This window comes from Mustela erminea, chromosome 3, assembly GCF_009829155.1.
Source record: "Mustela erminea isolate mMusErm1 chromosome 3, mMusErm1.Pri, whole genome shotgun sequence".
Taxonomy (NCBI): domain Eukaryota; kingdom Metazoa; phylum Chordata; class Mammalia; order Carnivora; family Mustelidae; genus Mustela; species Mustela erminea.
Window position 1 is genome coordinate 99,736,261 of NC_045616.1, and position 287,167 is coordinate 100,023,427.

Below are 287,167 nucleotides of genomic sequence, written 5' to 3' on the forward strand. Positions count from 1 at the left end.
TACAGGAAATGCTAAGAATAATGTAACTAGTGCTTGCTTCTGCAGCACATGGAATAATGTAACTAGTTCCACCACTCAGTTGTTAACATTTTGTTATGTTTATATTTCGGTTTCTTCTTTTGTATTTTATTTTTTATTATTTTTTAAAAGATTTTTATTTCCTTGAGAGAGAGTGCAAGTGAGAGAGAACAAATGGAGGAGAGGGGCAGAGGGAGAAGCAGACTCTGTGCTGAGCAGGGAGCCAGATGTGGGGATCAATTCCAGGACCCCAGGTCTATTACCTGAGCAGAAGGCAGACACTTAACCCACTAAACCACCCAGGAGCCCCAGGTTTCTTCTTTGTTAAGAAAAGAAATCATGACAGGGTGCCTGGGTGGCTCAGTGGATTAAGCCTTGACCTCCAGCTCAGGTCATGATCCTAGGATCCTGGGATCAAGTCCCCCAACAGGCTCTCTGCTCAGCAGGGAACCTGCTTCCCCCTGCCTCTCTGCCTACTTGTGATCTCTCTCTGTCAAATAAATAAAATCTAAAAAAAAAAAAAAAAAATATCATGGCAGATGTATGTGAAGTCCTACAGATGTATCTGAAGTCCAGTTTATCCCCCCTCCCAATCCATCCTGACTTTTACACCCCCACCCCAATACTATCATGATGCATATCCGTATATCCATGCAGTTCATTTTCTATACTTAATACATATATTTTTTTCCATTATCAGTATATACTGTGATTCTGTTAAATTTACATAAGCCATTTCACAGTGCATATAATTGGCATGTTACTATTTATAACTTTTTTTTTTTAAAGATTTTATTTATTTATTTGACAGAGACACAGCGAAAGGGGGAACACAAGCAGGGGGAGTGGGAGATGGAGAAGCAGGCTTCCCGCGGAGCAGGGAGCGCCACGCTCCACTCGATCCCAGCATACGGGGATCCTGTCCCCAGCTGAAGGCAGACGCCCAACGACAGAGCCACACAGGCGCCCGCTACTTAACAACTCTTAAGAGCTATCAAATGTTGATACGTATAGGACTCAGTTTTATTTGTCGTAACATTTTATCATAGGAACATAACACGTTTTATTCATGTATGTTTTATTGCACATTTTCACAAGGAAGCAGGCTTGAACATGAATTTGTATTCTTGTGCGCACCTGTAAGAGTTTCTTTATTCTTTTACACATGAAGTTGCCGGATATAAAATGCACATTTAGAATCTCAACCAAAGTGGCTGTTCTAATTTTACACTCCCAAACGACATCTTTAATAGTTTACGTTTCTCAGACTCCTTTTCCTGGAAATTGTCAGATTGTAACATTTACCACAGTTTTCAAGTAGTGGTATGAACAGGTAATTTCAGTGCAACAGTGCATGCAAACAAAGGGCGGGAGGAGGCATGATGTAGCGGAGGAGACTTTGAAGGGGTTCACTGTACTGTTTTGAGCGCCCTATTTTTACTCTTTGGATTCCCTCAAAGTGCTAACTAATAATAATAGAGCGAACGAGCACACTGCGAGCGCACATGGAGGATCCCACACCACGCTGGAAGATGAAATCCGACTTCCCGCGACGGAACACTCCACCCCAGCGCAGTGGTACGACCCGACAGCGGCTTCCCCCCGCGGTGCGGGTTGGTTGCGTCCCCGGACGCCGGCGCAAGCGCCCACACCCGCTCAGAGAGCGCGACTCCTCCCCGCGGTGCCTCAGCTTCGCGCGCGTGCCCGACCGCCGCCCCCGCCCCGCCGCTCCTGACGTGCAGCGGACGCTCGCGACCCGCAGCGCCCCGGCGGAGGGGCTCGGCAGAGGGGCGCCGGCCGGTCGGTGAGTACCTGTCGTCTCCGCTCACCTCCAGCCCGCCCTCTTCCCGCCTCTTTTTTTCTCTCCCGGCGGTCACGGCCTGCTCCTCACCTGGAGAGGCGCCTCTAACGCGGGATAGAGCCCTCTCGGTTCGGAGGCGGACCTCTCCGGACACAGGGGTGGGCTCTTCGGGCCGTCGGATGGCCCCAAGGATGTTGGGTCGGCGTCTCCGGACGCCCGGGTGGGCCCTTCGGGACGCCTCAGGAAGCTGGCGAGTGCCTCCGGACGCGGGAGTGGGGCCCTTTGGGACACCGGGGTAGCCCTTGGGGACTTCTCTGGGCGACTCCTGACACCGTGGTGGGCTTCCGCCCCCCAGTTCCAGGCCTGCCCACTTCGCACCGGAGGTGCGGCCTTTATCCTCCCGGACCGGGCGCTCCTTCGTTATTTCTTGTCAGCCGATGGGCTCTGGTCCCCTCCGGTCTCTCGAAAGCGTCTTCCTCACGCTGAGCACCCCGGGAGGAGGCTCCGTTCTCGCCGTGCCCCCCGCGGGGCCCCATACCGGAGGACAGGCCTCGGGGCCCCTCCGCCTCCTTCGCCTCTCTCCCCCTCCCCCCTCCAGGCTACTGTTTTATTGCGGAGTGATCCTTCTGTTATTTGCCCAGAAAAATATACTTTGTTTGGAAATCCTTACTATTTGCCACTTTCCACTCCCAACAGAACTGCTGTTTCCTTCTGTACGGTGACCGTGTTTCAAGCCTATTACTCGTACGCATTTATTTAATCTTGACACTTTTTTTTGAGATAGGTACTATTATCCTCAGTTTATAGATGAGGTAACTGATGATGGAAGACCGATCTCGTAAGCGGTAAAGCTGCCTTGAATCCAGGCAGCTTGACTCTAATGTTCTTGTATGTAGTCACTATGGCATACTAAGATATAAGCATTGTCCAGGAAAAAGCGAAAGTTTTATGCTTCTTTATTTTTTTTCCTGTTGGGAGGCAGTGAGTGCCGTGTAGATGAGTCAAAGTATGTATTTTTGGAGTCAGGCATATCGAGCTGCAATTCCGTCAACATAGCCATTTACCAACCTAGTAAGAACTTAGTAATTATTTGATTTTGAATAAGTTTACAAACTTGTAAAATAGTGATAACAATCGTTAAAATAACAATTAGTGATAAAAATAGTGTAAAGTAGTGATACCTACCACAATAGAGTTATTGGGAGGGTAACCTTTATAATGCGTGTGAGATACCTAGAATAGTGTCCCAGGACTCAATAAATGACTATGATTGAATTATTACTCAAAATATGTTTGGATTTTGATACACAGTTGTCCTGAGGTTGAGTATAAAGTGGGAAGTAAAGAATTGTGCGTGTGCTTGTCTGTACGTGTAAAGGCATTTACCTTTTTAAATTTTATGTACTTATGTATGTATTTATATATTATCGGCACAAAAAGGTGGTTTTTTAAAGATTTTATTTATTTATTTGACAGAGACCACAAGTAGACAGAGAGGCAGGCAGAGAGAGAGGAAGGGAAGGCTCCCGGTGGAGCAGAGAGCCCTATCCCAGGACCGTGGGATCATGACCTGAGCTGAAGGCAGAGGGTTTAACCCACTGAGCCACCCAGGCGCCCCCAAAAAGGTGGTTTTATTAAAGCATAGGACAGGATCTTTGGTTAAAAGAGCTGCCACATTTACCTTTTTTTAAATTCAGGAAACAACAGGGCACCTGGTTGGCTCAGTTGGTTAAATGTCTCCCTTGGGCTCAGGTCATGATCTCAGGGTCCTGGGATAGAGCCCCGCATCAGATTATGTTTTGGGAGGGAGGGAGTCTGCTTCTCCCTCTCCCTCTGACCCTCTTGCATGCTTGTGCTCTCTCTGTCTCTCAAATAAATAAATAAAATGTTTTAAAAAATAAACCAAGGAAACAAGCTCTTGAAATCAGATGGTAATGTTTGGTACCAAATTTCTTGAGTAGTGACTTATTGAGTAGCATATCGTCAATCATTCATGAAGACTTGTTAAGGTCCCTATATCCCCAAGCTTTTGAAGTGATTTTGACATGTTTGGTAGGTAGAATGTCAAAATTTTAAGTTATTTTTTTGAGTGATTGTTCTTCAGATAGATCAAGATGATAGATACACTGAAGGAAAATGACAAATAACCCAAGTTCGGGTTACTAAAAATGCTACCTGTGAGATAAATAACAAGTCTCATTAGTGTGTCACTTTTCCTGTTTGTTCATTCTTTTATTATTTTTTTTAAGATTTTATTTATTTATTTGACAGAGAGAGATCACAAGTAGGCAGAGAGACAGGCAGAGAGAGAGAGGAGGAAGCAGGCTCCCTGCTGAGCAGAGAGCCTGATGCGGGACTCGATCCCAGGACCTTGAGATCATGACCTGAGCCGAAGGCAGCGGCTTAACCCACTGAGCCACCCAGGCGCCCCTGTTCATTCTTTTGGAGACATTTTGTTCCTGTCATGATTAAAGATGAGGCTGTTGGCCTTTAAACTCTGTTCTTTCTTCAGAGTTAGTGGTAATTCATTCTTTAGCCTCAGTTCAAGTACTTGAAGATAAGCCATTATTTTAGTGAGTTCTTCATTTTTAAGGGTAGCAACGTAAATAAATAGTAGCTGCACTATATGCTGGTCAGCTTGTTTAAATTGGTCAAGCAGTGCCTTGTTTTTACTCTTAGAATTATTGTGTGGTTAAATCTCATGAAGCACTGAGTTTTGGAGTCTGTAATCTGTGGGGGGGCTCTGCTTAATGCTTCTTATCCATCGCTTATCTGCTTAATTCTTTGAAAGCCCACTTTGAGATTGCAGGTGGTTCTGTGCTATAGAGAAGGGTAGAGTTTTTATTTATGTGTCTTAAAGAAATTACATATATTTGGTGGTATAGCTACTCTTGATATCAGATTTGAGCATTTTGGTTTAAATAGCTGTAGGGTACAGAAGACATTTAATAAGATGAAAACTGTTCCGTGGAAGATGTTTTCTTGGGGCACTATGATTCCTTTAGAATTCCCCCAAACTAACTCCGACTTCCAAGTCTTACCTATGCTATTCAACCTATAATAATTTTATCCTTTTGTGTCTTTATGTTGTATTAAAAATTTTAAATGTAAGCATTATACTGTTCATTCAGCATGCATTTTTTTAAAGATGTTATTTATTAATTTGAAAACATAAGCTTGTAGTGGAAGGGGAGAGAAGCAGTCTCCCCACTGAGCAAGGAGCCCAACCCCGGGACTGGATCCAAGGACCCTGAGATCATGACATGAGCGGAAGGCAGCTGCTTAACCAACTGAGCCACCCAGGTGTCCCCATTCAGCACATATTTATGTGTGCATACCATACATTAGGCAGCAGTTTTAGTTAGAAGAGGTGTAAAGATTGAAGTACTGGAGTCAGGAGACAGAATTCAGGTGCCTCCTTTGTGACTTCTGACAAGTTACTATTCTGAACTTACGCTTCCTGGTAATTAAAAATATTTGGGACCCTTTGAATTGCCATGTGAATTTTAGGATCAGTTTGTTAATTTACACACATGCACCCAACTAGGATTTTATTAGCTATTGCATTGAATCCGTATATCAGTTTTAGGAGCAGTAGTACTGTCTTAAGTCTTGATCCTTGAACATGGATTTTTTCATTTATTTAGATTTTCTCTTTCTTTAAAAAATGTTTTAGGGGTACCTGGGTGGCTCAGTGGTTAAAGCCTCTGCCTTTGGCTCAGGTCATGATCTCAGGGTCCTGGGATCGAGCCCCGCATCGGGCTCTCTGCTCAGCAGTGAGCCCATTTCCCCCTCTCTCTCTCTGCCTGCCTCTCTGCCTGCTTATGATCTTTGTCTGTCAAATAAATAAATAAAATCTTTAAAAAAATGTTTTATAGTTTTCAGGGTATAAGTCTTGTATGTCTTCTGTTAAAGCTATGACTAAGTATTTTAGTCCTTAGGATGCTGTTATAAATGGACTTGTTTTCTTAATTTCATTTTCAGATTGCTTAATGCAAATGTATAGAAATACAGTTAGTTTTGTTTTGATTTTGTATCCTGCAGCCTTGCTGACTTGGGTATTCTGATAGTTTTTTTTAGTGTATTTCTTAGAATTTTTTCTTTCTTTCTTTCTTTTTTTTTTTTAAGATTTTATTTATTTATTTGACATACAGAGATCACAAGTAGGCAGAGAGAGGCAGGCAGAGAGGGGGAAGCAGGCTCCCTGCTGAGCAGAGAGCCCGATGTGGGACTCAATCTCAGGACCCTGAGATCATGACCTGAGCAGAGGCTTAACCCACTGAGCCACCCAGGCACCCCTTAAGAATTTTCTATATACAAGATCATTGCATCTAAATGATGATGAAACTAAATACAGTTTTACTTCTTCCTTTCCAATCTAGATGGTTTTTATTTATTTTTTAAAAGATTTTATTTCTTTATTTGACAGACAGAGATCATGAGTAGGCAGAGAGGCAGGCAGAGAGAGAGGGGGAAGCAGGCTCCCTGCTGAGCAGAGAGCCCAATGGCAGGGCTCCATCCCAGGACTCTGGGATCATGACCTGAGCTGAAGGCAGAGGCTTTACCCCACTGAGCCACCCAGGCACCCCTTTATTTCTTTTTGTCTTGCTCTTTTTGCCCAATTGCTCTGGCTAGAACCTCCACTATAATGTTGAATGGAAGTGCCGAGGGTGGGCACGCTTGTTTTGGACCTGATCTAAGGGAAAGCTTTCAGTCTTTCACCATTAAGTGTAATGTTAACCATGAGTTTTTGATAGATACTTTTTATCAGGTTGAGGAAGTTTTCTTCTATTCCTAGTTTGTTTAGTGTTTTTATCATGAAGGGGTGTTGAGTTTTGTTAAATGCTCTTTTTGTGTATATTAAGATAATCATGTGGTTTTTGTCCTTTATTCTATTGATACGGTGTAATACATTGAGTTTCAGATCGTAAACCTTGCCTTCTCTTGATACATCTTCGTCATGGTATATAGTTCTTTTTATATAATATTGGATTAGGTTTGTTAGTATTTTGTTGATGATTTTTGCATTTATATTTATAGCATATTGGGTTTCTTGTTTTATTTTTCTTTTGTCTTAAAGATTTTATTTTTAAATATTCTCTATACACAACATGGGGCTCAGACTTAGAACTGTGAGACCAAGGGTAACATGTTCCAGTGACTGAGCCAGCCAGGCCCTCTTGGTTTCTTGTTTTACTGTTTTTTTTTTTTTTTTTTAAAGATTTTATTTATTTATTTGACAGAGAAAGATCACAAGTAGGCAGAGAGAGAGAGAGAGGGAAGCAGGCTCCCCGCTGAGCGGAGAGCCGGATGCGGGACTCGATCCCAGGACCCTGAGATCATGACCTGAGCCGAAGGCAGCGGCTTAACCCACTGAGCCACCCAGGCGCCCCCCCCCTTTTTTTTTTTTAATCTGGTTTTGGTATCAACTGGTGAGGTAGAATGAGCTGAGGAGTGTTTCCCCACTTTTTTTTTTTTTTTAAGTTGTGAAAGATTGTTATTTTTTAAATGTTCAGTAGAATTCCACAGCAAATCAGAAATGGTAGGACTAGAGTTCAACTGAAAGGCCTAGGTGCATTTGTATACCATGCAGGCCTTTGAATTGAGTTTGTAATTGAAAGCCCAAGAGTGAATGCCACTGGGAATAAGTTTCAGAGTAGGGAGAGGAGGAGATTGCGAATAGCATGGCTGTAAATGCTTTTATTTAGTGAGAGGAACAGAAGGAAGAGGAAGGAAAAGGAGAGGTCAGTTAAGCAGTTAAACTCAGTTAAGCAGTGTCAGAGACACTAACTTAGACTGTCATAAAGAAAGGATTTGTCAAGATGGCTAGTGGAATGAAAGCTGAAGAGAGGTATATGGATTTGGTGTCAAGGAGATCTTTGATGATCCTAAAAGGAGAGCAGATTCAGATTATATAACATTAGAAGAGAAGAGGGTGATAAATGGACACAGTGGATATGGAATGTGCTCTTTAAAATTGATGTCAAAACTTCAAATTCTAGAAGAATAAATGAAACAAGATGGGATTGGGAGGGAGACAAACCATAAGTGACTCTTAATCTCACAAAACAAACTGAGGGTTGCTGGGGGGAGGGGGTTTGGGAGAAGGGGGTGGGATTATGGACATTGGGGAGGGTATGTGCTTTGGTAAGTGCTGTGAAGTGTGTAAACCTGGTGATTCACAGACCTGTACCCCTGGGGATAAAAATATATGTTTATAAAAAATAAAAAATTAATTTAAAACAAAAAAACAAAAAAACTTCAAATTCTCTCCAGAGTTTAAAAGTTTAAAGAAAAATAAAAGTAATATGTGCACATGGTTCAAAATTCAAATAGTAGGAATATGTCTGTCTTCCTCTCTCAAATTCTTTCTCACGCTTTTGGCAATTTCTTTTGTGTCCTTCCAGATGGATTTTAAAACAAAGGACTGTGTGTGTGTTTTAATTTACACAAGTAAAATAATACTAAGCACGCTCTTCTGCCTTTTGTTTTTTAAATTGGAAATTTATAGTGTGTGTCAATGTATAGCTTCTGAGTAAAACATTTGATGATAAAGCAAAGGAGAGAAATTTTTATTGGTGATAGGGTTGAGGGAACTTATTTTTAGGCTCAGGAAGTCTTGATAATGTTTATAGCAAGGGAATAGAGTGGATCTAGAAGGCACTTACATATACAAAGGGTTGGGAGGAACTTAATGGGAAAGACTTGAAGACAGAAGTCCCTTTAGTGATCAGTGAAAAATCAGAAGTCCCTTAGTGATCAGTGAAAAGCAGTTGGCTTGGTTTTTCTCTCCAGGAATCTTGATTCCTGGGGCAAGAAGTACACAACAAGTAGTATTTTCCCAAGGTTAGGGGCTTTAGAGATCCCTTTGAAATGGCTGACGATGAGACCCAGAGTAGGTAGTAAGTTATGAGAGGCAAAATTGTGATTTTTTTTTCTAGTGTTGAGTACAATTCTGACTGATAATTGGTTTCCTTATTTTAAACCCTACTTTTCTACATTTTAAAGTAGGTGATACTTAGAAAAATTATTTAAGTTATTTGAATGAACAACCTACAAAAGACTTTTAAGTGTTTTTTAGTTAACAAAAAGTTTTTCCTAAAAATCATTTTTGAATTAGAGATGAGAACTGAAGGTTGTAATTTTTTTTTTTTTAAGATTTTATTTACTTATTTGACAGATCACAAGTAGGCAGAGAGGCAGGTGGAGATCACAAGTAGGCAGAGAAGCAGGCAGAGTGAGAGGGGGAAGCAGGGTCCCTGCTGAGCAGAGAGCCCGATGCGGGGCTCGATCCCAGGACCCTGGGATCATTATGAGCCGAAGGCAGAGGCTTAACCCACTGAGCCACCCAGGCGCCCCTGAAGGTTGTAAATTGATTAATTTCTGGTTTTGTTAGCCTGAGAAAAATTTATCGATGGTGATTTTTTTAAATCTTCTGCACAAAAGGTGTCATGCTATTATTTACTATTTTTTCCTTTATTTTTCACTTATTGGTGCACATCTTGGAAATTTTCCCATGAGATTATGTACAGTTAACCCTTGAACAATACAGAAGTTAAGCATGTGACACCCCATGCAGTTGAAAATCTGTGTACAACTCTTGACTCCTCAAAAACTTAACTACTAACAGCCTGCTGTTGACTGGAAGACTTACTGATAACATAAACAGCCAATTAAAACATATTTTGTATGTTATATGTATTATATACTATATTCCCACAATAAGATAAGTTGGCAATAAGAAAATGCATTAAGATGGGACGCCTGGGTGGCTCAGTTGGTTAAGCAGCTGCCTTTGGCTCAGGTCATGATCCCAGCGTCTTGGGATCGAGTCCCATATCGGGCTCCTTGCTCGGCAGGGAGCCTGCTTCTCCCTCTGCCTCTGCCTGCCTCTCTGTCTGCCTGTGCTCACTCTCTCTCTCTCCCTCTATCTCTGACAAATAAATAAAATCTTAAAAAAAAATGCATTAAGAAAATAACATAAAATATGTTTATTGGATGCCTGGATGGCTCAGTCAGTTAAGCATCCTACTCTTGATTTTGGCTCAGGTTATGATCTTGGGGTCCTGGGTTTGAGCTTAGTAGGGAGTCTGCTTGTCTCCCCCTCCCCACTTGTGCACACACGCTCTCTCAAATCTTAAAAAAATACATTTATGGTACTGTACTGTAAGAAAACCCACATATGAGTGGACCTGCACAGTTCAAACCCATGTCGTTCAAAGTTCAACTGCATATGCCTTTGCTGTTTTCTTTTTTTGAATTGTAGCAAAATATACATAATTTACCAAATACATAAAATTTTACCAAATATACTCAAAACTTACCATTTTAAGTGTACAGTTTGTTGATATTAAGTACATTCACATTGTCATTCAGCCATCAGCACTATCCTTTTCCAGAACTTTTTTCATCTTCCTAAACTGAAACTCTACCCATTAAACAGTAACTACACATCCTTCCTTTCTCCCAACCTATGGCAACCACCATTCGGCTTTCTGTTCTGTGAATCTGACTACTTTAGGTATCTCATGTAAGTGGAATTGTACAGTATTTGTCCATTTGTTTCTGACTTAACTTAATGTCTTCAAAGCTTACCCATTTTCTAAAAAGATTTTATTATTTGACAGAGTGTGTCTGCACAAGCAGGGGGAGTGGCAGGCAGAGGGAGAGTGGGGCTTGATCCCAGGACCCTGGGATCATGATCTGAACTGTAGACAGATGCTTAACCTACTGAGCCACCCAGGTGCCCCTAAGTTTGTTCATGTTGAAGCATATGTCAGAGTTGCCTTCTTTTTTTGAGGCTGAATAGTATCTGCTGTATGTATATATCATATTTTGTGTCTGTCAGTGGACATTGAGTTGTTTCTATTCCTTGCTATTGTGAATAATGCTGCTGTGAATGTGGGTGTACGGGTATGTTTGAATCACTGCTTTCACTTCTTTTGTGTATATAATTGGAAGGGAAATTTCTGGATCTATGAAAATTCTATTTTTAATATTTTGAGGAATTGCCATACTGATTCCCATTAACAGCTGCACTATTTCCTATTCCTCCTAGCAGTGTTCAAGGGTTCTAGTTTCTCTGCATCCTCTCCAACACTTGCTATTTTCTGTTTTCTGGACAGTAGCCATCTGAAGGAGTGAGAGGTGGTATTTTGTGTTTTTGATTTGCAGTTCCCTAGTGAGTAATGATATAAGCATCTTTTCATGTGCTTATTGATCATTTGAATACATTCTTTGGCGAAATGTCTATTCAAATCCTTTGCCCATTTTTAAATTGGGTTGTTTTTTGTTATTGAGTTGCAGGAGTTCTTTATAGTCTTGATATTAACCCTTTACCAGATAAACAGTTTGCAATTTTTTTCCCAATTTTGTGGGTTGCTTTTTCACTTTATTGTTAGTGTCCTTTCATGCATAAGATTTAAAAATTTTGTCATAGTCAGTTATTTATTTTTGTTGTTGCCTGTTGTTTTAGTGTCATACCCAAGAAATCATTGCAAAATCCAATGCCAGTTTGTTTCCTTTGGAAATTTAATCACCTTGGATTCATGAGATTAAGTCATTCTCAACTATATATACTGCTAATGCTGGAGAATCAGTAACTCCTCACATGTAGTAAAGAAGAATTGGAAATGAGAAAGATGGGTACATGGTAAGAGCAGCAGAAGGAGCAAATGTGTTTGAAATAGGATTAAAAGGGATAGACTTAGAATTTTAGAGTTATGCAGTTATAGTAGATTTTTCTTGATTAGAGCTATAGAGCTCTGGTATTATCAAGCATTTATTATCACAGATGACAATAAAAATGGTTTGTATTTATAATTTTAATCTTGAAAATGATGAATTCAGCTTTCATTTTGTTGCTTTTTTTTAAATTTTAGATATTATTTATTTGAGAGCGAGAGAGAGAGAGAGAGAAAGAGAATACAAGCTGGGGTGGGGAGGGGCAAAGGGAAAGGGACAAGCAGACTCCTGGGTGAGCAGGGAGCCCTGTGTTGGACTGATCCCTCTGGGATCATGACCAGAGCCAAAGGCAGATGCTTAACTGACTGAGCCACCCAGGTGTCCCTCACTTTGTTATTTTTTTATTGGGTTCAGAAAATATTTTGACACCTCGATTAAAAAAAGCTTCTTCAGTAATTTATATTAGAAATCTTTTCCAAATGAAAAATACAGAATCCTTTGAGATGAGAAATTTAAGAGACTCTGAGAGGTTAATTATAACCTTACCACTCCACTAGAGTTGCACCTAAGCCTCTTTGTGTCTCTACTTCTTTTTAATTTTGACAGGGACATTTAACTTCTATCTGAATATATTTCAGATTCCTGAATAACAGGCACACTGTATTTGTCTTTTTCCCATCTTCTGTGCCTTTCCAGATCCAGTTTGTTTATTCATATACTCATTTGGTTATTAAAGTATTATATCATTTATTCAGTAACATTTATTAAAAGCTAAGCTCCGAGCTAAATACTGGGATTCAGGTATGAATAAGAAACAGTTTCTGTCTCTGTAACTTTACACTTTCCTAAGGAAATAAGATTGTAACCATCATAAAAACCCAGTACAGTTCTTCAGCGTCCTGCTCAAAGTCTACCTCCAGCAAGGCCTTTCCCAACTTACCCAACCTAGCTGAGCCAGGCCCCTTCTTTTTGTGGACTACTATGGCATATATTGTTTGTGTTACATAATTACAGGTATCTTCTTCACAGCAATGGAATTGGATAAACTATCATGAAAATAGTCTTAACATCTTTTTGCCTTCCATTCTTTCTTAGCTGTTTAATGTGTTATTTTATTTAAATAGCCAATTAATTTAGGCAGCCAAAAATCAGTCTTTTTATTAGATTTCATTTGTATTGCCTTTGTACAACACAATGTCATGTAAAGTTATAAGGGGTGCCTGGGTGGTTTAGTTGGTTAAGTGACCGACTCTTGATTTCAGCTCAGGTCATAATTTCGGGCATGTGGGATTAGACCGCAAGTCAGGCTCTGTGCTTAATCGGGAGTCTGCTTGAGATTCTCTTTCCCTCTGTCTCTCTCCTTGCTTGCACAAGCACAAGGCTTGTGTGCTCTCTCTCTCTTTCTCAAATAAATCAGTTTTTTTAAAAGATTTTATTTATTTAAAACAAACAAACAAACCAACCTATATAGAAATGGAGGAATAAGACCTTCCTAAGGTCTTTTTAAAACCACAAAAAATGTGTATGAATGCCATAAAAATATACATAGTGTGAATAAATATGCACCATAAACTTAAAAAAAAAAGATTTTATGTATTTATTTGACAGAGAAAGAGAGAGCACAAGTAGGGGGAGAGGCAGAGGGAGAAGTAGACTCCTCGTTGAGCAGAGTGCCAGATGTGGGGTTGATCCTAGGATCCTGGGTTCATGACCTAAGGTAAAGGCAGACGCTTAACTAACTGAGCCACCCAGGTGCCCCTCAAGTAAATAAATCTTTAAGAAAAAATAAAGTTGCAGTCTTTGTAAATGATCCTAATTTTCATTTAGGAGGAGAGAAGAAATAAATGGGTAAGTGAAGAACAATAACAATTTTGAAATAGAAAAATAAGTATCTACTTCTGTGTTAGATGATATTATATACAATGGAGATATAACCATAAAAATAGGCTTTATATGTTTGTAATGAATTGACTTCACATTTTTCTTTTTCTAGAATATTGTAATTTCAGTCAGAAATTTAGGCCTTAATTTTATTAGATTTACTGTGTAAAGCAGGTAAGGACAGCTGGAGAGTGTTAGGTTTAAGATGTTTGATGTGTTTTTATGTTTTTTAATGCATTCAGCCACTCTTGAATCTTTTAATTAGAGAATTTAGCCTGTTTACATTTAAAGTATTTATTGGTAGCTGTGTACTTACTGCCTTTTGTATGTGTGTGGCTTTGTGTTAGTTGTTTTCTGGCTGCTTTGTAATTCCTCTGTTCCTTCTTTTCTTACTCTCTTTCTTTGTGATTTGATGATTTTTTCTTGTGGTATATTTAGATTCCTTTATCTTTTATGTATCTACTACAGGTTTTTGTTTTGTGATTGTCCTGAGGCTGACCTAAAAAAACGTACAGCAGTCTATTTTAAGTTGCTAGAGAACTTAAGTTTGAACTTATTCTAAAGCTCTACATTTTTATTCTCCCTACATCATTAAAAAAAAAGATTATTTATTTTAACAGGGGAGGGGCAGAGGCAGAGGGAGAGATACACTCTCAAACAGACTCTCTGCTGAGCATGGAGCTAGATGCAGGGCTTGTTCCCATTGCCCCAAGATCATGAGCTGAGTTGAACCAAGAGTTGGATGCTCAATTGACTGAGCCACCCAGGTGCCCCCAACATCTTGTGTGTCCCTTAACAAATTATTGTAGTCACAGGAACATGTTCATTTTCTTTCCTACTTTTAAGATTTTTTCCTTGTGTCTTTGACACCTTAATTATAATGTGTCTTGGTGTGGATTCCTTTGGGTTTATCTTTTTTAGAACTCTCTGGACTTCCAGGTTAGGGAAGTTTTTATTCATTATTTCTTCAAATAATTTTCTTGTCCCTTTTGTTCCCTCTTTTGGGACCTCTATAATATGAATGTTCGTCTGCTTGATGTCCTATAAGTTCTTTAATGTAGCCACTCATTTTTAATCTTTTTTCTTTTGCTGCTCTAATTGAGTTCCACTGATCTGTCTTCAAGTGCAGTGATCCTTTCAAATTCATCTAATCTAATGTTGAAGCTCTCTCCTGTATTTTTTGGTTCAGTTATTGTATTCTTCAGTTCAGTTATCGTATTCTTTAGTAATGTGACTTCTGTTTGACACTTTTATATTTTTTATTTTTTAATTAAAATTCTTACTTTGTTTATCCTTTCTTCTGAACACAGGAAGATATTTTATGACCATTCTTTATTTTATTTTTTTTAGGAGTAAATACCAAATATTTATTTCTTTTCTTTTTTCTTTCTTTTTTTTTTTTTTTTTAAAGATTTTATTTATTTATTTGACAGACACAAGCAGATGGAGAGGCAGGCAGAGAGAGAGAGAGAGGGAAGCAGGCTCCCTGCTGAGCAGAGAGCCCGATGCGGGACTCGATCCCAGGACTCTGAGATCATGACCCGAGCTGAAGGCAACGGCTTAACCCACTGAGCCACCCAGGCGCCCCAAATATTTATTTCTTTTGTGTGTTTTGTTTAGAGGGTTTTTAAAAAAAGTTAACATATAATGTATTATTTGTTTCGGAGTACAGGTCTGTGATTCATCAGTCTTACACAATACACAGTTCTCACCATAGCACATACCCTCCCAAATGTCCATCACCCAGCTCTCTGGTTCCCTCATCCCCCTTCCCCTGATCCTCTACTTTGTTTCTCAAATTCCACGTATAAGTGAGATCATATGATATTTGTCTTTCTCTGATTGTCTTATTTCACTTAGTATAATACTCTTTAATTCCATCCATGTTGTTGCAAATAGCAAAATTTCTTTTTATTTCAATGGCTGTGTAATATCCCATATACCACTTCTTCTTTATCCATTCATCTATCGATGGATATCTGGGCTCTTTCCATAGTTTGGCTATTGTGGACAGTGCTGATATAAACATTGGCATGCAGGTGCCCTTTCAGATCACTACATTTGTATTTTCGGGGTAAATACCCAGTAGTGCAATTGCTGGGTCATAGTATAGCTCTGTTTTCAGCTTTTTTGAGGAACCTTCGTACTGTTTTCCAGAGTGGCCATACCAGCTTGTATTCCAACCAGCAGGGTAGGAGGGTTCCCCTTTCTCTGCATCCTCACCAACATCTGTCGTTTCCTGACTTGTTAGTTTTAGCCATTCTGACTGGTGTGAGGTGGTATCTCATTGTGGTTTTGATTTGTATTTCTCTGGTGCCGAGTGATGTTGAGCACTTTTTCATGTGTCTGTTGGCCATTTGGATGTATGACCATTATTTTGAACTCCTTTGTTAGGTAAATCACGTATCTCTCTTTTGTTAAGGTGTTTTTCTGAACTTTTATCCAGTTCTTTTTATTTGGAACTTTTTTTTCATTTTCTTTACTCTCCATATTGGTTCTGCGCATTAGATAAGACAGCAACTCTTAGAGCCATAAAAAAAAAAAAGCAATCTTGGGATTTGCAGTGGTGTGAATGGAACAAGGAGGTATTATGCTAAATGAAATAGGTCAGTCAGAGAAAGAATTATCTTATGATCTCACTATATGTAGAATTTAAGAAACAAGGCAGAGGATCATAGGGAATGAGAGGGAAAAATGAAATAAGATGAAACCAGAGAGGGACACAAACCGTAAGAGACTCTTTTTTTTTTTTTTTTTTAAAAGGTTTATTTATTTATTTATTTGACTTTGAGAGAGGGAACACAAGCAGGGGGAGCGGGAGAGGGAGAAGCAGTCTTCCCACAGAGCAGGGAGCCTGCTATATGGGGCTCGATCCCAGGACCCTGGGATCATGACCTGAGCCAAAGACAGACGCTCAATGACTGAGCCACCCAGGCGCCCCACCATAAGAGACTCTTAATCTTGGGAAACAAACTGAGGATTGCTGGAGGGGAGGGGGGTTGAAGGCTGGGGGCTTGGGGGATAGACCTTGGGGAGGGTATGTGTTATAATGAGCACTGGGTATTATATAAGACTAATGAATCGGGGCACCTGGGTGGCTCAGTGGGTTAAAGCCTCTGCCTTCGGCTCAGGTTATGATCCCAGGGTCCTGGGATGGAGCCCCGCATCGGGCTCTGCTCCGCAGGGAGCCTGCTTCCTCCCCTCTCTCTCTCTGCCTGCCTCTGCCTACTTGTGATTTTTCTCTCTCTCTCTCAAATAAATAAAATCTTAAAAAAAAAAAAAAGACTGGTGAATCACAAATCTATACCCTTGAAACAAATAATAAATTGTATAAATAATAAATTATATGTTAATTAATTGAATTTAAATTAAAATAATTGAGGAAAAAAAACAAACCAGCAACTCTCTGAGTTTTGAAAGAGTGGTCTTATGTGGGAGATGAACCTTATCTTTTAACCTTGCCTTGGCATTTAGCTGTCTCTCAAACCTTTGTGGTTATCCAAGCAGCCTACTATATTTTTAGTGGCTCCCAGCACTTGAAGGTATGCCGAGAACTGTCAGTGTCCCAAATGGAAGGAACTTTGTTACCACCTAGATTAAGGCTGATTGGAAGCTAGACTCTTAGGCTGTAGCTTTTGAAGTAAACAAAAACACAAAGTCCTGTAGGACTGTCAGCATAAGCCCTGGTGGCCACCAGAAGCAGGTGATCTGGGAGTACGACCTGGGAAGCCATCACACAAGGGTATAAACTCCTTACTGGTGAGCTTGAGTGAGGCAGAGGAAGGTGCAAAGATGGTTCCTGCTGGCCTCTGTCTTTGAAATACTTAAGTAGGCACCTATGTATGTTGAATTAGATGCCTGCCTCTCAGGCTGATGCTTTAAGATAAGCAAAGAAGCCTTTTTCACAGAGAGTCTGGGTGCTTTTCACTTGGCTGCCTTTGTGCTGAGCTCTGGGGTGCATGAATTTGCATGTCAGCTTTTTTGAGAATTGCTTTTCAATCCTTTTATTTTTTATTTATTTATTTATTTTTTAAAAAGATTTTATTTATTTATTAGATAGAGATCACAAGTAGGCAGAGAGGTAGGCAGAGAGAGAGGAAGATAGAGGAAGCAGGCTCCCTGCTGAGCAGAAAGCCCGATGCGGGGCTCGATCCCAGGACCCTGGGATCATGACCTGAGCCGAAGGCAGAGGCTTTAACCCACTGAGCCACCCAGGCGCCCCTCAATCCTTTTAGTTTTGGGAGTGTTGTGGATGCAAGCTCTGTTGGCTTTCAAAGCTAGAAGTTTGGGGGGCTTATTTCTCAGGTAAGTCTTAAAAGTTGTGGTGCCGGATATGGGGTTCAAATCTGTCTCTCCTCAGGGATAAGCTCCTGTGTTGAGTTACCTCCCCATTGTAGGTTGTGGTGCCTGGGATGGGTTTTATGGTAGTCTCTTAACCTTACCTACTTTCTTTAAAGTAGTGGTTTCCCTCTCATTTGTGAATGGGTTGCTCTGCCAGGTTTTAGGTTTATTTTAGAGTTGTTGCTTGTATATTTGTAGATGTGGTGTGTCCATAGGAGGAGGTTAACTCAGAATCTTCCAGTGTCACCTTGAACTGGACTCTTCCTCCAATATTTATGTTTTCATTTGCAAGTCTTGCACTTACTTGGTTAAATATATTCCTAAGAACTTTATTATTTTTGATGCTATTAGCAAGTGAATTTTATTTTTTCTTATTTTTTTAAAGATTTTATTTTATTTTTTGAGAGGGAGAGAGTGTGTGCATGAGTCAGCAGGATGGCGGGCAGAGAGAGAGGGAGAGAATCTTTATCAGGTTTCACACTCTGCGCGGAGCCTGACATGGGGCTTCATATCATGACCCTGAGATCGTGACCTAAGCCAAAATCAAGTGTCAGATGGTTAACTGACTGAGCCACCCAGGTGCCCTTAAAGAAAGAGCACCAGCAGGGGGAGGAGGAGGGGCAGAAGGAGAGAGAGAGAGAATCCCTAAGCTAACTCCCTGCTGAGTGTGGTGACCAGTGCAGGGCTTGATTCCAGGACCCTGAGATGATGACCCCAGCTGAAATGAAGCTGAAATCAATAGTTGGACGCTTAACCGATTGAGCCACTGAGACTCCCATTTTTAGTGTTACTTATTTATTATTTTATTATTTATTTATTTATTTATTAAAAGATTTTATTTATTTATTTGACAGAGAGAGACATCAAGAGAGGAAACACAAGCATGGGGAGTGGGAGAGGGAGAAGCAGGCACGGAACCTGATGTGGGGCTCGATCCCAGGACCCTGGGATCATGAACTGAGCCGAAGGCAGAGGCCTTAACTCACTGAGCCACCCAGGTGCCCCCATTTTTAGTGTTTTTTAAACCCAAGATCATGTCATCTGCAAATGATGATAGTTTACTTCTTCCTTCCCAATTTGGATGTCTTTTCTTTTTACATGATTGACCTGCCTAGAACCTCCAAGATAATGTTCATCCTGTCTTGTTCCTGTCTTAAGGAGAAACCATTCAGTCTTTTAACTTTAAGTATGATATTAGCTATGTTTTATTTTTATTTTTAGATGTTCTTTATCAAGTTGAGTCATTGTTGTTGAAAAAATTCTTTTTTATGTAAATTATAATATGTAATCAAGAGAGCCCGTTATCTGGGGCTCCTGGGTCCATCAGTTGAGTGTCTGGCTCTTGGTTTCAGCTCAGGTTATGCTCTGATGAGATGGAGCCACTCTGGGCTCTGTGCTCAGTGGGGAGTCTACTTGAAGATTCTCTCCACTTGCTCCTTCCCCCACTTGCATGTACAATTGCATGTGTATGCTTTCTGTCTCAAATAAATAATCTTTAAAAAGACAACCAGTTATCTAAGTTAATGTTTAAGGAACTAGGATAAATTGTTTTATTATTTCTATTGAAACGTCCCTACAGAGATGACATATTTCCAGATATAGTTTCTTAAATAGAAAAATTGTGATTTTAATGAGTAGTGGAAATGTTCAGAAGTCATTTTACTTCTTTTAGATGGAAACCTTTTCCTGTTAAATGACTAAGTTATAGATAGCATCTGGAAAACTTAGACTCTGAGTAAATGACTTACCCTGTGTTTTCAGACAAAAGAATGCCACGGAGAAAGAAAAAAGTTAAAGAAGCCTCTGAAGCACAGAACCTGGAGAAGAAAGATGCAGAAACTGCCAGTTCTGTCAGTCTGAAGAGGAAACGGAGACTTGAAGATGCATTCATTGTGATATCTGATAGTGATGGAGAGGTCAGTATTCTGAAGAGTCGAGCTCTAGGTCTCAAACTATGCCTTCTCCATGACTGGTTTGTTTTGGAGCTATACCTTAATGCCAGCTTGCCAGAGCATGCAGTTGTTTGTTTGTTTGTTTTAAATATTTATTTACTTGTTTGTTTGAGAGACAGAGAGTGAGAGAGAACATGAACAGGGTGAGAGGCAGAGGGAGAGGCAGACTCCCCGCTGAGCAGGGAGCCTGGTGTGGGGCTCAGTCCCGGGACTCTGGGATCACAACCTGAGCTGAAGGCAGATGCTTAATTGATTGAGCTTCCTAGGTGCCCCAGAGCATGCAGTTTTTTTTTTTTTTTTATTTTTTAATTTTTAAATTAAAAAAAAAATTTTTTTTTTTTAAGATTTTATTTATTCATTTGACAGACAGAGATCACAAGTAGGCAGAGAGGCAGGCAGAGAGAGAGGGGGAAGCAGGCTCCCCGCCGAGCAGAGAGCCCGATGCAGGGCTCGATCCCAGGACCCTGGGATCATGACCTGAGCTGAAGGCAAAGGCTTTAACCCACTGAGCCACCCAGGTGCCCCGAGCATGCAGTTTTTTACTCAGCTTCATTTTGATTTGTAAATGGAATTAAGAATTACTTAAAGTAATACTGTTTGTCTGAGGGTGGATCATAGTTCCTCAGTTTTGTATTATTTTAACCCAAGGTGGTATTTTTAAACTATGAGAGTAATGTAAGTTAAATGTAAATGTTAATTTTTATGTGTCTAGAAAGTGAAAGAAAGCGAATGTAAAGTTATTAAGTGTCTAGATATACTCTGTTTGGTAGCAGTGAACCACCTGTAGCTATTTAAATTTGAATTAAAATTAAATAAATCTGTTCCGTTGTTGGACTGTCACATTTCAGGTGATCAAAGCCATGTGAGTCTGGTGCTTGTTGTATTAGCACAGCAATAGAACATTTCCCTCATTATGGAAAGCTTTATTGGACAGTGCTGCTTTAACTCTTAATATCTGTCCTTTATTCCCTTTTTCTATTTCTTTATTAGAGATTTCCCCTTGCCTGTAGGTCACATTCAGGAAAGCAGTGAACTAAGTCATTGTTTTTTCTTCCAAGTTCACTTATTTTTTTACTTCATCTTATAATGCATTTGATGGTAAAACTACTCATTGTCTTGTTTTATTTATTTATTTATTTATTTAAAGATTTTATTTATTTATTTCACAGAGAGAGATCACAAGTAGACAGAGAGGCAGAGAGGCAGGCAGAGAGAGAGAGAGAGAGGGAAGCAGGCTCCCCGCCGAGCAGAGAACCCGATGCGGGACTCGATCCCAGGACCCTGAGATCATGACCCGAGCCGAAGGCAGCGGCTTAACCCACTGAGCCACCCAGGCATCCCCATTGTCTTGTTTTAAAGCTCAGAATTATCTTTAATTCATTCGTCTTTCTTTTTTTTTCTTAAGATTTTTTTATTTATTAGAGAGAAAGATTGTGTGAATATGTGGGGGTCGGGGTGCAGATTGAGAGGGGGAAGCAGACTCCCTGCTGAGCAGGAGGTGAGTGCAATGTGGTGCTTGATCCCTGGACTCCGAGATTATGACCTGAGCTGAAGGCAGACACTTAACTGACTGAGCCACTCAGGTGCCACACTTTTTGTTTAAGTCCCCATCATTGATTTCACCCAAATCCATGCTCCCTCCACAGCCTTCCCTCTGGTAAACATCAGGTTGTTCTCTATAGTTGAGAGTCTGTTTCTTGGTTTCTCTCTCTCTCTCTCTCTCTCTTTTTTTCTCCTTTGCTCATTTGTTTTATTTGTTAAATTCCACATATGAGTGAAATCATATGGTATTTGTCTTTTTGTGTGACTGACCAATTTCACTTAGCATTATACTCTTTAGCTCTATGTGATTGGAAATGGCAAGATTTTGTTCTTTTCTATGGCTGAATAATATTCCATTGTGTGTATATGTATGTGTATGTATCACACGTTCTTTATTTATCTGTTGATGGACACGAGCTGCTTCCATCATTTGGCTCTTGTTAATAGTGCTGCTGTGAACACGGGGGTGCATATATCCCTTTGAATTAGTGTTTTTGTATTTTTTGGATAAATACCCAGTAGCATATGTTTACTGGATTGAAGGGTAGTTCTATTTTTAACTTCTTGAGGAACCTGCATACTGTTTTCCATAGCATTTGCACCAGTTTGTATTCCTACAAACAATACAAGAGGGTTGCTTTCTTTTCACATCCTTGCCAGCACTTGTTTCTTGTGCTTTGGATTTTAGCCATTTTGACAGGTGTGAAGTGATATATATCATTATAGTTTCTGTTTTGTATTTCCCTGATAATAAGTGATGTTGAGCATCTTGTCATTTGTTTGTTGGCCCTGTGGATGTCTTCTTGGAGAAATGTCTGTTCATGTCATCTGCACATTTTTTAATTGGATGATTTGGTGTTTGGGTATTGAGCTGTATCAGCTTTATATATTTTTGGATACCTAACCCTTTATCAGATACATCATTTGCAAATATCTTCTCCCATTCAGTAGGTTGCCTTTTAGTTTAATTGATTTTTTTCCCTTGCTGTGCAGAAACTTTTTTTTTTTTTTTTAAAGATTTATTGATCTATTGAGAGAGAGAGAGTGAGCTTATGAATGGGAGAAGGGACAGAGGGAGAGAATATCCAAATAGACTCCCGCTGAGTGTGGGGTCTATCCTGGGGCTTGATCCCATGAGCCATGAGATGAGGACCTGACCTGAAACCAAGAGTTAGATGCCTAACTGAGCCATCCAGGCACTTCTGTGCAGAAGCTTTTTATTTTGAGTACTCCCTATAGTTTATTTTTCTTGCCTCGGGAGACATATCTAGAAAACTTTCGCTATAGTCTAGATAGATAATGTTAGAGAATTAGTGCCTGTGCTCTGTGCTAGGATTTTTATGGTTTCAGGTCTCGTAGTTTAAGTCTTTAATCTGTTTTAAGTTTATTTTTGTCTGTGGTGTAAGAATATGGTCCAGTTTCATTCTTTTGCATGTAGCTGACCAGTTTTTCACAGTACCATTTGTTGAAGAGACTTTTTCCCACGGTGTAGTCTTCCCTTTTTTGTTGAAGATTGATTAATCATGTATTTGTGGGTTTGTTTCTGGGTTTTCTGTTTTGTTCCATTGATCTATATGTCTGTTTTTATGCTAGGGGCCTACTGTTTTGATCACTACAGCTATGTAGTATAACTTGAAGTCTGTAATTGTGATACCTCCAGTGTTGTTTCTCTTTTTCGATATTGCTTTGGCTATTCATATACAAATTTTAGGATTGTTTGTTTTAGTTCTGTGAAAAACGCTGTTGGTATTTTGATGGGGATTGCATTAAATGTGTAGGTTGCTTTGGGCAGTATAGACATTTTAACAATGTTTATTTTTCCAACCTATGAGATAGAATGTCTTCCATTTCTTTGTGTCCTAGTTAATTTCTTTCATCAGTGTTTTATAGTTTTCAGAGTACAGGTTTTTCACTCTGTGGCTAAGTTTATTCCTACATATTTTATTGTTTTTGGTGCAATTGTGAATGGGACCGTTTTCTTAATTTCATTTTCTGCTGCTTTGTTTTAGTATATTTATTAGCATATAGTATATATTAGTGTATAAAGGTAACTAGTATATAGTAATGCAACAGATTTCTGTACATTAGTTTTATATCCTGTGATTTTACTGGATTCATTTATCAGTCCTAGTAGTTTTTTGGTGGAGTCTTTAGGGTTTTCTATATATAGTATAATGTCATCTGTAAATAGTGAACATTTTACTTCTTCCTTACTGATTTGGATGCCTTTTATTTCTTGATGTCTGATTGCTGTGGCTAGGACTTTCAGTACTGTGTTGAATAAAAGTGGTAAGAGTGGACATCCTTGTTTTGTTTCTGACCTTAGGGGAAGCTCTCAGTATTTCCCCATTGAGTATGATGTTAGCTCTGGGTTTTTCATATAAGGCCTTTATTATGTTGAGATATGTTCCCTCTAGACTTACTTTTTTGAGGGCTTTTATCATGAATGGATGTTGTACTTTGTGAAATGCTTTTTTTTACATATTGAAATAATCATACGGTTTTTACATTTACATAAAATGTAAATCATAGTTTTAAAAATTAAATTAAATTTTAAAGATTTTACATTTATTTGACAGAGAGCGATAGCAAGAGAGGGAACACATGCAGGGCGAGTGGAAGAGGGAAAAGCAGGCTTCCTGCCTAGCAGGAAGCCTGATGCAGGGCCCAATCCCAGGATTCTGGGATCATGACCTGAGCTGAAGGTAGACGCTTAAGGTCTGACCCACCCAAGAACCTGGTAAATCATAGTTTTAAAAAAATAATCTGAACACATGTATTTACTGTCTTATTAGTCCTCTTTTTTTTTTTTTTTTTAAAGGATTTTATTCATTTACCTAACAGAGATCACAGGTAGGCAGAGAGGCAGGCAGAGAGAGAGGAGGAAGCAGGCTCCCTGCTGAGCAGAGAGCCCGATATGGGGCTCGATCCCAGGACCCTGAGACCATGACCCGAGTCAAAGGTAGAGGCCCAATCCACTGAGCCATCCAGGCGCCCACTTAGTATGAGGGGTCATACTAAGTCCTCTTGACTTAGTATGACCCCTCACCTGTTGCATCCCTTTCCACCCATCTAGAGGTAACCACTGTATTTGTTTTAATTTTCCATGCTTTTCTTTTTTTTTTTTTTTTTTTTGGTAAGATTTATTTATTTGACAGACAGAGATCACAAGTAGGCAGAGAGGCAGGCAGAGAGTGAGGAGGAAGCGGGCTCCCCGCTGAGCAGAGAGCCCGATGTGGGGCTTGATCCCAGGACCCTGAGATCATGACCTGAGCTGAAGGCAGAGGCTTTAACCCACTGAGCCACCCAGGCGCCCCTTCCGTGCTTTTCTTATGGTTTTACTACACTTATGTGTACACTTACGGGCATCTGCTTGGCTTAATCTGTTAACCGTTTGCCTTTGGCTCAGGTCATGATCTCGGGGTCCTGGGATCGAGCCCTGTGTGGGGCTTCTGGCTTATCAGGGAGTCTGCTTTTCCTTCTCCCTCTGCCCCTCCCCACCACTCGTGCATTCTTTTACTCTCTCTCTCTCAAATAAATAAAATCTTTAAAAAACCCCACGGTACATTTATATTAAAAAACAGCCTCAGTGGTTATATGCTTTCACCAATATTTTTCAATAATCATTTCTCTAAAGTCTTGAAGTTTTATCTTTATTGTAAACTAAAATCTTTTCTATAAATGGGTTTGTTTTTGGATTTTTTGTTTGTTCCATTGATCCATTAAAGATTTTTAAAATAGTAGTTCTGTTGATTATCTTGAGTTTTTTAGGTAGGCACTTATACCTGCTAATAATGATTATTTTCTCCTTTCTTTTCTAATATTTATACCTTGTTTTTGTTTCATTACATTGACTGTAGCTTCCAGAATAATGTTGATTGATTTCAGTGATTGAATACCTCTTTCTTTTGACTTGAAATTAATTGTAAACTATTCAGATATTTTGCTCTTTGTTTCATATTTCTATTCTTTATTATGTTTCAGAAATATTCTTTAATTACTTATATAATATTAGTACTTTTAAGAATGGATATTTAATCAGATGCCTTTTCGTGATCTAACAAGATGATGTTATATTTTTCTCCTTTAACCAGTTAATATGTGTTAAATTAATATATTTTCTAATTTTGGCACATCTTTGCAATCTGGAGTACATCTTACTTGGTCATGATGTATTATGTTAACATAATATTACATTTGCTTTCTCAATATATTGTTGAGGAATTTTGTATCTGTATTCCTAGTGACATTGGTTTTGTATAATTTTTTGTACTGTCTTCATTAGATTTTAGTATCAGGTTTAAGCTGTCAAATAGGAAATTTATTCACCTTTCATTGTCCTACCATAGTCCATATATTAAAGGAATTGTCTTTAAGATTTCTTTAAGGTTACTAGAACTTGCTCATAAAACTGGGCTACAAATTAGTTTTTAATAAATGCTTTACGTTCAGTGTGTTGGTATTTTTTAGAATACATGCTAAAACAAAAAGTCTTTTAAAAATGCACAAAAATACAGAGTTGGAGGTTTTAAACTATTAATTCAATTTCTTTATTGGATATAGGGACAATTCAGGTCATCTGTTTTTTCTTGAATAAACTTTGGTAGTTTGTCTTTTAAGATTTTATCTGTTACTCAGTTGTTGAATTTATGTGCATGGAGTTTTTGTAATATTCCTGTATTTTTTTTTTAAGATTTTATTTATTTATTTGACAGATAGAGATCACAAGTAGACAGAGAGGCAGTCAGAGAGAGAGGAGGAAGCAGGCTCCCGCCTAGCAGAGAGCCTGACATGGGGCTCGATCCCAGGGCCCTGGGATCATGACCTGAGCCGAAGGCAGAGGCTTTAACCCACTGAGCCACCCAGGTGCCCCTGTAATATTCCTGTATTAGTCTTTTCATGTTTTAGTGTCTGAAATGGTTACCCTCCTTCATTTCAGTATTTTTCTTTTTCTCTGTCAGTTTGGTTAGAAGTTTATTTTCTTTATTGATCTTAAAAAGAACCATGAAGAACTTCCTTTAGCATTTCTTTTAGAGCAAGTCTGTTGATGACAAATTGTTATAGCTTCCTATAGCTGAGAATGTCTTTATTTTTTAATTTTGATTTTTAAAAATATTTTATTTATTTGACAGAGACTGCAGGAGAGGGAACACAAGCAGGGGGAGTGGGAGAGGGAGAAGCAGGCTTCCTGCTGAACAGGGAGCCAAATGTGGGGCTCAATCCCAGGATCCTGGGATCATGACCTGAGCTGAAGGCAGATGCTTAACAACTGAGCCACCCAGGTGCCCTGAGAATGTCTTTATTTCACCATTATTTTTGAGGGATGTTTTTGTTGGAAATAGAATTCTCAGTTGACAGTTCTTTTCATTTTTCACTTTTAAGAATGTTGTTCTACTACTTTCTGGCATCCATAGTTTCTGATAAGAAATTCTAAGTCCCTTGATCATTCTTCTTTATGTAGTATGCTGTTTTACTCTCATTGCTTTTAAGACTTTTTTCATCACCTTTGATTTTCAGAACTTTGATTATGGTTTGTCTGGATGTGAATTTCTTTAAATTTATTTCTTTTTTGCTAGATTTAGCCATTATTTCTTCAAGTATGTTTTCTACTCCATATCCTTTCTCTTTTTATTTAGGGGCTCAGATGACACAAATTTATAGTTTCTGATATTGTCCCATGGGTTTCTGAGACTCTTTATTATTATTATTACTTTTTAAAAAAAGATATTTTAAAAAAGAGAGGGGGCACACAAGCTGGGGAAGGGGTAGAGGGAGAAGCACAGTCCCCGCTGAGCAAGGAGCTTGATGTGGGGCTCCATCCCAGAACCTTGGGATCATGACCTGAGCCAAAGGCAGACACTTAACCGACAGAGGCACCCAGGCATTGCTCTGTTTATTATTTTGTAGTCCTTTATTTTTCTCTCTATTGTTTAGATTGCATGATTTGTAGCTTCAGGTTCTAGGATTCTTTGGTCTGTCATCTCCATTTCTCTCTCTCTCTCTCTCTCTCTCTTTTTTTTTTTTTTTAAAGATTTTATTTTTAAGTAATCTCTACCACTAACATGGGGCTTGAACTCAACAACCTTGAGATCAGGAGTTTCATACTCCTCTGACTGAGCCAGCCAGGCACCCCTCCATTCAGCTCTCAAGCCCATTCAGTGAATGTTTATTTTGCTTATTGTATTATAACATTTCCATTTATAGCTTTCTTTTTTATAGCTTCTTTTTATCTGTTGAGACTTCTAGTCTTTCCATTTGTTTCAAGAGTGTTTGCACTAACACAGGCAAACATTTTTGTTTGCACATCGTTTCATGTGCTTATTTGCCATGAATTTTTGTGAAGTATTCAGATCTTTTATGTTTTTGAATGGGGTTGGTTTTCTTATTGTTGAATTTTGAGATTTCTTTATATATTCTAGCTGCAAGTCCTTTATTAGATAAATGCTTTTCAAATATTTTCTCCAAGTTCATGGCTTGTCTTCTCGTTCTCTTAATATTTTGAATACAGATGTTCTTAATTAAAATGATGTCTATCAATTTGTTCTTGTAGGATTATGTTTTTGGTGGTATATGTTAGGAACTGCTTAACTCAAGTTCACAAAGATTGTCTCTTATGATTTATTTTAGAAACTTGATCATGTTAGGTGTTACATTTCGATCTATGATCTATTTTGAGTAAATTTTTATATATGATGTAGTATAAATCCGTGTTCATTTTGTTCCACATCATTTTCAATTTTTTGAGCCCCGTAGATGGGAAAGGCTATTCTTTCTTCACTTTACCATCATACCTGTGTTAAAAATCAGTCATGTTTGTATATGTGAATTTACTTCTAGACTTTATTCCATTGATCTTTTAAGTCAGTCTATCATGCTGCTTTACTTACTTCAACTTTTTGAAATCAAGTAGTGTCAGTCCTCTTTGATCTTTGTTAGAATTTTTTGGCTCTTCTAGTTACTTTGCATTTCTTTTCTGTTTTTTAAAAATATTTATTTATTTATTTATTTGATATAAATAAATGCCAAATTATTTTGAAAGAGAAAGAACACAAACAGAAGGAGAGGGAGGGAGCCCAACACAGGGCTCAATCCCAGGACCCCTGGATCATGACCTGAGCTGATGGTGGATGCTTAACCAATTGAGCCACCCAGGCGCCCCACCCCAGTTCCTTTGCATTTCTGTATGAATTTTGAAACCAGTTTGGCAGTTCTACCAAAATTTTGTTAGGAATTTGATTGGAATTGTGTTGAATTTATAGATCAATTTGAGGGAGAATTGATATCTTAATATGGAGACTTCTGGCCAGTGAATAAGGTATATGTTTCCATTTCTTTAGTGTTCTCTCTAATTTCTCTTAGTAATATTTTGTAGTTCTCAGTGTACAGATCTTTCATATCTTCTGTCAGATTTAATCCTACATATTTGATGGTTTTTGATGTTTTGTGTATAGAATTCTTTCAAAATTTTAGGGGTTTTTGTGCTAGGATATATGCATAGAATTTTTTTTTTTTTTTTTTTTTAATTTATTTGAGAGAGAGCATGAGTACAAGTAGGGGCTAGGGCAGGGATAGGCAGAGGGAAATGGAGAAACAGACTTCCCACTGAGCAAGGAGCCTGATGTGGGGGCTTGATTGCAGGACTCTGATATCATGACCTGAGCTGGAGGCAGATGCTTAACTGACTGAGCCACCCACGTTGCCCCTGCATACAATTGATTTTTGGTGGGGTTTTTTTGTATTCTGCAACCTTGATAAACTTACTCTTTTTTTTTTTTTTTTTAAGATTCCATCAAATTTTGTACACAGATGGTCATGTTGTTTATTAATAGAAACTTGTTTTGCTTTTTCCTTTACAATCTGGGTTCCTTATATTTCTTTTTCTTGTTGAATTTCCCTGACTGGAACCTCCAGTATAAAGTTGAATAGAAATGGCAAGAATAGACATTTCTGTCTTGTTCTTGATCTTAGGAGGAAAGCATGTAGTCTTTCTTTATTATGATGTTAATTGTAATTTTTCCATAGATGCCTTTTATCAGGTTGAAGAAGTTCTCTTTTTAGAATTTATTTATTATTTTATTTTATTTTAGTACTCTCTACACCATCCAGTGTGGGGCTCAGACTCACAACAACCCTGAGATCCAGAGTCAGATGCTCTTCCGGCTGACAGCCAGGTGCCCTAAAGAAGTTCTTTGATTCTAGTTTGTTGAGAGGTTTTTTCCCCCCAAATTTTTATTTAAATTCTAGTTAGTTAGCATATGGTGTAATATTGTTTTTAAGAGTAGAATTTAGTGATTCATCACTTACATATAACACCCAGTGCTCATTATAACACCCAGTGCTCATTTTAACAAGTACTTTCCTTAATACCAATCCCCTGTTATCCCATCCCTTATACACCTCTCTCCATCAACCCTTAATTTGTTCTTTATCGTTAAGTCTCTTATGGTTTGCCTCCCTTTCTCTCTCTTTTTTTTTTTTTAGCTCTTTACATATGTCCATTTGTTTTGTTTTCTTAATTCCACGTATGAGTGAAATCGTATGGTATTTATCTTTGTGTGACTGCTTATTTTGCTTAGCATAATACACCCTAGTTCCATCCACACCATTGCACATGGCAAGATTTTATTCTTTCTGATGGCAGTAATATCCCATTATATATATACATATACCACATCTTCTTTATCTATTTATTAGTTGATGCACACTTGGGTGGCTTCCATAATTTGGCTATTGTTGATAATGCTGCTATGAAAGTTGGGGTGCATGGACCCCTTGGAGTCTTTGTTTTTGTTTCCTTTGAATAAATACCTAGTAGTGCAATTGCTGGGTTGTGGGGTAGTTCTGTTTTTAACATTTTGAGGAACTGTTTTCCGGAGTGGCTGTACCTGTTTGCATTCCGACCAACAGCATAGAAAGATACCTCTTTCTGAGAGTTTTGATCAGGAATGAATATTGAATTTTGTCAAATGCATTTTTGTGTTGAGTTGAACTTATAATTTTCCTTTTTCAATTCTTAATATTGTCAATTACATTAATCGTTGAATGTTAAAGTAGTTAAGCATTCTTGGGACAAACTCCACTTGCTCAAGATGTATTATCCTTTCATAATGTTATTGTATTTGATTTGGTAAAATTTTACTTAGGATTTCTGCACCTAGTTTATGAGAGTTAATGGTTTGTAGTTTTCTCATAATATTTTGGTTTTGATATGAGGTTGATTTTGGCTTTACAGAATGAGTTGAGATATAGATCATATTCAGTTTTTTGGAAGTTTCAATAGAATTAGTATTATTTCTAACTTAAATGTTCAATAGAATTTACCAGTAGAGACCTCTGGGCTTGATGTTTTGTTTGTGGGAAGGATTTTAACTACAGTTTCAATTTTATTATTGCATACAAGGCTATTCAAGTTAACTCTTTCTTGAGTGAGCTTTGATTGTGTCTTTCAGGGAATTTGTCCATTTCAACTACGTTGCTAATATATTAAGTGTTTCTTTTTTTAATTGTTTCTAATATTAGTGTTACCATTTTAAAAATCTGTAGAATGTATAGTGATAATACCTCTCTCATTTCTGATGTAATTCTTTATTTTATTTCATCCTCATCAGTCTGGTTTTATTGCTTTTCCTGTCACTTTGATTTTCTGTGTTGTTTTTCTGTTTTCTTCTTTATTGATTTCTATTTTGGTCTTATTATTTCCTTTATTCTGCTTATTTTAATTTCTTCTGATTTCCTTTTTTTAAAGACTTTTATTAATTTGAGAGAGAGGGAGAGAGACAGAGATAGCAACAAAAGAACACAGGTGGGCAGGAGAAGGAGAGAAGCAGGCTCCCCACTGAGCAGGGACCCAATGCAGGACTCAGGTTGCATGACCTGAGTTGAAAGCAGATGCTTAACTTACTGGGCCATGCAAGTGCCCCCCGATTTTATTTTATTTTTTAAAAATTTTATTTATTTATTTGACAGAGATCACAAGTAGGCAGAGAGGCAGGCAGAGAGAGGAGAAAGCAGGCTCCCCAAGAAGCGGAGAGCCCGATGTGGGGCTCCATCCCAGGACTCTGGGATCATGACGTGAGCCACAGGCAGAGGCTTTAACCCACTGAGCCACCCAGGCATCCTGATTTTATTTTTTTAATGTGGAAGCTAACTGAGGTCATTGATTAGAGACATTATTCTTTTTTAATATAGGTGTTTAATGCTATAATTTCCCATTAAGAACTAAAGCATACTACAAATTCTTAACATGCTGTGTTTTCATTTTCATTCAATTCAGAATACTTTCTAATTTCCCTTTTTTTTTTTTTTTTTGATCTGTGGGTTATTTAAAAGTGTGTTATTTAGTTCCCAGATACTTGGTACTCTTTCTAGAGATTTTTTTGTTACTGATTTCTAATTTGATCATTTGGGGATGTATACTTTGTATGATTTGATTTTTTTAAAAAATTGATTGAAATTTGTTTTGTGTCCTGGAATATCATTTATCTTGGTAAAATATTCCATGTGAACTTGAGAAGAATGCGTATTTTGGGTGGTTTCTTTCTATAAATGTCAGTCTAATCAAGTTGGTTGATAGTGTTGTCAAATCTACTAAATCCTTATTGATTTTCTGCAAATATTACAACTATTTTGACAGAGATACTAAATAAAGGCTTTGCCTATAATTGTGGATTTGTCTTTCTCAGTACTGTCAGTTTTTGTTTTGTGTTTTTTGAGTTTTTTTTTAATTAGGTGGGTGCACATTTAAGAATTTAATCTTTTCTTGATAATTGATCCCTTTATCATTATGAAATATTTTTTTAATCATTGTAATAATCTTTGCTCTGATACGCACTTATTAGGACATTTATATAGGTATTCCAGTTTTCTTCTCTTTTTTTACTCATATGAAAATTCTTTAATCAAAACAAGCTTATATGTTAATACTTATGGCTTAACTAGAATAACTCTGTCCAGATTAAAATTTTATTAAGGACCAAATATAGAATGACTGGTTTGTATAATGAAATAGAATTCTTTCAAAATAATGGGTTCTAGTTCCATTTTAAGACCTGTGAAAAGCAAAATGTCTAAATATTAAGATAATTCAAAATTTCATCTACAGATGAAGATGGTTAACCAAGGGGTTAAAACATAATACATGTCACATGCAAGTACTTTTTTATGGAACTTACAAATCACAGGCCTAAAATTTTAACTCTCTTGTATTATAATAGCCATCCTTCCCTCACCCCCCAACTTATTTAGTTTCAAAACATGAGAAGTAGGGGCGCCTGGGTGGCTCAATGGGTTAAGCCTCTGCCTTCGGCTCAGGTCATGGTCCCAGGGTCCTGGAATTGAGCCCTGCATCAGGCTCTCTTGCTCAGCGGGGAGCCTGCTTCTTCCTCTCTCTCTGCCTGCCTCTCTGCCTACTTGTGATCTCTCTCTCTGTCACATAAATAAATAAAAATCTTAAAAAAAAAGAATATTAAAAAAAAACAACAGGGACGCCTGGGTGGCTCAGCTGGTTAAGCGGCTGTCTTCGGCTCAGGTCATGATCCTAGCGTCCTGGGATCGAGTCCCGCATCGGGCTCCTTGGTCAGCCGGGAGCCTGCTTCTCCCTCTACCTCTGCCTGCCACTCTGCTTGTGCTCACTCTCGCTCCTCTCTCTGACAAATAAATGAATAAAATCTTTGAAAAAAAAAAAACCAAAACCATAAGAAGTATCTTTTAGCTAGTGAAAATTACCAAGTGAGGGATGCCTGGATGGCTCAGTTGGATCCGCATCTGCCTTTGGCTCAGGTCCTTATCCCAGGGTCCTTGGATCAAGTTACACAGCAGGCTTCTTGCTCAGCAGGGAGCCTGTTTCTCCCTCTGCTGGCTGTTTCCCCTGCTTGTGTGCTTGCCCTCTCTTCTCTCTCTCATTCTTTCCGATAAAGTCTTAAAAGAAAAGAAAATTACCAAGTGAAATCACTGAATTCTACTCCTGAAAGCAATATTGCACTATATATTAACTAAAATTAAAAAGCTCAGAAAAAAAGAAAATTACCAAATGAACTGATACTTGAAATAATATATATATTTTTAAAGATTTTATTTATTTATTTGACAGAGAGAAATCACAAGTAGTCGGAGAGGCAGGCAGAGAGAGAGAGAGGGAAGCAGGCTCCCTGCCGAGCAGAGAGCCCGATGCGGGACTCGATCCCAGGACCCTGAGATCATGACCTGAGCCGAAGGCAGCGCTTAACCCACTGAACCACCCAGGTGCCCCATGAAATAATATTTTTAAAATGCTGTCCTTTATTCCCATAAATGTTAACATTGGTTCATCCTGATTATTTCATGTTTGTTAATATACATAACATCAGAGTGCTAGCACTTACTTTTTCTGCTGCCTTGAAGAAATGAATGTGTACTTTCTTATTCTCTTTTGCCACTCATTTGACTATTTTTATTATCATTTTAATTATTTATTTATTTATATTATTTTTTTTTTAAAGATTTTATTTATTTATTTGACAGACAGAGATCACAAGTAGGCAGAGAGGCAGGCAGAGAGAGAGAGAGAGAGAGAGGAGGAAGCAGGCTCCCTGCAGAGCAGAGAGCCCAATGTGGGGCTCGATCCCAGGACCCTGGGATCATGACCTGAGCTGAAAGCAGAGGCTTTAACCCACTGAGCCACCCAGGCGCCCCTTTATTATCATTTCTTAAAAAGATTTTATTTATTTATTTGACAGACAGAGACCATAAGTAGGCAGAGAGGCAGAGCGAGAGAGGGGAAGCAGGTTCTCCGCTGAGCAGAGAGCCTGATGCGGGGCTCGATCCCAGGACCCTGAGATCATGACCCGAGCCGAAGGCAGAGGCTTAACCCACTGAGCCACCCAGGCGCCCCTTATTATCATTTTTAAAATTAATATATAATGTATTTCTTTCAGGGGCACAGTTCTGTGATTCATCAGTCTTACACAAATGTGTACATTCTTTGAAGTCCTGTTACATATGTGATCTAGATAAGAGAATAAATTTTCCTTTTAATATAGCCATGTTTACAAATAGGTCACTTTTTAAAGGTGGTATTTACTTAGATTTACTACGTAAGCAACCCAGATTGATTTTTTTCCCCCAGTTAAGAAAATACTACTTCCAGGACTTTCTTAATGAATTTGACTTAAGAAAAAGAAAATTTAGAAAGTTGAAACATTTCTCAGGGTGCCTAGGTGGTGCAGTTGGTTTTGTGCTCAACTCATGGTTTAGACTCAGGTCGCGATCTCAGGGTTGTGAGATGAAGCATGTATTGGACTCTCTGCTCAGTGCGGAGTTGGCTTACGGTTCTCTCTCCCTCTCTGCCTCTCTCTCCTGCACTCTCACTTGTGTGCTCTCCCTCTCTCTTGAATAAATAAATCTTTAAAAAGTTGAGACATTTCTCAAAAACAAACTTTTTGTTTTTTTTTAAATTTTATCTACTATACTTACAGGGATCTTAGATGATTCATTTCGAGAGGATTTAAACCGTAAACCAGACTAATTCCTATGTATAGCCATTCTGCTCTCTTAGAAAGGAAAGTCTTGTGATTTTACTGAATTTCCAATTACAAAACTAAATTATCTTCAGGTTTTGTACTTTGTACAGTTGTTACTTCAACTTTAGTTGAGTATCTGGTTGTGTTACAGAAAGGCATAAAAACTCTACATTGTTACAGAGAAGCAAGATAATATAACACAATGTAGAGTGGGAGAGTAAAATGAACTTTTGATAAAAGGAGTTTATCAGTACTTATGTAAATATAACATTTTATAATAAAATCCTTTTTTTAAAGCTGAATGCAGGACAGGTTAAGCCTTGAATTAGGCCTGTCACTGCTATTCTATTTTTTTTTTTTTTTTAAGATTTTCTTTATTTATTTGACAGAGAGAGATCGCAGGTAGGCAGAGAGAGAGAGGAGGAAGCAGGCTCCCCGAGGAGCACAGAGCCGGGTGCGGGGCTCGATCCCAGGACCCTGAGATCATGACCTGAGCTGAAGGCAGAGGTTTAACCCACTGAGCCACCCAGGCGCCCCTAAAATCCTTTCTTTAAAGAAGATTTTATTTTAGAGAGAGAGCACAGGAAGAACAGAGGGAGAGGGACAGATAGACTGTGTGCTGAACGTGGAGCTCGACATGGGGCTGATGATCCTGAGATGATGACTGGAGCTGGACCCAAGAGTCGGTTGCTTAACCTACTGAGCCACCCAGGCGTCTCTGTAAAATTCTTTACCTTCTACAAAACTTCATAATGAGTGAAAGGACAGTCTGTAAATCCAAGATTTAAAAAATTGCACAGAACCCATAATATTTGGGAAAAAGGTTTATACAGATAGTTTTTAAAATGAAAGTTTTTTTGGTCAGTTACACATTAGCATATGGAAACTCATTGAAAATGTATCACAACTATAATTCTGGAAAAACAGTTTATCTTTTCTAGATGGAATTTCCCCATATTTACTATATGATACACCTTTTAATATTACACAAGTACAATTAGCAATAATGTTTAATTACTTTAAAGCAAGTAAAGCAGTTTTCTTCCTCAAAATGGGATTTTTCTTTAAAGATTTATTTATTTGAGAGAGCACAGTGGGGAAGGACAAAGGGAGAGGGATAGAAATAATCTCAAGGAGACTCCTTTTTAAGCAGGGAACCTGTCTGGGGGGCACTGTTCCACTACCCGGAGATCACAACCTGATCTGAAACCAAGGGTTCAATGCTTAACCGACTGCACCACCCTTGTGTCCCTCAGAATGAGTTTTATTTTTTTTAAGTATTTTTAAAAGATTTTATTTATTTGACAGAGAGAGAGAGAAATCACAAATAGGCGGAGAGGGGAACCAGGCTCCTGCCGAGCAGAGAGCCAAATGTGGGGCTTGATCCCAGGACCCTGAGATTAAGACCTGAGCCAAAGGCAAACGCTTAGCCCACTGAGCCACCCAGGCACCCCTCAGAATGAGTTTTAAACATCAAAACCTAGGCCTATAAAATTTTAAAACTTTTCTGTAGTCTCAGTATTTCAAATGGAAACCATTACAAACTTCTCAAGTGATCGTTCTGTTATAGGTGTGCCAGTCTAGTTACTTAGTGTAGAATTCTTCAGAGATTTTTTTTGTCCCTTTGCTGGATGGCTTTTTGTTAGTGCTGGCCTCGTGCTTGTATTTGCTTTCTTTGTTGTTATATTCATTATGTTGTGACCATTAAGCTTGCTTTTGATTTGTCTTTCATGCTGTTTTTTCCTCCCATCCTTTTATTTTAAATTTATTTGATTCTTTACATTTAAAGTGAATTTCTTATAGTTAGCATATGTAGTGGAATCTTGCTTTATTATCCAATCTGACCATCACTGCCTTTAATTTTGTCATATAGAACATTCACATTTTAAGGATTATTGATATGGTTAGATTTGAGTCTGTCATCTCGCTGTTTGTATTCAGTTTGTTCCATTTGTTCTTTGTGTCCTTTTTTGACTCTTCTTGGGACTTCGGGACTCCCTTTTTGACTTGCCAGTTACAACTCTTTGTTATTTCATGGTTTCTTTAGAGATTTTAGTATGCATATTTTTCTATCATAGTCTAATTTCATGATGTTATACCAGTTCCTGTATAACGTAAGCATCTTGTGTAGTTTACATATTTTACTCATCCCTGAATTTTATGTTACCGTTGTCATGTGTTTTATTTGTACATGTATTGTAAACTCCACAATACATTGTTATTATTTTGCTTAAACAGTCAGTTTTTTGAAGATTAAGAGAAACAATCATATGTTTATTAGTGTATTTTCCATTTTTGAAGTTCTTCATTCTTTTGTGTAACTTTATATTTGGTATCCTTGTATTGTGTTTCTCAGTGTGATTGGGCTGTCATAGCCCAGTCACACTGAGAATATGATAAACTAAGTAGCTTAAACAACATAAATTTATTTCCTTATAGTTTTGGAGATTGGAAGTCCAAGATCAAGGTGCTAGCAGGGTCACTGTCTAGTCAGGACCCTCTCTTGGGTTTTAGATGGCTTCCTTCTTACTATTTACTTATATGGCTTGTTGTCCCTGCATACACTGGTTGAAAGTAAGTTCTTTGGTGTCTCTTCTTATAAGGGCACTAATCCTCTTAACTTCACATAACCATAATTACCTCCCAAAGGAGGCAACTCTATATACCAGTACATTGGGGATTAAGACTTCAGTGTATGAATTTTAATGGGGGTAGGGGAAGACATGTAGCTATTTAAATTTAAATCTTAATTAGAATTAAATTTAAAATTCAGTTCCTCAGTCCCATGAGGCGTGATGACACAGTCCAGCCCATTGGAGTGTTCCTGTTGCCTCAAGGACTTTTAACCTTTTTGTGACTAGGTGTCTGGTGATGAATTCTTTCAGAATTAGTATACCTGAAGAGTCTATTTCATCTTTTAACTTTTTAATAACATTTTTAGTTTGGAATAGTTTAGATTTGTAAAAGTATTGAAAGATAGTATAGAGAGATAACATTCACTCACTTTCTCCTAATGTTAACATCTCATGTAACCACAATACATTTGTCGGAACTGAAACATTAACATCGGTACATGACTTTTTTTGTTTTTTTTTAGATTTTATTTATTTATTTGACAGAGAGAGCACAAGTAGGCAGAGTGGCAGGCAGAGAGAGGGGGAGAAGCAGGCTCTCCACTGAGCAGAGAGCCCAACATGGGGCTCGATCCCAGGACCCTGGGATCATGACCAGGGCTGAAGACATGCCCAACTGACTGAGCCACTCGGGTGCCCCATGACAACTACTACTTCTTCTTTTTTTTTTTTTTTTAAATGTCATCATTTTTTTTTTCAAGATTTTATTTATTTCTTTGACAGAGGTCACAAGTAGGCAGAGAGCCAGGCAGGGGGGGTGAGGAAGCAGGTTCCCCTCTGAGCAGAGAGCCTGATGCAGGCCTCAATCCCAAGACCCTGGGATCATAATCGGAGCCGAAGGCAGAGGCTTTAACCCACTGAGCCACTTCCTTTTTATTTACGTAGGCTCCACACCCATTGTGGAGCCCAACCCGGGCTCGCATGACCCTGAAATCAAGACCTGAGCTGAGACCAAGAGTTGTCTCCCAATTGACTCAGTCACGCAGGCACCTCTTTGGTACACAGCTATCAACTAAACTCTGTACTTCATTCAAATTTCACCAGTTTTTCTACTACTACCCCCCCTAAATATTCTTGGATCTAATCTGAGATACTTTATTACATTTAGTAGCCCTCATTTTTTAAAGATTTTTTGCTGGGTATAGAAATTTAGGTTGGTAACCTTTTTCTTTCAGAATTTTATAAGATTTTGCCTGTCTTCTTGCCACCCCACCAACTACCCCACTTCCTTTCACATACCACTTACGATCTTATCTCTTCACCACTCCTGCCATCATTCTTGTTGACTTTAATATCTGCTTATTAGACAGAACCATATGGAGTTGCAGTGCGTTGTTCCTAACAAGAAATCTGACTAATTCTTGTTTTTCCCATCTGCACGTAACATGTCCTTTTTTCTCTGAATGATATTCAGGGTTTTTTTCCCTCTATCTCTCGTTTGAAACAACTTGATTATGATGTGCTTTTAAAATTTATGATGCTGTTTTTTTTTTTTCCTTAAGATTTTATTTGACAGAGAGATCACAAGTGGGCAGAGAGACAGGCAGAGAGAGAGGGGGGAAGCAGGCTCCCCACCGAGCAGAGAGCCTGATGCGGGGCTCGATCCCAGGATCCTGAGATCCTGACCTGAGCCAAAGGCAGAGGCTTAACCCACTGAGCCACCCAGGCGCCCCCTACGATGATGTTTCTTATGCCCGTGCTTCCTAGACTATCTTGGATCAACAGATTTATAGTTTTTTATCAAGTTTGGAATTTTCTGAGTCATTAATTCCTCAAAAATTTTTTTCTGTCCCTTGCCCCCCTGTAGGGACCGTGGTTACCTGTGTATTAGGCCACATAGAAATGGTCTCATAGTTCACTGATATTTTTTTCATTTTTGTGTGTGTTACATTTCCAGTGCTCAGTCGCCACATGTGACTACTGGCTATCATATATGACCCCACAGATGGAGAACATTTTTGTCATGTGGACACCTCATTTGGCTAGCACTGCTCCTTTAAGAGAGAACCGCGACTAATCCTGTCCTTAAGTGTTTACTTTGGACATCACAGGAAATCCAAATGTCCCGTGGCAGCTCTCATCACCTAGATTCTCAACCCCACCTGACTGTTATCTGGAGGGACTTTTTTTTTTTTTTTTTAAGATTTTTAAATTTTATTAATTTGACAGAGAGAGATCACAAGCAGGCAGAGAGGCAGGCAGAGAGAGAGGAGGAAGCAGGCTCCTTGCTGAGCAGAGAGCCCGATGCAGGGCTCGATCCCAGCACCCTGAGATCATGACCTGAGCTGAAGGCAGCGGCCCAACCCACTGAGCCACCCGGGCGCCCCTGGAGGGACTTTTGTAAGCTAACTTGATCTTCCTATTCTCAAAATGACTTTCTCCCTTGGAACCTGTGTCCGTGATCAATAAAACCCCCGATGTTTTCAGCTGCTTGTGTTAAAGTTTCCTTCATTCGCTTGGTCTCACTGAAAGATGGCTGTCCTCCGAAGACACTGTTTCTCTTTGCACTTCTCAAGTACTGGCTATTTCTTCTTCTTTACACCACAGTACTGCTGACCTGGAGGTGGGGTAAGCAGCCTCTCATTTGTTTCCAGACTACTAGAAAAACCTAGTTTGAAACACAAACCACTGTGCTAGCCCTGCTACCCGCCCACTGAAATCATCTACTATCCTCCTGGTCACGTGCCCCTTACCAGCCACACCACTTCCTGGCCATTCATTGAAAACTTTAACATAGCGCTTACTATCTTATCTCTTCACCACTCCTGCCATTATTCTTGGTGACTTTAATATCTACATATTAGTCTGAAGCCTATGAAGTTGGAGTTTTCGTAGGTTCAACCTGGGGTATGGCCTGTCCAATACGCTGGCCTCTCAGTTCCTTGACCTTTTGGTTATCAGCTCCCGTGGATCCTACCATCTCAGCCTTTCTCAAGTGGGGTTCTGAGAGAAAAGTAGGCCTAATGCCCAAGACATCCATTGTATGTAATGAATTAGCCTCTGTCCTTTGCATCTCGAATGGTGCCAGTTATGTGTGATCCTTGGGAGAAGTAAGAAAGAGCCGATTCATTTTCTGTGTTCTCCGGTTCCAATTCAAGAACCCTGATTCCTCAACCCTGGTTCTGGTTGAGCCTGCCAATAATAACGGTGCCACTTCAAAGATCTCATTTTCAGATGTCCCGTTCTCTGATCTCTGATCACCACCACCCATCTCCTCCAAGTCACTCCCTCTAATATCCTGACTCCAATAATCCTTCAGCCCCACTGGGATGTTTCAGTTCTAGACTATCACCTTTTCATTGTCCATTACCCTGTCATGGCCTCACTTTTTACCTAACTTAGATTTCACGATTATCATATTAACCATTCCCTTGAATATTCTCTCAACTCGTTTCTAATTTCTGTTGTACTCCCTGGTAAAACTATTTTGGCTAAATCCAACCTTCTACCTACGCATTACGTGTCCTTACAAGCAGCACAACAGTGCTGACAGGCTCACAGTATATTTAAGACCACACCGCTCGAGTGGCCCCTCAGTACTGCTCAGCAATCATCATGTTTCCGTAGTCAGTTTATTCTTCTACTCTCCCAGAGACTATTTAATTTCTCCTCTGCTATCCTCAAACCTCTAGTATCCATCCTGACTCTGGAGTCACCGTTTTTTGTTTTGATACAACAACTTTATTGAGATATGGTTCACATATTACATAGTTCACTCACCTAAAGTGTAATAATTCAGTGGTTTTTAGTGTATTCATAGTTGTACAACTATCACCACTATCAATTTTATAGTATTTTCCAATAACTGAAAAAGAAACCTGTTCCCGTTAGCAGTCACTCTCCATTCCCCTGCTAACCTCCAGCCCTAGACAAACCACTAATCTACTTCTGTCTCTATGGGTTTGCCCATTCTGGGCATGTCATATAAATGGAATCATACTATGTTTGGTCTTTTGTGACTGACTTTTTTCACTTAACGTATGTTTCCAAGGTTCATCTAGACTGCTGTGTATATCAGTAATTCATTCCCCCTCCCTTTTTTTTTTTAAAACAGCTGCTATACCATTTTACACTTCCATCACGATATACTAGGATTCCAGTTTCTCCACATTCTTGGCAACAGTTGTTATTTTCTGTGGGTTTGGTTTTTTTTTTTTTTTTTTTAAAGATTTTATGTATTTATTTGACAGAGAGAGTGAGCGCACACACAAGCAGGGGGAGTGGCAGGTAGAGGGAGAGGGAGAATTAGCCTTCCTGCTGAGCAGAGAGCCCATACGTGGGGTTTGATCCCAGGGCCCTGGGGTCATGACCGAGCTTAAGACAGATTCCTCACCCAGGTGCCCCATGTTTTTTTAAAATTTTCTTCTAAATATCTTTGTCTTTTTCTCACCATACAGGACGTCTTTAGTTTAGTTTTTTTTTTTTAAATGATTTTATTTATTTGAGAGAGAGCGAGAGTGAGCATGAAAGGGGTGAGGGGCAGAGGGAGAAGCCGGCTTCCTAATGAGCAGAGGGCCCCATGTGGGACTTGATCCTGGGACTCCAGTATCATGACCTGAGCTGAAGGCAGTTGCTTAACCAACTGAGCCACCCAGGTGCCCACGTCATTAGTTTTTGATGTGGTGTTCCCAGATTTATTGTTTACTTATAACACCCATTATTTACCTATAACATGCCCTCCTTAAGACCCATCACCAGGTTGTCTGGCTGTCTCATTTGGTGCAGCATGCAACTCTTGATCTTGGGGTTGTGAGTTTGAGCCCCAAGTTGGGTACAGAGATTACTCAAAATCTTTAAAAAAAAGTTATTATAGCCACCCTATTGAATGTATAGTGGTATTTCATCATGGTTTTGATTTGCATTTTCCCAATGTCCAATGATCTGAATCTTGTTTTTATATTTGTGTTCAACATTTATATATCACCTTTGGAGAAGTGTTGTAAGTTCTTTGCCCATTTATTAATTGCAGGTCTCTTTGTTGTTGTATGTTAAGTGTTCTTTTTCTTTCTTTTTTTTTTTTTTAAAGATTTTATTTATTTATTTGACAGAGAGAGAAATCACAAGTAGGCAGAGAGTCAGGCAGACAGAGAGAGAGAAGCAGGCTCCTGCTGAGCAAAGAGCCCGATGCGGGGCTCGATCCCAGGACACTGAGATCATGACCTGAGCCGAAGGCAGCGGCTTAATCCACTGAGCCACCCAGGCGCCCCAAGTGTTCTTTTTCTGTTGTGTTTATTATATCCTTATCATATATATGATTTGCAAGTATTTTCTTCCATTCTTTGTTGTCTTTTTCATTCTGTCTTTTTCATTCTGGATGAAGTCCAGGTTATTTCTTTTGCTTTTTTTTTTGGTACTTGATGTCATACCAAAGACTCTCTTGTCAAATGCAAATCATGATGATTGATCTTTAAGTGTTTTGTAGTTTTTGCTCTTTACATTAGGCCTTTGATCCATTTTGAGCTAATATTTATATGTGGTATGGAGATAGTCATATGTGTATATGTGCATGCATGTTGTATGGTGTTATGTCCATAATATAAAACTCACCATTTTAACAATTTCTAGGTGCATAGTGGCATTAGATACATTCACATTGTTGGTTAGTTGTAGGCTTTCTTTCATTTTTATTTTTTAAGATTTTATTTATTTATTTGAGAGAGAATGCACACACGCATAAATGTGAATAGGGGGAGGGAATAGAAGGGGGTAGAGGCAGAGGGACAAGCAGACTCTGTGCTGAGCAGGGAGCCTGACACTGGCCTTGATCCCAAGACTTGAGCCAAAGGCAGATGCTTAACCAACTGAGTCACCCAGGCACCTAGTTGTAGGATTTTTTAATATATTTTGGATGTTAACGCCTTATCAGATAGATGATTTGCACATATTTTCTCGCATTCTGCAGTTTGTTTTTTTTACTACTAATAGTGTCCTTGATGCACAGTAGTTTTGAATTTTGTAATTGTCCAGTTTTTTTTTTTTTCTTTCGTTGCTTGTGCTTTTGGTGTCATATCCAAAAAATCATTTCCAAATCCAGTGTCATAAGGCTTTCCCCCCTACGTTTTCTTCTGGGTGTTTTAAAATTGTAGCTTTTATGTTTGGGTCTTCTATCCACTTTTTGTTAGCTTTTGTATATCATGTAAGATGGGTCCAGCTTTCTTCATTTGCATGTGGATATCCAGTTTTCCTAGCATCATATGTTGATGTTTTAATATATGTCTTTATATTTTGGTTGGGTTTCATGTACAGCATACTTGGTCTTTCTATTTTTATACAAGCTTGCATCTTTTTTCCCCTTAAACCAGTGTGGTGGTAGAACCATTAATATTTAACATGGTTATTGAAGTACTTTAATATTTACTATCTTTCAAAAAAATTTACTGTCTCAGATTTTTTTTTGCATTGGTTTTTAGTTTTCTCCCCACCCTTGATTTAATTTTTGCATATGTAGGATGTTTGATCTATTGAAAAAGTCAAAAAAGTCAAATCTGTCGAGAAAGGTATCCTTAAATTATATTGCTTCTCTATCCTATACTGCCTGTTCCACATCCCTCATTCCTGTTGGTAATTAGTTTTATTTCTTGTTTATTCTTGTTGATGTTGCTTTAAAGGAAAATTAAGCCAGCACATGTTTTCTCAATTCTGCTTCTTTGTATGTGAAATGTAGTATGCCTATTTGCATTTTGTTCTTTTCTCTGTACAAAATATCCTATAAATTTTTTTTTCATTTACTATCTTATATTTCTACAATGACCATCATTAAATTATTACTTGAATTTCTTTTCCTTTGGAGACATAGTAATTCATTTTCCTTTTTTGAGATGGTTTTGTCTGCAGTTTCTTTCGTGAGTTTTATGAACTTTGATTTCACTTTTTCTTTTTTTTTGGTCTGTTTATGGCTTAAGTTTTTAGTTTCTGATTCTGAGTTTTTCTTAATCTCAACTATTGGAATGTTACACAGATTTTCTTTTCTATGGTGGTTTTGGGGGCTGGGATAGTGTTCATAAGCTGAAATGTTTTTATTTGCCTTTTTGTTTGTAGTTGCTTAGTATGGAATTTCTTTTTTTATTTCTATCATTTACTGGGTATATGTCCTAGTTTAAAAGTTCTCCTTTTGTCTCTTCAGTGAAGTATAATTTGCTTTATGGATGATACTGTTTATGTTAGTGGGGTGTTAGGGTGGGTAGGATAGATTGACAGGTCTGGTTTTGTTTTGTTTTGTTTTTTCCTGTAGGAGCCTTCATTTTTGTTTCTTTGTTCCTTCCTTTCCTTCTAGGAACCTGAAGGGCACCACTTCTTTTGTTTCTCTCCCTCTGTTCTAATAACACTGCATCTCTGTGGTTGTCACTTTTGGCTGCTCTCACTTTTAAGTACTTTATTGTAGCTGATTATGTGAAGTACCACATCTTGGACCTGTGCTTTGTGTTTAGCCTTAGTGTTGGACTTTCTAATCATTGGGGTGATTTTGTCTGTGCTTTAACTTTTTTAATATCTTTTTCATGGAGTCTCCATTATTTTTCATGGAGGCTTTTAAGTGTCTCCTTACTCTGTTCTGTGTACCCAAAGACTTACAGCAGCAGTGGGAATTCTTTGGGAATTTGTTGTTTATTGCTTGCTGGTTATATGAAGTTTATGGTTTACCTTTTCTCATGCTGAAGACATTGGTCAAAAATGGTGGTTTTTTCTCACCTTTTAGTCTGGTGGTTTTTCCTGGAGGATTTGTGGAGAGATTCAGATTTAAGCAATTACCATTATCTTTTAGATCTTTCATTTTCAGCCATTCTGGATCACTATTATAGTTGAGTCTTTTATATAATAACCTTGTTAGATGATCTTATATTCACTGTATATTTTTATATTTTTCACTTTTTTGGCTCTTTGTTTTGGCATATCTTTTGGTGCTTAGAAAGTATTTTTTGTTGTTCTAGACATTGACTTTATATTAGTGCCTTTTATAATTTCTTCCTCTTTTTCTTACAGCATTTCATAATCTGTTTTGTCACTTGTAAATGGTGCTCTATGACTTTCATTTATAGCCCATGCAGTATTTAGTGAACTTACTCTACTTTCCAGTTTTATCTCTTCTCATTTATTAGTTGGATAATTTTTACATTATTAAAATACATAATTATGTTTTTCTTATATTGTCATCTCTACTTTTGTTTTAATCTTATGTCTAAAATTAGAAATACTAAATATTCACTCTCAGTTCTTTGCCAAATTTTCTCTAATAATAATTTCTCTAATTTTTAGTTTAATGGTGCTTATTATGTATTAGAATCATCAGGAAGACCTTGTAAGCAGTATTTCCTGAATTCTGTTTTTCTGTTCTATTTCTATTGTTTTGATACCTGAAAGACTCCTTATGGGATCCAAAATTCTTGCTTACAATTCTCCCCCACTCGAGTTTCTTTAAAAATGCTGCTTTTGTGGTTTTTGTTTCTTTGTTTTTGCTTTAGTATGTTGCATTTGAAAAGTCCAACTTTCCTTTTTCTGTGATTAGGCCTTTTAGTTAGCCTGAATGCTTTAAGAATTTCTTTATCTTTACGGTACAATAGGTTTAATAGTATAGGTCTGAAAAATAGTTGTTCAGGGTCCATTTTCCCAGATAAATGGTGGGTACTTTCAGTAAATAAATTCAGGGTTGTTTTGGGTAAATTTTTCTTTGATTATAGTTTTTTTTAAATTAAAGATTTTATTTACTTATTTATTTTAGAGAGAGTGTGGGAGTGTGAGCCTGTGCAAGGGGAGGGGCAGAAAGGGAGAGAGTGGGACAAGCATATACTACATGCTGAGTCTAGAACCCCATATAAAGCGGGGCTTTATATTCATGGTCTTGAGATCATGTCCTGAGCCAAAATCAAGAGTTGAATGCTTAAGTTTAACTGACTGAGCCACCTAGGTGCCCCTTTGATTATAGTTTTAATGTTAGTTTATTTCATTGTTCTGTTTTTTTCATTGGAGTTCCCAGTTATACATGTATTAAATGATCTTTTCCTGTATTCTGTTACAGCTACTTTCTCTCAGATCATTTTTATTCCTTTTCATGTTTCATTTTTTGTTTTGTTGATTTTTTTTTTTAAATCTTCTTCAGTACCTTTATTGAATTTTGAGGCAAGGTATGGTTGGTATTTTTGATTCTCTTTATTATATAGAACTGTTAATTTACCCAGTTTTTCTTTTCCTTTATCACCCCGTGGCCATAGGGTGTCTCTTTTCTGTTTGCCTACTTCTGTTCTCCTCTATGAGTAATGTTTCCTTGGGATTGATATAAGTTTAGTGGATATACCTTATTCATATTAGGGTCAGACTTTCTCTTTCTTGTTGTGATTTTACCTATTCAAAATTGATGTTTATTTCTTGCTTGCAAGTAATTTGAAATTTGGAGTTATGCAGAAAATGCAGGTTGCATGCAATTTTGTTTTATTTATCTGATTTTTTGGGGGGATTGTATAGAAAATATGGAAATGTCTTAGCCTTACTATTTTGCATCTTATTTTAATCACTTATCTTGGAAGTATTTTTATATGAGTATTTATAAATGAAAGTAGTTTTTAAAATTTTTTTATTTATTTGACAGACAGAGATCACAAGGAGGCAGAGGGGCAGGCAGGGAGAGAGGAAGGGAAGCAGGTGATGTGGGGCTCGATTCCAGGACCCTGGGATCATGACCTGAGCCGAAGGCAGAGGCTTTAATCCATGAGCCACCCAGGTGCCCCCCCTCCTTTTTTTGAGAGCAAGAATGCATGTGAGGGCGGGGAGGGGCAGAGGGGGAGAGAGAGAGAGTCTTAAGCAGACTCCATGATCAGCATGGAACCTTTTGCTGGGCTTGATCTCATGACCTGAGCTGATGTCAAGAGTCAGCCTTTGCTTCTCTCTCTACCTCTGCTGTTCCTTCTCCTTCTCCTGTCTTGCTCATGCTCTGTCTCTCAAATAAAATAAAATAAAATCTTAAGAAAAAAAAAAGGAGTCAGCCGCTTAATTAACTAGGCCACCCAGGTGCCCCAAAAGTCATTCTTTTAGATGAAAACATGGTATTCTGAATGTACCATAATATATTTTACTGTGTTATTATTCATGATCATAAGTCCATGCACTTAACACAATCTGTGATGTAATACTAGCTGCTTCTTAAAATTTCCAGTCTGTTTGGAGTGCCTGGGTGGCTCAGTTGGTTGGGTGTCCAATTCTTGGTTTCAGCTAAGGTCGGGATCTCAGGGTGGTGAGATTGAGCCCCGTGTTACACTCTGCACTCAGTGGGGAGTCTGCTTGAGATTCTCTGTCTTCCTTTCCCTCTCCTACTCACTTGCTCTCTCTTTCTCTCTCTCAGTAAATAAATGAAATCTTTAAAAAAATATCCAGTCTGTCACAGACTATTTTAAAATACAGTAAAAAAGGATTACTAGAAAATGAAATTTAAAAAGATAAAATATGAGCCTGTATCTTTTATTATTATATACAACAAACATAAGGTTTCATTTCAATAAATATAATCAGAACAAATACAACATAGGAAAACAGGAAAAAAATGATACATGTTCCTTGAAATTGTGTTTATAAGCAATTTGATATAGAGAATGTCTTTTTACTGATAAATTTTTCTTTCCATAATTGTAACTAAACAAAGTTATGTGTGAAATAGTGAACTGTGTATTAAGCATCCATACATATCCTTTCAATGAACACTGTGTATATCAATATTTAAAGTTCTTATTTTGACAAATGAGCTTTCTTCTTGCTTAAAAACTTGCTTAACATCTTGGGTTGATGACGATGCCAGTGTCACAGGGGATATTGTTTACCTAAAGCCTATATTTTTAAAAAGGTAAAATTCAGTTTGAAGAAATCAGTTTTACATTAAGGAATAGGAAGAAGAATTTTATTTTATTTTATTTTTTAATTTAAAGATTTAATTAATTTATTTGACAGAGATCACAAGTAGGCAGAGAGGCAGGCAGAGAGAGAGGAGAAAGCAGGCTCCCCACTAAGCAGAGAGCCCGATGTGGGGCTCCATCCCAGGACCCTGGGATCAAGACCTGAGCCAAAGGCAGAGACTTTAACCCACTGAGCCACCCAGGCGCCCTGAAAGAAGAATTTTAAAGCAGTTTCAGTAAGATCATAGTATTTTTATTCAAAACTAGCTTGAAAATGCTATACTTCAAAAATCATCTTTGGTCTCTGTTCCAGCAATTTTTTTCTGAGAAGTTAGTTAAATTTCAGTTACCTTATTATTATTATTTTTAAATTCAGTATAGTGAACATATAGTATTACAATGATTCAGCAATTTGATATGTTACTCAGTGCTCATCATGATAGTGTACTTTCAGTTTCCTTTACCTTTCACCCATCCCTTCATCCACCCCCTCTGGTAACCATTAGTTTGCTTTCTGTAGTTAAGAGTGTTTTGATTTGTCTCTTTTTTCTTTGTTTTGTTTCTTAAATTCCGTGTATCAGTGAAACTGAATGGTATTTGTCTTCTTCCAACTGACTTCACTTACCGTTTTACTTTCTAGATCTGTGTTGTTGCAAATGGCAAGATTTCATTCTTTTTTTATGGCTGAGTGATATTCCATTGTTTATATATACCATATGTTTTTATTTTATTTTATTTATAAAGATTTTATTTATTTATGTGACAGAAAGAGACACAGCAAGAGAGGAAACAGAAGCAGGGGGAGTGGGACAGGGAGAAGCAGGCTTCCTGCCAAGCAGGGAGTCCAGTGTGGGGCTTGATCCCAGAACCCTGGGATCATGACCTGAGCTGAAGGTAGACACTTAATGACTGAGCCACCCAGGTGCCCCATACCATATCGTTTTATCCATTCATCTATTAATGGCCACTTGGGTTGCTTCCATAATTACATTTTAATTATCCTTTGAGGAAAGAAATGGAATTTGGATCCATGAAGTTAGATTTTTTTTTTTTTAAAGACTTTATTTATTTATTTGCCAGAGACAGAGGGAGAGAGAGCGAGCACAGGCAGACAAAGAGGCAGGCAGAGGCAGAGGGAGAAGCAGGCTCCCTGCCGAGCAAGGAGCCCGATGTGGGACTCGATCCCAGGACCCTGGGATCATGACCTGAGCCGAAGGCAGCTGCTTAACCAACTGAGCCACCCAGGTGCCCCATACCATATCTTTTTATCCATTCATCTATTAATGGCCACTTGGGTTGCTTCCATAATTACATTTTAATTATCCTTTGAGGAAAGAAATGGAATTTGGATCCATGAATTTAGATTTTTTTGTGTAATATGAAATTTGGAAAGTTCTATTAAATTTATAAAGTTTTGGATGATAATGTTTTGCAGATGTAAGTTTACCACCCATTTCACTGATGTTTATTTTAAAATTGTAGAACATCACAATCTGTAGACTCTCTGTCCTTCTAATAATCTAACTTTAATTTCTGTCCTTTGATCTTACTTGCCATAAACATTCTTTCCTTGCATGGAAGTATTAAGTTCACTGAAAATACTGAACATATCAGAAAAATCAGTCTTGCTTTCTACTTTATTACCTTGTCCTAAAAAGTTCTAGAAACACTTAGCATTCATTTTATAATTTGGAATTCTCCACAGACCTTTCCCCTTTAATAAATCCTGTTATGGCAAGTAATAACAGTTATTTATGATACATTTATATATCACATAATAAAGTGATTATGTATCAAAAAATATTCTTGAATTGAATGCATTTGCCTTAGCCTTATGTAACTTAAAATTTCTACTACGCACAGTATTTAGTTTGGCTGACATTATTTTCAGTAATAGAAACTGTGTACTGAATAACTGTGGCACAAGCTTCTTAAATCTAGGATGTTTTCCCCATAGTTACTTCTGGCTATGTGATAGTTAAAAGTTTAATCCTTTATGTTTTTGTACAATTAAAAATTTAGTTAACATTTGTTGACAGTGAAAAATTTTTTGTATCATCCTGTTAATAACGCATTTCTTAAAATAATTGCTGTGTTGCCAATATCTGTGCATTTATGAAGCTACAGTGAAAAGAATATTGTTGGCTTTGTTTTACTGATTGTTCTTCCATATCATGGTGTGTTTCCTGAATGTGTCAGGCTATGTTGTTATTGAAATATGGTACTTGACTTACCTTCTTTGCCTCATATTCACCCAGCATTTCCAAGCTTTGCAATCTTCTGCTGATTTCCTGATAGTTTTATATACAGAAAATCCCTGAGTTTTGATTGCTTGACTATGGGTTTTTGAGTTTATGATGGTGTGAAGTGATACACATTCAGTAGAAACTGAACTTCGAATTTTGAATTTTGATCTTTTTCTGGGATAGCAGTACATGTGTTAGGGTCTGTGATCAAAGGAACGAGACTGATACAAAGCGAAAGTCAAGCAAAACTTTATTTCGCGCCAAGCATCAAGAATCAAACTGACCGGTCAGGGCTATCTCTTACGAAAAGGCGATGACGATGATTCCGACAAGGTCACTCCCAAGAAGGCCGCTCCGGACGAGGCTGCTCTAGATGAGGCTGCTCCGCAGATGAGGCCGCTCCATGATCGGAGCTGCTCCCAAGAAGAGGCCACTCCCAAGATGAGGCCGCTGCTCCATGAGGTTGCTCCCCAGACAAGGCCGCTCTCAAGAAGAGGCCATTCTGGACAAGACCGCTTCCTGGACGAGGCTGCTCCCAACGATGAAGAGGCAACGATGACAGCGACGATGACAAGGAGGATAACCGGGATGACACAGACTCTGCTCCCCACAATGCCATTCTGACAAGGGTTAGGGGTGGCCACCGCTGTGGACAAGGCCGCTCGTGGCGGCGAGGCTGCTGGCGGCTAGGGGCCGTTGGCATCTCAGGGCCGCTGGCGTCTTGGGACTGCTGGCATCCAGGGGCTGCAGGTGCCAGGACTGCTGACCGCTGGACCGCTGGACCACTGGTGTCTCGGGACCGCTGGCGTCTAGGGGCTGCAGGTGTCAGGACTGCTGACCACTGGACCGCTGGTGTCTCAGGACCACTGGCGTCTAGGGGCTGCAGGCGTCGGGACTGCTGACCACTGGACTGCTGGCGTCTGGGGACCGCCATCAGCGCAACTGCCGGAGGCTGCAGCTCCGGGCTGCTGAAGGCGGGGCCGCTGGAAGCTGCAGGCGGCTGGAGGCTGCAGGTGTCGGCTCCAGGCCAACGGAGGCGGGGCTGCAGGCGGCTGGAGGCTGGAGGCTGCAGGCGGCTGGAGGCTGCAGGCGGCTGGAGGCTGCAGGAGGTGGCTCTGGGCTGCCGGAGGCAGGACCGCCAGAGGCTGGAGACTGAAGGCAGTGGCTGGCGGCCGGAGGCCGCTGGAGGCGAGACCGCCAGAGGCGGGGCTGTAGGCTGCTGGAGGCTGCAGGCGGCGGCTCTGGGCTGGCCGCCGCAGGCGGGACCGCCAGAGGCTGGAGACTGCCCGTGCAGGGACCCCCGGTGGTGGGACCACTGGAGGCGGTTATAGCTCTTACAAGAGCTGTTACAGCTCCTCCACTCCGCTGCGGACTCTTCCGCTCCCACCCACTCTTCCATCTCCAGTCACAGTTCTCCTCTACCCCTGCTAGCCTCGCACAGCAACCTTTATGTGGTTGGTTGAGCCCTACCCCTATACAGGTGGCCTATCGGATCTCAATTCACCCTAGTGGATATACACATGCCACACCAATTGGACATCTCCACCTGGCCTGCCCCACCCCTACATCCGGGGTCCACAAGCAAGTTCCTCTGGGAGGGGCAGGCCCTTACACATGATATGATATTCTTTTGTGATACTGTGCAGTGGCAGTGAGCCACAGCTTTCAGTCAGCCACACAAGCATGAGGGTAAACAGCTGGTCCATTTACAACCATTCTTTACCCGTAAATGCATTCTGTTTTTCACTTTCAGTACAGTATTCAGTAAATTATATGGGATGGTCAACACTTTATTATTAAAAAAAAGGGCTTGTGTTAGATGATTTTGCCCAACTGTAGACCATTGTAAGTGTTCTGAGCTTATTTAAGGTAGGTTAGGCTAAACTGTGATGTTTGGTACATTAGGAGTATTCAGTACATCTTCAGTTTATAATATTTTCAACTTGTAATGGCTGATCCTTCTGCAAGTGACTAGTCTGCAGTTTTCATCATGGAAGTCTACTTACCGTGTGCTTGGATATTGTGGCAATGTCAGTTGCTGTATAAGTTTCTAAATGCTTATTCTCAGTTTCTTTGTTTATTTTATTTTATTTTTTTAAAAGATTTTATTTATATGAGAGAGAAAAAGAGTACAAGCAGGGGGAATGGCAAAGGGAGAAAAAGAAGCAGTCTCCCCACAGAGCAGGGAGCTTGATGCAGGGCTGGATCCCAGGACTCTGGGATCATGACCTGTGCCGAAGGCACTTAACTGACCGAGCCACCAGGCACCCCTCTATCTTTATTTTGTTAGAGTAGTAACAGGCAGTGTGCTAATTTCCACTTATCTATAGATCGTATTTTCTGTAGCATTGATTCAGGTTTTACAACAACAAAATATTCTACTTTGAGTATTATTGTTCACACATCTTTGTGCATGTGAGTGTATCTGTAGATTTAACTCCTAGAAGTGTGTTGCTGGGCAAAGATTATGTGCATTAATGATTGCAGAGGTTATTGCCGATTTGCCCTCTAAACATATTGGATCCATTTTATCCTGTCAGTGGTATAAGAGTATTTGTTTCCCCACATAAAGTGTTTTATAAAACATTTTATTTTTGCTATTAGTACAGGTTTTAAAAGTATATAACTGTTTTGATTTATGTCAAGCGTCTTTACATATACTTATTTGGCCTTTGCTTGTAGGAGGAGGTTAAATACTGGTCTTTTTACTGATTTGTAAGAGCTCTTTATAGATAAAGAAAATTAGCACATTCTCTGTTTTCCCTAGTTCTGTTGCTTTTTAAGTACTGATTTAAAAATAGATGAATACAGGGGCACCTGGGTGGCTCAGTGGGATAAAGCCTCTGCCTTTGGCACAGGTCATGATCCCAGGGTCCTGGGATGGAGCCATGCATCAGGCTCTCTGCTCAGTGGGGAGCCTGCTTCCTCCTCTCTCTCTCTGTCTCTCTGACTCTCTGCCTAGTTGTAGATCTCTGACTGTCAAATAAATAAATAAAATCTTAAAAAAAATAGATGAATACACACTGACTTTAAACATAGTTACTCATTTTTTAAAAAGATTTATTTATTTATTTGAGAAAGAGAGAAAGAGTGGTGGGGGGCAGGGACAGAGAGAGAGGGAGAGACCATCTTAAGCAGACTCTGTGCTTAGTGCAGAGCCTGACACGGGGTCGATCTCACCATCCTGAGATCACAACCTGAGCTGAAACCAAGAGTCAGATGCTTAACTGACTGAGACATCCAGGCGCCCCCATAGTTACTCATTTTTTAAGTCCTGAATCAAGCTTTTTCTGAACTTGAGTCCATGCTTACTGGCATTATGCAAATGGCCAATTTTTACATGAGTGTCCATGTGACAAATAATAATGTCAATATATTATACATTTTAATTTTTATGATTTTTAGTTGTTCCAGATCTACATTTTTTTATTGTACTATAAAGGATCTTTTCAGCTGTTTTCTGTGAACATTTACAATAGCCACTGATTCTGCAAGAGGCTCAGTGATCTCTTAGTTATAGAAGAGGTAGAAAGAGTACTAATTTTAATAGTAGCCACCCTGATGGTATTTCTTATTTTGCAACAGGAACCAAAGGAGGAGAATGGATTGCAGAAAATGAAGACAAAACAGTCGAATAGAACAAAGTGTTTGGCTAAAAGAAAAATTGCACGTATGTTTTTATTTTTGTGTTGAGAATGCTTTGAAAAGTGCAGCATAGAATTGACAGTGATTTCTTCATTAAGAAGAGAGATTTCTTCATTAAGAAGATATCTGAGTAAGGATGTATGTGCTTCCTATTTATTTTGGATTCCATTAATCTTAGGATTCACCATTACCTACAACTTATACAGTTAACTTATTATTGGCAGAGGTTTGAAATTAGAATGTGAACTTCAGAGTTAGGCACACTTGGATTTTAATCCTTCCTTTAGCCCTTACTATGTAGACTTAAGGCAAGTTAATGCTTTCAGCCTACCTCTGTTTTCTTATTTAATAAAATACAGATATAATACTTAGTGGCTCAAATAATAGTACCAACTATAATGGTATTAGTTTTGTCATAGAAAAACAACATTCAGCTGAGTAAATTTGAAGATTTAATTGGCTTTTATTAAATGATTCATGAATTGGGCAACATTTCATGTAGTAAATAGAAAGGCTCTCCTGCGGAATTGTCCAAAATGAAAGGTTTTTATAGAAAGGAGGGTGGGGTGAGAAAATTATTAACAAAAAGAAAAAAAGAGAAAGAATTATTTTAGGCAAGACCATCTTTCTTTGCTGGGAAGCATAGGGGTCTTATTAGGTGGATTACCTTTTCTTCCTTTGGGATGGAGAGTTTATGTGATTTTCTCATTGGTGCTTAATCAGAAAATTCCTGGTTGACAGGTTAAGACTTAAATTTCTGGGGAAATTTGAAACTGTAGCTAAGTTAGGTATTGAGCCCCGGTTTGGTGACTTGGCCTGGTCCAAGTGACGCTGTGTGGACCTGTGGTTTTCCTTTTAACGTCTGTTAAATTGTAAGGGGAAAAGTCTCTACTCTTAACACTTCAGCCTGGTCATCACATGTTTTGGGAGTTATTTCCCCACACCAAGCAGTTCTCCAGTTTTTAGTCAGACACTGTTGAGTATCTCAGTTTAACCGATTCTGACATTGTCTGCCCAGAGATAGTATCAGATCCCATAGGATTCACTTTTTTTTTTTTTAAGATTTTATTTATTTGTCAGAGAGAGAGAGAGAGAGAGAGAGCACGAGCACAGGCAGAGACAGAGAGAGAAGCAGGCTCCCCACCGAGCAAGGAGCCCGATGCGGGATTTGATCCCAGGATGCTGGGTTCATGACCCAAGCCGAAGGCAGCCGCTCAACCAACTGAGCCACCCAGGCATCCCAGGATTCACTTTTTTACAGCAACTGCAAGTCCAGGTCATTACCTGTGCATCTGACTGACTGGCTATTCAGAGGTTTACATTACCCTCTCTTTGGGTTTGATTAATTGGTTAGAATGGCTCATAAAACTCAGGGAAATCATTTAATTACTAGATAACTGGTTTATTATGAAGGATATAACTCAGGAACAAGCAGATGGAAGAGATGTATAGGGCAAGATATGGCGGAAGGGCTGCAGAGCTTGCATCCCCTCTCCAAATGTGGGAGGAGTATCCCAGTATCTCTGCCAGCCTTTCTAGTATCTCCACCAAACTAGAAGCTCTCCAAACCCTGTAGTTTACAGATTTTTATGGAAGCTTTGTTATATAGACACGAGTAATTAAATCATTGGCCATTGGTGATTGATTCAAAGTCCAGCCAGCCCCTCTGTCTGTTCCCTCCAGGTTGGGGGACAGGGATGGATGTTCTTACCCTCTAAACCCACAGTTGGTTTCTTCATATTTAGGGTCTTTCCAAAAGTAAGTGCATTAACATAACTTTCAGGTATGGTTGAAAGGGTTTGTTACAAAAAGAAAAGATACCTTTATTGTTCTTTTCACTTAGGAAATTCTGAGGGATTTAGGAGCTCTGTGCCAGGAAACAAAGATCAGATATATATTTATTAGTTTAAGTTAGAAGAGCACAAAACTTTTTTGTTGTAGGCTTTGCTTTCTTTTTTTTACAAAAGTTTATTGCTTTCTTTTTTTGTTTTATTTGCTATATTTACTTTCTTTTTTACAGAAGTTTATTGAAGATAAGCAAGGTTTTATTTCACTATTAGTTTGAATTTCAGTGATGTAAGGTAGATTAACCACAGACAGTTCTTTGTTGTGAAATCATTGCTTTATGTCTAGAGGTAGCTGTCACTAGGTTAGATCTGTTGAATGTACTCAAGTTATTTTCAGTATTGAAAATTGTTGATAATAGTTATTTTTTGAGATGCAATTATCTTTATCAATTGGTAAATTTATGTCATCATAGGTGGACTATTGATAGTTGGTTATTCTGAATCTTTACAATCAAATTGGGTTTTACTTTTTTATTTAGTGGTGTCATGCTTTTTTTCTGGTCTGACGACCCTTTTTATCTTTTTTATATATTTTGACAACTTTTGTCTTTTGTCTTGTACAATGACATTTAATGTAATTATTGGTGTTATTGAATTAAAATGTACAGTTTTGAATGCTGTTCATTTGTTCCAGCTGTTTTGTCTTTTTTATTCTTTTTCTGTCCTCTTTTGTATTTGTTGAATATTATTTTGATTTCATTTTATTTCTATCATATCTTTTAAAATGTGTTTAGTGTTTGCCCTAGAGTCTCTAGTACACACATTTAATTAATCACAGTCACTTCAAATAATATTCTTTTGTTTCATGTGTAGTATAGATGGTGTAACGGTATACTCCCCAATTTTTGTCTACTCTGCTTTGTGTTATATTTACCATACATTTTAATTTTGCACTTGTTATAGTACACAATACATTAATACTATTTTGGTTTAGATAGTTATCTTTTAGAACAATGGAAATAAAAACTGAAGAATTCAGGGAGTTCCTGGGTGGCTCAGTGGGTTAGGCCTCTGCCTTCAGCTCAGGTCATGATCTCAGGGTCTTGGGATTGAGCCCCGCGTTGGGCTCTTTGCTCAGCAGGGCGGCCTGCTTCCCCTGCCCCCCCCGCCCCCTTTCTGCCTACTTGTGATCTTTGTCTATCAAACAAATAAATAAAATCTTTTAAAAAAAACAAACTAAAGAATTCAGTACTTCATTTTTCCCATCTCAAGGGCTGTTTATTTCTTTGTGTAGATCCCAGTTTCTTTTGGAAAGCTTCCTTTATCACTTTTATAATGTAGATCAGTTGCCAATTAATTCTGTTTTTATTTGAAAAAGTCTTTATTTTTCCCATTTTTATGGTAACTATTGAGATATAACTCAGTTACCATACAATTCTTTCATCATACAATACCTTCATTATTTAAAGTATACAGTGGTTTTTTAGTATATTAAGTGTTGTGCAGCTGTTGCCACAGTTTAATTCTAGAACATTTTCATCACCCTCAAAAGAAACCCTGTATGTCTACCAGTCACCTAAAGCCTTCATCCCACTCAGCCCTCAGCAACTCTGTATTAATTTTCTGTCTCTGTAGATTTGCCTATTCTAGACATTCCATGTAAATGAAATCATAGAACATGTTTCTTTTATGACTGGCTTCTGCTTAGTGTTTTCACATTGGCATCATCAGTACTTCATTCCTTTATTGCTAAGTAATATTGCATTATACTGCTGTGCTGCGTTTTGTTTATTCATCATTTGATGGACATTTAGATTGTTTCTACTCTGGCTATTACACCTAAAGTTGCTGTGAACATTTATGTGCAAGTTTTTGTGTGGACATGTTTTCATTTCTCTTGAGTGTATACCTAGCAGTAGAATTCCTGGGCCATATGGCAACTCAGTATTTAATTATTTGAGAAACTTCCAGACTGTTTTCTAAAGTAGCTACCTGTTTTACATTTCTACCACCATTGTATGAGGGTTCCAGTTCCTTCTAATCCTTGCTGTACTTATTTTACTTTTTTTTTTTTAATTATAGGCATTCTGTTGGGTATGAAATGGTACCTCATTGTGGTTTTGATTTACATTTCTCTAATGACTAATGGTGTTGATCATCTTTTTGTGTGCTTCTTTGCCATTTGTATATTTTCTTTGGGGAAAAGTTGATTCATATCTTTTGCTCATTAAAATTTTTTAAATTATAAAACTCTCATAAAACATACTGAACAGAGAGCCCGATAGGGGCTCGATCCCAGAATCCTGGGATCATGACCTCAGCTGAAGGCAGAGGCTTTAACCCACTGAGCCACCCAGGCGCCCCTCTCATAATATATTCTTATAACTGTCTGTATTTCTTTGGTGTTAGCTGTGATGTCTCCTCTTTCACTGGTGATTTTATTTATTTGGGTCCTTTCTCTTTTTTTTTTGATAAGTCTGGCCAGGGGTTTATCAGTCTTACTGAATAAGTCTTTCAAAGAACCAGCTCTTGGTTTTGTTGATCTCTTTTGCTGTTCTTTTGGTTTATGTTTCATTGATATCTGCTCTGATCTTTATTATTTTTCTTCTCCTTCTGTGTTGAAGCTTTATTTGCTCTTCTTTCATCAGCTTCTTTAGGTGTAGGGTTAGGTTGTGTATTTGAAATCTTTCTTGTTTCTTGAGAAAGGCTTGTATTGCTCTCTACTTTCCTCTTAGGACAACCTTGGCTGCATCCCAAAGATTTTGGAACAGTTGTGTTTTCTCTTTCTTTCTTTCTTTAAAGATTTTACTTACTTGATAGAAACACAGCAAGAGAAGGAACACAAGCAGGGGGAATGGGAGATGGAGTAGCAGGCTTCCCACTGAGCGGGGAGCCCAGTGCGGGGCCCAATCCAAGGACCCTGGGATTATGACCTGAGCTGAAGGCAGACGCTTAATGACTGAGCCACCCAGGTGCCCAGAACAGTTGTGTTTTCATTTTCATTTGTTTCCATGAATTTTAAAAATTCTTCTTTAATTTCCTGGTTGACCCATTAATTCTTTTTTTTTTTTTTAATTTTATTTATTTATTTGACAGAGATCACAAGTAGGCAGAGAGGCAGGCAGAGAGAGAGGAGGAAGCAGGCTCCCTGCTGAGCAGAGAGCCCGATGTGGGGCTCGATCCCAGGACCCTGGGATCATGACCTGAGCCGAAGGCAGAGGCTTTAACCCACTGAGCCACCCAGGTGCCCCGACCCATTAATTCTTTAGTAGGATGCTCTTTAGCTTCCATGTATATGAGTTCTTTCCAACTTTCCTTTTGTGACTGAGTTTGAGTTTCAAAGTATTCTGGTCTGAAAATATGCAGGGAATGATCCCAATCTTTTGGTGTCAGTTGAGACTTGATTTGGTATCAGTTGAGACTTGATTTGTGAACCAGGATGTGATCTGTTCTGGAGAATGTTCCATGTGCACTAGAGAGGAATGGGTATTCTGTTGTTTTCGAGTATGTTCCAAATATATCTGTGAAGTCCATCTGGTCCAGTGTGTAATTTGAAGCTCTTATTTCCTTATTGATCTTTTGCTTAGATGATCTGTCCATTTCAGTGAGGGGGGTGTTAAAGGCCCCTACTATTATTGTATTATTGTCATTGTGTTCTTTTGATTTTTGTTATTAATTGGCTGCTCCCATGTTAGGAGCATAAATATTTACAATTGTTAGATCTTGTTGGATAGACCTTTTAAGTATGATATAGTATCCTTCCTCATCTCTAATAGTCTTTCGCTTAAAATCTAATTTGTCTGATATAAGGATTGCCACTCCTGCTTTCTTTTGATGACCACTAGCATGGTAAATGGTTTTCTTTTTTTTTTTTTAATATTTTATTTATTTATTTGACAGAGAGCTAGAGAGAGAGCACAAGTAAGCAGAGTGGCAGGAAGAGAGGGAGAGAGAGAAGCAGGCTCTCTGCTGAGCAGGGAGCCCAATGCGGGGCTCGATCCCAGGACCCTGGAATCATGACCCGAGCTGAAGGCAGCCGCTTAACCAGCTGAGCCACCTGGGCGCCCTGGTAAATGGTTTTCTATCCCTTACTTTAAATCTGGAGGTGTCTTTGGGTCTAAAATGAATCTCTTGGAGACAGCATATCAATTGGTCTTGTTTTTTTATCCAGTATGATACCCTGTGTCTTTTGATTGGGGCATTTAGCCCATTTACATTTAGGGTAGCTATTGAAAGATATGAATTGTATTCCTGTGCCATTTGGTACATGTGCCAAAGGATGTGCCATTATATTGTCTGTAAGGTGACTATTACTGTATATTGTCTCTATTACTTTGTGGTCTATGTTACTTTCAGGCTTTCTCTTTGCTTAGAGGACCCCTAACAATATTTCTTGTAGGGCTGGTTTAGTGATTGCAAATTCTTTTAGTTTTTGTCCTGGAAGCTTTTTATCTTTCCTATTTTCAGTGATAGCCTAGCTGGATATAGTATTCTTTGCTGAATGTTTTTCTCATTTAGCCCTGAGTATATTATGCCAGTTCTTTCTGGGCTGCCAGGTTTCTGTGGCAAGGTCTGCTGCCAATCTAATCTTTCTACCATTGTAGGTTACAGATCTTTTGTTCCAAGCTGTTTTCAGGATTTTCCGTTTTTCTCTGAGATTTGTACGTTTTACTATTAGATGTGAGGGTGTTGACCTATTTTTATTGATTTTGAGGGGGGTTCTTTGTTCCTCCTGGATTTTGATGCCTATTTCCTTTCCCAGATTAGGGAAGTTCTCTGCTATAGTTTGCTCCAATATACCTTCTGCCCCCTCTCTCTTCTGGGATCCCAATTATTCTAATGTTTCTCCTAATGATATCACTTAATCTCTTGAATTCTCCCCTCGTAATCCAGTAGCTGTTTATCTCTTTTTTTCCTCAGCTACTTTATTCTCCATCATTTGGTCTTTTATATCACTAATTCTCTCTTCTGCCTCATTTATCTTAAAAGTCGGAGCCTTCATTTTTCATTGCACCTCATTAATAGCCTTTTTAATTTCAACTTGATTAGCTTTGTTTCTCCAGAAAGGGATTCTCTAGTATCTTCTATGTTTTTTCCAAACCCAGCTAGTGTCTTTATAATCGTCATTTTGAACTCTAGGTCTGACATCTTACTAATGTCCATGTTGATTAGGTTCCTGGCAGTCAGTACTGCCTCTTATTCTTTTTTGTTTTTTTTTTTTTTTGAGGTGAGTTTTTCCATTTTGTTATTTTGTCCAGAGAGGAATAGATGAATGAGAGAATAAAATGCTAAAAAGGTATCAAAAATGTACACTAAACAAATCAGAAGAGACCTGAAACCAGGGGGGTGGAAAGAAAGACCGAAAGAAAGAAAAAAAGAATATGATCATGCTGGTGAATAGAACAGAAGCACAGACTAGACTTTGGGTGTATTTTGGTCTGTTAGAAGAAACTGCCTCCCAAAATTTTAAAGAAAGAAAAACATATATAAGGGTAATTACAACAAAGGGATGGTATAGGACTGCAAAGATGAAATTAAAAAAGATTTTAAAAAAGGAATTGACAAAAAGAAAAAGGGAAAAAAAAGAGAATGTGATCAGGTGGATGAATAGAACAAAGCCATACACTAGATTTAGGGTATATTTTGGTCTGTTAGAAGAAACTGCATCCCAAAATTTTAAAGGAAGAAAAATTTATGTGTATACAAAAAATAAGGTTATATACAATGAAGGGGTAAAATATCACTGTAAAAATGAAAATTAAAAAAATTTTTAAAAAGGGTTGATTAGATAAGAAGTTGGTTAAAAAAGGAAAGAAGAGGGGTGCCTGGGTGTCTGCCTTCAGCTCAGGTTATGATCCCAGGGTCCTGGGATCAAGCCCTGTATCGGGCTCCCTGCTTAGTGGGAAGCCTGCTTCTCCCTCTCCCACTCCTCCTGCTTGTGTTCCCTCTCTCGTTGTCTTTCTCTCTGTCAAATAAATAAATAAATAAAATCTTAAAAAAAAAAGAAGAAAAATTCTTAAAAAAAACCCAAATAGAAAAAAACTTTTTTAAAAATTTACTTTGAAAGACTAAAGAATCATGGGAAAAAACCATGAATTCTATATGCTGTATCCCCTAGCACTGGAGTTTTGCCCTTCTTATTGATCAGTAAAGTTGGTCTTGGCCTTATGTCCTTGCTGATCTTCTGGGGGAGGGGCCTGTTGGAGTGATTCTCAAATGTCTTTGCCCCAGGCGGAATTGCACCACCCTTGCCAGGGGCCACACTTAGACTGCTTGTGATCTCTGTCTGTCAAATAAATAAATAAAATATTTTAAAAAATATGCGTATGAGGTTCTTCTGGGTCTTTTTATGTTTTGGTAGATCATTTCTTTTTATAGGTGAATAATTTCATTTTCTGAATAACATTGTTTATTCACTCACCTACTGAAGGTCATTTTGACTGCTTCTAAGTTTTAGAAATTAAGACTAAAGCTTCTGTGAACATCTGTGTGCATTTGTGTGCATCTTTTTTGGGTAGCTAACCAAAGAGTATGATTGCTGGATTGTATGGTAAGAGTATGTTTGGTTTTGTAAATCGCCAAACTGTTTTCCAAAGTGTCTTGTCATTTTGCATTCCCAGCAGCAATGAATGAGAGTTCCTGTTGCTCCACATCCTCACCAGCATTTGGTATTTTCAATGTTCCAGTATTTGGTCATTCTAATAGGTGTATAGTTAATATCTCATTATTGTTTTAATTTGCATTTCCCTGATGACATGTATGGAATATCTTTTCATATGCTTATTTGCTATCTATATCTTAGTGAAGTATCTGGTACGGTCTTTGGCTCAGTTTTTGTTTGGTTTGTTTTCTTGTTGAGTTTTAAAAGTTTTTTGTAACATTTCTTTATCAGATGTGTCTTTTATAAATACTTTCTCCCAGTCTGTGTCTTGTCTTCTCATTCTCTTGATATTATCCTTTGCAGAGCCGGAATTTTTATTTATAATGAAGTCTAGTTTATCAATTACTACTTTCATGGATTATGCCTTTGATGTGTCTGAAAAGTCATTGCCATACTGAAGTTCATCTAGATTTTCTCTTATGTTATCTTCTAGGATTTTTATAGATTTGTCTATAATATTTTGGTCTATGCACTATTTTGAGTTAATTTGGGTAAGGTGTTAGGTCATTGTCTAGATTCGTTTTATGGATATTCAGTTTTTCCAGCAACATTTGCTGAACATACTCTGTTTGCTTCATTGTATTGCCTTTACTCTTTTGTCACAGATCAGGTGACTATATGGGTGTATTTCTCCAGTCTCTATTCTGTTTCATTGAACTATTTGGGTTTTTGCTACTACCAAATTGTTTTTGATTACTGTAGCTTTATATAGTAAGTTTTGAAGTTGGGTAGCATCAGTCCTCCAACTTTTTCTCCCTAAATGTTATGGTGAGTCTTCTGCATCTTCCACCTTCTTCATATAAACTTTAGAATAAATTTGTTGATATCTGTAATATAACTTGCTGGGATTTTGATTGGGATTGCATTGAATCTGCAGAGCAAATTGGGAATAACTGACATCCTGACAGTGTAGAGTTTTTCTGTCTGTGAACATGGACCATCTCTTTATTTATTTCTTCTTTGATTTTATTCATCAGAGACTTGTAGTTTTTCTCATGTAGATTTTATACATTATTTTGTTTGATGTATACCTAAATTATGAGTATTTCATTTGGCGGATGCTAATAAATTGTATTCTGTTGTAAATTTTAAATTACACTGTTCGTTGTTGGTATATGGGAATGTGGTTAATAAATTGTATTTTATTGTAAATTTTAAATTACACTTGCTCATTGTCAGTTTATGGGAATGTGGTTAACTTTTGTATGTTAACCTTATATCCTGTAACCTTCCTGTAATTGTTTTACTAGTTCCAGGAGTTTTTTTGTCAGTTCCTTTTGATACTCTACATAGATGATCATGTTATCTGTGTACAAAGACAGTTTTCTTTCTTCCCTTCCGTATGTATTTCCTTTTCTTGTTATTGTATTGGTTAGTATGTCCACTATGATGTAGAAAGGGAATGGTGAGAGTTTGACATCCTTGCCTTTTTCTTGTCCTTAGTGGAAAAGCTTTGAGTTCTTCCATTAAGCCTGATTTTAGCTGTATGTTTTTTGTAGACTTTTTTTTTAAATGAGGTTGAGGAAGTTCCCCTCTATTCCTAATTTGTTGAGAGTTTTTATCATGAAAGGTGTTTGATTTTGCCCAGTGCTTTTTCTGCACCTATTGTTATAATCATGTGATTTTCCTTTTTTATCCTGTTGATGTGTTGGTAACATTCACTTTTGAGTGTTACACCAGCAATGCATATCAGGGATAAATTTGACTTGGTCGTGGTGTATAATTCTTCTTATGCGTTGTTGGATTTGATTTGCCAATGTTTTGTGAAGAATTTTTGCATCTGACATGCCTGGGTGGCTCAGTCAGTTAAGTGTCTGCCTTCAGCTCAGGTGATGATCCTGGGGTCCTGGGATCGAGTCCCACATCAGGCTCCTTGCTCGGCAGGGAGTCTGCTTCTCCCTCTGCCTGCCACTTGCCCTGCTTGTACTCTCTGTCTCTGTGTCAAATAAATAAAATGATGTAAAAGAATTTTGCATCTGTGTTCATGAGAGATATTCATCTGTAGTTTTCTTGTAATATTTTAGTATTAGGGTTAATGATGGTCTTATAGATTGAATTAGAAAGTGTGACCTCTTTTTCTATCCTCTGAAACAGATTATAGAGAATTTGTATTATTTCTTACTTAAAGGTTTAGTAGAATTCACCAGTGAACCCATCTGGGCCTGATGCTTTTTGTTTTTGGAAGGTTATTAATTATGGGTTCTGTTTTTATGTAGATATAAACCTATTCAGATAGTCTATTTCTTATGTCAATTTGGACATATTTTGTCTTTCAAGGAATTGGTCCGTTTCATCTAGGTTACCAGATTTGTGAGTATGGAGTTGTTTGTAGTATTCCTTACCTGTTTTTTAAATGTCCACAAGATGTGTGGTACTGTCCCCTTTGATTTCTCATAGTAGTAATTTATGTCCTCTCTCTTAGCCTGACTAGAATCTTATCAATTTTATTGATCTTCTTAAAGAACCAGCTTTTGGTTTGTCTCACCTTGTCTGTTGATTTCTTTCTTTTTTTTTTTAAGAAAGTGTGAGAGAGAGTGAGAATGAGCTGGGGGAGTGGGTGCAGGGGAAGAGGGAGAAGCAGACACCCCTCTGAGCCGAGAGCCTGTTACAGGGGCTCAATCCCAGATCATGACCTGAGCTGAAATCAGGAGTTGGATGCTTAACTGTCTGAGTCACCCAGGTGCCCTTAAGTTGAGGTATTTTTCCTTTAAACCCACTTTATTGTGAGTTTTTATCATGAATGGATGTTGAATTTTGTCAAGTGCTTTTTCTGAATCTTTTGAGATGGTCATATGATTTTTATCCTTCATTTTGTTATTTGTTTTGTTTATTGAAATATAATTAATATACAGTGTTCATTTTAGGTGTACAGCATACTGATTCAATAATTCTTTTGATTCAACAGTTCTTTACATTACTAAGTTCTTATAGCCTAATAAGTGTGGTCACCATCTGTTACTATACAACATTATTACAATATTATTGACTTTATTCCCTATGCTATACCACCTATTTACTTTAAATCTGTAGTTGTCTATTTATTTATTTATTTATTTATTTGAGAGAGAGTGAGCGAGCATGAGCGGGGTAGGGGTCAGAGGGAAAAGAAGAAGCCGACTCTCCCCACTGAGCAGGGAGCTCAATATCGGCTTGATCCCAGGACCAGGAGATCATGACCTGAGCTAAAGGCAGGCACTTAACTGACGGGGCTACCAAGGCACACCTATAGTTGTCTTTATATTTAAAGTGGGTTTCTGGGGTGCCTGGCTGGCCCAGTCAGTGGAACTTGTGACTCTTGATCTCAGGGTTGTGAGTTTGAGCCCCACATTGGGTGTGGAGATTACTAAAAAAAAAATCTTTTTTAAAAAAAGCATAGTGGGTTTCTTGTAGAGTTTGATGTTATATTTTGATCCACTCTGAAAGTCTCTGCCTTATAATTTGTGCATTTAGTCTGTGGCGGCATTAAAGGTGATTATTAATATAGTTGGATTAATATCTACCTTATTTGTTACTGTTATCTGTTTTTGCCCCTCTTTTTCATTCCCATTTTTGTCTTCTACTCTTTCTCTGCATTTTGTGGTTTTAATTGAGCATCTTACATGTTTCTCTTCTTTCTTTTTTAAACATTTCAGTTGGAATTCTTTCTTTACAATTTTTAGTGGTTGCCCTAGAGTTTGCAGTATACCTTTACAACTAATCCAAGTCCATTTTCAAATAACACTACAATGTGTACTTTATAATGTTATGTTATATATAATGTTGTATATAAATAATATATATAATGTTATAATGTACTTTATAATATTATGTGTACTTTATAATAACAAAATTATGCTAATTCCTCTCATTCCTTGTATCATTGTTATTTACTTCACAAATGCAGACACATATATGAAAATAGGATTTATAAACATACACAAATACTTTAATAGTATTAGCTTTTTGAGCAAACTGTTTTGTTAGATTAAGAATAAGAAAAATAAGTTTTTATTTTACCGTCATTTATTTCTTCTTTGATACTCTTCCTTTGTTTATGTATATCTGAGTGGTTGTTTTTTTTTTTTTAAGATTTTATTTATTTGCCAGAAAGAGAGACAGCGAGAGAGGGAATACAAGCAGAGGGAGTGGAGGAAGGAGAGGCAGGCTTCCTGCTGAGCAGGCAGCCAGATGCAGAGCTCTATCCCAGGACCCTGGGATCATGACTTGAGCTGAATGCAGATGCTTAACAACTGAGCCACTCAGGAGCCCTTGTATCTGAGTTTTTGACCTCTGACTAAGGAACTTCTTCCAACACGTCTTGCCAGGCAGGTCTCCTGGCAACAGATTCGCTCCGTTTTTGTCTGAGGAAGTCTGTATTTCTTCTTCACTTTTGAAGAATAATTTGCAGGGTATTGGAATTCTGTGTTGGTGGGATTTTTTCTTTCAACAGTAAACATTTCACTCCACTCTCTTTTTGCTTGTGTGGTTTCTGAGAAGTCAGATGTAATTCTTATATTTTTAAAAAATTTCATTTTTTTAATTAAATTTAATTTTAAAAAATTTAAATTCAGTAATTCACATATAATGTATTACTGGTTTCAGAGGTAGAGGTCAGTGATTCATCGTCTTAGAGAACACCTAGTGTTCATTACATCACGTCCCTTCCTTAATGTCAAGCACCCAGTTACACCATCCCCCTCACCATCTTCCCCTAATTCTTATTATTTCTGTATAGGTAAGGTGTTTTTTTCCTATGGCTCTTTTAGGATTTTTTCTTTATCTTAGATTATTTTGTAGTTTGAAAATATTATGTCTTAAGTGTAGTGTGGGTTTTGGGTGTGTTTTGTTTTGTTTTTTTAGCTTCCTGGATCTATGTTTTGGTATCTGACATTAATTTGGGGGAAATTCTGAATCATTACTGTTTCACATGGGTTTTTTTTTTTTTTTCCTCCTTCCTCTCTTTTCCTTATGGTAATTCCATTCTGTGTGTGTCACTCCTTTTGTAATTGTCGTATAGTCCTTGGATATTGTTTTATTCCTTTTCAGTCTTTGTTCTCTTTACTTTTTAGTTTTGGAGATTTCTTTGATATATACTCAGTTGTGTCTAATCTAATAAGCTCATCAAAGGCATTCTTCATTTCTGTTGTAGTGTTTTTGATCTCTAGCATTTCTTTTTGGTTCTTTCTTAGGATTCCCATCTCCTTATTTATATTGTCCATCTGTCCTTGCGTGTTCTCTACTTTATCCATGAGAGCCCTTAGCATATTAATCATAGTTGTTTTATTTATTTATTTATTTAGAAACATTTTTCTTGGAGGGTAGAGGGAAAGGGAGAGAGAGAATCCCAAGTAGACCATGCCCAGTGCAGAACCTTGATGCAGGGCTTAGTCTCACAACCCTGAGACCACGATCCTAGGCAAGATCAGGAGTTGGATGCTTAACAATCTGAGCCATCCAGGTGCCCCTAATATAATATTTTATTTTATTTTTTTAAAGATTTTATTTATTTATTTGACAAACAGAGATCACAAGTAGACAGAGAGTCAGGCAGAGAGAGAGAGGAGGAAGCAGGCTCCCTGCTGCGCAGAGAGCCCCATGCGGGCCTCGATCCCAGGATCCTGAGATCATGACCTGAGCTGAAGGCAGAGGCTTTAACCCCCTGAGCCACCCAGGTGCCCCTAATCATAGTTTTTTAAAACTCTAGTCTGATAACTCCCATATCTCTGCCATGTCTGGTTCTGATGCTTACTCTGTCTTTTCAGTTTGTGTTTTTGTTTTTTTGTATGCCTTGTAATTTTTTCTTGATAGCTGGACATATAATGTACCAGGTAGAAAGAAACTATTATAAATGAGTCTTTGGTGATATGCTGGTAAAGTATGAGGGTAGGGAAAGTATTCTGCAGGTCTGTGGTTAGGTGTCATTCTTTCAGTGTCTGTGCCTCTGGACTGTGAACCTCACATGTGTTTCTCAGTTTTTTCATCCCCTCTTCCTTTATGTGGAACAGGATGCTTAGAATTCACTATTTCCCTTTTTTTTTTTTTTTTTTTTTTTTGCGTCAGCTTGATACAGATCATACCCCATAAGTGTAGGCTCTGATTAACTAGTTTGACCTAGAACACACCCTCTTAAAAAGAACAGAGTATTCTGACATAATTCAAAATAGTTCCTTTTCCTCTCCCTCTGTGGGATGCTCAAGAGAAAATTTTTGCTATATTTATTGTGAGAACACTAGTTGCACTCTTGTTATATACCCAACAAAAGTGTGGGGGTTTGCTATGACTGAGTTCCTGTGGAGTTTTTAATGCTCAGACTTGTAATGCACTGAGCCTCCAGTAATATGTCAATTATAGTTTATGCTTTTCTACCCTGGCGGTGGTTTCTATAGAGCTTTCCACTATTGAATCTCTGCTCTGATAAACCCTGACTCCCTGTGTTCCCCTGTTGATCTCTTTGTTTGGGGGCAGTAGTTTGCCCTGTGTCCTCCCCTTTCATGGATTCAAGAAGAGTTGTTGATTTTTTAGTCTTTTCAGCTTTTTACTTCTTGTTAGGACAGAATGGCGACTTTTAAGTTCTTACATGTGGAACCAGAAACTGGTTGGGTCGTCCCCATTATCTTTTCTTCTGGCCTTCATACAGTTTATCATTTTTATATGTTTTTGTAATTAGCATTTTGATGATAACAACTCAGTCTCTTGAGTTAGCATACTATAATTTACTTAACCATTGCCTTTTTTTAAGGCATTTAAGTCCGTACTCTTAGGGTTGATAGTATAGTGGACATCTTTTTGTGTATAGCACTTCTTTTCAGTGACTGCCTAGGGTCAGTTCTCAAAAATGGTATCAATTCATTTGAGAATGCACATCTATAAAGGTTATGACATGGTGCCTTTCAAATGTGTTTTACAGATTTACATTTTAACTGCCTGTATATAGGTATATCAGCTTTACCACAGTTGTTTTGGAAAAGAAAGTTTTTAGGAAAAGATTTCAGCAGGAAAATAATTTATCTTGTTCATTTTTTTGTTATATGAAATGTTCCCTTTCAGCCATTTCAAATACCCCCAAATTATACAGGTTCTCTTGATAGGTACTGTCTAATTTTGTGATTTGGTTTGTTAACAGCCTGTTTGCACATCTCAGTGGGAGGCTAACCTGGATGTTGGGAGATGTTAATCATCATAAATTATGATCAGCATAATCAGCCTCACGCAAATTGTGTACTACTGTGTGTTTAGCTCAGCAGAATCATTTGATAAGCTGAGTGAGTCAGTTTATTTAGAGATGCTAAGGTTGACACTTGCTCATATTTTCCTTATAGGTGCACGATCCGGGGAAAAACTGTTTTTCCTTTTCTACTAATCATTAGGTATTTATATAGTAGAGAAGTTAAGTAAAATGAATCCTAGTCAACAGTGATTTTTATTGGACTTTAGTCTCAGTTTATGGTTGATATGTGAAAATAAGAGACGGTTATAGTGAGTAACTAATTCTGATTGTGGTTAAAATTAAATACGTAACAGTAGCTTTGTCAAGTTATGTGGTTATAGGCTGTTAATAAAATATACATAAAATGACTGTTAGAAAGATAATCTGAATTGAGGTTTTGGATTTCTTTAATTAATACATAATGACAATACATAATTTAATTATTAATTAATAGTAGTGAACAATTATTGGATCGTTGTTATGTGCCAATCACTTTCTAAGCATTTTACATGTATTAGATTAATCCTCATAACAGCCTTAAATATTATTACCTCAAGTTTATATATGTTTGACCTAAAATAAGTATTACAGAGTCATGGCATTTACATGAGAATCCCTAAAGTCAAGAGTATAATTACTCCTCATGCATGTCCACAATAGACTAAATGAAACAAAAAGGGAGAGGGAGATTATTAAAGACCAGCGCCAGTACCCAGGTATACAGGATAAGTAACCTGCTGAAGACTAGACACCTAAAGAAGCAAAAATCAAGTTTTAAACCCAAGACTGCTTCTGGAGCTTCCTTCCTGTGTACTAGAAAACAGAAACACACTGTGTTACTAAATTAAAGTTTTTGTTCTAATGATGGAGCAAGAGGGAAGAATCTGGAGAATACATCAGCTAATGTAGAAAAGTGTAATCTCTCCAGAACTTTTAGGGAAATAAGGTGTTTTGAAAAGGAGAGTATTACAAAGAACTCAAAATTATCTCTTTTGCATTATATGGTTCTTGGTTCTCTTAAATTGAACTTAAAGATGTAATCAAATTTTTTTTTTTTGATTTAGTGACTCAATAGGAATGTCAGTGTTTCTCACTTCAGCTATTTTAGTGGCATTAGTACCATCTGAAATTTTTTTTCTTTTTTTTAAGATTTTTTTATTTATTTGACAGACAGAGGTCACAAATAGGCAAGAGAGGCAGGCAGGGAGAGAGAGGAGGAAGCAGGATCTCCGCTGAGCAGAGAGCACAGTGTGGGGCTCCATCCCAGGACCCTGGGGTCATGACCTGAGCTGAAAGCAGAGGCTTTAACCCACTGAGCCACCCAGGCGCCCCCATCTCAAATTTTTAAAAAAAATACTTATTTGAGAGAGAGGGTGAGAGGACATGAGCGTGGGGGAGGGGCAGAGAGAGGGGTAGAAGCAGACTCCCCACTGAATACATAGTACATTCTAGGGCTCAATCCCAGGACCCTTGAGATCATGGTCTGAGCTGAAGTCAGATGCAACCCAGGCACCCCTACTGTCTCATTTTAATTTGCATTTTCCTGATGACTAATGATCTATTCATGTGCTTATTAGTCATTCTGGTATTTTCTTTTGTGAAGTATCTGTTTAGATCCCCTTCTCATTATTTTAAAATTTAGATTACTTGTTTTCTTATTAAATTGAAGGAATTCTTTATTTTGGATATAAGTCCTTTGTCAGATTACATATCTAATGTATGAATATATGTTGCAAATGTGTGCTCCCATTTTGTGTCTTACCTTTTTATTTTCTTAAGAAGATTTAAATTTTGATGAAGTCCACTTTTTTCTTTTATGCTTTTTTCTGAGTCTTGTCTAAGCAATCTTTGAGTACCCCAAGATTACAAGGGTTTTCACTTACGTTTTCTTCTAGAATTTTTATAGTTTAGCTTTTGTATTTAGATGTGTGATCCATTTTGAGTTAATTTTTATATATAGTGTGAGATAAGGGTTGGGGATAATTTTTCTCATGGATATCCAGTTGTTGTAGCAGTGTGTGTTGAAAAGCCTGTCCTTGTTGTTGAAAATCAATGTGTGGGTCTATTCCTGAATTTTTTGTTCCATTAAACAAGCTTGTTGGGATTTTGATTGGGATTGTGTTGATTCTATAAATCAATTTGGGTAGATGGTTGCCTTATTTTCTGAATTAGTTTGACATTAATTTTTCCTTCATTCTTTGATAGAATTCACTAGTGATGAATGTCACATAGTTTTGGGATTTTCTTTAAGGAAAAGTTTTTTTTTTTTTTTTTAAGATTTTATTTATTTGACAGAGAGATAGCACGTGTAAGAAGAGTGGCAGGCAGAGGGAGAGAGAGAAGCAGCCTCTCTCTGTTGAGCAGGGAGCCCAATGCGGGCTCATTCACAGGACCCTGGAATCATGATCTGAGCCAAAGGCAGACACTTAACCAACTGAGCCACCCAGGTGCCCCAACAAAAAGTTTTTTTAATCATAAATTTAATTTCTTATTAGATATAAAACTATTCAGTTTTTCTGTTTCTTGTGTCATTTTTCATAATTTGGGTTTTCAGTAATTTTGTTTTGTTTCAACATAATCAGTGTTTCAGTCCTCTTTTCCTTGTTGTTCCCTAAAGGTTCCTTTTTAGATATTTTTCCCTAACCACCTGTCCCCATGAAATTTTAATACCACAGATAGTGCTATAGATCCCATTTATATATTGATTTGTATATCTGTGTGTGTTTTGTTTTGTTTTGTTTCATTTTAAAGTAGGCTCCCTGCCTAGTGTGGAGCCCAGTGTAGGTCTTGAATTCAAGACCCTGAGATTGAGACCCGAGCTAAAACCAAGAATCAGACTCTTAACCAACTGAGCCACCCAGGTGCCCCTGTATATCTGTGTTTTATAAATAAGAGAGTAAGATTTTTTTGATCTCCTAGAACCAGTTTTTGTCCATTTGGAGATAATGTCACCCCTTTTAAGAATGCATGATCCAAGTTGTCAGATTTTTTTATTTATAATTGTCCACAGTACAGCTGGGTGGCTCAGTCATTAAGTGTCTGCCTTCCGCTCAGGTCATGATTCCAGGGTTCTTAGAACAAGCCCCGCATCCGGCTCCCTGCTCTGCAAGAAGTCTGCTCCTCTCTCTCTCCCAGTCCCCTGGTTGTGTTCCCTTTCTCACTGTGTCTCTGTCTATCAAATAAATAAATAAAATCTTCAAAAAAAATTACCCACAGTATTCCTTTATTATTTTTTTCATGACTGTAGAATCTGTAGTATCTATCCCTTGTGTTATTCATGATATTATTAATTTGTGTTTTCTCTTCTTTTTTTCCTTGATCTAGTTACATTTTTGTAAATTTTGATTTTTTCATAGAACCAGTTTTTGCTGCTTTAATTTTTTTCCCTTTTGTATGGCACCCTCTATTTTGTTTATTTCTATTCTTTATATTTCTCTTTACTTTGGGTTAATTTCACTCTTCATTTTCTAGTTTCTTAAAGTGTGAAGCTTACATAATTGATTTTAAACTTTTTTCTTTTTAGGTTTATTTATTTTAAAGAGAGAGAGCAGAGGGTGGGGCAGAGGAAGAGGGAGAGAATTTCAAGCGAACTGCATGCTGAGCGCAGGCCCTATGTGGGGCTCGATCTGAGGCCCCAAGATCATGACCTGAGCTGAAATTAAGAGTCAGCTGCTCAACTGACTGAGCCACCGTGGTGCCCCTAAACTTTTTTCTTTTGTAATATGATCATGAGGGGTTCCTGGGTGGCTCAGTCATAAAGCATCTGCCTTTGGCTCAGGTCATGGTCCTGGGGTCCTGGGATCGAGCCCTGTGATGGGCTCTTAGTGAGGAGCCTGCTTCTCCCTCTTCCCTTGCTTGTGTTCTCTCTCTGTCAAATAAATAAAGTATTAAAAAAAATCATAAACACCTATACATGTTTCTGTAAATATTGTGTTAGGTCATCCCACAAATTTTGATATGTTTTCATTCTATTTAAAGTCATTTTGTATTCGGTAGGGTGCATTTTTTATGTCTGGATTCAGTTTTAAGGATCCCTAATTCTTTTTTTAAAATTTTATTTATTCATTTGACAGAACTAGAAAGAGAACAGCAGGAGGAGCATTAGGCGGAGGAGAGGGTGAAGCAGGCTCACTGAGCCAAGAGCCAGAAACAGCGCTTGATCCCAGGACCCTGGGATCATGACCTGAGCCGAAGGCAGACGCTTAACCAACTGAGCTACCCAGGCACCCCAGAATAATTCTTTAAAGAGAAACTTCTCTTCATCTATTTGGTTATCCTGTAATGTTGCTTGTTTTGAAAGAATAGGGCACAGGCTTGATTCTTTTTTATTTATCAGTTGATCCACCATATACCATATGATCTCACAAAGAATTTAAGAAAGAAAACAGATGAACATATGGAAAGGGGGAAGAGAAAAAAAGGAGAGAGGGAAACAAGCCATAAGAGACTCTTAACGATAGAGAACAAACTGAGGGTTGATGGAGGAAAGTGGTTAGGGGATGGGCTGAATGGGTGGTGGTTATTAAGCAGGGCACTTGTTATGATGAACACTGAATAATGTTTGTAAGTGATAAATTGCTGACTTCTACTCCAGAAACCAATATGTACTGTATGATAAATACCTAAATTTTAAATTTAAGAAAAACATTTGAAAAAACAAAATAGTTGATCCACTAACATTCTTCAATGGTGACCACTTAGTTGTGTGTTTTTGTTTTTGTTTTGAAGATTTTATTTTTAAGTAATCTCTACATGAAGTATGGGCTTTGAACTCAAGCCCAGTGATGTAAGACAGGAATTGCATGCTCCACTGACTGAGCCAGCCAGGCGCCCCAGTTGTGTGGCATTTTTTAAAAAAGATTTTATTTATTTATTTGACAGAGAGATTACAAGTAGAGAGGGGAAGCAGGCTCCCTGCTGAACAGAGAGCCTGATGCGGGGCTCGATCCCAGGACCCTGAGATCATGACCTTAGCCAAAGGCAGAAGCTTAACCCACTGAGCCACCCAGGCGCCCCAGGTTTTTTTTTTTTTTTTTTTTTAAGTGTCCTTAAAACTCATAAATGTAAACATATTTGATGTCTTAGTTCATTGCAGTGATTATTCTTATTGATATTCCAGTTCAAGTTTTGGCCAGTGAGAACCCTTTAAAATTGGTTACTAAGTTAACCCTAGTAGTGTCTGATAGATAATTCATTCACAACAGATATTCTAGATATCTAGATCTAACAGATCTTCTGTATTTCATGCTCCAGACTTGGAATCGCCACTATACCTTTGTATGCCCTGGTACCTTTCTCCAAGGTACCCCAGTTGTCTTTAATGGAAATAGTGTTTGGAAATCACATTTTGGTCATTAGGGATGTTCTTTTCTGCTGGGTAAATAAGAGGATTCTGAAGCGTAAAATTCTTCTGGTTAAGTATTGAGCACAAAGCAATGTGATATGTAGCAAAAAACCCTGGAATGGGAGCCAGTTCCTCTATTCATTTGTCAAGTATTTATTGAGTATCAGGTGCCAGACATTCTTTTATACATAGGAGATCAAAGAGTGACCAAAATTGGCAAAAACTCTGCCTTTATGAGAGTTTACAGTCTAGTTAACCCAAGATACTTATTGAAACAACTGTTATTTATCTTGGCCAACACCTTACCTTTTGGGTCTTTCCTCATAAGAGTATAAAATTGTACTAAATGGTCTGTAGTGTTTTCGTTTGAAAAGTTTAATAATTTCTGTTTCTTGTTTCTGTGCTTATTCAGTAATATTTGCAGTGTTCTCTCCTCTCTTTTTCTTATCCTCTTACAGAAATGACAGAAGAGGAACAGTTTGCTCTGGCTCTCAAAATGAGTGAGCAGGAAGCTAGGGAGATGAACAGCCAGGAGGAGGAAGAAGAGGAACTCTTGAGGAAAGCCATTGCAGAAAGCCTGAATGTAAATATGCTACGTTGAAAAAGTTTGTGAAGCTTGATCAGCAGTATATATATTTTTATTACTTCTGCAGTGCTACAGTTGCATTAGGAACTAGGTGTAGTAGTTCATAGGGTTTTTAACTAACAGATATTTCCCATAATAATTTTTAAAGTGCTTGTCAAATTGTTGGTGAACCCAATTTGAAGTGTTCTATTAATTTTATATGAAAGAGTTTTCTTCCATCCCACAGATTTTCAATACATGGTTAAGAGAGCTTAGTAGTTGGCAGCTTTTGAAAAGAGTTACCAAGTCCCAAGAAACTAAAAGGGAGCAAGATAAGGTGCTTACCTCTCCTGTTTTGGGGGAGATCAAAGGCAATGAGAAACTAGAGGTGGGTTTTGGGGGAAAAAATGAGCAGTTGAACATTTTTCAGATAATGTTAAATTGTGGTTTGAAAATGCATATTTGAAATTATTTTAAATGTGAAGGATATTTGCCAGTGGCAGGTCCTAAGCCATCCTTTATGTCATTCATGTTTCTATATTAGAAAAGGACTTAGTATAGTGATCTACTATAGCATTTTGCACATAGTAGGCTTTTGGTACACATTGTGGAAATCATTTGAATTGAGCATCTACATTTTGGACAGGAGAATCTCTTAGGGGACAGTGGCTTCCCTGTTTTGTCCTTCCTGTGACCCTTCATGTATAGCTATTTTAATAATAAACCTGGTCTGGTGTGGGATCACTTGTTTCAGAGTTGCCGGCCTTCTGATGTTTCTGCTACCAGATCTCGACCTCTGGCCACTGGACCATCTTCACAGTCCCACCAAGAGAAAACCACAGACTCTGGGACCACTGAAGGCATGTCTCCCTGTTCTGACTCCTTCCACTCATCAAGTATAACTATATCACAGGGATCTCGTGCTGAGAGTAGATATACAGAAATGCCCCAAATCCCTTTGGTGGTATTAAAGAGGTTAAATCTGAAAATAGTTGAAATCTCACTAATACCCAGCATACTTTTATCTCCAAGGAAAAGTCAACATTTGGTTAAGCACAAAGAAGAGCCTTTTACCCACATTATGTAATTCTTGGTAAGTGATTACTTACCAAGCCCTCTTAATAAAGAACAGTTTGTCCTTAGCCCTACTTTTTCTCAAATACCTACAGGCATATGGCAGCTGGTACCTCCATCACTGTTTAAAGGCTCACATATCAGTCAGGGAAACGAGGCTGAGGAAAGAGAGGAGCCTTGGGACCACACTGAAAAAACTGAAGAGGAGCCGGTCTTTGGCAGCTCAGGAAGCTGGGATCAGTCAAGCCAGCCAGTGTTTGAGAATGAGAACATTAAATGTTTTGACAGATGTACTGGCCACTTGGCTGAGCACACACAGTGTGGGAAGCCACAGGAAAGTACTGGGAGGGGTTGTGTTTTTCACAAAGCTGCCCAGGGTAGGGGGGACACATCTAGGCACTGTCTGCCTATCCCAGCAGATGCCAAAGGTCCCCAGGATGTTGGGGGCACTGTGCACTACTTCTGGGGTATTCCATTCTGCCCTGCTGGAGTAGATCCTAACCAATATACCAAGGTCATTCTCTGCCAGTTGGAGGTTTATCAAAAGAGCCTAAAAATGGCTCAGAGGCAGCTCTTTAAAAAAAAAGGGTTTGGGGAACCAGTGTTACCTAGACCTCCTTCTCTGATCCAGAATGAATGTGGCCAAGGAGATCAGGCTAGTGAAAAAAATGAAGGCATCTCAGAAGATATGGGAGATGAAGACAAAGAGGAGAGGCAGGAGTCTAGGGCATCTGTCTGGCACTCAAAAACCAAGGATTTCCAAGAAAGCCCAATTAAAAGCTTGAAAGAGAAACTTTTGTTGGAGGAAGAACCAACAACCAGTCATGGTCAGGTAAGGGTCAGCGATGCTGTGATTAAGGATGATTTATTCACAGTTTAAACAAGGATTATTATAGCTATTTGTTCTTTTTGTGGTCTTTTTTCCTGATTTTTAAAGTAACACGTGCTCCCTATGGAAAATTAGGAAAGTACAGAAGAGTGTAAAGAAGAAAAAATTACCCATAATCTCAGACCAAGAGGCAATCATTATTTCTATGCATTTAAAAATATTTTTTCTCTTAAAATTTTCAACAAAATGAAGACTCTAATGTATAAGCTGTTTCTTTTTCCCACTTCGTAGTTTATGTTAGATCTTTTCCTATTAAGTATACTTGAAAACATTATTCTATATATGGATGTATCATAATTTAATTTTTATGTTTAAAATTTTTATTCTAAAAAGATAAGTTTTTGAATAGGTAATAATACTCATATGGCCCATGGATCGGAAAGATGTCAATGCAGTCTGTCTCCTGTCCCCTTCTCAAGCCAACCAGTCCCTTCCCTGAAGTCAACCTGTAATATTCTAGTGTATCCTTCTAAGATATTATATGTGGTACAAACAGATTTGTATACATACTCTTTTTCTCACCTATTATTACACAAATGACCCCATAATCTACACATTATTCTGCACCTTGCTTTTCTTCATTGAAATATTTCTGAGATCATTCCATAACACACATATATAAAGAATTTCTTCCCTTTTTGGGTGTGTAATATATGGTGTTCAGATGAGTTTATTTTATCCAGTACCCCTTTGGTGGACTTTTAGGTTGTTTCTAATATTTTACTGTTACAAACACTACTGCACTGATTACTCTTATATGAAGATGTTTCATCCATATGGGAAATATTTGCATAATTTCTTGTAGATGTAATTGGTGGATCAAAGGACATATGCATTTACAGTTTTGTTACTCTTGCCAAATTTTCTTCCATAGAGATTGTGTCAGTTTACATTCACAACAGTGTATTAGTACCAGCTTCCCACTACCAATTCCAAATCAATACTATCAGGACTTTCTGACCTTTGCCAATTTGAGGAATGAAAAATACTATCTCAATACAGTCTTAATTTGCATTTCTGTTATTGGCTTACAGTTGAAATCCATTTATAGTTCCTTTTCTGTCTGGTTAGATCTTATGGGCATTTTTCTTTTTCAACTGTCTTATTTGTTTGTAGGTACCCTTTATTAGGGAAAGTGGTCCTTTTTGATATGAAGAGTAGATAATCTTCCAGTGTATTTTTTTATTTTTTACTTTTTTATTTTATATTTTATATAATAAATTTATTTTTATATAATAAGATATATAATAAATTTATATAAAATAAAATATTTTATATTTACCAAAAACAGTCCCCTGTTTGGGAACATTTAGGTTGTCTTTTCAGTTTTTTTCTGACATATCTAGATTGTATTATATATCAAAGCTTATGTTCTATTTTTTTTCCCTCTGGATATTATAAAAGCAATCATATAGTTAAAAACTGTGTAAACTATACGTTTAAAGAGTATTCTGTTTTATGATTGTACTGTTCTTTGTTGCTATTTCTGTTTTTGGGCTCTGAGTTTTTGGTTTTGTTTTGCTGTTATTTATTTCTCTTATAATAAGGGTTTAGGAAATGGAAGCTATAAGAAACATCATAGTATAGTGTAGAGAGCATGGATTTGGAGTTTGAATTTTGACTTTTATGTATGTCCTTGAGCAAGCCATTTAACCTCTCTGAATCTTAGTTTTTACATCTGTAAATTGGGAATAGCAGTTCATGAACAATAGTTTTAATGATTAAAGTGAATTATGTAAAATGTCTACTATGATGTTTAGGAGATTATAGGCACTCATTAAATGGTAGTTCTCTCTAAGGGATCAGAAGACCATTCATTGAGGGTACCTGTGGGAATCATTCTTTCTCAGCAGCCTTGAAGATCCACATTCTGGAAAGGTTGCTATATAGAAAGAAAAAGCATTTTTCTTAACAGTTCTTCTAGTGACTTGGGTCTTTTCCAAAGGAAGGTTAGTTTGTGCTTATAACATGTTTTGTTTGTTAGTTCTTTGCAACTAAGAGAGACTTCCACTTTAGAGAATAAATAAATTCTAAAGAATGAACATTTATTTATTATATTTGTTGACTGATTTATTGTAATTCATTTTGTTAGCTTGAAAATCCCAGGGGCCAGAGTTGTAGAACATAGACTTCTGTCAAGTTCTGACATTTGAAAGCAGTGCATTTGAGATGGCTTGGAAGTGTTCAGAACCTAATGGCGGCCATTGGTTGAAGTTCTCTAACTTCCCTGAACTGGCCACCAACTACTACTGATAGTATTATTGTTTGGTACTATTTGGCCACAACCAATCAAATCAAGCTAGTTTAATTAAAAAGAGTACTTAATCATAAGGAAATCGGGTGCCTCATAAATTCTAAAACAGGATGGTAACCAAGCATGGACAAGGTATATGGTTTAGAATAATTTTTCTGTATCTCATTGCTATATTGTATCTTCTTCATTTTTCTCACCTGTGTATTGGCTTCATTTGCTTCTCTTTCACAGTGGTTGGTGGAAGACACTGATCCTACAACTCCTAAACTTTAATACAGGTTAAAGGAGATATTTTTCTTTGTCAATACCAATTTCAAATTTCTAGGAAAGGACTTAACTGCCCCGTTGCGGTTATAGTCTTCACCAGCCCAGTTGACTGTGGCCTAAAGTGAGGTCTGTGTCAAATTGTACAAATGGCTGAGTCCACTGCTATAATACAGTAGGAGGGGTGACGTACTGGCCTCAGTAAAAGGAGACCAGGCATACAACCTAGTAAGTATCCAATGTAGTCATTGTCATTAACATTAATTTTAGAAATCAGAACTGTTGAAAAATGCTGAAAAGTTTAAAGAATAAAGTTGAAAGCATTCACAATCCTGTTATCTAGTGATATATTCCTTCATTTTATCTTCTATACTTATTTTTATATGGTTTCCATCATATCATATTTTTGTATTTTTTTAATATTTTTGTATTTAAGTTACATTATATAAACATTTTCTTATGATGTTAAAATTATTTATAGATTTCACTTTTAATGACTATGTAATATTCTGGTTTATGAATTTATCATAATATTTTAACCCTTTTCCTATTGTTGGATATTTTGCTATGATAAACATTTTTTTTTTTAAAGATTTTTGATTTATTTATTTGACAGAGAGAGACTACAAAGTAGGCAGAGAGGCAGGCAGAGAGAGAGAGGAGGAAGCAGGCTCCCTGCTGAGCAGAGAGCCCGATGCGGGACTCGATCCCAGGACCCTGAGATCACGACCCGAGCTGAAGGCAGCGGCTTAACCCACTGAGCCACCCAGGCGCCCCAATGATAAACATTTTTTTAAAATAAAATACTGTCTTTAAAAAATTTATTTATTTGGCAGAGAGAGATCACAAGTAGGCAGAGAGGGAGGCAGAGAGCCCGATGCAGGGCTTGATCCCAGGACCCTGAGATCATGACCCAAGCCGAAGGCAGAGGCTTAACCCACTGAGCCACCCAGGCGCCCCAATAAAATACTATTTTATTTACAATTAGTATCCTTTGGGGAGCCTGGCTGGCTTAGTTGGTGGAATGTGCAACTCTTGATCTTGGGGTTGTGAGTTCAAGCCCCATGTTGGGTGTGGAGATTACTTTTAAACATAAAATCTTAAAAAGATAAATAAATAAAATAATTATTCTTAGAGATAGGGAGCAAGGAAGATTCTGGATTAAAGAGCTATGAACATAAAAATAGGACTTGCTGTTTATTGCCAAATTGCATTTCAGAAAGGTTGCTCATATGTGTACTCCTTCCTTTCAGCAATGCATGAGAATGCCTAGTTCACTGCAGTCTTGCCAACACAGAATAGTATCTTTAAAAAACAAAACAAAATAAACTAACTTACTAATTTTATAGTCAAATAATGAAAGTCTACAGTTGTAATTTCACCACTTATATTGGTGTTTTGCTTTCAGGAACTGTGGGTATAAAGAATTTATGTGCTTATTAAACATTTTCTATTGTTATGACTTTGCTGGAGCTGCCCAGTTATGAGACTCCTTGGTTGACAGAGATAGCAAAAGGTTCCCAGAACTAGGGACTTAGAAAAACATTCACCTTCGGGCAAATCACTTTAAGTATATATGAAGGTTATAAAAGCTTTTGAATCATATAACTAACTTCTGGCATCACAGAAACAATAGAGGGGTTGATGAAGATGGAGAGATCATCTTGATGGCCATACAGCAGGAAAGTGGGAGTAGTAGCATATTGATGTGGTCACTACGTTTCTGGGTCTGATCTTTAATTTTTCAGTCCAGATACTGGAATTTGTATTTCAGAAATGGCTGGATTGTGTGTGGGGGGGTGTGAAAACTGACTTTGACTTGTCAAACTTCGAGCTGATATGTACACCAAATGACAGTTTGTTAATTTATTATGCAAGATAGACATTTTTAGTGACCACAGTATTCAGGTCCACCATCTACTACTGTACCTCCTAGGATGAAGGTACCTAGAGGGCTGAAAATAGTAATTAGGAAATGGTAATAGTTAAGGGATGATTCAGCTAGTCTATGGAAAGACTGATAAGCTACTAGTACATGATAATAGAGGACATTTCTCTGGTGACCAGATGATGTGTCTGTTTATTTTTACTTATCAAGCTATGATGTTGAAGACACTGCTTGATTCTGAATCTTTGGATTTTTATTTTTTAGATTCATTGCAGACTATCATCCCTTTTTCAGTAACATTTTATTTCTTTAGGCAAATTCAACGTCTTGATTGGGCCACAGCTTCCTTAGGTTAAGTTATATTCATATCATGCATCCCTGTTCAAATTGATTATATGGATATTCTAATAAAATTTTGTTTGCTTGTTTTGCTATGTTATTTTCATATTCTGGAAGAACCTCACTTTACCTTTATGTTCAGATTGCGGTCATTGAGGTATAAGTTTAGAAATTAAAAATGATTTATTGAAATGAAGACATTCTTGGAATTACTGTGTCGAAATGATTGTAAGATTATTTGAGTAAACATAACAATAATGGTTAGAACATGTATTTTGGAGTCTGATCCCAGCTCCACTTTTGACCAACTCTGTAATTTTGGGCAACCCATCAAAGTTTCACTTTCCTCATTTCCAAAAAAAACTTTTTACAGTTTCTGCCTCAAAAAATTCTTGTGAGGATTAAAGGAGATAATGAAAAGTGATTTTCATAAGGGCTTGGCACTTAATGGGTATACAGTAATTAAAGAAAAACAAAACAAAACAAAAAACAGAACGGTATGCTTTAGCCGAAGGTAGAGATGGAGGTATCTTATAACTCACCATTGCCTTGATGGCTTCTGAAGCCCAAGTTTAGTCAACTATAGTTATTCTAAGATGGTAAAATCTATTAAATGGACACTAGGTGTCAGTATCTACTTTTTTTTTTTTTTATTTCAGTAATGAAACTTACACTACTGAATTCAAACAAATAGGTGATGTATTTATTGCTGTTGTATTTTAGTCCTTTTGACAGTTTGTTCAACCCTCATTTTTCATAATGACTGTATTCCTGATCATTGCACAGCTTTATCTTTCCTTTGAAGGAAGGCTCATCAGCTATTTCTGTTTTTTAGTGTATTTTATTTGCCTGAGTGGTACAGAGATGCCTAACTTGTTTAGGTTATTTATATCCCGTTAGGAGACCCTGAAAACTTCACCTAGTAGCTTTATATCTATTGGAAGAAGCCTCTCAGCTCAGGTACTTCTGCGAAGTCTCCCTATGGCAGCAGTAGCTGCTTTTTCTGTACACCTACATTTAATGATTAGACCTTTGCACCAACTTTACTATTAATCATAGAAAATAAACTTTTTTAAAAATCCAGTCCCTATTTGTTACATTTTAAAAAAGATATCCCTGTAGCCAGATAATAAAATCATAGTAGCAGATTTGTAGCAAAAGAAATCTTTATAACCTTCCCTTTGGGATGTTCTGTGTTATGGCTTGGTTGTGTTCAGAGAGACTTCTTCACAGATTGCAGTGTTTTCCCCAGTTAAATATTTCCATTGAAAACTGGGCTTTTCTCTATGTTTCCTCCTTCTGCAACAGAACTTTATAGTAGCTTTTTCGAAATCATGATTCATTTGACTCATCAATTAATATTCATGTGTCTTGCATTTTACAAAGGCCATCACCTATGTTATCTTTTTAAATTCTCATAATAAGTCTGTGAGGCAGTCTAATAACCATTTTAAGATGATTGAGATGTGACACCCTAGATTACAGAGTTAAGGAGTAATCCACCTGTGATATAAATCCCACTCTTCTGACTCCATAGGATATGCTTTTTTTCTACTGAAACTTACTGACTTAAATAAAATGTTTTATTCTTACTGCTAATTGCGGAGTAATAACGCTGAGCAATTAAAAGGTTTTTTTAAAGAGGAGAAACCAGTTCATCTGTGCCTGTATATTTAGGATGTTATATTTCTTTGCAGTCTTCCCAAGGGCTATTTGTTGAAGAAACTTCTGAAGAAGGAAACTCTGTACCTGCCTCACAAAGGTAAGATTATAAGTTGTTTTGGGTCTGAATTCCCTGATGGTGCCAGAGTAAGAGAGATGAAGCACATGAGTGATACTGTATCGGGACAGCTTGCCAGGGATCTTTTAGCTCCTTTATATGTACAGACTGAGAAAAATCATTATCTTCCAGTTCTCAAATATGTATCTCATAGAAGCCTGATATATTAGAATGGAAGAGATCTTAGAAGGTGGTGTTGTTTTGGTATAGTCCAGCCATTTTGGCACGTATCCCATTTTTACCATTCCTAAAAGTGTTTACATTCTGCTGCTCTCTTAACTTAGCTTCCTTTGCCAAACTGAAGGCTCTAGACTAGTTTCTTTACAGTCCTTCTAGTCCTCCTGTCCCCTTTGATTTCCTCTGCTTATGCTTATTTTATCTGCATGTCCAAATTGCATACATCTTTTAAGTGTACTCTTAAGACTTATTTTTTTATTATTCATATTATTCAGGTCACAGAGAACATGGCTCACCCTCACTCCCTGTACTGTGCCACTTTTAATCTGGTTGTATCTTATTTTTCCCTTAAATTGTTGTATTTGCATTACCTCCTCAGTTATTCTTGCCGATTGATTGATGGGATTACCTTCTTAGGTCTTCTCACTTAATAATATATAGTGGTTGATTGATTACGAACTGTGCTTATCGACTGGATCAGGTTTTTAATTTTCCATTTTATATGGTAGATGACCTTTGGGGATTACTCAAGAGCTAATTTTATGTTGAGTGACCTCCGCTTCTCATATGAAAGCTGAGGCCCTATTACCATTTGCTGTAGTTTGGTTGTGCTTCTTAGGGTTTTGGTTAAATTGATAGTACTAGGTATTTCCTTCTGAGTTGAAGAATATGGTTTTGGTTTGATTCTCCCGCTGTTAAGATGGTTTTGGAAGTGGTTTTAACTGGAATAGGCCTTTTGCTTCTTCCAGGTCCCTCTGCTTTGTTGTGGTGAGCCTGTGCAGAGCAGATGTAAGTTTTAATAAATGATTATATGCTTTGTCACCAGGAGAGAGTTGGAATTGCAGGCAGTGTGGTTTGACTTCAAGTTGATTAGCCCATTTTATAAATGTCAGCAAATTGTTTTGTGATGGACCCTTTGAATAGAGCCGTAATGTTAGATGCAGAGTAAACTGTGTCTGGCTTGGGTTTACAATAAATGTTACAAGATGTTTTATTTAGAAAGAGAAATCACTTGTGGTTTCCTATCAGGATTGATTTATTTATTATGAATCAGTGATGGTTAGTCTCTCTTCTCTGTGGTTCTTAGTTGATACGAGGTTTTATTTTTTAAGTATCCTCTTGCATACTTGATCAAACTAGTCATAAAGTTCTGTGAGGCATGGAGGGGGGTAGCTCAGATGCTCAGATCTCTCAGCCATGTGTTCCTGTGTCAGGAAGAGATTGCACTCCATGAACAGGCAGGGTAAACTAAAAGGTTGGATGATGGGAGCAGTACATAATTATGTTACTCTCAGAAGAGATATTTAACTTGTATGGGCAGGTTTTGCTGTAGGGCAATTTGGAATTGTATCTTTTTGTTGCTTGGAAAGCCACATCTTGAGATAAAGAGAAAATTGAACTGTAAGGTGAGGGAAAGCGAGTGTGTTGTCAAGAGAATCTCCATATTTTCTCTTAGGAGTTTATAAATCTCTAACCTTCAGAAGGCTGAGATGGAGGCTATAAAACACAATGGACATTCTTTTTTTTCTCTCTCTCTAAAGATGTATTTATTTATTTGAGAGAGAGAGAAAGAGCACACTTGAGTGTGTGTACAGGGCAAGGGGCAGAGGGAGAGAATCCTTAAGCACAGACACCCCACTGAGCAGGGAGCCCAATGCAGGGTTCAGTCCCACAACCCGTGTGAGATCATGACCTGAGTTGAAACCAAGAGTCAGATGTCTAACCTACTTAGCCACGTAGGTGCCCCCTGTTGACATTCTTTCTTTTTTTTTTTTTTTAAAGATTTTATTTATTTATTTGACAGAGAGAGATCACAGTAGACAGAGAGGCAGGCAGAGAGAGAGGGAAGCAGGCTCCCTGCTGAGCAGAGAGCCCGATGTGGGACTCGATCCCAGGACCCTGAGATCATGACCTGAGCCAAAGGCAGTGGCTTAACCCACTGAGCCACCCATCACCCCCCCATTGACATTCTTATATGGGAGTGGAATTTTTGTCTTCTAGGGTGTTCACAGATAGTCCTTACCCTTCAACTTTCCTTTGTAAAGACTCAAAAAGGGGATTCTTTGGATTCAGTGATTTCGCTGGAACCAGAGTTGTAAGCATGTTTATTTTCTCCATTTCTGGCCTGGAGTATTCACTACCAATTCCTTGCTTCCCTGTTGTGATTTTGTGGTATTGGACAGCAGGTATCAGATTACCTGTGGCTTTGTAAATGACTCACCATTGCTTTTGGCTCTGTGTTCTGATTTATTATACTGGGATTCACTTGGGGTTTGGTTCTTTTTCAGCATTGCTGCTTTGACCAGTAAGAGGAGCTTAGTCCTTATGCCAGAGAGTTCTGCAGAGGAAATCACTGTGTGTCCTGGTAAGCAACTCACTGATTTTAACTGAATTTCTGATCCCTAGCTATCTACCTTTTGTGCCTATTAATTTTTCTGGCTTTTCCAACCCACTTTCCGGAGGTTTATTGTGATTGATGTGTGTGTATCTCCTCCACATATATTCATGTACACATATATATACATAAACACACACACACTTTTTAAATGGACATTAGCTCTGATTCTTAGTCTTTTCTCGGATGTTTTAGTTTTGAGATTAATATGTTCTTTGTTTCCTCATTTGCTTACCAGCCTCCTCAGAGATGGCAGCAAAGCATCAGGAGTAGCACTTAACTGTACATTCAGAGGCAAGAGGACTCTATATTTTGGTTGATGGGTTCTCCAGATTGGACTGTCTTCAAATATGCCTGTCATTAAGCAGATTTTTCTAGTTTTACATTGCCATTCACTCCTTATAGCAGAGGGAGTCTAGAAATTGAATTTTGTGCACAGTTCTGTCATTGATTTATTCTTAATCTCAGATAAGGCATTTAACCTGATTAAGTACCACACTTTGCCTTTTGTTTTTATTTATTTATTTTTTTAAACTTTTTTTTTTTTTTAAGATTTTATTTATTTATTTGACAGAGAGAGATCACAAGTAAGCAGAGAGGCAGGCAGAGAGAGATAGAGGGAAGCAGGCTCCCCGCTGAGCAGAGAGCCCGATGCGGGACTCGATCCCAGGACCCCGAGATCATGACCTGAGCCGAAGGCAGCGGCTTAACCCACTGAGCCACCCAGGCGCCCCGAGCCTTTTGTTAATTGTAGAGATGAAAAGACTTGTGTTCCATACTTTAGGTATAAGAGACGTTCATTCCATGTTGCACATGAATAGATTTTGACATAAAAAAATATTTTTTGTTTTAATTACAACAAGCTTTTATTTATTAAAATTAAAAAAATTTTTGCTAATGGGATTTTATTTATTCTAAGATTTATTTATTTGAGGGTCACTTGGGTGGCTCAGTTATTAAGCATCTGCCTTCAGCTCAGGTCTTCTGGGATCGAGCCCCACATCAGGCTCCCTGCTTAGCAGGAAGCCTGCTTCTCCTTCTGCCACTCCCCCTGCTTGTGTTCCTGCTCTCGCTGTCTCTCTCTATGTCAAATAAATAAATAAATTTTTAAAAAAAGATTTATTTATTTGAGAGGGAGAAGGGCAAGGGAAAGAATTTCAGCAGACTCTTTGGAGTGTGGAACCCAGTGAGGGGCTTGATGTGGGGCTTGACTCTTCGGGGCTCAGTCCCACAACCCAGAGATCATGACTTGAGCCAAAATCAGACACTTAACTGAGCCACGTAGATGCCCTCACAAAATAATTTTTAAAAAAAGATTTTATTTATTTATTTGAGAGAGAGAGTGAAAGAGTACATGAGCAGGGGTGGGGGGTAGGGCAGAGAGTGGGAGAAGTGGACTCCTGGTTGGGCAACCTGATGCAGGGCTGGATCCCAGGACCTTGAGATCATGACCTGAGCCAGAGGGAGACACTTAACTGACAAAGCCATACCCAGGCACCACCACACAAAATAATTTTAAATAAACTAAGATACCCATTATCTAAGGGAACTCTGGAGCTGAATCATTGTATAATATGAAGAATTATGTTGTGATATGAACCATTACTTTTTAAGGATTTTGTTTTAGCTTATATTTCCTTTTTTTGCTCTTCTTAAAAGTGAGGCCAATTGAATCAGTAACCTCATTCGTATGAGATTAAGGGACTTCCTATCAATATTTGAACTCTTTGGGCAGTACATATTGTACACATGTTACTATAAGTCATACCTAGTTTCTCTTGGGTCTCATATAACCTACCTGTCAGTGTCAGAGAGACTCATAGTTTTCTTATTTTGGTTTCTTTCAGTTTTTTTTTTTTTCCTATGGAGACTTAAACTTAGTTTACACATTATTTTAGGAAAGACCTATGAACATTTATAAACATTTGGCAGCATATCATAAAAGGCCTTTCTTTACTTATTTTTAAGTTTAATTATGTTGCTTTCTATTGAAAGTGGGTTTCTTTATTCATATAAAATATATTTGAATTAACTGCTTGATGATATCTATTAAGAGACCTCACTACCAGGTGCTTTGATTTTGGCAGGAGCACTCAAGAATGCTGTGCTATCTTTTACAACTCTCACAGCTGACCGTCCCCTACTTCTGACCACCTGCCCATCTTGGATTGCTGACTTATGCCATCCTGTTAGGAAGTCACTCATTTTGTTTAAGATGATGGCATGTGACGTTGCCCAGGGATTTTGCAGGAGGAACCTGTGAATACAATAATTTTGAAAGCCCTAGTTGGTGAGAGGGGGAAAAGCAGGCCCTTCAGGACTGAGGTTAGATATCTTTTATGATCATGAATTGCTGTCATTAGCTTGCGAATTAAATTAGTCCAACTGTTTGCTGACAAAAACCACTCCTAAATGAGATTGCAAAAGGTTTCCATAACATTACTGTTCCTTTTGCTGAGAAAGTGTAACTACTTCTCCATGAAGCCAGACTCCTGAATCTCTTTGTAAATATAAAATTTAGAAGCTATGCCATCTAAATTTTCCAGAAAACTTGAGTTTTCAGTGTGTTCTAAATAGATGAATTGCAGATTGAGTATAGTAGTCCATTTTCTCTATTTTGTTTTGTCTTAGGTTTCTGAAAGTTCCAGGGATCTGATACTCAAAATTATAACATCTTTTTTTACTCACTTTGTTGAAGAAACAGAATTACAGCCTTATGCCCACCTTGTGTATGCTCTTAGTATTATTTATTTCTAAGGAGCTAATGTTCTCTTTTCTTTATAGTTGACTATTTCAGCTATTCACAGAAAGTTTAATTAAAGACTTTTTATTATTACAGTAGTACAGACAATGAGTAGCTCTTATTTTCTAAGAGACTAAATGTCTTTTTTGGTAATATCTCAGGGAAACTTGACAAAAAAGTTTTTTTTTTTAAAATTAGTTTTATTAAATGATTCTTGAATTAGACAGCATCTCCTGTAGCAAGTAGAGGTGTTCCTGACAAAGACAACTTTGAAGTTTACGTACTGTAAGCCTTTTTCTGCCAAGGCTGAGATAACTTTCTTTTCCAAAGAAGTTGTCCTTCTTTGACATAGAATTACTGTTCTTTTTTTTTTTTTTTTTTAAGATTTATTTTATTTATTTTAGAGAGTGAGCATGAGTGGAACACTGGAGCAGAGGGAGAGGGAGGGAAAATGCTAAGCAGACTCCGCATGTGAGACTTGATCCCATGACTCTGAGATCACAACCTGAGCTGAAACCAGGAGTTGGTGTCTTAACCGACTGTGCCACCAAGGTGCCCTTGTTCTTTTGTTATATTACATGATGGGTGGCTAGACCAGAAGTTGACAGACTTTTTCTGTAAAAGACTAGATAGATATATTAGGTTTTGTGGGCTAAATGACCCAGCTGTGCCACTGAAACTACTCAGCTGCCATTTTAGCACAAAAGCAGCCATAGAATACAGGGGAAAATGGGTGTGGCTGTGTTCCAATAATACTTTTATTTACCAAAACAGGAAGGTGGCTGGCTTTGGGTCATGAGCTGTATAATTTGCTGACTCCTGAACTAGACTATGAAGGACACCATCTTACATCTCCTTATTACTTGCAGTCTATATAGTGCCTGGAATTTGTTCATAAATATTTGTTGAGTTAATGTTGAATGAATAGATGCCGCCTAAAGAATGTATTAAAGAAAGGCATATCTTTGTTTAGGTTGTATTTTCTATTTCTTCTCCCAATTTTCTGTCTTCTCTAATCATCCCTTTAACTTTAGAACTAACATTGGCATGTTTTTGTTTTCTGTCAAAATAAGTATGCTTTAAAACCCGAATTATGCTGAAAAGAAGTCAGATGGATTAACTAGTGAATGGACAAATTGTGATACTTGCATACAGTGGAATACTACTACTCAGCATTAAAAAAGAGTGAACTATTGATATGTTAACAGCATGGTTGCTTTTCAAACACATTATACTAAAGGAAAGAAGTCAGACACAAAAGATGGCACACTGTATGATTTCATTTATGTAATGTTGTAGAAAAGGGAAAACTATAGGAATGTAAAGTAGATTGGTCATTGCAAGGAGCCAAGCAGTGGGGAGTTCACTACAAAGGGATACATAAGAATTTGGGGAGGGTGCTTAGAAATGTTTTATGTATTTTTTAAGTGGGGGGGTTGGAGGGATTGAGAGGAGGGACAGAGGGAGATGGAGAGAATCTTATGCAGATTCCACACCCAGAACCCAGCTTGACGCAGGGCTCCATCTCAGGACTCCGAGATTATGACCTCAGTTGAAATCAAGAGTCAGATATCTAACTGAGCCACCCAGACACCCCAGAAATATTTTATATCTTGATTGCGATTATTATGTGGTATGATACTGTACATGGGTATCGCTAAAAAAAAAAAAGTTACCATGTATAGATTATATACATTTGCCCATACTGAAAATTGATGAATTGTTCTATATATACATTATGCCTTAGTAAAGCTTTAAGAAGAATCAGACTGATCTGTATTACCACTGCAGTCAGTATTAATCACTATAAACTTAGGGGGAACAGGTATTTGTTTTTTTAACTATGAAAATACAAAATGAAAATGACTTTTTAATTTTATAAATTACAGAGACACAGCTAAGTTCTCCTGAAACGTTTGACTTGGAAAAAGAAGTCTCTCCAGGTAGCAGAGAGATCCTGGATGAAGTAAGAATAATAATGGCAGATAAGGAGGTGAATATTCTGCACAATTTTTCTTAGTATTTTCTTTCTACTGATACTCCTCTCTCTGATACAACACTGACCTCGGCTGAAAAGATTTAGGTGACAAAAGATTGTAGTTTTGGAGGTGATTATGTCAGAGATTATTACAGTTAAGTTCAGCTCAGCACTACAGTTAAGTTCGGTTGAGCAACTGTTTCTAAAAATAGGAGTAGTTATCATTTCTTGATTTCTTAATGTGCTTTATTATTTCTGTTACACATGGGGGAAACAGAGGCTTAGAATGTTTGTCATTCATTCATACTCAAAATGCTAATAATTTGAACCTGGATCTATCTCCAGAGTCTGGGATATTTTCTTTTACATTACTGATAAGTAACAGAAATGAACAATCTTGGAAAAAGTCACTATATTTATATTATACATAACTTTCAGCTCTAATTTCTGCATGGTATCAGAAATGCAATCAGGATAGCAGCAGGAAAAAATAAGTGGATTTTTATTGGCTTTTTTACCTTTCCAGTTTCACATATCTGCCATCATCCATAAAGGTGGTTGTTAAAGTTCATACCTCTGATTGAGATTCTCAGTATATATTTATCATGTTGAGACTTACACAATAGTTTACCAAGAATTTTAAAAAAGAATTCAGAATTTTTCAAATTTCTTGTTCTGAAAAGCAGCCTGAGAATTAAATTTTTCTGTGGAAATAAATATTTTGGTTACATTTGTGTATGTTATCTTACCCTGAGCATTTAAAAATAGAGGTTTCATTCTCTTTTTTTTTTAAGATTTTATTTATTTATCAGAGAGAGAGAGGGGGAGAGAGCAAGCACAGGCAGACAGAATGGCAGGCAGAGGCAGAGGGAGAAGCAGGCTCCCCGCTGAGCAAGGAGCCTGATGTGGGACTCGATCCCAGGACACTGGGATCATGACCTGAGCCGAAGGCAGCTGCTTAACCAACTGAGCCACCCAGGCGTCCCGAGGTTTCATTCTCTTATTCCTTTTTATACTCTAGGTTTTTTGAAAACAGTTTTACAATAGAAGGTAGATCCCTTGCCTAGTCTCTGCATTGCAGGTAACTGGGTAGAAATTCTGCTTTCATGAATCATGCACACTGCTTGGTTCCTTGGAACTTGATCTGACACAACTGATAGACCAAGATTCTCTGATGCCAATGGTGGTAGGGAGGATGGTGACACTTCCTGCAACAGAGTGACTGAGGACATATCCTGCTGGATAATGTTAAAATGGCTTCCAGGGAGGGAGCAGAAACTTCTAAATGGTGATAGGGAACAGAACTAACTACAGAAGAACCCTACAATCCTTTTGTTAATGAAGGCTGATTTCTTATCCATCCATGACTGCAAAGGAGACTGTTCTTTGTTTGGGACAAAGAGCATGAACCCTATTTAGAATTTATAGTGTATATGTCTACACCACTACACATCAAAGGGATGGAATTATATGACCTTTCTCACATTGAATGTCCTCCTTTCATTGTTGCTGTTTGCTGGTATCTGTGGATGTCTGTAAATAGTCTTAGAATTCTGTATCCATTAAAAGATGTTAGAGATACTGTAGTTTTTAAGTCATTGAGTAATCACCACTTAGTTACACGTCACTTATTAGAAAGGTAGAATCTGAATATTTTATGAGCACAAAGATAGTATAGTGGGTGTGGACTCTTGCTCTTGGAGTCTGTATATAGGGTCATTTGTCCTAAAATTTCTTGTTCATCGGAAGGTGGTTTGGTGTAGTACAAGGAGCTTGAGCATTGGAATTAGAAGAATCCCAACCCTATCACTTAATTTTGTGACCTTGGGCAAATAAATTAATTGTTTTATTCATTTCATATATTTGAAAGATATATAGTTTATGTACTGTATGCCGGTTGTTCATTTTAGACTCTTGAGGTATAAAGTTCAACAACAGCAAAACAGTGCCTGCCCTCAGAGGGTCCTGGTAAAGGAGGAGACAGACACATAGATAATTACAATGTTTCTGACAAATATAATGACAGAGGGCATTAGGGAAGCATAGAAGAGGAATGCTTTTCTGAATTTCAGTTCTTCATATGTAAAGTGGAGACAAAAAGTAATCTATTTTACTGGGTTGCTTTAAAGATTAGAGAATATGAAATGCATAGCAAAGATTTGGCACAAGAAGTAGTATGCATGTGGAACCAGTTATTATTTTACTGCTTTGTAATATATTGTGGCTATTCAGTGATATTAGCTTACTAATGACAGAGAATTGCTCAACAGTATTTGAGTTATTTGGAATAGCATGGCAGAACTGTAATCCTTCTTGATTTGATTTCCTGCAGTGGTCAGGTTCTTTTTGAAAATAATATTTTCTGAATATCTTGCCTGAGATAATCCCTTGGTTGGAGATATTCTTTTTTTTAGAGAAGTTGATAGAAGTTATTCAGAATCAAACAGTTGGTTTAGCCAGTGGTTTTTAAGTAAACTGTGTTGAGTCTTATGGAAAGAGGGGAAAGATCTAAAGAGCTTTCTAAGCTGCACATAAACTGGGTGGGGAAGGGTCAGGACTGGTGATTTGTAGGATATAACTTTTATTTTCACCCAGTTCATTTATTGAGGTGAGGTTTCTTTTGAGGCCAGAAGGTAAGGACCAACCTCTAAGAGATAAGATTCTGTGTCCAATTATCTCTTTTGAGAAATGGCTGTATAATATTTTAAAAGAAGTAGAAGCAGTTCTTCAGAGACGGAATCCCTGACTGCACAGTCCTAATAAAAGCTGCTTCGCTTATATTTTTTCCTCTTGAAGTCCATTGTAGTTAATATTTAAATAGAACTTTTAAATGATGCTGAAAAAAATCTTACTTTATGTAAAAATGTTGAGAACCTCTCAGTTGTCTATGAATGTGATTGGAACTGGTCTTGTATTCACACTAAGACAATAATAGACTACTCCCTCTTGAATACATTAATAGTTGAAGGTACATTCCATGCATTTTTTAGAGCTGGTAATGAATACAAAGGAGTAGAGTGTTAGGTGTGAGCACCAGTGACATTCATGTCATACAACATTTCTGTGCTTAGCGAACTTTAGAATGCCAAGTAACTGCTCAGTTGCCATTAACTTTCAGTAACTCAAGACTACTTGCAAATTTTAGGGTATATTGATTTTTCTCCCCTCTGTTCAAATGGCTTTGCATGCCCAAGACAGCTTTGCCTTGTAAGATTTATGAACAGAAGAAGCGGGGTTTGTGAGAAGCTGAGTGACTAAGCTTGGAATAAATAACACCTAGAACTTCCAGACACACTTGGCTCTCTCCACCTTCTAGAGAAGGATAATAGAATCAGATAGTCTCCCAATATCCGGCAGGGTCAGCAACAAAGTAGAGAGGATGCTTTTTTTGCTTTTGCCACAATTTGCTAAAATAGAAGTAGTGAAGTTTTGATACTGCAGAATCTTGGGTTCAAGTCTAGATTGTATATTTACTAACTTTGTGATCAGCAGGTTACTTTACCTTTTATATAAACATCAATTTCCTCTTCTGTAATACTAGATCTAGTGATCCCTCTGCCAGTTGGATTGTTGTGAGTGTTGGGTATGGAAAATGCCTAGCCAATCCTGGTATGGATAACGAACTCAAGCACTATTAGTTCTTATTTCATCTTTCTTCTTTTCCCCTTTCAGAATATGTTTTTTTAAGTAAAAGGAAGGTGGGTTGAAAAACGACATTTTCTGGTAGTTGTAGAAACTGTTTGACTTGGTATTTAGATGGTCTGTTTCCCTCTGTTGGATTACATTCACAAGCAGTAGATTTTAGGGATGGCCTAAACAACAACAAAAACAAAAAACAAAAACAAAGCCCTCCTGTTGCCTCAGAGTTCAAATTATCTACCCATTGCAGTTTTGGTCTTGTTTTGATCTTGTACCAGAAGAGGGTTTATTTTTTTCCCCGTAGTAAGGCATAATAATAGTCCAGGTGTTCTTTGCTCTTAAATGGAAGCAGTGGCTGTGTGGGACAGTTTCACATTGATTGGTTAGGACATGCTGTCCTTTGAAGCAAGTGTTAGGCAGTAGTGCTGCAGTGCTCACACATACTGTTGAATTAATCACTGCAGAGTTCTTGGCTCTGACCTGTAAAGGTAAAATAAAACTGCCTCTCAGACACTGGGAACTGTAGGAAAAATGGTGATTATAAAACACTGAGAGGAATAAGAGAGAGAAGGTGTAAGAATGGCTTCTGCAGAATTGTCTTAAGGACTTTTGAGTCTGCTTAAATAGTTGGGTCTTAGTTCTGTTCTGTTTCCTCTTTTAATCTAAAAGTCACAGATAAAACAGAAGAGGTGGTATGTCTTATTGGTCTAAGCTGAGGTCTAGGTCTTAAATTTTAGTTGTGCTACTTTTGCTTAGAACTCTTTTGTTTCCTAGATGGGATTGGGAGGGAGACAAACCATAAGTGACTCTTAATCTCACAAAACAATCTGAGGGTTGCTGGGGGGAGGGGGGTCGGGAGAGGGGGGTGAGGTTATGGACATTGGGGAGGGTATGTGCTATGGTGAGTGCTGTGAAGTGGGTAAACCTGGCAGTTCACAGACCTGTACCCCCTGGGGATAAAAATACATTATATGTTTATTAAAAATTTAAAAAAATGTTAATATAAAAAAAAAGAATGAGCAGAAAAAAAAAAAAGAACTCTTTTGTTTCCTAATTCCTTATGTCTGAAGTCACTTGGAATGCTCACAGTTCTTTTATGAGATTGAAAAAGTTTCTTTGAGATGCTATTGATACATAGATTGTTTGGAACACAGCAGACACAACATACTGATCTTTTTTTTTTTTTTAAGATTTTATTTATTTATTTGATAGAGAGAGAGATCACAAGTAGGCAGAGAGGTGGGCAGAGAGAGAGGGGGGAAAGAGAGCTCCCTGCTGAGCAGAGCGCCTGATGAGGGTCTTGATCCCAGGACCCTGAGATCATGACCTGAGCTGAGGGCAGAGGCCTAACCCATTGAGCCACCCAGGCGCCCTGCTGATAAAGATCTTGATAAAGAGGAATGCCTTCAGGTTTTGGAGCTAAATAGTCCTTGATTTGAATTTCAGCTCTGCTTCCTATTTGTTATGTAACTTTGGGCAAGTTGCTTTACTGTTTTGGGCAATACTTTCTTCATGTGTAGGAAAGGTTATGTTAATAGTTTGTAAGATTACTATGAGGATTAAATGAGTATTACATGCAGAATGTTTAGCATATAGTATACAGGTTCTTAATAACTATTAAGTATATTAGTGTATCTCCTAATCTTCAGATCTGAATTTGGCAAACTGATATATTTTTTTTTTTTCAAGAGCGGGAGAGAGAGAGAGAGAGAGAGCATGCAGTGGGGGTGGATCAGGCTGGGCAGAGCAGGGCAGAGAGAGAGAGGATCTTCTCTGTGCCCAGCATGGAGCCTGATGTGGGGCTCAGTGTCACCACCCTGAGATCAGGACCTGAGGCAAAATCAAGAGTCGGAGGCTTAATCTACTGAGCCACCCAGGTGCCTCAGTATTGTCTCTTTGAAAGTAAATGAAATATGGGATGGAATCTCTTGCAGTTCTTTGAGGGAAAAGGTATTTTATAAAGTAAAGTTGTTACAGTTGCCATTTATTATTTTCTTCAGGTTGGTAACAGGGGAAATGCTGAGAAGGAAATACCTATTTCTACAGTCTCATCCAGTACCCAGGTCTCCTGCCCGCTATGTGACCAAGGCTTCCCACCCACAAAGATTGAACGACATGCCATGTACTGCAATGGGCTGATAGGGCAAGACACAGGTAAAACTTATCAGGATTTATCAAACTCTTTTCTTTGCATGGTAGTTTTGTAATCCTGTACAGTACAGTACAGGAAAAACGGATCACTCTTCCTCAAAGTTAAAGTTGTTGGGTTCGTTTTTCTTTCTCTTATCTACTTAATTCTCTATGCTTTTCATGTTCTTTATTACTTTGGCAGGTATGCTGTTTTGTTACACATACTCAGGAGAAAGGGAAGGGGAAAATCTTTCATTTTTTAATGTTTCAACTTATTCTTTGGTATATGTAGTCCAAAAATCAGTGCAATGCTATGGACCTTGTGTTTCATCTTACATATTCAGATATTGAGACTCCTTATGGAACTTGAGGAAATAAGTTCTAGAGTTGCCCATTTTTTTCAAAATTGAAGTATAGTTGACATATAGGGTTAGAAGAATTAACCATTTTTTATTCAAGATAAGTCCCTTATGGGGTTTTTTATGTGAAAGTTCTGTGTTAAAACTGTAGTTAAGAAATATCCCTAATTTCAGTTCATGTCTTGTATTCTCTGCTGCGTCACCCTGGACTATTGGTTACTTTTTGAAGAGAACGTGAAAAATATTGATTTGGGTGCAGTGTGAGTTACGAACCAAGAGAATCTGCTTGTTCATCACATCCTGTGAATTACCACCCCTAATCTTGCCTTTCTGTGTATTTCTAAATATAATAGTATCAGCTCAGCTCTCTGTGGTCCAGCGTGTTGAATATAACCATACCTTAGATGATTGCAAGTGTTGCATGTCTCAGTCCTATTTGATTCCCATAACTTAGAAGTATTTAATCTGAAATTGTATAATTGTGAGGTATTTTATAGGTTAAGATTTCTGGGAAAAGGTGCGCCTGGATGGCTCATTTAAGATGTCTTAAGAGGTTAAAGCCTCTGCCTTCGGCTCAGGTCATGATCTCAGGGTTCTGGGATCAAGACTCGTGTTGGGCTCTGCTCAGCAGGGAGCCTGCTTCCCCCCTTCTCTCTGCCTACCTCTCTGCCTACTTGTGATCTCTGTCAGATAAATAAATAAAATCTTTAAAAAAAAAAAAAAAAGATTTCCAGGAAAAAAGTCACATGGTATTTAATTTTTCTGAAGTAATATTATTTTTATTTATTATGTAAGGTAGTACCTAAGCTTATAATTTAAATAAATTTGTTGATTTTTTTTATTATAAAGTAATCATGTTCATTGTAATAATTGCTTTTATTTATTGAACACTTAAAGTGAGTCAGATACTACTTACATAAATGGGACCATATTCAGTATACACACACACACACTCAGTATATATATTATTCTACAACTTGCTTTTTTTTAAATTTAGCAGTAAATTTAGATCTTTCCATGGACAGATATATTTTTTACATAATTGAGATCTTACTATCTATAAAATTTTGTATTTTGTTTTTTCTACTAATAGCATAACATTTCTCCCATGTCACTAAAGTTATGTGTAAAATTATTTTTAATGCTTACATAATATTCTTTAATCTGAATTGCCTCCACTTACTTAGCTGTTGTGTATTTAGCATGTTTCAGCCACATTATACTTATATGTCACTGAGCCTTTTGTGCCTAAAGTTGTTATATTTTGTGGTTATTTCCCAAGGATATAATGTTATACTAGTTTAGGTGATAGTAAAAAAGATGGGCTTTGGAATCTAGTCAGTTTGAGGTTAAATCTCATCTTTGTCACTTACCAGTGTGTGATTTTGTGCTAGTTTCCTAGCTTCCCTTTATGCAGCTAGCCAGTTAATAGTAAGGACTTTATTTGATTTTTGTGAGGTTAAATGAGATATTTTAAGGAAAGTGCATAGCATTGTGCCTAGCACAGAGTAAATACTTAAGGCCTTTTAGCTGCTGTTACTGTTCCCTGTAGTAGAATTACTGGGTCAGAGATTTTGTCATCATTTTAAGTGTCATTTTAATAGCATGGTTATCTTTTAAATATAGTGAAAGTTGAAGACCTAAATCTGGACATTATCTCTTTTGAGTAGAAGAACACTGAAGGACTAGGGTTCTAGATGTAATTTTAATTTGACATAGCTCTTCAGGTCTGATTTTTTTTTTTTTAGCAGAGAGTTCCAGTGACTGAAAGAATTCTGGGGATGGACATTTGGTGACCAGAGAAGGAAGATACTATCTTGCCTATCTCACCATGCTTACTCAACTGGTATTAGTTATGAGTCAACAACTTACTCAGCATTGAGATCCAAAAATAAATGAATTTGAGAAGCTGAATGTACCTTGAGCGCTAGGAAAGATAACCTTCTTCTGGTCAGAGTTATTAGGTAAAGGGTAGTATAAAATGGTTCCTACTGACACCTCTGAGACTGAACTCTCATTGTTTGTGGTTAAATAGCAGGTTTTGGTATTGATTACTGTCCAAAGACATATTTCAGCTATGTAATACTTGTCTTTTAGCCTGTTTTTCCTTACTACAATGTGATGGGGCAACTCACAGCCCCACATACTTGCTGTTGAAATTGATTCAGACTTGTTTCTGAGTATTCTGAAACCAAATGCAGACTTATATCACCAGAGCCAGGATTTCTCATTGAACTTATTGAGACGCTGAGACCATCAGGTGGGCAAAGGAGACTGTCATTCATTAAAAAGCCTTTCAGATTCTCTTTATTCCCCTGGAACAAGGACCAGTGACCCTGTATAATGCTGCTCAATGGGATTTACAATCTGGTTGTTAGGACTCTTTCAGATATAGATATATGTATGTATGTTTTCTGATAGACTTGGAAACCTGTATATTCTCAGCACTGTATGTCTTATAGCTCTGATCCAGATGTCTCAGACCTCCATGCAAAGATGTCTACTGTGTCCTGAATGACAGTAACACTTTATAAATTATTTATTTATTTTAATAAATATTTTTAGAAATATTTCATAAATATTTTTAGAAACATTTATTTATTTTTTTTATTTGAATAAAATAAAATTTTTATTTTATTTTTTTTATTCTTAAATTTATTTGAGAGAGCAGGTGCTCACCTGAGGTTGGTGGGAGGGCCGGAGGGAGAGCATACTATGCAATGAGTTCTGAGCCCAATTCGGGGCTTGATCCCATGACTCATGAGATCATGACCTGAGCTGAAATCAAGAATTGGACACCCAACTGACTAATCTCCCAGGTGCCCCAAAACTTTCTTTTTCATAGGGAGGAGATATGTTTTAAAAATTCGTTCAGGAGTGTAACTAGAATACTATAAATTTCAACAACAACTTGTCTACCTAGAATGAGAAATTTGATCCCTTTCTATCACCTATTGCCTTCCTCCTCAATGTTAGTTCATCCAGATACTTACAGAACATTTTTCTTTTCTTAATGGTGATAGAACTTATGTGGATTACTAAAGAAGTTTAAGACAGAATTTCTGCCATTAAGGAGCTTGCAGTCTCACTGGGGAGATAAGCATTAACCTAAGAAATTAATTAACAAGATGACACAAAGTCAATGATAATGTACTCAAATGAATGATTCTGACAGTAAGTTCAATAGGAAAAAGGAGAGCTGCAGTGAATAAGGGTGATGTCTCGGAGAGGATGAGTTTAGCCTGGGCTGGGAAGGCTGGACAGGTTTGGATAAATACGGCAAAGTAGGGGGCCCTTTCTCCTCCTATAGGTTAGATAAGATAGGAAGCAAGGGAAACAGCCACTAAACAACAGCTTCCACTTAATCTTCCTAGTAGTGTTAACTTGCTAACCTAAAATAACTCTCTATGACCCTATAAGAGAATTTGGAACAGGGAGTTCCCACTGGAACTGTCCCACTCTTTGCTTATTCCTGTGTCCTAGGAACAGAGTTTGGGGCTATAGGTGGGGTGGGGAAGTAGAGTAATTATGTAAAGCACCTCCTAGTGTGCCATGTGCCTGCCATATTGTAGGTCCTCAATAAGTTTGCTGTGTTTGTTTTTTTTCCCACCGGCTTTCCTCCCTGTCTTCCTTGCCAGAGATAGTAGTGATTGTTCTGATTCCTCTCACATATTATGACTGGAATCAGAGACCAAGCCCTCAACTTAGTTTTTGGTAAAAGGGAGTCTCTCCTGCCATGGAAAGGAAAGAGTTATTCTTGAAAACATGTAAACCAGACTGAGAGACTGTTAGCCCAAATGCCTAAGGGGGTGGAATAAGAGAGAGGACTTACCTCCCAGAGTTAGGTGTCCAACTCTCCCTTCCTTCCTGTTTTCACCTAAATCTGATCCTAGACATGCTTGATTTGGCTGTAAAAGAAATAGTAATTAGAGTCATTTACATGAAGTGTCTACCATTTATGCCTAGTTACCATGCAGCACAATAACAATTATGCATATCATTAAATATGTGTCTGATTAACTTAGCTGTAAGTTTTATTTGATTATTATACTACACTCTGGGTAAGTTGGCTCAGTCTGCTCAGTTTGTTGCTCAATGACATGGCTATCCACAAGGATGGAAAATTAGAGGGAGTGAGTGTTCTTTAAATGCATTGTTTGAGGGGAGAAGATTTGCTAAATTAATCTAGACTAGGACAAAGGCAGGTTGCCTTTGTATTTGCTTTCTGAAAAATGTGTTTGAGACCATTTTTATTTAAATATTTAGGAAGACTGAAGCTCTCCATTTACTCATTCAGTAATTAATAAATAATTGCTCTATACCAGGTACTATGAAAAGACTATACAAAGCTCCTGCCCTCATGGAGTTTATATTCTAGCAGTGGGGTATTGACAATAAATAAATAAATATAGCATATGGTATGTATGTTATATTAATAATATTAATATAAATAAACATACAGTATACTAAGTGGTGATAAGTATTTTGGAGAAGAAAAGAAAGCAGAGGATGAGGAGGTTAGGGAGTACTGAGGTCAGGAGGTAGCAATTTAGAATAGGTGGTCAGGGAAGGTCCCATTGAGAAAGTGACATCTGAGCAGAGACCTAAAGTAAGTGAGGAGTTTCAAGGCGGAGAGGAGAGTGGTTACAGGTAGGGGGAACAGTAAGTGCAAAAACCTTTGGTTGTGAACAGCCTTGGTGTGTATGAGGAATGACAAGCCTGTGTGGCTGGAGTGAAGTAAGTGAGGGAAAGATAAACAGTGAGATTAGAGAGGTGATTGGGGAGGGGATGCGTGGACAGATTGGATAGGGTTCTTAGGCCATAGTAAGAATTTTAGCTTTTACTCTGAGCAAAGGGCAGGGTGTCGGGGAGAGCCATTGGAGGGATTTGAGCAAAGAATGAATTAGTATTGGAGCAAAGGATCACTCTGCTGTATGTATAGATTGTGGGGGTGGGGGATAAGAGTGGTGGCTGGGAGAACATCCAACATTTTATTTTTGGCAGTATGATAGAATGGGAGAAACATGGGCTTTGGAACTAGACAGATCTGAATTTAAATTTCAGCTGTAATACTTGTCATCTGGATAATATTTGACAAATGACCTTACCTTTTTGAGGATCAGATGCCTTGTTTGTAAAATTAGTTTGACATCATTAGGATTATCATAAGAATCAGAGACATTTTAGGGGCACGTGGGTGGCTTAGTCAGTTAAGTGTCTGCCTTCAGCTTAGGTCATGATCCGGGAGTCCCAGGATTGAGCCCTATACTGCGCTTCTTGCTCAGAGAGAAGTCTGTTTCTCACACTCTCTCTGCTCCCCCCAACCCCATGCTCTCTCTCTCTCTCTTGCTCTCTCTCTCTCTCCCTCTCAAATAAATAAATAAAATACTTTAAAAAAATCAGAGACACTTTATAAAGTACCTAGCCCTATGCCTAGCATGCAGTAAATGTTCAATAAATGGTAGCTGCTGTTATTAACTGAATATTATTCCTGCCTGTGTAGTCTTTCTGAAGTCTCTGTCTGTGTGCCAATATGTAAAGGATAAGCCATCAGCCAGGTAGAGCTAAGGGCAAGATGAAAGGCAAGGATGTGGTAAGTTGGTAAGAATAATAAGCTAGTGAGAAATAGATTGTAGAAGAGTTAGGGGAGCTGAAGGCATTAGCTGTGTACACGTTGAGCCTAGATACAGGGGTGTGGCTTAGAGTCAGGATACTGTTAAGAGTAGATATTCTCTTCATGGATATCTCCCAGAAAAGTAATAATGGGTAAGTGGGTGGATGGAGGTCAGAGTCCTTGCTGTAGACAGACTTGCCTAACAGCTAATAGAGGACTGAGGCCTAGAATAGGCTTGACTTGGGTGATTCAGCAAAAATCATAAAACCTGAACTAATGAAAAAAATTTTTTAATTAGACAAAGTTTGACTATTTTTGTTTTATATACCTGAATTTATCTACCTGATTCTAGTTTGTGCCCCTACTTAGTCTTCTCACTTGTGTTAATATGGCTTTTGTTGTACCTAGGAGGTTAGATTAACTATATTCCTATTGACCCCTAACTATTGAGGTGTTAACAATTGGGAAATAGCATAGGTTTAGTAAAAATAACATGGATTTTGGAGACAGAGGCCTGTGGAGAGATACACAAATCCAAGCATATTGAGATTATAGTGCAGTTGGGCAGGAAAAGGCTTGCACATGAATAACTGTAACACAGGTTAGAATTACTAATGGAATACAGTCTCTGAGGAAATGTGATTAGAGACTAAGATAGAAGGGCGTTAATGTAAAAGGCAAAATCACATAAAAAATATGAGTAGTATACAGGAAAGAACAAGTGATTCAGTGAGGTTGTAGTGTGGGCAGTATGAAAGAAAATAGTAGGCAATTGCAGAATGACAAATTAACTTGAAATATGTTGGTTAATATAGGGTAGAGTTTTTTTCAACTGTAAAAGAATTTTTTGTGTTTACTTCACTATAGTATATAGGACTCTCTGGGATGTAAGTGTTAAAAATATTATTCAAGTAACCTTTGAGCAAAAAACAAGTTAGTTTGCATGATAATTGGGAAGTCTGGTGTAGGTTTCAGACAGAGCTCGATTTAGGGTCTCAGATGATGTCTCTCCTCCATCTCTTGACTCTGCTTGTCTGTATTCAATAGATAGGTCTTTTCAAGGATGAACAAGATGTCTGCCTGCAGCTGTAGACTTAGCCTTTAATGGAAAGAAGGAGTGCTTTCTCCTGAAACTATAAGTCATTCTAGATAAAGACTTTTTTTTTAAATTTTTTATTTTTTATAAACATATATTTTTATCCCCATGGGTACAGGTCTGTGAATCACCAGGTTTACACACTTCACAGCACTCACCAAAGCACATACCCTCCCCAATGTCCATAATCCCACCCCCTTCTCCCAAACCCCTCCCCCCAGCAACCCTCAGTTTGTTTTGTAAGATTAAGAGTCACTTATGGTTTGTCTCCCTAAAGACTTTTGATTAGGCTTTATTTGATTTAAGTGTCCATCCATGGTCTAGTCACTGTAACCAGGTAGATGGGTACGCATTGTTTATAAGTCAGAACGAGTAACAGAAAACCCTATTGATATCTGTGACAAAATTCTTTAAGTCACAGTAACGCAAAACACCATTAACAATGGGTTTAATATATAGGGTTTCTTTTTCTCACATAACAAGGTATCTAAAATGAGGCAGTAGCTCAGCAATGTTAATGAGAATTTAGGCTTTTCTCTTTTGGCTCTACAACCCTTGACTTGTAGTTTCTTGAGTCATGGTTTCAAGGTGGCTTTTATTTCTATTTTATTTTTTAAATATAATTTGTTGAATTGCAGGTATGTAGAGCTTATTTTTTTTTTAGGTTTTATTTATTTATTTGTCAGAGAGAGTACACACAAGCAGGCAAAGTGGCAGGCAGAGGCAGCGAGAGGAGCAGGCTCCCTGCCAAGCAAGGAACCCGATGCGGAACTCGATCCCAGGACCCTGGGATCATGACCTGAGCCGAAGGCAGCGGCTTAACCAACTGAGCCACCCAGGTGGCTTTTTTTTTTTTTTTTCCCCAAATCTTTAGACCTCAAGTCTGTGTTCCAGGCAGGAAGGAGGGGTCAAAGGGACAAGGCTGTAGATTTTGACTATTGCGGTCTAATACTTCTGTATTTAGGAATCTAATATTCTTATAATCTTGTGGAATTAGGTCAGTTTTAAATTTAGTATTTGTTTATGTCTTTTGTTGTTTGTATGTCTTTATGTGTATAAAATTGTACTGTCTTCGAAGTCATTGATTAATTTGCTTTGTATAGTGATTCAACTTAACAGAAATTTTTGTGTTCTGCTAAATTATTTAGTGAAATGTTGTGCTGGGGGTTCTCAGGAGGTGGTAAAGGGATATGAGAGAGCCAACTGGGACCTCAGATTTATATTCAGGGAATTTACAGTCCAGTGTAGCAAATAGACTTGGGCATAGCTAAGTATGATAACAAATCAGCTGAAGTACTAAAATAGAGGCACTAACCACTTAAAAAGGTGGAAGGGATTACTTTTGGTTGGCAAGAAAAAGAACAGATTCTTATTTAAGTGTTCCCCTAATATCAAGCATGGGTTTTTTACCTTTTTTTTTTTTTTTTTCTGTTAAAGATAAACATCTAAGATAGCATGAGCCTTGGGGTGCCTGGTTGGGTCAGTCAGTGGAGCATGTGACTCTTGATCTTGGGGTTATGAGTTGAAGCCCCACATTGGGTGTAGAGATTACTTAAAAAATAAAATGTTTTAATAAAGAAAATTGAGCATGCTGGTGGCGTAAGCACTGTCTGAATTTCTGTTTAGCATTACTTCTTTAAACTAGGATTACTAAAAGTGGAATTACTGGATTATATCTATAAAGTTTTAAGATTGCTTTCTAGAAAGATTTCAGTCATTTCAATTCTCACCACTAGCATAGGAGACTGTTCTCGTCACAACACCATTCCAAATGCTGAGGAATATTTTTTTTTCTTTTTTACAGATCTTGGCCTATTTGATAGGTAAATAATGTCATTTTACTATACTTTGTATTTCTTTGATTAGTAGTAATTTGAGTTTTTTTCTTTTTTAAAAAAGCCAATTTGTCTTTCTTCTTTGAAGAATTGTTCTCTCAACTTTGCCCAAGTATCTTTTGGGTTCTTAGTCATTTATATAAGTTCTTTATAAATGATTTGCTTTTTGCTTCCAGGGTGCTTTCCAGGTTTTTTCTATCCATCCATCCATCAGTTTTCACCAAATTCCCAGATTTTTGCAGCCTGAGACAGTAACCTCCTTGTGTGAATACTGTCGAAGCTTTTATTTCTTAAACAGGAGTGCTGATTCTGTAGAAAGATCTAATTGGTGTGAATAGAGGTGGCACTGATATGGGAAAAGAGTATTGGAATCCAAGCAGAATTAAGGGACGGGGTGGGCATCAAGGAGAAAGGATAAAGAATTTATTGCTATTGATGAGGTAGGAGAAGGTTGTGGCCTGGTACGAGTCAGCAGGAGGAATCGGCAGGAGCCAGATGCCCAAACTGGTATGCTATTTAGTAGATTCCTCTTTGATGACTTGACTCCAGAACTGTTTGGCATTTTCTGGAATGGCCACCATCTTATTTGAATGCTTATTGACATAGCTACTGGATGAACGCTTAGACCAGTACTTTCATCCCAGACTTGTTAAGTTGCACTGCATGTAACCCTTCTTCTCTTGTATTAATAATGTAGCAGCAGTGTTCTTCTTCCCTCCCTTCCCCTTGCATCTTGGTTGTCTTCTGCCAACTTCTGTTCAACCTTTCTGTGGAACATTTCCTCATATCTGCTCCATTGTGATACAGTAATAAAATTGTGTGATTTGGCATATGAAATCGCAGTCTGACTGTAGTCTGGGTCTGCTTGAGTCCTAGGTGCCTTTACTCTTCTCATCGTATTCCTCTTAACATTGACTTTGTCTTTCTTCAGTTACCCCTGCTCGTTGTGCCTTGCTGCTAAAGAGCCAGACCTCAGGATTTCTTTTAACAGTTTTCTTCTGCCAGATGTGCTTATTCTTTCCTTGAAAAATAAAATAGCTCTTATTAACACCTGAGTTAATACCCAAAGCATTATGTGTTGAAGGAGTATTATCAGCTAAAAACCACTTTAGATAAGTTCTCATCTCAGACTTCATGATCTAGTCACACCTTTTAATTCAGCATCTAGAGCATTTTGAGAAAGAAGAAAGTTCAAGGAATTAATATTAGATAAGTCATTTCCATTAGAACTACCTTAGGGCCATAAACAGTACTTTAGTTACCTTAGAAGATAAGTATTAGTGTTATCTTCACTTTATTCACAAGGAAACTGTCATCAGAGAGTTTTAGTACTTGTCCAGCATCAGATAGTTAATAAGCAAGTAGAACCAGGGCCAAAGCTCAAGTTGGCTTGATTCCAGGGCTAGCATTCTTCATTGCTACAGGTTCTGTCTGCCTTCTCATGTCTGGAGATGGGAATATACATAGTCAGGAAAGTTTGAGGAGACCAGCCAGTTTAGGAAGCCAGAGTACTAGAATCCTTCATCCCTGAATGCAAACATGAAATCTGATCTCATCAGAATTGACCTTGTCAGCTTTTCAGTTACCTGGAAAAAACTATTTGGTGGATTCAGACTACTTCCTAGTGAACAGAGTTGATATGACGTAAGTTACCTCTGAAAAGCATGTGTGCAAAGTGAAAGGATCAGATGCTATCAGAATTACTTCTGGTGGTGGCTGTGGAAATTGTCCATTCACAGGCTGACTTGTGTCTAAGTGCATAGTGTGACTTGAGTCTAAGTGCATAGTGTGACTTGAGTCTAAGTGCATAATATAAAGGAAACACTTGATAGCAAGGTACTATTTTTCCATTAAGTAAAAGGATTTAATTTGCTGAGTCTTTACAAATCATACCTAGTATCAACCAGTAAGAGCTACCATTTATGAGTACCTGCTATATACCAGGAACTGTGCTTTTTATATATTTTGCATTAATTCTCATAACAACCTTTGAAGCAGATATTATTCCACTTTTATAAAAGAGGAAACTGATGAAAATAATTTGAGGAAAAATTATTTCCCCAATATCACATACCTAGAAAGTGGCAGAACTGGGCTATACAATCAGCTTTATCATTATTATTATTATTATTATTATTTATTTTTTACACAACAGCCTTAATTAAAAAGCTTGTACTGCAAAGACTTATCCAGGAATGTTCAGGTTAAAAAAAAACAAAAACAAAAACAAGATTCAGAACACTAAATTTAATATAATAGTCAATATATCATTTTAAGAATTTACATTAAAACTGTATATTTCTATAAGAACAAACATAATATAATTTTGAGAATAAGGGTTCTTCTTGGTGGAGGTAGGTGGAGGCAGAGGTTGGGATCAGAAGTACACAGTTAAATAATCAGTTTTGAGAATAGTGTAGTTTTTAAGTTGGGTGATTGGTTTGGATATATTTTCTTTTGTATGTATTATTAGCATTTTAAAGAGCTTATATGTTTCTATTACACTTTTCACCTTTCATTTCACTTCTATAGGAGCCTTGATGAAGCAGCCACTAGTAAAATTCAGAAAAGTTCAGAGGTTTTTTTTTCCTCCATACAAAACACATTTAGTATTACCTTAATTTAGGCTCTGATGACAGTATGTGACCACTGATATAATTGCCATTAATGATATTTTTTTTAAAGATATTATTTATCTGACAGAGAGAGACACAGCGAGAGAGGGAGCAGAAGCAGAGGAAGTTGAGGAGGGAGAAGCAGGCTTCCTGCCAAGCAGGGAGCCTGATGCGGGGCTTGATGTGGGGCCTGATGTGGGGCTCGATGTGGGCCTCAATGTGGGGCTTGATTCCAGGATCCTGGAATCCATGACCTGAGCCGAAGGTAGATGCCTAACGACTGAGCCACCTAGCCTCCCCTACCATATTGATTTTTAAGAGAGAAGCCTCTTGGGGCTTTTTTTGGGTTCTTTATATCTGTGCTACCCAGTTTCTTAAAAAGAAAACAGCCAGCTTAATTTTTATTATTGTCTTGTAGAAGGACCATGGGTTGTGTTTGTTTTAAATACAAACATAAAATTTGACATAAAAATTGAGAAATAGTAGTACTTTGAACCCCAGCATCCACCCATTCATCAACTCATGGTCACTGCTGTATTACCTATATTCCATCCGTAACCTCCTCTCCACAGATTAAGTCAGATCCCACATATCCTTTCATTATATTATTACTGAGTATCCTTGGAAGATAAGATCTGTTTATTTTTTAATTTTATTTTTTAATAGATTTTATTTGAGAGACAGAGCACTAGAAGGGTAGAGGGAGAGAATCTTCAAGCAGACTTTCTCCTGAGCACGGAGCCCAACGCAGGGCTGGATCTCATGACCCATGAAGTTATTACTTGAGCTAAAACTGAGAGAATTGGATGCTAAGCCAACTGAGCCACCCAGGCATCCCAAGATCTCTTTAAAAGAAAAGCCAATCTAACCATTATACTGTTATACCTAAAAATTATTATCATCAAATATTTGGTGAGTTCACATCTCCTTGAGTCTCCTGATTTTTTGAAATCAGGATCCAGTGAGGTTTATACAATGTAGAGAGTTTTTGATACTGATCTCTTAGGCACTTTTAATTTACAGGAGTCACACCTGCAAAGTGTTCCTTTTTAAGACTTAAAACATTCATGATTTCTACAGATAAGTTTAGGATTGTTATTAACAGTAACTGTGTCATAGCCATTTTTATTCCCTCCATAGAATCTTAGCAGTGCTATACAGGTAGGCCCTCTGAAAATGTACTCTTTTAAAGACAGAGTTGACAAACTTTTCTTATGGGGACAGATAGTAAATATTTTAGGCTTCGCAGGCCTTATGGTCTCTGTCACAGCTATACAACTCATAGCAATCTCATAGCACAAAAGCAGCTGGAGATAATAAGTAAATGAATTAGGTGGCCATGTTCTAGTAAAGGTTTATTTCTAAAAACAGGTAGTCAGCCCAGCATTGGTTTTTCAGAATGTGTTCTACAGATCATGAGAGTTCTGTGAAGGTGTAGAAAGGGTATGGTAACCAGTACTAGTATTGTTATAAGACTCTACCTTTACCACCTACCTCATTCATAACTCTGCTTTTGAGTTTTTATATATTGTGTGTCAAATGAGATTTTATTTGAAAACAGAATTCTTTCATTTAGGAAGAAAGAGTTTTAGAATACAGGTCTTTAGCATATTCCTAGTCTTTATAACAGTGACTCCTGTTACTATTGCTTTGTGTTAAGCACTGTGCACTTATTTGTACTTACCGTTATCTCATCTGATCTTTGTAGCAACCTTAAAATTAAATCCTGTCATTCCCAAGGAGTAGTAGGGAACTTTGTCAAAATCACCAAGCTAGTAAATTGGATTGTTTGACCTTTTTTTTTCTTTTTTTTTAGAAGATTTACTTACTTGAGTTAGAGAGGGGCAGAGGGAGAGAGAATCTTAAGCAGACTCCCCACTGAGCAATAGAGCCTAATGCAGGGCTCCATCTCATGACCCTGAGATTATGACCTAAGCCAGTATTAAGAGTTGGAGGCTTAACCAGCTGAGCTACCCAGGTGCCCCTGGTTTGTTTGGCTTTTTATTACTAAGACAGGAATTCTCTGTATGTCCTGAATACTAGTGATTTGTCACACATGTTCTTAAGACAATTTTTTTAGTCTGTGACTTGCCTATTTTCTTAATGGTGTCTTGAGCAGAAGTTTTAAGATGAAATTTAATTTGTCAGTTCTTTTCTTTTATGCTTACTGTTTACTGAATTAATTTTTGTGGAAGGTGTGAAGTAAGGGTTGTGGTTTATTTCTCCTGTATGATCATCAGTAGTTCCAGCACCATTTGTGGAAAAAACTTCTTTTTCTTAATATAATACTTTGTTGCCTTTTTAAAAAATTTTTTAATTTTTTATCAACATATAATGTTATTATTAGCCCCAGGGGTACAGGTCTGTGAATCACCAGGTTTACACTTCACAGCACTCACCATAGCACATACCTTCCCCATTGTCCATAACCCAGCCACCCTCTCCCTACCCCCTGGCAACCCTCAGTTTGTTTTGTGAGATTAAGAGTCTCTTAAGGTTTGTCTCCCTCCTGATCACTTTGTTGCCTTTTTAGAAAAATTAAATGACCATGTAAGTGAGGTCTTGGTTCTCTATTATAGTTCACTGATGTTTATTTATCTTTATGCCAACGATGCAAATATCTTGATTATAGTAGCTTCATAGTAAGTCTTGAAGTCAGGTAGCAAATTTCCCCTTGTTCTTTTTTTAAGATTGCTGGATATTACAGTCTTTTGCATTTCTATATAAATTTTACAGTCAACTTGTAAGTATATTCCTTAGTTTCCAACTTTATCTCTGTTAATATTTTTCTTGAAGTATATTTTATCTGATAGAACAACTTAACAGTGTTAGCTATTTCAGTCCTTTTATGTCTACTGTTTGCCTAGTATGCCTTTTTTTTTTTTAACATATTTTTATTATTTTTTTAAGATTTTATTTGACAGAGACATCACAAGTAGGCAGGGTGGAGGGGGAAGCAGGCTCCCCGCTGAGTAGAGAGCCTGATGCGGGGCTCGATCCCAGGACCCTGGGATCATGATCTGAGCTGAAGGCAGAGGCTTTAGCCCACTGAGCCCTAGGCACCTCTTTCTCTCTCTCTCTTTTTTTTTTTTCTAAGATTTTATTTGTTTGAGAGTAAGAGAGCACAAGCAGGGGAAGTGGCAGAGGGAGATGTAGAAGCAGGCTCACCACTGAGCAGGGAGCCTGATGTGGGTCTCGATCCCAGGATCCTGGGTTCATGACCTGAAACAAAGGCAGATGGTTAACTGACTGAGCAGCCCATGTACCCTGTATTTTTTTTTTTTAAGATTTTATTTATTTATTTGACAGAGAGAAATCACAAGTAGATGGAGAGGCAGGCAGAGAGAGAGAGAGAGAGAGAGAGAGGGAAGCAGGCTCCCTGCCGAGCAGAGAGCCCGACGCGGGACTCGATCCCAGGACCCTGAGATCATGACCTGAGCTGAAGGCAGCAGCTTAACCCACTGAGCCACCCAGGCACCCCCTGTATTTTTTTTTTTTTAAGGATTTATTTATTCATTTGAGAGAGACAGACAGCACATGCTCAAGGGGCAGAGGGGCAGAGGGAAAGAGAAACTTAAGTAGATTCCATGCTGAGTGAGGATCTCATCACCCTAAGATCATGACCTGAGTCAAAAACAAGTTGGTTGCTTAACTGACTACACCACCCAGGTGCCCCAGTATTTTCATTTTTATTTTTAAAGTGAGTCTCTTCTAGACAGCCAACCATTGAGTCATGCTTTTTATCCATTCTGTAATCTCTAATTTTTAATTGGAAAATTTAGTCAGTTGACATTTAAAATATAATTATTGATAAGGTTGGATTTAGATCTATCGTTTTATTGTTTGTCTCTTTTGTTTTTTTCCCTGTTTTTTTTTTTTTTTCTTTCTTTGATTATTTGAATATGTTAATAGAATTTTTTAAAGCTATACCTCTTTGTATCTTCAGTGGCTGCTCTGGGGATAGTAGGCTTTTCATAGTCTACTTATACCACTTTTTTAAAAAGTACAGAAAATCTCTTAACTGTATAAGTCCATTTACTGTATTACTTTTGTTTTATGCTGTAGTTGTCAAATGTCACATGTATATCTCTATATATTTTAAACCCCACAAAACAGTGCTAAAGATTTCTGTGTTTTTATCAGATAGTAATCATTTATAATACTCTGAAGTTCTTCCTAATGATCTGAGTCCATATTGTATCATTCCCTTCAGCTAGAAGAATTGCCTTTAGCATTTCTTACAGTGTAGGTCTACTGGCCACAAACTTAGCTTATTATTATCTGAAAAGGTCTTGGTTTCACCATCATTCTTGAAGGATATTTTTACTGAATATAGAATTTAGTTGATATGTATTATTTCCCCCTTAGCACTTTAAAGACTTTATTTCACTTTCTTCTGGCCTCCATACTTTCTGATAAGAAATCTGTGATCATTCATATTGTTGTACCCCTGTAAGTTGAAAATGTCTCATTTGCCTCATTCTTTTTGTATGTTAAGTAATCTTGAATTTTATATTGGACACTATGAATGTTATTTTGTGGATATTCTAGAGTCTGCCTTCTCAAAGTATTGTTTGTTTTATTAGTTAACTGGGTTAGAATCAAACTGCTCATTCTTGGTTGGGGAGGCAGTTCAAATCTTAATTTGGTTCTTTTATCCTCAACTGGATTCTCTCTTGTACATGAGTGATTCTGGAGTCAGTTGGATACTTGGGTAGTTTATTTATAGAAAGTGGGTCTTCCCTTTCAAGTTTTTCCTCTCACCATATTCGTCAGTTTGGATTTGTCTGATGTTTTTATATGACTAGATTCAGGTTAAACATTTTTGGCAAGAATATAACAAAGAGAATGTTGTAGTCTTCTAAATGCATCATGTCTTAGTTATTTGGGGCTGCTGTAACAAAGTACCACAGACTGGGTGGCCTATAAACAACAGAACTTATTTCTCACAGTTCTGGAGGCTGGAAGTCTGAGATCAGGGGCCAGCATTGTTGAGTTCTAGAGAGAGCCTTCTTCTGGGTTATAGATCACTGACTTTTTGCTATGTCTCATGTGATAAAAGGAGAGCGCTCTGGTTTCTTCAGCCCCTTATGATGGCACTAATCCCATTCATGAAGGCTCCACTCTCTCATGAGCTAATCACTATGCAAGGGCCTCACCTTCTAATACTATCACATTGGGAGTTAGAATTTCCACGTATGAATTATGGGGGGACACAAACAGTCAATCCATAACATCACATCAAGGGCAAATCATCATCAGTTTGTACTAGTGGCATTGTTAAATTTGATCTCTCTTTAAGCTGGTGTCTACCAGATTTTTTTCTATGAAGTTACCCTTTCCCCTTTTTGTGATCATTATGTCATCTATGGCATATTGCTTTGATGCTATATGAATATTCTAGTCCCAAGCAGACTTTCACCCATGGTGTTAGCATCAATTGGTGATTCTTGCTTAAATTAATTATTACTATAACAGTAAATGATTATTATTTTTTTAAATTTCTGCCGTTGTTCTACATTGATTAGCTGACATTCTTTTGTGAAGAGGAACTTTCTTCCTTATCCCTTGTTAGTATTTTTTAATGTGGAATGAACTCATGGATTCATTTTTTTCTTGAGATTTTTTTAAATTTTGAAGTCATCTCTGTGTTCAGTGTGGGGCTCAGAATCACAACTTCAAGATCAAGATTTGCATTTTCCTCCAGCTGAGCCAGACAGGTGCCCTGGATTCATTTTTCAAATTCAGTGTGTTGTAATTCATTCTTTCCAGTAGTCATTTTGGTGTTCCAGTTGTTCCACATTTGATCAGTGGAAGTCCCTTGAGGTTGTCTTCTGTAAATTTTGGGTATATGCCCATCAATTATTCTGAGCACTTCCTTTTTACTACAAGAGGTTATGGGTTACCATGACTTATTTTGTTTAGATCTGGAATTTGCCATTTCCCAACGGCTCTACTCCTAATCATTAGGCTGTTTTGCCTTCTAACAGTTTTTTTGAGCATCATGTCTTTATTGTAGAAGATTTTAGGGAAATTTTATTCAGAAAAAATTTATCCATGGCCCTGTCCAATCCAAAACACTGCTATAATTTGATATGTATCCTTTCTTTTCCTTTTTTATTGAGCCTAGTTTTTATTTTCATTGTTTAACAGTATAATGAATCCTTATAAACTTATTTTCCAGCTTCAGCAGTATCAACATATGACTAATCTTTTTTCACTTATAACATGCCTCCCACCCACTCCCAGATTTTGGGGAAGCAATTTTTAAGCATATATCATCTATAAATACTTTAATATATATCTCTAAAAGGTAAGGACTATTTTTTTTAAAAAATACAGCCACAGTACCACTATTACACAAGTCAGCATCTCTTTTCCCTAATTATCTCATAAGTTTTTAAAAATGGTTTGTTCAAATTAGGGTCCAAACAAGTTTTACACATTGCATTTTGTTGATGTCACTCAAGTCTGTTTTAATCTCTGTTATCCTCCTTTCTCTCTCTTTTTTTCTTTACAGTTTATTTGTTAAAGAGACTAGCTTTTTGTCTTTCAGAATTCCCTTTCTGGATTTTGCTGATTGTATCCCTGTTCTATCTTTAGTGTTATTCTGTTCTAGACAGTGATTTCTGAAAACTTCTAGTTAGATTTGAGGTTTGATCAGATTCAAGGTTTGATCAGATTCAGTTTGGATTTTTTTTTTTTTTTGAGAAGAGTATGTTATAGATGATATTGTATGTTCCATATTGCATCAGTTTGTGAAGCAATCTTTATGATGTTATCTTTTATGATGTTACGATTGATCAGTAGGGTCAACCTAATTCATTCATTAGAAAGCCAGTGCTTTCAACTAATGATCATTGGTGATCATTGCCTAGATCTGTTATTTCATGAAGGATGTCTCCTAATATATTTTTTTAAGATTTATTTATTTATTTATTTGAGAAAGAGACAGAGAGAGACCTTCTGAGTAGGGGGAGGGCTGAGGGAGAGAATCTCAAGCAACTGCCTGCTGAGCAAAGAGCCTGCTGTGGGGCTTGATCCCAGCACCCTGAAATTACTACCCGAGCTGACTGAGCCACTCAGGCAGCCTGTCTCCTAATATTTAAACAGTTATAGAGTGGTATATATATGGGGGGAGAAAAAAAAAGGCAACATAGAAAAATCATTACCCCCTCCGCCATTATTGTTAATATTTTGGTGTATTTTCCGTTTTTATTTTGAATCCCTGTGTAGTATTTCATCTTGTGTTTGAACATTAGGTTGTTTAAATATTTCATTGTTAAAAAATGCTTTGGTAAATATCTTTGTCTTATGAATCTCATTTAAATTCAGATGATTTCCTCAGTATCGATTCCAAAAATGTAATTCATGGGTCAGTAGATATGAATTATTTTAAAATTCTAGATAAATATTGTCAAATTGCTTAAATTCCAGCTGTTAAAAAAATTCTGCTATAAATATTATGCACAAGTACTAGTAAGAACTAGACAAGTGACTGTTTTTCTAAGACCTCTAAATTATTCAATACCTCATAGATTGAGGAATTTTGTTCATAAAAATATAATGGTGGTAGGCCCTTTATTTCTGTATCTTAAGTAGGGATTATGTGACTTTAAGATTTTTCTCAGTATTTACTCTTGCCTTTAACCTCAGGTTGGGGGGCACTGCTAAGAATATTTTTATATTATTACTTTTGTCTTTGTATGAACAGGTATTGAGCAAGCCGTGCTGACACTTTAGATGCAATGGCTAGCTATAGCAGCACTGAAGGTTAGAGTCAGGAGCTCAACATTCAAGTGCACCTCTTGAGAAAGCAAGCTTATCTCTAAACTTGAGAGGAAATTACTACAACTTGAATAGGACAGGGGACCTTTATGGCTTCTCTGAAACAAAGAAGACAGTTTGGTATTGTGGTACTGACTTTGGAGTCTAACAGACTTGGAATTGTATCTAAGACCAGGTATTTACAGAATTGAGGCCTCTGAATCTTTTTTATTTTGCTTGTCTGTAAATTGGACCCAGTGATGCCTGCCTGTTTTAGGGTTGTTTATACTTAGAAAGTGTCAACATAATCATTAGAGTATTTGAATTAGAAGTTATCTTTAGTAGAATAAGATTATCAAGTCTAGTACCTGAGAGAGCAAAAGGAATATATTTATTGAATGGAATGAGGTAGATATGGCTTTTCTGTTTCAAAAGTTATTTTAGATCAGACTCAAGAGACAATTTCATCTAAGTTATAATAATATTCTGTTGTTCTTTTTTTAAAGCATTTTATTTATTTTGAGAGAGAGAGAGTGTGTGCACAAGTATGGGGGAGGGGCAGAGAAAGAGAGGGAGAAGCAGACTTCCCACTAACAGGGAGCCAGAAGTGCGGCTCAATCCCAGGACCTCAGGGTCATGACATGAGCTGAAGGTAGGCATTCAACCGACTGAACCACCTAGGCACCCCCAAAATATTCTCTTGTTCTTAAAGCCAAGAAAATACTCTGGAAAACTTCTGAATAAGAAACGACCTTGCAAATTGATGAATTATATATATGTTTATATTGAGTGTCAATTTTATGCCAGGAATGTAGAATACTGAAGTGGTTAAGAGACAGTCTGCTGGGGGAGATAAGTAGGTAACACAGTAAATAGAGTGTTGTGTGAAAAGTGCTGTGATGCACAGAGAGCCCTGTTTAAGTATAAAGTTTGGGACCTTCTTGGGTCAGGGAAGACTTCCTGGGTACTGCCACTGTTAATGCTGGGACTGAGTTATTCTGAGAGTAGTATGGAAGATTGGAAGGGTTGAGGCTAGAAACAGGGAGAGAAGTAACAAAGGAGTGTCAGTGGAAGAGGAGAGATAGGAGAATCTTTCAGTGAGAGAATCAATCACACTTTGTGACTGGGGATCAGGTTGAAAGAAGGGAGCTTTGATTTAGGTTTCTGCCTAAGCCCATGTAGGGTGCTCAACTTAAGAGTCCCCCTGAGTAAAATTTAGAAGATGACTATATTAATTATACTGTATTATTTATGTTCCTTTATATATAGCACCTACTATAACCCAGGTACTCTTATATAAGCTGAGAATACAATTCTGAACAAAAGAGAAATCTGTGCTCTCGTGAAACTTACATTCTCATGGAAAAAACAAATGATGAATAAAACTTAAGAAAAATAAGGCAAGAATCAGAGGATAGAGAGGAAAGGGCAGGGAAGGCAGTGGGCGGCGGGTGGAGGGGAGCTCTTAACTTATTAGATCAAGGAAGACTTCTTAAGGTGACATTTGAATCGAGTCATTCCAGGTAAAGGGAATAGCTATAAAGCTCCTAAAGCAAGAGTGTGTTTGACATGTGTCTTATAGCAGCAGGGAAGCCATAATGAGACAGTGGGATGAGCAACAGGGGAAAAGAGAGGAGAGATCAGATCAGTGATCAGATTATCTGGGTTTTTGCACTTTATTCTAAATATGATGAAATGGCATAGAACGGTTGAGAGCAAGGAAGTGATGTAATCCAGATCTGGCTACTGTGTGAAATGTAGAAGGCCAGGAGCAAAAGTAGAAGTGAACAGGAGGCACGTGGAATATTCCAGGCAGGGTCTAATGTTTCTTTGGATCATAGTGATAGCCGTGAGGTAAAGAATTGCCAAATTTGGGATGTATGTTGAGGATTGAACTTACAGGATTTTCTGGAGTAAGACAGAAAACTCGGGTAACACCATAGTTTTGCCCTAAGCAACTGTTTTAGTTATGACTCCATTTTTTGAGATTAGGAAATTCAGGGGATCCAAAATAGCCAAAACAGTCCTGAAACAGACCAAAGTTGAGGGTTCACATTTCCTAATTATATAACTTACCAATCAAGACAGGATGCTGCTGGCATAAGGAAATAGATGGATGGATGGATGGATCATGGATGGATGGAATAGAATTGAGAGCTCAGAATTAAAACCATACATTTATAGCTAACCAGGTTTCGACAAGGCTATCAAGATAATTCAGTAGGGGGAAATAGTCTGTTCAACAAATGGTGCTAAGACGACTGAATATCCACATGCAAAAGAAAAAGTTGACTCCCTTCACAAAAAATAGATCAAAGACCTAAATGTAAATACTAAAAACTCTGTAGCTCTCTTAGGGGTAAATCTTCAGGATCTTAGATTCTTAGTGGATTCTTAGATATGACACCAAAAGTTTAAGCAATATAAGACAAAAATAGATAAAATAGATAAATTAGACACCATCAAAATTTAAAACTGCTGTGCATCAAAGGATGCTATCAAAAAAGTAAAAAGAAAAATATACAGAATGGGAGAAAATATCTGTAGAATTTATGTCTTTTAAGGGTCTGGATTCCAGAATATATAAAGAACTTTTAGCATTCAACAACAAAAAGACAACCCAATTAAAACAAAGGACTTGGGCGCCTGGGTGGCTCAGTGGGTTAAGCCATTGCCTTCGGCTCAGGTCATGATCTCAGGGTCCTGGAATTGAGTCCCTCATGGTGCTCTCTGCTCGGCGGGGAGCCTGCTTCCCTCTCTCTCTGTCTGCCTGCCTCTCTGCCTACTTGTGATCTCTCTCTGTCAAATAAATAAGTAAAATCTTTTAAAAAAAAAAAAAAAAAGGCAAAAAAAAAAAAAAACCCAAAGGACTTGACCACAATAGCCAAACTATGGAAAGAACCTAGATGTCCAACAGATGAATGGGTAAAGATGTGGTGTGTGCACACACACACACACACACACACACACACACACACACAATGGAATACTATGCAGCCATCAAAAAACTAAAATCTTGCCATTTGCAATGATGTGGATGAGCTAGAGGCTATTATGCTAAGCAAAATAAGTCAGTTGGAGAAAGACTAATATCATATGATCTCACTGTTAAGAGGAGTTTTAGAAACAAGACAGAGGATCATAGAGGAAGGGAGGGAAAAAATGAAACAGGATGAAACCAGAGAGGGAGAGAAACCATGAGACTCTTAAATCTCAGGAAAAAACCTGAGGGTTGCTGGAGGGGAGGAGTGAGGAGAGATGCAGTTGTTGGGTGATGGACGTTGGAGAGGGTATGTGCTATGGGGAATCCTGTGCATTGTGTAAGACTGATGAATCATATACCTGTACCCCTGAAACAAATAATACATTTTATGTTAATTTAAAAAAATTTTAAAAAACCCAAAGCACTCAAGTAGTTATTTCTCCAGAGATGTACAAATGGCCAGCAAGCACATGAAAAAATGATCACTATCAATCGTCAAGAGAGAAATTCAAGTCAAAACCACAAGATACTTCACACCCTAGGATCGCTATTTAAAAAAAAATAAAAGTAACAAATGTTGGCAAGAATTTGGAGAAATTGGAACCCCCCCCCCAAGTACATTTTCTGTGGGAATATAAAACGGTGCAGTGGTCCCGAAAAAAAATTCCTTGGTATGCTTTACTGATATATGCGACAGCTTGGATGAACCTTGGAAACATATGTTAAGTGAAGAAAGCCAGACACAAAAGACCAAACATAGTATGATTCCATTTATATGACGTGCCCAGAATGGGCAAACCTATAGAGACAGAAGTAGATCAGTGGTTTGTCTAGGGCTGGAGGTTAGCAGGGGAATGGAGAGTGACTGCTAATGGGAACAGGTTTCTTTTTCAGTTATTGGAAAATACTATAAAATTGATAGTGGTGAGGGGCACCTGGGTGGCTCAGTGGGTTAAAGCCTCTGCCTTCTGCTCAGGTCATGATCTCAGGGTCCTGGGATCGAGCCCCGCGTTGGACTCTCTGCTCAGCAGGGAGCCTGCTTCCCCCACCCCTCTCTGCCTGCCTCTCTACCTATTTGTGGTATCTGTCTCTCTCTCTCTCTGTCAAATAAGTAAAATCTTTTTTAAAAAAATTAAAAAAAAATTGATAGTGGTGATAGTTGTACAACTATGAATATACTAAAAAACCACTGAATTACACTTTAAGTTAGTGAACTATGTAATATGTGAACCATATCTCAATAAAGTTGTTGTATCAAAACAAAAAACGGTGACTCCAGAGTCAGGATGGATACTAGAGGTTTGAGGATAGCAGAGGAGAAATTAAATAGTCTCTGGGAGAGTAGAAGAATAAACTGACTACGGAAACATGATGATTGCTTAGCAGTACTGAGGGGCCACTCGAGCGGTGTGGTCTTAAATATACTGTGAGCCTGTCAGCACTGTTGTGCTGCTTGTAAGGACACGTAATGCGTAGGTAGAAGGTTGGATTTAGCCAAAATAGTTTTACCAGGGAGTACAACAGAAATTAGAAACGAGTTGAGAGAATATTCAAGGGAATGGTTAATATGATAATCGTGAAATCTAAGTTAGGTAAAAAGTGAGGCCATGACAGGGTAATGGACAATGAAAAGGTGATAGTCTAGAATTGAAACATCCCAGTGGGGCTGAAGGATTATTGGAGTCAGGATATTAGAGGGAGTGACTTGGAGGAGATGGGTGGTGGTGATCAGAGATCAGAGAACGGGACATCTGAAAATGAGATCTTGGAAGTGGCACCGTTATTATTGGCAGGCTCAACCAGAACCAGGGTTGAGGAATCAGGGTTCTTGAATTGGAACCGGAGAACACAGAAAATGAATCGGCTCTTTCTTACTTCTCCCAAGGATCACACATAACTGGCACCATTCGAGATACAAAGGACAGAGGCTAATTCATTACATACAATGGATGTCTTGGGCATTAGGCCTACTTTTCTCTCAGAACCCCACTTGAGAAAGGCTGAGATGGTAGGATCCATGGGAGCTGATAGCCAAAAGGTCAAGGAACTGAGAGGCCAGCGTATTGGACAGGCCATACCCCAGGTTGAACCTACGAAAACTCCAACTTCATAGGCTTCAGACTAATATGTAGATATTAAAGTCACCAAGAATGATGGCAGGAGTGGTGAAGAGATAAGATAGTAAGCGCTATGTTAAAGTTTTCAATGAATGGCCAGGAAGTGGTGTGGCTGGTAAGGGGCACGTGACCAGGAGGATAGTAGATGATTTCAGTGGGCGGGTAGCAGGGCTAGCACAGTGGTTTGTGTTTCAAACTAGGTTTTTCTAGTAGTCTGGAAACAAATGAGAGGCTGCTTACCCCACCTCCAGGTCAGCAGTACTGTGGTGTAAAGAAGAAGAAATAGCCAGTACTTGAGAAGTGCAAAGAGAAACAGTGTCTTCGGAGGACAGCCATCTTTCAGTGAGACCAAGCGAATGAAGGAAACTTTAACACAAGCAGCTGAAAACATCGGGGGTTTTATTGATCACGGACACAGGTTCCAAGGGAGAAAGTCATTTTGAGAATAGGAAGATCAAGTTAGCTTACAAAAGTCCCTCCAGGGGCGCCCGGGTGGCTCAGTGGGTTGGGCCGCTGCCTTCAGCTCAGGTCATGATCTCAGGGTGCTGGGATCGAGCCCCGCATCGGGCTCTCTGCTCAGCAAGGAGCATGCTTCCTCCTCTCTCTCTGCCTGCTTGTGATCTCTCTCTGTCAAATTAATAAAATTTAAAAATCTTAAAAAAAAAAAAAAAAGTCCCTCCAGGTAACAGTCAGGTGGGGTTGAGAATCTAGGTGATGAGAGCTGCCACGGGACATTTGGATTTCCCGTGATGTCCAAAGTAAACACTTAAGGACAGGATTAGTCGCGGTTCTCTCTTAAAGGAGCAGTGCTAGCCAAATGAGGTGTCCACATGACAAAAATGTTCTCCATCTGTGGGGTCATATATGATAGCCAGTAGTCACATGTGGCGACTGAGCACTGGAAATGTAACACACACAAAAATGAAAAAAATATCAGTGAACTATGAGACCATTTCTACGTGGCCTAATACACAGGTAACCACAGTCCCTACAGGGGGGCAAGGGACAGAAAAAAATTTTTGAGGAATTAATGACTCAGAAAATTCCAAACTTGATAAAAAACTATAAATCTGTTGATCCAAGATGGTCTAGGAAGCACGGGCATAAGAAACAGCATCGTAGGGGGCGCCTGGGTGGCTCAGTGGGTTAAGCCTCTGCCTTTGGCTCAGGTCAGGATCTCAGGATCCTGGGATCGAGCCCCGCATCAGGCTCTCTGCTCGGTGGGGAGCCTGCTTCCCCCCTCTCTCTCTGCCTGTCTCTCTGCCCACTTGTGATCTCTCTGTCAAATAAAATCTTAAGGAAAAAAAAAAACAGCATCATAAATTTTAAAAGCACATCATAATCAAGTTGTTTCAAACGAGAGATAGAGGGAAAAAAACCCTGAATATCATTCAGAGAAAAAAGGACATGTTACGTGCAGATGGGAAAAACAAGAATTAGTCAGATTTCTTGTTAGGAACAACGCACTGCAACTCCATATGGTTCTGTCTAATAAGCAGATATTAAAGTCAACAAGAATGATGGCAGGAGTGGTGAAGAGATAAGATCGTAAGTGGTATGTGAAAGGAAGTGGGGTAGTTGGTGGGGTGGCAAGAAGACAGGCAAAATCTTATAAAATTCTGAAAGAAAAAGGTTACCAACCTAAATTTCTATACCCAGCAAAAAATCTTTAAAAAATGAGGGCTACTAAATGTAATAAAGTATCTCAGATTAGATCCAAGAATATTTAGTGGGGGATAGTAGTAGGAAAACTGGTGAAATTTGAATAAAGTATGGAGTTTAGTTGATAGCTGTGTACCAAAGAGGTGCCTGGGTGACTGAGTCAGTTGGGAGACAACTCTTGGTCTCAGCTCAGGTCTTGATCTCAGGGTCGTGGGTCCGAGCCCAGGTTGGGCTCCGCGATGGGTGTGGAGCCTGCTTTGATAAAAAAAAAAAATTATGTACCATTGTTAATGTTTTAGTTCTGACAAAGGTACTGAGATTTTAACATTAGAAGAAAGTGAGCATTATAAAGAACATTATAAAGAAATTTCTACATTGTCTTTTCAGTACTTTTTTGCAATTCTAAACTATTCCGAACTAAAAATGTTATTAAAAATTTAAAAGATGAAATAGAGACTTTTCAGATATACTAACACTGAAACAATTCATCACCAGAGACTTAATTCATAAGAAATATTTCAAGTCCTTGAGGTAGGGGCGCCTGGTGGCTCAGTGGGTTAAAGCCTCTGCTTTCAGCTCAGGTCATGATCCCAGGGTCCTGGGATCGAGTCCCGCATCGGGCTCTTTGCTGGGCAGGGAGCCTGCTTCCCCCTCTCTCTCTGCCTGCCTCTCTGCCTACTTGTGATCTCTGTCTGTTAAATAAATAAATAAAATCTTTAAAAGATTTTTTAGGTGGCCTAATACACAGGTAACCACGGTCCCTACAGGGGGGCAAGGGACAGAAAAAAAAATTTTTTTTTTTAATAAATATTTTATTTATTTATTTGATAGATCACAAGTAGGCAGAGAGGCAGGCAGAGAGAGAGGAGGAAGCAGGCTCCCCACTGAGCAGAGAGCCTGACGCGGGGCTCGATCCCAGGACCCTGAGATCATGACCTGAGCCGAAGGCAGAGGCTTTAACCCACTGAGCCACCCAGGCGCCCCCAGAAAAAAATTTTTGAGGAATTAATGACTCTGTCATTAATGTGATCTCTGTCTGTTAAATAAATAAATAAAATCTTAAAAAGAAAAATAATAAAGTCCTTGAGGCAACAGGAACACTACAGTGGACTGGATTGTGTCATCATGCCTCATGTAACTGAGGAGCTCAATTTTAAATTTTATTCTAATTAAGATTTCAGTTTAAACAGCCACACATCTCAGAAAATGGTAGATAATTCTAATGACAGCCTTTTTGCTGGGTCTTTAAGGAGAGTACTTATAATACTGGGTCTTTAAGGAGAGTACTGGTAATACTGAGATAGGCATCATGTGGATGGAACAAGCCTCCCCTTCTTCCTCTTACTTCCCACTGAGGAAATGCTAGGTTGGAGGATGGTCAGTCATAGCAGGACCATATATAAAATTCTGTGGCCTCCCTTTTTTATTTTTTTACAATTTTAAAATTTATTCATTAGAAGGCTTGCGAAAGCATGAGCATGGGGGGGTGGGTTAGAGGGAGAGGGAAAAGCAGGCTCCCTGCTGAGCAGGGAGGTGGACATGGGGCTGATCCCAGAACCCCAGGATCATGACCTGAGCAGAAGGCAGATGCTTAACTGACTGAGCCACCCAGACTCCACTCTGGCCTCCCATTTTTTTCTACTGAGATAGTTTTGAGTTTAAGGGAGATAGACTGAGTAGAATTTCTCTTGTTTGTATATATAATTTCCACTCTCCTCAAGGAGTCTTCATCTTCAATGTTTACAGTTACAGGCCACATGTTTTTACTTTTTAGAGGGGTTTTATTAGAGAGAGAGAGAGGGAGAGAGACAGAGAACAAGCACATGAGCGAGGGGGAAGGGCAGAGGGAGAGGGACAATCTCTGTTGAGCAGGGATCCAGACTTGGGGCTCCATCCCATGTCAATCCCACACACCCACATGTCTTTATTTTTGATTGCTTGTCTTCTTTAGATTTTGGAAACAGTGTAGAAACAAATGTTTACACAGTATTGATAATTGTTCTGTAAGGTTTTGGTTACTTACTTGACCAGGTTACTTACTTGACCATTCTTTTTGTACAAATTAGTATGAGAACTAAAGATTAAGCCCTAATCTAAATTATAGATAAGCTGGGCACTAGTTCTAAGGGTAGTCTTTTTTAAAAATTTATTTTTATTTTTTTATTAACATTCTAAGGGTAGTCTTAAATCTTTAGATAAAGCTAAGAAGTAATAAGCTGGAAAGATAACGGGAATTATATAATAACAACAAAGGTTTGTTGAAGACTTTCTGTGGGCTGGACACTATTACAACTTATTTGGATTATCTGATAGGATCTTTACCAAAACCTGTGAGGGTATGCTGTTACCTCATTTTGTAGGTAAGTCAACTGATACTAAGGTTAAGTTACTTGCCCAAGTTACTCTACCCAACACAGCTAGTAGAATCCTAACTTGGACAACTCTGAAGTCAATGCACTTTATTCTGCTAGGTGTTGCTGCTTTTTAATGTATTAACAGTGCCAAGCCAAGTCCCAAGCACAGCTCCTGAGGATGTTTTCCATCCAGTGTTACACAAAGGCCTGTGTTAATGGTTGTAGGTTATAGGCGGCTCTCTCAGCTCTCAGTGTTATCCCTCCTTTCTGTTTTATCCCTCCGACCTGGTAATTGCTTTTTGGGTAGTTGTCCCCAGATTCCATTGCTTCCTTTTGAAATCTTTGGCTGTTGTCACCAGTAGTTAGGTTTTTGGACTTAAATTTCTTCCTGCAGCTATTTGAAATGGCTGTGTCAACCCTCAGAAACTAAAGCTGTAGGCTCCTTTAGAACAACATATACCTTCGTGCTCCTTCATAGGGTAATATATTTCAAAGGGAAAATGTAGCTGTAGGGTCCAGTCCAGTTCACTCTGCTCATAACATTTAATAATAGAATTAGCATATAGTTTTCAGTCATGAGCCAAATCTCTCCCCTCGTATTCTTTTCCACTTGCCCACATATTTACCACTTATAACTTTTTCTTTTCCCATCCTTTACCCTCTTATTTCCCAGGAAAGGCAGCCTACTCCTATAAAATAACATACGCTTCTTTGTTTTAATTTTTTATTTTAAGATTTATTTATTTCACAGAAACAGCTAGAGAGGGATCACAAGCAGGGAGAGTGGGAGAGGGAGAAGCATGTTTCCCACTGATCAGGGAGCCTGATGCGGGTCTTGATCCCAGGACCCCAGGCTTAATGACTGAACCACCCAGGCAGCCTATTAAGATTTTATTTTTTTAACTCTACACCCAACGTGGGGCTTGAACCCACAAGTGTGAGATTAAGATTTGTACACTCCCACCAATTAAGCTAGCCAGGTGCCCCAACATATGCTTCTGTGAAGTTAGACTCTTACTGTGTTCCTGGTGCCATGTTTCTTTGTTGTTGTTTTAGCTTTGTGATCTGGATCAGGTTATTTAATATTCATCATCTAAAAAGTACAGATAATCATATATGCCTTGCAGAATAATTGTAATAGAAATTATGTTTATAAAGTCCCTGGCACAGAGAATGTCCTCATAAAACAAGAGCTTTTTTGAGTACATTTCTGTGATTTAATTTGGCAAATGTTTATTAGCATCTAATCAATGCTATACTCTGCTGAGGATGCTGAAGAAACAAAACCCAGAATCTCTGAATTCAGAAAGTTGCTTAGTGTAGAAGGGGGACTGACATATAAACAACAACAGAAATGTGCTAAGTGCAATAGGGGTATATATAAAGTGCTAGAAGCAATTCTTTTCTCAGCCTTGCCTGTGTAGTGCTTTCCAAGTATTTCTTTTGGAAAAATACTTGGTATTCAAGATGGAGGACAAATAGAGAGAGGGGGAAAAAAAACAACCCTTAAAGGTTTCTGTAATCTGTGAGGTGCCAATGTTTTGAGAATTGATTTCAGCAAGACACTTGATAAAATCTCTCATGAAGTCCTTATACATAAGATGGAGAAATGGCTGATAGAATAGGAGGTGGATTTGAAGGTGGTTATATGACTATGTCCAGGATGGTTTTCTCCTACAGTACTTTATTTTTACTTATAAAATCTGTAGGTTGGAAGGAACCTTAGAAATAGATAGTGTACTTTAACTTGTATCTAAGACCTCTCTATAATCTGGTCTATTTTTCCTTCCCTTTTAATTTTTAATTCAACAGTACAGAAAAGTACATAGTGCAAAAATATGCCACCCTCCTATTGCATTCCCCAAGTGTCCCTGTCATCCTCCCCAGAGACAAACACTATTAATAGTTGCTTGTGAGGGGAAGGAGGGAGGGAAGGAAAGAGTGAGGGAGGAGGAAAAAAAGTTGCTTGTGTATATGTGATCTTGTTTTATTATGCTATCTTTTTACACCTTGTGTTATAGTTATTAAGTGTATGTGCTGTCTCCCTTAGTAAACTGTAAGCTTTCAAGAACAAGGACCCTGGGGCACCTGGGTGGCTCAGTCAGTTAAGTGCCTGCCTTCAGCTTAATTCATGATCCCGGGGTCCTGGTATGGATTCCCCACATGGGGCTCCCTGCTCAGTGGAGAGCCTGTTTCTCCCCCTCCCTCTTTAGCTCCCCCTGCTTGTTCTCCCCTCCCCCTGTCAAATAAATGGATAAAATCTTAAAAAAACAAAACAAAACAAGGACCCTACTACATAATTTCTTATATATCCCCCAAATTACTTGCACATTGAAGATTAAGATTCTCAATTAATACTTGCTTGATTAAATATTTAAAGGAACTTTGGACCAGGAAGAAGACAGGCTTATCTAGTAAAATGCCATAGGTTTCTTTCCTTGGCCATGTCATTTATTATAACCATTTTCCTGAGTGACTTGGATGAAGATGTAGAAAGCATGCTTGTCATATATGCAGATGACACAAAGCTGGAAAAGAGAGTTGATAGCATCAGATGACAGAATCAAGACTGGAGATGATCTTAACAAACTATAATGTTCAGCTGAAAAGAACAGGGATAAATATAAAGTCCTGTGTTTAAGGGGGGGGGAAATAACCAACAACTTAGTTATCTAAGTATAGAATTAGGAGACTTGTCTTGATAATATTTTATTTGAAGATAATTTGGAAGGGTAAGGGGCATGAATCTTAATTACCTTTAAGCTCAATTTAAGATTTTCAACAAAGCAAATACAGTCTTGGCTGGATTAGTAGAATATGAGTCTCTGTGGGCTAGTTTGTAGTTCTTGTGTTCTCTCTACTGGTCAGACTGCTTGTGGAGTATTTGGTCCGTATAAAGAGAGAGACTGACAAATGGGGATGTATGTAAAGGTCAACTAGGATCATAAAACTTGGGTATAGGAAATCAGACCGATCTGGATCTATCTTGAGTTCTACCACTTACCATTTGTGATAGTTTGGCAAAGCTAATTCCTCTGAGTTTGTTTCCATACCTTTAGAGTAAGGCAGAATAGTAATACCAATCTAGAAGATTGTTTTAAAGATTAGAATTAACCTAGGCAATCAAAAGTTTCTGCACTCATTAGAGATTGGATTAATGACTAGATATAGTCCCTGCTTTGAAGAAGGTTACATTTCAGTGGGGCAGACAACTGAGTAAATCCAAGATTGTAATGTAGTTTGTTAAGTGTTCAGAGAGCTGACTTATGGAAAAGGGGGTAAACTTACTCATACAGTCCCCAGTAAATACAGAATGAACTGGATTGTTGTGTGGCAATAGAATGAGTTTCCCTAGGAGGAAGTGAATTCCCCTCAGTGAATGTATATAATCAAGTTGAGACTGTATGATAACTTGTTGGGGATGCTTATGGAAGGAATTTTTTTTTTTTTTAAATGAGTAGAGGGTTGGACTAGAAGGAAAGGTGAACTATGAACAGCGGGGGGCCAAATCCAGCCAGACATCTGTTTTTGTGAAGTTTTATTGGAACATGCCACACCCCTTATTTATGTGTTGTCTATGGTTGCCTTCTACTACAGTGTAGAGTTGGGTAGTGTGACAGAGACCATATGGCCTGCCAAATCTGAAGTATTTACTGTGGCCCTTTAGAAAAAGTTTCCTGACTGCTGACTAGATCAATGCTTTACAAACTAATTATTTTGTGAACTGATAACCTTCCTAAATTCTATGGCATGGGGATTTCAAGTCAAGAGGGAAGAAGACAAGATTGGAAGTGAGATGGTTATAGTTTTTCTTTTTACTTCAAGGATTGAAGAGTAGAAACCAGTTGATTAACCTCCAAGATCTTTTAAGACACTGTTATTTTATAAATAGATGCCTTTTGTTGTGAGACAAAGTATTGGTATGCCGCCTAGGCTAAAGCTGTTTATACCCACTAGCACTGGAAGGTGGTCCTAGTGTGATGGGAAAAACTGGTTGTGTTAACCATTGTGAACTTTTTTTTCCTCTTATAATTGGAGCACTTCCTAGAGTAAAGATTAGAGCTAATATGGGTACTCATATACATGTAGCTATCATTACTGTATGTCATAGAATACATCATTGGAGTGTGTGTCACACCAGACAGAATTTTGGTTGGAAAAGTATAAAGGGATTCAGTGTTGCTAGTTGGGGTGCTACACAAAACCTTTCCTTATGTGGACTAGATCTTTCTTTTATTAATTAAAAAAAAATTTTTTTTTAAAGATTTTATGTATTTATTTGACAGAGAGAAATCACAAGTAGATGGAGAGGCAGGCAGAGAGAGAGGGAAGCAGGCTCCCTGCTGAGCAGAGAGCCCCATGCGGGACTCGATCCCAGGACCCTGAGATCACGACCTGAGCCGAAGGCAGCGGCTTAACCCACTGAGCCACCCAGGCGCCCCAAATTAAAAAATATTTTTAAAAGATTTTATTTGTTTTACAGAGAGAGAGAGAGTACATGCCTGAGCATGAGCAGGGGGAGGGACAAGTGGACTCTGCACTGAGCATAGAGCCCTTGGGGCTCCATCTCACAACCCTGAGATCATGACCCGAGCTGAAACCAAGAGTGGGATAGTTAACTGACTGTGCCACCTGGGTGCCCCTTGACTAGATCGTTAGATCTCATGGCAGTAGGGGATAAAAAGATCTCTCATTAGCAGGAATATCTTGTGGCTGGCAATTTCAGTTCATACATTACAGGTGTTATTCTCTGCTAGAAAAGCAGAGGTTTCCCACACAGTGCACTTTTTCCAGAGGAATAGGATTTTAAACTTTGCTTCTTCACATACATTTTGTCTTTTATATTTGGAGTCTACTGCCAACTAACAGTTTTTTTCTTTCTCTTTCTTTGTCCTTCCCTCCCTTCTGCCCTCCCTCTCCCCCACCCTCCCTCTTCCTTGCTTCCTCTCCCTCCCTCCTTCCCTTCCTACTCTTTCCCTCCCTCCCCTCCCTTCCTTCTTTTTTTGTTGAAAGTATTGACTCGGAGACAAAAAGAAGCCAAGAGCAAGAGTGACAGTGGGACAGTTGCCCAGACATCCCTAGACATTGACAAGTAAGTAGGTATGCTGTGTTCTCGGAGCTCTTTTGACATGTTATGGCTTATACTGAATAAAGAGATCCATTCCTCTTCTACCGTGGCTTTCCTTGGCCTTCCAATCACTTCATTGCTTTGATGTCTGAATTTATTCTTTTATTCCCAATTTCTGTTAGTGTAGATGGCCTCTGTATCTTTTTATTCCTAATTTATGTCAGTGTAGATGGCCTCTGTATGTTTAATAACCCTAAAAAAGTCCTGCCACCCATTCCATTTGTACATTGCTCTTAGATTTCTGTTTTCTTTGAATTTGTGTATTGGTGTTTGGTACTTTTGGGAAGCAGTGAGCTATTTTGCGATATAATGGTATAGAAGTTGAGTTGCAAAATGTTGAGCAATATAGGTGACTTCCTTGGGTTGTGGGTTGCAGCTTGACTAAGAAACAAAGTACATTCTATGGGATGATTGGGTATAAGTGACACCTCCTGAAAGTAAAGACACTACCAATAATACATTGTAGTAGTAGTCATTAGGCAGAAATGTTTATCTTTGAAATATAGATTTTAGATCTGAAATTTCAGGGCTGCTTTCTCTAATTCAGTTGAGCAGAGCTGATCACTTTTTCCTTTTGGAATCCTGTCATGTGGACATTCCTTTAGGACTATATTCATCCTACCATATTGCAGTAATTTTTTTTTTCATTTTTGATATTTCAGTCTTCCTGGATAGGCTGTGAATTATTTGAAGGCACATACTTGCCTTCATTCATGTTTATATCCTCAGCATCTAATAAAATGCATCTGAGACAGCAGTTAACAGTAATAGCTGTTTGTCTAACACCTAATATTATGTACCAGTCACTGTGCTAAGTGTATGATTTACTTCGTAGCTCTCACAATAGCTGATAAGATAGTTTTTCTTTCTTTCTTTCTTTCTTTCTTTTTTTTAAGTAGATAAAGAAATTGAAGGGAAATTATAAGTAACTGGTTAAGATCATGCTACCAGAACTGGCAAAGCCCACGTGACTCAAAAGCTTAAGCTCCTTGCACAGTGCTGCTGTCTCTCATATAGTAAGGGGTTAATATATGATTTTTGCATTAATTCATAAGTTTTTAAAGGTACACTGGTCTAGCTTTTCTCATAAGGCAATTTTTTGCTCCTATTTTTAAAGACCTCCAGAGTAAGTTTCCGTAGAGCTAATTCAGATCACTCTTGCTGTATAGTAACTGACTAGTAAAGGCCAGAAAGAGTCTAAAATAGCAAGCTTTGGAAAGTTGTCTTTAGCTTCTTAAAACTAAGATGATCTTAAGAATCAAGCAGACCTGGCTTCTGGTATTTATTAACTAATAAGACATTGGGGAGAAAAGTACCTTCTTAATAGGGCAAAAGAATTAATTGAGAAATTGTGTTCAAAGGGCGTTATACCAGTTCTTTGCTACAGAAAAAATAGTTAATGATTGTTCATTTCCTTCCTTTGTCCCCAGTGATTCTGTTTTCACTGATGCCCAATAAACCTTACTTCAAGGACACAGTTTCCTTTCTTTCTACAATTATACTGTTATAAAAAGATAAAAATAGCTGTGTATATGAAATTACACAAAAGACTCTAGCAGAACTACATGGTTTTGGTAACTTCCTAGTTGATGTTGCAGATTGTAGAATTAGGGAAGTCAGCATACAGACTTGATTTACTAATCAGACAAGTTCATCCACCCTGCTAAAAATGTCATCTTGATTTAATGCACTTGGTGTTCCTTTTTCTGTCTAAATCTTAACTTCCCTTTGAAAAAAACTATTACACTTAATTTCAGAAGAGTTTGACAGAATATTTTATGTCTGAAGAGCAGTCAGCATTGTTTGAGATAGTTAGAAGAACTGATTTCATTACCATCCCACTGCTGCAACAGCAGGGTACAGAGAAACAGCCAGGGAAAACCGCTAATCACTCAGTCCTTTTGATTGGCGTCGGGTTAGTTTTATTGGCGATCCTGCTGAGCGAATCTGCATTGGTTGACATGTCTCCTCCACAGAATAACGTAAAAACACAATTGAGACAGAATAACATAAAAACACAATTTAAGACTTATCCAGGAGCCCAGAGGCAAAAACAAATCTTAAAACTGCTTTTTCCCCCTTTCTTCTGATTGGCTAGGAATGAGAAGTGTTATCTCTGTAAATCCCTGGTCCCATTCAGAGAGTACCAGAGTCATGTGGACACCTGTCTCCAGCTTGCAAGGGGTGACCAAGGAGGTGAACCTGAAGAGAGTGGGAAGGTATGCTCAGTTATGGAGGAGAAGCAGCAGCAGCGGCTGAGGAATCCAAAGGTGTGTATGGAATGCTTTAGGAAATTCTCCAAAGTTCTGTTCCTATGCTTTTTTCCCTTCCTCCTTACTTTTCTGTGTATCTAGAAATAATATCTTGTTTTAAAATTATATTTTCTTTTAATTAAAAAGTAATATATGCTCACTGTAGGAAATATAGGAAATTTTTAAAAAAGCAAAGAATCAGGGAAAATTATCACCCACAATTGAGCTACTTAGAGATAACTGTTAGTATTTTGGCCTATTTTCTTTTTTTTTCTATGCATTTTTAATATAGTTGAGACCATATGTGTGTGTATACGTGTGTGTGTGTGTGTAAACTTTATAGCATAAATACATTCCTGAGTGTCTTTTTTTTTTTTTTTTTTTTTTTAGATTTTATTTATTTGACAGAGAGCACAAGTAGGCAGAGTGGCAGGCGAAGGGAGATTCAGAAGCAGGCTCTCTGCCAAGCAGGGAGCCTGATGTGGGGCTCGATCCCAGGACCCTGGGATCATGACCTGAGCCAAAGGCAGCCGCTTAACCTACTGATCCACCCAAGTGCCCCACTGGGTTTATTTTCAAACTGTTTTTAAAAATTACTCTTAATGTTTATATTGCTTAACCACTCATATTATTGGACATTCAGGTTGTTCTAATTCTTTGTATTATAAGATTGTATTTGAACCATTAATCTGTGTACCACTGACTATTTCTTAGATTTCCTAAAGTGGAACTCATGTAAACATTTTAAAATCTGTTGAAATGTACCACCAAATTCCTTTCCAGAAAGGATATCCAGTCATACCCCCACTGCCAGGAACATATTTGAGATCAACTCTATTTAGCACCTTGTCTGCCTGGTCTTAGGAAGCTGTGAGGTCTGGCCCCTGGTATGGGGAAGATGAATGTGCTTTCTGGGCTTTGCAATTAGAGATCAGGAAGATCAAGTCTTGGCTTAGAGATCAGAGATGAAGCAGCAGCTCCATATGCTAGGCTTACTCACTTAGCAATCACTGCACACTAAGATGGATAAGCCATTATCTGTCATGACAAAAGAAAGGGACCCTGGTATGAATGGGGTGATGTGATTGGGAGTTGTGGCTTATAGGTAAGTGCCTGTATCATAGAGCCAGTTGGCTCTTCTGGCATCACTACTTCAAGAAGCTATTCTGAAACTGTTATTTTCTATTTTAAAATCTCTCCAAATCTATCATAGGTCAATGGTTACTGTTCTTTAATATCTTTGTGGAATAATTTGCCTTGACTCTGGTTATCCATTCTTGGATAATATTCTTGGCATAAAGATATATTCTGTTCATCATGACAGTTTGTGTTTTTACTTATATACCCTCATTTATTAGAAAGCAAAAGACTTTCCTAGAGCTATGTCCTACATTCCTTCTCTCCTGGAGATAGGTGTGATCTGGGCTAAGGAAGGTTGTATTTTAGATTCTCTGCCATGAGATAATCCTTTGATCTGTTTTTTTTCTCTATCATAGGAAAAAAATCGCAGTGAAGGCCGGCTCCTCAGTCTCTTGGAACAGTCTGAGCACAGGACTGCAGGTGAAGACCCCACAACCAGTTTTCTGGGCTTATGTCATAGGCCTTCCAGTAAAAATGGCTGCTGCCAACTCACTGTTTGTTGGAGTTATGTGGATTTACATTTGGCCCATTAGCCAGACTTTGAGACTCATTTTAGTTTCCCTTAACTAAGGAACAGGACTTCCTGTTAAGGGAAAAAAAATTCCAAATCAACAGGGGAATGACACAGCCCCAGATACCTTCCAAAGGAACAGACTTGGGAAACTAGACATGCAGATATTTCTGCCTTCTCCTAATGTTTTGTGCATCATTTGTTACTTGCCCCAACCTGCATTCCACAGGGATTGTAGGTAGTAACTTTGTCTCTTTGTGCCTAGTATTTATGGAGCAGTAGAGTGGATTGGTTATGAGCATTGCATAAAGTTAGCAATACCAACTTCATAGATTTTAAGGATTATATCTAGTAAAGTTCCAAACATACTCCCTGGCATAAGTAGGCTCTTGATAAATGTTAGCTGCTATTATTATTGTTATTAGTTGCTGTTGTTAAATTTCACTAGATGCAAATGCAAGAGGAGCTTTTGCTTAAGCCTGGTGAGATTGCTTACCTTCTCATTCTAACAGTTCATTCCCACTAAGCAAATCTGTTTTGCCTTCTGATGACTATAAAAAGGCAGCCTCTCCAAGCCCTATAGCCTGCTGCTTCTAGATCAGCATGTTGTGAATCTCTGCAGGTGGCAGATTTCTCTTGGCAACTCCTTGTTCCTCAAGTCCAGATTTGAAGTAGATTATTCAGAGGTTGTTCATTCAAAAGTGTTCACCTTGATACTTTTGCAGCTGAGCCTGTTGGATGCTAATACTCATATTTTATGGGTTTGGGGATGGGGATCTGAGCTACTTGTTTAAGACTGATGAAAAACAGTGCCCAGAACACAGAAAGCACATGAGCAGTGAGAAGTGGTATGATTACAACACTATTAACATTATTACTTTTTCTCTCTTATAGATGCAGAAATAAAGACCAAGTCTTCAGAGACAGCAGGCTTCAGGTGAATTGGGGTATACACTGAAGTATGGCTGTCAGTCGTTCTAGAAAAGTACAGGCCTTGTCCTGGGTCCTGTGTATAGTGTGATATTCAAACTATTGAAGGTAGAAATCACCATGGAACTGTGTGACCTCTGTGTGTGCTACCCTCCCCCCATATCTAGGCTAAGAATTGGATGGCTAGTTCAGTTTCATGGCGTTAAAACAGGCAGAACAAAAGCTGTGATTTATTCTTTTCTCCTAACCCTGGTCTTCTGACCTAGATTTCAAGATGTTTGGGAATTTGGTAAAAAAATAATTAAAAAAAAAAAAGTTTGGGAATTTAGGTCTGACTTCTCATTCTCTCAGTATCTCACTGTGTGACTTTGGGTAATATGATTTACCCAATGTCCTTATCTGTGAAAGGGGAATGATAATACCTACCTGGTTGGATTATTACAAAGATTATATGAACTAATAATGTATGTAGAAGCCTCTGGTATAATGCATGACACATACTTAGTGCTTATTAGTAGGTGTATATTGAATTCTGAATTTTTCCCCCTTCTCTTTAGGGTGCCCTCACCAAGAATGGAAGAGGCAGGCTGCAGCAAAGAGATGCAGAGTTCCCTTGCACATCTCGACTTAAATGAGTCTCCCATCAAGTCTTTTGTTTCCATTTCAGAAGCCACAGATTGCTTAGTGGACTTTAAAAAGCAACTTACCGTCCGGCCAGGTAGCCGGACACGGACCAAAGCAGGCAGAGGAAGAAGGAGAAAACCCTGAATTTCTAGGGTCCAGACATTGACAAAACCATTAGCAGTAGGGGTGGGCCATGGTCATTAAGTTTTAGTGGCCCCTGTTTCATTGTTGAGCAAGTTTTGGCCCTGCAGTTTTCATCACCAGCATCCACTCAGCATTCTTGTTTTGATGTTTTCTATAAGCTATACAGACGATTGTGTATAGTATTCTGTTTTATAACAGTCTGGATTCACTTATAGTTAAAAGAAAATTTAAATATATTTATGTTTGTATGAAATCTTATTTCAATAAGATGGAGATCTTCCATTTTTCCCCTCTGTGTTGCAGGTTTTGGGGTGGGAATATTTAAATTGTGGAGCTAAATTACATGTTTCCAAATTAATGCCATTACTGGTCTTTGACATACTGCCTAAATTCACTGAATGTGTAGTGCATATTTCTGAGCACGGTTACTCCCTTGACCTTTTCTGACTTTGACATACTGCCTAAATTCACTGAATGTATAGTGCACATTTCTGAGCATGGTTACTCCCTTGACCTTTTCTGACATCACTGTGGAAAGTGCCAAGGCATCAAATCCTACTTCTTATTTTGCTATCCCTATCATTCAGCAACCTGTTACTTCATCTTGCTGCTTCACCTAGTTAACAATTCTCAGCCAGAGCATAGGACCTTTGAGGGGTATCTCCTGCCATTCTTACCAGGAATTTGTAAGTGAATGCTCTGTTACTAATTCCTGTGCAAATATTTTTCTTCCTAGATTAACCAGTGGGGATACCAGGCATATTCATCTATTAAAGCCAAGATTAGTTCTCTTGCTGTCAAAGGTCATAGCAGTACCAGGAAATAACATCTCTATTTCAGTATGTTACTGGTAGAGGAGTGCACGTACTTGACCACATTGCCCAGGAGCTTTCAGTGCATAACAAGATGTGGTCTATCTGCAGTGTACTTGCAGACTTCAAAGATGAGAGGATGTCGAACAGCAGAAGCAACTACCTGAAGGAGATACCCAAACAAGGATGTTAAGAAAGCTAGCTTTGGCCCAAGCTGATTTGAAGATGTAATAAAAGTCTGTGGGAGGTGGCTGCTGACCAGGAAAGGATCCTGGGACAGGATAAATAGGGATATCACTCAGACTCTACTAACTTCTGATTCATCAAATTCAAAGTTACCTTTTTCTTGATTTTAAGGTGAAAATGAGATAGGTATTAGACTGGGGAGAGGGGTTCAGAGAGATAGCTAAGATGGAAAGCACCAAATGGTCCTTTAAGATACTTTTTTAAAAAATATTTTATTTATTTATTTGAGAGAGAGACAGAGATAGAGCATGAGCAGGGAGGGGAGGGAGAAGCATGCTCTATGCTGAGCAGGGAGCCCGATGCCCCAGGATCATGACCCAAGCTGAAGGCAGACGCTTAACCAACTGAGCCACCCAGATGCCCCTAAGATACTTTTCTTGCCTATGCCATTGCACACAAGCTTTTTGAGTTAAAAGAAGGCCAGATGGCAGGCTCCTGATTTTTTCCATGTTCCGGTGTTGCATGACACTGACATTGTGGCCAGCATCACATAAAGAACAGGTGTTATTTTTTTTGAGGAACTACTATGGTTTGGGTAATGTATGTACTTACATTTAATCCTCACAGCAACCCTGTGAGGTAGGTAGTATCCTCTCTAATTTTCAGATGAGGAAACAAAGGCTCAGGGGAATAAATGAAGCCACTTTTTGGTCCATGGCAATGAGATCACAGTGCCCCTCATATTCAGTCCTAAAGAAAATGCTTTACTTTGGCTCTAGTATTGATTATTTTCCTGTCTTCCTTCTAACCAAAAAGTAATTAGTTCTGTCCCATCAACTTAATTCTCACTAGTCTCTCTCATTACATGGCAGTTTGTTGGAGGGTAGAACATTATAAATGGGATGGTATGTTTATCTCTTTGCCTGAAGAGAAGAAAAGGAAAAGGCTGATTCTAGAAAGTGCATTTTTTAGCTTATAATTGGGCAGTCTCTCTAGAACATGGCTTCGATAAAGGCTGTTTGTTTTATTCTCCGTGTGCCTGTGGTCCTGTGGGAGGGGCATTAGTGAGAATGAAGAGACAAAAAGTCAGCGGAAAGAGTATCATGTCAGCCTGAGACTGAAATCCTGCTTCTGACATGGGTTAATCCCTCTGAGACTTAGTTTCCTTGTCCATAAAATGGGGAAATCATACTTAACGGGGTTCTAAGGATTAAGCTAATGGGTATAAAGGCACAGTATCTGTCACATGAAGAAGATGAGTAAGTGGCAGCAGTTATGAATATGGTGCTAGTTTTGTATGTCATAAGTAGTGTTTGGGTGAGGGATAAAAAAGAAAGAGATGGGGAGCAGATGGAAGAGGAAACCATTCTTAGAGGAGTGAGCCTTTGACTACATTAGCTTCATCGACTACCAGCCTTCCACAACAATTTTGGGTCCTGGGCATTTAGAGCTCACCTAGGACCTTAGATTTGGGGTTTTGTTGTGTTTTGGTTTTGCGTCTTCTGAAAGATGGGAAGCAGTTCTGCTGGTGTTGCCAACTCTTGAAGAGCTGGAAATCTCCATGAACTTCATAAGCTATTACCATAAATTGGGAAAGAGAAGAAGAGTTCTCTGTGTTAGGCATTGTGGTTGTGTAATTTCCTTTCATCCTTACAACAGCCTTTCAGCAGAGGCTGTGGCTTGTGCATTTCCCCTGGGTATTCACCATTCTATTACATACCCACAATGTCCTATTGCAAGAACTTGCAGCTCTCTGCCTTAGGACATCTCTAGACTTGTGTGTGGTCAGGCAGGGAGTGCCAGGACTGAGGCCCCTGAGGCAGTCTTCAGCCAGTGAAAAATGGAAGTTGGGTAAATATTTGAGGCTCCTTACCTCTTAGGTGGGTGCATTCTCCACCAGAATTCTAAGAGTTCCTCTGTGGGATTGAACCTCAAATAGCTGCCAGCAGCAACTTAATTATATATGCACTATTGGTTTTTTTTCCCTTCCTACCTCACTTCCAACTACCCTGTCAGTACTTTCTAGATCAGGGTTGGGACTAGGATGAGGGGCCTTCAGTCTAGGGTACTTAAGGGCAGAGTGGGTACTTAACGTGAAGGTAAGAAGGCCTCTATATTTTATAGCTAGGCACTTAACATGCATCACCCTAATCCTAGCCCTGGCCTGATTGCTTCCCAGTTAAGGTATTTGCATGCACATTAGGTCTGCCTCCAGGGAAACCCAAACTAAGACAAATCCTATGGAGAAATTAGTCTCTATGTTTTATGCTTGGAAAACTCTTGAGACCCAGAGATGTGAATAGATTTGCCTAAAGTCATACAGCTGGTAAATGGGATGGTATTTGAACCTAGGTGTGCTTGACACTAGAACTGATGCTCTGTGCACCTCACTACTCACTACCTCTTACCTCCCACTTGAGTCCCAAAACTCAGTGGAAACTCTAAGTTTGGATGGGCTCATTCTCTCTACTCAAAGCACAGCAGTTTTGACCCCAAGCTGATTTAATAGAAATTGGGCTGAAGGGAAGGCAGGTAGTGGATGGTAGTACCAGTGGGAAGATAGAAGAATGTACAAACTGTACAAACTCAGAGTGGAAAGGTTGCTGAAGCCATATGCACCAGGAAGGCAGGAAGAGTTTACGTATTTCTTCTCAGTTACAAAAGCCCTGGACTATTGAAGTTGTGATTCTTCAATTTAACAAAAATTAAACCGATACCTGTTTAATGTCAGGTCTGGATCGTGGGCCCTGGAACTCCAAAGATGAGCAAGAAACATTCTCTGGGAGCCCACCATATAATGGGGGAAGACAAACACATAAACAGATGTTTGTTTGTTTGTTTGTTTGTTTGTTTTTCTAAGTAAACTTTACACCCAGCACAGAGCCCAGTGCAAGGCTTGAACTCACAACCCTGAGATAAGACCTGAACTGAGATCAAGAGTCAGATGCTCAACTGAGCCACCCAGGTGCCCCTAAACAGATATTTTTAATAGACTGTTGTCAATGCAATGATGTAAGCTAATCCAAGACACTGGGATCAATAGACCACACTCAGCCAGGGTCAGAGCCAAGAGGAACTCATCAGGGAAGGCTCCACAGCATTGACAGTGACTGAAGTCTACTTTAAAGGGTAAGGAAAAACTAGGTGAAAAGGTTGGAGAGAACAAAGGGGGGGGTGGCTATTCCAGATAAATAAGCATGAACAAAGACTTACAGTAAGCAGCAGCTTGATGGGTGTAAAAGATCTGCAAGGCATACCTGGGGTAAAAGGGTGTACAAGGAATGGTGGGGAACTTACTGAGGGCTTGTGTCAGCTGTGAGAAGCAAGCCTGTGAATAGCTCAGAGGAGGGAGAGCCTGGCTTCTAGCCCAACCCTGGCTGCAACCCACCTTTCACTGACCACCAGTTCCCATTCCTTAGTTCCTTCTGGACAGCTGGAGATTGGTACTAAGGGGCTATGAAGGAGGCTTGTCAGGGTTTGTCCTTCTCCTTGTTGGTCAGTGCCATCTGGCATCTGAAGTGAACTTTGGCCACTACTACACCTCTGCTACATCCAGGGTGGTCTTAGCTGCTCATAGAATTTAAGCCCAAGGCATTTCTACCCTCCATAGGCGCTGACACAGACCTTCCCTGACACTCTACCTAGGGACCCCTCTCCTGGGGAAATAGATACAGGACTTCCAGAAACATGGTTTAAAAAACCCTGGCATTACTTGTCAGGAACATATCCTTACTCTGGCCCAGAAGACTGTGGACTCTTGACTGTCAGCATGAATCACATTCAGTTCCATATTCTTTGCCAACTAGACAAAGCTGAGAGAGACTAGAGCCCCAGGCTAGGCAGGATATTATGTTATGGGTGTCCTCCCTATCCCCACCACCAATTTCCTGTCTTTCAGAGCCTGTATGTCTGATTGATACCCAGTGAAATGTGCAGCAGGTTTGATAATCTGGCATGTTTCTAGGCCAGTCGTGCCAAAAATAATACAAGAGCCACTGTCCCTGGTCTCCATCCTGGTGTCATATGGAGGCCATGTTCTGTCTGTAGACAATGGTAGGGTTAACTGCTAATGGGGTATCCCAAACTTTAAAATACCTGCTCACCAATTTCCCAGAAATGAAAATTAATACAGTATGTCGTCTCCTATCATGGTGGGTATCTTAGTCTTTACAGACTTCTATAACAAAATACCACAGATTGAATAGTTTATAAACAACGAAAATTTCTCACAGTCTGGATGCTGGAAGACTCAAATCAAGGTGCCAGCATGGTTGGGTGAGGGCCCTTTTCCAATCCAGGTTGCAGACTGCCAACTTCTTGTATCCTCTCATGCTGCAGAAGGGGCAAAGATGCTCTCTGGGGCCTCTTTTATGAGGACGCTGACCCCATTTGTTAAGGCTCTGCCCTTATGACCTAATCACTTTTCAAAGGCCCAATCTACTAAAGTCTTCACTTTGGGCATTAGATTTCAACAAAATTTGTTTTGGTGTTGGGGAGGGGGATATAAATATTCAGACCATAGCAGTGGTCATAGTGATGCCACAAGGTTCTATGCATTCAAGAAGACTGGGGGAAAATCAGCTTTGTGGGGGCAAACAACTCTACTGTAGCCTGAGATTACCCTTCCCCTTCTGGTAGAGAAGACCCAGGGTATGAACCTACACCCCCTCTACCCCTCCCTGGCCTACCATCTGAGGGCTAGACTCCACAGTCTGGCTGCTACCTCTCCCATCATATATCCTCACCTACATGTATCTTTATTTAGGTCTTTGGAGCTGAACCGCATACCATGAAGGTGCCTTGTGCTCCAAGATTTTGCACAGGCGCTTCTCTCTCTGAAGGATTACCTCTGCCAGCATACTCCTAGTCTTTCTTCATGGCTCAGCTTCCTTAACTTGCCCTGCCCACTCTAGGGCAGAGTTAGTCTCTTCCTCTTATGTTCCACATTGCCTCTTGCTCGTTAGTACTGGAACATTTTGGAAGATTGTCTGTTGTACTATATATTTCTCATGCTAGCCTCTTCCATCTTTCCAGGTGAGCCATCACCTCCAAACTCAGACTCTTGAGTTTACTGTTTGTAAAGTGGGTGGGGCTCCCAGTATTAGAGAGGGGATGTCCCAGGGTCCTTGACCTAGTTCAGGGTTCCAGCTTCGTACAGTTATCTTGCTTAAGTTTGCACCATAGCCCTGCCTGCCCTGGACTTCTCTTAGGGCAGACTCAGAAGGAAGTGCATCTTCCTGAATTAACTGATGTCTAGATAGTGGTGGCCAAGAAAGAGCATGGGACATTATAACTCAGGTGACCTGTGAGTTTCATTTTTGGGTGCAAACCAGGTCAGTGGGATGCCTAACATTGCGAGAGAAGAGCTCAAGCCTGAAGAAAGTGAACAACTGCTGCTTCTCCCGGGTAAGACCCTCTTCTACTTACTTCAGGTCCATCCCCTCACCATCTCTCCAGCTTGGCCCATGCTAGCAGAGTAGAGCCTGGAACGACTAAGCCAGCTGTTCCTCAGTGATAGCTCTCATCCTTGGCAGGAGTCCCTGGGATCCTTCTCAGAAGGAAGACTCACCTCATGTATCTGATTCAGCTGAGTTAAGCTAAGAGGCCAACTTAAACATGTGCAGACCCCAGCTGAGTTCTGAGAATCTAGTGATGTGGGAGACATGTCCCTCCCCACTGGGCTCAGCTGGAAGAGGCAGATATGAGTACATTTACTGGGAGTGTAAATACTGAGGTTTCTTGGAGGAAGCTTCACAGTCTCTGGCATGTAGAAATACCAGATAAATGTCCAATAGAAGAGTGAATGAATAAGAGTAAATGAATGAAAGAATGATTGAGTGAGCTGGGCCTCAAAAGGAGAGTGAAAGCGTACTCTGTGTGTAGTGGCTAGCCCTTTCCTAAGATTATAATTGTTTCGGTTACCCTGTTTTATCCTTGAAACAAACCTGTAACATTCAGGAAGTTAACATTCCTATTTGACAGATTTGGAAATTAGATATATAGGATTTTGAAGACATTTGCTGGAAACTGATTTCTTAGTTCTCTGAATAAGAGCCCCACTCCCACACCCCCCACCCCCAAATTTTTCAAAGCTGTATTAGTACACTATGTCAAACCCTGTGCTGGGATGAAGATGCAGATGACTCAGACCAGTGGTTCCAGACTCGAGGAAAACTGTGAATGAAGGCTGGATAGCAAGAGACAGGGCGAACTTGTAGTCAGTGTGGCTGGAGTGTGAGGGAGAATAGCAAGAGAGGAAACTTGGGGCCGGCAAAGCTATGCTAAAGAGTTTCAGACTTTTTTTTTCCCCCCGCTGCAGAGGGAAATACCACAATGTGAAGGTTTACCTCCTATCTTAGGGGAGATAGAGCTGGGGAAAATAGAAATATCTATTTTTGTGCAGTTATTCTGGTGATGTGTTGGGAGTTGGTGGGGCAGGGAGATGGACAGTATCAGTTAGGAGGTTGTTGGAATAATCAGATGGGAAGAAGGTCTAGGGCGGTGGCAGTGGGAAGAGGGGATATGTGGGAGAGCACTTTCTGTTCTTAGCTCTTTCAGCCTCAGACCTGATTGCATAGAGGAGAGGTGAGAGTCAGGGTTGTAGACAGGCACCCGAATAGCTGTGTGAGTGAGCAACCTTGATGCCTCCAGCTAAGATGGAGGACAGGAAGAGTATCATGGGGAAAAAGTGAAGGAGAAAATGAATGTGTCTTTGACTATGGAGTTTGAGAAGCTTCTCCAGCATCTGGAGAGGGATGTCTAACAGACCATCAGAATTTGGGATTTGGCTCAGGACAGGGATTTGGGAGACCTGAAACAGAGGTTTTAATCAAAACCTGAAGGTGATACAAAGGGCTGTGGAGAAGAGGGCTATGACCAGAAACAGGGGTGGGGTGGGGCATTGCTAAGGGGGAGTGGAGAGAAAAAGTAATGAAGATTATGAGGGAAGGAGGCTCAGGAAAGACTAGTTGTTGAAAGCCAAGAGACAAGAATTTTGCAGTGAAGAGATTGCTCATGGCTTTGCATGCCTGACAGAGGACAGTAGGGGATGGGGACTGAGGAAAAGACTGGGATGGGACAATCAGCAGCTCAATTTGACCATGAGGAGGGCAAATTCATGGGCATGTTGGGAATGGAGGATGGGCAAGGGTTGCAGGGATGGGAAGGTATTCTTCCCTGGAGTCTTGTGCTACAGGAAGAGAGGTAGATTGATTCACTGGACAAATCCCTTCTCCCCATCTTGGGGCCTTCACTGCATTTCCCTTTTCCTTTACTCCTGAAAGACACCTAAACCACTGAAGGCTCCCTTGGGAATTTCTTGGAATAGCAGTACCACCTCTAGCTTGAATTAGCAAAATAACGACATTTCTACAGTTCTTTATAGTATGCAAACCATTAACTCCTTTAATCCTCACAAGAACTGAATTTTTGTTCTGTTATAGAGGAGGAAATTGAGGCTCAATTCAGATTCAAGTAAATAAATCTGAAGGTACATTCTGCACAAGGTCCTTTTGCGTTCATTATTTCATTTGCCCCACAAAGCTCTTTGACATATATTGATCCCCATTTGGCAGATTAAGAAAATTGGGCCTCCCATTTGGAGACCTGGTACTAGGTCTTCTGTGGAGAGTTGGGTCCTTAACTCTGAGCATATGGCTCTTTCCATTCTGCATCACTGTACCTTCCAAAACCCACCCATGAGCTGATGCTTGTGTTGCACATTAAATTTCCCAAAGCATTTTTCAAGTCTTATTTAATTATTATAACAACCTTGTAAAAGCAGTTATTTCCTCCCAGATGAAAAAACTAAAATTCAAAGAAGTCATAAAAGTTATGCCACTAGTGGAACCCCTTTCTGAAGTACAGATCCATCCCTGTCCACTTCTCCCTTCAGAATGAAATTTGTACAACATAGCTTGGCATAAAGGCCATCCATAGTCCAGCCTACCTGCTTCTCCAGCAAGTCTTTGGCTCCTTGTTACCTCACACTCTTTGTTCCAAACCTCTAGAACATCCTGAACTCCCAAGCACGGTAGCAGGTCCATCTGTTACTGACTATGTCAAGGGTTCTGTGATTGTTGGTAAGGCTGTAAGAGTCCTCAGGACCAGCCTACATCTGCTTTATACTCCAGCATCTGGGACAGTAGTCATCAGGAACTGGTAAATGTAAATGAATGACAGAATGAATAAATGGCATTGGGATTAGGAACCAGCCTTCCCAGTGCTCTGTTAATAAATGTGCTTCTGGAAAATGGGGGCCTTCTGGTTGATTACTAAAGGATCATTGATGGTCAGAGGTTCCGAGCTCTGCCTACAGCTTTCTTCCTCGTCCTCTTCTCAAGGACAAAAGTTAAGGGCCACAGCCTCTGAGGGCCTGTAGACTATGTGGTTCACCTGGGCTGTCCCTTTCCTCCTATAGGTGGCCACCCTCCATTGTGGAACCACATGGACTCCATTGGGCCAGTAGGGTTGCGGCAAAGGGAAGGAGCTCCTGGCTGCTCCCAGGAGGGCTTGCCCTGCTCCTCAGACAGCTCTGAGCTGGTAAGTTCAGCACTGGGGTTCTGATTCATGCCTATTTAAAGCTATCAAAGAGCAGGATCAGCCCATGGGGCCCTGAGTTCACAGCCATGCAGCCCCTTTTAGTTTATCAAACCTTTCAGATCTGATCTAGTAACTGTTTCCTTTGTGACTTCACACAACAAACAGCAAGGTGGGGATTATCTTCTCATTTTACAGCTGAGAAAGAGGGGGCTTAGAGAGGTGAACTGATGAGTTTTAACTCATGACAGGAGCTTGAGCTGAGGTATTTCAGTTGCAAAGGTATTTTGCCACTTTGTTGCACGGATGCTGCCCCTACCCTGAATGGGTTCACATAGTCTAGCAAGGACCCTTTTGGGGTTTTCTGGTAGAAGACTATATTCTTAAGACACTTCCTTCCCCTGTTTCTCTAGTCTCCTGCATATCTCCCTCCCTTCAACATAGCCACTGCAATCAGGCACACAGATGATTTCAGAGCTGAACTCAACTTGGAGGTTATTCTTCAGCATAGTCCCTGTGCCTTCGGTTAGTTCAGATTGAGTTTCTCTTTTCTGTCATCTTGACCAAGATTTAGAAACCCTTGTATGTCACACCATCAAACAGGAAACACTTGTGTAAGTCATTTCATATCTCCTAGTCTGTTTCCTCATCAGTAAAATGGAAGAAAATAAAGTCTAATCCTTCCACCCCCTGGAGGATTAAGTGAACTAATGGAGATAAAGGACCTGTATAGAGGAGGCAGCCATGAAAGGATTCTTGAATTATTCCCTGCAGTTTCTTTAGTTTTCCGGCTTGTTCTGACATCTGCTGGACTTGGCTTATTGCCCAAACTGGAGGGCATCACCCCTCACTGCATTTCATGCTCCCACTTCACCTTTGTCCGGTCTCTGCCCCAGACCCTGCTGTAAACATTTCCTTTGTATTCAACTCATGGCTGGGCCACAGAAGTGAGAAATGACATGGTCCCTGGCATTGGGAACACAGGGGCCTTCTGAGTATTATTATTTTCTCAGCCTTATTCCAGGGCCACACAGCCAGGAAAGTGGCAGGGTGAAGACTCAGATGTAATTTTCTCATTCCATGGGGTTTCTTCGCTGCAACCTTCATCAGCTTTGGGTTCTTTTCAGGTGAAATTGCTAGTTTTGTTTTTTTTTTTAATTTAAAGATTGTATGTATGTATTTATTTATTTGAGAGAGAAAGCGAGCACACAAGCTGGGGGAACAGCAGGCAGAGGGGGAAGCAGGCTCCTTGCTGAGTAAGGAGCCCAACACAGGACTTGATCCCAGGAGCCTGGGATCATGACCTGAGCTGAAGGCAGATGCTTAACCGACTGAGCCATCCAGGCATCCCTGAAATTGCTAGTTTTTATAAGGCTTCACATTTGTGTGGAAACACTTCAGTCAGATCTGGGTTCAAATCTCACTCTGTCCCTTAATAGCTGCTTGGATTATACAGATGACTGTTCCTCTCTAAGCCTCAGTTTTCTCATTTGTAACATAACATAGGAATAACCCTTCCTAGTGTGCATGGCTGCTAGAAGCATCTCCTATAATGTAAACATCGAACTGAACATCTGGCACTCCAGTTAGGAACATTTGCCTCCTTAGGAATCTGTTTTCCATTCTCTTTCTAAAGCAGAGGTGGAACTGAGTCACCCCCATCTCCCTCACTGAACAGCCTCTCCTCCCTGGCTCCTCTGCCTCCTTATTCAGATGCCTGTGTGGTTACTTTACAGACAGGTCCAGTGTGGGACAGTGAGTCATAGGAATGGAATTTCTGTGGGACAGGGAGTGAGGACCTGGGAAAAACTAAGCCCAGGAAATAGAGCTTCAGTTCGGGACTCCAGGGAACCCAGGGAAGCTGCTAGCATCTCTTTGAAGGACTGGCCAGAAGGTCATCTAGGGGAGCTTTCACATAGAGGTAGAGTACTGAGGCTCCTCTTAGCTCCCCCACAGTAAGTTACTGGTGGAGAGGACCCTTGGGTATCCCATCTTCTGCTTTCTGCCTATCTACCCCCTCCCATCACTCAGATTCACCCCTGGCCCAACCTTCCCCCAAATCCATCCCCTCACTCCGAAGAAAATCCCTTTATCCTCCACCCCAGATCTTCAAATGGCTTGTCCCCTTCCTTCGTTTAGTTCACTTCCTCAGAGAGAACTTATTATCAAATATCCAAAAACACCTTTTTCTCCCCTGGTCACTCTCAAACTTCTGTTCCTGCCTTTAAAAAAAAAAAAAAAGCGACTGTTATTACCAGAATCATATTTCATGTTTATTTCCTTATTTTCTGCCTCTATGCTGGAATCTGGGCTTGATAAGAACAGAACTCACCGGGTTATGCAACTTGTAGTGCTTAGAATAGTGTTGGGCCCCTAATAGGTACTCAATCAATGCCTGTGGGAAGGATGGGTGACGGATAGGAGGACTGTCTTCCACAGTGTGGCCTCCAGGTTCTCCCAAGCTGAGCTTACTTAGGCTCCAGATTCAAGTGGATTGGGAGAGCGAAGCACATGTACTTGAAATTCATACCACATTTGTTCGTTTCTTTGCTCATTTGGTGAACGACAACTCACTCAGCAGCTTAACTCTGGGTACTGGGGAGCCAGAGTGAATTAATGGTATGACAGGAATGGCCTCACTAAACCCTGAATTCTAAGAAATGGGAGGACTAGGGAACATCCCTATGTTGAGAAGGAATCACCAGAGAATGAAGGAAAAGGTAGGTGGGTCTCCCCTCCAGGAAGGAGCCTTCTGAGAATGCAGGAACTGAGTATGAGGTGTAGGCAGCAAAAGAACCTAGGTGCATGAAGAGGTGAGAAGTGGTGTTGGGCACGTGTTGGGGAGACCAGCAAGGCTCAGGGCTTAGGCAGGGCTCAAGTCAGCTCCTGGGAAAGCTAAGGGAGGTGCTGGTCTGGACTGGTAAAGGGAGGAGCAAGCTTGGTGGGGCAGTCCTGGTTGAAGTCAGAGAACTTGGCTAGGCAGTGGGGCTCCTGACCAGATATTAGCCTGTTTCTCCCCAGGTGCTGGCGTGTCTACAGCAATTCAAGGTGACGGAGACACAGCTACGGCAGATCCAAGCCAGCCTCCTGTGCTCTATGGAGCGCTCACTGGGGGGGCAGGCCAGCCCTGCCTCTTCTGTCCGGATGCTGCCCACATACGTGGGGTCCACCCCACATGGCACTGGTGGGTGGCATAGACCAAAATTGGTGGCCAGGCCTAGGGAGAGAATTCTGATCTGGGGGATGGAGTTCCTTATCCCTTTCCCCCATTAAGAATCCCAACTCTAAGCTCCCTTAATGAGACTTTGCAGTCCTTGGGGATGTTTCTGGGAGGCTTGCCAGCTGCATGCCTTTCTGTGTCCTGTTTGCCCCAGAACAAGGAGATTTTGTGGTGCTGGAGCTGGGGGCCACAGGGGCCTCACTGCGTGTTCTGTGGGTGACCCTGGTGGGCAATGAGGGGCATAGGATGGAGCCCTGGAGTCAGGAGTTTGTGATCCCTCCAGAGGTGATGCTGGGTCCTGGTCAGCAGGTAAGAGCCCACTGCCTAGGCTCTGGGAACTGGCTGGGTGGCTGGGGCTCTGGTGGGCAGAGCTGAGACCTTAATTTGTCCCATAGCTCTTTGACTTTGCTGCCCGCTGTCTGTCTGAGTTCCTGGATGCAATCCCCATGGACAAAAAGGATCTGCAGCTTGGGTTCAGCTTCTCCTTCCCTTGTCACCAGACTGGCCTGGACAGGGTGAGGCAGAGTGGGCATGGGGACAGTGGGTGGAAGGTTTGCAGCCCCATGAAAGCTATTGGAGGAGTGATCCAGGTTTTCTGCCCCCAGAGCACCCTTATTTCCTGGACCAAAGGTTTTAGGTGCAGCGGTGTGGAAGGTCATGATGTGGTCCAGTTGCTGCGAGATGCCATCAAGAGGCAGGGGGTGAGTGGGGCAGGGGCAATGGGAAGGCAGCACACAGAGACTGTGCCTGTGCTTCTGGGAGGGCCTGCTTTCCTTTTCTATTTATATCCTTTATCCAGTCTAACCTAGGGTAGTTTTTGCTACCATTCCCACTTCATACATGAAGAGACTAAAGGCTAAGAAAGGACAAATTTTCAGGACCATGGGGCAAAACAAAGATGAAATGACTTGATCCTGTATTCAACGACCTCACAGGCTAGAGGGAAAGCATTCCAAAAAAGGATTGTCTCTGTCAAGGAGGTAGTTCAGTGACTCTGGTAGCATGGGAAGGGCACACTAGGACTCGGGCAGGGGCTTTAAGGAGTTTGCCAGATGCATAAGCTGGGGTTGGGGTGGAAGATCTGTTTTTCAGAGAAAGGTGCAAACATTTGGATACCAAAGAAAGGTGGATCTGGATCCATCTGGACTAACTGTGATGCTAGTGGATGGAATTCAGGGCTAGGAGGGGCTTAGAGAGTCAGGTACCTACAGTGCAGTCTTCAAGGTGCCGCGCTTGCTCACAATCATCTTGGTCCTGTGGGGAGCACTGGTATTCTGGAGATGATGACTGAGGTCGGGAGCCTTTGAGAGCCCCAGGGCCTGAGTAGAGGGTGGAAGAGACAAGGGGGAGTGTGGGATGGGAGGAAAATTCTCTGTAGGGTGGGAGGACCAAGAGTATATGTGTGGGCATGAACACACATTGAGTTTCATGGACTCTGAGCACCTCTATCAAGGCCAGGGCCCCTCCATCAAAGCCAAGGCCCTAGCCTTGCCCATCCCCCAGGTTCCCTGCATTACCCACTTAAGTCAGCCATGACCTCTGCCCTCTCCATTGTCTAGGCCTACAGCATCGACGTGGTTGCCGTGGTGAATGACACAGTGGGCACCATGATGGGCTGCGAGCCAGGGTTTGGGCCCTGTGAGGTCGGGCTTGTTGTAGGTGAGCCATGGGCCATTTGTGATGATGGGTGCGGGGGTACCGCTACCTGATGGGCAGGTCCTGATGGATTCATCCCTGCCAGACACTGGCACCAATGCATGTTACATGGAGGAGGCAAGGCATGTGGCAGTGCTGGATGAGGACCGGGGCCGCGTCTGCGTCAGCGTTGAGTGGGGCTCCTTCAGTGATGATGGGGTCCTGGGACCAGTGCTGACCACCTTTGACCATGCCTTGGACCAAGAGTCCCTGAATCCTGGTGCCCAGAGGTGGCCTGACCTTCTGCTCTAGGGCCTATCACTCTTCTGCTCCCTTCTTCGCTGCTGTCCCTGAACTCAGGCCCTTGGGCCCCTCCCTATTGCTTGCTCATAGGGTTTCCAGGTTGCATCTTAGGGGGCCCTGGCTATGCTCAAAGAAGGAAGGGCTCAAGATTCTAGAACCCAGAATTTTCAACCCATAGCCCTCCCTTATTCCTGACCAGTGTTGGGGATGGGGGTAGCAAAGTGTTCCCTGTCCTCCAGAAGCCCCTCTGAACCTAATCTAAGCCTGAGAGGGCAGCGGGGTCTGGATAAACACCCACCTATCTCCTGGGAAACCATTGCTTCTGGAACCTCCAGTCTGGGGGACCCCAAAGAAAATGATCCTTCTTTTGGGACCCTTGGAGGTGGGACCAAGTGGGCTAAGGGCTTAAGGAAAGCTCTGTCCAGCCACCCTTCCTACCTGTAGGTTTGAGAAGATGATTGGGGGCTTGTACCTGGGTGAGCTGGTGAGGCTTGTATTGGCTCACTTGGCCCAACAAGGGGTCCTCTTTGATGGCTGCACCTCCTCCGCCCTGCTGACCCAAGGCAGCATCCTCCTGGAGCATGTGGCTGAGATGGAGGAGTAAGTAAGAAAAGCCAGTAGGCTTAAACAAAGGGCTTCTTGGCTTGGGAGAGGGGAGGATGCTCTGTCCCCCAGGTAGCCATGGGGCTGAGGGAGGGCAGGGAGCTTTGGGGCTACTTGAGTCCCAAAGCAGTACCCTGTGTCCCTCCAGCCCCTTGGCTGGGGCAGCCCGTGTGCATGCCATCCTGCAGGACTTGGGCCTGAGTGTGGGGGCCTCGGACGCCAAGCTTGTGCAGTACGTGTGTGCAGCCGTGTTGACTCGGGCTGCCCGGCTCTGTGCTGCCGCCCTGGCTGCTGTTCTCTCCCGCCTCCGGCACATCCGGGAGCTGCAGATGCTTCAGATTGCTGTGGCCACCGGAGGCCGAGTGTTTGAGCGACACCCCAGGTACTGGAAATACACACTTCCTGTGTGAGCAGGTAGCAAGAATGTGTTTTCCATAAAGACCCAGAGGGCACTCTAGTTCCATGTGTGCAAGGCAGTGGGTATGAGTGGCAGGGTAAGGTCAGATGGGGACTAAGGGACGCCAGAAGAAGTCAGAAGAGAGGAAAGATGCAAGGGAGGGGGACTCTGAGGACACTGGGAGCACTGGAGATACTGGGCATAAGGTTGGTGTACAGTTGGACTTAGAACTGAAGGGATTTGAAGTGATGGGGCCCAGGGCTTCAGCAAGCCCTGGAGTTCAGGGTCAGGTGTCAAGCCAGGTATGCCTGCTTTGTGTCTGTGTAGTTTCCTCAGCATCCTGCAGGAGACTGTGATGCTCCTGGCCCCGGAATGTGATGTCTCCTTCATTCCCTCTGTGGATGGGGGTGGCCGGGGTGTGGCAATGGTGACTGCTGTGGCTGCCCGCCTCGCTGCTCACCGGCACCTGCTGGAAGAGACCCTGGCACCTTTCCGGTTGAACCATGAGCAGCTGGCAGTGGTGCAGGCACAGATGCGGGAGGCCATGGTCAAGGGACTCCGAGGGGAGGCCTCATCCCTCCGCATGCTGCCCACTTATGTCCGGGCCACACCTGATGGCACTGGTGAGGATCTGGCATGAGTGTGGGGCTGGGATATGGGTTCATGGAGGTCACAGAACGTGCTTTGTCCTGACTCTGGGGATCTCTGTTCCACAGAACGTGGGGACTTCCTGGCCCTGGACCTGGGGGGCACCAACTTTCGGGTCCTCTTGGTGCGTGTGACAGAAGGAGGTGTGAAGATCACCAGCCAGGTCTACTCCATCCCGGAGTATGTGGCCCAGGGCTCTGGACAGCAGGTACCCAGAGCTTGGACCTAATGTCAGGGGCGGGGAAGGACCCAGGCTGGGCCACACCCTGACTTGCCTTGCACCTCAGCTCTTCGACCACATCGTGGACTGCATTGTGGACTTCCAGCAGAAGCAGGGCCTGAGTGGGCAGAGCCTCCCTCTGGGTTTCACCTTCTCCTTCCCATGCAGGCAGCTTGGCCTCGACCAGGTGAGGGACGGAGGGCCAGGAGAAACTATCCCCAAGGGCTTTACACACTCATACCCTTCATGGAATGGGCAGGAGGCTGGGGAGAGGGCTTCAAGTATCCTGGGCTGGGGGTGGGGGTGGGCAGAAGCACTGCTGGGCTGACCCAGCCCCTAGCCTCGGTTTCACTGGACATGGTGTGTGCAGGTGAAGGGGGTGTGGTAAATTCACCTGGAATCCAGGACTGTAATGAGGCCCAGGATGGAAAAGATTATGGATATGCCTGGGGGCTGCCAATGGGCAGGAAAATGGAGCCAGGTTAGGTCTGGGCACTTGGGAGCAGTGTAGGCCTGGATCAGGGCTGATGAAGGAACACATTGACTGTCTACTCCACAGGCCGGGTGTACCAATCTAGGAGACCTGCAGGAAACAGTATTAGTTCCTGTTTAGTGAAAGGGCTTATGGTTGCTTGGTTTCTTTGCCCTATCTCCCCTTCCTGAACTTACTGTGTACCTCTCATGCCTGGCTTGGTATTGGGTGCCTGACTGGAATGGTAGAGCAGCACACACAGATCTAGACACAGCACCAACTGAGCATACACCTCTACATGTCCTTCAAGAAGAATGCTGGACTTCTCAGTGCACACACCAGAGGGCTGTCATGAAGACAGCTCCTCCCGTACTTTGGTCCAAGCTCCCAAGAGTCTCCTCCTCAACACCCCTAACTTCTGCCAAAAAGCTGCCTTCAGTGAGGAGGAGCTTGCTGCCCCTAATATCACCCACTATGTTCTTCCTGAAAAGCTCTGCCTTCTTTACACCACCCAGACTTTATGCAGTTTTAGGCTCTGCTCCAGGTGTGACCTCTCTCAGACACAGCTTCTGCACTTGGCTTTCTTTTACACAGTGGCCCTTTGGAATCAAGCATTCAGCAGTGTCTCTCTGCTGGTCTGCCCCACTCTAGACTAAGCATGCTGGCACCATTTGATTATTCCTTGTAAGATGTGAGAAGCAGGTGGGACTCAGTATGCAAAATCATGTGCGCAAGAAGAAAACAGGGTCCTATTCATTATCTAGAACTGAACTTAATTTCTGTGTTGAGCCCACATTCTTTTGGGGGGGATGGCTTAATAATAATCAATCTGGAGGCCTCTTTCCCCAGGTAAGGGCCCCTTTCAGCTGCACAGTACCCTTTGCTGTGTATGCGCAGACACTCAGGGAAGTCGGGAAATGCCTAGGCCCCAGCTGTGAGGACTCTGACACTTCCTCTCTTGATTCTTAACACCTCCCTTTACAACTCACCTTTCCCTCCATGGGGAAGGAGGACAGAGACCTCCTCTGCTGTCAGATCACTCAGATCTCTTCTGTCTCCTTCCTACCCATAGGGGTATGGTCAGGTAGAGGTATAGAATGCTTGTCTCAGGAAACTCCAAAACCTGGCTCTGAGGTTGCCTCAGCTCCCCTTCCCCAGACTGGGGTCTGTCATCTGAGAGCAGGAAAGTATTGGCGCTACTTACGATCTGGGTTCCCCCACAGTAGCCCTCCTTTTTAATTGCTGTCTCACTCTCTGGCTTCTAGTTACTGTGTTTCACACGAGCATTCAGCACTCTGGCTGTGGTTGCATAGGGCAGGGGATAAAAGGAAATGTTGTTGGAGGAGGAAGAGTCAGTTCGTATCTCTAAAATCTTCTGCCCCAAAGATTTTCCTTTTTTTTTTTTTTTTTTTTAAAGATTTATTTTAGAGAGAGTGCAGGGCAGAGGGCCAGAGGGCCAGGGAGAGAAAGAATCTCAAGCAGACGGTGTGCTGAGCATGGAGCCCAGATGCAAGGCTCTATCCCAGGACCCTGAGATCATGACCTGAGCCAAAATCAAGAGTTGGACACTCGACTGACTGAGCCATCAAGGTGCCCCCCAAAGATTTTCATATCTGCTTTGCATGCTCTTACTTTGGGCAGAGCTGTCATTTTTTAACAGCAGGAGAATAACTCCCCCTGCCTGCTCTCTCAGAGAAAGCACACTTAGAAAAGGATAGTCCTAGATTGTCAAGCCCATCAATAAGTTCATAATTTAAGGCAAGTTTCTCACAATAAAGGCTTATCTGTCTTCTCTCCTCCCATCCTGCCTAGGTGTTCTAGGTTCTAGCTTTTCCTTTTGTCCTTCACTCATATCTGGAATACACAAGTGAATTTCTTTTTGACATGGCTCTGTCCCTAATTCCTCAGTTTCCTTCCTCTCAAATGACTCTTGCTAGTTCTTTCTAAAAGAGCAGAATAGTCTGTCATTTGGACCTCTGAGCCTTCTCTGTCCTCCCCCTTCCCGGACATAGCACTCATTTTATCAGCTCTGTTCATTCCTAACCCAATTATGAAGGGCCATTCCTTCTGGGCAGCCGTCTTAAAACGTCCAGACTCTCAGACCATCTGAGCATTCTGGCACTAATAATAGAAGACACAGGTCGGATGGTTATTAATAGGTTTCTTTACACTGGAAGGCTCCTGGGGAGTTAGGAGGGGGCAGAGGGTAAGGCCCTCAGCCATGTGGCAGAGTGGGCATGGAATCCTGCTTGGTGAGAGGGGATAGCATATGCTTTTGATGAGGTACAGGCTTTGGGGAGGGAGAGTGAGATTCCAAGGGGCCTTCACCTTCTGACCCCACCTTTGTCCCACCCCAGGGCATCCTCCTAAACTGGACAAAGGGTTTCAATGCATCCGACTGTGAGGGCCAAGACGTTGTGTGTCTGCTGCGGGAAGCCATCGGGAGAAGACAGGTGAGGAGTCTGCCTCCAGGGGTGCTTTGGGGCTGTGGCAGGACTTGAAGGGAGCAGAGGGTCTCCTGCTTCCTGACCTGGGGGGGTGGAGTGGGTGGCTCTCTGTAGTAGAGACCTCTGGGTCCAGCGCTGGTTGCCATGACAACCACGTTGCCCAGCAACTAGCAGCATCCTTTTGTGTGCAGGCAGTGGAGCTGAATGTGGTTGCCATTGTCAATGACACGGTGGGGACCATGATGTCCTGTGGCTATGAGGACTCCCGTTGTGAGGTCGGCCTCATCGTTGGTGAGGAGGGCCCTGTTCTTTTGTGCTCCTACTGCCTGATGTTAATTCATTGCCTTCTGTTGATTCCTCAGGTTGGATGTTCCTCTGGCCTTGGGGATGTGGCGTGATTTCCACCTGACTCAGCTAGGCCCGGCAACACTCATATGGGCTGTGTCTGAACTTTGCTTAGCTTAGCTATACTATTCATAGTCATTTAAGCTTTCTGAGCCTCAGTTTGCCTTTCTGTTAAATGAATATGAGCTTTGGAGTCATACAGATTTGGGTGGAAATACTAGCTCTGCCACTTCTGTGTGACCTTGGGCAAATCACCAAAGCCTCCATTTCCTTCTAAGACAGAGATAATAGCAATGGCTATCTCAAGAATCATGAGAGTGAGAGGAGAGGGAACAAAGTGTGGCACAGCTCCTGGCCCGTGGTACACGCTCAGTGCTTGGAACTGGGTAGAGGCTGGGGTGGAGGACAGAGAGTGAGCTGTGAGGCTGTCCTTCTGGTAGTCCAAGATCCTAAGTCTTTATTAAACATTCCTCCTCTGGCCAGATAGAGGCTGGATGAAGGGACAGGAAGACTACACATAAAGATGGGGGTAATACCTATCTTCTCAAAACCCACCATTTAGTGGGGATCAAGCCCAGGACAGCATGTGGCAGTCAGAGCTGAATCTGACTCTGCACAATGGGATGACAAGGTTAAGATCAGAAAGGAAGTGGTCCTAACATGAGTGGGACTTAAAGAATGTCTATCTAGATGCAGGAGGATGGCTCTCATAGCTCTTTAGGCATCAGAATCCTAGGTCAGGAGGTTTACGGCAGACTCCTTTTGAAACTGGGAGCTTCTTGAACATAGAGCCGAGTGGGGAGATGCTCAGGAGAGGTATGCCTAGATTGCTTTATGAATAAACTAGTCAGAGGAAATCCAGGTGGGGCTGATAAGGAGACCACTTGCATAGAGCTAACTATGTGTTGGGGAGAGAAAGGGTGTATCTTAATCCAGAATGTGCCTTCTACCTAGAATTCCTTTCCTTTCTGTGTTCCTGGCTTCACAGTCAAATCCAAACATCATTTCCTGTCTGTAGCTTTCTCTGACCCTCTAGGCAGGAAGACTCAGCTATGCTCAAGGCTCCCATCATGCTCTTCTTTGCACTTCTATTTGGGTACATACAGGCAATATCATGTTAGCTGCTTATTGCCCATGCCCTGTCCACCATGGGGCTCTTCATATCTGATTCCTGTCTATGTCCCCAGAACCTGCTAGTTTGACTAAAGATCTGGAAAGCTAGTCCAGGGAGCTTGGGCCTCTCAACTGCTGATAGTGGAGGAGCTCTCACACATCTCCCAGGGGTGCTCTGGCATAGCACGGAAGATACACTGATGGTGATGCTGGTAGGGGAAGCAGAGGAGGTCCACAGGGGTTGATGCTGCCAGGGTCTGCAGAAGGAATGTCAGGAAAGAAGGCAGACCAGGACATTAAGACAAGTTGTTGGTGTGAGGAAATGGAGAGGTCAGAAATGAGCCTAAATTTTGCCATCTCAGTTTGGGAAGGGCACAGAGGGAGGGGTCTTATCTGTCAGTAAATGACTTCCACCCTGTCTGGCCTTTCTGCAGGAACTGGCACCAATGCCTGCTACATGGAGGAGCTTCGGAATGTGGCAGCTGTGGCTGGGGACTCAGGCCATATGTGCATCAATATGGAGTGGGGTGCCTTTGGGGATGATGGCTCTCTGGACTTGCTTAGAACCTGCTTTGATGCACATGTGGACCAGGCATCCATCAACCCTGGCAAGCAGAGGTATGGGTGGGGCTGGGCAGGGGCAGCTGGTGGTGGCTGGCACTGGTTATGGAAGCAGGTAGGGTCTCCTGACCTTTGTGCTTTCATGCAGCTTTGAGAAGATGATCAGTGGCATGTACCTGGGGGAGATCGTCCGCCACATTCTCTTGCATTTGACCAGCCTTGGAGTTCTCTTCCGGGGCCAGCAGACCCAGCGCCTTCAGACCAGGGACATCTTCAAGACCAAGTTTCTCTCTGAGATTGAAAGGTGCCTAAGGCCTGTATTGCCTCCTTCCACCTCCCAAGAGAATCTATCTACCCACTTTGGGTAAAATGCTGGTTAGTGGGAGGTCCATTCCGGAGAACTCATGAGGTGGGAAAGCTAATGTAGGACCCTGGCTCTCTGTGTTCTATTCCTTCCTGTCCTCCAGTGACAGCCTGGCTCTAAGGCAGGTCCGAGCCATCCTGGAGGATCTGGGGCTGCCCTTGACCTCAGATGATGCCCTGATGGTCCTGGAGGTGTGCCAGGCTGTGTCCCAGCGGGCTGCTCAGCTCTGTGGGGCGGGTGTGGCTGCTGTAGTGGAGAAGATCCGTGAGAACCGGGGCCTAGAAGAGCTGACTGTGACCGTAGGGGTGGATGGGACCCTCTACAAGCTGCATCCCCAGTGAGTCTGGGTGCTGGGATGGGCAGGGAGGAATGGCCTGGGGGGAATCTGGCTGGCCAGGGCTCACCTCAGTCCCCCTCCCCACAGCTTTTCCAGCCTGGTGGCAGCCACAGTGAGAAAGCTGGCCCCTCGCTGTGTGGTCACCTTCCTGCAGTCGGAAGATGGGTCCGGCAAAGGTGCAGCCCTGGTCACTGCAGTTGCCTGCCGCCTTGCCCAGACGGCCTGTGTTTGAAGAAGTATCTGGGAACTACCCTCGCTGGACCAGGGCCCAGGTCCCACATGTCTCCAGTCATGCAGGACTCCCAAAGAGCCCAAGTGTGGCCCTTCTGTGTCCACTAGCCTTGACCTCTGGCATTCCCAGAGAGAAGTAGCACTCGGGTTAGCAATATATATATATAATTTATTTACATTCACGTCCGCTAAAATCCCTACGCGCCCCGGCGGCCGGGCAAGGCTGTGTACATAAGGCCAAGTGTAAGTGCACGAAAGCACTTAAGACAGAGTCAGGGCACGAGCTTCACACAACAGGCCCCACATGGGGGAACCGGCCAGCCCCAGGAACGGGCACACCACGGCACGCACACTTGCCATTGTCCAGCCCGGGACTCCCATTGCATATTCACATGCCCTGTTGGGCAGGGCTCCTCCAGGCTGGGGGCGGGGGAGGATCAGGGAGGAGCCATTGGGTGTCCCTGGGTGGGTGGGAGAAGGGCAGCATGTGAGAGGCAGATGTGGACTGACACTGGGTGTGAGAGACGTGAGTGGCCTCTGGGTGTACAGCATGAGATGTGTGTGTGTGTGGTGGGTTGGCAGGGAGTCTGTGAGATGAGCACACGAGACATGCATGGGCACATGCCCGCGTGGTGGTCGTACGCCTGAATCCAGGGGCCGCCCCTTGTCCAGCTGTGGCCCTCAGTCTCATAGGCTTGGAGCCAGGCCCCTCAGATGTGCCCCTACCTGGCAGGCACAGAAATGTTTGCATAAGGTCCAGCTCAGGCAGGAGCTCTGGGGGCCATGTCCCGAGCCCAGCGTGTGCGTGTATGCCCGTGTGTATGCGGCCTCCTGGCCAGGGGCTAGGAGGAGAGGTAGCATCACACGCACATACACACACACAGATGGGCTGGGCCTGGCTTGGGCTCTAGTCACTGTCCACCCGGAGCCCCAGAGGCTGGGGCAGGGTCAGAGCAGGTGGCAGTACCAGTCTGGCCAGGCAGGCCTTGGAGGGGTGGAAGTGTGGGCAGGGTCTGAAGGGCCAGTGTTAAGGGACAGTGTCTGCCAGGAGGGGGCCTGTCCACACAGCTCCCCCTGAGGAGGGGAAAGGGCCCCATCTGGCTTCTGCCCGTCCCTGGCGGGTGCCAAAGCTGGTGAGAGTATAGGCGTTGTAGGCCTGGCTGGCCTCAGCACTCCGCCTCTGACACCGTGAAGAGGCCAGCGTCTGGCTGGCCCAGTCCGGCTACTGCTGCAGCCAGCTGGCTGAGGTTGCCATTGGGGAAGTGCCGCGCCTCCCACAGGTTGAGGATCATGGCTGTGGGGCTGGGCTTGGAGGCAAAGAAGCTGAGATGGCTGTGGAAGGGAGGGGACAGGAGCCAGTCAGCAGCCCTGCTTCACCCCAGGCTGTACCCTTCTGCCTCTCAGCCCACCCAAGGGCAGGACCTCCCCTTGGCCAAGTTGCACTGGATACCCTGGCTGCTGGTGGTCGGGGTGCAAGCCCGCCCCACTGAGCTTCTTACCCACCCCACCCATCCTCTCCCACCAGGAAGGACAGCAGGGGGCCTTTGCAGCCCCTCCCTGCCCATCTCCCACCCACCTGTCCAGGTGGAGTTTCTGGGCCAGAGTCCGCCAGTCAGCACCCCGGCTACAGGGCGGGTCGAGGCTGGTAATGATCTTCTGCCGAATGAGGAAGGGGATCTTGAAGGCACTGGGGCCCACTAGGGCTGGGACCCCCCCTTCACTCTCCAGAGCCAGCAGCTCAGCAAATCTTGTGTCCTGGAGGTGGGGGAGGGGTGGAGGTGCCTGTTAGAACTTTCATGGCCCAGGCCCACTGCCACCACCTGCTGGGGGAGCACCCAAACCACCACAGCATGGGGGTAGCATGGGTACTATTTCTTGGGCACCCCTGGTATGCCAGAGCTCTGCTCACTAGGGTTTAGAAGGTCTCAAGGCTCAGAGCTATGGTGACCTACCCAAAGTCTCACAGCCAGTGCAGAGGAGCTATCAAGCCTCATTCCCCTCCTCTCTCCCCATCACCCCTCCCCAAGTCACCGCTACTGATTACTCAGAACTCACTGTGCTCATCTCACTATCTTTGTCCTCCCCACTCAGTTCCCACAGCCAGAAGCCCCCTTTCCCTCACTCTCTGTCTCTTACTCATCCTTCAAGGCATGGTACAAAGTTCCTCCTCCTGGAAACCCCAAGGCCCCCAGGCTCTGTGTCTCCCTCCTGCGGCTCCCACATCCTCTTCAATTTCCACCCCCAAGTCAGATAGCAATCGCATCTGTCGGCATCTGTCTGTTTGCATCTGCACCTCTCTCCCTGGAGACTTGGGGGAAGCTGCTAAACAGTTTCTAGGAGGAGGTGGGCTTGGTGGCAGGACAGGCCGTGCGCGCGCGCGCGCGCGCGTGTGTGTTGGCGGGGGGAGGCACATTTCTGCAGTGCTGATGCCCCCTTCTGCCCACCTTGGTGATGTTGAAGTTGATATTGAAGCTCTGCCCATCGCCTTCCACCTGCCACACCCACACCTTGCAGGCCAGGTCACTGGTGCTGGGGCTGACGCGCTCCAAGGTGAAGGTGCAGTGCAGGTACTGCTGGGTGCCGTTCCAGATATGATAAAAGGGGATCTCCTGAGGGGGCGGGGGGAGAGGCTGAGTCAGGTGTGCCCAGCCTTGGTTGTGCCCACTCTAGGCACCCTGAGCGGCCTCACCTGGTAGCTGACGAGGAGCTTGCTCTTCCACAGGGAGCTGGGCACATCGTGGATGGACAAACGTAGGTTGTGGTAACTGTCCTTGAAGTGCAGGACTCGGGGCTCCTGGATCAGCTGTCCCCCCAGCTGCTTCTCCAGCTGTACCACCTCCTGTAGCACACCCCAGGTGGTCAGCTGAGTCTGGGGCCCGGAGCACCTTCCCCACTGCTGCCCCTCCCAAGAGGAGAGGCCCTCAGTGCCAGTGGTGGTGTGGCCTCCCTGTGACAGGGTGGGGGCGGAGGGGTACCTTGAGTGCGTCGTGGGTGTCATGTAGGCAGTAGACTCGGATGTTGTACTCGAGGGAGGTGCAGGCCACGGGGGCAAACAGAAGCAGCTTGAGGCGCTTGGTCGCAGCCACACTGAGGGCCTCTCCCACCAGGGCAAAGCGGCCCAGTTGCTCAGTGAAGACATAGCAGGCGCCGGCCTCCAGCTGGCAGTAGTAGAGGTGGGAGGGTGCCTCCTCTCCCAGATGCAGCACATCCTGCAGGCAAGGGCCCGATGGGTCAGCTCATGGCCAACTCCAATGGTGAGGAGTGGCCAGACTGGGGAGAGGGTGGCTCAAGGGCCAGGTGGGAAGCCCAGGCTCCACTCTGAACTCCTCAGTGCCCAGGTGGGTGGGCTCAGGGCTGTTTCTGCTCACCTCCCAGCTGCCCTCACAGGACTGCTTTTTGAGGCGCAGGCTCCAGCTCTCTGGGCAGGGCTCCCCACAGTGGTCCATGGCGAGGATGACCGGCCGGGTGAGCAGGACTCCAGGGGGCCCACAGCTAACGATGGGACTCAGCAGGGTCTGACAGCCAGCTAGGGGCAACCTCAAGTGGGAAAATATGGGTGGAGAGGGAAAGGTGTCAGTGGGCTGTCCTGGGAGTTGGCTGGGGCAGAGCAATTGGCACCCCAGGGTTGAGGCCCCAGGGCTGGGTGGAGCTTATGGGCAGTTCTTCCCTGCCCTCCCCAGGGCTAGGCTAGACCAAATCTGACAGTGGATGGCTAGGGGATATCATGGTGACTGAAGGCAGAGGGCAGGACCCACCCAGCCCTAGCAACAGGGCCCGTGCCCACACCTCACATCCTCTGGCTTGTGCAGTGTGAGGTAGATCTCGTAGATCTTTCCCCGGGGTATGGCATCTGGAGGAATGAGGAGGCTGATCCCTGTGACAAAGTAGGAGGAGGCCTGGGGTTTACCAGGGCTGCAAAGACATCAAACACCCCTCTCTCCCAGCCCCGACAGGCACCTCCCTTTAAGGACTGACCACTGCCAGCCTGGACTAGGGGACAGAGGTGCCAAAGGGACTGCCAGGGGACAGAGGTGCCAAAGAGACTGCCAGGCTGTCCATCTACCCACACAGGCATGAAACGGAGTTCTAGTGACCCCAAGAGAGGCTAAGGGAACTTGGGTGGAAAAAGCATGCCTAGTTAGCCTGAGCACAGAAAGCTCTGGAACAAAAGGTGCTAGGTGTTCTGTACCTACCTGACCTATCACCCAAAAGACACTGGGTGGGACCAGGGCACTCCTGCTTAAAACCTTCCCTGCCTCCAGCATAAGGTCCAGCTCCCTGGCCTAGCCCTTCACCTCTGGCCCCGGCAGCCTTTCCAGCAGCTTCCTTAGCCCAGCCTGTACTGTATTCTTGGCTATCCTGAAGCCCCCCTCTCTTGAGCACACCCCTACCTGGGGGTCCTCCTGTTCTCCTGTTCTGCTCAAGCTTTCCTCCTCCTATCGGCCCTGGCCATCTTTGGGGATGGCCATTCTCAGCCACCATGACTTTGCTCCTCATTGGCTAGCAGCGCCTGTAGGTAGGGCAGGCCTTTAACAGCCTTGCTGGCTTTGGTAGCCCTCCCGGGTTTGGGAGACACTGCACTCATGTCCTCTTGTCTGGTGGATTCAGCTCTGTGCAGTGTCCTGCTCGGCAGCACCAGAAGGGACTACTCAGTGAGGAGTGGTTGCGGGGGGCAGCCAGTGGGGCAGGGGCTGCAGAGTTCCTCTGAGGATGGCAAGGAGTTGTCCTGCTCTACCTTCCTGCTCTTTTGGGATGGGGGCGCCTACATCAGGGGGGACCTTGGAGGCACGTGACTGGGGAGAGGAAGGAATTCTATGACTTTATCCCACCAAGTCCAAAGCTTGCATTTATGCTCCAGAGTGAAGTCTGAGGTGGGCTGGCTGGAGTATCACCACTTCCCAGAAACTGAAGCGCAGGAGAGGGAAGGCACTGATGCCCTATTTACAGCTACTGCTCCCTTCACCAACTCTGTGCTGCCTCCTGGTACTGGCTGCCAGTGCTGGTGACAGTCGCAGAGATCCATGTGACTGCTCTCTGAGGCGGACGTATACATTCAGTAGATGTTCACGTCCAGTACTCAGGGCAGTGAGGAAAAACCAGGGGCCCTGCTCTCCTGAGGCACTCAGCCGGGGGGGGGGGGGCAGAAGGACAAGTGGAGCAAAGGGTGCTGGGGGAGGGGGGGCCAGCCCCCCGCCCCAGGGGCAAGAAAGGCTGAGTGTCACTGTGTGCCTGTCCCTTTCTAAGAGCTTGACATGACCATCTCACCTCATCATCCTAGCAGCCCTGTGAGGAGGACATGAGGCACAGAGAGGGAGAGCTGCCAGGCCAACACCTGAATGAGAGCTAGCAGATGAGTTAGTGGATGGGGGCAGAGGAACCGTGTGTGCAAAGGGCAGCAATGGTGTGCTTGGAGTGCGGAGAGCCCACTGTGACTGCCATGTGCACGAAAAAGTGCATAGGAGGGTAGAGGCCACTGCATCTGGCCGGCAGGGGACAGAGAGGTCACTGTGTCCTTGTTATGTGGGCTTTGTGTTGTGTGGGGCATTGGGGAGCCCCAAAAATGGCTCAAGAAGGGGAGGGACATGATTAAGTCTGGCTTCATTGGTGAGTGCTTGTTGTCTTGAACTAGATAAGAGGTAGATATGGTGGCCTGAGCCAGAAAAGGCAGTGGGGAAGAGGCAAACCAGGAGCATTTGAGGAGGAAGAATGATGGGACTGGTGTGTGACTGACTAAAGCTGTTGTGGAGATGAGGGGGGCAAGTGAAAAAGAGTAGAAGGTCAAGGTGACCTCCAGTTTCTGGCTAGAGCAACTTGACTCTGTTGTCCCTGAGGTGGGGAAAGCCAGAAAGCAGGAGGTTCTGGGGGAGGGTGGGAGACAGTGCTGTTTTAGGCACCAGGAATCTGAGGTACTGTGAGACATCCAGATGGAGCTGCCCAGGAGGCAGCTGGGTGTATGATTCTGTCGCCCAGGAGAAATGTGGCTGGGGATGGAGGAGTGGGAGTGATCTGCACAGACATGGCGATTAAAGCCACGGAGTAGGCGAGATTGCTCTGCGACAGGGTGCCAGGAGGGAGCTCTGAGGAACACCTACATTTAGGGCACAGGCACCAGGAGCAGCTGGAGAGGGGTAAGAAAATCAGGGGCAAGTGGGGTCATCTGAGCTGAGGGAGAAGAGACTTTTAGGGTGGGAACACCAGAGGCTGCTGTGCTTCCTCAAAAGAGGACTATGGAAAGGGTCTGTGGAGTCCCTATCGTGGACCCTGTCAGAAGGGTTTCTGTGAGGTGGTGGACGGAGCAGGCCCCTGTCCCGGCATTTGTCCTCTGCCATCTCTCCATTACTTCCACAGTTCCTTGGGGCCGGCACCTGTCCTACCTCTGGGCCCAGGGGCCAATGCAGAGTCTGGCACATGGGCTGGCTGACTGTGCAAATGAATGGCTAGTAGTCCTGTGCCCTGAAGTAACAGAAGGGCGACACTCTGGCCATGGCCTCGGTGCCGGCCCTACGGCCAGCCATGACTGGATTCCCTCCAAAACTCTCTCCCCACTCCTTGGTGCCTGGCTTAGCACTTGGGGTGAGGGTGAGCAGCCCAGGAAAAACATCAAGAGCTGTCCCGTCCTCCTCTAGGAGGGACACAAGACTAGTTTTGCCTCTTAGAGCTCCCTGGGGCACCCTGGAGTCCTTCTCACCTGTATTAGGGATCATCAGCCGGCCCCCGAGGAAGTTGAAGGTCCCATAAGTCATGTTGCTGGTGCCACGGGGCAAGGAGCGGAAGTAGTTCTGGGTAGAGAGGCGGGAGACGAAGTCCTCGGCCTCAGAGGTGGGCGAGCTGTGGTGCAGTGTGTGGCGCCCACCACCCAGCGGGCTGAGCAGGTGCCCATTGGCGAGCTGGAACTTGGGGCTTGGCCCGTCCTGCCGGGGACACAGACTTCCCTGGCAGGTGGTGGTGGTGGTGCTGAGGTCTGGCTGGATGGTGAGAAGATGGGGATTGTCTGCAAGGGTAAAGACAGACTCAGGGGGTGGCACTGAGGTGACCTGTTGGGCAGTTCTTGGTGTGGGGGCCTGGCAGGAATGCTGGGAGTGAGGGGGCACCCCACCTGCTTTGCTGGGCTTGATGCTGACGGGCTGGAAGCCTGAGGTGAGGATGGATGAGTCAGCCACGTCTGAGTCCAGCCCTTCCTTCTTGCGGCAATAAACAAGGATGAGGACGAGCAGCAGCAGGAGGAGGCATACAGCCACAGCAATGAGGCCCACGTAGAGGGCCACGTCCTCGGGCCCGGAAGCAGCTGCGGGAAAGAGCGCGGCCTTGGGAGGGGCAGGGTGCAGGAGGCCGGGAAGGAGAGGTCAGCGGTCTACGCCCCAGGAGGATGAGGTGCTCACTCCTTGGGCATCAGCACTAGCGGGGCTGCAAATGTGGTGGCAGGGAGCATGGAGTCAGCATGTGTGCATCTCAGCCCTGCATCTGCCACCACCTTGCTGTGTCACTCTGGGCAAATCACATCTCTCACTGCTCGCTCATTCAGTCTGAGGCTGCTGCTACTGAAGGATGGAGGAGGGGAGGAGACGCTTTCCCAGGCAGCCCTAGTGGGCTGCCAGGTTGAACCTACTCTTCTGGGGCCCAGGGCAGCTGGGGCTGGCGGAAGCTCCTGGGATCCCCAAAGTAGGGGCTCTACTTCCTGGAGGAGAGGGTCTGCTAATCTAATTCCTAGCCATGTCCCTGGGCCAGAAGCTGGGGTGCCAGGGCTTTTCTCCTGGTCTGCCTCCCCAGGCTTGAGGCAGGGTTGGAGTGGGGGTGATTGACTGCCTGGAGGAAGCTATATTGATTTTAGAAGGGCTTTGCATAATGGAAGAAATGTCCATCAGAAAGGAATTGACACAGATAATTAGGTTTTTAATTGAAAGAATGGGGAGGGTGTGTTCTAGAGAAAAAAAAAATCCAACAGAGATCTTTAATTGTTAGTTATGGCCTTGTAATTAACAGGCCTCACAAGCCCAGTGTCCCCACAGGACTTGTGTGTGCACTTGGGGGACCGTGTGGAGGTGAAATTGTAGGAGAGGAGGGGGATCCAGAAGCCTGGGGGACAGGGGAAAGGTTCCCATGTATGCATGTTTCAGGAGAGGTGGGGGAGGTACTGGGGTATACACGGGCACATGTGTGTATGTTAGGGATGGGGAGTTCCCAAGGGTCCTGAACTTTGGAGAGGGCGCACACCTTGTGTAAGGGGGGCTGATTCCCTTAGCTGTCACCTCCCTGGGGCTGGTCAGGGCCAATCCTGGCAACAAGAGGACTCCTGGGGCAGAGTGGACTCACTGTGCACACAGAGGTCGCTGGTACAATTTCGGGTATCCAGATCAGCACCCCGGCACTCCTCACCTCCATTGCGGGGTGCTGGGTCAGAACACTCACGACTTCGCCAGTGGGTGCAGTCGAGCCCACAGGCTGACCACTTGCTCCATGGGCTCCAGCTGCCATCCACTAGAGGAGAGACAGACAGGGACAGAGAGGAGATGGTGTGGTCAGCCTGGGCAGCAGCACAGGCAGTTTGCCAGTGCGGCCCTGCTGGGCATCCAGACCTAGGTGCAATGCTGTGGTAAGGAGCACACCCTCTGGTGTCCGGCTGGCCTGAATGACGCATGCTAATGACGGGAGGCACGATGATGCCGGGCCTGCTTTACTCTATCCACACTATGGGGCCGTCCTGGCCCTGGGGCAGCAAGGGCACTTGGTCCCACGATGACCCTGTGATTCCAGGCATAGGTGGTTCTGTAGACTCAGGCGGTGCCCTGCGCCTGCCCCACACTGACTGTACCTGTCCTGACTGTACTGCAGAGTCTGTGACTCAGCCCCTCTGCTAAGGCCTAGCCTGGACACAGACCAAGCCCTGCTTCCAACCACACTAAACCCCATCCCAGCCTTGGACTGAGCCTGGCCCTGCGTGTGCGTGGGTGGGATGGAGCCATGGGGGGCAGGCTGGTGGGCACAATGGAGCCAGGGCACGGAGATGGCGTGGTGAGGAGCGATGTGGGAGGCAGCGGCCGCTGGTACCTGGGCACAGGGTGGCGCAGGCTGTTTTCTGGACATTCTGCCCCTCACAGAAGGCACCCCCGTTGAGAGGCGCCGGGTTGGTGCAGCTCCGGCTCCGTTTCTGCCAGCCGCGCCCACAGCTGGCGCTGCAGACGGACCACTCGGTCCACGTCGACCACCCACCGTTCACTGGCCGGACAGAGAAGGACTGGGGTCAGGGAGCGGGGGCTTCCTCAGACACGCTGGCCCAGGGGCCAGGGCAGGAGGGCTGAGGGGCTGTGAGCTGGAAAGAGGCGGGCTGTGGCTGTGCTGGTAGAGATGCCTTGGAGGGGAGCCCGTGCTGGTGCTCGCTAACCCCCAGGGCCTGGCAGTACCGGCTCCACAGCCCCTTCTCCCAACAGGCTCTGCAAGCGCCCAGGGCAGCCAGGCCTAGCTGCAGCTCCCATGCTCCTCCGGCCCAGACCCCAGTCTTTCACGAGGGCAACTCCGGCACCCGCCCCCCTGCCTGCTCTTGGGGTGCCTGGAACACTCAACTTCCCATACCTGGGACACAGGAGCATGGGCTGTGGTCTGTTACTTTTCCTAGACTCCCATCCTGTGCCCTCATCTCCACTTGCACAATGTCCCTGGCCCATAGGTAACCCAAGGGATGGTCTCATCACAGAGGACCACCAACCTGTCCCACACCTCAGCCCAGTTACGCCCCTTGGCTCCCAGATAGCCACAGCAAGCCCTCTCCCTGTCCTTCCCAGGGAGGCCACAGCCTGGTCCACTGGGCCCTGGCTCCATAGGGAGCCACTGACACATCGTTGCCCATCTCCCTATGCCTGGGAGCCCCTCTGCCCCACCAGCACTGGGGCCCACCGTAGACGATGACAGCAGCTGAGGCGCTGCGGCGACGCGCTACGATGTTCTTGGCCACGCAGGTGTAGTTGGCCGTGTCGGCCAGGCGGGCCTGTCGCACCACCAGGCTGTGCTCCCTTGTGATGTACACATTGGGGTCCAGGGACGGGTCCACCAGGTCCTCGTTCCGGAGCCACTCCACCTGGGGGAGGGAGCCATGCCACTGCACTGCCCGCTCATGCTGGCCCTACCTGGAGCGAGAGTAGCCCCTGGGGGTGTCAGGGCAGGCAGGACCCAAGACCCGGGAGCCCTACCCACCTGTGGAGCGGGCACCAGAGCCCCTCTCACCTCAGCCGGGGGGATGCCCTCGGGTGGGCGGCAGGGCAGCACGATGCCCTGCTCCAGGGATACCTCCTTGGCCAGCGGCTCCTGCTCGAAGTTCTTGCGCAAATCTGGGAGAAGAGCAAGAGTGTCCTCCAGCCTGAGTGTCTCAGGCTGGTTCAGCCTTGCTGGCCCTGTCCCCTGGCCCCGCAGCGGCCGTGGCGCATGGCTAGAGAAAGTGCCAAGTGACTAGGGTGATATGGGAGTGGCTGGGGAGTGGACAGAGGCACTTTCTCCGCCATCTAGGCAGGACCTGAGGTTTTCTGAACAGACCCTTACCCTTGTTGATACCCTCCATCCACCCCTGACCAAGGGCCAGGCCCTGGACTCACAGGCAATGCGGATGTAGGCCTTCTGACTCTTGGTGGTGCCTGAGGAGCTCCATGCCACACACTGGCACCAGTACTCCTCCAGCCCAAACACCTTCTCCACCTGCTGCCTCGAGACGTTGATGCGGACCTCCATGGCGGGCAGCCCTGGGGGGCAGGAGGGGTGGGTAGCCAGTGTTCTGGTTGTGCCAAGCCTTACACAGTTCTTGCCGCCCAGATGTCTGGGGGTCTTTGGCTCAGAAGGAGAGTGGACCCTGAAGGCAACCCTTAGCCTGGAAGGAACTCTGCGGGAGCCCCAGGGGATGCTCCATTTATATCTCCCGAAGGCCAGGAGCCAGTCCTTAGCTCTTCCATTCACTATACTTTGTTACCCAAGGCCTGTCTCCCTGCAGCCGCAGAAATGTCTCTAAAGGGGCTTGCTGTTGTTTCAGAGACGACAGTACAGAGGAGTTTTGGGGCTACAGAGACTGGCCTTCAACGACCCAAGGCAGAAGGAGTGGGGCAGATAGGATAGCTCTGGGGCCTTTGTGGTTAAAAAAGGTGAGGAAGGATCTGGTTCCTCTCCCTGGGGTTTAGCAGGTAGATTATGACATGTGATAATATAATAACAGCTATTAACAGTATAATTACAGCGATTATGTAGTATGATAATAGACCCCTGGGGCTTAGCCAGGGTTTCCCACATGCTGGCTTATTTTCAATCTACTCCCTTGAAGGTATTGCTCCCACTCTACGGATAAGGAAACAGAGGCTTAGAGAGACGGTGATTTGCTGTAGCTGCTCAGGGCTGTCTGAATCCACAGTGCATTCAGGGATCCCCCCTGCCCATTTCACGGAGAAGCAGTGGAAGGTGGGTGAGGGGGCAGTTGCAGAGGAGAAGCTGGCCAGTGATGGGAATCTGGGACCCTCTCTGCCCTGACTCAGCTGGGCTGAAGGGACTCTGCTCAAGGACAGACTGAGCTTCTGCCATACCTGGACCCCGAAAATGGGACACCAAGGAGGCCGAATCCTCTGAGGAACCTGGACAGGAGATCCTAGCCCTCTTCTAGTCCCCTGGCCCTTGGCCAAAACCAGTGTCCCCAGGAGTGAGACAAGACTGTTTCCAATTTCTCCTTCTCCTGACCCCAATTTCCCTCGGGTCATTGGCTTATCAGAAAAAGGGAGAGAGGCCGGGCAACCAATGTGTTTCCATTGTTAACAGAGAAATTCAATTAGGGCTGCATTGCAGGAGGGGCAGCAGCCCAGCTGAGCAGGCAGTCCGGGAGGCTGTTTTCCCTCTTCACTTCTTTAACATGTCTTTCCCTGACCTTTGCCCAGACCCCTCCTCATGAGTCTCTTCAGCTCCCACACCGGGTCCCCAGAATTTTCCCCCTTGCCCTTGCCCCCAACAAGCTCTCACAGGAGACGAGGAGGTGGAGGGGGGCGGTGTCCACCTCTGGCTGAGGTCATCATGGCTAAGCTCCCTCTGTTCTGGCCACTGCCTGCAACCCCTTTTCTCGAAGGTGAAAAATATGTGTATTCTCTGGCAGTAGGGTGAGGGCTGAGAACAGAGGGTCCCTCACAGGGTCTGTATACAGGAGAAGGGCCCTGGGCTCTAGCTACCTGACAAGCACAAGGAGCCGTGTATACACTTGGGGGTGGTGACAGGGCCCTCCAGCTCTAAGCCTCTAGGGTTAGTGGTGAGAGACTTTTAGAACATTCTGAACCTGGTAGCCTTCCTGAGTGGACAGGTCTGTGGATGGATGGACTACTGCATCCCCCATGGTGGTGGTGGGAGCTCAGGCAACTCAGTTTGGGGAGAACAGCACTAAATTTAAGCACTCCTATTTCTTTATCCCCATCTCCTCCCCTCTCTGTCCTGCCACTGCCACCCCCTCATCTCCTTCCTGCTGCCATGAATGAGGGCCAAGTTTGTCCATGATGTCCCAGATCCGGCAGCACCCTTGAGGCCCACAAGCTCCAGGAGGGTGGTGGATCCAGGAGGAGACCCAGACACTGCCCTGCTGGTCCTTGATGCGAAGACGGTGCCTCCTTCCTGCAGGTCACTGGGTAGATGCTGGGGAGGAAGGATGCAGTGTCCCTGCTGGCCCCGGAGCGTGTGGGGTGTGAGTGGGTGTGTAAATGCTGTGGGCACATGGGGAGGCCCCAGTGTGGGTGTATTGAGTATTTTTGGGAGATGGAGGGTTAGGGGGGTGGAGGTTGGGCTCTGAGGCCAAGTTGGGGTTTAGATTCTCACTTTTTCATCAATCTGCTTCTAATAACCAGTTTGTTTGACACACAATAAATTACCTTCCCAGGTGGGACTCCAAGGCTTGGTCTCTCTGATTTTGGGCTTTTATAGCATCAGCAGGTTTGGGTTTGAGGGTTTTCAGGCTTTGGTCCCTCCTCCTGGCCTTCTGGATGGGGAATGGGGACAAGTGAGGGGAAGAGAGGAAGGCTGTCTCTTGGGGTGTCCACCCAGCTACCCACACAGGAATGGGTGGGGCTGCAGATCTGCGCTGACCTAGGACTCCTCCATACCCGCTTGACAACAGAATGTTGCTGGGTCAGGGTCTTCGGTCTGAGTCCCTGCACAGCACCACTCCCCACTGTAGTGCCATCTGTTCCTGAGCAAGGGAAGCCTATCTCTTCTCAAAGCACTGAATGGTTTTGGGTTGAGAAATCAAGATTAATACAAAGTCAGATGTGCTGGCCATGGGACGCTTGAGTTTGTATGCTCAGGGCAGGAAAGGGCCACAGTGGTTATGGGAGGGATATGTCCCCACATGCTCTGCTCTCCACCTGGTTTGAAGGGAGCAAGGCCAGAAGAGTCTGTTGGGGAGTGTGGGATGGTGGGTCTTGGCATATATGGCCCAGCCTGTGACTGCTATGCAGGCCCTGACCTGGGTCTCAGCCAAGCCTTGGATTCCAGACCTCCTGATGGCAGGAGACAAGGAGGGGTCTGTGGGGAATCCTGGAAGGGAAACCTGGGAGCAGCTGGAGACTGGCCTAGAGCCTTCAAACTTCTAAGAAGTTCCAGACAGGCCCTTAATGATGCAGGAAGGCAGTCTCTGACTATAGCTTCCTTCTCCTCATCTGTCCTCTTCCTGGGGGCTCTGTCAGTGGGAGGCCTCATCATGCCCCAAAGTGGTGCTGGGCCCTGGCTGTGGGGTGGGAAGAGAAGAAAGGCCTGGAGCTGGGTTCACACAGGGTCCATGAGTTCTCATGGCTTTTCCCACCAACCTGCAAGGGGACCCTCCTCACTCCCATTTTGCAGATGAGAAAACTGAGGCCCAGGGCAGGGAGGGCAGACACCCCACCAGTCCCTAAAGGTATAGGGGCAGGGAGGCTTCTGGTACCTGCTGGGGTCTGAAGGTGGGGTCCGAAGGTGGCCAATCATCTTGGGCGCTAACCTAGGCCTGGCATAGGGTTAACCTTTGAGGACTGCAAGAAAGAAGCCGCAAGTAGCAGCTGTGTCTAGGCCCAGCCAGCGCAGGACTCGGGCCGGGGCAGGAACCACTAACTCAGGAGCCAACACCTGGCAGCAAGGAGGCCTACCCCTGCTAACTCGAAAAGGGGAGAGTCAGGTGTGACTTTTAGGGACCAGAATGTTTGGTTGGAACCCTTTTGGGGCCCTGATGAGTCACAGCCATCTGTAACATGACAGGCTGGCTCTGAGGACCAAGTCACCCGCTGCCTAAACTCAAGGCTACTCACATCACGGTTACTGGGACAGCTTCCAAGTTCTCCCAGGCAAGGACCCGTCCTGCAGTCTCCTTCTGCCCAGCACCAACTTTCCAAGGTTCTGGTGTGGTCGCAACCCCATGTCCAGCTGTGTGCCCCCCAGGGCCCCTTCTGTCCATACCTGGGTCTCTGCGTTTGGGTCTTGTGGCCCTTCCGCCTGGGAAATGCTCATTCCAGGAGGTTTTAAGATTCATACTTAGAAATTATTCCTCATCTGGAATTTTTCCTGGGCGACCCAGACCCTCCTGCCTGGCAGCTTAGGCTACCCTTCTGGGCCTGAGGTTTCTTGCTTGCCTTGACATCAGCATGAATTGTCCTGGGCACGGCCAGCCTATGCTCGTCTCACACTAGAGGCCGCAGCCCTACAAGTGTGTGCTGTGTGTTTCGGGACTCAACCTGAGGGCTCCTCATACATGGGGGCCTCACAGAGTGCCAGAGCGAAGGGAGAAGAAGTAAACCGAACTGGGGTCCAGCTAGTGAGGAGGAAGGGAGGGTCGTCAGCTCCACCAGGCCTGTTCTTGGGGAGTGCTGGGACCCAGACAAGCGCTCTCACTCACATCCCAAAGCCCACACGCTGCCTGAGGCCAGGGTAGGGGCACAGAATAGGGTATCCCATGGAAAGGGTACTTCCTGAGTCTGCCTGCGGTTCCTGGAACCCCTCCCTCCACATCTTCGCTCAGTCTCACTGGTTCCCTCTCTTCTGGGTCTCTGGGTCTGCCCCTTCCATCAGTCCCCTCACCCATATGGGCCCCAAGTGTCACCCAGAGCTCTGACCATGCCATCTGGCAGTCTGAAATCCCATGGGATTGTGACCCCACTCCAGAGCCTGATGGGTGAGTCCTCCAGATGGCACCACTATTCCCTGTGCACACACCTGACCCTCCCTGCTGACCTTGAGCAGCACCCAGCCTCTCTGACTCCAAGGCTTTGCTCATGCTGAGCCCCTTTCCTGGAATGCCATTCCCCTCTCCTCTTTTGGACTAGCTCTCAGAACCCCTTCATTTCCATGTCACCTCCTCTGAGGAGCCTCAGTCTGCTTTCCTCTTGCCGCCATAGCCCTCAGGGCTCACTGAGAGCTCCCCGTGCCAACCACCTCTCTGCAGGAGCTGGGGCTCTCTGAGGGTGGTGGCTTGTCACTGGCACAAAAGCGGGTGCTCAGGGAATTTGCAAGTGAGTGAACACGCAGATCAAACACTCATGGAGTATGAGGCCTGTGAGCTCTTCTGTCCTCTGGGAGCTACTCCTTCCCAACTCCCTCTCTTTGCTGGCACCTCTCACCAGGCTGCCCCTGGCCTAGCCCAGCCCTATGTCCCTCCAACCACAGCATCCGGGGGCCTTTGTAGGGGGTTCCCTTTTACTCATGCCCTCCCAAGTGGTCAGGCCTGGTGAGGGTGTGGCCTCCTAGGGAAGGCCCCGGTGTACATACAGGGAGACCTAGGTGTGGGAGTCCTGCCTCTTCTGGGGAGCTGGGGTGGTGGGCACGGGGCTGGTGACATCCTGGCCTCCTCACAGGCGTGTAGCCAGAGGCGATTGCAAACCCCCCTCTGGGCCTCTGTTTTCCCTGAGGTGGAAACTGACTTCCCCTGCCCTGGGCCCTGCCTGGCTGCGCAGCCAAGACTCACCGCTTCCATCATCCGTGCTGCGCTCTATCACGTGGTCCACCTGGCGGACCCACTCCCCGTTGCACTTGAAGAAGATCTGCGTGGCAGGCATGGCCTTGCACACCAGCAGCACCGGCTTGTTCTTGACGATGTACACATCCTCAGGCTCCACCAGGAAGTGGGGAAGCAGGTCTGGGTTGGCACCGGGGACCGGGTTGGCCACCGTAGCACTCTGCTGGGCACCTGCAGTGGGGGCAGAGCGGGAAGGTGAGCCGGGGCCACTGGCAGGCTTTTGGGGCCCGTGGGGACTGCGTGCCCGGCATTCAGGGGCTGGGGCTGGGCTCTGGAAAGGCAGCTGATGCGGCCAGGTTCCCACCTCCAGCCCAGTGATCCAGGCTACTGAATGCTCCCCTGAGCCTCAGTGTCCCCTCTGCCAAATGGGGAAAGCCCACCCACTCTGGAAGACTATGGAGAGCAGAAATGAGATGGGGGTGGGAGTCCCAGCACTTAGGGGGCCCTCCACAGACAAAAGAAGTTAGGGCCTCCTGTTACTCAGGAAGGAGTTCAGGGACCTGGGGAGGTAGCCCACCACCCTCAGAGGTCCAGAGAGTGCTGGAGGGAGGGAGAAGACCCCAGCAGGACAGGTGGACAGGGTCCCTTCCTCCCATGTCTGGCATCTCTGAGGCCACTTCTGGGTTCTTTTCCATTCTCGGCCCCTGGAAGCAGGGGGTGCTCAGAAAATAGCATATGAAAGAAGGAGGCGAAGAGGCAGCTGTGAGGGAGAATATGGGGGTTGCTATAGGAGAGGTCCAGGGGAGGGGTGGGGGGGGAGCCGGTGCTGCTGGGCAGGGTGGGAGCTAGAAGTGTGTGTCTGGGAGCCTGAGGGACCAGGCTAGGTCCCGCCCCTTCAAGGAGACCCGAATGCATGCTTCCTTCTAATTTTAACTGAAAACCACAAGCATCCACAACTCATTTGTTGCTAATGACACAGGTAATTGGCTCTGAGGCTTTGGCGGAGGTCATCCCCCCTCCCCCACAGCAATCTGACAGTCTGTTGGACCAGCAGGACCCCTGGGAGGGTGGAGAAGGGTGAGTTGGGAGGGAGTGGGAGGATGGAGATGGGGTGACCTCAGCCTCCAGCCAGTCGCCCAACAAACAGGCCCCTTACAGCCTGGCTTTTCCCTCAGGGCCACTGTGATTTCTCACAACCCACTCTCACAATCAACAGTGGCCTCTGGGCATAAAGAGGGAAGAACTTGGGCTTCAGAGACCAATGCAGCTCCTTGCTAGTGGTGACCTTGGGTGAATTAGCCATTCACCCATTAGTTATCTGTGACACCGAGGTCCTGTCTGTCCCTAGGGAGACTCTGGAGGTCCCTCACGTGGTGGGCCTCTTGGGTTATCTACCATCTACCCTTTTGGGGGCAGTCTGAAACCCACAGTGGGCTTCTAACCCAAGAAGGCCTGGTTCCCTCTCTGTGCGGAGAGCAGCCACACGGCCCTTTCCCTCCTGTTTGCAAGGTGGGAGTCTGTCCTCTCCACCCCCAGACTGTGATTTTGGGAAGGGGATCTGTGCCTGGTCCTGTGGGTGTCCTGGGCCAGCTCAGGTGAGCTGGGAATGCCAGCCAAAGAGAGGCTGAAACCTGGTGTGACTTCAGGCACACTCACCCCCACCGCAAGCCTGTCTCCTCGCCTGCCAGAGGGAGCACCCCACTCTTTGGGCGCTGTGAGGAGGAGATGAGAAAAAACACTGTGCCCAGCTCACACCAGGGCCTAGCAGTTTTGCATTTCTGAGGGCAAAGGAATGCCTCTCCCCTAACTCAGCAGCCATACAGCAATGTCTTTGAGGAAACTGAGGCACAGAGCCAGATGCCTTGCCCTCAGGTTGGGGTGGGGAGTCATGCCCTTGGGTGGGAGGGATGGGGGGGTGTGGAAGGTGTATCTGACTCAGCCAGATGGCATCTGCAGCACAGCCATCCACCCCCTCCCCCCGGCCTCTCCCCAGCCTGTCTTTTCCTCTTTGAGCTCTCTTTGGCATGGCCTGTGCACTTTGCTTCAGCTCCAAGACCAAGGCCAACCTACCCAGAAAAAGCACACTTGCCGTTGGGGAAACAAAGCTTCCCTTTCTCCATCCTGCCTGCTCCAGGGCTCTGCTAGTGCCCCCTGGGGTCTGGTGGAGGCTGAGGAATGTGGGGGTGCAGGCAGAGGGGAGGAAGGTCTAGACATCTTACAGATGGAAACTGAGCTCCGAGGGTGAATTCACGGCCCTCGCACCCCCTGACTTGGACCCTGGACTCAGAAAGTGTCGTGACCTTTGTTATTACACTTCCTCTTCGCTGTCACTGGGCGGCCATTCACCACTCCGCTAGGGAGGGCTGGGGCAGGCGTAGGCCTAAGGTGTGCACACGAACAGAAGCGTGGGCTCCTGCGTGCAGGCCTGGAGCAGGGAGCCAGCAGGCCTGGGGCCCCTCTAGACATGGTGTCTCCGCAGACCCCACGGCTGCCCAGAGAAGGGCCAAGCCTGACCACTGAGTGGGGCCTGGAGGGGTGGGGGGGCAGGGGTCAGCAGCTCCAGCGGGGGATGGGACCCCCTCAGTGGCAGGTTCCAGGCTTCCCTGCACCTCACTTCATGGAGGCTGGAAACAATGGCCGGTGCCTGCCCACTAGCTCAGGGCTGGAAGGGCAGGGGTCCCGGCCGGGAATACGGGCAGCAAGTGGCCCTCTAGCCACCCTATTGCTTGCGGCACCAAGCACTGCTCACGTCAGCTGCCTGCTGAACCCAGCACAATCCCTCATGTCTGCATTTAACTGCTAATGAAAAATAAATGTACTGTGACCAATAAGGGACATAGCTCACTTCTCCAGGGCCTCCGTCACGCCACGCTGGTGCGGCCTTACCCTCCTCACCCTGAGGGGAGGCATTTACGGGGTGGACCCGGGGGCACCCTCCAGGCTGCAGCTATCCCCTCTACCAAGGACACTCTGAGGCTACGGGTAGGGGTAAATTCAGGCCCCACTGGATGTCCTCTTGGAGCTACTAGAAGCTTCAGACTGGGCTTCACCTCCTCTGGCCCTGAAGCCTGCGACACCGTGGTCAGCACATGATTGGCCTGACCCTTCACTGTCCCCCTCGGGCTTCTTGCCTGAACTAAGGCAGAGCATGAGCCGCGGGTCCCTCCCCCTCCATACCGCAAGCCACTACTAGAGTGAGCATCTCTGTCTTTGATTGAATCCTATACTTGTCTAAAAAAAAAGACAACACCAAACAGTCCATGCTCCAGGCCCAGTGACAGGTGATCCTTCCCACAGGGCCCAAGCTCTCTAGTTTGCCACAGTCCCCACCACTCCCTATTGTCCTACCCCTGGCCTGCCTCTTCTGCTTTCTACTGTGTGCCTGGATCCCATGGATGCTTCAGGATGGAGCCAATTGCTTTTGGCTGGCATCCCTGAGTTTCCCGTTCCAGCACAGACAGTTCTCTCGCCTTCCTGTGCAGAAACACTTACTGATCCCTTCGAGGCACCACCCCTACCACCTCTAGGTCTCTGTCCATGGTCTTCTCTGTCTCAAACCCCCTTCCTCCCTCCTCTGCCAGCACTTCCCTACCTTCTCCTCAGGGCCCAGCTCAACTGTCACTTCCTCTGGAAAGAGGGGTCCCCCACCTCACTCCCCCAGGCAACCACACATATCGCCTTGCCCTCTGCACCCAGGGCCTGGCTTCACTGGTGCTATAACTCTTACACAGGAGAAACAGGTGGGCAGCTAAGCTCAAGGCTGCCTAATGCTGGCATTCACAGCTGGGGACTTGGAGTGGGTTGCCTGCTGCTGCTGCCCTTGGGGCCACTGAGACAATGAACATGGGTGGATTGCTCTGCTGGGTTGGACACCAGGGGCTGCAGGAAGGCTGGCAGGTGCAGGGTTCAAACAGCCCCGGCAGGTCCCAAATCCCAGCCTTCACTTCCCCAAGAGGCTCTGGTTCACCAGGCCCCAGCCAAGGCTCTCCTACCTGCTAAGGCCATGGCCTAGCTGCCTTATCAGAAATCAGTTGGAAAACCACTTTCACTTACTGGCAGATCCCCAATAGGCTCTTGGTCACCTACATACAGATCAGACCCCAAAGCATGACCCAACTTCTAGTGAGCCCTAGGGCTGGCCAGCTGGCCCCCACCCGTCTCGGGAGGGCACTGGCTGCCCAAGTCAGCCCAAGCCAACACCCCTGCTCTGGATGCCCCATGAAGAGTGGAAGCAACATTCCAAGTAGTCCCCACCCCCAGCATCGCTCATAATGAACAACAAGGGAGAAGGGCTTGAAAGACCACGTAGGTTCATCTGTGTATATGTGGAGGCAGGTGGGGGCTTGGCCAGAGCTGAGCCTGGGACTGACTCCCTCCCCTCACATAGGGCTTCCATGACCTGAAATGTATTCATTTGTTCATTCATTCAAACAAACACTTCTGGAGTGCCAGACCTGTTCAGGGATAGAGTGAGCAAGACAAACACAGCCCCTGCTCTCCAAGTTGGAGAAATAAAACAAAATAAAGGATTCCAGGTGTTGCTGAGGGTTACACCGCAGGTAAAAGGGGTGCTATTTCAGAAAGGGTGTGGGCTCAAGGGCTCTGGAGGGGAGGAGGACTCGGGGCAGATCTCTCTGCAGAGGTGATATCCGAGCAGAGCCCTGAATGCCAAAGCCAGATGGAAAAGGGTTTAAGGAACAGGCTGCAGCAGAGGCTATCAGGCAGAGAACAGACAGGCTTGTGTGAGGTCCGTGAGGAGGTCAGCATGGCCAGAGTGGAGGGAGGGCAGGGAAGACTCATGAGAGACAGGGAGCAGGGGCGTGACCTGCGGTCTTTAGGTCCAGTAGGGAGCTGGGATTCTACTGCAATGGCAATGGGAGCCTCTGGAGAGCTGTGTGCAAGGAAATGATGAGATCTTCCCACATGAACAAGTGGAGGGAGGCAGGAGAGGCAGCGGACAGGTGGATGAGGGAGCATCTAATGGAGGGGACCCCGTGGCAGACCTGCCCCATGCGGTCCATCTGGGGGCTCTCACCCAGCCTTCAAGTTATAGCAAATGTGCCACTTCCTCTGGGATGCCTTCCTGGAACCACACTATCTGTCACTTGTCCCAGTGCCCACGCTGTCCCCTGAGCCTCTCTCCACAGTGCCTTCAGAACTGGTACTTTCAGAATAGCTTGCACACTGTTGTACTTGCTTGGGGCGGAAGTCCAGGATGCTGATGGAGTGTTTGTTGAGTGACTGAATGACTACCCCTTCTTCTCCCTTGAATTTCAACCGCTCTGCCAAGGATGGCCACCTCACTCTTGCCCTGCAGGGAGAGCCCGAGGCTGTGCAGAGAGGCCTGCAGGTGGAGTTGTAGGCAGGGAGAGGGCTCCTGCATGGGCACGCGTGGTCCCTGCCCTGCTGCTCCTCAGAGCGCTCCCTTTCTCACTTGCAGCGGGATGATAAGACCCACCGTGCAACTCTGAGGCAGGGTGGGTGTGAAAGTGCTTTCAAATGTCTTATTTTTAAAAGCACCATGAAAATATGAGGTGTGATTAATCAAGCTATTAATGAACTTGTATTATCTGAGCAAAGACTGAGTCCTGGGAGTGGGGGGGGGTGCAGGGGCAGGGTATCATCCAGCCTCATTCAGCCAGGAGATGTGCGCGCTGCTCCCCTGGGCCCACCTAGCCCCTGCCGCCTACCTGCTCCTTTCAACCTCCCAACAGTCCTGGCAGTCAGAGTCACCAGTCCCTGCGTTGGCTATGCATGAGACATATTTGGGATTGGAAATGTGGTGGAGGAGGGAGCCGGGGCCTGGTGTCTTTCTCTTTCTCTACCTGAACTTTTCCTGCCCATTCACCCAGCTTGGAGCCCCCTGATCCCTGGGCACTAAAGTTCCTAGACTGCCTTGCCTGGAGATTTGCATTTGGTAGGTCTCCATGGGGCCTGGGTGTCCAGGCTTCATAGGCCCCGGGGCAGGGGGAGAGGAGAGAGTGCTGCAGGCTAATGATCCATGCCCTTCACCTGGCACTGGAGGCCTTGTTGGTGCAGGGCCTGAGCTGCCACTTGGCCTTGCCTCTAGAGCCTCCCTCCAACTGTGCCCGGTGGGATGGCACCTTGACTCTGCAGTTCCTCAAGGGCGTGTGCACACTGTGTGCCAGGCTCTGCCTCCCTCGCCTTCTGGCTAAGGGTACCTGCTTTTCTGCAGAGGACGCTCTCCCCCAACCCCCTTTAGCCCACATGCTCATTCAGTCCAGGTGGGCTGAGCCCATAAATTGCCCAAGCAGTGGGCATCTGACACTGACTGGTTCCCAGACGAGAGCTGATGGGACTCTGGGATTTGGGTGGGGCTGCTGGGAAGGAAACCTCTCTTTCTTCTGGGCCAATACCAAAGGCCTGGTAATTCCATCTGCCCGGGTGACTTCTACTTGCCCTTCGAGGCCTGCTCAAATACGTCCTCCCTTGGGAAGTTTCCTGGACCCTCAGCCAGAGCCTGCTACACCTCCTCTGATCTGCCACAGCTCAGCTGAACTGACCTAGTGCCTCCAACCTCATATCGTCCCCATCCACAAGTCTGTCTCCCCACAGTCAGTACCGTGAAGGCAGAGACCGAATGGTGACATCCCTTTGCACGTCCCCGGAGCCTGGCCGCGTGTGACGCACAGCGGGTGCCCAGTAGGTGTTTGTTGAATGCATGGTGAACATCACCCCCTTAAATGAGCCCAAGACCCAGAGAGGAAGGCTGGAAGTGGAAGACACACACCCAAATCCAACGGGAAGCTGGCTCTGCTTGCCCTCCAATCAATCAAGCCAGCGATCAAGGAAATCAATGGGAGGGGAACCTGATTTCTGAAGCACCTGTGTTGGACCCCAGGGAGGTAGAGTGTGCCCAAGAGGTCTGGGGAGGGGCTGGGGCAGGAAGCCAGGGCCACAGTGGCAGGTGGGGAGCTAGGGGGTGGCGGAGACATGCAGGGGACCAGCGAGTTCTGCTCTCCTGCCAACTTGCACCTCCACAGCCCAAGATTGCTTCCTGAATTACTAGGTTTTAAATGTGGGCAATTGCACGATGATGGAGCTCCCCTGAGAGACTTTGAGAAGCAGGGATGAAGCTGCACTTGCTGTCAGAGACGCACAGACAGCTGCGGGCCGGGGTGGCCATGGAGGAATGGTGGGCTGGAGGCCCTGGGACCACAGACCTGGGAGCTGCACCAAGAACCCTGAGGCTCCAGGCTGCAGCTCGGACACAAAGACCTCCCTGGAGGTGACAATGGAGTGCCACAGGGTCAGGCCAAGCTGGGGTAGGTGCCTCAGAATTCCTCCAAATCCAACATGTAAGGAATCTCTGCGCAGCCTGTCTGCTGCTTCTGGGGCTCCTTCGGCTGTTGCAGGACCCCCTCACCCCAGCTGCTCCTGTTTCTTAAGCCTCGGTTTTCCCATCCAGGGCACACATGCTGACCCCCTGCCTGGGGGCTGGAGGTGCGCACCAAAGCCTCTCTTCTTTCCCTGCTCTGCCCCTGGGCCCATCCCTCAGTCACTCGTCTCGTGGGCCGCTGCTTATCGCTCCCAGTAGTGAGGACTTCCCTGGGCAGGGGCACAGGTCTGAGGCCAGGCTCTTTCGCCCCAGTGGGTACATGGTCAGTGAGTGAGGAAAGAACGCAGCTGCAGCCTCTCCCTTCTAGGAGTGTGCATGAGGTGGCAGTAACAGGGTGGGGGGCTGCTACCCTGGCCCACACTCACATACACACATGCATGGCACTCCTGTTTCCATGACGATGCCTGCGTGGAAGTGCCACAGCAGCAGCAGCCACCCCCCAAGATTGGAGGAAAGTCACCCCCTTCCCCAGTGGGCTCCAGGGGCCTGGTTACAAGAACAGACACAGGTGCCATGAGGGGGACACGCAGACAGTCCTAACTGCAAAGGACAAAGCAGGTAGGAGTGGAGGATGGTGCCACTTTGTCTGCTTGAGGGACACTCACACCTGGTGTGGCCAGGCCATACGGTCTGCGGCTGCCACACACCAGGCGTGTCACCTGGGAGCTGTGCTCAGGGGCACTCTGCTGGCCCCTCACTCTACAGGCAGGGAATGCAAGCTCAGGACTTACTAAGGTCATCACGCTCCAAAAGGCTGAGTGGGTTCTTGACACCTCTCAGTCAGGGCCAGGCACAGGGCACAGGTTCTGGGCATTGACTGGACCAGTGTCTGGCCCTGTCCACCTTGCTGTCCTCTGCTAACTCTGTGTCCATGCCAATGCTCTCTCTTTCTCAAGGCTTCCAAGCTTATCTCACCCCTGGGCCTTTGCACTTGCTTCTTCTGCCTCTAACACGCTGCCCCTTGCTCTTCCACGGCTGCTCCCTTGAATCTCTCAGGTCTCCACTGCACTGTTACCTCCTCCAAGCTACCGTGTCTGAAGGTGCCCCTTCTAGCCTCGCTTCTCCTTCCCAGGCTATTTTCCTCACAGTACTCACCACTACCAGAAGTCATCTTGTTTGGGAACTTGTTTGCTTGTTACTCTCCATGTCCCCTTCCCTGAAATGTTCATGACAGTGGGGACCACGCTTGTTAGGGTCACTGCTGTAAACCCAGAACCCAGCCCTGGGCCTGGCATATAGCAGGTGCTTGATAAACACATGTGAAGCTCAGGAACCCACAAACTCGGGTCTTCCGACCTGCCCTGACCCAGTGCCCACACTCTGTCACACTGCTACCATCACTAAGGTCCCCAAACCCACCAGGGAAGGAGACTTAGAAACTAGCGGGGTGCCAAGGGAGGGAGTGCTGTGATGGGGGGACAGGTCCCAGGGGCCTCCTCCCATTGCCCCTTCCTACCGCAGGGCCTTGCTATGGGCCAGAGAAATAGTTAATAAAGCTGAGGCCTAAATAAGCATTTGATTAACAAACGATAAAATAGCTATTGTGTCCCTGAATTAAGCTGTAATTGTGGCTGATAATTGGCTGGTTAGAATTTAATAAGCTGCAATTAAATAGAATGGAATCCAGGGTAATTATGTGGTCGCACAGCCCAGAGAGAACTAGGGAAGGAAGGCTTTCTCCTACTATGGAATCTTCAGCTGGTGCAGTGTGAGCTGCTGTGGGCGTTCCTGGTTAGGGTGGTAGTGGTGGTGTGTGTGCGTGCGTGCGTGTGTGCATGTGTGTGTGGCAAGCTTCCTCCACCTTTCACCTGGCAGAGGTGGGCGGTGGGCGCCGGCCCAGCCTCCTCCCCAGTGCTCAGTGGGAGGTCAGCATGCAAGCTCTGGGCCCTGCCAGCACCGATGGCAGCCAGGGCTGAAAGGACTTAACAGGATCTCTGGCACCGCTCCCTGCAGGGCAGGAGGCTGTGGGAGGGAGGCCAGGAGGGTTCTGGGCAGGCAGGTGGGGTGGGGGTCTACCTGTCTTCCTAATGAGGAAGCTGGGGCTCAGAGGGGATAGGGACTTGCTCAAGGTCACTCAGCGATCAGTGGCCAGGCTGGGTCTGATTCTCACACTCCCCGTGGATCAAGGGTACCTCCGACCTGCGAGCAGGCTGAAGGATGCTGCCTGCCCTTCCTCTCCCCGGTGCCCCAGCCAGTTCCAGAGCTGCTCCTCGCCAGGTAACCATCTGGGCTGGGCTGCAAGTGATACAATTGTTGCACACATGCATCCTTAAAACAAGGTGCCCCCACTCCCCTCTCCCTTGGTCTGCCTGCCAGAGGCCCTGGTGGCTGTAGAGCTCCCTGGGGTTCTCAGCCCTGCCAGGCCAGGTGAGGCCCCAGCGAGTCCGGAGGGATGATGAACGGCATTGCCGATGCGCCATTTATGACCCCATCAGCATTTTTACAATGTTGCTGGCAATTAATTTAATTAAAGACCCTGTCTCGGATAGGGTGGCATTTCATATCTCAACAGTTTAATGCCAGCCTGGCCAGAGTGGAGGCCAGGGGTGGAAGCAGGAGCCGTGGCTTCGCTCCCTCACTTGGGTTGGTTCAGCGTGCGCTGCATGGGGCTGGACAGTTTCAGCCCCGGGACAGAGCCCAGCAACAGGAGGGAGGCGCAATATGATGTGCCCTTGGCCAGTGGAAGCCGCTGCCCACAACCACAGCCAGCAAATGCCCACCCACATACACATGCACACACGCGCGCGTGCACACACACACACACACACACACACACAGTCTTAGCAGAACATGGATTTTCTTATTTAACCCTCAGCATAATTCTAGAAGGTGAAGAGCTACTTTAAATCCCAACTTTAAGGCAATAAACCCAAGGAACAGGGAGGTAGAGTAAGTAGTGAGTGATGGATTCCTACCCAGGCCTGATGGCTATAGTGCTCTAAGCCATTCACCAGGACACACACGTTCACCAAGTCTGTGATGGATGCAATGTGCCAGCTACTGTGCTAGGCACGGACCACACAGCAGTGCCCAAGAGAGACTCGAGTCCTTGCCCCACGCACTGTCCAGTGGTCACAGTCCCACCGAGGAAGTCCTGGGCACACAGCATTCCAGAATCATACTCACTGTGCCCAGTGTTCTGGCATCCATGGGCACACACACACCACGGCTTGTACCTACACACACACACACACACACACACACACACACACAGCAACACTGCCTACTGTCCTTTGGGCTAAATCTTGCTGGGGTGGTCAATGCCCTCACTATGATGGTATAGGATGGGTACAGGATCCTGTACCCATCCTGTAACCCCCTTCTTGGCAGCTGAGCCCACCTGGACCTCTCTGCATATGAGGACCCATAGGAAAATGCAGTGTAGATCCAGCTCCTACCACAGCAGCCTACCTGAGCCTTCACCCCAGCGCCCCCTCCGTCCCCCACTATGTGGCTTGCCTCGCTGCTCTCCTCTTTCCTGAGGCTTCTGCTCCCATGGTCCCCCAGCAAGGGTCCCCAGTGCCCCTCACTGCTGAGCTCTACTGTTCCTGCCTCTGGACGCCTCCCGGAACCTCTTACCAGGCACATCCCAAGTTGGGCTCAGTGGCTCCCCCAAACCTCCTGCTCCCAGGGATTGCTCTCAGTCAGAGGGCTATACCCCTAAGGAGCTTCATGGGGAATCCCAGAGCCACCAGGCCCTCTTATTCCCTGACCACTATTCTGAGCCCCTGAGTGCCCCCCGCCTCTTACCTACTACTTCCTCTCTCCTCTCGCTGTATGGCTCCCCAACTCCTCAGCCCCCACCCCACACTGCCCCAAATGTGCCTTCCCATGATCACCTCCTGGCTTTTGTGCCATCCTCAACTGTACCACCACAGTGCTATTTCTAGAAAGAAAATCTCAACCCACACTTCAAACCCCTGAAATGGCTCCCACTGACCGACCACAGGTAAAGGGTCAGCTCCTCATAACACTCCCCACCCAATGCAGCAGCTTCATCCCAGCCATCAGCCCATGCCCTGCAGCCAGTCAGTGCCCCAATGACCCCTCTCACCGCATGCCTGTACCCTTCCCCTCACTCTAACTTCCCCTGCACCTGCACGGCACCCCTCTAACTCCTAATGCCCACCAGTCCTGTAGACACCTAATTCAAGGTGTCACCTTCTTGCGATGCCTCCCTAGGTCCTCTGTACTGGAGACGCCGGGCTTGCTCCTCCGGCTCCTTGGCTGAGAGAGCTTTACTGAAGGATGGGCTTGGGGGGCAGTGGCCGCTTCTTCCATCAGAGGGCGTGTCATCAAGTGCGTGAAGCAGGTGTGGGCCACCACCTTGCAGTGTCCCCCTCAGGGACCAGCAAGCTGGGGGCGGGGGGCAGTAACTGTGGCTTACTTCTGGCAAGCTCTGGGCTGGGTGCTGTGTTGTTTCTATTCTTATCAGTGACTGGCCAAAAGGCACCGGGGTTTTGTCTTTTTGCGGGGTAGGGGGGGCGGCGTTGTCTTTGAAGAGAAGCTGGAAATCCATTTTTATGCGGAACTTCCTGTTTTAAAATGTTGACGACTAATTTAAACATTTAAATACCTTGTGGGCCAAGCTAGTTGGCCGGCCAGAGCTAGACTAGACAATGTCCAAGGTCTCCTCCCGCTTTACAGACCTAAGAAACCGGGGTCTGAGCTGGGCAAGGGGCCCCCAGTCACTGCTCTGCCCTCCTGGTCTCCTCCTCCTCCCTGACTCTTCGCACCATTGCCAGCACCCCACCATCCTGTCTTCTCCCCCTGACCCCTCCTCATCATAGCCTCAGGAAGGAAGTCCCTTGGGGTCTGGACCTCTGAAGAGTCCCCTGGGGTCTGGGCAGAGGTGGGAGGAGTCTGGGGATTTAATGTCAGAACAGTCCTCCACCCTCAGCTGAGGCCTGCAGGCACTGCCCCTCCCCTAGAGGCTGAGGGCTGGAGAAAGGGGAGAGAAGCTTCCTGCTGTTAGGGGTGGACAGTGGGGTCAGGAGAAGGGGCAGACGGCGGGTTAGGGGCTGCCCTGCCTTGCTTGCCTTGGGTCTAGTCCTCAGATCCTGACCCACGGAGAGCCAGAGAAGGCTGCTGAAGGCAGAGACACAGGTAGGATGGGGCTGGACATCCACAGAGGAAACACCGTGCGACAAACCTCCCACCTCCGCCCTCCCCACCCCTTGCAATTCTGGGTGGGTGGGGAGCCCAGGCCTGGCTGTGAACTTCCAGCAGGGAAGAGGGTGTATGGCTGCGCCCATCATACCCCTGACGAGACAGTAATGAGCCCTCACCCCATTTTAATTACCCGCTGTCCAAATAATTACCAGCTTGTTTATTTTACTTAATGGCAGCCGTACTTTTTTCTCCTAATATTGATTTCATGTTTTCCTGGTTTGTTCATTATCTTTCCTGCCCCTTTAATGGGCTCGGAGGTCTTGGGAGGGGGCTGCTGCGGGGACTGGAGGAAAGTAGGTGAGAGGGTGTGAGGGAACATGGAGGAGGGAGAGACTGGTGGCCTCGGCCTTGCTGTGTAGCCTGAGGCAAGCCACTGCCCTCTCTGGGCCTTGAGTCCCAGAACCCCAGATCCCTGCATATTCTCTCATCCTTGATGTAATGGGGGTGGAGCACTTAAAAATAAGACAGGATGGGAGGGCAGCAGGGGAGAGAGAAGCTGGCAGACACAGACAAACAGACAAACGTGAAGGAAGGAGGGATCTGAGGGAGGGCTGGGGTTGGGTGGAACTATGCTAATGGCAGAATGAGATGGCGGGGGGGGGGGGGGGGGGGGGGGGGGGGGATGGTACTCCTGGAAACCAGCCTGGAGGAGGCTGCCATGCAGATGCTGCCGGTCAGCAGTGGTGTGGCCAGGCTGGTGGGCAGCCTCCTCACCCTTGAGTCTTCCAGGTCTGCTTGGGAAGTGAGCAAGAGCCTCCAGTCTCATGAAGCCCAGCCTCTCCCTGGGCCTGACCTTGGTCCTTGGCCTCCACCTCACCTGTCTGCCGTAGCCATGGAAACACGGGTGATGCTATGATGTCATCTGGGCCGTGGAAGAACAGTTTATTTCTCTGATTTAGGGGGAGGGGGCAATAAGGAGAGATGGGGCAAAGGGGGAGGGGAGGGCCAGGGCCTCTGTGGGTGAAGATTTAGAGCCTCTTGAAGGGGTCATTAGCTCTTAATAAATCACTAATAATTACATGAATATTTAAATCTTAATAAAAAAAAAATACAGCGGGCCCAGTGAGTCTCCCTGTGTGGGTATTTATGGCTCTCGGGCTGGAATATATAAAAGTTGGTATCGGTCTGATTGAACTGCTGTTATCACCACAGCTAAATGGGTAATTGGGAGTGAGAGACGCTATCTGCGGATATAAATTACATACAGTAAACCGAGGGCATTAACTGAGGGTTTATTATCAATTATCTCTGCACTTGTTCCCCTTAAAACGAACTTTAAGTATATTAATGAGAAATTTACAGGTCTTAATGAATTGAGGGAAGCTCAGGGTTGCTGGGGGTCTCCCAACTTGGCTCCTGTTCCCTGGTGGGGGTCCCCACTCAAGAGAGGCCCTGAAGACGACTCACAGGTCAGCATGCCAGGCCACACAGCCCAGCTCTCTTGCTTGGACCAGCTGGGACGGCAGGTCAGTCCCTGGGGTATGTGGAGCCCCTCTGCCAAACCCTATCCCAGAGAAAGGGGCTAGGTGGGAATGGGGAGGGTCATCTAAGCATCCTTCTGTTCAACAAGGACCCAGCCAGGGCCTGGTCCTGCTGTTGGGTGCATACAGCTGGCTAGAGCCCAAAAGCAGACGGACAAGAACAAGGCAGACCTTGGTCTGCCCCGAAACAGAACGTGGGGCTGCTGTCGTTGCGCTGTGCAGAGCGTGATGGGGTGGGGGGGTGCTGGGAGAGGCTGGGGTGCTCCTGTGGAAGCTCCAGGCCAAAGAGCACTTTTGTCATGTCTGGAGCCCCCCTGCTTCCTGGCACATCTGCCCCCTGCTGGGATGTGCTTCCCAGCCCACAGGCCTGCTGGCTTGAAGGTCAGCATGACCTCCTTCTGGGCCAATTCACCAACCCAGCAGCCTTGGCTCCCTCTGGGGCCTCCACACCAGAACCGTGCCTACTCTCCCTGTCATCCTCAGCCTCTCTCACCAGGCCTTGGGTGACAGCCCAAATTTTATACAGAAGGCAAAACCCAGGCCCCTCTCTCAGAAGTTCACCCACTTATGGAAGACAGACACTGGCTAGTTGTCAGAGCAGAAGTCCAGGATTATAACCCAGAGTTCTGGCAGAGAAGCACTGGTGGCATGAGAACACATAACTAGGGGGCTTGATCTGAAGCATCTAGAGGGCTTCCTGGAGGCAGCATCACCGAGCTGTGTAAAATGTCACAAAGGCCCACAGGTCTCCAATGATGCTCAACTCTCCTCCATCACGGACAAGAAAAGTACTTGTTCATCTCTTTTGCCCCTCTCCAGCCTGGGTCCCTTCTCTCTCTTGCCCTCAGCCTGCTTCAGTCCTCCCCCTGTTCCTGGCTCAGCTGTGACTGTCTGGCTTTTACCTCTACTTCTCCACTGAAACCCTTTCTCTCACTTGCCACTGCCTCCTCTGTCTGACTCAGGAGCTCCTCCTGGGCCCCACAGTCGGGGCCCTGCTGAGGCTCTTCCCTTCGTCCTGGCCCTGTGATCTGCTATCTCCTTACTCCGGAGGATGGCGGGCTTCAATGAACACCTTGGGGCAGAAAACTCCAAAATCCCCATGGCAGGATCTTTGGGCCTGTAGCTGCAGAACGTGTCCTCTCAGCCACCCTGCATGGCCACGTCAAATGGTCAGTTCCCCACGCAAACAGCACCATCACTATGCCAGCTGGAAAGCTGCTGGCTCTGCCTCTCCCGTCGTCTTTTCTCCTCTCCTTCAGATGTCATAGGCCATTACCCTCTCCCGCCCCCAATGCCACCTAACCCTCAGCCTCTCACCTGTTCTCTACCACTCTAAGGTCATTCCTGCCTTGGAGCCATCGTACCTGCTGTTCCCTCTGCCCAGGATGCTGTTCCTACTGATGCTGTAGCTCACCCTCATCGCCAAGATCTAGGTGCAGGGTACATCTGCAGAGAGGCCTTCCTTGAGTGCCCCATCACAGACGGTACCCATGGCACTCTCTGACAGCTTCCCTATTTGACCTGTTTGCTGTCCATCTGCCTGGAAAGCAGCAGGGCAGCTCAAGGAGTAGACGCTTGTCTCATTCCCCTGGAACAAGGCCTTGAATCCGGGAGGCCCTCACTACATACTTCTGAAGGAAGGGATAAGTAAGTTTGTGCAGGACCTGCTGGGTGCCAGGCCCCGAGCCCCGCACTGTGGGGTGGTTCTGGGGTGCTCATCACCCAGCGTGGGTGGTTGGGGAGTACATACAGTGAGTAGCGTGTGTGCCCCCCCGCCCAGAGGGATGAGGGCAGGAGGTGCACTTGCACTGCAAGGCAGGGGCCTGGAGGGGGCAGTGGGGAAGGGCATTCCAGGCTGGAGCAAGGGCGGAAGTAAAGAATTTGAGGCAGGACATATCCAGTGGCAGCAGAGGTTTGATTAGAAAAGGTCTGTGCCTGTGCCAAGACAGGGCCGATGGGATCACAAGGCAGTAGGGATGGCTCTGCTGTGAGAGTAGGAGAGTGGAGGCTGTGCCACTCCACAGGGGGAGCAGCATGACCTGGAACAGGCCCCAGGTGGACTGTCTGGTGGGGGGCGGGGTAAGGAGATGCCCCTGGGGCCCGGAGGGAGGGTGGGGGGAGGAGGGAGCCAAAGATGATGCTGTCATTTCCTGCCTGGTTGAGCGGCTAGATGGCCATGCAGCCAGGCATAAATAACTGGAAAAGCCCACTGCTCCCACTCAGGGGAGGGCAAGAACGGTGCCCTCTGGCAAGCACAGAGAGCCATCGACCCACGGTGTGGCATCCCCGGCGACCGCTGCCCCCCAGCCTCAGGCAGGAGTCCATGGCTGGACTGTGCTCTGTGGGCTGCTGAGGACAGTAGGTCAGAGAGTCCCTGAACCTCAGCCCTGCCTGGGCCTCAATCTTCTGAATGGACCAACAAGACACCAGGCTGGGTTTCAGAAGCTGCAAATTGTGGGTCCACAGGCCTCCAGATGTGTCTTGTAAGTTTCAACCAGCATTTAAAGAGTGGGAAGTTTCACACAAACATTGGTTTCTATCTCCTGTGAAGAGGGAAGCTGGGGCCATACCAGGCCCCAAACACCCTGAGCCATGATGGGCTACACTCTCTAGGGGTTACACAGTTCCCCCAACTCCCCTCTAGTTTCTTCTCTCACTGGTCTGCTCCAGCCAGCAGGTGCCTACATTTGGCTCAGTCTGGCCTCCACTCCCACCTTTGTGAGTGGAAATAACCCTTCGTCAACAGGAACAAGAAAAGCCCAGGAGAAGAGAGCGGGGCTGGGCAATGGGGTGGACGCTGGTCCACAACTCCCTGGGATTCCATGTTTGCCCCATACCCCACCCAGAGAACCCCACAGATGGGGGGGATGCATCCCAATCCATCTCAAGGACATGACAAAGCCTGGGGCCTCAGATATGTGTACTGAGATACTTTCATCAGCGGGGACCTGAGTTTAGTTATAGCTTTTATTTAAAACGTGACTTTACTCCCCCAAACACAGCCCCATTTGCTCAACTCTCCAGCCCTCTGCTGTGTTTCTACGCCTCGCCTCTGAGCCCCTCTCCCTCCCTGCTGCCTCCTGCTTCTGTAAATAATCCTCTGTGCCTATAATTAGCCTCAAGAAGAATAATTCATAACAAACTTTATTTCTCATGGCATCTTTCTCACTAACGTGTCACTGAGTGCCTCACAGGATCAGCAGGAGGGAAACTAGACACAGGAAACAGCCAAGCGCCCTCCCCAGGCGCTGCCCTCCCCTTCTACCCACAAGCACAGAGTGGGTGGGGTGGGCCAAGACTCCCCACGGTGTCCTCCCCTGACAGCCCGAACAGGAGGGTGGGTGCTGACGCTTGGCCAGGGTGGGTCTGGGACGTGAACCCTCAATCCAGAGACTTCCCTGGGTAACCGCCATCCTAAGAGGAATAATAATGATAATCACGGCGGCAGCTAACACTTTCATCGTGTTTACTATGCCCTAGGCTCTGCTTTTTAAAAAATCAGGGTTGTCTCGGGCGCCTAGGGGACTCAGTGGGTTAAGCCTCCAACTGCTGGTTTTGGTTCAGTTCAAGACCTCAGGATCGTGAGATCGCACCCCGCCCCCCGCCCTTCAGTACTGAGTCTGCTTGAGATTCTCTGACTCTCCCTCTGCCCCTCCTTCTGCTCTCTTTCTCTCAAATAAATAAGTATATAAATACTCTTTGAAAAATCAGGCTTTATTCTTTTAATGTAGAAAATAAAACTCGCCCCCTTTGAATCGACAGTCTGATTTGGCTTGACAAGTGTATCCACAACCATGATCAAGATAGAGAACAGTTTTGTTCCCCCTTAAAAAGTTCCCTATAGCCCCTTTACTATCAATCCCTTTTCCCAACCCCAGCAACCACCGGTCTGCTTTCTGTCACTATAGTTTCCCCTTTTCTAGAACATCATGGAAATGGAATTATACAGTCTGCAGCCTTTTGGGCCTGGCTTCTTCCACTCAGCCCCATGCTTCTGAGGTTCATTGGTGTTGTTGCCTTAATCGGTAGTTGGTTCTTTTTTATTGCTGAGCAGTATTCCATTATATAAAAGTACTGCAGCTTGTTTACTCATTCACCAGTGCTATTTCTAGATTTTGGTGATTATACAGCTGCTGTGAACATTCACATGTAGGCTCTGGTAGATAGGTCTTCATTTCTCGTGGGAGTGGGACTGCAAGGACATATGGTAAGCTCGGGCTTAACTCGATTAGGAGTTCTTTACGTACCACATATATTCATGTAGAACATGTCACTTAATTCTCTCAATAACTTCATGAGTTAGGTACTATCATTACTCCCATTTTATAGAAGACAAACTGAGGCTCAGAGAGGGGAAGTAACTTGCCCAAGTTCACACTGCCAGGAGCAGAAAAGCCAGCAGTCTGGCCCCAGGATGCACATCCTGAGGCTTGGGGAAGGCTGCCTTTCATAGCATTCCTGGGTTGAGCCCTGAGTGAGGCTTGGGATGGGGGACAGAACTCCGACCTGAGTGCTGAAGTCCTGGGTCTCAATCCCAGCTTCACCCCTGGCTCACGGTGTGCCCCGTACCAGTCCCTTAGCCTCTGGCACATCCCTATTCACCAAGAGCACCCACAACTATATCCCTGAGCAGCTCAGGGGCTTGAAGAAAATAAATTGGAGCAGACATCTGGCACCTCCTACAACTTGAGCTTTATCCTCATTACCACACTGTCGGACCTCAGGACTTACAAGTTCAGTGGAAGAGGAAAGAATACTCCCGTTGCCTGCTGTGGCTTTCGATGCACAACAAGTCACATGGCCTGCATTCCATGCCTAGCCATCCACCTGCCTCTGCTATGGACTGAATGCTTGTGGGGTCCCCTCCATTCCTAAGTTGAAATCCCCAGTGGTATTAGGAGGCAGGCCTTTGGAAGGTTACAAGATCATTAGTGTGGAGCCCTCATGGATTAGTATCCTCATAAAAGGGACTGTAGAGAGCTTGCCACCCGTTCTGCCATGTGAGGACACACAGGAAAGGTGGCCGTCCGTGAACCAGGAAGCAGGCCCTCGCCAAACACCGAATCTGCCAGCGCCTTCATCTAGGACTTCTCAGCCTCCAGAACGGAGATAGATTTCTGTCTATAAGCACCATAGTCTGTGGTAATTTTTGTTATAGCAGCCCAAATGGACTGAGACACCTTCTTGTGGATGGAGGTTTCCAGTGAGGAAATCCATGCCCAAATATCCAGAAGGAGGGGATCAGAGGGCAGCAGCCTTCCCCACCTCAGCCACTTAAGGACTGGGGACATTGACAAGGAGGGCGAGACTGGGGGAAGCAGGAAGCTCTCACCAACCCTGCTACCACCTGCCTTTTTGCAAGGTTGTCAATGTGGGGTCACCTGGGCAGGTCTTCCTGTTGTTGGGTCCCATTTGCTCCACTGCAGAATGAGATTTGTCTGAAGTTGTCCTGGACGTAATATAGCCCCTTGTTTAGTGATTCAGAAGACGGTCATCAGCAAGGTCCGGGGCCAGGTTGGGGAGAAGCCTCCCTCTTGTCCTGTCCACCAGCTCCTTCACAGGGAATCCCTACTCATCCCCTCACACTTGAGCCCTTGGCCACCCTGGGGTGTGCTCCCAATCAGTTGGCTCCTGCACAGGGTGAGGGTCCCTATCAAACAGAAAAAAATGAAGAGATGTGGTCAGCCCCTGGCTGGGCCCAACCAGCTCTTAAAGCAAGAGCTTGAAAGTGTGAGTGTGACCTCATTGAGGGAAGCTGGAAGACTTGGTGGTGGGAATGAATAATGGCTCTGGTCCCTCCCCAGACTCATAACCCAATTCCTGTCATGGCACCTCATGTCTGCCTCCCCCTCCGCGTGGCTGTGCTCCTTCACCCTTCTCTCCGACACTCCACTCCAGTGCCCCACCTCTCTTAGGCCAGCAGGTTCCTTACAAGTCCTCCCTCTCCCCGCCAGTGCCAGAGCAAGAACCTGAAGGTTAACACTGAAGGAGAAAGAGGAGGCAGTGAAGCCACAGGAAGAAAAAGAGCCCAGGATGCTGCCTGGATCCTATCATCGGAGCCTCCCCCAAGCGCCTCCACTTTCAGGCTAGGCCACCATGCACGTGGGCCTTCCTGTCACTTCCAGACTGGCACTGCCAGGACAGCCTCAGAGGCAAAGACTCTACCCACTGACTGGGCAAGTATAAATCTTCATGGGTGGTGATGGTAAGGGACAGCCCAAGCCCTGTGGACATGGCCATGAGGGACGGGCCCCGGCCTGCCCAGCCAGTGGATCCTCCTGGCCTGTCTGTGGATCAGCAATGCTGTTATCCCACCCCACTGAGCCGATGTGACAGTGGCCATCCATCACTCCATTCCACCCAGCACACGTGCCCTGGGATGCGTGTCCACTCCGCTCGCTGCTTATGGATCAGGTAATGGGGAGAAGACAGAAGGGAGAAGTGAGCTAAGTGCAGTGAGGGATCAGAAGAGGTAGACAGGACTTCCCGATGGGAGTCAGCAACTGCAGTGGTGTGAGGAAGGCAGTAGCATTTGAGAAAGGTCACGAAGGTGGCACAGGGTATCAGCAGGTGAGACAACAGGGGAGCAGCTGGTACAAAATCAGGGGAGCAAAAAAGAAAATAATGGGCTCAATGATTGGCCACCTGCTGACCCCTCCCCAGCTTCAGTCTCTCTCATTGCCCCAATCCACTTCTCTGGGGCGCCCCTGCTGTTCTACATCCAGCTGTGTGTGTTGGGTGGAAATGACACTCCCACCAGCTCTAGGAGTGGATCCTGTTTGGCTTAAACCAATTGCATTTCCTGTCCTGGATTTGGTGATTGGTTTGGGAGAGGCACTGGAGCAAGTCAATGAATGATGTGGGGGCCAGGATGTGAGGGTTGGGCTGCTGCAGTCATTTTATTACCAAGACAAGGAGAGTACAGAGTTGTTGGGGGGGTGCCCTGAGGATGGCAAGGATGTAGCCAATGGCACAGAAACCAGAGCAGAGAAATGGTGAGAGTAGTTGTGGAGTGAGATTGTTTGAGCCAGTGAATCAAGCCTTGCCCAAGGTCAGCCATACCTTTGGGCTTTTCAGTTACAAGAGTCAATAACATCCATTTACTGTTTAAGTCTGTTTGAGTTGAGCTTTCTGTCATACTGCAACCATAAGATGCTTAACTGAGAATCCAGTTTGGCTGGAATGTAGGAAACATGAGAAGAGAGGCACGAAAACAGGACCGGCAAGATGGGGCAGCAACATTTTACCAGGGGCTTGAATGACAGGTTGGGGAAGTGCTATTCATTTGCAGAGGCACTGGGGAACCACGGAAGGTTTTTTAGCAGAGGCATGACTAGATGCGCTGGCTTCCTAGAATCCTAAAATACCATCTGAATTGGACCTCACCAATGCCTACTCTCTATCTCTCCAGCTCCCTCCCACAAGCTAAGCACTGTAATCAGGTTTGTAAGAAGGCATCATCTATCTGTTCCCCTTCTGTGGGCATGCAGGGCCACCTTGCCTGGAGCAAGCTCTGGGAACATCAGTGGAAGCCTATTGGGCAGGAGTCCACACCTGGAGGAATGGAGGCTCCGAGGGCAAGGATTTGTTTTCTTCAGTGACGTGCTCTCAGCATCTAAAATAGAGGCCGGCACATAGTAGACAGGTGCTCAGTAAATCCTGGTGAATGGATAAATGAATTCTCTGGAGGTGGTGGTGGCCCTCCCCACGGGAGCTAGCAGAGGTAGGCAGTGGGGCAGCCCAGAGAGTGAACAGAGAGAGTGCAGCAGCAGCAGCAGCACCACCACCACCACGTGAAACTGTCCATGGTGCTGAAAGCATAGCCCCGCCCCTCGGGACCGCTGTCCGTGGTGCTAAAAACAGAGCCCATGGCCCATGGCCCATGCGTGGTGACTTGGAAAGGGTTCAGAGGACCTAAGAACCACTGTGGGGAAGCAGACTCTACAACCTTGCCTCCCCTTGCTAATCCAAGTCCCCCAAGACCTTCTGCATTAGACAGATAACCTGGCTCAGACCCAAGCAGACCTGCTTCCTGATGGTAACCTTGTCCCCAGCATAGGTATTAGTCCCTCCTCAGGTGTCCAAGCTCCCCAGGGTTATAGGTTCCTGAAGGGCTTGAACGTCAGTCTTCATTCAGTCAGCCTCTTCTGGGGACCCTGGGAGAGACAGCCAGGCAGAGATGGGCCCTGGGCAAGCAGCCGGAGAGAGAGGCTGCCTGCCAACAGCATTAAGTGGAGGGCCTGGCAGGAGCATCTAGTCCTCCCTGGCTCACCGGTGCTGCCAAGCAAGGTGCCTATGCTAGAAGACAGTATACAGAGGGGGGGCATGTGGCTGCACTATGATGGCAGGTGAGATGGAAGGGGCAAGAAGGAGCACAGGTCAACACTGTGAAGGTGGAAACTGGAGAGCAGAAATAGGGAACAGCAATGGGGGTAAAGAAATGGGGAGGACATAAAGCTTCAGAACAGCAGTGGACTGATGAATGAGGAGCCATTTTCATCAGATAGGGACAAGGTAGCCCCAAATACAGGCTCACACAAACATATACAAAGACAGGGTGACCGGTGGTTAGGTGTGGCCCAGGCATTTGGCTCTGACAAGACTTCCCCTCTGACATCATCCTCATGGGGTGGAGGACTCCCAACATTCTAATTTTGCCTAAGAACCACTCTGACTCTGCCATCCATGAACTTATCTAAACCTTTCTGGAAGCAATTTATATTACCAGCTTATATCACCTCTAGGGGAAATGATTTTCAAAGTTTATTCCCTGCTGAGTGCAGCAAGATTTCCTGTTATTGGTTTTAAGCTTACTTCTCTTGAGCTTTGGTGAGGTCTAAGAATGGGGAGGGGTTCATTCTGTCAGGCAGGGATTTAGTGAAGGAGCCCCTATTCCTTCTCTACACCCTTTCTAATGCTATAGATTTCTACCATATTCCTGCTTAGCTTCTCTCTGTACCCAGAAGTTGTCCCAGGTGGGCTAGTCTAATTTTATATGACAGTTCCCCTCTCATCACAACCCTCTTGATAACAACCACACGTGGTTGTGCTGAACTTTATAACGACCCATACATTGTCATCGGTGCAAGATCTCAGTCTGTCTCATGCTCCTGTGAAGCAGGTCCCAGGGATCATGACTTCCATTTCACAGATACACAAACTGAGGGCAACGGAAGGGAAATGAATTACTCAGATTATGTAAGCCTAGAATAAAACCCAGGTTTCCCCTGTCTCGGGTGGGTGGCTCTCCTAAGGAGGCATGACCACAAGTACATCAGAATGCAGGTGCCCCTTCCTCATGTGACAGGAGAAGGGAACATTTATAGCTTGTTTCAAACTCCCTTCCCAACCATGTCCAGGCTTCTATTGCCTTTCTGGGCCATCTTTAGGAAAGAAACTTCAAATACCTTTCCCCAGACACCATTCACATTATTTCCCCCCAACTAAAACTTGCTAGCCATTCTCTGCCCAGCCCACTGCCTTTCAAGATAAGATTTTCCTAAAGCTTATCCTTCACCAGCTTGGCATTTTACTACCACCCAGGAGAGTTTAGATTTAACTGCAAACTTGGTGATTTCACTGTACACATTCTCTTCCAGATCTTTTATTTAAATGTTAAAAAAAAAAAAAAAGATTAGCTCCAATTCTTGGCTGAGCTCACATCTTACACTTCTCTATCTAGAGCACTGTTTATTAATTCAGACCTTTTGTTTCCTTTCTTTGTCAGCTTCTTATCAATGATAAAACAGTTGCTTCAAATTCCAGATTAATCCATTTTTAAGATACACTTACACATGGGACCCACACCCCAGAACACTTAGGATACAGAGTCAGAGGATGGACACACACACACACACACACACACACACACCCTTTATAAAAGCATCCATTTCTACTGATGTTGATGCCTCTATACCGATGCTCAAGCACACAAGTATTTACTCACACACCACACTTCCCTCCACACTCACATATACACCTGTATGCCGAGGAGAGACTTGGCATTGGCCTTTGAGGAGCCCAGTGATTTCACGTTTGACAGGAGGGAAGGGGATGGAGCCAGGCAGAAAAATGCCAGCACATGAGAGAAATGGATCAAAGGCTCTGGAGCATCTGGAACTGTTGGGAGGGGATCAGGTAATTTCCTGAAATCTGGAGTAGGGTGGTTAGAGAAGCCAGGATGAGGACCTCTCTCAGCCATGGGCAGGGGCCCAGCTAGCTGCCCAGCTGCCATACAGTGGGCTGGGCAGGCAGCCTCTGTTCACACTTAGAAGAGAGGCAGGCCTGGCAGGTGACCCTAAGCCCCCAGGGGCAGGCATTCCTGCTTTCCAAGCATGCAGTGAGGTCACCTTCACCCAGGCACGTATCTCCTTAGTCTCACCAATACCAGGTGTGCAAAGCCAGCCCCTGGCTAGAGACCCCATTTCCAAGCTCATGGGATATGTGAGAACTCCTGTGACCCACTAAGACACCCTGAATCCACCTCTCTCCCTGCCCACACTGCTTGCAGAGTACAGAGGTCATGTGCAGTGCCAGGCAGGGACCTAGAATTTCCGAATGTTTTCATGAGAAGTAGCTGCTACCTGAAATCCTGAAGGGGCAATGACTCCTAGCCTAAAGAGTCCTCTGAGCCCCAACTGTGGCCCAGAGCATGCTTATCTCTCTCCTGCCTTCCATGTTGCCTTGGGGCTGTCACGCTGGGCTGTTTTCTCTAGCCACCTGGTAAGAGCCACCTGGGTCTGAGCTTTGGTAAGGGGTGGCCACTCTGGCCTAACTCCAGGGGACAGAGCACACCAAGGCTATCTCCACAAGAGCCCTCCCGGGACACACAAGGCCCCTCAGAAATAGGGAGGGAGGAGGGAGGAATGCCTGCAAACTGAATTATAATCAGGGACACCATCTCTCAGTCCTGAGGACAGCCTGCCCTTGGCGGGGGTGGGATGTCGGGGCTCGACCCTTGCAGGGGTGCAGGCGGAAGGTGGAAGGGAGGGGAAGTACTTATACCACTGGACAGCTATGTGTCTGAGCAAGCTGGGCCCTGATCCCTAAGGCATCTGTCCTGCTGCTTGGGAGTTCTGAAATCAGATTCCTCTTGCTCTCTTTTTCGTCCTCTCCTGGCATTTTTCTTTCCCTCGGGGTCCTCAGAGGAGAAGGCTCCATAGAAAGATCTTTAGATGAATGGCCCCTCCCGGGCCCTGGGGGATAGATTAGAGTGGTGAAGTGATGGCCAAAATGGTGGAAGTAATCCAGAGAAGACAGGGAGACATATCGGGCAGGCTGGGCCGCTGATGCCAACCATGCATCTCGGCAGGGCTGGGGAGCCGCGAGCCACTTCTCACAGGCAGACAGGCCAGGGACTGAGAGGAGGAGAAAGGAGGGGGACCCCCATCTCAGCTCCTTCTTTGTTCTCCTCTGCACTCGCGACAGCATGCAATTATTTCATTTCTTCATTTGCTCACTGGCTTGTTGCCCATCTTCTCCACTAGAACAGCAGCTTCAGGACGGCACCCCCATACTTCCCAGCATCCCCAGGGTCCAGCTTAGAGCCTGGTACCGAAATGGTGCTCAACAAACATTTGTTGAGGACTGGAGTCAGGAATGTATGAATGAATTAACAAGCGAAGCCATCCACACAGGCTCCCAGCCTGCACCCAAGCCTGTCCGGGAGAGACACGGCCAGGCTCCTAAGGTTGCTCAGAGAAAAGTCCCACCCCAGTCCCTGGCAACCGCCTAAAGATTCTCTTCCGAACTTGGACTTGGCCGCAGCCCCAGCTATTCCTGCTGTGCCCTGGGACTTAGCCAACTACCTGCATACTGTAGATGAGAGAGGCCACCACACATGCCAGACCCATGCTTGGCACTGGGTCTTCATGGCTTTGGTACCATTCCTGCCATGGCCAGGGCGAGGGCCTCGTCAGCCCTCATCTGGATCATTCTGGGTCTGAGCTTTGCTCTCTCACCCATTGATCTGCCATTGGGCCACTATGAACCTTCTAAAACACAGATCTGATCACGTGTGTCCTGACTTCAAATCGTCAGCAGGTCCCCACTGTCTCTGGAATGGCTTGAAACTCCTTGGTGTGGCATTAAGGGCCTTACATAGTGTGGACTCAACTTACCTTTACAGCCTCAACTTTCGCCACTGTTAACCATGGCAACAGCAAAGCCAGCAGCTAATAGGTCCTCAGTTCTCACCACACACCTTGCCCATGGGTTATTTGACACCCTCATCCTATAGGATAGGTGAGCAATGCTCCCATTTTATAGATAAGGAAAGTAAGGTGTAACTAAAGCAGCTAAGTGATTTGCTCCAAGTTGAATAGCAATAAAACCAAGAATTATTATGAGAGCTAAAATGTATTGGCCATGAACTCGATTCCTGGCACAGTTCTAAGCACTTCACAATTATTACCCCATTTACTCTTCAGACCACCCCTCTCTCTGAACTCAGACTGACAACCAAATGCTTGACTTCTCCATGCCTCAGTTTCTGTATCTGTAAAATGAGGAGTATAATGATGGCACCCCCTCAAAGCTCTGTGATGAGCAAATGTGTGAAAGTGCTTAAAAGGGAGGGGGGTTCCCCCCAGCAGGGGTGGGCCATTTTGGGCTTTGGGGAGGTGCAGGCACAGAAGTAAGGTTGGGTTGGTTGAGGGCAAGAGGACAGATAAGGAGGAGACAGGGCTTATGGGAGGATCAGCTCTGCACAGAGCTCAAGTTCAAGATGGTGCCCAGGGCAATGGCCCTGTGTGGCTGGAGGATGGGGTGGCCAGAGTAGAGCAGGGTTGTGGGGAGACAGGCCTCCATTCCAGCTCCAGCCCAATGCTGGCATGTCTTTCATGCAGCAGAAAGAGGGGTCAATCCAAAGTTCACCCTGCAGGGAATGGAGCCTCCAGGGCTCCACTGTGTACGGGCTGGCATATCACCCCTGGCACAGGAGACCTGGCCTGAGGGACAGGGAGAGGGGGGCCCTGGGGGCTCTACACCAGCTGACTGGAGTTGCCAGCTGCAGTCCCATAAATCGTGCCCTGGCCCAGGCTGGCAGTCCATTAACATGAAAGATTTTATCGCGCTTTACAACCTCCCTGTCTTGTACGGCGACAGCAGGTAATTAAAACAATAATTGTTTTCTGATGTTGCTTCTGCTGAACGATAAAAGCTTCCAGTTATTTTCCTTTCACTGGGGTGAGTGGGGGAGGGGTCTGATCTGGGGGTATGGGGGTAGGGTGTGGAGCCAGGCAAGCTTAGGAGGTGCAGAAGGGTGAGGAAGGGCCTCCTGAGTGGCCATTGTGGGGGAGAAGCCGGCAGGAGCCCAATTCCCACTTGGCAAAGCTCTGAGTATCTCCTATCACACACAGCCCAGTACATAAGCAGATTCATGCCACACACGCATCCCCTGCAGGCACATACCTTCACCCCACACCTTGGCTGCCCCATGAACTGCTCCCCTGGAAGGGGAGGAGAGGACTGGCAGCAGTGGCAACCTGGAGGAACTCATCTATCCAAAGCCCTTGGGAACCCCTTTCAGCAGCTCCTGTCCATCCAGAGAGGGAGGCACAGAGGTTCTAAAGAGTGGAGGTGATGAGGACAAGTTGGGGGGTGAGTTGGAGGCCTATGAGTAAAGCCCCAGTGCTAGTGAACTTATACTTCCCAGGTGCCCAGAGTTTGGCACACCAGAGGTGACTTGCCAGGAAAGGCTGGGTTTCCGCAAGTCACAGAGAGCTTGATTCAAAGATGATAGGATGCGACATATGGTGAGGGGTCTTCCGTGCCACTCTATATCCAACCATCCATCCATCCACCCATCCATCCACCTGTCCATCCGCCCACCTGTCCACCCACCCACCCATCCATCCATCCAACAAATACTGAGCTTCTACTTAGTGCCACGCTTGTTCTAGGCATAGGAGATATAGCAGGGAGCAGGCCAAAGTCCCTCAAGAAGCTAATATTGGGATGGGGAGAGAAAATAAACAAATAAGTAAATCAATAAAGAAGGTCACTTCTGATGTTGCAAAGCTGCCACATGAGGCTAGGGGGCCAAGGGGAACCCTGGAACTAAGGAGCAGAGGATGGGGGCAGCCAGGAAAAGCCCCGGAGCCATGTTCTGCCCAGTCTGCAGGCCGGCAGGTAGGTTACCCCTGCCTGGCCAAACGAGGCTCTCCAATGTTGCCATGGCCCCTGCCACCCTTCTGTTCTGCTCAACCTTCGGCCTCTAGGCTGGGAGGTGTCACACCTAGCCACAAGGGTGACTGGAGGCACGTCACCCTTCACCATGTCAGCTTTCCTTTTCAAACCCCCCACGAAAGCTTGTACCCCAGAATAAGCACCTTCCCAAGATTCCAGGCCAGCAGGGCCTTGCCCTTATGGCTCTCTGCCATTTCTGTCCACCAAGGACCTTACACTTCTGGCCTTGGTCCCGGGAGAGAGGCCCAAAGTGTCCCCCTAGCATGGGCAGCCCCTACTGTGTGGGCCTGGCATGGGGCTAAGTTGCTCCCCATGGAATATCTCATTTACTCCTTGCAACTCTATGAGGCAGGAACCTTTTATTATCCATATTTTCTGGATGAGGAAACCGAGGCACAGACAGCTGAAGTCCCCTGCCTAAGGTCATCCAGTTGAAGATTCTAACCATCACCTGCAGAGCCCTGGCTCATAGTGGCTCTCGTGCTTTACGGACTCCCCAGCCTCAGCCCACCAAAAACGCCTGGTGTTCAGAAGGAGCAGCCCTCCAATCCAAGCCTATAGGCTGAGGACTAAGAAGCCTTTGTCACTCCCTTCCTGTGATCACTTCTTCAGAGGACTGGATAACCAGGGAACAGCATCTGCTAAAGAGAATCCATCACTGGGGTGCCTGGGTGGCTCAGTCGGTTAAGTGTTCAACTCCTGATTTTGGCTCAGTCCATAGTCTCAGGGTCCGATCCCAAATCACTTTGGTCCCTCTCCCTAATGCTCACGTGTGCTCTCTCTCTAAAATAAATAAATAAATCTAAAAAGAGAGAGAGAGAGAGAGGGCCCCTCATTAAAATTTCCAGAATTTTGCAAGCCAGTTGACATCATGTTGGTAGCTTAAAATAGGCCATAGTGGGAGTATTTACACCACGGAAATTGGCAAATCAGCCCTCCAGCTCTCCCAGAGTGCCAAGTGTTAAACATTTAGCAGCACATTGCTGCGGGGGAGGGAATGCTGACCACCCTCAGAAAAGCAGCCTGGCCTGTGGGTGGTAGGCTTCAGGCAATCCACACAAAAACAGCCCCTTCTCCCCCCATAGAGCCAGGGATCTAAAAGGATAGGGGTCTTGAGAGGAATGGGTGGGTCTCCAAAGTGGACCTCTGGTTGTATGATCCCAAAGGATCTGGAGAAAAAAAGGTCTCTGGAATAGTGTCAGGGAAGCTCTGAGACTTTTGGTAGACTCAGATTCTGACCAGACATGACCAACACGGAAAGATGGCCCCAAACCAAGTACAAAACCACTGACAAGAGACATGGGGTGGAGAAGCATGTAGGGAGGGTTGAGCTCAGGTCCAGCTGTGGCCTGCAGAGAAGTGCCAAAGCCACATGGTGCAGGGGGTGCTTGAAGGAGGAAGAGCAGGAAAGGGCAAGCCTGCTCTTTGGGTGGGTGGGGGGGGCCTCTGGGAAGTCGAACTTCCCACCCACCAGTCTGTAGCTGAGGACACTGACCTGGAGGGGCAGGGCACACTCTAGTAAGAAAGCACTGAAGATCAAGAAGGCATGATCAGAGAAGCTGAGTGGTTGTTGGGAATGAGTTCAGGTGTTCTGGGCCAGACAGATCCCACCCCAGGTGTTGGCAGAGGAACTCTTACTGATCTCTGAGGAAGTGGGAGAGGGAGTGGTCATGGGGCAGGAGATGCCTGAGCTGCAGCTCAATTTTCAGAAGAGGAGGCAAGCTGGATTTGGTGAATGCATCAGGGTTTTTCAAGTGCAAGCAACAAAATCCATTCTCACAAATTTAAGCAAAAAAGGGAAAATCCTGGCAAGAAATTGGGTCGTTGAGAGAAGGGACAAGAGGCTTAAAAGCAGGTGCTGAAGTGAGAAAGGAACTAGAAGCAGGGAAATGACTTACCTGCTTTATTGGGTCCTGCTGCTGAGGTTAGGGGCTCCCTAAAATCCCCACTAAGGTTGTATCTAAAAGGCGAGAGGTTATGGGGTCCTAGTGGGCCCAGGGATGGAAGTGGGACAAATGCAAAACCCAAAAAATGTTCACTGAAGGGGCCTCAGCCTGAGGATCTGATGCAAATCCCAGGCATGCTTCCAGTGGAGCTTCTCTGTTGGCTACAGCTGAGCAAGGAAGGTAGAGCCACACGGGGCCATACTGGGACTCCCGCAGACCCTTCCCTCCAGACCAGCTTCCCTGATCACAGAGTTACTGTTCTGGTGGGTCAGGGCCAGACTGGAAACAGTGTATCTGGATTTCCGCCAGACACCTGATAGACTATCTCAGGATCTGCAAATGGAGACACAGGAACCGGATGGCAGCATATTTAAAGGAATGCAAAACCAGTTGGACGGCCAGCATTGTTTTCTAACACCGCTGATTAAATAGCTAATGTGGATCCAAATTTGGGTCTTCCCCTTTGAGCCTCAGACTGTGACCTTGGTGCTCTTCAGCGTTCTTATTAAATATTTGGGCAAACTACGTTGATGACACACTGGTTAAACCTGAGAACAATGTGCCCATCTCTTCTCGGTGGAGAAGCTGTGAGTGATGGCACGCAGGACATAGGGGCATAGACAGCTTGGCTGTGGGGACTGGTTCCCATGGCACAGCACCTGAGATGGCCCAAGGAGGAAGGACATTTGTTGCATTTGTTGGATGGCTGAGGGAAGGGATGCTCCCTTCTTCTCCCTGGATTGGGCCTGCAAGAATGTACCCTGGTAAGTTGTGGCAGCCACCTTGGCACTGAGAGGGTAGAGGCTGTTGGACAGTGGTGCCAGCCCCCGAAGAGCAGAGATGAGGCATGAATCCTGGTCCCACTGTCCCTCCTGGATCCAACCATGCCTGAAGCTAACCTACTCCTGGTCTTTCAGTTCCACACGCCAATAAAGCCCTTTTGCTTAAGTCACTTTGGGTTGGGTTTCCTAGTATTTGCAATAGATATACCTAGTATCCTTTGCGAGTTCATGCCAGGGCATTGTGTCACAGTGGGTTGAGCTGGGACGGACATCCAGAGGCAGGTAACAAGGATGCAGGGGACAGAGAAGGGGCTTGGAACCATGCTACATGAGGAACAGCTGAAAGGACTGGAGGTGCCCGGCCTGTTAAGAGCAGATGGGGCCAGGCTGGGGCCCTGTCTTAAATAAGTGAAAAGGGGGAAGCCATTCAGCATGGCCCCAGAAAGAAGAGCCAAGAGCCATTTTGGGGAGCTTACTGGGAAGGATTCCTCCTCATTCTAAGAAAGTGACTTTGAACAGTCCCAACCACCTGAAGGAGTACGGTGGGGGCAAGTTGGAAAGCCAACACCCAGGTTTATATACAAAATCCTGTGGCTTGGACATTCAGGAAGCACCCAAGATGGGGCAGGATACAGAGGGGGCAATGAGCTTGGAAGGGTGGGCAGATTAGCCCAAGACCACACAAAGAATTAAGGTCCCCTGACTTTCTCCTACAGTCTTTCATGTCCATGGGCCACCAGACAAGACCCTGACAGTAAACGATCACATGGGACAGTGTTCTGCTCCCCACAGTGTGGGAGGGGGTAGGGAAGGGGGTCAGGCTGAGCAGTAACAAGGTTCCAGCCCTGCCACTTCTCTGAGCCTCAGTGTCTTCATCTAATAAACGGGACTAACTTCACATACCTTGTGGGTTGTCCTGAGGTTCTGATCAAATAATGCAGGCAGAGCCCAGCGTGGGCCATGATTACTACCATTACGAATTTAATTAGGAGTAAAAAAGGTAGCAGTTTACAGCCACTGAAGGCTCCACCTCTCCCCCACCCCAGGTTTCTCGCCTAGACGCAGGATGAGTTTTGGAGTCAAAGACCTGGACGGGAACTCCAGCCCTGCCTAATTCGGCCCAAACTGCAGGAAGCCGTGCCCTCCCTCATCAGTAAAATGGGACCAACGCGGCGGTGCATTCGAAGCCCCCGGCCTAGAGGAGGTGCTCACGGAGGTCGGCGCTCTTGTCCCTTCGGAAGCGAGGTCAGCGGGGGTGCTCTGCAAGTCCTACGCACCCCACCCCACCCACCAGTGGGGCCCACTGGTTAGACCCGTCTCGGGGGCGCAGCTGGGCGCTAGAATCCAGGCGCCGCGGAGGCCGCCGAGCCGTGGTGCCCGGAGGCTGGACGCCCGCTCCCCCGGCGGCAGCCGAGCGCTCAGCCAGGAACTTGTTAACAGGCCCCGAACAAAGAGCCGCTAATCCCGCGGGCGGCCGCGGGCGGGCTGGCGGGCGGAGGGATCCCGCCCCTTCCCCAGCCCCTGCCTCTTCCCCGCGGCCGCCGAGCTACCGGCGCAATCAGCCCAGGCGCCGGGGCAGGGGCAGGGGCGGGGCCGCGGGGGCCGGACGCACCCCTAGGGTGCTCCTCCCCAAAGTCCCAGCGGGCGAGCCGGCTAATTGCTAATCCCGCGGGCTCGGGCTCCCACTGGCTCGGGTCTCTGCCGCCCCTCGGCCGCGAACGTGCCAGGCAGCCGGCGTCTAGCCCGGGACCCCCGCCCGCCAAGCTACTCGAACAACCGGGCCACGGAGTGGAGATGGTTTTTTGGAAGCAGGTCAGGCTCCGGTCACGCGGGGACTCTAAGGAAGCACTTCTACCTGCCCGTGCCTGGCACCCTTTTGTTAGGGAGGAGTGAGAGGGCTGGAAAGAAACAGGCGGGGAGGGGGGGTACCCAGCAGCCTCTCAACTCAATGTGGTCTCCGTCCCAATTAGGAGGGGTAGGGTCTCACTCCAGTGTACTCCCAGCAAGCTCTCTGCGGGACGTGCTGGGGTGGGGCGGTGGGGGGAGGTGGGGTCCCACCTGCCCTCCTGGCTGGGGAGGTACCCGGCAGAGGGGGAGTACAGGGTCTGAGCTCTCTACGCCAAGGGCCCTGCAGTTGCAGTTCGGGCTCAGTCAGTCTAGCCTGACTCCCCTCCCCAAATCGCAGGACATGTTTGCCTGGAGCTCAAGGTGACCCTGAGCCTTACAGATGGACAGAGCTCTGACATCCAGGTGTGGGGAGGGTCCTAGCTCTGGGAATTCACCCATCAGGGCGCTGGCCCTTGGTGCTTTTTTCAGGGGGCCCCTCCCCCATCTAAGTGGGACCTAAATCCTGCCTCTTTGTGACCTACTCTGGGGACGAGCAGCTGCCACTCAGGCCTCTAGATTTGTCAGTCTCTCCCTCCTTTCCCCTCTCAGACAGGGCTGGGATGGGGTTGTCTACAACCACACCTGGAGAAGGGAAGGGGGGGCACGGCAAAAGAGAGAAAAAAATGCCAGTCAAAATGCAGGCCTCCCCTCGGGCCTCTGCCCTCCCACCTGGACCCCCAGCTGCACCCTCTTCCACAGAGATGGCACCAAGGACTCCCTGGAAGTGAGGATAAAACAGTGCCCTCTGCCGTATCCATCACCATCAAGTGCTAACATTTAGAGTGCCTACTGCGTGCTTGGACTATGACACACCAATGACGTGCATTAGTCCACCTAATCCACGCAACAGCCCTGTGAATTAGGTCCTCCCAGCACACCATTTTTTTATAGACAAGAAAGCCGGAGAGCTTGCTAGGACTAGGGCGGCACACAGGGGGTGCCAGGGGCACAAAATTGAAGGAGGCTGACCCTGCACTTGCACGACTTATTCCTCACCCTAGTCCAAGTCCTAGTCCAAACCCAGACTCCGGAACTGCCAACTCAGCCATTCCACACCACCTCCTTGACATGCCTGGGATGCTGGCTCCTGAGGGCCAAAGGCTGCTTGCGGCTTCTGACATCTGTGCCCAGGGAAGAGTGGGCTGCGGGCACTGACACTCTGACCTTCTGGGCGGCTCTAAGAAGGCCTGTTTTTGCCACTGGGGGTGTTCATCAGTTAAGGCAGGGCCCTGGTTCCTGACTCAGGCTCTGGTACTCATAGTTGCCACCTCTGCTTCACAGCCACCTTTGGCCCTGCCTCGGCAGACACCTGGCTCCAAGGCAATGCAGGCGGCTACCTCGGAGGTGATTGGGGGTTTCAGTGGGTGCTGGGCAGGTGTGAGCAGGTCCTGGGGGAACCTGCTGCTAAGGGCACAGCCCACCCTGGGCTCCCAAGGCAGCCTCCTTGTGTACCAGCCTCTGCTCCAATAGAGTCATCAAGTCTGATTCTTAGGATACAAAGAGGCAAACAGCACAGAGAGGTTAAGGGACTTATCCAAGATCACAAAGCAATCAAATGGCAGAGCTGGGACTAGAATTTAGTCTGGTCCAGGGCCCACACCCTTTTGCTGCCATGTTCTGTGTCAGAGCTGACCATCAGGACATGGTTCCCGGACAAGCTGAACCCAAATCATCATTTTCATAAAGCCCCAAACAAAGTTCTTTGCGCACTGGAGGAATTGGTGTGTGAGTCAGGCCCAAGTCCCTGCAGGGGGCGGTATGTGTACAGATTGGAAGGGCGGGTGTTTACTTCTTCCACCTAAAACCATGACTCCTTCCTGGGACTCCTGCCTGGGGCTGGAGCAGGGACAAATGTTTTTCTCTATTACCTCTGGACTTGGGCCCTGATCACCTCAAGACTCTAGCTCTGTTCTAATCCATGCCCCTTCAACGCCAGGGAAAATGGGAGGAGTTAAACAGCCAGAGCTGTCTGCTCCATGTTGGGTTTCATCCTGAGGCCCTCTATGTGACCCATCATCTCCTTACTATAACCTATTCAAAAAACATGGAACAGGCTGGGGAATAAAAGCTACTTGTCCAAGGCCAGGTGGCTCAGACTAAAACCCAAGCCTGTCTGTCTTCCAAGCCCCTGCCCTTTCTATGCTACCTGACAGGAGGAAGGGGCTGAGGCTCCCCAGAAGGCAGAAGCACCTGTCAATGCCATTGCCATGGGATGGACCTGTAGAACCGATCACAGGAAGCTGAGCTGAGCTTCCAACTGGATGGTGAGGAAACCATCCCCAGGGGCTCAGGGGCCTGACTGTCCTGGTGCTCTCAGTCTCAGGAATCAGAAGTCCCAACAGGTTCTGCACAGAGCAGCCCAAGTCCTGGTGTCAATTCCATTCCTTAGGATGGGGTGGGGCCTAAGGAACAGGCCACCAGGGCAGATGCACAGGGACAGGATGGGCAATGCCATGGTTCCGTGCCCCCCTGCCCCAACTTCCAAGGGCTTGAGTCCTCAGGGCTGGGGCCCAGAATGACAAAATCATTTGTCATGACAAATCATTTGCATGACAAAACACTGATCTGGGATCATCTATTCTAGGAGGGGTAGGATGAGCAGGGACGTTCCTACTCACTAGTGCTGGGCATATGACCTGTACACCTGTACAAAGGACCCACAAACACACATGATCACATGAGCTGGGTTGCCATCTGTGTGAGGGTCCAAGGCACAGACACCCCATGGTGGGGCTTTAATTTGCTCATTCCTACCTTGGCCAGGAGCCATTTCCAGCCTCTCCAGAGTGAAGAAGTCTGTGTTCAGGGACAGGGAGGGGGAGGGCTGCCAAAGGGGCGCAGAGCAACCTTCTCTTCCTCTCCCTAGCCGTGGCAGCCCTACCTACCTAGCCAGAGAGCCCAAACACAAGTGGAAGAAAAATATGCACTTGACTGGCCGTGACTCAGAGCATGTTAGGGGCTAAAAGCAGGGTCATGGCACTGTAGATGATGGCAATGCCCACAGGCCCTACAGGCCTCTCCGGGGCTGAGGAATCTGTCCTGTAGGCCACTCAAAGTTCAGCAATGTGCCGTGGGCCTGGGAGGAGTCGGGGAGGCCTCCTGGAGGGAGCTGGACTAAAGCTGGGGGCTGAGATAAGCAGAAGAGTTGGGACTGGCAGCAGCGGGGGGAGGTGGCCTAGGTCTGGACAGAGCAGAAGATGTCAGCTATAGGGTGGGGAGGGTGGCTGGCGGGGCCCGGCGCACCAGGTTCTGCAAGGCAAGGGAGTTATAGATTGTCTGCGGGCATGGATGGCCAGCTCACCGGCAGTTAAAGCCAAGACCCAGAAATGATACAGGTGTTTCCCTAAGGGTCCCCAGGCTCAGGGTTGGACTTCTTCTTCAGGCACCGGGGAGCCATAGAAGGCTTTCTAGTGGGGTTCCAGCCTGGATACCAGGGACATTAATCAAAGCAGAGGAGCCACAGAAAGGAGATGAAGGGGGGTGGCCACTGAACTGATCTAGGTGAGAAAGGTGAGGGAGAAAGGGGCTGGGGGCGGGAGTGCTGACAGAGGAGGAGAGGGACACGAGCAATGTCACAAGTAGAGCTGAGCTGGAGGACTTGGTGACAGATTAGACATGAAGCGTGAAGGAGAAGGGAGAGCCAAGAGAGACTGCAAGGTTTCCAGCCCCGGGCTGGAGGACTAGAGGGAGGGGGAAGGCAAGGAGGGGGCTGCAGGAGAGGGCTGGCCTGGATAGAGAGGGCTCAGGCATGCATGTATGTGGACACGTGTGTTCCCAGGCAGTCAACACCACGACCTCTGTGCAGAGACGGGGCCCCTCCACCCCAGGCTGGAGGTAGCTCCTGACTTTAAGACTGTGTGGCTTGAGTCTGCAGGTCTGGGGCCCATAGCAGCCCCAGGAGGGACAAAGTTATGTAAGACAGGAGGGCTCCTGGCCCCTGGCTGAGGCCAGATCTGGCCACTCCAAGGAACCTGCCAGTGGCTCCTGGCTAGGGCTTTGGAACTTGGATCGATGCCAATCCTGAGGCCAGCCCCTCTCAACATGGACAAGGGAAAACAGATAGGCCAGCCAGAGGACCAACCTTCTCCTGGGGACACCTGTGGGGCCCTAAAGTCCAGCCCAACCCATCCCTGAGGCAAGGTGAGAGCGGGGTATCTCTTAGCCCTAAAGAATTAAGACACCCTTCCCCTAACTAGCTGCTGTAGTCCAGGGGTGAGGGACAGACAGAGGGATCCAGGACGAGCCCTGAGGATGGGGGTGGGGCCCGAAGAAGAGACCAGCAGGACCGACGGCTGGGGTTAGGAGGGACAATACCAAAGCTTGGTGACCCTCAGCACCACCTTCCAGGAGAGCCAGCGCCTCACGGGCCCCTCCCCCTGGGAGTGCAGAGATCTGTGTGGCTGGGCAACCAACAGGTGTGAGGCCCACCCTGGTGGGGAGGCAGGTGCCAGCTGTGTGACCGGGATGAATGGGAAAAAGCTGTGAGGCTGGGTGGGGGCGGGGTCCCTGTGTGCGGTGGCCACACGGGGTAGGGGGTGAGTGTGCTGAAGGGACAGGCTTTTGCGTGAGACAGAGGGTGCGCCCCTGGCCTGGGGAGCAGGAGGCTGCAGTCCTGCTGGCCCCCTGCGCCCCCTGCTGCCCGACTGGCCCGTCCCTCCCTCAGCCACTCACACACATTTTTCACTGGCTGCTGTTGCCGAGGAGATGATGGGTGGTGTGGGAGGAGGGGCGGGAGGAGCTGGGGTCATCTCTGGGTCAGCCTGCCTGGGCACGTGTGCCCAGATCCTATGGGGGACAGCAGTAAGGGACCCCAGGTAAGGAGAAGGGCCCCTGCATGCCCTTCAGAGGCTTCTTCCACAAGCTGAGAGTGGAGGCTCAGTGGCAGCCTCCGCTCCAGGGCGGCCCCCATGCACCGGTGCCCACCTGCCCCCTCTGGAGGCAACCTCGGACCAGGCCCCAACAGGTGCCCCACCAACCCGGGACAAGGTTCCCCTACTCTGTGACCATCTGAGGCATCCAATGTGGCAACCTCCCCACCCTGGCTGTGGCACCCTGACTCGCCAGCACCCATCACCCCCTTATCCTATTCATATGGGCTCACCTGTGCCACTGCTCACAACCGTCACACACGTGCAGTAGGCCAGCCATCACACAAGCTCGTCTGGTCCCCCACACACCGATGCCGCACACACTGCCAGCTCCCATCGTCGCCAGGGCACACATGCCAAGCCAGAGCCCTCACACGTGCTCACGTGGGCGACATGCAGATATGACCACACCGCCTTCTCACACACAGCCAACTCAGTAAACATTTCCTGGGTGCCTACTTGGTATCTGGCAACACCTCCCCTGTGTGAGGACATTGAACACCCCCAGTTCACCATGGTTGGCTCACCAAACCTGCACCCCCTGAGGGCTGCATGCACCACCCGGACACGGATATGTATGCAATAGGAACACACACCCGGCAGCAGCGCAGCCTCCCAGCTTGATCTGGATGAAAAGGGGAGGTCATGGGGCAGGAGGGTTTGCTAAAGTGAGGCTTGCGGGGGTGGGGGGGGGGCGGTGGTGGAAAACGGATGGGGTAGAGCAGAGCAAGGACTGAGGGAATAGACTGGGCAGGGCAGCCAGGCAGTGTGGGTGCAGGATATGCTACGCAGAGACCCTTTAAAGAAACAGCCATCAGCCTCAATCATCAGGCTGGTCTCAGCTGTCACTCATTGATCTCCAGTCTGGCTTCGCATCTCAGGAACCCCAATGCTCCCTTCTGACCCCTAGGATTAACAATGGCCCAGCCAGGCTGGGAGGCATCGCTCAGGTTCTCAGGACAGCAAGAATCAAGCATTGCTAGGGTGAGCCTCATGCTCCCTTGATCACAGAAATGACCCCCCCCCCAAATACACACATAAGCTCAGCTCTGCTAAGTGCATGGATGGTGGGGAGGGGGGATGATCAGAAGGCCTTAACAACTCAGCTCAGGTGGAAGCTCAGGGAGAGCAGACAAAGGACGCCGGGGAACTCCCCCCACCCCAAGGGAGGTGGGCTGAGAGCTTAGTTACCAAGCAGGTTAGGGTGGTCAACTGGACATGAGGGGAGAAGGAAAGGCGGTGCAATGAAAGCTAGAAGGGAGAGCAGCAGCGATCCCACAGTACACAACTCTGGCCCCCCATGCACCAAGGAGGTTGGGAGCCACAGCCCTGGCCAGGGGCCACGGACCTTTGACAGTGCGGGCTGCAAGGGCCGGGGGCTGGTGTATGCGCCTCCACGCCTGAGTGTGTGCGTGTGCGAGCGTATGGCGGGGACAGAGGAGGACACTGTGTTCTGGACGTGGGCAGAGGCCAGGTGCCAAGTCGGATTTGTGAGTAGCTGTTCGGGTCAGGTGCTACCGGGAAGAGGTATTAAGACCTCTCCTCATTTTCCTGGGCACTGGTCTAAATCTTCTAATCTGCGACCCTCAGAGTCAGGCTCCCCCGGGCGTTGATTCAAACCCCCGACTCTGCTCTGGGGCCGGGCAACCAGCAAACTTCCCCCGCCCGGAGGCGTGGAGCGTTTACACTCGCCAGCCCCGCGCGCTGACAGCTGCTCCAGCACTTGGCAGAACCCAGGCTTCCGGGGAAGCGCGCGGGGAAGCTGCGCAGCAACGAGAAGCGGCCCCCGCGTCCCGCCTCGCAAAGTTTGGCCTCGGGGGGCTTCCAGCCGGGTCGGGCACAGCGGGTCAGGGACCCCCAGAGCAGGGAGCGTTCGCGCGCACAGTCCCCAGCAAACCACCCCAGAGCGCGCGCGTGACTCACCCGAGCCGTGGAGCCAGACGGTGAGGACCATGCCCAGGAGCGCTGGCCAAAGGCCGGGCCGGACGGCCATGGCCGCGAGCGGGCGGGCGAGCGGGCCGGCCGGGCGCGGGGCCCCGCGGGCGGGAGGGCGTCTTTCAGCGCCTCAGCCCAGAGCCCCAGCCCGGGGCGCCCCCGGGGCCCATGCCAGCGGACTGCGCTGCCTCGGGGCGGCCGGCTGCGGGGCGTACGCGGCGCGTGGCTCCCCTGGGCACCCGGAGCACAGCAATGCAGCCGGGGCGGAGCGCAGCGCCAGCCGCGCCGCGCACCGAGCCAGCCGCCGCGCCGAGCCCGCAGCCGGGGAGCGGGCCGGCGGGCGCCGCAAAACCCGGACTGGAGCAGCGGAGCGGGGCGGCGGCAGGGCGGGGCGGGGGAAGGAAGGAGGGGCCGGGCCGCCCCACGCCACACGCGCGGGCCACCCCCAGCTCCGGGGATCCCTCCAGGCGTTGCCCGAGGCTCCCCCGGGGAGGGGTTGGGGTGGTGGGCGGGGAGGCCTCCCACCGCCCCGCGCGGTCTCCAGGGACAGGGCCTGGAGTCCGAAACCCGGAATGGATCGGTTCTCCGGATCCGGGCTCTCCTAGGCCCGCCAGCCTGCGCACAGGTGGCCCGGGAGGGGCCCAGGGCTGCAGCGACCCCGGCGCGGAGCCAGCCTGCAGAGAACCGCCTGGGGCAGGGGTGCCGGGGGCAGGTTCCGCTGCAGTCCTCTCCCCCCACCCCACTCCGCTCCCCGCCTCCCGGCAGTGTTCCCTGGCCGTCAGCGTGCTGCGGTACGCCACCAGCCCGCGGCTTGGATAGGGGACTGCGGGAGAGCACCCGGGCCCCGGCGCTCGGGCAGGCCAGACTCGGGGCCACCTGCAGTCCCAACCGTGTAGCCTGGTGGATCCCAGTGTGACCCAAGATTTCTCTAACCCCGTGGCCCCTCTCGCTGAAGGAAAACAACCCCAGGGCACAGCGTCTCTGACTGGGCGCGCGGTGTTTGCGCCCTGAGCGCGCACGACGCCAGAGATGTGGGCGTGAAAGACTGAGCCGGTCTTTAGAAGCTAAGGAGACCGGGTATAGGGTCTAGACGCCTCCGCCTTCTAGCTCTGTGACCTTGGGCAAGTCACGTCGTCTCCCGGAGCCTCCAGCAGTGACCGCTGTTGGAGTCTCCTGCTCCCCACCCCCATTCCCTAATCTGGTTAAAGTAAACAGACGGTTGCCTTGAAGGAGAAAGGAAATGGCAAACGCGCAACATATACCCAGGGCGAATTGTCAGAAAAAGAGACGGTCCTACTCTGGGTCTGGAGAAGGACGAGAAGGGTGAGGGCATGGTCGCAGAGCAAACCTCCTGCAGGGACCAGTCCATGATGTAAATTGGTCCTGCAGGCTGGGTGATATGATAATGGTCTACGCTTCCACAAAGCGATATGAGCTCTCCTATTTTTCTTGAAACCACGAGGCCCTCTCTCGGTCTGTCTTTTGTTTCCCACTTTTAATAGAGAAGGGTTAGGAGAAATGTTTTGCTTTTCTCTTAACTAGTATCAGAAACATCAGCCAATGTCCAGATACACATGTACAGACGCTGGGCTTCAGCGCGGAGGAGACAATGGCGACCCGGTCACTGGGCATGGGATCCCATCGCAGCGGGGCAGCTGGCTTTTTTACTCCAGGTGCCAACTGGTGTTGAACTGGGGCCCAGTACGGCCATATCGTCCACATTTTCAAGAGAAGTCACTGTGTGTGAAATCTTGGCATTTAAAATTTCTAACTGAAAAGTAATCTTTATTTTATTTTTTTACCTCCTGTGAGCCCAGATGAAAATGTCCACAAATATCCAACGGCCTCCAGGTTTTGAACTCTGCTTTGGTGATTGCTTGTATGTAGGCTTTGTCTACCTGATCTACCCAACTGGAGTGAGAGAGAGAGAGAGAGAGAGTGTGTGTGTGTGTGCGCACAGACGTGCGTTTGCATGCATGTATGTGTGTTGCCAGGAGCGGTGTGTGCCCAGGATGCTTCCTCTGACTCTATGCCTCTCATGCTCCCAGGGAAGAGGTGGGTAGGAGAGGTGAAACCTTACTAGGACCATCATTTGGGGCACCTGGTGGAAGAGAGTTAGGAACTGGGGTTTAGGCACTGAAGAGAAGGAAGTATTGGGATTGGGGGCTGGGATATTAGATAATATCATAATGGTCTCTGCTGGACTCTGTTATGTCCTTGCCTACATTTTAATTTGATCCTCACATGCAATCCTGTTAAGTGAACATTATTATCCCCATTATACAGATGAGGTAATTGAGACTTAGGGAGAGGAAGTGCTTCAGGTCCAAGGCCAACCTTATTCAATGTTTGCAGGGCTAGCTAAGATTGGTTCTAGGGTGGCTTTGACTTCAATGTCTGTGCTCCTCACATTTCCTCTTCCTGCAGCTTTTGCTCTGGGATTAGAGTTTGGGAATAAGGTTTGGGGAACAAGAAAGGAAAGGGTCTATATCTCTCTTCAGTTCTCTGTGATGTTCACTTCACTGGCCTCCTCCACTAGAGTAGAATGATCTGTGTAGCAGTCAGGATAGACTAGGTTATGTCATGGTAACAAACAGTCCCCAAATCTCAGTGGCTTCTGTTTTGTTTCTCGTTTGTTCACCATGGATCTACTGCTCTAGATTATCCTCCACTGAGGACACAGGCTGACAAAATAGCCACTCTCGGGAGCATCTTTGGTCAGTGAGGCAGAGGAAAAGAGAGCTCTGGAGGTACACCCAGCAGCCATCGATGGCTCAGCCCTGAAGTGACACATGCCACTTCCACTGACAATTCATTGGTCAGAACTGACCCCATGGCCCCATCCAAAGGACCAAGAAGTACACGTCTCTTCTGTGCCAGCAGCTGAAATAAGAGGAAAGTAGCATTAATGATGACCACTACCTCAAAGCCCAGCATGATGGATCCCCTGCCTCACTCTGCAACCCTACCTGGACCGTAGCCATGGTGGCCTCCCTTCTGTTTCTCCAGCATCTAAGCTCATCCCCACTGCTGGACCATCCCATTTGCCTTTCTTCCTGGGACACTCTGTCCTCAGATCTTCACATGGCTTGTTCCTTTTAGCCACTTGGGCCTTGGCTTAGCTGTCCCCTTCCAATTGGTACTCAGGGCATGTCAGGCAAAGGAGCAGGGATGCCCTTGCTGAGATGGGGAGTAAATGTCTCACCTGAGTTCTTCTTAAGAATCCAGGTTGGAGGGCTGCCAGGAAATGCTGGTCTCAGGCTCAAAGGTAGATGGTCAGATAAGAGGGCTCCTAACATCTTCAACCATCTTTGCCTTTGAGCCTCAGATTTAAAGGGAGGGAGAGGCCAGACCCTGCCTAGGCTGGACCCTCCCATAAGTGTCTGTGGCCACCTTGCAGTATCCCAGTGACCATGCTTGGGTTTCACCTCCAGCTGCCGCTGCTGGCTAGGAATTTCTCCTTGACAGGCAGCAGGAATCTACCCCTCACTGGATCACTGGATTCACATTCTGGGGCCTCATCAAACCTCTCTCCGCACTGCCCCTATGTTCATTTCTGTTATTCAGAAGACTCTTACTACTACTACTTCTTTTTTTTTTTTTTTTTTTACTTTCGAATACAAAGTCTGGATCTATCCTGAATTTTCTCCCTTTAGACCAAATAGTTTTGCTTCTGTCACTGGCATGGCAACAGAACCCTGGGGCCCTGTCCTTGCCGCCCTGGCCCGTACTGCAAGTGCTCTCCTCCAAGTCTGCTCCTCAGAAGACATCTCTAGAAGGGAATTGGCACATCTCCTGTGCATGTGCTTGATGCTTTAGCAAGGTCGCTGTCAGTTGCTGGTGCCCGCTGGATAGTGGGACCTCTAAACCCAACAGTGATGCCATCACTGACTTGGAGTTGTGCCAGGAGCTCCTGTGATGCTGGATAAGATGCCCATCTTCAGGCCCTGCTCATCCTGACTCGGATTCAGAATGTCTGGGGACATGTCTAGGAATCTGAGCTTTTACCACACCTCCCGCTCCCTTCTGGCTATTTCTACTGGTGCCAGTGTTCTGAAGACCCCACTTTGAGGAACAGTGCCCTGTGTCTTTGCCATAGGTACTGCCAACACCTGGATGTTCCTCATCCATGCTTGGGACACTGGCTTTCTGAATTTAAGTGCAGAGACTTCCAATTCATCCCCAATTCTATTGCTCTGTATTACATCCAATCCCTCTTTCCTATATGGTGCCCTCTCAGGGTGTGGAAGCTGTCAGGCAGGGTACTTGCTATTTCTCCAGCTTCCAGTCATTCCCAGATGAGATTGGAAACCATAGATCTTTCAACCAAGTCCTTCATAAACAGGTTGCTGAAGGCAGGACCAAGGGGAGAGCCTAGTGGCTGCCCACTCCCCACTACCTTGTCAGTTGCACTAGGAAAATAAATCACTATCTCTTTCCTCTGCTCAGGGAACTTCTGGCCACACTATCCTTCAACTCCCGTCTCATGGCTGCACCCAGAAAATACACAGAAAGACTCTCCAGAGCCCCAGATTCATAAGATTTGTCCTCATCCACCAGGCCAATACCTGAAACAAGAAATTAGTTTGGCGGGCTGAACTTGCTCTTGGTGACCCCACGTTGGCTCTTGATAGTCCCTGGCTTGATCCAAGCATCCATATTTTCCCGCTGCTCAGCATCCAGTTTCTGTCTCCTGGAAGCATGAGCTTCCTGTCTTTCCTTCAAGGACTCACCCTGCCCCAACATCAGTGTATGAGATTCATATGAGACTACCCCACCCCAGTTCCATAGGATAATCCATGCTTCAGATCTAAACACTCAGTATCCACTATTTCTTGAACCACAGTGATTCACTTAGGGATGGACACTTAGGGATGGACAAATGACCCAACCAAGTGCTCAGGCTCTTTTCTGGGATTTTTATTAGAACTAAGGAGAGAAAGAATTTCTTTTCTTGCTGAACTTGGAGCAGAGAAGAGGAGAACCATGTGAGGGGCACATGCCCGAGACTGAGTCTGGTTAGGAAAAGCAGAGCCTGGAGAAGAGAGAGACACTTAACGCTGGTTCATCATTCAAGTCCCCTGGATCCAGCTGCTCCTGAAGCTGCAAGATACACCCCTGGTTTTTCAGTTACATGAGCCAATAAATTCCCCTTTTTCTTGTTTAAGCCCATTTTGAAAGGTTTCTGTCATGTACACTTTAATTTTTTAAAATAGCTTATTTATTTATTTGAGAGAGAGAGCACAAGTAGGGAGGAAGGGTAAAGGGAGAGGGAGAGGCAGGCTCCCTGCTGAGCAGGGAACCTGATGTGGGACTGGATCCCAGGACTAAGGCAGACACATAACCGACTGAGCCACCCAGGCACCCCATCATGTATACTTTTAAAAATGATACAGAATCATCTTTTATAAAAATCTGTTCTCAAGCATTGCCCAAGATGGAACAAGCATTTATTAGTGCCTACTGTTTGCAAGGCTTAATGCCATCCACTTGGGGCAACTGCAGCCTGTGGGAGAAGACATAGATGTCTTCCCAGTCGTGTGTTAGCGTGGAATGAGAGCCAGGTCATAAGACAAGTGAAGAATGTATAGAGGTTAAAAGGGAAAGAGAACTAGAATCAAGCCTCTTAAGAGGACCATCAGCCATATCTGGACCAGTGTCTCCCTCACACAGAGCTCCAACATCCACCCATCCCTGAATCCAACAGACACACACACACACACACACACACACACACACACACACACGCACAGCATGCCAGCACCCACTCAGTCTGTTCCCAACTCAAGTGCACTTCCCACACCCAAATCACACACGTGCATGCCCAGCAACTGAACATGATCAATAAAAACACGTTTCCGTATATACTTACATACACATAAAAACACTTCCAGATATCCCCGTATCCTTTGTGTACCAACTACTGCACTCTCTAGCCCTATGCTATAGAGAACTTTGTGCCTGGGCCTCTCCTGTGCTGAGCACAGGGATGGAGATCTCCTTGCCTTGGGGCCTCCAGAACCAAGGACAGTGCCCAACACTTCTCCAGATCTTCCCTTGTGCTCAGCACAGGGCTAAGATTCTCAACTGGTTAATCTTTTTTTCTTTTTTAAAAGATTTTATCTATTTGATGCAGAGAGGTAGTGAGAGAGAGCACAAGCAGGGAGAGCAGACTCGCTGCTGATCAAGCAGCCCAACTCAGGGCTAGATCCTGGGGTTCTGGGATCATGACCTGAGCCAAAGGCAGATGCTTGACCAACCGAGTCACCCAGGTTCCCCTTACCTGGTTTATCCTTTTTCAGTGCTCACAACTCTTTATTAGGTAGATACTATTATCATCCCCATTGTATAGATACAAAAACTAAGGCACAGAGAGGGGATGCAACTTGCCTAAAGCCACTCAGCTTGTAAGAGGGGCAGGACTTAAACCTAGAAGATGCCCTAGAAATGTTTGTACTCAGAAACACACATAGAGAAACATACACACCCAGAGTCCTTTCCAGTTCCATGAGCTCCATGGCATCCCAGTCTCTGAGGGGCTACATAGCCCCCATTTCTGGTTTCCTCACTGGGCACTCTTAGGCAGCTTCAGTGGTGAGATGTTCCCTGCTGAAGGGCCTGTTGAAGAGGCGGGGGTGGAGAATCATCAGGAAAGGGCAGGAGGAGCTGAGGAGGAGAAGGAGGAAGAAGAGGAGGAGGAGGAGGAGGACAGGATTGGACCAAGCAGAAGCCTGGCACTGTGCCCTCTGCAGATGACCTGATGGGCATTTTGCAGAGTTAATTTCATTAGCGTCTCTGGGAGATGAACAATTAGCAAGATGCTCTGATGCCTTTAAAAGCTTAAGAGAGGGAGAAGGATGGCTTCTTGGCTTCCCTACCAAACCACAGTGCCCCTCCTCCTCACTCTTTCTCTGTGCTCCTCCATCAGGCTCCCTCCATCTCCCATCCACTGTCATCCCATCATCCCTTCTCCTGCCATCAGACCCTCAACAGAGTCATTTCTATTCCCACCCGACTCCTTGGCCACATGATAGCCCCTCCCTCCCTTTTCCAATCTCCCATCTGCCCCTTGCCAGCCCTGTACTGGACCACTGCCCATGGCGCATCAGTTGGTCCCCTGTGTTCTGATCACTCAGACACCCAGGGCTGGGGCTTGGCACAGGTCCAGTCCTCCAAAGTGGCATAGCTATTCTTTGGCCCCAACAGAGGGCAGGGCCAGGTAGAAGGTCTCCCTTTTTGATTGATTTTGCTACCTGGTCCTTGGCAACTCCCAGACAGGGTTCCAGCCCTTGACAGCTTGGAACTCCCATTCCAATTCCCGGGCTGGTCTGGGCTGCTGCACAGGGCTGAAGTAACTTTCTGCCTCCTCTCCCAGTGCCTGGCATATTGAGTACCCAGGACCAGGGTATGTTGGGGCTCCCAGGAGGGAGGTCCAGGATAGGATAGTGTGGGGGCATCTGTAGCTCTACTGAACAGATGGAAAATGGGGCTCCAGACACTTTGGATCAGTGTTTGTCCCAGACTCCAGCTGCATGATCCTGGTCTTGGGCACACATTCCTCATTTTGCCTTATCTAAGGGCTAGGTCTGTGGGAGGAGTTCTGGCCCAGCCGCCAGCCTCCCCAACTCTCCCCTGGGGAGCCCTGGGACAGTCTGATATAGGAAGGTCCTGCTGGCCGGGACCCCAGCCTTTGTGGGTTGAGATTCCAAGTTCTCTCGGACTAGGTGAAGGCCGTACATAGACCCCTTCTCAGACTAGATGGTCCCTGATGGTTCTAAACTCCCTCCATCCCCATTCAGGGAATCAGAATCCCTGGGAGATTTCTGAAACCAGGATTCCTGGACTCCTTGCCCAGGAGCACACAACATCAGGGGTCCCAGATCCCTGGAGCTAGAAACTCTTGCTCTGCATCATGAATTCTCAACAAGGGTAGTGTGACCCCTAAGGGGGTGGAAATTTTTCTTTGGGAGTGGTGGTAGGTGAAAAAAAAAACTGGACTCTTTCTCTTTATAAAGCACAGATCTATATACAGTACATAAGGAGATCTGTAGTGTATCTGAGGTATACAATTCAGAGAGGGGGCGATTCAGAATCAAATGTCTACAAAGGCTCTTTATGGGGGTGATAGTGAAAAATAGGCTGAGAAACCGCTCACCACCAAAAGATTCTAAGAAGCATAAAAACATGACACCCCGCTCACCCTCCACACCCAGACACGTACACACATACCCAGGAACACACACACACACACACAGACATGCACACCCCCCACCCCCAGCACACCCTACACACAAATGCATCGAAAGTCTTCGCTCACACATATGCAAATACACACACTCCTGTCTTCACCCTCCCACACAGACATCAGGAGGCTCCAATAACACTGCATTAGTGAAGAGAAGACTAGGTTAAGATTTGAATAAGCTTTCAAATAAATAAATATATAAAACCCCCTCTCCTAGAGCCTCGATATGTGTCTTATTAATGTGACATCTCTGGCCTCACGCTTCTCGAGAACAGAGGAGCCATGTGGTCCTTCCATGAATGTGGGCGTGTTTTCGAGTCGGCGCACGTTCTGTTCGTGGCTGTGAAGGGGAATGTGTGTGCCTGCGTGTGGTGTGCTAAATGTGGGGCGCTGTGTGTGTGTGTGTGTGTGTGTGTGTGTGTGTGTCCAGGCACATGAGGGTGACTTTGGAGTTGTTAGCCAGACACAGTCAGTTTCCGGAGAAGTCGGTCTCTAAATTCTCTCCGTTCATTGTTGTACTGCTCACCTTTGCTAACATGCAGCGCATGAGCCATAAATACGCCCTGAATAAATGAATGAATACATGAATGCAATTTTACAAGGCATCTTGACCTTCGTCATCTTTGTGAAGCCTCATGTCCTACGTATTAGGGTGCTCGTTTTACAGAAGACAAAACCCCCACTCGGAAAATCGAGTGCGGCACCTGCACGGTCCCCATCCAGCAAGTGGTAGATGAACACACGTCTCCTGGTCCCCAGGCTACCCTGCAGACACTTGGGAGACCTGAGCTGGGTGGCCCAGGCTGACTTCTCTGTCTCATCTCACGCAGGGTCACTTGCAGAAGGGCTGTGGAAGAGGGGCCCTGTTGGAATCCAGCACCCACAGCAAGACCCTCCTGACAGGTCCCTAACAAGCCCCACCCAATTTTCCCTCCCCGACGCTCCTCCAGTGCCACCAGACCCCAGGCCCTCTGGAGCTCACTGTTCCAGTCCCTTGAGGGCCAGCTGAAGCTAGCACTGAGCAGATGGGCGATGTTCACCCAGCGTGGCAGTTGTGACTCAGTCCCTCGGGGGTTGGTACATACTGTGTGCCAAGGTTAATTAAACTGGTAATTAGAAGGAGAGATGCTTAATCTATCTGGTTAATAAAATAACCCCCCTTGCATGAGCGTGCGGACGCTGTCAGTCGGCCAGCGGGAGCAGAGATGCGGCCGCTCCGGTATTGTGGGATCAGTCCAGCAGAATGTTCCGCATTCCCTCTGGGTATTGGCTTCCCACCCGCTCTACTCCTCAAGTCCTGGAACCGATTCCTGGGTCTGCCGCAGCCACCTCAGTGTGCAATCTGGAAGGGTCTGGTCTAGGAAGGCAGTCAGGGGTGCCCAGCCCCAGGGAACCTCAAAGGTGAACACCAGCACCTGTGGGGACTACTGCCCGGGCAGGATTCCTGGGGTGGTGGCCCAGCTCATCCCCTATGCCAGCCAGGACCCTCTTGTGTCTTTTTGTGACCCTTCATGCCATTTCCTTTAAGAGTTAAGTCTGACCCTCACTGTCCAAATTGCATCCTTGGTGAGTAGCTTTAAAAAATAGTTTTTAATTTTCCATATTAAACACAAATACCTTATTTTTATAAAATTTTTAAAAAAGACTACAAACAACCTTGGCCCAAGTGTCAGGGATTTCTTTCTAAGGAGAAAACCGCAGGTGAAAGTCCAGTGTGTAGCCTTCTGGGCCTTTCTCTGCATGTATACGGGTATGTCTGCTGCAGCAACTAGGCATAGTTTTATTTGATTTGTGACTTTTTACAACATGGTGTCTTACTGTATGCTTCCTCCTGCAGTGTGCTCTCCCTCCCACCCCCCACTCAACAGTGATGTGGAGACTTGATGTTTCTTCCAACAGATTTTGCAGTAATGGAATTTTCCAGATAGGAAGAGGAGCCTCCCTTGTCCTCAGGACTTTATGCTAAGAATGGCCTGTGACCTACATCAGGGCATCCCTCAAAAGTGGGATCTCAGCCCAGTGGGTCCACCTTGCTCCCCCATGGGTCCATTACCCACTACCCTGTCTGCCCACTGTTCCCCAGGACCCTTTGCTCCTCAGTGACTGGAATGAACCAGAGTCCCAGCAGCATACCTTCCTTCCCTCCTTCAGCCTCTGTCCCTGAGACATCAGGGAAGCTCACAGCAGGCTGTCTGTGTGTAAGGCCACCCCAGGCTCAAATGCCAACACACAGATCCCCCCAGCTCAGGAGCAGAGCCCTCAAAGTGACAGGCCACCTCCCATTTCTCATATCCCAGAACAGTTCTGGAGGGACACCCCTCCCTGGGAGCTGATGTGAGGACAAAGGCGCTCAGCTCAGCCTCATGGCTTGCCAGGCAAAAGGGGTGGCCTACCCCTCTCCTGCCTCCCGGTTACAGTGACAGGCAGGCCCAGCTGATGGGCACAACAGGCAGCAGGCAAGGGTGGGGGTATGCCCATGCAGGAGGAAAGGTTTTATTAACCTCCTAACGATCGGTTTAATGGGCTTTGAAATCAGGTGAATTCAGTGACTAGAGCAGGTGGCATTGAGGCCACAGTGGATGATCTGGTGTGAAGTGGGTGGTCTGGAAGGTCTTCAGCGACCAGAGCTCTCAGTTGAAAAAGGGCAACAGTACATGGTTTTTTTTAAGGGCAAGAAATAAGTGAGTGAGTGAGTGAGGGCAGGACCAGACAGGCATGGGCTCAGCCCACTCTCCATCTACCCATCCACTTACTCAACCACTCACCCATCCACTCACCAACCCACCCGCCCACTCACCCACTCACTTGTCTATCTACCCACACTTTTACCCAACCTCCCGCCCAGCCATCCACCATCTACCGTCCACCGACCCGCCATCCACCCACATATTCTTTCATTCAACAAGTACTTATTGACCCTCTATCAGGCCAGGTACTGTGTGTAGATTCTGTTTTCTTGGATCCTATCATCCCAGTGAGGGTGGCAGGCAGGAGAGCAACTGGCAGTGAATAAGCAAACAAACCAACAAGATAATTCCAGACGATGAAGAGTATAAAATAGGTGGAGTGAGAGGAAGTGAGGAGAGCTGTGGCCAAGGGACATCTCTGAGAGGGTGATTTTGTTTTGGTTTTCATTTTTTGAAGATTTTATTTATTTATTTATTAGAGATAGAGAGAGAGGGAGAGAGAGCACACAAGCAAGGGAAGCGGCAAAGGGAGAAGTGGAATTCCTCACTGAGCAGGGAGCCTGACACGGGGCTCGATCCCAGGACCCTGAGACCATAACCTGAGCCGAAGGCAGATGCTTAACTGACTGAATCACCTGAGCACCCCATGAAAGGATGATGTTTCAGCTGAGACCTGAGTGAGGAGAAAGTGGCAGCCATTTGGAGATCTGGGGGAAAAGTGTTTGGGGCAGAGGGAACAGCATATGCAAAGCATCTGAAAAGGAAATGAGCCTGGTGTATTTGCCTAAGCAAAGGAATAGCAGTGTGGAAGTGGTGCCAAAGGAGAAGGGGGGGGGGTGGAATCTGAGAGTTAGGCAGGGACCAGATCTTAAGAGCCTTGGAGGCAGAAGAATCTAGACTACTCCAAGGAAAGCCTGTGGAGGGACAGGGGAGGGGACATAATGTGATCTGCATCGTGAAGTCATTCTTCTGGCTGCTTTGTATTGACTATGGTAAGGTAGGGGGTAGGGGTGGCCAGTGATTTCTATGCCCTATTTCAGTTCCAGAATCCTGTTGTTCTTGCCCCTATTCTATTCTAAACGGTTAAGGATAATCTTCCACATTTGAAGAGTGTTTCACCATTTACAAATCCTACTCACAGAATGATTCTGTTTAACCCTCCCAGCAGCCCCATTCAGCACTTTGCTGGGGAAGCAGCTTGTCCAGGCCCCTGCAGAGCAGCCCCACAGTGGAGCCTCCTGGGATCTGGAGTCCTAAAAGGTGCAGCTCTGCCATGCCAGCTGGAAGGGGAAGAATACCACTGTTGGTCTTGCTGGGAGCTTCTATTATGTGCCAGCCAGGCACCCAGATCCTCTTCTGGGAGAAGCACCCCCATTCTCCTTTGGAGAACCTCTACTGCCACCACTCACAGTCTCCATGGTTCTCCATGGTTCTGAGCCAGTCCCACCCCTGGCTCCAGAGGTGGCAGCCAGGGTTTCCCAGTTGCCTGGCTTCCATCATGGTTGGTTCAGTTTGGGCTTTTAGTTCATATGAGAATCAATCTTGGGACTTAAGCCAGGGCTTATATAGGAGAAGCTCCCTTTCAGATGGGGATGGTCATCTGTGATCCTGGGGGCCTGGAATGGCTTATAGCCACCCACTGAAAAGAACCTACTTAAGAAGGAAGATCCTACAGAGAAGAGCTAACAAGAAGACAAGGAGAGGGACTCATTTTGTTGGAGCACCCTGATCCAGCCAAGCCTGAAGCCAACATTCCCTATATAGAGTACTTTTGACTTTTTAAAAAGATTTATTTATTTATTGGAGAGAGAGAGAGAACACATGTGCACAAGGAAAGGAGAGGGTAGATGGAGGGAGGGAAATCCTCAAGCAGACTCCCTGCTGAGTGCAGATCCTGAAGCTAGATATTTATTTATTTGTTTGTTTGTTTGTTTAATTTATCTTTTTATTTAAATTCATTAGGAGGACTTTTTAATTATAAGAACCCTTTTGAATTTCAGTCAGTTTGAGGGGTATTTCTGAGCCTTGAAGCCAAATGATTCCTCAGGCATATTTTAACCATCCTCGAAGGTTTATAAAAATAGTCTTACACAAACGAGGCTTGGTTCCCTCTTAGAGCAACTTTGGAGGTGGGCATTATTATCTCTAGTCCATAGAGGAGGATGGTGAGGCTGAAACCTGAGCCGTGTTGCCGGATGTAGGGCTCGTACTTAGACAGAAGTCTTCAGTCATTCCCATCCTGGAGGTGAGGGCGAGGCCGCCATGCATAGACCTCCACCAGGAGCTTCATTTCAGTCATGAGCCAGAGCTCTGTTAGCCCTTCCTTTGTCTACCAAGGAGCATGACCCACTTTTCTGGCTTTTCTCATCTGGCCACTGCCCCCTTTGGCCTAGGATCCTTGTAAGCCTGTTGTTGCCTGTGACCCCTGTCTTCTGCTATTTCAAGCAGGCACGGCCCTTTTAGGAATGTTACTGGGAGAGCTACACTATGACCAGCAATTGCACTACTAGGTATTTAACCAAAGGATACAAACATGTGATCTGAAGGAGCACATGCATCCCAATGTTCATAGCAACAATGTCCACAAGAGCCAAAATTCGGAAAAAGCTCAGATGTCCGTCGACAGATGAATGGATAAAGAAAATGTGGTATATACATACTATGGAACATCACTCAGCCATCAGAAAGGATGAAATCTTACCACTTAAATTGACATGGATGGAACTGGAGAATATCATGCTTAGAGAAAGACAATTATCATACGATTTCACTTACACATAGAATTAAGAAACAAAACAGATGATCATGGGGAAGGGAGGGAAAAATAAAATAATAAGATGTAATCAGAGTGGGAGACAAACCATAAGAGACTTTTTTTTAAAAAAAGAAGATTTTATTTATCTATTCATGAGAAACGAGAAGGAGAGGGAGAAGCAGGCTCCTGGCAGAGAAGGGATCCCAATGCGGGACTTGATCCCAGAATGCCAGGATCATGACCTGAGCTGAAGGCAGACACTCAATAACTGAGCCACCAAGGTGTCCCCATATGAAACTCTTAACTCAGGGCACCTGGGTGGCCCAGTGGGTTAAGCCTCTGCCTTCAGCTCAGGTCATGATCTCAGGGTCCTGGGATTGCTTCCCTGCCCCCCCACCCACCTGCTTGTGATCTCTCTCTCTGTCAAATAAATAAATAAAATCTTAAAAAAAAAAAAAAGAGAGAGAGAGAGAGAGAGACTCTTAACTCTAGGAACCAAACTGAGGGTTGCAGGAGGGGAGGTGGGTGGGGGGGTGGGGTAACTGGGTGATGGCCATTGAGGAGGGCACGTGGTGTAATGAGCACTGGGGGTTCTATGCAACTGATAAGTCACTGACCTCTACCTCTGAAGCTAATAATATGCTATCTATTAATTGAATAGAAATAGAATTATATAAAAAAGGAATGTTACAGGGAGTAACTCAAGGGACATAGACCAGGCCCCTAAGACCTTTCTCCAACCCGCTGGGAGGCCACAGGCCACAAGCCACAGAGGAGAAACTCTGAATACATGATTAACAATTAAGCTGCAATTACTTCATTTACAAATGGGGTTAGTAATACGCCAGCTCCAGGTGATGAACATTCGATGTGATAAACTGAGCAAAACCTGTGATCAAATGAGCACTGACATCATGAGTGCCTCTGTGGTCCTACCCCCTGTCTCCATCTGCATTCCCCTCTGTTCTGTTTGGTTTCTTGGATGTGAGCTCCACATTCTGGGGACACTTGGCCTTTCCCTCTGTGATTCACTCATTTCACTGAGGGAATATTTATTAAATGCCTACTGTGTTTCAGGTTCTGCTCCAGATAGTAGGAAACAGCAGTGAACAAGACAAGAGCTTGCATTCTATAGGGCAGACACAGACTAAAAACATACAAAGGACATGTTTTCACATAGGGCTCTATGCTGCATAGTATGCAAATAAGCAAAACCCAGGGAGGTGTGATACTGCTCAGAGGAAGGAGGGGGACCTTCCTAACAGGGATGGTGTCAGGCCATCCAAGACCTAAATGATCATAATGCAACTAAAGCAAAAATGGCAACTGGAATGTCCCAGGCAGAGAGCACAGTAAGTGCAAAGGCCCTGAGGTGGAACCAGGTTGGAGGAACAATAATGCTGGTGTTGATGGAGGACAGTAAGTGAGGAAGAAGTAGGACACGAGGTGGGAGAGGTAGATGGGGCAGACCCTGGTGGCCTTGTAAGCCATTGGTAGGATTTGAACTTTATTAAATGTGCAGTGGGAAGCCATACATAAGCAGGGGAGGGACAGATCCAGTGCTCATTCTGGATAGAGCAGTCTGGCAGTTGTGGGAGGATGCATGGCAGGGGCAAAGAGGAAGCAGGGCTGTCAGCCCAAGCCCCTGCCTTGTCCACACCCTGCTGGAGCTAGTGCCCCACAGCCCAGCCCACCCCCAGCAATCAGATGGCATCAAAAGCCCCTGAGCTCTCCACTCATCTGCAGGTACTGGTGAACAGCTCTGGGCATCCAGGGAAAGATGCACTTGCCAAGCCTGAGCAGACACTAGAGTTTCTCCACCAGCATCCTCAGTTCTCCTTGATGCCTCATCCCCAGGGTTCAACACTCACCACACCTGCTTCTGTAATTAAAATGGTCTGTAGCTTCCTACTACTGTTACTAACAGAGACATACCTCCCCAGACCCCAAGTAATCTGTGTAAGAGAAGACCCCTTCCCCGCCAGAGACTCCTTCCTCAGTAGCATCTTCAAATCTGGGGGGTCCGGTGGCACCTGGGTGGCTTGGTTAGGCATCCAACTCTTGATCTCAGCTCAGGTCTCGATCTCGGGGTTACGAGATCAAAGCCCTGCATTGGGTTACATGCCCAATTCCAAAGAAATTTTTCTCTGGACGGTCCAGCACCCCTCTCCTCGCACTTCTGATGAGCATTAGGGTGCGTGCATGTGCAAATGCCCCGCCAGCGTGCCCTCAGGCTGTGTGTGTGAGTGCTGATGACCAAGGGCAGCAGGCAGGGAGAGGTTCTGGTGGAGCAGAGAAAGGCCTCAGGCTGCGGGAATCCAGCCACCACCGCCTGTCCATTCCTATCAGGAGAGCCATTGGCCACACCGGCTATTTCATTTGGCTTTATTTGTCTGCCTGCCTGTGTCCTGCTCTATCTTCTGATGTGTCCGTCTCAGCTGTCAGATGCTCCCTCAGCTGCCACTGGTCTTTCTGAAGTCAGACAGCCCGGATCTTTCTCCTGGAGGCCGGGCGTGCATGCTCTCAGGTCGTGGGGCCCCACTGCCTCTCTCAGAGCAGGTCCACAGCCCGTGAGAAAGAGCAAAACAGCTCCTTGGGCTGCACAGTACTTTACAGTTTGCATTTCTCTGTCCCACGCATGTGTTTAATTATATCCTTGTCTTGTTCCCGAAGGAGTTCAAGGCACTAGTCCTATGTTTGTTCTTTGCAGTGACGCTGCGGGATAGGCAGGCACCGACCTAGTCCATTGGCAGCCAAGGAAACTGAGGTTTAGAAGGGCTTTGTCAAGGTCACGGACCTAGTGAGCATTAGGGGTAGGGCTGGGACTCAAGCCTCTGGCATGGGTTAGATTGCTATTGCAGAAAGTTTCCAGAGCTCTCCCACTCCCGGAGGTTGGGAACCTGCTCTGCTGGGGAGTGTCCTGGGCCACCTGCTCTGTTATGGGCTCACCAGGTAGAGCTGGACACCTCCTGGCTCCTTCAGGCCTCTGATGCAAGCCTCAGTTCTCCTGTCTGGAGTCCTGGGGGAGGCTCTGGGGAGCAGTAAGTTGGGGAATCCCACGAGAAGTAGGGAAGGGGAAAGGGGTTGAGAGTCTGGGCTGTGGGTAGGGGGCAGGTAGGGTGGCAAGGATTGCTATGAATGTCCCTGCTTGGGCCCCTTTCTGCAGCCTGGCCATGGGGCTGACGGCTAGGGACACCTGGAGGTGGCTGGAGGGGGCTAGTGGGGGCGTGGTGGGAGAGAGAAGGGGCTGCCCAGCTGACAGCAGGTGACAGGATGACTCGGAGCCCAAGCTGCTGCTGTTGCAACAAAGGAGGGAGTGAGGGGGACAGCAAGGCTTGGCAACCGCTCTCCCAGCTGCTCTGGGTTTGAAGCTGAGCCACTTTGCTGGCTCCAGCACAGCGCGAACAGGTGGCAGCAAGATTGGCACAGCCAGGAAAATCCATCTTGCGGAGGCCAGCGTGCAGCAGAGCGGTAGAGGAGCAGCCAGACGGAGGAGGAGGATGGAGAAGTAGAGGGGGACAGGCTGTAGGGAAGGGACCCTCTCTTCCCCTCCACAGGCTCAGCCACCCCTGGAGGCCGCCGCGGAGTGTCTACACGTGTCCACGCAGCTACCTCTGCACACTCAAGCCAAAGCACTCTAGACCCCTCAAGGTCCTCAGGGCCCACAGGCTGGCTGGGGCTCCTACCCTAAAGGGCTCATGGGACACCTGCCTTCCACTTTTGTCCCTGTGCCTATACCTTCCAGTCAGCTCACCTCTTTAGCTGGTGCCAGCTGGCACCGGGGACACCTGAGCACCTGGGGTGGATGGAGGCACCTGAGCCTCCCAGGTGGGCTCCCTATCTGAGGAGGGGCAAGTTGAGTTTTCTTGCCCGGTTCCTTGCTCCATCGGGACAGGGAGCTCCCAGCACGTGCTGTCTGGTGATCTGGCTGCAAACAGGCTCACTCCACAGTACCCTGACTCATGGCCATGTGGGCTACCCTAGAACCTCATGAGTTCTGCCTGAGTGACGTTTGCCACTCAGCAACTGCAAGGCTAGAACACCTGGTTTATGCCCAAATAAATCAGGTGGCTCTGGTGTTCCCTCAGTCTCCACTCAGTATATGTGTGTGAAGGGCCCTGCTCTGGGCTCTGCACTGTATCAGATATGGAGGGCAGAGCAGGAAAGAGAACAGACAGGTCCAGGGCTCATGGCCCTCACATGGCAAAGGGACAAGTCAAGCAAACAAACGAGGTAATTTTACTTTTTCTTTTAAAAAGATTTTATTTATTTTTTTGACAGAGATCACAAGTAGGCAGAGAGGTAGAGAGAGAGGAAGGAAGCAGGCTCCCTGCTGAGCAGAGAGCCTGATGTGGGGCTCGATCCCAGGACCCTGGAATCATGACCTGAGCTGAAGGCAGAGGCTTTAACCCACTGAGCCACCCAGGTGCCCCAAAACGAGGTAATTTTAGATAGTGATAGTTATGCACAAATAAATAGAGTGAACTGGAAAGGGGTTTTTTTAGTTGAGGGGTCTAGGGAGGGCTTTTCTAGTGGGCTAAGAACCCAGTGAGGACCTGGTCATAAAAAGGGTGAAGAGTGTGCCCAGCAGAGGGAATTGCATGTGCAAAGGCCCCGGGGAAGAAGGACATTGGCCTGTTTGAGGGACAGAAGGAAGACCAGTGATATTGGGAGCAAGTAGGGCCTGGATCATGCAGGACCCTGAAGGGCAGCAGGAGGAGTTGAGCTTTTCATCCTATGTGGGATGAAAAGTGTTTGGAGGAAAGATCCATCTGGTGGCTGTGGGTAGGACAGGATGGACGAGGTGGGGAAGGGAGGGAGGTATTGGGTGATTAGGTAGGGGTGTCTGCTGTCGGCTGAGTGAGAGGAGGGTGCTGGACTGGAATGGAGATGGTGAGGGGGTGAGAAGCAGCTGCATTTGGGTGTGTTTTAGAGGTTGAGCCCATGGGGCCACTCTGGAGTTGGATATAGAAGAGGAAGAGTGAAAGCTATGTCTAAGGTTGAGCTGGGCGGAGGGGGCATTCCCTAGGTGGGGGAGGATTGGGGACTCCCATGTAGTTAGGGAGGAGACACAAAGGACATTCTTTCTCCTCTTTCAAAAGCACAACCCAAAGGGGATCCCCTCATTCCGCGTGCCTGGAGCCGTGCATGCCCCTGCCCCTCAACCCCACTGGAGAGAGGAGTGACCATCTCTACCCCACTTCCCCTCAGCCCCCAGCTCTGCCGCGCGTTCTGAGCAAGTCAGATCCCTTCTCGAAGATGGACGGCACTTTACAAACTCCATATGCTCAGTTTTCTTTTATTATTTTAATTTCTAAATACTTGGGAAGGGTTCCAGCATTGGCTTCTGCTATGATCCTGGTGCCAGCAAACACACTTTTCTCTCTCCCCCTCCTCCTCATCCCTTCCTTCATCCAAACCACAGCGCTTTCTTCCAACCTGGAGGAGAACTGGCATTCGGTGTGTGTGGGGGGAAGTCCAGCCAGCACGCGGATGCCCTATGGGTCTGGTCAACATTAAACTGACCCCAGAGGCACCGGCGGACAGCAGAGGGGGCCTAGCTGTGTGGGTGGCAGCGTGGGTTATGGATCAAGTCGTGGGTTTCTAAAGACTCTTTCAAAGAGGCCAGGGCACCGAATGGACACAGCAGGCCTCCCCACCCTGCCCGGTCCATACAGCCACCCCTCAGGGGTCTCTCCCTTGCCTGAGCCTCACGGGGGCTGACTGTCCTCCTCCTCCTGTAATCAACTCTCCAGCACCCACTTCCCCCCACAGTTGGCTTGCTTTCTCTCTCTCAGACAACTGTCAGGGACTTTGCCTTGCTCTTCCCTCTGCCTGGAGTGCTCTCCCCCAAAACTTTTTCAGAGCACACCCCTTTTCACCCCAGTGTTTCCTCTTCTGCAAATCCTTCCCGGGATACCAGATCTGAGTCGACTCCCCTGAACATTCTTCATGGTCCTTGTCATGCTAAAATCTCCTGTATTGCTCGGAGGACACGTTCCCATAGGATCAGGACCTTCTCTTTTTTGTTTGCTGCTGTACTTCCAGGGGCTGGGACAGTGCCTGGTGTAGAGTAGTAAATTCTTGTTGAATGAGCACACGGGTTTCCTGTCCGCCTCCTCGTGCCACAGCCCATTTGTGGAAGGAGCTGGGAGCATTCTGAGGAACGCGCAGTTAGGTATACAAAGGGACAGGACAATCTTACTGACTGGCTAACCATGCCAAGAACAGACCAAGGGACCATTCAGTGGGGGACCCCATTTGATTCACAAGAAAATGAAAGCTCAGAAGAATAAAGGAACTTGCCCAGAAGCTGACATCTTGAAAACTGGGGAGCCCAGTTCAGATTCTCGGCTTTCCTACCCACCGGGCTGCAGGTGACCACAGATAAATGACCAATTTCCAACAAAGTGGAATAATAAAGTGCACTTAGCAGCCCGCACTATTATTGACCATAAATCAATGGCACTTTGATGACTCAGGAGGCAATGATTCCAGAGACCCTCAGGGCCCTGTTGAGCTGGGTCCTGATCTCCAGTGTGGGGCCACCACTGTGTCCCGTGTGGGACCAGGATGAAGCTGCTGTGGCTCCAAGCTGTGCCCCAGGGGGCTGTTTTCCAGCTGACACCTCTCATCCCAGCAGGCCATCCCTTGCTTTTTTGCTTTTTTGTACTGAAGAGAGGAGCACGGGGCACCGATGTGAGGTTTCCTGGGGCATGTCTCTGTGACCGTGAGGAGTGTCCAAAACTAGTCCCAAGCAGGAGAGGCTGGCAGCACCCCAGTGTTTCTTTCTGTCTCTTTCACCTGCTGCAGTCCTTCCCTGGGTGTCTGTGAAACCAGGGCCCCACCTCCTCCAAGCCCGTACTCATTGCCAGGTTTTCCATGAATCTTGACCAGGCTGCTCTGTCCCCGCTCTGCAGTCATGCAGGTCCCAACCCCCATCTAACAATCTGTGCATTTTATTTGTTTTGTTCATGTCTCACCCACCTCCTGCACCATTAGACTGTAAGCTCTGTGAGGCCAGTGTTTGGCCAGCTCCGTTTCCTGCTGGAGTCCCAGCACGTGGTAGCTGGTAGGCAGTCCTTTTTTGTGCGATGAATATTCCTCCGAACTTCTTCGGTCATTCACATCCCACCTTCACAGTTGTGGTCATAGCTGTGTCCCACTTGTCTTATCTAATATTTTTCTTTCAACCATCCCCCTTTAAAAAACTTACAGAAATGAAATGTAAAAGAAAGCTTTTTATCACTGCCATAAATGGAAAGCCAATATCACTTGCCATAAATAGAAGACAACTGTTAAAATAAATGCCACGAAAACAAAACAGTGTGAGGGAATTTGAGCAAGAGCCTGTTGCCTACAGAAGGCAAGAGGCTGAGGCCCACACTCCCCTCCACACACCCCCCTCTGCTAAGAGGAGGGGTCAGCAAGTGCTAGAGAGGCGTTAAAGACAGGCCAGCACCAAATGGAGACTTTGTCCCCGATAGGAGGTTTTAGAGACAACTGCATGGGAACAACTTTCTCACCATCCCAGTGAAGACAGTTGGCTTGGTGCCATGCTCAGAACCTCCTAAAATCCCCCACCTTTCATGGTCCTCATCCCACACTTTGGGGAACAGAGAATCTGGAGAATTCGATAGGGCTACGCATGGAGGGACTTCTCCCCTACCGTACCTGGTGCTTGGGACCATGCTGGCGCCTAAGGTGTCTTTGTGTCGATTTGGAAAGACTGGCCTCTGGGTGGAGGTAACAGCATGACTTCATTGACAGAGAAATTCACCCTGTCTCCTGGGTTCTGCCTTCCTGCACCGTCTCCTCCGGGCTCCCAGGACTCAGGGGTCTCGATCACCATCTGGGCACTTATCTTTGCCCTGTTTGGGACCCAGTGAGCTCTGCTTGAGCCTGTCTTCCTCACTGGACTGGCAACTCCCTGCTGTGAGGACTGTCCTGTTTGTACGTGTGTCTTCCATCGCTGGGCAGGGTCCTGCATCTGACTGGCTTTCAAGAAACATTTTTGGACTTGAATGGGAATTGGTGATTAATCAAACTCAAAATAGCTGACATTTCCTCCTGTCCAGACAAATAATACCAGAAAAAAAAAAAAATTCATCTACTCTCTCAGCCCTGGCTTTTTTTCTGAAGTTCTCCCAGCACCAGGTGAGTGGGTGGATATTCCGATTTCCCACATCCTTTGGAAGAATTTCGTCTTCCTGACTCCCGAGCTCTCCTTCCTGATCTTTTCTTAGTTTAGTCCAGCTGGCAGAGCTGCAGTTAGAACGTTTTGTGTTGCAAGTGACAGGAAAACTCAGGTCTGATTGGTTACATCATAGGGGTTGTTATGGAGCTCTGCAGTTTTAAAGTCTGGAGGTAGCGTCAGCATCAGGTGAGGCTTGGTCCAGCAACTCCCAAGATGTCACCAGAGACCTTGCTTCTCTTCCTTCACAGTGTCACCCTCGGGCTCCCCACAAAGCCTCCACCGACCCTCACCTGTGTAACTCCACACTAACCCCTCCTGATAGCAAAATCCTACCACCATTCTCATCTTATACCGCATCCTTCAGCAGAAGAGTGAAGATCTCTTCCAGGCTTGCTTTCCCAGAAAATCTAGGAACATTCTCCTGTCTCCTTGATTCTAATTACGTTATCTGACCATCTCTGAAGCAATAGCCACAGCCAGGAGGAGGGACTATGCTGGGTGGCCAATCAGATGGTCTGCTCCTGAAGGTGGGGGTGGAATCAGTGCACCAATCAAGGCTGAGATATGGGAGGGGTGGTCCTGAGGGGAGTTCGGAGGCTGGTTTCTGGATTCTGGGGGCAAACTGCACATGTCCTCAACGTGGAGGACGTAAGCCAAGCAAGCCAGCCGCTGTGGGCCTTGTTGGAGCTTTGTAACAGCTTCTCTTCCTTCCCGGAATACAGTTAGGTAGGACTCCTGGCTGCGGCCTATCTCTGAATCCAGGTGCTGCCGGGTTCAAAAAGGACAAGAGGAACCCGGTGAAACGCACTCCAGGCCCCACACAAATTCACAGAAGGTTCAGGCTGGAGGGACCATCAGCTCAGGGGTCTTCACCTAGGATGCACAGACAGGAACCTCTGAAATTACTTGCTAAATCCGCGGGGTCCCGTGTGTACGGTTTTCTGGGCAGAGAATCCACAACTTAATGAAGCCTCACAGGGGTCTGCTGCCTGAAGGAGTTCACTGAGGTGGGCAGCTACGTGCTCAAGTTAGAAAACGAGCTGGAGACAGAATCCAAAAGAGAACCTGGGTCTCCCAGTTCCCTGCCCCTCCGGGCCTGGGTGGGATATCACCATAACATTCTCACTGTGTGCGCAGCCCTCTCCAGCCCTCCCCTCCTTTAATCCAATCCCCTGCAACTGCTCCACGAAGTCGCGGCTGTCCACATTTTGTGGGTGAGAGAATGCATGGTTTGTTCAAGGTCACAAGTGGCATAGTGGGTTCAAGCCCAGGTCTTCAGGGCCCTCAACCTGAAGTGGGACCAACAATCCTTACCTTGCAAGGCTGTTTGGCGGGTCCCCTTGGGTCTTCCTTGTGACCACATCACGTGCACGGCCAGACCTGATATCGGTGAGAGGCTGTTTGGAGTCTTGGGGGACCTATGGTGTCTTTTAGAGGTCTTCGGGTGGCTTCCCCAGGGTTCACCATGGAAGCGGGAAAATAGTTCCGTGAGTGACAGCGGCTCAGGAAAGTCAGCCTTGGGGGGAAAGTCACTTGGCCAGGTGATACAGCTGTGGTGGCTGGGAATCGAACCCAGTTCTGTCTGAGGCCAAAGGTGATACATTTCACCCGCACCCTTGTTCTCTATGAGCCACAGGGCAGAGTCTGGCGCTGTTTAATTGAGGTGCCTGGACCTCTACAAGGCCGACCTGACCACCATTTAATTTAGACTTGTTCCTTGCAAGCCTGTCAAGGAAGCGCCAGGGGCCATGGCCTGGCTGGGGACAGTCTGGCCCAACCTCATTGCTCCTCTCGCCCTCCCTGCCGGCTGCCCTGCCCTCAAGTCGCAACCAGCGCGGGGGTCACCAGACCCACTGCCCCCCGGAAGGGCCAGGCTGCCCTTGGGTCCGGCTCGGGGAGGGGGCCTTCCCGCTCCGGTGTGAGAAGCCACCGCCACCACACACTGCTCCGAGCAGCTTCAAAAGCCATAAAGCAGCAGAGAAAAATGACGGCAGGCGAGGAAACGAGCCACGGAGGAAATTAACTCTCACCCAGGGAGCTGCGCGGCTTTCTGCTGACAGAGAGGGCCGGCTAGCTCATAAAACTAAACACTTAAACTCTCCTCTTTACAATAATTACAGCGCCTTGAACGCCTCTTCCCCCTGCCCCGGCTGGTCCGGGCCTGCTCTGCCAGGGGACCGGGAAGCCCCACAGGGGAGCTAGGCCTCCAGAGACAAGGGGTGGAACCCGTGTCACCGCAGCAGCGCCAAAGCCTGTTAGAGCTGGATGGGACTTGGGGACCGGCTGCTCCAACCCCTTCATGTGACCTATGAGGAACCTAGGGGCCCAGAGAGGGTTGGTGACTAAGTGAAGGTCACCCAGCCAGATACAGGTAGGACAGACTAAGGCAGTTCCTCTTCCAGTGGGCAGTGAGACCCGTTTCCACCAAACTGCCGCCTTAATCCCACAGACACTTTCCGAAGCCCATCCAGGAAACAGACTCTGTGCCAGAGCCCAGTGAAAACACCAAGGGCCCATCCTTGGCCTCAGTTAGAAAATGAGCTCCTGTCTGTTCTCCTCACACCACGTGCACACTCAGAAAGACACTCTCCTGACTCCAGGAAGCCACTGGGGCAGACTTCAGAGCAGCAGCCCCAATGCCTTCTGCTAGAAGTGTCCTCCTTACCCCCTGCCCATCTGGGGCAACCCCCGAAAACCTCCAACTAGCAGCTACCCAGAAGCCAAGATCCTCAGGAGCGAAGGGCATGCCTGCCAGCTAAGGCAGTGTCAGATTCCAGGCTGGAGAGGACAGGACTGTTCCCCAGATGCACACGGCTCTCTGGGCCTTTGACCCCAGCTTCTGTTTAGCTCTACCTCGCCTGCAGGGCTGCCCAGCGGCTCTGCTGCGGAGGACCCCTGCCATCTGTGACTCCACACCTGCTTCCCAGCCCGCTGTATCCGCCCCCCACCTCCACCCCATTCCGCCATTCCCTGCTCTCGGACTCCTCCCCCTGCAACAGCCTTCTTCTCAGGCTTGGCACACGGCCGTCTTCTGTACTTCCAACCACCAGCCCCCTACCCGACTGAGGGACAGCTGTTGTTTTTTTCCTGCAGGCATCATCCCCCTCTGCGTGACTGCCCCTCCCCCTTGCTCAGTCCTTGAGGTCGGGAAGGAGCGGATCACTGGGAGGGGGAGGGGGGCGCGTGTCCCAGGCCTGGCCCTCAGCATACCTCATTGCCCTGGTTATCAGAATAGTTGAGAGATAAACAGGAAGACCAGAGTCTGATCAAGGCCAATCCCGGGACTGTGGGGAGGGGTCCTCTTTCTGCTGGGACTGCTGAGCTGAGTGGGTTAGCCTGAGGCTGCCCGAGTACTTGAGAAGGAAGTAAGTGGCCGAGGAAGGTGCGGAGAGGTGGGAACTTAAAACTTCTTGAGGGCTTGTTTAGCACCTGGGCCCAGCAGTGCCTGAAATAATAATCAGGAAATAATCTTATTTATAATGATATTATCAGGAAATAATCTTATTTATAATGATTTTAATAATTATTAGATTATATAGTGATATGATTATGTTTAAGATTATATAATTATTAATTACTATTGTTGCTGTCTTGGTGTATATATTGTGAATGGTAATTTTATTATTGCTATTTTGCTTCAGTCAATCTGAATTTAGTTTCTGTTGCTTGTAACTGAAAAGATTCTAAGTAATATGGCAAGACCCCCGTTTAAGGACCCAGCTGATCCTGTAATGGCCTCTTCCCAGTTCCTTGAGAGAGAGAGCGTGGTCTCAGGGCCGGCGTGGGTCTGAGCTCTTGGCTCTGTTACTCCCTCCGCAAGTGAAAGCTGGGTCTTCTTAGTTTGTTCAGCCATGGCTGCCTGTCACTCTGGGGACAAATACATTAAGCAGAAGTGGCCAGATGCTCCTGCCCAGGTTCCTGGAAGGTCCATATCGTGACTTTTTTCCCAGACCCTGGCTCCCAAGAAGGTGAGCAAGAATACAGCTGACGTAGCTAGCCAATTTGTGCTTCCAGTGGTAAATCATTGTACATGCAGTTTTGTTAGCACACATTTTCTTGTGTTGGAAGTCACATTGGGCTATTGAAAATAAAAAAGAAAATTAGAAGTGAACATAGAGTGGCCCCTGTTCTACCACCCAGCCCAGTTTCCACCCGCCTCTTCAACCTCTTTGTCTAGATACCTTTCCTCTGAAACCATCCCTTTCATGAGATGGCCACTTGGGACAGGCATCTACCTGGCCAAGGCCTGTCCACCCAAAGCCTGTCATGCCTGACATAATGATGTCAGGGTAATTACAAGATCCTGGACAAGACAAGAGGAACTCCATTCTGGGTCATTTATTACATCATGAAAAATGAAGCCCCTTCTTTCCTCTGGGGTAGTCAGCTTATAGCACACAAATCTGGAGCTGCTGGGGACCACTTCATGGAAGGGGCCGATGAAAAATAAAGTCAGCGCAGAGGAAACAGACTTGGGTTGTGGGAGAGGAGCAGAATCCTAATGACAGTGGTTTTTTTAACGCCTGGATCCAGCCATGCCTGATGCTGCAGCTCATACTCTTCGACTTCCCAGTTCCCTCATTTTCTTGAGTTGGGTTTCTGAATCTTGCAAACAAAAAAGTACAGATGAATATAGCAAGTATTCCAAAGACGTCATTTTAAGGAAATAACAATGACAGCATTTTACAAGGTGCCAAAGTCCTGAATGACTGGTATCGTAGACAAGATCGATAACAGGATAAATGGACTGAGAGCAGATTGGCCCCTCTGTGCAAGCCAGGCTCTGAGTAGCTGGGTAAATAGAATGGTCCTTTTCTCTTGCGTGTTTGGTGTAGACTGTGACTCTCAAATGATGGGATAGCTTCCACCAGCCTCAGTTACCAGGTGGCTCTGTGCAACTTTGTTGACTGGCTCAGGCTTTTCCTCCTTTTTCTGTTGAAGGGGAAAACAGGAGGCAACAATTAGTTAGCAGGGTCCTGAAGGCTGGCTTCGTGCCCCACCTCCATGCCCAGCGGGAGGGAGGGTAGGGGCTCCAGGCAGAGCAGGGAAGTCTGGCAAGTCCCACATGAGTCCTGCTCCCGGGTCTCCCAGGAAGTCTCTTCAGGGTCCTGGAGACCCCAGTGGGAGTGCCCCCTGGCCAGAGCACTCAACATGGAGGCGCTGCCTGTTCCCAGCCACTCCCAAATACTAGGATGGCAAAGAATTCTAATTGGAAAACACATTACCCAAGAAAACAATCCCTCTCAGGCCCCAAGTTTTCAAAACATTTCTCCTGGAGCCCTGCTTAGCTCTATTTCTCCTTTTTGCACAAACAAAAAAGGACACAGATGGCTTTGAAAAATTCTCGAAAGAATCGCCAAAGGTCCTTACCTTCGAAATCCTCTCCCTATCTCTGTCCTGTCTCTGTTTCTGTCTCTCTCTGTGTGTTTCCTTCCTGCATCACTGAGAACCCGTGTCATTCCCTGCTCACAGCAGCTCACTGCTGACTAAATTGAATCTAAAGTTTTGGCCCTGATTCTAAATGCCTCCCGGGCCATGATCTCCACGTACCTTTCTCGAGCTAGATCTTCCTATTCTAGGCACTCTGGCTGCTGGCTGTTCCCGAAGCACATCCTGTCTTGCTAGTCCCGCCCTGTCCCCGGAAAGCCCCCGTAGGCCAAACAGCCACCATTTATAGTGCTCCCAACACATGCTCTACACATCACCGCCCTTTCTATAGACAGGCAAGCAAGCTCTCAGAGAGGTCCGGTGAGTCCCTCTGCTCATCTAATTATAGGGAGAGGGTCCAGAATCCAAACCTCCTGTGCCTGGCTCGAAACCCCTAGCTGCTTCCAGCATCCCCGTTTCCCACTCCTACCCGTGCAGACCCTGCAAATGCCGCATCAAATACCCTTCTTCCTGAAGCGCTCCCTCAACCTCCCCATAGAAATCAACTGACATCTTTTTTGATGCTCACCCCCTACGTTATCAGGCAGGTTTCCAGCGGGAGACAGAGGGCGCTCAGCTAGGGCTCTGAGAAGAATTTAATGAGGGCTCCGTTTGCAGAGATGCAGGCAGGGTTAAAAGGGAAGCCACGATGGGTGTGGAAGCACCAGGGACAAGCCACTGGGAAGCCACAGCCACCCTCCCCCGCCCCCAAGCAGAGGAGGGGAGGGAGGAGTGGTGTGACCAGAGCTGGTCAGAGCTGCTGCAGGAAGGGCCCTCCATATTTGCAGCCCTCATCGGAAGCAGGGAGAGAGGAAGGGAAGAGATCTTCCCGTTTCTCCTTCCACACCCCAGTGTCCTGGGGATGTTCTCAACGAGGACCCTGAGGTCCAGGGAGCCTGGGTGTGCAGCCTTGAGAGCGTCAGCCTGCCCCCGACACAGCTGAGAGAGAAGGGGGCAGAGGGAGTGGGGCACAGAGTGGAGGGGGGAGGCGGAGGAGGGTGCTGTATTGGTTTCTGAGTGCAGCAATCACAAATCACCACCAACTCGCTGACTTAGAATAACCCACACTTATTCTCTTACAGTTCTGGGAGGTCAGAAGTCCAAAATGAGTCTCATGGGGCTAAAATCGGGATGTTGGGAGGGCTGCTTTCCTTTCTGGTGCTATGGAGGAGAATCTGTGTCTTTGCTGTTACCAGCTTCTAGTGTTCGCCTGCATTCCTTAGCTCATGGTCTCTTCCCCCACCTCCAAAGCCAGGGATGGTGCCAAGCCTCATACAGCCGTTTCTCTGGTTCTCTTCCTCTGCCCCCACCCCCATTTAACGCCCCAGTGCTTACATTGGGCCCACCCAAAAATATCCAGGATAATCTTATTTTAAGGTCAGTTGATTAACAACTTTAATGCCATCTACAACTCTAATTCTCTCTGCTGTGTAATCTAAAACATTCCCAGTTCTGGGGATTAGACGGCAGACATGACTGGGGAGGCCATTATTCTGACTACCGTGGGTGCCAAACAGGAAACAGTTGGCCCACCTGCTTTATATGCTGGTTTCCCTGGGGGCTTGGTTTATTTTCTCTACTGGTGGAAGCATCTAGAGGACAGGACAAGACAGGCTGAATTAGCTACAGCATGTAACAATCCCCTCCAAGACTCAGTGGCTGAAAGCAACACTTCTTTATTGTCACTCGTACATCTGGGGATCAGCTTGGGTTCAGCTGAGCAGTTGGCTGTTGGTCCCCTCAGTGTCTCACTGGGCATCCATGCTGGCTGGGGTGGGTGGCTCTATTTCATGTTCCTCTCATCCCCTGGGACCAGCAAGCCAGCCAGGTGTGTCTTTCCTGGGCAGCGACAAAGATGCACAGCAAAACAGGGAGGAAACACATGGCGCCTTCTGAGCTGTCAATTCCACCCATTTGCCACTGGGCCAGGCAAGTCCCATTGGCCAAGCTCCAAGCTGAGGGGTCAGGAGATGCCCTCAGCTCTCAGGGAGTCTGTTGCTGAAGGCAGGGAAGAGGGAGAAATGGGGGTACAATCCAGTCCATTCCAGGGCCACATCTTAATCGTGTTTGCTTTCCCACTGTCCTACAACTTTGTTTTTTACTGGGGTGGGTCTGCATGAAAATGTATCAGGTAAACAAATGAATGAATGAATAAATGAACTCCCACAGGTAGGACACCCGCATCCAGGCTTAGTGTCTCTCACTGTAGTGGAGGTGAGCTGGAGATCACAGCTGGCAGAGCACAAACTCCTCTGTATGGTGAGGGTTTTGCAGCGTGGGTGGGGAAGAAGACACCAAGAGCTCAGCTCCCTTGGGGGGGTGGGCACCTGAGGGGTGCGGGGTGCCCGGGAGGGTGCGGTTCCTGCAGACACGCCATCTCTGGCACCTCTGTTCCTTTGCTCCTCTTCTCCCTTCCCCCGAAGACCAGGCCCATGGGACAGGCTGGGGCTGAGCCCACAGTACTCAAGGCCGCCACCAGGGCAGGCCCTGTCCCCAAGATGCTTACAATCTCCCAAGGACCCCGAGCGCAACAAGTGAAAACAAGAAGGTTTCAGAGCCTGCATAACCGAGTGTGGAAAGAGCGCCCTGGGAGCACCAACTGCCTCCAGGCAGCCTCGGAGCTGAGCCAGGAAGACCAGCCCAGCCCTGCTCCGTGGGCAGACAAATGGAGAGCAGTCTTCAGGGATGGGGGCGCAGCCGGCATGGACAAGCGCACTGTCCCTGTGGGGACCAATCTGGGAACTAAAGAAGTTTGGTGCCGCGGGTCATGCGTATGAACCATGGAGAGGCAGGGAGCGTGAGTGACAGACGGGGAAGGGTGTGGCTTTACGCCAGACGAACGGTTTGGATTTATCCTCTAAGCTGGGGATTGACAGACCTCTTGTGTAAAGGACCAGAGAGCAAATATTTCAGGCTTTGTGGACCATACAGTCTCCCCTGCAACTTCTCAGCTCTGCTGCCGCAGCGTGAAAGCGGCGTTGGAGGGTATGTAAATGAATGGGCATGTTTGTGTTCCAGTAAACTTTATTTATAAAAACAGCCATGGCCCAGATCTGGGCCGTGGCTGTAGTTTGTCAATCCCCGCTCCCCGCCCAGAGTCACACGCTGGCAGCCCACAGGCCAATTCCGTCCCACAGATTTTTGTTTTGTTTTGTATCGTTTAGCCAACATTCAAAGATGAACTGATTTCACATAAAAATCTACAGATAGATTCCCTGGGTTCCTTAAAAAGTCTGAAGCTCCAGTCACACCAGGCTTTCAACCCTACAGGGCAGTAAGCCACCGGAGGCCCTTCACTAGCTCATGGTCTCTCCAGTTTGCCAGAATCTACACCACTCCCTATTGCAACCCACTTACGTTCCCCCTGCTGTGCCAATGCTTTGTTCCCCACTCCCACCAACAGTATTAGTTTCCTAGGGTTGCCTAATGATGAAGTACAACAAACTGGGTGGCCTAAGTGACAGAAATGTATTGTCTCATGGTTCTGGAGGCCCCAAGTCCAAGATCAAGGCATCAGCAAGTTTGGTTCCTTCTGAGGGCTGTGAGATCTGTTCCATGCCTCCCTCCTGGCTTTGGGTCGCATCAGGCATTCTTGAGATATCATTCTTCCTGTCTGCCTGTCTCCCTGTCTCCCTGTCTGCATTGTCTGCCCCCTATGCATGTCTCTCTGTCAAAACTTTCTCTTTTTATAAGGACATCAGTTATATGGGATTAGGGCCCACCCTAATGGTCTCATTGTAACTCGATTACCTCTGTAAACATCTTACCACCAAATAAGGTTACATTATGAGGTACTGGGGGTTAAGACTCCAACATATTTTTATGGGGGAGGCACACTTCACCTACCCATCCCTTTGTGGCCTTAATATTTCCTGCCTGATTGCCTCTGCCATTAAGAGTGAAGACCCGAAAAGTGTTCTTGGAACATTTGGATCTGCTTTTACAAAGATTGTACAGGTTAAAAGAATGGCCAGTGCCTTTGGAGGGGGCAAGACCTAGACTCAGAGGACAGATGATGGGGGCAGATATGCCAGTGCCTAGGCCAGATGGGACCAGAGGAGGTGGTGGAGTCAGGAGGGATCAGGGAGGTGAAACCTACCCACAAGCCTTGGTGAGAGCCTGGAGGAAGGGAAAAGGGAGCTAATGTCCTGGTTTTCATTTTCTGTGGGATTTTTGCGGGATTTTGTTGTTGTTGTTTGTTTTTTAAGATTTTTGGGGCGCCTGGGTGGCTCCGTTGGTGAAGCATCTGCCTTCAGCCCAGGTCATAATCCCAGGGTCCTGGGATTGAGCCCCACACAGGGCTTCTTGCTCAGCGGGGAGCCTGCTCCTCCCTTTGCCTGCTGCTCCCCCTGCTCATGCTCTCTCTCTCTCTCTCTCTGACAAATAAAATCTTTAAAAATTTTATTTATGTATTTCTTTACCTGAGAGAGAGTGAGCAAGGAGGAGAGATATGGATGAAAATGTCAGGCTGAGATGGAGAGAAGACAGAATTGTACTCTCAGACTTTCCACTGAAAGAGAGCTAGGCCAGGCTGACAGAAAGAGGCAGGGGACGTTCAGGAGGCAGGAGGGGGACACAGAGCAGGGGACAGTGGATGGGAGCACTTCTGAGGATGGCGGGCTGCCAGGGTCTTCAGAGACCATATAAGCCCAGCGCAGACTGACTTGCTGGTCCCGATGTCTACTCCTCCCTCATGTGACTTTGCAGTTTCTCTGTACGGAAGCTGAGTGTCCCCCTGCTCTTGAAACTCAGGTTCAGTCATGGACAAGCTTTGGCCAATGGGATGTGGGCAGAGGTGCCCATGCCTGGCCTTCAGAGTCCTCTTCACATTTCTGCTTTTCATCTTGGGCCTCTGCCATTGCCACTTGAAGACATGACCTGGCTACTCCCTCTAGAGCTAGACCCAGCCTGTTACCTGGTGTAGTCTAGGCTGGGTCGGCCAACACTCTGACAGCTGCAAACAAGGGAATCAAATAATGCTCATTGCTGTTTGACGCTCAGAGTCTATGGCTGTTTGCTACTTAGCAATAGTTGACTGAGATACAGTCAAATCGCACCATTGTGCACGTGAGGAAACTGAGCTTTCAAGAAGGTAAGGGATTTGCCCAGTGGTGTATAAATGATAAATTGCAAAGGTCTCCTGATTCTTAGCCTGGGATTCCTTTTTTCCACTCCATTGCAGGGACTGTCCCCTAGCTTCTGATTTGTTCATTCATTCATTCAACAAGTGTGTTACTAGAAATACCTAGGTAACTTTTATCTTAGCCCTCAAAGAGCTCCATGTGGTCATGGTAGGGAGGTAGACCCCAAGCAGATCACAATGTGGCAAGTAAGGCCCTAAAGATGGGCTCAGACTCCCAGAATAGGCGCCTAATTCAGCTAGGGAAAATCAGGGCAGGCTTCCTGGAAAAGGGGGTATCTGAGCTTCATCATAAAATACGAGGCAAAGCAGAGGAAGGAAGGGGTTGGCATAAGCCTGGGCGAGAGCTGAGATACAGCCTGGGGCTGTGTGTATGGTGGGGGCCCAGGCAGTGGAAGGCAATAGCAGGAGAACTTCAAATTCCCTAGAGTTATTCAAGCCCTTTCAGGTGAGGTGGGGCCTGACAGGAGATGGGGCTGGAGAGGAAAGTGAGGCCCACATCAGAACCTTTCTCCGAATGGCTCAACCTTTGCACCAGCAGGTGTTTGGAGGCTGTAGTGAGCATAGTCAGTTCATTCCCTGGGCCTTGGTGTGTGAGTCCCTAATACGAAGAACCGGACCAGATGGTCTCTTGGGACTTCAAAGCCATTGTGGGGGACTGCCTAGGAGTGGGCACACCGTGGAGGAGACTGTCAGTCCTTGCAGCCGATCCAGGCCAAGAACTAAGGAGTCAGGGCCCCCTCTGCCTGAGGGATGGAAATTGGGTGGCCTCACCAAGAACCAGGCAATCCTTGTCTCCGCTTTGGTGCTGGGTGGGGAACTCTCTTCTGAGCCAAAAGCTGGTCCGGGAATGCAAAGAAACAAGGACAAATTGGACATTCAACACCCAGTACAGGAGCATCCAGATGGAGGCAGTGACTTTCCGTTTCACTTCCTCTTCTCTCTGCAGAGGGAACACGGGGGTGGGGATTAGTCACTGGCCAGAGGGGAGGGGGGCTTCCAGGCCGCCATCCAGGCTCAAAGAGCCATGTCCTCCCGCCCTGCCTCAGAGCCCCCAGCAGAAGCCACCCTGAGGAAAAATGGACACCTAATACAAGAACCCACTATTTAACAGAAGAGGGCCAATCCAGCCAGGCTGGCAAGAAAATTTCAGGTAATTGATGTTATTTTCCCATTGACTATGTTCTGCTAGAAAAGATTTTGGTTACAGGGTGTAATCAAATCACACTTAAGAATTCTACTAAAAGATTACTTTTATAATGAGAAAAAGGAATCTGTGCCATACCGTCCTCGGAGGGCAATTTGGCAATACCTATGGAAGTGGGAAGAGTGTACATTCTTACGTGTAGCAATTCTGCTTGTGGGAGTGGGTCCGACAGGCGTTTGCACACCCATTCATGCCCGTGTCGGAAAAGATGCTTCTCTTGGCATTGTTTATGGGAGTCGAAGATAGGAAACAACCTCAAAGTCCATGAGTAAAGGGCGGGGGAGACCAATCCACTGTGCATCCATACGATGGGATACAAGGCAAACATAGATGAGACCATGGCAGTTGTCCATGAGAAGATTCTCGAGCAATGGTTAAATGAAAAAAGCAAGAGGAATGACACTGAGCAGGCTGTGCTTCATGCGTGTGGAAATGAGGAGGAGAGATAGAGACAGGAGCAGGAACTCCAGATCACTTTCCCATGGCTGCTGTAACAAATGACACAGACTCACTGGCTTAAACAATAAGATTTTCTCTCTCTCTCTCTCTCTCTCTCACTGTCCTGGAAGCCAGAGTCTGAAATTCAGGTGTCAGTGGGGCCACACTCGGTCCTAAAGCTTTGGGGGAAATCCATTCGTTGCCTCTTGTGGCTTCTGGTGACGATCAGCCTTTCTCAGCTCGTGGCCCCAGTGCTCCAGTCTGTGTCTCCGGGGTCACGTTGCCACGTTGCCTCCCCCCTTCCCTGCATCTGTTGGATAAGGATGCTCACACTGGATTTAGGGCCCGCTTGGCTAATCCAGGATAATTTCCTCATCTCCAGATCCTTACTCAATTATATTTGCAAATATCCTCCTTTTCCCTCCTCCAAATAAGGTCACATTCGCAGGTACCAGGAATTAGGGCCTGAGCATAGATTTGGGGGGCCGTCCACCATTCGACCTACTTTGGATTTCAGTTCCATGGGAGAGCGGAGGCCTCTGGGAAGGAAGATCAAGAGACCAGGGGTCAAAGTGAGCAGAGACTTGCTTCTTATACACCGTTCTTCGTAGGCTGCCAACTTCTTTCCCATGAGCACATGTTACCTATTTTTACAAACTTCAAGAAATCCAGCTAGCCAATGTTTTGAACACCTTAAAAGGGTCTTTTCACACATGTCGTCTCATCAGAACGCCAACCGCCCTTACTTGAGGCCCTGACCAGAGTGTCCAGCTTACCAGGGCAGAGGGTGGCCTTAAACACCTTTTGCGGGTTCCACAGCCAAACCCACACCAGGTGTCAGGAAGGTCCTGCTTATGGGGTTCGAAATCCATATTCAAATGAAGCAATGGCAACTTTCAGCTTCACCAAGAATATGACTCAAGATGTTCCCAAGTGAGACGCAGACAAAAGTTCCCAGTAGTGAAAACTTAGCTCCCAAGGTTGTGTCTATGCTCTAGGAATCGTCCCCACTGCAGAAAGGACAAGCGGGGCCAGAGGATCCTTCAATGCCACTTGGGGTCGGGTCGTGATGTGCAGTGGGGCGGGGCTTATTTCCCACAGCATCTTAGTGAATTGCTTGCAGGCAGACACAGTTTGCTTGCCTATTAAACGTGTCAGAAATGTCTTCATGGCCAAGAAATAGTGTCTCCCCCAACTTTTCTCCCTCTTGCTCTGTGTTTTATTTGACCACTTTCAATAAAGAGGAGCTTTGAGAATTATATTCCTTTCTTCTTAAATCTTCAGAGAGGAAATCAGCCAGGCCAACTAAGTGATAAATGGCAACTGACACTTGGCCTCGGGGTGGGGAGAACTTGAGGGACGGTGGAGACTGTGACAAAGAGGTCAGAGCTCCAAGGGACAGTCTGTTCCCAACCCCAGCCCAGCACCCCAGAGCTTCAGGCTTTTCAGGAGAAACTGAATATCCAAATTTGTATATAAGCTCTCCCGATAATTTAATGTCAGAAATTGATTTAAATCTTTTTGTAACTGCTGTATAGGCCAAATAAAACACAGTCATGTCAGATCCAGCCTGCAGCCCTCGCTTTAGAACTCAGCCCTAATGCATTAGCACTTGAAGTTCGGACCAGCCTCAAGCTATGTCTTCACTCCTACTTTTATATCCAGGCAAATCCTTCTACTTATTTATTTATTTATTTATTTATTTATTTATTTATTGGTGGGGGCGCGTTTTTCTCTGTTCTTATCTTCACGCGGTAGAAACAAAACAGTCCGTGACCATGTGCTGGGATAGGGAATGAGAGCCAGGGAGATACAGGCAGAAAAATGGGCTTCCTGCTTGTTTGGGAAAAGGGGCGGCTTGTCCAGCCCAGGCTGGAAGGGGGCAGTGTCTGCTCCCTGGCTAATCGCCTGGTTGTTTTGGACATTTGCTTGTGTAGACTGTTCTGTTCTCAACCTAATGATGCCATTTTTAGTGACTCATTAGGATCCTCATTAAGAGTTGTTAGCACATCAAAACAGTGTTGGTGAGGGCTGGCGGAGGGCGGCTTCCTGGACATTAGCAGTTGTCTGAATTTCCCTGGCAGCAGGGAAGGGACAAAATGGCAGTAAACGGATTCCCGAATGCTAGCAGTTCAGAGGGTGCTGTTTTTGCAGCGAGCACTTAGTGAGCACCTACGGTATATGTGTGTGGTGGGCATACGGTGGCTTTCCCTGGTCCAAGAATGAGATGCGAAGTGGCAATTCCTACCCTTCCCATAGTTTAGCTCTTCCCGTTATACCAACCCTTCTCCTTCATGGACATGTCCAGGGGTGCCTGCCTCAGGGCCTTTTCACTTGCTGTGCCCTCTGCTTGGCATGCTCTTCTCAAGTCTCAACTCCCCAAGATCCCCTTTCTGGAGAGATTTTCTCTGACTTCTCATCCATTGATGTAAATCCTTGCCAATCACTCTAACCTATTGCCCTATTTTATTTATAATAAGGTGCTTATCACCAGTTGAAATGATCATATGTATTTGCTTACTGGCTGTCTGTGTCCCCTCCCCTAGAGTGTCAGCTCCATGAGGACAGGAAGCTCTTCTGCTGGGTTCCTGGCTCCCACAAGAAGCCTGGCACATAGTAGGTACTCAACTAAAATTTCATTAACAAACGGCAGATGATGAGGAAGGCACAACCCCTCAGCCCAGGGTCACAAACGATCTGGCGTACCCTGCAGATTCCCCTACCCTGCCCATTGTACATCTCCAAGGAAATCAATCTTGTGGCTTTCTTAAAGAAATCTGAGATCAGGCTAAAGGAAAGATAACACAGGAATTTCTTCAGTGAATAACTCTCCTCAGCAAAGGATACCCGTGCAGGAGCCCCAGCCCAGGCCCTGCCTCCCACTCCCCGGTCGGGTCAGCCCCTGAAGTGAGCCTCAGGTGCCCGTGGCAGCAGGCAGAGATCAGGCAGGGCTATCCCAGGGCCAGGCTGTGCCAATAGATTATTTCTCTGAGTAATTAAGATGGAATTAAAAATTAATTCTTTCCTTCAGCCTGATTGCATTTCAAGGGATAAACAGAGTGTTATGGCTTTTGTGCACTTTTTTCTCCCTAAATTAAATTGGATCTTGTTTTCAGAGGTGGGGGAAGTGAGAATGCTGGGATTCATCCAGCAGCTCAAAAATCCCTGGGGAAGGAGCCAGGTGATTCTTCTGCCTTGGGAACAGATGAACCTGAAGGTATGGCTGCTCTGGCCGCCGTGGTGGACTTGGCTCCCCCGGGAGCAACGTGCAGTCATGCTGGGAGACCCCACAGTTCTGATCTGCTCTTATCACTGTCAGGTGGGAAGTGAGGCTACCTTGTCTACTCCCAACAGAGGAAGTAGCTGAATCAGTCGAGAGTCAGACCCAGGCTCTCAGCGGGCTCTGACGCTTGCTGGTGGCAGTTGTCTCAGCCAAGCTCCTCTTCTCTCTCAGCCCCAGCTTTCTCATCTGTGAAATGGGTGTAAACAGCCTACCTCCCAGGAGAGTTGGGAGCACTGTATGGTAAGTAGGTTAGCCCAGTGGTGTGCATATCTGATAAACGTGTACAGGTTACAGGGGAAGGAGTTTCCCTCATTTCTTTTCTTTTTTTCTTTAAAGATTAATTTATTTATTTGAAAGAGAGAGAGAGAGGCAGCAGGGAGAGGGGCAGAGGGAGAGGGAGAGGAAGAATCCCAAGTAGATTCCTTACTGAGAGCAGAGCACGATGCAGGGCTCAATCACACTACCCCGAGGTCATGACCTGAGCTGAAATCAAGAGCCGAACACTCAACCCACTGAGCCATCCAGGCGCCCCTCCCTCATTTTTTTAAAGTTTCCTTCCTTCCTTCCTTAATAGGATAATGCATTTCCATGATTCAAAAGTCAAAAGGTAGAAAAGGGTGTACGGTGAGAATCTCCCTCACACCACTGTTCCCAGGGCACCAGCTCCTTTCTACAAAGGCAACTAGTGTTACCTGTGTCTTGTTTAACCTTTTGGACATATTTTATGCACGCATGAGAAAATAGGTTCACGTCACCCCTCTCCTTTTTGCTACACAAATGGCAATATACTAGATGTATCTATCCTTTGGCCCCTTGTTTCATTTTACTTTGTGTTTTTCTCCCAACTTCACAATATATTTTGGAGAGTACTCCACATTGGTGCATAACACGGTTCCTCAGTCATCTCTACATCCGGATAGTTCTCCACTGCATAGACCTTCCATGGTGCATTGAACCAGTCCCCCGTGGATGGACATTCATAACGTTTCCTGTCTCTTGCTATTCCAAACAATTCTGTAATAAATAATTTTGGACAGAAATCATTTTTTTCATATGCATGTATGTCTCTCCAGTAAATTCCTGGAAGGGAAATTGCTGGTCAGAGGGAACAAACTCACATTTGTTAAATTTTTTTTAAAAGTCCGTGTTATGGAAGAGGGAACACGTGAAGCAAGAAGTGCAGAATATTTGTCAGAGCTGAAGCTGACCAGTACCTGGGAACTCATTGTACAGTTCTTTCTCCTTTTATGAATACTTAAAAATGTCCGTAATAAAAAATTGGGAAGATATGGGACTGAAGTTCAGACAAAGAGCTTGGAAGTTACCTCTCCCATCCACAGAGGAGAAAGGTTGAGCAAACTGAAAATCAACAACTTTTCTTAGACCCAGAAGGGAACAGAAGTCATAGGACAAATTAGCATTCCCCAAATTGTGATACAGAGAATCACAACTTCTCACAGCAGAAACCCAGCAATAGAAATCCCTGGGAGAACCAGTCATGATAGGGAAACATAGGCTATCATGGATGAAATGCTGGAGGCTCGGTGTGGATGAAGTTCAGAGTTAAAAACTCATGGGGGACCCACTTTTGGGGAGGCCCCCATGGTTTTGTGAGTATTTCCCCCAGAAGCACTACCAAGTACTCACATTGAAGATTAGAACTAAATCCCCTCTATGTTCTCTGGCAGGAGAAGGAGGAAAGTAGCCATTTTGAAATATACCAGAACATTCTGTTCCTCTTAACAAGGCCTACTTGGCCCCTCAAGAGGAACTATTTTGCCAGAGCTTAAATGACCTGGTAGGAGAGAAATACCCAACTTCAGCCCCATCTAGCTTTCAGTGTCAGGGGATAATACTCACCTGCAGCCCAGTGTAGTCTTCCTGTTCCATCCAAGGTGGAGTTGGGGAAGGAAGGGGTGGGGGTGGTGTTGGGTCCCCAGTGTTGGGTCCCCCAATAATGGGTCCATGATTAAAGGAGCGAGATTGATATAAAGCAAAGGTCAAGCAAAGCTTTATTTCGCGCCAAGCATCAAGAATCAAACCGACTGTCAAACAGATCGGTCGGGGCCGCCCCTTACAGAGAGGACCTCTGTTTCACAGACTAGCTTTTATAGAGCAAAGGCCATGTGGTTGGGCCTGGCCATGCACAGGTGGCCAATGAAGTTGTAATACACAGAGAAAGCTGCACAGTCATGCTGGGTGACCAAATGAATTACAATTTACCCTAGTAAACATTTGAACCAGCCTATCTCCTTGGTCGGAATTGGTGCCCAAAAAGTGCCCAAAGGGCGGGGCCCATACTCCTTGGTAACTAGGGAGACAGTATGCACCCCTCCACTGATTGGATGTCTCCACCTCGCCTGACCCACCCTTGGATTTGGGCTTTGTTACCTGGGACTGGTTTCCGGGACTTGTTTTTAAGTAAGTTCCCTGGGGGTGGCGGTGCAGAGTCAATTTAAGTTTTACAACAAAATGGCAGTTCAACTCGGGTGGGGCCACTCTGGCTGAATAGGCCCTTACAGTGGTGAACTAAGAAATACTTGCAAAAGTCACAGCCCATGGCACAGGCTCACTAAAAGTCAGAGCTAATCATAAGGCTACAGAAAGCTTCCCCTCACCCAACACCTTACCGCCACATCGCTAAAGGCCTAATTACCACAGTTCCTTTTGTTCAGTACATCATGTCCATCTTTCAACAAAAAATTACAAGGCCTCCTTAAGGGCACAGTTTGAAGAGACAGAACAGCATCAGAACAGATGCAGACATAACAGAGATGTTGGAATGATCATGATCGGATTGGGAATTTTTTTTAAAGATTTTATTTATTTATTTATTTGTTTATTTATTTATGAGAGAGAAAGAGAGAGTGTGAGCATGGAGAGGGACAGAGGGAAAAAGAGAGAGAGAGAGAGAATCTCAAGCAGATTCCACACTGAGGGTGGAGCCTGATACAGGTCTTGACCTTTCCACCCTGAGATCATGACCTGAGCCAAAATCAAGAGTCAGACACTCAACCAATTGAGCCACCCAGGTGCCCCAGATTGGGAATTTAAAATAACTATGATTAATATGCTAAGGACTCTAGGGGCATCTGGCTGGCTCAGTTGGTAGAGCATGTGACTCTTGATCTCAAGATCATGAGTTCAAGCTCCACACTGGGTGTAGACATGACTTAAAAAAAAATAAAAAGTAAAACTATTTTTTAAAAAATATTAATAGGGCACCTGGGTGGCTCAGTGGATTAAGCCGCTGCCTTCGGCTCAGGTCATGATCTCAGGGTCCTGGGATCAAGTCCCACATCGGGCTCTCTGCTCAGCAGGGAGCCTGCTTCCCTCTCTCTCTCTCTGCCTGCCTCTCTGTCTACTGTGATCTCTCTCTGTCAAATAAATAAATAAAAAAAAATCTTTAAAAAAAAAATAAAATAAAAAATAAAAAATATTAATATGCTAAGGGCTTTAATGGAAAAAGTAGACAACATTCAAGAACAGAGTATCTTTCCATATGCTAATGAGGTGACTCTTGGTGGGCCCCTAGATTGTTTCAGGATGGGAACTGGTGGCCAGAGGAACCAAACCATGTGATTAGAGGGTTGGAACTTTCAGTCCCATCCCTAGATCTCCAGGGAGAGGAGAGGGACTAAGGATTGAGCTGGTCACCAATGGCCAATGATTGAATCAATCATGCTTACATGATAGATTTTCCATAAAAACTTTAAACAACAAGGTTCAGAGTATTTCCAAATTGGTGAACACATCCACATGCTGGAGGGTGACACATCCCAACTCCATGGGGATTGAGTAAGCTCCTGCATTCTGGACCCTTCTAAACTCACCTTATGTGCCTCTTCATCTGGTTGTACATTTAAATCTTTTATAATACCCTTTATAATAAAGTAGTAAATGTAAGTTCATGTTTTCAAGTTTTCTGAGCCATTTTCTGCAAATTATTGAATCTTCTGGGGTGCTATGGGAATATCTAACTCTGTAGCCAAGTCAGAGAGAAGTGTAGATACCCCAAGGACGCATTACTTTTGCCTGGCATGTGAAGTGGGCAGTCTTGTGGAACTGAGGCCTTAACCCGTGGAGTCTGATGCTAACTCCAGAGAGTTAGTGTCAGAATTGGATTAAATTGTAAAACACCCAGTTGGTGTCCAGACAGTTTGAAAATTGGTTGGTATGAGGGAAAAACTCCCATACAGTTGGTGTCAAAAGTACTGTGAATAGAGAAACAGTTTTCCTTAGGCTTGAATAAACGTTTCTCCAAAGAAGAGATTCAAATAGCCAATAAATACATGAATAGATGCTCAGCATAATTAATCGTTATGCAAATGCAAATCAAAACCACAATGAGATATCACCTTACACCCATCCGAATAGCTGCTACCCTACCCCCTAAATAAAGACCAAAAAACCAAGAACATAATAATTGTTGGGAAGGATATGGAGAAATTGAAACCCTTGACCACTTTCAGAGGGAATGTAGAATGGTGCAACCACTGTGAAAAACAGGATGGCAGTTTCTTGAAAAAACTTAAACTAGAATTACCATACAATTCAACAAACACTTGGTAAGGTTAATCTTAATTTTTGTAGTAGTTATCTTAATGTGGTTTTAATTTGTCTTTCTGAGATGACTAAAGAAGGTAAACACTCTTTCATGTGTTTATAGACCAATTCTTTAGTCCCTGTTGTGAAATTCCTATTCAAGTCTTTTGCCTATTTTTCTATTGTCTTTTTTCTTTTATTTGATGTGTTGGAATTGCTTCTATGTACTAGATAAAAGTCCTCTACCAGTAATATGTCAGAAAATATATTCCTCCCCTCTGTGGATGATTTTTCCACTGTCCTAATAGTGTTTTTTTGATGAATAGAAGCACTTTATTTTTAAAAATTTTAAAATAATTTATTAATTTACTTGAGAGAGAGAGAGTTGAGAGAGCACAAGCAGGAGGGGCAAAGGGAGAGGGAAAGAGAATCTCAAGCAGACTGTGTGTTGAGTGCAGAGCCCAATGTAGAACTCAATCTCATGACCCAGAGATCATAACCAGAGCCAAAACCAAGAGTTGGGTGTTTAACTGACTGCACCCCTCCTTGGCACCCCCCAGAAGTCTTTGGTTTTAATGTAGTCTAATTTATCCATATTTTCCTTGATTTATCAATATTTTCCTAGTGCCATTCTTCCCCAGAATCACAAAGATCTCCAATACTATCTTCAAGCAGCTTTATTATTTCACTTTTCATATCGTGTGGGGTAAGAGATAAGATTGATTTTTTCCATATGGCTATCCAATTGATACTGCCATTTACTGGAAAGACCATCTTTGTCTCACTGTGCTGTGATATCAGCTTCATAAGAAACCAAATTTCCACATGTTTGTGTATATCTGTTTCTGAATTTTATTCTGTCTCATTGGTGTGTTTGTCTACCTGTGTGCCAATATCACACTTTCTTAATGACTTATATTAAATTTTAATATCTGACAGTGCCAGTCCTCCCACTTCCCTTTCCTTCTGCAAGATTGTCTTGGCTATTTCTCATCTTTTACATTTCTATGTAAAATTTAGAACGAGCCTGTCAATTTCCACACCAAAAAAATTGTTTTATCTCTGACTGCCTTCAAGATTTTCTCTTTGTCTTTGATTTTCAGTGGTTTTATACTGATATACCTAGATGTGGTTTTCCTAACTGCTTGAATCTATGGCATATTCTCTTTTGTATGTTTTTTCAGAAAATTCCTAGTCATTATCTTTTCAAACAGTGTTACTACCTACTCTTCTATCTTCTCTTTCCTCTTCTTCCTGGATTCTAAATACTTATTACATGACTCATACGTCCCTTATGTTCTTTTCTGTATTTTCTTTCCTGTATTTTTTTCATTCTTCAATCTGGGATATTTGTCTTACAGTTCCACAATCTTCCCTTCAGCAGTGTCTGTACCCAATTATTTAGTTCTTGCTTTCAGTCGTTCTGTTTTAAGATTATTTTTTTCCATTTTATACAGCTTTTTTGGATCATAAGTGATGAATAAATGTCAGTACCCATTTGGAGTATGCACTTTGATCAGGTTTGACATAGGAATACACTATTACCATAATGAATATAATGAGAATATCCATCACTCCCAAAGTTTCCTCATGCCCTTAACCTGTCCCTCTTTGTGCCCTTTCCTTGGGCAATAACGGGTCTGCTTTTTATCATTATAGATTAATTTGCATTTTCTAGAATTTTATGTAAATGGAATCATAGAGTATGAATTTATTTTTGGTATGACTTGTTTTTAACTCAGAATAATTATTTTGAGATTTATCCATGTTATTGCATCAATATGCATCAACTATGTTGTATTAATAGTTCATTCCTTTTTAATGCTGAGAAGTAGTCTATTATATGGATAGCCTACAACGTGCTTATTTATTCCTTGATGATTTTGGATTTTGGACCTTTGGATTTTTACAGTTGTTGGCTGTTGCAAGAAAGTTATTACGAACATTCACACACAAATCTTTACACAGACACACACTTTCGTTTCTTTTGACAAATACCTTATACTAGAATGTCTGGATTTTATGGTAGTTTTCTGTTTAAGTTTTTGAGAAAGTAACAAATTATTATCTGAAATAAGTATACCAATTTTGTACACCTACCAACAGTGCATGAAAGTCCCAGTTGCTCCAGATCCTCATCGACACTTGGTATGACCAATATTTTTAATTTTGGCCATTATAGTGTCTGCATAGTGGACTCTCACTGTGATTTTTAACTTGCATTTCCTTAATGACTAGTGTTGTTGAGCATCTTTTCATGTGCTTATATGACAGCCGTTTATCTTCAATGGTAAAAGTGTCTGAATAAGTACCTGCCCATTTTAAAAATTGAGTTTGTCTCATAATTGTCTTATTATAGAATGGTAATAGTTTTTAATGTATTCTAGATACAACTTATTTGTTAGACCTATGTTTTGCAAATTTTTTTACTTTCAGTGTTCTGAATATTATCTTTTCCTCCCGTATTTAACAGTTTTGATAAAGTATAATTCACATGTCATACAATTTACCATTGTAAGTGTATAGGTCAGTGATTTTTTAGTACATAGTACAGTTGTTGAACTATCACCACTATCCCGTTTTAGGACAATTTCATCACCCCCATAAGTTCCCTTGTGCCTATTATAGTCACTCCCTACTCCCAACATGGGCCCCAGAAAATCACTGATATGTTTACTTTATCTATAGTTCTGCCTTTTCTAGAAATTTAATGTAAGTAAAAATATACAAATTATGTATTTTTTTGCCTTCGGCTTGGGTCATGATCTCAGGGTCCTGGGATTGAGTCCCACATCAGGCTCTCTGCTCAGCAGGGAGCCTGCTTCCCCCCTCCCTCTCTCTGCCTGCCTCTCTGCCTACTTGTGATCTCTGTCTGTCAAATAAATAAATAAAATCTTGAAAAAAAAAACAAATATTTTTTTTAGTCTGGCTTCACTTGGTAAAATATTTTTGAGGTTCATCTATCTCATTTCATTTATCAGTAACTCATTTCCTTTTGTTGCTAAGTAGTATGTATTGTATGATTCACTATTTGTAGGACATTTGGATTATTTCCAATTTTTGGCTATTATGAATAATGTTGCTACAATTATTCACATGCAAGTCTTTGCGTGGACCTATCTTTTCTTTTAGGATTAGAATTGTTGGGTCATATGACAAGTGTATATTTAATTTTTTAAAACATTGCCAAACACAATTATGTCTCGTGAAGAGTAAATATTTTTAATTTGGATGAAATTTAATTTATTGACTTTTCATTTATAGCTCATTTTTTGTGACATATTTAAGAAATCTTTACCAAACCTAAGATCACTAATATTTTCTTCTAGAAGCTTTATAGTTTGAGTTTTTATGTTTAGATCTATGATCTATTTCAATTTAATTTCTGTATGTGATGTAAGGTCAGGGTCAAGGTTCTTATTTTTCTTTTTGCATATGGTTATACAAGAGTGCCAGTAATGTTTCTTTCTTTCTTCTTCTTCTTTTTTTCTTTTTAGGTAGGCTTCACACCCAGCAAGGAGCCCAATGTGGGGCTTGAACTCACAATCCTGATCACAATCAAGATCTAAAATTGAGATCAAGAGTCAGACACTTAACAGGTTAAACCACCCAAGCATCCCACCAGCAAAATTTCTTAAAAATAATAACCCTTCCTCATTAGTTGCCTTGATATCTTTGTCAAATAGTGTGGTCTACTACTGGACTCACATTTCTGCTCTATTGATCTATATGTCTGCCTTTACACCAATACTACACTGTCTTGACTATTGTAACTTTATATTAAGTCTTGAAATAAGGTACTGTAAGTTCCCCCAACTTACTCTTCTTTCTCAAAATGTTTGACTGTTCCAGATCATTTGTATTTTCCATATAAATTTTAGAATCAACTTGTCAAGTTCTAAAAAAAAAAAAAAAAATCCTGCATTGAATTTATAGATCAATTTGGGGAGAACTGACATCTTAACCACATTGAGTCTTCTGATCCATGAACACATATATTTCTCTGTTTATTTATATCTCCTTTAATCTCTCGGCAATGTCTTGAGTTTTACATGTGCAGCTCTTGCACATCTTTTGTCAAATTTATCATCTCCTTTTATCATTTTTAGAATTTCCATTTGATTATTTTTTGATAGTTTCCAGTTCCCTGCTGAAATTCTTCTTGTCATCGAATTTGTTGACCATAGTAACTATAGTTATTTTATTTCTTTCCCCTACCCCCCACCCCAGTAACTACAGTTATTTTAAAGTCTAGCCCTGATGCCTAAAATATCTGGATCCCTGTGATATGTTTCTAATGTGTGGTTTTTCTCTTGATTTTTGTCCCATTCATTTATTTCTACATTTTGGTATTTCACCGAGTATCAGACATACTAGATGAACATGGAAAAGGTAATTTGAGGCTCTGGATGTTACCTTTCTCCAAGGAGAATTTACTTCTACTTTTGCCTAAGCTGGGAGCACCAGTCATCTCAGGCTGCATTTATCAAATCAGGAATTAAGATGATTTGACATGGGCCGCCCATCCCTGAGGGAGGGCTGGTTTAGTTCTGGGGCATTTACTCCTAGTATTTAATACTCCTAGTGTATAATCCTTTGGGTCCTAAGTGAAAGCCTGGACTGTTTACCAGGGTCCTTACATCTTCTTTTCTTTCTTTTTTTCTTTCTTTCTTTCTTTCTATCCTTTTTCCTCTCCTTCTCTCTTTCTTTCTTTTTAAACTACATGTAACATTAAACTTACCATCTGAACCATTTTTATGTACAGTTCAATGCCATTAGGTACACTCACATTGCTCTGTGCTACCATCACCACCATCTATCTCCAGAACTCTTTCCATCTTACAGAACTGAAGAAGGCCTATATTCATTGAACAATGATTTCCCATTGTCCCCCAGCCCACCCCCGGCAACCACCATTCTACTTTCTGCCTTTATGAATTTGTCTATGCTATGTAACTCTTATAAATGGAATCATACAGTATCGGTCTTCCTTTCAGCGAAGAAAGTGGCTGATTTCACTTAGCATAATGTCCTCAAGTTTCATAGATGTTGTAGCAGGTGTCAGAATTATGTATACGCCACATTTTGTTTATCCAGTCTGTCAGTGGACACTTGGGTTGATTTCACCTTTGGGCTATTGTGAATAAGCAGCTGTGAACATGGGTGTACAAAGAGTGTCCTTAATTCAGAGACCTGCACTCCAATTTTTGTCTCCCCAACCCCACAGAATTGCCAGAAGCTCTTCTCATCCTCTCAGTTCCTGTTTCAGAATTAGAAAATGCCTCAAGAGGTAGAGCACTGCCAGACATCAGGCTTCCCTCTCTGAGCTTCCCTTTTCTCTGGGATCTTGGAGACTTGGTAGTGATCCAGTATCTTCAAACAGTGGTTTTTGTACAGTTTCATCCAGTTTTCCTAATTATTCTCAGTAGGATGATTGGTCTGATACAAGCAGCCTATCATAGCTAGAAGCAGATGTGTCAATATAATTTTAATTTGCATCTCTCTTATTATGGATGAGGTTGAGCGTCTTTTCCGATATTTAAAAGTTGTTTGTGTTTTCTTTGAAATCCTTTCCCATTTTTCTACTGGGCCTTTCTTCTTACTGATTTGTGGGCATTTATTTCCATGTCTGGAAACTTGGGCTCTGTCTTTGAAAGAGCTTTCTGAAAAGCCAGTTCTAACTTACCTTATAACTAGGTCACTTCCACTTCTTGAGACTTGGTTTATTCCTCTGTGAAATGGGTGACAGGGCTAGACTTCCCCCATATGGTCTGTTTCTTTTTGATCTCTCATTCATGGCTTGATCATCTCCTTCTGTAAAGATGAGACAAAGAAATCTGGGGAGGAGGTTATTGAGACCAGGAAAAAGAAGAAGAAGGAGGAGGAGGAGGAGAAGAAATACATCCCCCATCTTACCTCTGCATCCCAGTATGGATTTGTATTGGATCCACCACTCTATGGCTTCAGAAACATTCATTACTGGAGGCAGAAGCAGGGAGCCTGGGTCCATGTGGGCTTCCCTGGGCCACAGCAACGCAGCACAAAGCCACTCTCCCCACACTTCAGCCCTTCCCGTGAGTTCTGTTACACCTATGTACTATGTGTACTGTTATTTACATGTTTCCCGCAAATTGACTTATTTGTTTTAAATCTAAATACCTTTACCCTCCTCTTCAAAGTAATGTGTGAAATCACAGGTTTGCTGCATGAGGGTATTTTTTTTTTCCTGCGATAGATTAACTCAAACAAATAACAATTAACATTGGAAGTGTTTTGGGATGTGCCTCTTCCACCCTTGGTGAGCAGCCGTGGGAGAGGATCCCTGGTCTGGTGGCCAAACATGCCAGGCACAGCCAGCATTCCCGGAGCCTCCACCCACCAGCCAGGAAACTTAGCCCAAGCATTACTCAAACGTTACTCATTATTACTGGGGTATTGGCAACCGATGCCCGCACACGGAAGCAGAACCTTTCCCACTCCGTGGTTGTGGGTTGTTTTTGTGCTGAAGTGTTTGCAGCCTTTGATGAAAGGTGGCCTCAGCTGGCCTCCCGGATGGAAGGCAGCTTGCTGCGGCTACCACCTGAGGTCTCCAGAAAATGTTCTCCTTTCAGAGGCTGTGCTCTTGCGACGCGGAGCCTTTCTCCTTTTTCTTCGGAGGTCGGTTATTGCTTTTAGCCCAGAGCGATAGCAAGACTCAGAGAGCAGAGATGCAGCAGGAGCCCTAAAATAAATTATAAAGTCCAAAATGGAACGTGCTTTAAGTGAGCTCTGAGTGAAAAATAGGTAACGCTTTAGTGCTGTTTTCATAAAAGAAACCGCCAGGCCAATATATCATTGGGTCTTTTTAACTGTGGCATCTGAGTAGATTTAATTCTGATTTTGACGTGACCAGTGCAGTTCCAGCATTTGAGCGGTTGTATCAGACCTAAGCCAGATGGTAACTAGCTGACCGCTTCTTGTCTGCTTGGGAGTAATTAATTCATTTCTCCAGCAAATAGCAACTAAGAGCTGCAGAGTACCAGCTTTCTGCCAGAAATTAGGATTCTGTGTTGAGCCCCACCATCCACAGGGAGCTTGGGGTCTGGTGGACAATTTGAAATCATCCCGGGAAACTTCTGGCACAGACTTGGAGATACCGGAGGGGCAGATACGAAGGCCTCTGGCCAGGGAGTTTCCAGGAAAGTTTTGCTGGACCACAAGGCTCAGAGCTCTGGGCTATCTTTTTTAGAAGCTTTTCCTCCTCTGGTGAGTCCCCTAGCCTCCAGATCGCTTCAGTGGACAGAACTCATGCCCCACCAGCTGACTGACAGGCACAGCCTTGCCACAGGACCAGGAACTTCTCAGCAGCATGACTGTGAATTAGCCGAGTTCCACGGGTGACTGCACCGTCCCTCTTTTTCTGAATGTGTAAGTCTGGTACGGACACCAAAGTTAGAACTGAGTATTGCCCCCAGGGAACCCACCTGTTGTCCTAGAGGCACAGGGCAGACCTTTAGCCCGTGATCAGGGTGATGTGTCCTACAGCCTTCCTGGATTCATGAGCATTTGCAAAGCTCTGCTCCCATGACCTGGGGCAGGAAATGTCTTTCTCTTTATGCCACTGTCCCCTCTCACGGTTCTCCAGCCTCCATTCTGGAGGGTGAACAGAGTGGGGAAGTAGCCTCTCATTCCTGGCGCTCAGACCAGCGTCACTCCTCTCCAGAGCACTGCTGGCGAGCCAAATGACCATTGGTGACCACAGGCGCCTACAACATTTCTCAGGGCAATGCAGTGACATGGAGCACGGAGCACGGAGGCAGTCCTCCAGGAGGAGCAGGAAGGCAGGGTGTGAAAGGGAGCCTCGTGACACGTGACACGCTAATCCAGGCGAATCCGGCACAGGGTCCCCTCCCACCTCTCCTCCCCCTCAGCCCCAGCCAACACGAAACCCTGTCTATCAGCATCTGCCTGCCTTGTGCCTGGACCAGTGGCTTTTGAGCCTTTGCAGCCTGGATGTCTGGTTCTGCAGCAAGTGACTCATGCTTGGCTGTGGAGGCTGGGAGAGGAAAGACACCCTAAGGGCAAGGAGAAGAAATTCAGTTAGTGCAGAGGTGGGTGAGTGGGAGATAAACACACTGATCAAAGCTTCAGTGTGCATGAGCTCATGCACCCAGCAACTTGCCAGAGTACCACCAGTGAGTCAGGGATAAGCCTATTGCTCAAACTAGACAGGAGGACTGCTAGGAAGTTCCAGAGAGGGGAAGCCTCTTGGAAAGGGCTCTTCTGACCTTGGTCGTGAGGGCAACTTCCACAAGGGTCTGGCTGGGAGCTGGAAACAAGCACGCAGACTAGGGGCTTGTCAAGTTCTCTCCCCTCTGGGGCAAGAGGCAGTTTCCTCTTAGAACAGGTCTGCAGCCCACGGTTTCTGGCTTGACAGAAACCTGAACTTTGGGAATATGTCTGGAAGGTGCCAATCCAAGTAAAGGAGAAGTATTAGATGGCTTCTGTGGCCCTTCTCAAATCATGAGGTTGAGGGCCCAGGCCTGGGGATGAGCAGGAAGGATATTGAAGAAGCAGGAAGCCAAGCAAATGACTTGAACCTTGTTAGGGTGGTGCTGGGGTCACCAAAGTGCCAGAGCCACAGGGGGACAGGACAGGCCCTCCTACTGTCCCCAAGGTCTCTGAGACACTTGATCAAGGGCCAGGGTTCCAGCAGGCATCTGATGGGAAAGTTCAGGCCCTAGGCCTGCACCAGGGTACATCCGAGGTTTGGGAGGGGGAGGCTAGTACCTGTGTTCCTGCCCTGGGGGAAAAGTGCCTGAGTCATTCAGATACAGAGGGGGAATTTGGGGTAATATCTGTGAAGAGGGTGGATCCTGAGCAGCCAGAAAATGACCAATAGCCACCATAGTCAGCGGGACCGCATTCTTACCTTTTGCATTCTTTTGGCTCTGTTCTGGTTTTCCCTTGAACTCATGTGAGTTGTAGCATGATGAGTTTCCCATCAGAGGCCCCAAAGGCCTCATCAGCTGCACTGGAGAGAAGAGTGTGAGGAGAGAGACTGCACGCCCTGAGCCATGGGACAGTGGCCCTACCCACACCTGGCATCCTGGAGAGCCTCTTCTGTGACTGTAGGGGACATCTGAGGTTTGGCTGGGCAGCATCTATTCGGCCCGCTCTCATATTCTCCTTCGGGTTCTGGGGGTGGGCAGTGACCAAGACCTCAAATGACCAGTTCATTCCAGGCATGGTGGTCGGCCTTCAAAGGTCCAATTCAGACCAATGTGTTCAGGATCAGCATGATCTGCCTTCTGGGTTGACTCCAAAAGGAAGAGAACTCAAAGGGCTGCAGGTGGGTCTTGCCACCCCAGAGGGAGGTTCTGGGCTTCTGAGGGCCCCCACACGAAGCTCCAGATTGAAGCCAGCCCAGCAGAAGGTGGGCCCCCAAGAGAAAGAGAAATGGAGTCCCAAGGAACCCATCTCAATCCCAGATCCGCCTGTGTCTAAAGACCCCTCCGACTTTTCAGTGATGAGAACCGATACATAGCCTCTTTTGCCTAAGCCAGTCTGGGTTGGGTTTTCTGTCGCTAGCAAGCAAAAAAGACCTGGACACAAATACAGTGGGGTGGAAAGAATCTGGGTAAGATAGGCTCAGTGCTCCCAAAGGTTCAAGTGAGAGACGGCGGGGGCAGGGGAGCATACCTGGGACGCAGGGGGTGTCTGTGTGTGTGTGTGTGTGTGTGTGTGTGTGTAATTTTTTTTTTTTAATTTCAGCCCTGCTCAACTGTACTGAAGGAACGTAAGGTTTTTATTCTGCTTGAGCCAGAGTTTTAAAGCAAGAAGCCACACCTTGGGAGATTCCCATAGTAATAGAAACAGAACTGACAATTCTCTCAAGGGGGAATGTGAAATCTGGGAGGGGAGGGTCCCAGCCTCTTGTTCCTCCTGTTCTTTCCCACCTGGAGACCTTCCTTCTAGAGCTTTTCCGTGTTCCTTTAATAAGAGACCTGATTCTTTCCTCCAGTATTAATCTCATATTTTAAATGCAGCTTGACTCAGCTTTCAGAATCAACAGATAGCACTGTAAATACCCGGTGTGTGTCTAGTCGTCACTGCAGACCCTTGCCCTCCCTCCACCCCACCCCTTCCTGCTCCCACTGCTCCCTCGGCACCAGAGCGGCGCCATCATCTCCCTAGGTTGGTTCTCAGCCTCCTCCCATAGCCTCGGTCCACTGTCCACTCACCCCGACAGGTCAGAACCATGGTGACAGCAGGCCCAGATGCCAGTCACAGAGTTGCCCTGAGTTCAGCCTTCTCCCCTCATGTCTACGTGGTTCTTTGCTCTCATCTCCTACCTTTCCCACCTCCGAAGCAGTTCACATCCCCGTTAGCAGCTTCTCCTCTCTCTCTCCCCATTACCTGTGCCCCCAGCCTCCAAGAGCGCACTGTCACAGCCTGGTGGCCCAACCTGCCACCCCTCACCTATGAGGCCCTCAGTTCTGCAAGCTGCGTCCCCAGATCCCATCGTAGAGAACATCAACCTGTCCCCGTGGGCTCATTTCCACCCACAGTACTAAGGTGCACTGAGGCAGGAGAGCTCCTGACCCACAGTGGACTTTGGAAAAATTGGTTTTATTGATCACAGCACTCTCCCTAGGTTGCTGTCCCCTCTACGCCCTCTGTCCCTGTGCATACACGGGGCTCATTCATTCACAAATCCCCACACCCACACCCACAGGTGTCTCCCCTGCACACACACCGCCTGCTTTCTCCCTGCTTCAACACACACACACACTCCCACTGTTTCCCTTCCTGCAGATGTGCGCCCACACACCGTTAACATGGGACGGGAGGAAATTTTGTCTTCCGCAAAAAGTTCTTCCCCTCAGGTAGGCGAGGTGGGGGATCAAATATAGGCTTCTTACAAGGCTGAAGGAACTTACGCTGGTGTATCCTACAGACATCATTCAGTTCTGAGAGAGGCAGGAAGTAAGAAGGGAAAGAGGAGACAGGGTGATGTGAGAGGGGTCCCTCCCACGGGGAAATTACAGGTCCACCTTGCCATTCAGCCTGCACCCGGCACCCACTGACAATTAAATCAACTTCCCGTGTGCTTTATAGACATTCTTTCAATGTCAGAAAGCAGTTGATCAATTTATTTCTCTGCCTTCAAATTTTATTTCAAGTTGGAGTAAATTATTATACATAACAATGTTCACTCTTGAGTTGTTAGGAGTATGCCCTGGTCAGATACTACCCTCTGAGCATGACACGCCGCATTCATTTAAATCTGCACAAAATTACAGGTAGATAGCACTATAATCCCTGTTTTACAAACGAGGATACTGAGACCCTGACTTGTCCAAGGTCACACGGCAAATGTGGCAGAAATGCAGCTGGAGCTCAGGTCTGCTGACAACTCAGTCATAATCTCAACCAGCAAACAGTAATGTTTTACGCTTTAGAAATCTCCATTAGATCTGAAAATCTCCACTTATTTTGCCAGAGCAGGTGGCTACAAAATAACTTAGCTGTTCTTTGAGAGAATAAAATTATCTTGCATGTATGTGTTAATACTTTGTTGTTCTGAGGCTTTCTTTTAAAATCCAGTAAATGTGAGCTTCCTGTAGCTAGAAATACATTTGATTCATCCTTCCATCTTGATGTTCTGCCTAACATCACTTGGCACATAGGAGGTGCCCAGTCTATGTCCAAAGGAAACAAAATAAAATGAAACAAAATCCAGGTTTTTGCTGTAGCTCTTCAACAAGGGGAAGGGGGGAACCAACAAGGACAAAAAGAACACTAAATGCGTAAGTCCTTCAATGGGTCAAATGGCGAAGCCCCTCTTCCCAGCTCTTTAAGGACTCTCTCATCAACGGGCGCCTGCGGGGGCTCAGTGGGTTAAGCGACTCCTTTTGGCTCGTCATGATCCCGGGGTCCTGAGATGGAGTCCTGCATTGTTAGGCCGCCTGCTTAGCGGGGAGTCTGCTTCTCCCTCTGCCCCTCCCCTTGCTCATGCTCTCTCGCACACTCACTCTCTCTCTCTCTCAAATAAATAAATAAAATCTTTATTTAAAAAAAAAAAAAAAAAAGGACTCTCATCAAACTTTCAGTCTCTAACCTAATTAGGAAGGCCCGCTCCTGGTTCCAACCTGGTGAGCCATTTTCCAGATTCTGAAAACCTATCCCCACCTTGCGTCTGTGAGAAGAACCCCCACACTCATGCTTCCTATACACTCAAATGGAAAAACCAAAGCTTGCACGCTTGGCAGTATCACGCAAAGGGGAAGAATGTGCAGTCCGGACATGAACCTGGGTTTGGTTCTGACAGGAGTTCTCTTATCCGTAAGCAACGGCTCCCACTCGCCTGTCGAGGTTGATGGGGACACTGAGGGTGATGTGGACCAGACACTGGGCACAGAGCCTGGCACCCAGCAGGCACCGGGGAGCAGCGGCGGTTCTCAACCCTTCTCCTGCATGTTTCTGCCACGGCTGCTGGTACAACAGAGGCGTGCCCCAAGAGCCCATCACCTGTCAAGACATTCTCATCTTCTTAACCTGGTTCTGCTCAAGCCTCAGCTTTTCGTAATTTCCCAGAGACAGTTCCCCACCCAGGAGAGCACAGCCCTCTGATCCTTGAAGTAAGTTTCTAAACCCACCTCTTCCATCCCTGCCATGTCCCCATTTCCTAACCTGGCCCTTGTCTCCCCTCCCCCCTCCACCCCCCACCACCCCTTCCCGGACCTGTGAGATAGAGCGAGACAATCGAAAGCGGAATTCAGTCATACACATGGAAAAAAAAAAAAAAAGATTATGAAAATGAAAAGTAAATAAATATGGATGTTGAGGACCTAATTCTGATAAGCGGATTTTCAAAATTAGCCATTTGCAAGAGTAGATTAAATGCATTTAATGTGGTGGGTGGAAGGAAGTCGATTAAGATGCGCAGCAAACCCCAGTTCAGCAGATTCCGGGGAGAAGGCATTGCAGGCCCCCTTTGCGGTGCGCTTGTTTGCTGGGATAAACGCTGAATGCCTTTTAAGAGCACTAATTTGCTGTTGTCGTGCTGGTAAACAGGCCTCCTGGAAAGGGGCCACTCACTGCCTTCTGTGCACGAGGCGAGGCGGACCGGCAGGACAAGGAGGGGACTGCCGGGGCTGGGCTGCGGAGGGGCCAGCTCCAGGGGTGCGGTGGCGAGGGGGATGGGGGGGGAACCACTGGCTGTCTGCAGGGATGCAGGAAAGCGCCAAGGACAAAAGAGACACTGGCTTCCCCATCACCTTCCCCAACCACCCGCCCCCCGCCCCAACCGGGTCCTCTGCAGTGAGAATTTTGATCCCAGAATACCTTGCAGCTCCTTCCATGGCAACAGTCGCTCTCCCTCCCCGCACCGTCTCTGCCTCCTTCCTTCCTGCTCCTTCTCCCCGCAGCCCACTCCTGTCCCCAGAGCCAGGCCTCAGAGAGGGTTAGTGCACCCCTCAAGCAAGTGGCCAACCCCGCCATGCAAGAAGGAGGGGCAAACACAGATATCAAGCCACGCCAGGACCCACACCAGAAAGTGACCAGCTCTTTGCTTCCCTGGGGCACTACATTCAAAGACCTCGGAAAAGAGCTCTGAGAAGCTCTGGCTGGATTTTAGGTTTGTAGAAACAAAGGAGAAGGAATGTTCTTTGCTGTGTACCTGATGGCAGAGAGGCAAATAAGCACATGGTGATGTCTTTAAATGCGATCTCAATGCCCAGACTTGGGAACAATCTTAGGTTCCTTATAGAACCTGAGGCCCCAAGCCACCATGTGACCTTAATGCCACCGCCCTGGAAGAACTGCCTGCTGCTGATCTCTGACCGCTCCCCCACACGGCTTCTCTCTCAGGAGGCTCATCCAGCCACACCAGCTGCCTTCAGGTCCCTTGATAACTCTCCCCCCATTCCTGCCCCAAGGCCTGTGCATGATATCCTCTTTGCCTGGGACGCTCTGCCATTGCTAACGTCAGGTGATAAAGAGCCATTCAGGTCTTAATTCAGGTGCCAGCTCCGGGAGGTGCCTCCCCCCAACCGGCCCTGGCAGTCCTTGTCCATCACCACTGCACATCCCCCTCCCAACACAACACACCCCGCCCCCCCCCCCCCCCCCCCCCCCCCCGTCTTGCCTTCACAACAATTATCACTATTTTCAGTCACTTTGTTTTACTGATCTGTTTGTGAGTTGATCATCCGGAAACAGAGGCCTTACCCCGTGGGAGAGCTGTGCTCCAGCTCTGAGAAAGGACTTGCCCAACATCATACAGATGACAAGGGGTGAAGCCCCTTGGAAGCCTCATGGTTTTGGCTGCAGAGCCTTCCCTTCTCCTGAAAAAGATCATTACCGGTTCCTGATGAGGAGACGGACCAGTCTAGGGACTGGCTTCCATCTGTGACACCTACCTGAGTCACAATGCTCTCCCCACCCTAGGAAGTAGGGCTTGGAGGAGGCTAAACAGAGGCAGTGGCTTCTGCTTCTCTCCCATTTCACAGATGAGACAGCTGAGACAGGGATGTGAGGAACCCGGCCAAACTCTTCCTGCTCATTGTGGCAAAGATGGGGCTCAAAGTCAGGCAGTCTGGGGCAGGAGAGGAGACAGTTGAGAGGGGTTCTATCCCCAGAAGCACGACATCTAGTCTAGGGTAAAGAGTCACAAGCATTTCAAAGCAAGAGACTCCGAGACATGGATTTTGTGGCCCTGCTTCAGTGATTCTCAGCAGGACTGAGGTGGGGACCCAGAACCTGCATGCACCCCAGGGGACTTCAAACCAGGAATTACAGGGACCCTCAGGCTTTGATGGGTGGTGTCCTGGCCAGAAACCAGAGGTGCTACCATGCCATGTGCTCTCTAAAGCACTTTCCACCTGGCCTATCTCCAGCTCCAGAGTGAGGTCGTGAGGCCAGATGGACACAGCAGCGGCTTTGCTGCAAGTCCTCTGCGGAGCTTCCTGCAAAGTGGGCAGCATAGGCGGACAGGAGGAAGGAAAGTTCTGGACCAGGGCCATCTTCTCTGCTCAAGAATCCAGAACAACAAACGCGAGGGTTGCTCCCAACTCATAGATCAGAAAACTGAGGCCAGAGAGGCTAGCCAGATGAATGACAGAAAGCTCGGCCTCCCACCTTCTTCTCGGCATCCCAGGCCTGTGCCAGTGAGGACAGGAAGCTGCACAGCATGGCAGATCTGGCTGCATGAAAGACGCATGCAGTGTCTGTGTCCATGCAGCAACTAGAGCCATGCAGAGGGTCACCCGGGGACACAGCGTGGTGTGAACCAGTTGCTAAAATATTGAAACACTGCCATACCAGATAGAGAGTAGTTGCTGCCTCTGGCTCCCTGCGGCTCCTGGCTCTTCAGTCCTGGCCTCTCTGGTCTCCCTGAGCCTCCAGGGTCCCCTAGACCTGTCCCATCCCATGGCTGGCCACAGCTCTGATGGATCAGCGCCTGGGCCTTGGGGTTGGTAATTATTTTGATGGTCACCCAGGGTTTCAAGAGAGGATTTGTCACAGATCTGACCTGAAATCTTCCCTAAGCTATGGAAATCTGTGCCCCCGCAGAGGCTGCCCACTTGGTTCAGGAGAATAACACAGGTGGGAGCCTCAAACCCTCACAGACGGAGACCCAGGTCTGTCCAGAAGCAATCCATGTTCTAAGCCTCAGTTCCTTCTTTGTCAGAACCAAGAGCCCTCCAGGCCCTACAGCTCTTCAGCTCCGGCAGAAGCCCCCTCCCAAACCCCTTCTTTCCTGACAAGCTGTATTTCAGAATTAGTCTTCAGTTCGGAACAAAAGCAAAAATCATTAGAATTTTTCATCAGGGACTCGCCTCATTTGTATTTGCCAAACCCCATCCCGGGGTCTCTGCAGTTCATTATTTGTATTTTTCTTTTGTCACCAATGAGCTGTTTTCCAAATCCGGTTGCCCGTGTTGGAGGGAAGCTTGGGCCTCCCACACGGTGCTCAAACTGGCCTTCTCCAGCTCACATGTGGGGGAAGGGAGAATGGAGAGCCTGATTCCAGATGGCTTAGGGAGCCACGGTGGGACGGAGGAGATGGAGGGACGAGAGGGAGAGGGAGCGTTGAGCGCTGAGGTAAACAAATTCGGGGCCAATTACCCGTGGCAACCTTGCCCCCCAAGGAGGGGAGATGGCTGGAGATACATGAAAATAATATCTAACAGACCACATGATGGAGGAAGTTGGTACCCAGCTGGGAATTTACTGCTACCCCCTCCCCCAACTCTGGGAGGTGGGGGAGGAGGAGAAAATTCCAGAATCTGACAGGACAGGGAGGTTGGCAGAAGAGTCTACGAAGCTAACAAGTACACAAAAAGGTTTGGAGGGAGAGGTCTGTGGTTAGGAAAGGAGAGAAAGAGAGTAAGAACAGGTGCCTCAAGCCAAGCTGCTGTCCAGCTCTTGCCGGCCATCCCGTGCCCCCACCTGCAGTGCCTGCTGGGTAATGAGGGCCCAGGTCTGTTCCAGACGCAGGACGCTCCCTTCCTGCGAGAACATCTTTTTGTCCTTGAGCGGGTGGTGATAGATAGAGAAACCAACTCAGAGTAGTGAGGTAAGTAGCCCAGGGTCACCTGGAGAATTAATATCATAATTGAGAATAACAAGTAGGCCTCCTATTTACTAGATAAAATAGCGCCAGGGGATGTGCTGAGAGAGATGGGAAAATAGAATTTGAAATCATTTTTTATTTCTCTGCAAATGTAGTTGGTGTTGCCTCTTCCCCCCTCTTCTCCCCTGGAGATGCTGGAGCTGCCACTTTTTCTGGTCCATGCATGGATGCTGAGACCCTGTTCCCCTGAATTTCATATCCTCCCACCTGCCTGGGCAGGTTCTCAGAGCGGGACCCAGGGACAGGCAGAGAGTCACCGGGGTGGAGCTGGTAGGACCACCAAGTTCCCTCCAGGGCCACCCCAGGAGGTCAGAAGTATACCCGGGAACTGAGACTGACCACTAACTAACTCTACTTATGCCAGGAGCTCAGGACAGAGGAGGGGGTGGTGGTTCAAATCCCAGGTCTGCCCACACTAGACCCTAGAGCCTCAGTTTTCCCTCTCTGTAAAATGAGCCTACACTTGAAAGGCGATTAGGAACATCTAATGCAACCAATATGTCCAGGACCTTCAGATGCAGTGGGCGTGCCTAGATCACCCTGCTACCAGAGATGTCGTTCTCACCCGTGATGATTAAACTGGAGGGGTTTTTAGGGCAACTTATATGAGAACTTTCAAGAGCTATGAAATTAATTGGAAGTGTTAACTGAAGAAGAAAAGTAACAGAAGAAAATTACCTCTGAAGAATTAGAACAAAGCAATTAGCAAGAAAGAAAATGTCCTAGAGGAGGAATAAGACACATGGAGATAGCTGTAGCGTTAAGACCCGGACAAGCACAGTCCCTCAGTCAGGGCACGGGAGCCACAGGGGCCACGGGAGCTGAGTGAGGCCCAGGGAACCGGTGAGGGGTAGGGGGGAGACGAGAAACTGAGGCCAGCAGGCAAATGAAGCCCAGGCCCATAGAGTTAAGAGCAGGTTCCCAAGAAGCGGGGCATAGGGGACAATTAGACATGGACTCTAGTTTCTGTTCTGCATTCACTGTGTGACCTTGAGCATGTCACAGGAGGAAATTGAAAGCAATGAGCTTTAAGATCATTTCCAGGCCCCAAATCTATGAGTCTAAAGCCTCTGGAATATCAGGGGCAGGGGCAGGAGGATAGGCTCAATCAACAGGGTTTGGAAAGGACTTGGGACAAACTAGAATAAGGCTGGAATCCCAGTCCAAGTGTGTGGCCTTGAGCAAGATCCTCTACCTCAGCGTTCTCATCTGTCAAATGGGAAGAAGAATCTCTGCAGAGGTGAGAAGGGTAACTTGGATAAAGCATGTGAATGCAGGCTAAGTTGTCAGAGCTAATTCTGCTTTCCCCCTAATCAGCGCAGCCCTGCTCTGAGCCCTGCCCTCTGGGAGACTTGAATAAAATCGATACCCTCCCAAGCTCTTCCAGCCCCTTGGAAGGGGCCCAAACAATCAGCATATCCCCTCCTTCTGGTCACGATGATTGGTTTAGGGAATGGGCACGTGACCTAAACCAGACCAATCAGAAAGACTCTTAGGACTTGCTGGGAATGCCTGGCCAGAGACTTGCTCTTCCCTGTATCTTAAATCGGACATGTGGTCTCAGGAGCTACTAAATGTTCTCACAGCAAGTCCTGGATCCAGCCATTCCTGAAGATTGCTTGCCACACAAACCAACATATTCCCCCATTTGCTGAAGCCAGCTCGGGTCCTGGCTTATTCTCAGCCTTTACTTAATAAAGCCTCTTCTTTTGTACCCAATCACCAGCTCATCTGAAATTGAGAGGCTCTTCTCACAAGTGCCCCTGCCTGGCTCCCAGGTGGGAATTTTCACCTCCAGCATGCTCCAACCTCCCAGCAGCAGAGAGCAGGGATTGTCAAATAGGGCCACTACTGCTCCTCCCACTCAGGAGCTCCACGTGCTCACTTGGCTATTAAGCATTGCCAGGAGACAGCCTCCTCTTAGCTCTGGGCCCCTGTGCAGCCAGGCTCAGAGCTGCATTAAATAAAGACGTTAGTCCTGAAACTGTTCAAAAGAATCTGCATCAAGGCGGACAGCGAGGGGAGGCCTTTAAATAGATGATCACCAAGACCCAGCCAAGGCAGGCAAAGTTTGCCTTCAGCATTATTCTCCACTTGGTCCCATGCTCCTCCTCTGTCTACTTTCAGCAGGCCTCACCCCAAACCCTGTCATAAATTCATTCACACTGTAGTGGTTTCAGGTGTTCTCCTTCAGATTTAAGAGAGGACCAGAACATAAGGGTGGACAATGTTTAATCTGAGGGGTAGGCACGAGGATAAGGGAATTTTAGGCATCATAAAGCCACAAGAGAGCCTTGAAATACATGCCCGGGGTCAGAGAAACTTCAGCCCCCACTCGAGCCACACCACCCAGTGTCTACTACCCCCATAATTTCTTTCACTGCTGGTGAGCCCTACCTGACTTACTTCCTCCTGAGAAGCTATTGCTCAAAATAAAATTCAAAGCTCAGTCCAGGTCTGTGCATACCCTCCTCGGGGTGGGGGAGGGGGAATGGAAAGAGGGGAGCCTGTGTTTTGGGGGCAGGGGTGCCTTAGAGACTGGGATCAGATTTTCTGCTTGGCCAGGAATGGGATTCATCATTGGCTGCAGGAGCTTGAAGGGGAAACTTCAAGGGAATTGGTACCCAGGAGGTCAGACCTTCCCTGGGGTAAGATTGCCTCAAAGCCTACTGCATGGCCAGGGGCCCCCTGACCTCCACCCAAGGAGCCAGTCTCCCCACCCAACCAGGACTCTGAGCTTTGCTTACTGCCAGGCACTCCCCAATGGCCTCGGCTGCATTGTCTCATTTGATTCTCACAACTAGCCTATGATGTAGGTACTATTATACAGCAGGTCTCCATTTCCCAGATGGGGAGAGTGAGGGTCCGAGAGGTCAAGTAGGCTGGCGATCAAGGTCACCAGGCCAGGGAGCCACAGAGCCAGGATTCCAGCCCAAGGAGGTTGGCTCCCAAGCCCCAAATCTTGACCTCTACACTATACATCCTCTCTGTTGAGTTGCCTCTTTCTATACGCCACTACGTCCAAGAGCCGGTGCTTACTGCCCACCATATGCCAAGCACTGAGCGAGGCAGTTTACAGTACATTTCATTGGCTCTTTGTTACCACCTTACAAGTGAGGCCGGGAGCCCCATTTCACAGACTGAGGGTGAGAGAAGAGATGAGACGTGACCGACCCTAGCCCAGTGAGCTTGTGAATGGCCGTGCTGGGATTCAGACCCCGCGACATCCATGCTCTGATTCTGATACCTATCTAGGGTCCAAGAACTTCCGGGTTGTGACAGCCTACTAAAAGATTCCCTCTTTATTTTGGAATTATTAGACATTCACAGTAAGTGGCAGACTTAGCACACAGAGACCCCACGTGCCCCTCACTCATCCCCCCGCAACAGTGACATCCTGCATAACTCCAGTGTAATAATGAGAGCAGGAAACAGGCGCTGCGACAATGTGGGCATCATTTTGTTACTGTGGTACGTTGGAGACATCCCCACAGCCATCAAGGCACAGACCTGTCTCATCCCCACAAAGATGCCCCTCGTGCCCCTGGTTTGTTGTCCCGTCCACCTCCCTCTCTTCCACCATCCCTAACCCCTGGCAAGCACATGTCTGTGTGTCATATCTGTAACAGCGGGTGCGGGTATGTTATGTAAATGGAATCATAGGATATGTTAGCTCTTGAGGGGGCTTTTTTTTTCCAGCCACAAAGGCCTTATTTTAAAATAAATACTTACTGAGTACGTACTGCTTACCAAGCAGGTGTTAGTCCCTTTTAGGAATATATCAAAGACTCTTTGGGTTGCAAGTGACACAACCCAACTCAAACTACATCGTAAAAGGGAATGCATTGGCACGGATAATGGAAAAGTCCAGAGGTGGGCTGGCTTCAGGCCCAGCTGGATCTAGGGGCTTGTTAAAACTGCTCTCATTTTCCGTATTTTGGCTCTGCTCTCCTCTATTCTGGTTTCCTTCGCAGGTTGGCTCTCACTACTTGGCAGCTGTGGGGAGCTCCAGTTCCATGGCCGGCAAAAAGGGAAAGAAGTAGGCCCTTCCTTAGAACAGTTCAACAAAGATTCTGGCCCCAATTGATCTGACTTGGTGTCCCTGAACCAATCACTGACTGGGTTGCAGTGCTCTGGATGGCTTTCTTGGTCATGTGCCCTCTCCTGGAGTCAACCTGATGACCGCCCTGTCAAAATCCCAGAAATTGGGGGAGGAGGGGCTTAAGGAAAATTCGGGGTGCTGTTGCTAACAGAAGGGGAAGTAGGTGGTTGGCCTATGGGATATATGATGTTGTTTTAATACCTTAATGCAAATCATTTGTTTTCCAAAAAATATGGAAAAAGTCAGATTTGGAAAGATTTGCCCAAATTCAGAGCTCTAGGTCCTGGAAACTGAATCCTGGCTTGAGATGCCCACCTTCCCCTTACTTCTGTGCTCAGATGCAAATGGAAAGGCCTTGCCTTACACCAGCATTTCAGTTCCTGCCTGGTTGTGGCCTTAGCAAGGCCCGACCTCTCCGAGAGTCAGCATATGGCCCGTGTGCTCCTCTGGGGTCACCCAAGTGGAGACTGGCCCTGAGGGGCACTCCCCTCCCCAGACACACAGGCTGCCATGAAACGGCTCACAGTCCCAGCCCCACATGAGTGCTGGCACCTGATACACGCGTGGGCCGCCACGTGGCTCAGGGAGAGCCAGGAAGAGACGGCCGCTGTCCCACAGCGAGGACAGGCAGATGGAGCGAGTGACTCAGCACTGGGGACAGATGTGGCCAGATGAGAAGAATAAACAGGAAGGCCAGAGGCCAAACTTGCCACGGCCCCCCTCCGAGCTAGGCAGAGATGGTGGGGGCCCATGTGGTGACAGACAGACGGGGACGGGGATGGGGGAGATGGATGGCCCCATCGGGCTCAGCGGAGTGAGGAAAGCCAGACAGATGGTCTCGTTAAAGAAACCAGCCCGCATGAGGGAACAGGGCTCCGCCACCGAGTGGGGGAACCGGAGGCCAGCTCCTTCCTGCCAGGAACTTCTCCTAGCCGGGTCCCTCTAGCTAGTGCTTGGGCCCTGCCCTCATTGTGCCTACAGCGGCCCCTCGGTGCTGGCAGCCTTTCCCCGGGGTCTGTCTCAGGCATGGCCACTGCTGGGATTAAGAACAGCTCAGAAGCACTGGCCACAGCAGGTGGGCCACGAAGCCCCCGAAACTGATCTCCAGTGCCGAGAAGGTCCCACGCCCACCCCCCAACTCCTCCTTGCTGTCAACACTATCGAGCACCAGTGCTGGGCATTCTCACTTGCCTTTGCTGTCCCTCTGACCCAGAACCCTCTTTCCTTGGAGGCCCTCACTGTCCACCCCACATGCAGGGGTCCCATCCCTCTTTTGAGTTTTGTCATGGCTCATCACCATCTGAGCTCATCCCAACCATTTTCTCCCTGGCTTGTCCCTCTGTTAAAACAGGAGGTCCTCCAAGACGGGGACCAGGTCTGTCTTGGTCTGTTCTTGGCTGTGTCCCAGGTCCCGGAACAGTGCCTGGCACATAATAGATGCTTATAAATGTGTGTGGACAGAATCTTCACAGCTCCGAGAGCGGCCTGCCCAATCCTCCTCTCCCATCCCTGCTTCCTTTTTCTCCTTAGCACTTCCCACTGCCTCTCCATGTATTCGTCTTCATTCTCCATCTCCCCCACTAGAACAGAAGTGCCATGAGAGAAGCAATTTTTGTCTGCCTCCCCAGGGCTTTGTTGGTTAGCAAATGGTCCTGCGGGAGCTGAGTGGGAGGAAGGAACAGCCCCCGCAACCCAGAGGGTCAGGCTAGAGCCGAGCCAGAGCCAGGCTGCCCAGCCCCAAGTCCTGTTCTTCTGCTGTGCCGGGACTCCGCCCCACATCCCAGGCACTTTTGCCCCCACCGACCCTGCTCCTCCTGGCTGCCAGGGGAGGCCCCCAGGCCCTGAGCCAACCGAATGGCCAGTGCAGCAACTGAAGGGTGACCCCCAGAGATCTCCAAGTCCTCATCCCTGGGACCGTGGGATCTGTGAGACGCAAAAGGGACCTTGCACATGTGGTTGAGTTATGGACCTTAGGATGGAGCGGCTGTCCTGGTTTATCCAGGTGGGCCCCAAATGTAGTACAAGGCTCTTTATAAGAGGGAAGCAGAGGCGGATTAGACACAGAAGGACGTGTGACAACAGAAGCAAGAGGCTGGAGCAGCAGGAGGCAAGGGTCGCGAGCCATGGCTGCAGGAGGCCCCCCCGAAGCCAGAAAAGGCAAGGACATGGATTCTCCCCAAGAGCCTCCAGAAGGAGCCAGCCCTGCCCACACTTTGATGTTAGCCCAGTCAGACTGATTTTGGTCTTCTGGCCTCCAGAACTGCGAGCTAGTAAATTTGCGTTGTTTTAAAAGTCACCAAGATACAGAGTTCCAGCGCTGCAAGATGGAAAAACTCCTGGAGCTGTTTCTCAACAATGTGAGTATACCCCTCAGGACCAAACTAGACACTTAAAAATGGTTCAGATGATATGTTTTAGGTTACGTGTTTTTTACCACAATGAAAAGAAGAGTCACCAGACTTGTAATTTGTGACAGCAGCCACAAGAAATGAACATAGCCAGCCTGCAATTGACCACACGTGGGGGGCACCAAAGCCTGTGTGTCTCAAGAAGGCCAATCCCGGCCTCTTCCCTGGGGAGCCTCCCTAAGGAGCAGTGGCAGGGAGGGAGTGCATTGGGAGCCAGCTCTGTGCCGCTGACTGGCTTGACAGAGAGAAGAGGAACCATTCTGGCATTAATCCAGCCCTTCCCGGGAGCCCTGCTCCTCTCAGCATCCTTGAGAAGCAATTTCTACTACAATCCCCAACTTCCCCACAAGGAAACCAGGGCTCAGAGAGGTGAGGTGACTGGCCCAAGGTCACACAGCCAGTAGCCTAGCTGACTTCTTAATCACCGTTTCCTGCATCACTCAAGGCTGATTCAGCCAGTGTCTCATGGCTGCTGTCACAGGCCTTCAACGCCCCAGTGCAGCTTTTCAAAGAGCTATAGTATTGCCTTCTTTCTCTCCATTTGTAACCAGGCATTCTCTTCCAGTTAATCATAGACCGGAGAGTCTCATTCTGTCCCGATACGCCCACAAGTGTATGAAATTGCCTCGAAAAGTGCAAAGAACTGAGTTAGCTCATGTTCTATGTGCCGTCCTCCAAGGCCCTCCAGTGTAGCCTGAAATGGTGGGTGGCAAGCCTATGGCACCAGGCCATGGCGAGACTGAGGAGGGGTTCTGCTTGGCCTGCGCCATATTGGGCATTATTTGTCATGGGTGCCCGACATATAACATCAGAAGATGTCTCTTCAGAATCAGAAGTCAGGATAGCATTTAGCTCTAACCAAGACAGGCTGGGCTCCGGCACAGTTACAAACCCCTCCGAGTCTCAGAGGCTTACCGTACAGATGTTTATTTCTTTCTCACTCTTGAGTGTGAAAGGCAGGTGGGCCAGGGCTCTCCTCCACACAGTCACTTAGGGACCCAGACTGATGGAGGTGCCACCATTGTGTAGTGGCAACTGAGACACATGGCCTTGTCAGTTGCTATTTCAGGGAGAGAAGAGACAGGCTTGGACATTCAAAGCCTCAGCGTGTTACACACTTGTCATTGACTAGATGGAGTCATGTGGCCCCTCTGGATCCCAAGGCAGCTTCTTTGAACACTAGTTTCATTCGTTCTGACGTGGGTGAACACTAGTCTGCCATACCTTCCCCTGTGGCCGCAATTCACTGGAGCTGAGTGAGCATGCCCTAGTCAGAGCTGCCATGGACAGGTGTTCAGGATGTGCATGGCACAACACCTGGATGCACCAGTCAAGTTGTAATTTCTGGGACTGGTGCCCCCTGCAGGTGTGCAGAACTTGACCTGTGGGGCTGTTGGTAGCAGCCCTTCCTTCCCTAGATGAATACATGTTCTCTAGCTTGTCCCAGGGCCAGGTCAACCTCTTCACTGAAGTCCTGGTAGCATTCTGACTGCTTGCCTGTCACCACAACTGTGCTCAGTCTTTCTCTTTCCTCAGAGTGGACAGGACCCCAAGACTCAGCCACCCACAGCTGTGCTAAACCTCAGAAGCTCTCAGAGGACAGGAGAGTCTCAAGAAAGCTTTTTACATAAAGTCTTTTTATGTTAAAAATGCAAGAAATGCCCCCAAAGTGTTGCAGAAACTGTGGGATAATTTAAATACTTATATTAAACTATTCATTCATTCAGCATGTGTTCATAGGCCTCCTACTATGTGTGGGGCACTGTTCTAGGCACTTTTCACAGGGGGTGAAGGGGTTCTGTTTTCATAATCACCTACATTTAAGGTGAGGCAGAAAGATAATAAATATGTAAAGGGTCAGGTGGTCATAGGTCTATGAAGAAAAACAGAGCAGAGCCTAACAGGGAGGGAGGACAGGAGGTCAGGAGGGAAGGCCTCCCTTTTCTATTGGATGGTTCCAGAATGCTTCCTTAATAGGGTGACATTGGAGCAGAGAGCCAAGGAGAGAAGCAGAGAGGGGGTGAGGCACATGGACATCTGTGGGGAGAACCTTTCAGATGAAGAGAATAGCAGAAGCAGAAATCCGAAAGAGAGAGCATGCCTGTGAGGGGACCAGCTGCTGGAGCAGAGCCTAGAGCAGGAGGGAGAAGCTGAGGCTTGGTGCTCTGCTGGCGGGATCAGAGCAGAGGGGACAGTGGGCATGTTGGACAAGACCCTGAGGAGACAGTTAACAGGGATTGCTGAGAGAACCCTCAGGGAGCCCAAGAGAAAACAGGACTCAACTATGACAACAGTTAATGCTCAGTGATGAATGTTGCCTTTTTCCCATCCTGACAGAGCCTCTCTTGGACTCTGGCGTCACCTCATCTGGGGTCTGACTCTGAGGCTTGTTAAAGCAAGGCCCCAGCCAGCTGGCCTCCCAGACCCCCTTCCTGCCCTGTTGGAGAAGCCCCCGGTCCTGGTAGCACCCTCTTGACTCCCTGGGAAAACTGCAGTGTATGGATGGTTGGCCCATTTTTTAAAGGCTAGGAGACCGGGCCTCAGATGAAGGATGCGTCCATGAGGAGTCAGCAGGGCCCCTGGGCCCTGAGGGTGAGTGTGTCCTGCTTCTGGAATCCTACTGAGGTACCTGCCAGGGGGTGGGGTGTTCTGTGGAGAGAGAAAAGAGGACAAAACAATTTGATATCCAGGCCTCAGGGGGTGAGACAAAAGATCCATTGGTCCAGGAAGCCTGCCCTTGACCAAAATCTGAAGCTGGTCCACTGAAGAGAGTGGGTTTCAAGGGCCTGGCCGTGTTTGGGGTTCATAACTCTTCATTCCATCCTTGCCCTCCCGAGCAGAGAAGACGGCTGGGGAGGTTGAGGGGTAGGGGGAGTGGCCACCTCTGTGGTTCCAGAATCCCTTGCGGGAGAAGATGCCAGGAGTCCCTGGAGGCTCACAGCCACACGCCACCCGGCCCGTGAGCCAGGGGAAGCAGAGGACTGAACGCCCCTCGGGCAGGGTTGGAGGAGGAAGCAGGAGCTCTGTGCCTGGACTTCCTCCCACTGGCCAGCTCCTGCCCACCCCCACTCCAGGGCCTGGGAAGAAAGGAAACATGGATAGTCCCACAGCCGGCTTGGAGACCTGCGCTTCCATCCAGGGTCACCCCACCACTGTGTGACCCCAGGTGAGTCCCTTTGCTACTCTGGGCATCACTTCAGGGTGGTGAGAAAGAGGGCGTGGGCCTCGACTGTGTCTAGGGACCCTTTTGATGCAAAGTGTCTGAATCAAATAGGAAGTTTTATACCCACAGTGGCTATGTAAACAGCCCCACGTGCCAGGCGCCACATGCCCTGGCCAGTGGCAAGCCAGGCAGGGAGAGGTGACACCCTCCACATAGGGTGCTGGGACACTCCCAGCATGTTTGGCGTGAGCCAGAGATACTCCCTGCTGCTCTTACCCAGAGGCCTGTGGCTCTGGTTCTATTAGCCGTGTTTGGGTCTACCTCGTGGTCTCTGGTCGTATACCTTCCCCCAGAGCGGGGGTGGTCATCCCGGCATCACATCACCTACACAGCATTAGCCACTGCCCCAGCCTCCTGTCCCTGACCCCGTGCTTCAGTTCAGGGAGTGGACTGGCTTTAGGCACTGGTGGGTTACCATGGGAATGCAGGTGGGTGCAGGAGGTACTGACTGGGTCATGGGTTCTACGCCCGAAAGTCCATTTGGAGGAGGCACCTACTTGTCCTCCAGGCCACTGCCCTGAGCAGGGTGGAGGAGGGAGTAACTGAGACCATCTTTATGCTACAGACCCTGGTGTCTTCTGCAGCGCTCGGGTCTCTGCATTGCCTCAAAGCAGATTCTGGGCTGGTGGGGACCCCGAAAAAGACCATGGTGCATCATTTGGGGGTTTTCTTTTTTACCAGCTCTGAATGTCTCCTGTTCATTATGCTTGAGGGCAGTTTTGGGAAAAAGGTTTTACAGCTGCTGAGCAAAGAGTAAGTAACGCAAGATGGGGGGAAAAAGCAAATTCACAAGTCCTTTCTGCAAAGGCTTGCCGAGCAGATGAGCTGACAGAGGCAGATAGATGACCCACAATTACCCGCCCGGATCCCCCCAGCCTTGCCCGGCTCCCTCCCACCTGGTCTCCAAGCAATTTCAGATTTTTTGTACAGCTAAAGCAGAGATTGTATACGATTTCTTTCTCCAGCAGAAGCGGCTTTCAGGTTGGGGGGAGGCAGCCCTGGTGTGTTTATTTGAGAACAAAGGCAGTTGGAGACAAAACGGGCAGACAGCCCTCCCCCAGCCTCCGTGCCCTCCCTCAGCCTCCGCTCCAAAGCCCACGGCTCTCATTCCAGCCGCAGAGGGGAGATTTTGAGGTGTGTGCTCAGCTCAGCCTCTACAAATGTAAGGATCGAGGGACAAAGGTGTGAGCTGCTCAGCCGGGGTCCCATGCATGAGACAGTCATAGTTGAAAGTGGGAGCAGGTGGCCTCTGTGAGTATGGGGACCCGGCCAACATGGCCTGTCATTGGACAGCTCCCTAACCTGGGCAGGCACCTCTGAAGACCTCTTTCTTGGGAGGAAAGCAGGATTTAAGGTGTCTGGTTTCAGCAAGAGGTCCCTTCATCAACACCCCTAGACACATGGCAATGGGACAATGGGAACAGACACTGTGGATGGGTACACAAGCAGCAGGCAGTCACATGCACTGAACTGGGCAGGGGTCTGGATGAGTCGGTGCCAGCCCCATTCCCTCCCCAGCCCTCTGAAGGCTCTTGTGGATGAAGGAATAGTCTGGGCATGAGGGAGAGCCCAAAGTCACAATACGGAGTAGTTCCCAAATTCAGCCATCATCTGTCATCTTCAGGATTTTGGTCACATCCACGTGCCACCTCTATACTCATCTGTTTTTTTTGTGTGTGTGTGTGTTTTTTTAAGATTTTATTTATCCATTTGACAGATAGAGATCACAAGTAGGCAGAGAGACAGGCAGAGAGAGAGGAGGAAGCAGGCTCCTTGACGAGCAGAACTCTGGATGTGGGGCTCAATCCCAGGACCCTGGGATCATGATCCGAGCCGAAGCCAGAGGCCTTAACCCACTGAACCACCCAGGCACCCCTATTTGTTGTTTTTTAAAACCCAGGGAATACAGCCAAGTATTTCCAAAGCAAAACAAGGCTAAAAGGTAGATGGAGAAGTCTCTCTCCCGATTCTATCCCCGACACCCAGTCCCCCACCCCCTCCACCAACCACAAAAAGGCATTAGGTTTTGTCTATTCTTCCAGACCTATGGACACTTTCTTTTCCCTCTTTCTTGTGCAAAACATAGCATAACCTGTTGCATATCTTCTTTTGTCTCATGATATATTGCACGGTATTCTACTTTGTCCATATGAGTGGCCAACGTACAAGGCTAGCCACTGCACTATAAAAGCAAAAGGATGAAGGCAACTCAGTTGTCCTCTAAGAGGGAGCTGGCTCAGTGACATGTGGCCTGTCCTCACAACAAAATACTGTACCGTGGGAAAAAATAGAGAAAGCCTCGTGGGCTGGTTGGAGAAGAAAATGGTTTCTGTGTTCTGATCAGGAAGGATCTCCAATCTCCAGGCTATAATAATTGGATAGGGGGACATCTGGGTGGCTCAGTTGGTTAAGCATCGGCCTTTGACTCAGGTCATGATCCCAGGGTCCTGGGATCGATTCCTGCATTGGGCTCCTTGCTCAGCAGGGAGTCTGCTTCTCCCTCTGTCCCTCCTCTGACTCATTCTCTCTCTCTCTCTCTCTGTCAAATAAATGTATAAAATTCAAAAAAAAATTGGATAGGATAGGAGTAATGCAAATTCCCAAAATTGGGAATATTGGGTCAAAGGATATATCTACTCACAATTTTGATAGATACTGGCAAATCTTTTGTTGCTTCTGGATTTCTGAATCTTAACTTGAAAGACGCTTTAACTGACTTAATATTTTGCCTTACATCAATTTATTTTTAAATTTAATAAATGTATTTTTATTTTTTTAATTAATTTTTTTTTTATAAATGCATTTTTAAAGGGATACCAGAATAAGGAAAACAAAAACAAAAACAAAAAACAAACAACAGAAGTTGAAAAAGTGATGGACAAGCCAGGGTCTCTCAGTACAATAGAACTGAATATAATTCAAAACAATAGCAATATATTCTGGTGGATGTAAACAGAAAGGTGCTCCTTAAAGGATATGTGGACCCCAAAGACCCTCGGGGAGGCCTGAGCATCATGTTCACAGGCTGAACACGCAGGAAGAAATCATAAAGACCCCTTGCCCTTGCTCTTGGCTTTAACACCCCAACCTTCCTCTGGAAGCCAGAAGAGGCTGCTTTTATATCTAATGCAGCCAACACCCATCGATAAACAGATTCTTGAATTGAGGGTGGTCCCTGCTTTCTTCGTGACTCTGGCTAGTTGGGACAGTTGTGACTGATGGGGGAGCCTAGTGTTCAGGAAGGCCTGGAGTCCAGCATTCAGCTTATACAGAGAGAGGCTGGCTCTTGCTTGCCAGGAAAGAGGTTCTGGTAATGGGTGCCAGAAAAAAGGATGAGAGTTCGCCCCCAAAAGGATGGGCTGTGTCTCCAGAGACACAGTGCTGCATTGGAGAGGGTGAAGGAGACCATGTCTCAGAGCTTGCAAAGCTTTCTGCAAGAAAGAGAGTGTGGGACTGTGATCCCAGTGAGGACCCACCAGGCAGGCAGATTGTGGAAACACACGGGGCAACCAACCCAGGGGTCTGGGAGCTCCAGGAAAAGGGAGGGAAGACAAGGTGGGGGAAGAAAGAGGGCCTGCCATATGGGTGTTAGGATGGGGAGGCTGGGGAGAGCCTGAAGAGGGTGGAGGCTCTGGGCTAAAGCTTGAAAGAAGGGTAGGGGTACACAGGGAGAGGTTGAGCCTGAAGGGTGGGCCTGGGCACCTGGGAGGGGTGCAGAGTGTTAAGGGAAGGCAGGCTGGGGGGACTCAATGATGGGTAATCAGGGCACAGAGTAGATCAGGGGACAGGAAGACATGCAGGAGAAGGGACACAGAGCATGCACCCCCAAACTAGGCTGTGGCCTCCTTGCTGAACCTGACAGAGAAGGCGTACCTGCTAGTAGGGTCCAAGAGGAGAGTTCCCATGTCCTCTGCATTTCCCCTAAATCTCCAGAGATAACTGGAGCCCACTTTGGGAACCTGGGATATTTTTCCCTACGCCTGAGCTTCCCTCACACCCACTCAGCCGCACACAGAACCGGGGCAGCTGTGTTTTCTACAGCTCCCCCTGACCCCATCATCTTTCTCTTCGCTGCTCTTTCCATTTGTGGTGAACCCTGCCTGGAGGGATCACGCCCAGCCCTACTTCCTCATGGCAAGGCCACACTTTCAGTGAGGTTGAGGGGGACCCCATCTCCTCTCACACCTCCTGCAGCCGCAAACCCTGGGCTGTGTGTGTATCCTCCATTATTCATGGCTCTCAGATCTCAGCAAAACATACAGATCTGGCTTAGAACAGGCACAGTTTTCATCTGTAACTCCCAGCCCTCTCCTTCTCTCACGATGCCTTTGCATTTGATCTTCTGCAAATTTGCCTCTTTGTTCTTCAGACAGAATCATATTGCCAGGGGCTCCCGACGGCCCTCAGTGGCACAGACTGCCATGGAAATTCTCTTTAAATAAAAAAATAAAAACGTCCCCAGAGCAATAAGCGAGACACCTCCAGGTGGAAATGTCACAACCTACCATGAGACAACAGCTCAGAGCAGAGAACAAAGCAGGCCCCGACCCAGTTGTACAGGGATGAGTGCTGAGAACTTGCGGGAAGAGAGA

General features: G+C 45.4%; 3 protein-coding genes and 1 long non-coding RNA gene across 19 annotated transcripts; 2 read left to right on the forward strand and 2 right to left on the reverse strand.

Moving 5' to 3' along the window:
- The first annotated feature begins 1,726 nt into the window (after positions 1-1,726).
- On the forward strand, positions 1,727-136,570 carry UIMC1 (ubiquitin interaction motif containing 1). Of its 8 annotated transcripts, XM_032336933.1 has the most exons (16): positions 1,727-1,822; positions 19,487-19,641; positions 54,051-54,135; positions 75,547-75,671; positions 76,408-76,513; positions 76,823-77,061; positions 77,359-77,559; positions 84,059-84,123; positions 86,607-86,683; positions 91,346-91,449; positions 97,074-97,227; positions 130,619-130,697; positions 132,832-133,003; positions 134,482-134,545; positions 135,531-135,573; positions 136,124-136,570. In XM_032336933.1, the coding sequence occupies exons 2-16, from the start codon at positions 19,495-19,497 to the stop codon at positions 136,332-136,334; spliced, it is 1,872 nt and encodes a 623-aa protein (XP_032192824.1). In that variant the 5' UTR covers positions 1,727-1,822; positions 19,487-19,494; the 3' UTR covers positions 136,335-136,570. The 8 variants fall into 8 exon arrangements, 6 of the variants coding, with proteins under 6 accessions (XP_032192824.1, XP_032192820.1, XP_032192826.1 ...); XM_032336929.1 differs by having other exon boundaries at positions 76,823-77,559; XM_032336935.1 differs by lacking the exons at positions 76,408-76,513; positions 76,823-77,061; positions 77,359-77,559.
- Positions 9,734-23,422, reverse strand: LOC116586668. Its single transcript, XR_004284102.1, has 4 exons — positions 23,272-23,422; positions 20,786-20,792; positions 14,494-14,497; positions 9,734-9,744 (listed from the first exon to the last, which is right to left on the reverse strand). It is a non-coding gene; the product is annotated as an uncharacterized LOC116586668 (long non-coding RNA).
- A 5,545-nt stretch (positions 136,571-142,115) lies between the features above and the next one.
- Positions 142,116-158,942, forward strand: HK3 (hexokinase 3). 5 transcript variants are annotated; one of them, XM_032336920.1, is made up of 20 exons: positions 142,213-142,366; positions 142,666-142,738; positions 145,752-145,873; positions 148,877-149,054; positions 149,245-149,399; positions 149,486-149,605; positions 149,696-149,791; positions 150,650-150,749; positions 150,832-151,015; positions 151,473-151,628; positions 151,780-152,013; positions 152,356-152,651; positions 152,745-152,884; positions 152,964-153,083; positions 155,726-155,821; positions 156,007-156,106; positions 157,708-157,891; positions 157,983-158,138; positions 158,302-158,535; positions 158,623-158,942. In XM_032336920.1, exons 2-20 carry the CDS (start codon positions 142,675-142,677, stop codon positions 158,765-158,767), a joined length of 2,880 nt encoding a protein of 959 aa, XP_032192811.1. In that variant the 5' UTR covers positions 142,213-142,366; positions 142,666-142,674; the 3' UTR covers positions 158,768-158,942. The 5 variants fall into 5 exon arrangements, with proteins under 5 accessions (XP_032192814.1, XP_032192809.1, XP_032192810.1 ...); XM_032336921.1 differs by having other exon boundaries at positions 142,216-142,366; positions 148,892-149,054; XM_032336918.1 differs by having other exon boundaries at positions 142,205-142,366; positions 149,486-149,791; positions 151,762-152,013.
- UNC5A (unc-5 netrin receptor A) lies at positions 144,230-214,605 on the reverse strand. 5 transcript variants are annotated; one of them, XM_032336925.1, is made up of 17 exons: positions 214,286-214,605; positions 174,689-174,910; positions 169,347-169,490; positions 168,982-169,085; positions 168,655-168,835; positions 167,812-167,979; positions 167,077-167,241; positions 165,863-166,051; positions 165,455-165,757; positions 162,553-162,640; positions 162,135-162,303; positions 161,742-161,975; positions 161,456-161,605; positions 161,211-161,375; positions 160,343-160,521; positions 150,300-150,409; positions 144,230-145,489 (listed from the first exon to the last, which is right to left on the reverse strand). In XM_032336925.1, the coding sequence occupies exons 1-16, from the start codon at positions 214,353-214,355 to the stop codon at positions 150,334-150,336; spliced, it is 2,607 nt and encodes an 868-aa protein (XP_032192816.1). In that variant the 5' UTR covers positions 214,356-214,605; the 3' UTR covers positions 144,230-145,489; positions 150,300-150,333. The 5 variants fall into 5 exon arrangements, with proteins under 5 accessions (XP_032192816.1, XP_032192815.1, XP_032192817.1 ...); XM_032336924.1 differs by lacking the exons at positions 144,230-145,489; positions 150,300-150,409 and adding an exon at positions 159,036-160,098; XM_032336926.1 differs by lacking the exons at positions 144,230-145,489; positions 150,300-150,409; positions 167,812-167,979 and adding an exon at positions 159,036-160,098.
- Positions 214,606-287,167: the final 72,562 nt, after the last annotated feature.

Coding starts and splice junctions, on each gene's coding strand:
- UIMC1 (XM_032336929.1), top strand. CDS start 19,495: ATGCCACGGAGAAAGAAAAAAGTTAAAGAAGCCTCTGAAGCACAGAAC. Junction 19,642..54,050: donor TATCTGATAGTGATGGAGAG/GTCAGTATTCTG, acceptor ATTTTGCAACAG/GAACCAAAGGAGGAGAATGG. Junction 84,124..86,606: donor TCTGTACCTGCCTCACAAAG/GTAAGATTATAA, acceptor GTTCTTTTTCAG/CATTGCTGCTTTGACCAGTA.
- UNC5A (XM_032336924.1), bottom strand. CDS start 214,355: ATGGCCGTCCGGCCCGGCCTTTGGCCAGCGCTCCTGGGCATGGTCCTC. Junction 174,911..214,285: donor CGTCTGGCTCCACGGCTCGG/GTGAGTCACGCG, acceptor CCCCCACTGCAG/GTGCCCAGCAGAGTGCTACG. Junction 161,376..161,455: donor AGCTCCTCGTCAGCTACCAG/GTGAGGCCGCTC, acceptor CCGCCCCCTCAG/GAGATCCCCTTTTATCATAT.
- HK3 (XM_032336918.1), top strand. CDS start 142,675: ATGCCTAACATTGCGAGAGAAGAGCTCAAGCCTGAAGAAAGTGAACAA. Junction 152,885..152,963: donor CCCAGGGCTCTGGACAGCAG/GTACCCAGAGCT, acceptor CTTGCACCTCAG/CTCTTCGACCACATCGTGGA. Junction 153,084..155,725: donor GGCAGCTTGGCCTCGACCAG/GTGAGGGACGGA, acceptor GTCCCACCCCAG/GGCATCCTCCTAAACTGGAC.